The sequence below is a fragment of the Odontesthes bonariensis genome, chromosome 21 (genome assembly GCF_027942865.1).
Source record: "Odontesthes bonariensis isolate fOdoBon6 chromosome 21, fOdoBon6.hap1, whole genome shotgun sequence".
In the NCBI taxonomy this organism is placed as follows: domain Eukaryota; kingdom Metazoa; phylum Chordata; class Actinopteri; order Atheriniformes; family Atherinopsidae; genus Odontesthes; species Odontesthes bonariensis.
Window position 1 is genome coordinate 15,429,256 of NC_134526.1, and position 287,599 is coordinate 15,716,854.

The window sequence follows — 287,599 nt, forward strand, 5'->3', positions numbered from 1 at the left end:
GGCAACACTGTAAAGTCTAATACTTGTGTCTGCCATTAAAAGAAAGGAAACAATGTTCAAATAAAACAATTAGATAAATAAGACAAGACACAATTACCTTGTTCTATTTCTAAACATTGCATTGCATCATTCTCAGGGTTGTTGTACCTTATTGTGAGATGTTACTGTTGTGTCCACCCTGGGTTTAAAAGTGTCAGCAAGACTGAGTTATAAACTGGGCACCATAGGAGCTTATGTTGACCCTTAGTTGTTCACCAGTCACCACTAGAGGGTGTAAAGCAACCTCAGAAGTATCTCATGAAGGCCTCAGAATTTAATCATAATTACAGAATTGATACAGAATTAAATTGCTAAATACTATATTTCATCAAGGAAAGGAAATACCTAACCATTCTCTGAAACACATATTTTCTATTCCCTAGCCTACATTGATCATGTTTTTAATAAATGTCCTGATTTTTTCAGGCATTCACAAGGAAATTGACTAGATTCAAAGTTTATTGGGACACGAAACAACGTTTTATTTTTATTTTTTGATTGAATGGAAGCTTAAAACATCTAGGCCTTTCTTTCTTTTCCAAGCAAATCTGAGCTTGGCATCCTGATATGTTTTAGACCTTAGTTTGAAAAAAAAAAAAAACTTTCCCACATTTCAGGTCTGCATTTCAGGTCTGAGTAACATTTAAGTAGCATAGAGGTTTTAAAAGATATTTCAATCCAGTAATTCTAAAAATAGCAGGGTCTATGCATCTTAGCATTGTTTGTTCATTCATGCTTAGCTTTTTACAGGTTACAGATCAAATTCCGCACCATTATCTGAACATTAACGCCTGGTCTATTAGTTGATATTACAACTTCTAATGAGTCACGAGTGAGCAGTCAGCTACACAGTCATGCTCATGAGGTATAATTGTTAGATTTGATTGGTTGCAATAATATAAAGATATATATGAAAAGCAAGAATTTTCAACGTCTGAGGCAGAAACTCCACATATGAGGCAAGATTGCCAAATCTTGGCTGTGTGACAAAGATGCAGGGCTATACTTAATGTAGGAAGGTCTGGTCAAAAGCGTTTAGTACTTACTCTACAGTGTGAAAAACTGCACAACTCTCCATAAATGGTGTGGACTATCTCTGATTTGTTATGCAAGTCAAACACATACATTTAGGTTGAACTATTTGATTCATTTTTAATAAATTAGGTTAAGCTTAATATTTTATTGGTTTACTTTTAATTTAAATTGAAGGTCTCAGTTTAAAAGCTAGTATGTTTTCTGATATAAGATTAAGGAGTGATAGTAGTGTTTTAATATATTTTATGTAAGATAATTAAATGATAATAATCAATATATTGACATGATTGTAAATTAAACTGGATGAATACAGCTGAATGGGAACTGTTCATGGCGTAATTGATCATTTTCTATATTCGAAGCCAAATGAAATATTAGTCATAGCTCTTTAAAATGCTATTTTTCCAACATCTCCCCTATACTCTCTTTTTAAATCACTGCCACCTTTTTTTTTTTTAACTGATGATCATGTACAGCTGTGCTCTTGTGGAAACGCTTGACTTCCGGCAGCAGCACCAGACAGGCCCATTATTTTATTTGATTTGATTTTTTTTAATTATTTTCAGACTGACCCATTATTTTACTTTATTTGATTTTTTTTTTTCAGACTGGCCCATTATTACTCTCCGCTAACGTGCGCCACCACGTCGACAAAACTGCTGCCGGTTTCCGGATTGGAGACCAAACGCACTGCTTCCATTTTGTAGTTTCGCTGCAAGTGCGTCCTTTCCTCTAAAGGGGAAAAAACAACAACATCGCAACCGTTAAATTAGGTTGCAACAACCAAGCCCGTGGTACAACCACAATCGAATCCAAAATGGTGAGCAACAAGCAGCCTCTCCGAGTGTCAGCCTGCAGCAACCTTCCCATGAAAGCCCTCCCCGGTACGCTGTTGCCGTGCAGCGCTGCCAACTCGTCAGCTGATCTCTGTTGTTCGCTTATCGCAGCTGTTCGAGTGTCCGCCCCTATTGTAGTGCCGCTCTTAATTTAGTGAGATGTTACGGTGCAGGGACATTTCGGTCATTGGTGTTGTATAAAGAAAGAGTTTTACGCATGGTTTCCAAGCGAAATGTTTGTTTTTTTCATGTTAAACGTTAACCCTCTTCGTGTGAATGATGTGTGAGGCCCCCCTTTACGCTGTGTTTGAACCGAGGCAAGTCATGTGAGGGGACAAATATGTATGTTCCTTTTGACCCACTTGCAATCGCCAACCAGGGGACTGCTGTAAATCAACATTTAATCGCAAATAAGCTGTCAATGTTGTGTTGTAATTCCATTAAAGTAATTTAATCAAATTCTTCTCCACATGCGTGTTCTCTTGTGGGTATATTCCTGCGCTAAATAGTCCTTTGTTTACACGCAGTCCCCCGTCTCTGCGGAAGGAGGCTTTTGGTAGTGCGGTGTGTGACTCCTACCAGCTGTTTCCCGCCTTGAAAGCCATCCGATCAGCTGCACACACACACACACACGTATACACACGGTCATGCAGAGGGAGAAAGCAAGGGGGAGGGAGGAAGAGAGAGGTAGAGCGCCACACACAACGAGGGAACCCCATCAGCTGGAAGTCGAGTAACATTACAACTCTCAGCAGCCTCAAAAGAACTACATTACACGGTCGAGCGATTAATATATTCATTGAGGATTTATCCCACGTCGGATCACGGGATTTTTGCTTCCTATCGTCACCGTTTTTCTTTTATTCAACGGAGACTGTTTGCTGTTTTTACGGGGGGGGGGACCAAACTGGCGAGAGGCGAGCATGGAGTATTTCATGGTACCAGCTCAGAAGGTGCCCTCGTTGCAACATTTCAGGAAAACGGAGAAAGAAGTGATTGGTGGTCTTTGTAGGTGTGTATACCGCATGTGCTTTCACCCTACACGATGTGCGTATTATTATTGTTGAAAAGGCATGTGCTGGGAGTACACGCACTTAGCGATGTCGCTGAGGCAACATGCTTAATCTCATCTGTTATTGTGTACACGACCCTCTTGCGGGCAGCTGCGGGCATAAATTAACATCAAACACAGGGATTATACTGTGAATGAGCACGCGGGGGTTTGTGCTCCCACCATGGTATCATCTGCGTGGTATTATTTTGCACATATGCCTGCGAAATCGATGCATTTTGTGGCTAACAAACATAAACCACGTGGTTCCGTGCATACCACGCTGCTACTCCGCTCCAGAGCGCATCCCTGTCCTATTTATTCTTAAATAAACTCTCCGTTGCCTTTAGGTGCTGGGATTTACATAATAAAGGGGAAAGGTTAAATTCTAGCGAGCGTGGTAACTGCCTGAATGGATCTATTTTCGTCGCACACGTCGTGGGGGTTGCCGATTTCGCTCAAAGCGAGCCGAAGTTATTGTGGGTAGTGCGGCCATGCTTTTGCTAAAGTGATGAGGGGTCTGATGTTGGTGTCTTTAATAGCGCCATCCTGTTGTGTACTCTTAGGTGAAAATGAAAAGCTGTTGTCACAATCTCCATTCCTCGAAGTGGCGATGGTTTAATTTGCGTTTCTCTGCGTTTCGTTCGCGTTATCGAGCCGCCTCCATTGCGTCTTTTCATCCCGCACCTCTGCCATGCTGCCTGCCGCATTGTTGTAATGGCGGAGGACACGAAAAGTCTGCACGGAGCGTGGAGGCAGCTTCGGGTATTGTTATGAAGGAGGACCTTTAAGTTGGATCGTGAAAAAAGATTGCGTTACATCTTGTGTATCTGGTAAAGGTGCATTTGGCTTTCGCGCGGAGGAAGGGAAATTAAAAGTGGTGTTATTAATAAGGGGGTGTGTGTGTTGCGGAAGGCCCGTCGATACGTCCGCAGCCTTGTAGAAGGAGGCGGAGGAATCTGCCGCTGCTGGTGGCGCGCGGGTATCCTGGGAAATGTAGTCTCTTCAAAAAAAAAAAAAAAAAATTTGAATTAATTAAATCCTCACAGTGAGTGCGGAGATTTGATACGTAAGAAAAATCACCTCAGATTTAACCAAGACTAACTTCAAATGCTTTTCAAATTTAAAGTCAGAAAAAAGAAGGAAAAGGTGTCCGTTTATAAATCTGTAATGGATATTATGACATGCCATGCGATGGAGGACATGCTGTGGTAAAATGTTTGGATGTCAGAGAAAAGTTAGAAACTCTCGTGACTGTTACAAGGTGGGGTCATCTGATGTTTTTTTTTAAATTTTTTTTATTATTATTGGGGAAAAAACAAACATGCTAAATGTAAGACATTTGAGAAAATATTTTTAAAATAGATCGTTTTGGCGCAACTTTTTGATTTATTTGATCTGTTGATAAATGAATGGCCCAATCATTTCAGCTTTATTTAGTTACCTGGTACTGATCCTACTGTCCTTAACCTTTAATCCACCCTCCTCTGTAGTATTCAGTGTCTGTGAAGTCTAGGCCCAGCTGGTCATGTTTTGTCACTGGGTGTGTTTTTTTTTTTTGGATGCGCTGCTGTGTGCTGTGGTGTTTCATTATATGTGCTTGTGTGTGTGTGTCTTTACAAACCTAACACTCACACATGCACACACGCACGCTTTTTTTTTTCTCATCTGTTTCTGCACAATTGTTCCCAGTGTTTGCACTGAGGCAGCTGAGTCAGTACAGATAAGAGCTTGGCAAGAGAGGGTCCCAGAGATACAGGAGCTGATACAGAGGTTGTTTGTTGAAACTCGCTTCGAATATCCCCTCGGCTGAACATCTGGCGTGTGGTAGCTCCTCTCCAAACTTTGAGCATCGAGTTTATTGATAAACTTTTTTTTGCTGTTGTAATTGCATATCAGAAACAGTAAACTGGAATCATCTGGATAGGTTTGAGATTTTGGCTGCTTCTAATGACCGCTTCAGTGGGGTATGTAGAGCCCAGCATCGATTGGAACTCCTATTTCTTTCTGATTAATCCCTGCATCTCTAACTATTAGATCTCTAACTATTTTATTAATTACTTACTAATAGTACATGAAGAAGAGATGCAATTGATGTGGTAAAACATAAAACTGCATTGTATGGCACTTTTCATGACTTTTTGCTGTTTGGAGATGTACATGTACTACTGGGTCAGCTCAAACGCATATAACCATGCGTATTTTCTCCTTTGTCATATATGATGTCTTGCAGTGTAAAAGGAATAGTATTTTGCAAGGAACAAGGCTCTGATATTAGGGATTATTTTTTCGGGTTTAAACCATTTTCAGTAATAGTCATTATGATAATATGTTTGCATGTACTTAGAGATGATTGGCTAGATTAGGCACCAATGATTTCCACTTGTTAAACTCTGAGCTGACTGAAACCCCAAAGAGAAGACCTTTTTTAGTCTTTGCGACGGTATGGCGTTTAAACTATTGTCTTTGTTTTGGAGTTTTTGAGTAGTCGTTTAAAAGTTAACGAATACACGGCGGTGGCATTAGATTACAATGAAGGCTAAACATGGCCAAGTCAAGCAGGTTTTTACAATATTGTTTTCAAGTAATGTATTGTTGCTAAGATTCCTTTTTTAAGAGATGCTCTTGAGTGGGTCAAGTGATGATGGGAAATGACTAACCTGAGTAGGGAAGGAAGAGATAGGTGGTTTCAGTTGATTAAAAAGACGTACAACAAATGGTTTTGATGAAGATTCATTTCTTTCTCAACAGCTTAATATGTTGCAGAGTGAAATGTAAATTCAGACAGCGTGTTCCATTTGTCATTCTGCACTTGTGTAGTGGAAGCCAATTCCCAGCAACATGTTTTCTGTGCTCATATGTGTAGCAGCTTAATATCTGTGATGCTTCATTTCTAGATTTTTTTTCTTCCCCCACCGTTTATGATCAAGCTAATGACTTTAATCCCTTCCCTCTTCTTCCTTTAGTCTTGCAAACATTCCTCTGACCCCAGAAACAGCCCGGGACCAAGAAAGGCGAATTCGCAGAGAGATTGCCAACAGCAATGAGCGTCGGCGTATGCAGAGCATCAATGCTGGATTCCAGTCACTTAAAACGCTCATCCCACACAGCGATGGAGAGAAGCTCAGCAAGGTGAGGCACCATCAGAGATTTGAACAGGGGGATGAGTTAGATCAAGTAATTAACAGATGAATGCGCTTTCATTACTGAATTGTAAAATTTCTCCTCAGGCTGCCATCTTGCAACAGACAGCCGAATACATTTTCACCCTGGAGCAGGAGAAGACGCGGCTATTGCAGCAGAACAGTCAGCTCAAACGAATCATCCAGGTAGAGTCAAACAAAGAAATCATGTGTACGGAGGCTTTCCCAAGGTCTTCTGCCTCGGATGATCTTCAGTTTTAGCTTTCATCCAAGCTAAATATCCCATTTCTGCTTTCTCTTTCCAGGAATTGAGTGGTTCCTCCCCCAAGAGGAGGCGTGCAGAGGAGAAAGATGAAGGGATTGGCTCACCTGACATCCTAGAGGAGGAGAAGAGTGAGGACTTGAGGAGGGAGATGATTGAGCTGAGGCAGCAGCTAGAGAAGGAGCGCTCAGTCAGAATGATGATGGAGGATCAGGTAACAAGAAAAACCACAACAGTGTACACAGTTTCAGATGTCTAAAAGGTGTTGCGACTGACATACTTTCATCTCATGTTCGGCATGGCAGATGCGTTCCCTGGATGCTGAGATGTACCCAGAGAAACTGAAGGTGATCGCCCAGCAGCTCCAGGAGCAGCAGGCCCAGACAGAGAGCCTTGTCTGTCTGCAGCAGCAGAAACAGCTGGAGAGGGACCTTACTCCAGCCCACAGCCCTAAGGTCTGAATCATTTGCAGACCACTCTGTTGCATATTAACAGTTGCATACATTAATAAGTTCATCTCTTGTGCTGATTAATGTTGCTTTTCGTGGCTGGCTAACTGTCAATGTTTCATAGTCCAGTATACACCTAACAGTCTGTAATAAAAACTGACTGTTCAGCTTATAAAGAAGACATGTGCATGTCCTTGAATTGTACAAGAACATGAACCATTATCTATTTTTCTTTTTAATATTATCCTAAGGTTCATTATCCTAAATTCATTATTAGCACCAAACCCCCACCCCCCCTCTTTTTTTTTTTGTGAAAACTTTCATGGAAAGCATGTTTTATTTACTAGAAACAAACACATGCACCTAGAATAATCCGTAGATTTCAGACCTGGTCGCACATGACAGTCCCCTCCATGCCGACGGTTAGAGCTGTCAACAGCTTTGACAGTTTTACAGTGTGTCAAATGAGCCACTCACACATCCCTCTGCTGTGCCCATTTCCTGCCATGACAGCTGCAGTGTCCCGTTTCTGCCGGCTCACCGTAACCGAGTGTGGTGTCAGTCAATCGTTAAGAGACGTCTGCCCATCCACGCCATATTAACCATGTAACACTTAGTGTGGCTCTGAGTACCTTTACCTCAAATAGAATCATTAGCACTTGACATCAGCAACTAAACTAATGCATACCTGCTCTCTTGTTACCACACGCGTACAGTCATACATATCATGAGACAATATGTTTAAAGAAGATGTTTATCAAGCTCATAATGATCTAAAGCCCGAACTTTAAGTGGCTTCTTAAAGCCTGATTTATACTCGGAAACCCCCCCCCCCCACACGCAGACACTACGCAGACACTCTGGTGCACCTCCTCAAAATTGTAACTCACCGCAGACAGTGCCGCAGACATCGCCGCAGGAGGAGAGAAAGGAAGCCTCTGATTGGTCAACTCTACATCCGCTCTACACTATGCGTATTTCCGGTTTGCTAACCGGCTGACGCCAACCGTGCTAACCGTGACAATTCTTTCCCTCTCTGCCAGCTCCAGTAGTAGCAATATTTCTTCTATTTCTAGATCGATCAGCTGCATCTCAATCAAAGTGCGCATTCGTCCAGTCGCCATTGTTGTTGAATGACCTCCGTAACCGTAACACCCACAATCCTAGCTTGTTCGTGATCAAGGCATAAATCAAAAATAACTGCGTCGTGTCTGCGACAAGCTCACTGCGACACACTGCTGCGAAGTATACACGAGCCTTAATACAGTATCTTAGCAGCATTTCTTGTGTTGAAGAAATACTAACTAGCGGCCCAATAAGCTTGTTTTTTTTAATGTCATTTGTTTGTTTATCCCCAAACATAAGGACACAAAAACATTTCTTTGTTGAGATATTCTAACATCCGACCTGTTCAAAATCAAGTAGAATACTGTATAGTTTAACTTCTATGTGCCTACATTGCATACTTACAGTAAGAGTTGTTTGTGCAGTTTTATAATGTTGCACCAGTGCTTCAACGTGATTTTTTTTTTTTTAGTAGAATAAAGTGGGGACATGAGAGTAATGTATAATTATTGCACCTTTCTACCAGGTGTTGGCCCCGGCTACTCCCCCTGCGCCTACCCATCATGCCACAGTCATTGTCCCTGCACCTGTTCAGACTCCTCAGCCCCATCATGTTACTGTGGTAACCATGGGCCCCACATCAGTTATTAATTCAGTGTCCACATCTCGACAGAACCTGGACACCATTGTTCAAGTAAGATGCCGTCGTGAATTTTCTGTTTATTATTGTTTTCTTTCGATGAGAAAACGCTGCCCCAGGTCTTTAAAAAAAAAAAAAAATCCTCCTGATCTGAACACTTGAGGGTGCTATTGTCACTGACATTTTTCGTAACCCCCCCATTTCCCCCAGGCAATCCAACACATTGAGGGCACCCAGGGGAAAGGCGGTGAGGAAGAGCAGCGGAGGGCAGTTATCGTCACTTCGGGACGAGTCCTCTCTGATGCAGCGGGCTCGGACACAGCCTCAAACAGCGATGGGCCTGATGACTGTTCACTGCCTTGAGTTCATCCCTGGCGTCCCGCGTACAACACACTTGCATACATGCGCACACTTACACACAAAAGGCCCTAGCAGACCAGGGCTATGGGAGGCTACAAACTCATAGCACTCTTGTTCAGTGGACTTTAACAGGGCTGGTAGTAAGAAGCACTCGTTTTTAGTGGGTTTATTTTTTCCTCTTTTTAATACTCATATGGATTTACCGTGATAGGCAGCCCAATTAGGTTTACATATACTTACTTGTACATGCAGTCTCTTCTGCATCTATCTCTGCTTGTCTCTAGCCCCTACTTTCATTCAGTCGCACAAGCTCATGACTTTGCATTGAGCTACAGAAAGATTATTAGAGCTACTCCATTTCTGACTGATTTGCAAATGCTCCGTTAAACTGGATACTAGAATTTAGAATGTCTGCTAAACATCTCCATTAACTACCAGGACTGTTACTTTTATGCAGCCCTTAAGCCATGTGACTGATCATTGAAACGGGAGACTCAGTCAATGAAGAACCCGGTGGTGTGGCGCCACCACCCAGCATATGAGCATTTTCAGTGAGGTGGACATCTTCTCAAACTTCTTCGCTTGAGACCCATCTAAGCTGTTTGGAAAGACACTGTGAGCTGACAAGACTGTCCTAAAGTTCCACCGTTTGGGCTTCGTGTTGAAAGAATGTTATTTTACTCCTGTTATGTCTACTTTTCCTTGTTTTGTTTTTCAGAGGCTCAGCCAGAAACTTAAAAAAAAAAAAAAAAAAAATGGATGAAAATTTTTAAAAAAGCGGTTTTATGGCTGACTGGTGCTCACAGGATATGATGAGAGAGGGCACTTACTGGTTCACAACTCTATTTTTGTCTGTTTGTTTCCGTTTTTGCTGGGCTGGGTTCCCAGTAATCCTACATATGTATTTGGCCTGTTCCCCCTTTTGGTCGTGGCCTGACAAAAAGATCACTGCTTTGATAATATCTCTTGATGTTCTCCTTTTTTTTTTTTCTTTTTTTTTTAGTTTAAAAGCACCTAGCTTGTTAAATAAGCTTATATGTCGCCCTATTGAATGATATCCACAAGTGTGTATGTGTGTGTGTACGTGTGTGTGTGTGTGTGTGTGTGTGTGTGTGTGTGTGTGTGTGTGTGTTTGTGTATTTGTGTCTTAGTGTTTTGAAGCAGCAGGGTTTAGTGGTGGCCTGGACTCTGGAAGTCTGCAACAGCACCCCTTCTGCCTCACATATACATATATGATGACATACAATCACATGTTTGTTTCATTTAGCCCTTATCCGTTTGGTCCAAAATTTCGGGACGGATATCAAAGCAGAGTAAGCTGACAATATGAGGAAAAATGCCCGGTGTGTCATAGAGGTGACTGGAGAGTCCACATATACTCTATGCTTTTCTTTATGTAGATCATTTGTCCCCATGTGCATTTTCTGTTAAGTGAATCATGCTATTTGCATGATTTTGCTCAAGTTTTACTTTAAACGTGCTCTTTAGCTTGAAACTCTTGGATGACAGACCGATTGACTCATAGCAGAGAGAGAGGCAGCAAGTTGCCTTACTTGTATCCCGTGGGTGTATGGAGGCACTGTGAGGCCAGCCTTAACACAGCCATGTGGTTTTTACCTGAACGCTTCACTCTGGCCCTTGGGTGGCCCCTGGAATCCCAGTGGTTTTCACTTCCCCTCTCCAACCAAGCTTGTAAACACCTGGGGTGTGTAAAAATATATATTCCCAGTTATTTTATCTAACTCGTATTCTTTTGCATATGTTTTACTTTTGTCTCAAAGTTGAACTGATTGGGAGCATAAAAGTTGTGGTCACGTGATCCTAATAGTAGTCTGTCAGAAGTATTCAAAATATGTCTGAAAACTTGACTTCTGGTTGGAACTGCATGAAAATCTGAAATCATTAAGGCCCCTCAATGTGAGCTATCAAGTCAGATATGTGGAGAAAAAAAATCCACAATGACATTCCACAAAATTAGATTCAACTTTCCCTGTGAAGTTGCTTTCTGAAAGTTAAACTGAATATATTCAGTAACATTTAGGACTGTGGACACATTATGGCATTTAATGGCGAGCTCGTCCCCCTCAATCAATGATAGATGGAGCTTTGAACTGCTGGATGAATAATGCTTTCAAGTGAACACTCCTCAACTTGATTAATGTCATGGAATTTCCCTTTAAAAATATTGATGTCAGCTGCACTGCAACGACTGAAACTAAATCACGGGACTCTTTATAGGAAGCGGATTCCTAGATGTGGAAAATGTTTGCATGTTTTTTGGGGGTTTTTTTGCAGAACCTCGGTATCTGCATTGGAAAGTTTTCTCCAAAAAAAAATAAATAAATCCCACAAACCTGTTTATTTCCACCTGTTTTATACACTCTGGATTGAGCGTTACAAAACATTTTCTCGGCATATCAGATTGTCAGAGACGTAGGGAGGGCCTGGGGATCCCTAAATGGTGTCAAGATTACAAAGCACTTACTGTACTATACTGGAGTTTTCCTCTTAAATATAAGGGGGTATCTCCTCAGCTGAAGCTTTTGAGGTTATGAGTGGAAACCGCACAGCTGTGTATCCCCCGTTCCCTTTGTATCAGTCCTCCTACATTTTGTCTTGTTTTATCCTTCTTTTTTCAAAATTTTGCATCATTTAATCCTGTTTTATGTATTGCCAATATCTTTTATCCCTCACATTTTGCAGCTCAGTTCAACCCCCCCTCCCCCCTCGTTTCTTGTTCTCTGTGTTGTTGGTTTTTTTTGTTAGACCTGTCGATGCATATGGTCATCAAGAAGCTACTTTTTTTTTTTTTAAAGAAATGCTTTGGGGATAAAGAGGCTTGTGCCTTTGTAAAGACAGAATAATAAAATTTGTACTTTGTTTTTTAAACATTTAGTCTTTGTGTGCATCTCTTGTTTTTGTTTTCTCAAAGAAATTCTTTCAATTTGAACATGGACTCCTAGTGTTGTAAGATCTGCTATTCAAGCAATGACAGAACTGGCTGAATTTGTATTATTTTTAGTTTTGGTTGGCTGTCCCTCAGAACGGTTTAGTGCATGCACAAGTGTCTGTTCCTGATTGGTGGGTGAGCTGTTGAGGCGCTCCCCCTCCCTCTCCCGTTCAGCAACTCATTGCTAAATTAAGACTGACCACCTTCTCTGTGGCATTTAAAATACACACCAGGGACAGTGGATGGCATCTCATGCCGTCATCCTCTGACATGCATCGATCCATTCCAAGCCTCTTGTTCTCACCCTTTCACATTAATTCAGATGCAACTGGTGTTGAGAGACAGCCAATTATTAGTTTGTTTTCGCATTTTAGACTTTCTATTACAAAGCAAAGCCAAGTGTCCAAAAAAGTGCAAACGTGGATGTACATCAGCATTTTCAAAAAAGAATATTGGGATGATGTTAAAAAAAAAAAATGTCTGAGGAAAAGTGGAAAACTGTCCTGCAGTCAGACTTAGAAAATCATAGGTGCTAGATTCTCCAGTCTAAAGAGTAGTGAGCCCATCTGAAATTGTTATCAAATCACAAATTCCTGTATGGGGGGTACGCCGCTGCACACGGTAAAGACAACTTTTGAATTTATAAAGCCGCCGTTAATGCTGAACAATATACAAGTTTTGGAGCAACGTGATAACAGCCAGACAAGGTCTGTCTCGTGGACAGTCGAGCCTCAGTAAGACTTTTCCAGACCTCACTCTGCACTTGAAGACTTCAGTGTGATAGTGTAATCTGGGATAGGAATTATTCATTAAAAAGAACACATCATTATTATCATTATACGGTTAATGTATGCATTACTGTTTTTCAGTCTCTTTTGTCTCTTCTCCAATAATTAAAAATTGTTGGGCCCAACCACATAAACACATTACTCCTCCATCATTGCACACATTACACGGGCGAAGCACTGAAAACTGAATTTGGCGTTCTTACTTTTATGCAGTTTCTGCATCGCTGAATGAATGGAAGGTCTGTCTCACTCTGTCTTTTTTTTAAGACAACATGATGCCAGTGTTTGTCATCTGTAACTAAAAGAAGAATTCATGTTGACTAGAATTCAAAAGAGCTAATCAAAAGCACAGATTCTCAAACCCAAATATTCTTGCAGCCATCCACTTTCCTCTACCCATGAAGCTCCGAAGGATTACGGCAGTTTTATGCTTCGAAATGAACATTGCTGTAGTGTTTCAACATGCTTCCCAAGTCATTTTGGATGGCCATGGTTGGGTAAGAAACTTGTGCCATATTTGGGGATTAACTTACAGTTGAGATGATTCCCAAGGAATTGTGCAATTCTTTTTGCTACTCTGAGTCTGCTTGACTGCGATAAAGCAGTAATCCGCCTAGCGTTCAGCTTTGTGAGGGATTCTAGGCTGAGTCAGGGGTCTCTATGCTCCTGACTCTCCTCAGCTCTCTCACTCCTGCTTCTCTACACACTCACTCTTTCAACTTTTCACTTTCACCGTGTCTCCTTACGAGAGGGATTCTTTGATATTTGCTTTCAATGGAGCACATTTCCTAACTTTATAGATTTGTGGGGTGATGGTGGTAAAACTACTACAGTCATTTTATCATCATTCTTTGCAAGACAAAGAAACCACACAAGCTTCTTGGGATTTTTCTTTTTTAATTTGGTAAAAGTTGCAAGTCTGATTTACTTTTAGCCTTTATTTAGAGGAAGGCAATGTTCCTCCACTACCCAACAAGCGCACGTTAACATAATGCTGTAGTTTGACAATTCTGAAGTCTACTGATGTTTATATGAGGGGACTAATATAATTTTAGTGAATTTCTCAGAAGGATAGAGCCAGGTTTTGCATGGATGATGAGGCTATCTAAAAAGGACAGCCAGCTGCTTGCACATTTAGAGTCTTTGTAGCATGCTTGTAACACCTCTGACACACAGCTTCAGCCTCTCCACCAGTTGGCCTTCTCTTTGCCCCGCCTCTTCTTTCTGCATGCACTTTAACCTTCCTGCCTTGGTATATATAGTCTGTGTGACTATCAGAGTTCTCCTGGCAGCCATCATGAAGGGTACAGTCTCGATCTGCTGTTTTCTCACCCTGCTGCTTTTGCAGGCCACAGCAGGTAAGACTCCGATGCATTTGGGTGAAACATTCAGTTTTATCCAAGGCAGCAAACTGTTGGCATGACATATGTTTGCGTCCAAGTACCGCCGATGAATGAAATTGTGATGGTGTATAAATTTAGAGGCATGTTTAATGATAGTTTAAGGAATGCTGCAAAAGCTGAGCGCTCTTTTGCTATTCAAAGATCAAAGACTTTCAGAGATTTGAAACATGATCAGGAATGAACGATCATGTGGTTTTGCACCAGCCAAGGATAAACAGAAATGTTATTCTGCTTTTTATCAAACAAGTCTATTTAAAATCTGTCTCAGTTTCAGTTGAACAGCTTGACAGCCGTCACAAATCCCAGATCTAGCGGACTCCTTTACTTTGATTTATTTATTAAGAAACAAAGATCCTGCTTTAAAAACGGTTACTTTTCATGTATGAACAATTGTCTTCTTTCACATTTTAGTGAGTTTCCGAGGGAGGGACATTCAGGAGTAGTCAAAACTGTTGAGCCTTGACGATGGCCTGACAGCATGTCAGCTGTCATAAGGCATGCCACCAGCTGATGGAAAGTCTTAGTCCAACTAAGGAGAGTAGGACGACCATGTGGGATTTTGAATGGACACTAAGTCATCTCTACAATAACTGAAATTGTCTCTTCGCTTTTTTTTTTTATTTGATCTGCTACAAGCTCAGGAGTTGCTCATTGGGGGCAGCATTTTTTAAAATAACAGGAGATAAGATCATAAGATGAAATGTGATCATTAAAGAATTATTACTTTACAGTAAGTGTGGTCACATAGAACCTATTGAGTTAAATGTAACTGTGAACCGCTCAACCATGACTACCCCCAGATTACCCATTCTAAAAATGCAGACTGATCTCTGGGTCTGCATTGGTACAGATATTGTTACCCTTGTCTGTCACCCCTGCCCGTCCTTGGGGTGGCGTTCAGCTCCACAGTCCGCAACCAGGCTTCTGTCAGGTGTCTAAGATTGGAAGGCCTCCTGAAACCCAACACTGTTCACTACAGTTCCTCCCTCCCTCCAATCGACCCCCACTCTTCCCTCCAGTCTCTTCACCCCTCCCAGCTTCATGCTCTGCTTTAGATATGCTGCACAGCTGCTGTCACTCTGCACTGTCACAATCGCAATTTATTCCCAGCAGTTGGCCTTTTAGGGACATGCATTCTCCAGGCAGGAGGGGCCGGGCTGTGGATGCTGCTCATGAGCCCTTCTTCAAGCCTGTGCAGGTGTCTTTTGGGTGCATATTGCATAATGTATATTGAATCTTCTTTTTCAATCTTCTTCTTTAGGCTGCACAATTTTTATTTGAATACCTCAAGGATATAGAAACTCAATGAGAATAACGAAGTCCTTGCCACTGCTTGTGTAACTATTAGTGTTATTGATTGGTTCAACAGCTGTCAGGAAATTGAATTAGCTAAATGGGACCTGAAATGTTAATTCCCCTCTAAATCAATGTGGAATTGATTTACTATCATTTAATCATAGGTTGTCTAATATCCCCAGGGTTTTCAAGTTTTCTTGTCCAAACATCAGAACCATTAATATGTTAAATCCAAAGTTTTTTTTGACTAATCTAGAGACTATGAAATTTTGCTGTCATGTCAGGAGTCAGAGCCAGATCATCCCCAGCATGCATCACATTAACCCAAAGTTTAGGCTGTCCAGACATGATTTGGGAGTCTTACTTTTCAGAAATGTCATGCTTTCCTCTTTTCCGCTTGGACACCACTGGTCTTGCATTTATCAGAGTGAGCAAACCCTCAGGTTTTTGTCAATCTGAAAGGTTTAGATTGCTTTTTCAGATAGCTCGTCTAACTGTCCTAACATTAGACTGTATTGCACTTGTCAAATAGATATATTTGTTTGAATGACAAAGCTAGCATGTTTTTTGGTGGTGTGAAACATTCAATTTACATAAAATGGCCCCTCTGGCTCTTTGATGCTGCCCTGGTTTATTTACTGATAGTAGTAAAGTACTGATGCTAGAAATACTGTGCTAGCCATGTCTTGTATAAATGCCACTGACTGATCAAGTAAGGACGAACGCTATGTTCAGTGTCCAGTTTCAAACATTGAGTTCAAATGTAAAAGGGGCTAAACAAAACTACTAGTACAATAAAAATCATAGACACTACTCCAAAAACTTATTTTGTTCAACTGAAAGTAAATAGTGACACTTTTGCCCTTTTGGAGATCAGGTTACGTTTTTACTGGTGTTTATAGCAAGAGCTAATATTACCCATTCTCAGGCCCCAGCATGGCTTCCTCGCTTTGCAGAAGGAGACACTGAAAGTAAAAGAAGTCTCCATGTTATTCCCACTACGAGCATGTGGCATGTCTGGGGATCCCAACGCTTGTAGTAGTAGAGGGGACACACCAGTCTTGCTCAAGGCTAGCCCTCCCAGTCCCAAGGACACCTGACACACAAGTGGAACAGGGATAGAGACATCAGATCAACACCTAAGTGTAAAGTGCCTTTGCTCTCATGTCTTTTTTTGAGCTTGTTTGCTTCTTAGTGACCTCTCAGAGGACTAAGAGAAAGTCATTGATGGTATATGTTTATCATGGTAGAACAAAGTAAGCAATTAGTTCTGAAAATTGCTCCATTATCTGAATATACACATGTGGCAGTGACAGAGACTAAGTTCGACCTGGGTCTAAGTTACAATTATTGCGACAAGAAATGTATTAATGAAATGTTGTTTCATTTGCTATGAATGAGTGTTATATTATATACATACACTGACTGTCCTGATACAGGACCTTTCACTCAGTAAGCCTGTGTATTAAAGTGTCAGCTCGATGGGATGTGGATGTCTCTGAGTCTCCACACTGACTGACAGTCTAAACCTCAAAATAGGCAGCAGTCGTTCTGCCTCCTCCTCTGTCCATCCTCTGACCCATTGTAGGGCTATTTCTGACTGTGGGGGAGCACTGGCTTCACAAGCTGTGCCACCTGTTGCCATTTGTGACGTCTTCCCACCACAGCCTGCACAAGCCCTGCTCATTGCCCTCACACCTCTAACACCTCACACAAAATAATGTGCATTTGCTCTACACCGTGTTATCAGTTCTTGGCTTTTACTGAAACATTGGCTTTTATTTCTCACAGTGATGTTCAAGAAATTCTTAGTTGTTTCATTAAAACAGCAACAAAAGGTTATTTAACACTGAATCCAGTGTTTTTAAATTTGAATGAAGTCAATGAGTCTTTCCAGTGGAAAGTGGAGTTGCCTGAATCCCCCAGTGATCAAGACAAATCCTCCAACTGGTGGTTTCAGGCCTACTGCCCTCATCATATTCAGTTTAATTGAATTTACCCTCACTGTGCTGCAAGCGGAACCTGATCCTGGGGTTGCACACATATCGACATACTTAATATAAACAGTGTAAATACACAAGACTGGAGATGCATTCCAGCACACACATGCATGAGGACATAACACATGTCAGGATAGAAATGAAAAATTAAACTCTTTTCTTCGGTGAGCAATCTTTTGTATTCACAAACCGTGTAAGGTTTGCTGATATCATTTGTTGAACTATAGTCAACTGATTTCTGTGTAGATTTTTGCGTTTGCACAGACTCACACAAGCAGTTGTTGATTGCCAATATTTTTTGATGACTGAACAGGCTCCAAAGGGTTTTAGTATGACTTACCCTGCTGCAGAGAGGCAATGGTAGGCTTAAATCTGCAACATTCCTACAGGATGTGCAGTCAGAATGTTTCTCCAAACTGAGGGAAGGTTGTGTGGCAACAAACCCATTGAAGACACAACCCTCAGGGCGCCAATGTCCGGGGTTCAGCTCCCCTGGCGCCTGCAGGGTTAATTTTGGGCTCCGATCCAAGGCCCGCCATCCTCTGGCAACATTACCTCTCTGATCTTTTGTGGAGCCCTGATTCAGAGCCTCCATTGGAGATTGACTGGATTGGAAGGTGCTAACAAGTTCACAGCAGTTAGACCCACTCAAGAGTCTAGTGTTAAAAGACATGCCTCTTCTGAGTGATGAGGCAAGTTTCAGAAGCTTGAGTGAGCTTTGAAGGGTACAGTGATAGGTTGATATAGCATAGAGGATATGGGATTTGCCAAAAGCCACTTTAGCCTGTGAGTGGGATCACCCTCAGCGTCCTCTGATGAGTGACTTCTCACTGTCAAAAAAAACTCCCTCTGTCATGGTATTATCACATTCTATCAAAGAAATGTGAACCTATGTTTTCTCAGATTTTCTTAATTCCTTTCTGTGTTGTTTCTCTGTGACTCAGTTCGACATCCAGCCAGCAAGGAAATTCCCTGTGTTGAAGCTTGAAAATCATTGCCACAGATCAGTATTGCATGAGATCAATAATTTGTCTTTTTAGACATGTCGCAATTATCTGAGTTAGATATGACATAGCACTCTAGCAATCGTGAATATTACTCATGCCCACCTTTGATTTTGGCTACTAACCTTTTTTGTTTCTCCTCTTCTTGCACTGTACTGGTGGCAACATCGCACAGGCTTATTTTTAGTAGGTTGACTCGGAGAGAATCAACACTGTTGTTCCTTAACCAGCTGCATGTCACTGCGGCCACACAGCAAAGAAGCAACTTCTGAGGTCTCAGTTAAAACCTAAGGCCCATTTCACTGTTTTACAGTCTTTTCATTATAATTTAGCAGTGCATGTCCTTAAATGTTCCATTTTGGATTGATGTACTATAAGGTGCGATCAAATATTTAATTGGTTGCAAATGTTGGCTCCATTTTTCTTGAATGAAAAAACAACTTTATCAAACTCATACCATTACATTGAATGTGAATCTGTTTTTATCTAAAAGACCCATAGTTCATATAAGTTTGCTATCTACTTGTAAACAAACAGACCGTCACGATTTCACTTGTCATTTGATGCACCATTGGTATTGACCAAAGTAATGTGTCATTTTGACTCTTGGCCAGAAACACTAGAAGTCACAACCCACATGGCCTGTGGCTTTACTCCAGTCTATGGTGTAGGATACCACAGCCGTGCTGCCCTATGAGATGGGGGTGTCTTCTCACACTGATTTGCTGTTTATTATTAGGTGGAGCAAACAATGTCAGTGCAGTTTTAATAAAAATTTCAATGGGCACTTTGACTTTTTATAAGCTATTCTGACACCAGAGAGTGTGGTTATGGATATTATGTTTAAAGGAATATTTAAGTCTCTTTCTGAATTCATCAGTACTCTCATAAATTGTGCCAACTTCCATGTGAAAAAACATCCCCTGCAATTAAGCTAGTGGCAGAGCATGTGTTTTAAAATGGCATATGCTGTTTGTTGGACTTGTTCCAGACTGTAATAGCCTTACTGCGGGAAACTGTATCCTAAAAAACACTGTACGTGCAATGATCAAAGTTTTATCCTTGTGGACAAAGAATTATCTCAGCTGCACGTCTACTTGAAAAGGAATCTTTTACTTTTTGTCTCTCTGTGCCTCTGCTTCACGCCAGCTTGTGATGAGTATTATATAAATGCCCTGATACCTCAATTTCTTGCCATTCTGATCCTCTTTGTAGAGTTATGAGCCAGGAAATGGGGGGTCATGTGGTGCAATACTAAACTTTTTTTTATCATGTTTTAAGTGTAAGCTGGAGATGTATTTCTGAGATAGGTTAATATGCTTTCGGTGCACCGTAATTTCGGCTCAGCTGACAGGCAGCATTTGCACAGTTTGTTTATAAAACAGCATTTTGGTCATGGTGTGTGCTTTCCTCAATATAATTTGCAATTCAGTAACTGCAGTTTATAAGCAGCACCAACTTTATCAGCTTCATTACTCTATGCTGTAAATACCTTACAAATTGTAATAAATTCCTTTCAAATTCAAAGATTTGAACACTAAGACTCAAAACCTTCCAGGGCATAGAAGTGTGAGCAAGGAATACTTCCCAAGAGCTCCTATATATATATCTCAAAGCTGTAACAAGTTTGTCCGCTGCAGTGTTGTGTTGGAGATGTTACAGTGGGCGTGTTCTGAGACCTGGGCACACAAGGATAGGCTGTGTCAGTCTGTGATTGGTGGGTAAATATAGATGAGAAAAGACAGAGGATTGCACATCATTGTCTCATTTAAATTACTGAAGGGAACACTCAGTCCAGCTCTGAGTCCTCCTCTTTATGAAGCTGGGGAAGTCCCTATTTCTGTCTGACTTATCTTTGGTGTTGTTATAAAGGCAATGGTGATGCCAAAGGCACGTCTCTGTTTATTTTCAGAGTTTGCTTTCTAAATTAAGAGCTGATTGTACTAACAGCTGTGATCCAAGTAATCCGAGCTGTTCAGAAATGGACATGTCTAGTGAGCAAATATGATCTTTCAGATTCTCTGCCTGCTCTACCTTTACCTCTTCCTCATGCTAATGACACACACACACACACACACACACACACACACACACACCTATATATACACATATACATGTATATACAACAAACAACATAACATCTCACTGAGTGTAACTTTTTTATCCTGATAAATAGTCAATTATTTAAGTAATCTGTCAAATAACTGATTAACATATATCTACTGATACTGAAATGATGACTAATTGACAAGACAAGACATAGCTGGGACATCTCAGATGCTCTACAGTGCAATCCACTTCACTTACTATAAGGTTGGAGGGTTAATCCCAAGCATCTCCTTTAAATGTTGTCATGTCATTGAGCATTACATCCCAAAATATTTGCTCTGTATGTAGGGGAAAGACCGGTGAGCCTTTCTGGAGAAGCACCTAACGTGTTTAGCTACTTTTCACAAAGCTATAATGATTTTAACTTAAATCTCCAAAGGTTAATGAAAATACATTTGTTTTGTAAGATATAAGAAAGATATGTAGAAAGATACTTCTGACATCGCTGTCTTAAAATTGACACAGCTTAATTGTTCAAGTAAAGAGAGGTTAGGTGACATTATTCTCAAAGCCTTCATGTTCAAACCATAGAAATAAAGAACGTATGATAAAGAATAAAAACGAGTTACTGATTATTCTTTTCTCTTTGTCCTTGCGGTCTGAGTTCAGAGCCTTTGTCTCAAAGAACCACACAGCAAGCAGCAGTACATGAAATTAAGACACGGATTACAAACTTTTGATCATGAAACAGCTCATTTATCTGCTTTGTCTTGAACCGATGTCGGTATCCAGCAGAAAACTGTGACTGAGTGGTGATATAGTATTGAAAAGAGGATGTATTAATTGATATGCATTCAGTAATTGCAGATGTATTTAACATGCATATTTGGATGTCACCCGCCACAGCATTCACTTCTTTATTAAACTGTCTCTGGATTGTTTAGGGACTACTTTTAGCATCTGGGTCCACTTCATGAAACCTTTATCGGATGATTAAAGATATACAGTGTGATACTGTATGTGTGAGTGTTATACTGAGTTGTTGAGCCAGGTTTTATTTTTTTGATGTTGTTTTCACAGAAGAAGAAGATATCTCCAACGTCCTCAGAGACAGATCTCACATTGATGAGACGTTGCGACTTGCAACTGAAGAAAAAGCAGGAGATTATGCAGGTGAGGGGCAACAAGGATTCAATTATTGTTGACTTTTTTGGGTAAGTTTGTGCATTTATTACATGTGTTACCTCCATTGAGCATGTCAAAAAGCTAACCACTGTAATATAATATGAAAATATTTCCTTGATATCAATTTAACTTGCACATTCCTATTAAGACCTTTGATAATCCAGTCTGTTTCACCGAATCTGGTCAGATTGTCATCATTGATGGAGTTATACCTGCAATATATAAAGATTATTGTAGGAATATCTGCCTGTGCAGCAGCCCTTAATAACAAGGGGTCATGCAACAAGAAAACAACCCTACTCAGGTCATTATATCAAATAGTGAAAAAATAAAGTCAGTGTTTTAAAATAGCAAAGTCAAATCCTAATCAATGTGATATTAATGTTCACATTGGTTCCTCTTTCTCTACTTTCATGATCTGTGTGAAAAGTTTCTGCTTTAGAGAAATATGATTAAATGAAGAAAAACAGAAATCTTAATTATTCACAACCACAGTATAATCTGTTGTTGAAACTGCAGGTTATCCATATAAAACTTGCTACACTGGGTCCCAAGTAGATGTTGAGATCAGTCTTTCTAATATCTTTATTTTTCTTTCTACTCTATTGTCTTGTCTTTCAGCGGCTGTACAAAATTTGCGGAAGATCTATCATACATCCATCAAGCCGATGGAACAGGCCTACAAATACAATGAGCTGAGGCAGCATGAGATCTCAGGTATCCCAGAGGCTTTGGCTGTGTGTGATTTGTCTCACTTTGTTTTGTCGTGTGGCTTTTTTTAATTTATTTTTTGATTATTGCTGCACTCGTATCAGATTTATTCATATGTTTGTACTCACGCATCATCTTTACATTGTCAACCGATACATAACAGTTACTCTTAAAATGTAACAAGTAACGATCAGGCATTAGATATAGGTTTATTCAGCTGGAGGCATCACACACATCTATCTTCATCCTTCTGCTCATTTCTCTTGAAATATATTTTTGTTATGTCAGAGTTAAATCTTTGCACTGTACAACGTTTCTTCACAGTAGTCGCAACACTCTGAGCTGCATACTGAACTACACAACACAAACCCTTTAGTCCCACTGTAAAATAAAACTCGCCCCCTTGTGGCTTTTGAGGCTTGACTTGCATGCAAACAAATTCAACTTGTGTCGTGTCCCTCAATGAACATTTACTTATTGTAAATGAAGGTAAAGTCATGTCATCACCTGATAACATGGACACACACCAGCCATTTGTTAACAGACATGTTTGACTAATTGTAGGTCAAATATGTGACCATAAATTCCAGCCATGATTTCCAACCTATTCATGTACATTGATGCTCTACCCCCTCCTGTTGCTTGTTGAGACCTCACTCCCTCACTGACCTCTCCTTCACCTCCTGTTCCCTTCACTTCTTTGTGTTCCACCCTCTCCTGTCCTCCCTACATCCCCATTCCCTCCACTCCCCTCATCTAACAGCGTACCCCGGACGATCCCTGGGGGACTCAGCCACAGGTGGGTGTGGGCAGGGCTTAGCTGTGCATGGCACTACCTGAAGTGCTGAGCCCCTTCCGTTCACCCTGCATTTGTCCTCATAAATGAATTCTCTCTGTTGATCAAAAATTGCAATCACTTTGGGTGACACACAATAAAATATAACATCCTGGACTGGCTTGTCATCAAAGTGGTTCATTGAGGAAACATTCAATCCACAGAAAGCTGAAATTTTGTACCTTATTTTAATCAAAACTGGATAACAAACTCAATAAAATGCTAAATCTAGATAAACTATTTGTGGCTCAGAGTCATTAGGCTGTAAGGTTGATAATGTTTAGGAAGCACTTTATGCATAGTATTTACAGAGGAAATACTATTTGAGTCTAAACTATGGAGGGGGTTGCATGTGCAGCTTTGGCTTTAGAAAAGGACACACAGGTCTGAGGAGGGGACACTGGTGGGAAAGGGTGGTCAGTGATCAGCGAGGAGTGAAATCATTTTGACTTAGTACTTTATTTTAAAATGATCTTAAAGGCCAATAGTTTAGGAATGATCTTTTTTTTCATTGCAAACATTATGACTCCAAGATATTTCATGTTTTGTCTCTGCAATCTAATGTAATTTGTTGATTTCTAATTTCAGGCCTACAGCTCAAAAATAAAAAAAAGGTCAAAGGACTTTTTTTAATGTAGAGGTCATAATAAGGTTTCAAAGACAAACAAATAGAAACAAAAAGATGTTCAAACAGGTGATATAACACTGTTTTTGTACCACATCATGATTACAACCCCACGTAATCATGATGTGGTACAAAAGCAGTATCCATAGAAGGCGCAAAGGAGCAAATATGGACGTATGATCTCTAGTTTGTCAACAAATGTGTGATAAAAGTCACTGAACTACGTTCCTTAAAGAATGATTGGAAGGGACAGGTTCTTATCCTGTACTGTGCATACACTGATCTCCCAGATAGCACTGTGCCAATAGCTAATATAACAACACTGGCAAGGGATTACTATTGGAAAACCTTTGTCAAGCACTACAATATGAAATTATATTCACAAATCTTACTTCTACAAACTGTGTAAACTGCCAGAGGCAGTGTTGACTTCTCTGAGCTATGAGCCATGTGGAATGTACCATCACTTTGCATCACACAATAAAAAATTGTGTAATGTGGTGAAAACAATGATATTTCCATATCTTTTCTTTTTCTAAGAATTGGATACTCTGTGCTTGGGGCTAAAGACAAAAAGGACTATCGAGATTTATCAGTGACAAGTCCTATAGCCAGCTCTGTGATAATCTAGGGCTCGGCGCTCCTTTAAACTTCTATGATGGCGGCATTAATGCCGAAAAGATAAGTGAGATTTCAGAGCAAAATTATAAAGCAAAAGAAAAAGAATGCATTACAAAGGCATTCCCTCAGAGTACAAATGGTCTGATCTGCCTGCAATCCTGGCAGAGATGATGCTGGACATTTTGAAAGGAAAACTGCAACGATGAAAGCACCATGGCACTATAAACCTTTTGATTTGTTGGGAGGAAGAATGGGACAATGTAACATGTAAAAGATTCCATTGTTTGGAGTCTTCAATGCCGGAACATATTTTGATTGGTGCAAGATGGACTGGCAACACTACAAAGTTGTAAAAGCATTACTCAGCATTACAATACTGACATTTTTTAGTTGCTTTCTTATGATGTCTATATCATCTAAACTTTCTCTGATTTGGAATTGTATAACAGTATTGAATTTACAGAATTTGGTGCCCTACCACCCCTACACCATGTCCACTCACAACACACGTGGCAGGCAGCTTACTGGGAGACACCAGGCTTGATCTGAAAGCATGGCCCTGTTGTGAGACATGGCTGAAATATTTTGTGGAATTTTGTCTGGATTTTTTGGTACTAACACCATAACTGCTTCAACATTTCTTTGTTTTTTTTCCATTCTTATTGTAAGTCATACAATATTTGCGTTTGTGCACAGGATTGGAAGTGACGGTGCTACTCTTTGATGTCCATTAAATATTTAGTGGAAACCCACTTTTGAAAAAGTTTACACACTGTTTGAAATATTAATAAACTGACTCACTTCAGCCATTAACATGGTTAGTATTAATTATTTATACCACATATCAAATGTTGAAACTGAGAAATTTGACAATGTTCTGAAAATTCTTATCTTATTTGTAATTTAACTCCAGCAACGTGTTTCACAGGGGCATGCCAATGGTGTGCATCATCGCTTCTCACACTGTAAATGTTTCAGAACTTTAGAGACAAGGCGGGATGTTTTGAAAAAGCTTTTTCTCTTTGTTCTTGTTTCATATATATAATTTCAGGAGCTTAACAAGTCAGAGGTTCATTTATTGTATTTTGTACTTCATAGAGGGCAAAAAAGTGTTCAGTGGATAACTGAATGCCAGTTAGCTGGACTCTTACTACGGAGCCATGTTGCTATAATACATACAGAATGTGGTTTAGCATGTCCTTCTTAAGTCCTTTTCTTGTAAAAAAAAAAAAAAGCATCTGGATGGCGGGTTTGTTGCACCCAAACCTTAATGCAACAATAAACTGTGATGTAATCCTCAGATTCTTTGTGATTTTTACATTGAGAAAGATTATTCTTCTAAACGTGAACGTTATCAGCAACAATGTATATTTGCAAATCATTGCATTCTGCTTTAATATACATTAAATAGAGTGGCCAAACTTTAAAAAAACATTTTGGAAGAAGGACTAAAAAGGAATACTTTGGCTTTAGGTAAACGGTTAATCCTCTATCATTCATCCAACGATCCAAAGATTTTAATCATTGTTGTACCACCTTACCCACCAGATGGAGAGATCACCTCTAAGCCATTGGTGCTGTTCCTTGGACCCTGGAGTGTAGGAAAGTCCTCCATGATCAATTACCTCCTGGGCTTGCATGACAACCCCTATCAGCTTTACACAGGTATGATACACTGCTTTCTCTTTTAGAATAAGAAAAAAGAATGTTGCATGTTTAAACCCTCTTAATTTTGAAGATACCTCAAAATGTCCTTGTAAATATGCAGAATCATTAGCAGCTGATGTTTCAAAATGTTAGCAGGTGGGTGAATTGTGAAGATGCAAACACTGAGGTTTGGTTGATCCATGTCATCGTGTCATTTAGGCCTCTGCTTTATTTTACCATTTCTGTGGCATGTCCAAATGTCTGACCAATACTTTCACTCCTCTCTGGACCATTCGTGCTAATCTCTCCCTTTCTGTGTGACTCCAGGAGCTGAGCCCACTACCTCTGAGTTTACTGTTATAATGCACGGGGAGAAGATCCGCTCTGTTGAGGGTATTGTTATGGCAGCAGACAGCTCTCGCTCCTTCTCTCCCCTGGAAAAGTTCGGTCAAAACTTCCTTGAAAAGCTGATTGGCATTGAGATGCCTCACAAACTGCTGGAACGTGTGACATTTGTGGACACGCCAGGAATCATTGAGAATCGCAAGCAGCAGGAGAGAGGTAAAGAAGATTTAGTCCCATTTTTTCTGCATTACAGATTCCCCAAGGACAACAAAAGGCTGGTTTGTAACACTTCTTTTTTGCTTCCGTCTAGGTTATCCTTTCAATGATGTTTGCCAGTGGTTCATTGATCGTGCAGATCTGATCTTTGTGGTTTTTGACCCCACCAAGCTGGACGTTGGCCTAGAGCTGGAGATGCTCTTCCGGCAGTTGAAGGGTCGTGAGTCACAGATCCGCATCATCCTAAACAAAGCTGACAACCTGGCCACCCAGGACTTAATGAGAGTCTATGGAGCACTCTTTTGGAGCTTAGCTCCCCTCATCAATGTGACCGAACCCCCTCGTGTCTATGTCAGCTCTTTCTGGCCATACGATTATGCACCCGACACCAGCCGTGAGCTCTTTAAGAGAGAGGAGATCTCCCTCCTGGAAGATCTTAACCAGGTGATTGAAAACCGTATGGAGAACAAGATTGCCTTCATCCGCCAGCATGGCATCCGTGTACGCATCCATGCTCTGCTGGTAGACCGCTATGTCCAGACTTTTAAAGAGAAGATGAGCTTCTTCAGTGACCCCGAATTAGTCTTCAAGGAGATTGTGGACGACCCAGACAAGTTCTATATTTTCAAGTCCATCCTAGCCAAGACCAATGTTAGTAAGTTTGACCTGCCAAACCGAGATGCTTACCGTGACTTCTTTGGCATCAACCCTATCGCCAACTTTAAGCCCCTGTCAACTCAATGTTCCTACATTGGAGGCTGCCTGCTGGAGAAGATTGAGAAGGCCATCACCAATGAGCTGCCTGGTCTTCTGAGCAGCATTAACTCTGGCAAGCAGCCTGGCCTGTCGTCCTGCGAGACAACCGGTTGTGGCGAGAAGCCAAAGAATCGTTACCGAAAGAACTGAGGAACATAAAATAACTTGTGTGGAGGAAGTAAGGAGACAGAGGAGGTGGAGAGAAGGGATCTGGTGGAAACCCACCCTGCTTTCATGAGAACGCTTGTATTGTTGAGGAGAGAAGATTAATGTTTGTTTATTTCCTCAGGAGAATAAGGAAAGGTGCATCAGGGGACAGTGAGAATAATGCAGATAGTGGGAGGGAGGGGTCATTGTTTGATAAGGCAGCTTAAGGACACAAGTGCTGAAGAAATGAGTACATGCCACTGTTCACAGAGTTTTGTTAAAACACACCCTCCTCTCTCCCTTGCGCAACCACATTGGACTGTCTGGGACTGTGAGATTGGGGAACTATAAATGTAAAAAAAACAGTAAGATGAAATAAAAAAGGCAAATCGTCAGACTTAAAAATAGTCAAATACCAGCTCCCTTGTATGTGAATAAAACAGGTAAAAGTGGAAACAGAAATCTGTGTTGTAAAGTTATGTACCACAGCAGGTCAATTCCACAAGCTTCAGAAGTTGTTTTTGAAGTGGTCTTTTTGTGGGTGCTGTACAAAGCCTTTGTGTTTGGCTGATCATTCAAATCTCTGCTTTTCAAATAGACCATCGTTGCATGTTAGATATCACATGTAATGTAGCAGATGCATGGGTTTTTCTTCTAACATAAACAAGCAAACTTTCCACTTATAGTGTTTCTGACACTTGCTATGCAACAAATTAGGCCTTTTTTCCTTTTAGTTTTGTATGCTCATCAGTCTTGGTTGTTGACAACCTGTGAATTAAGCAGAGGTCAGGGTTCAAGGGTCAGAGCCTACAGAGAGGAGAGGGCATGTTCATTCTGCTTCACTTCTTAACTGTTCTTACTGTATTTGTTTGAGTCTATAGATTTGCCAGTCTTTGGTAGAAATTCAATACTGTGTTAAGAATTATTATTTCTTTCAGTGATAAGCTTTTTTTTCTTTAGCTGAGTGATCATACAAGAAACACAATGAACGAGATATGAGTTATAGGTTTCTTTATCCATTTATTCTGCCATTTCTTCTGCAGGTTAGAAAGACGTTATTGATTTTTGTTTGTGTAACTTTCCAAATGGGAATTCAAGTAGGTTGTGCACATGAACTGATAAATCCTGCTGCACAATTTTGAAACATGTCTGCAAAATTGTGATGATGGATCACTGTCATAAGAGATTTCATAGCTTTCAGAAATTGGGACTAAGTAAAGATGAAGTGGAGGACTATTGAGTTGATCCCTGATCTCTTCTGAAACAAGGCAACCCAAATGCTGACCTTGCTTCTGTGCTGGTAGTAATATGAAGCTGCAAGTGCTCATGTAGCTTATCTGAAGAAACGTCTCAGAAGTATGGCAGAGAAAATCACTCAGCCTATGTTGATAGCTTTGGAAATACATTTATTTGATATTCAATTTTATTCTTTTTTCGCAGCCTACAGAAATCTCATCATTTCTAAGAAGCTGCTAAAGAATCAACAGACTGGTTATTTAGCTGCCTCATGTCTACCTTTTTGGCTTTGGTTTTTCGAGTACACAAAAAAAGGATATAATATGTTAGGAATAGATCTAGATGTTGTTTTTAAAAAGATTTTGGTCTTCTTCTGACAGAACGCGATTAACTCTTTCCAACATTTTTGCTAACACAAATAAAGTGACTGTTGCTCCGTTGTTTTTTTTTTTTTTCAGAAACAAAACGTGCTAAGAGGTTTTCATATTTTCTTCTTACTCAACAAGAAAGTATATCTACAAATAAACTTGCCTTGCCTATTTCCCAAAATGTCAAACAATGTGTAGAGTACAACGTCCTAGTTAGTCAAAGAAAAGGTTTGTAGTAAGAGCCCCAAAAGCATGATGCTGACTCACGGGGTCACTTGTGCACTTCCTTTTCCCTCCATGTTCTGTCTTACTGTCTTACTTACTAACCCCCTTACTGCTCTCCCCATTTAACTTATGAGGCATAATGAAGATAACTACATCAAGAAACCTGCGAAGAAGCTTCTTTTTCATCTCTTCAAGTGTGAGTGCTCCATTGGCTGTGTGGAGTTATATTTATGCCGCAGATCAAGAGCATACCCACAAGAGGGTGCTGTGCAAATAAGGGAAATATAGAGCGTGCCCAGTAACATTCAACATGCAAAGGAAAACCTTTGTGCTTTATGACATCAGGTGGTTGTGCTTTTAGTATATTTCAGTGTCACTTAACTTTATTCACCTGTGATTTTAACATTGTGTCAAATTAAAGTAGCGGCTGATTCACTTTTTTGTTTTGGTATGAAATTTAAATCAACTGGCCAAATTTTGGGAGGCCTGGTGGACATAAATAAAGATTTCTGATGGACTGGATAAGTCAAGCTTTGTGGTTATTCTGCTGAAATAATCAGTCCTTAAACAGGGAGACAGATATAAGAAAAATATGCTTCTTCCCTGTCTCCCATCCTCTTGTCTGCAGTCCACATTTCTACCCCCTTTCTATCCCCTTTTTAAAAACTGTTTCATGGCCAAGTTCCTCTTCATCAATCAAGCAGGTAAACGTGTGGCATTCCATGTGTGGCATTTCCATTTTATAGCTGTTACTGTTCATCTATAACATGTGATGCAAGTGAAACACGCCATCTGTAGAGTGCAAAAAGAGAAGAAAATTAAAGAAAAAAAGAGAGAAAGAAAGCAGGAAGATTAGGGGTGACCGGATCAATAGTTTGGTACATCTAATAGAATACATCTTGTGAGTTCAGCAACATAAAAAAAGGCATCCACAGAAGACAACAGTAGCCTTTCTACAGCAAACAAAAAAAGCAGCTTTACATCATTCAGCTAATTGAAGAGCGCTCTCTGGGAGGTATACGTATCATTACCCAAGTCTGCTATAAAGAGAATACATAATGAGAGGAAAAACCGAAGGTTCTCCACGGTGTGCCAATTGTTCAGACGGCCAGTGGGATGAGATTAAACCTTAACATTAAACATCTTAACAACCAGAAACATTCTGGAATATTATGATATGTCTGCTCATACAAAACAGTTAAATCATTCCCTAAAACGTGCACAGGCAGTGTGACAGTGTGGGCATGCATGGCTTCCAATGTCACTGTCACTACTTTATTTTATGTTGTTAGAGGAGAAAGAAGAGATGAATTCTGAAGTGCTCCGAAATCATCAAAATGCAGTGAAGTTGATTTGATTTAAAAGGTGTTTTATAGTACCGATCAAGGATGAACCGATTCAGAAGGCATTTCAGTTTGAAATGTACAAACTGAATAGGTTCTGTCATCCTAATTTGGATATTGAGATATGCTAACAATTTTTTATGCATTTGGTAAAAGTTACTTATTCACACTCGACCAACATTTATTGCTTGCCTATTTAATTGTATTATGTCTCCCATTACATCGATTCTCTCAAATTGTCCTCCATTTAGGGCTTCTTTTCTATTGTCATCTCATGGCAGATGCCCATCAGGGCCTTGTCGGAGAAATAAAGTAGGGATTGAGATGACTAAACCCACAATACGTGCTCAGAACCTTTCAATATTTCCCCCGCGCCAGGTTCGTCGTTTCACGACGACCCCTCCCCTCCATCACTTAATCATTCTTTCCATCATCTCTGCTTACCCCCAAAAACACATAGCAGCGTCAAGTTAACAGTGCTCACCAAAGCGGAAGTACATGCTTTTAAAATAAAACGCCAAAATAAGACCAACTTAAATTCCAAATTTTAGGAACAGTCCTGAGAGTAAATAGGTATATGCCTAGGGGTAGTAGGCCTATTAACATATCGTGCAGGTGTTGCACTATTCAACATATTTGTTTGTTTGTGTTGAGTTTTTTTTTAATGCCTGCGCTTCTACCCAGCCCCACCCACCCTCAAGTTAAGACACATTATAACGGTAGTAATTGCCGTCTCCCTTTAAAAACATTGTGAATGAATGCCCATATAAGCATTTCTAAGTATAGATAGAAGTGTTTTAAGAATAAGAATGAGAGAAAAGAAAAAAAAAAGAAAGACAACTGAGAGTCACAAAAAGCGCAGTTGTCTGGAGCTTCGGTCTGTCCTTGCTAATAAGGTAATTTGAATAAGTCGAGTTATAAATAGACTTGATTGCCATGAAAGGGTCGGTTCTGACTAACAAACGTGAACCACTTTCTCAGTTGACCTAAAGCTACTTGCCTCGTATTGGACAAGGGGTTTTATTGTTATAGGAAAAAAATCGGATGTGATCTTTACTTTATCCTGAAGTGCATCTTTCTCTTTCTCTCTCTCTCTCTCTCTTACACACACACACGCTCACACACACACACACACACACACACACACGCACATACACAGTGCACGCGTTCACTTCTAGCGGCTGCACGGCTGTCTGCTCACAGAAGATGGTGGCGGCTGCTGCCACTGTATTTTGCCCACCGTGCCAGAAAGGCGCGCACAGTCTTCCAGCTGCTCTGGTGCGCACAAAATCTTCAGATAACCCGGAGAGATAGATTCCTCTCGCAGTGTGGATGGCACAGAGAATGGACAGGCGGGACGATGAAGCAGCAGTCCTAATGTCATTTTAGTCTTGGATTAAAGAGGAATTATTTGGAGGTATGACGACATTCTCCCCATCCCATTCAGCTCAGTTAAAGTGGTTGGATCAAGGCAGGACTCTACTTAAACCTGTGGGACTGAGGTGTGGGGGTGTGGAGCGGAGGTGGAGACCTTTTAATTAGCTCGACTCTCTCCGGATCTTCGTAGTCTGGTGTCCACAAGGGTGAGACCAAGCCACCGTGGGCAAACTTTACTTCAGAAAAGGAAAGATCGCTCGATACTTCGTGAAGTCTGCTCGAGGCTTCGTTTTTCATCGCAGCTGTGCGGTGGACACCGGTTATACAGTCAGGAACCGCCATGGTCAGGATATTTACACCATCTGGATATTTTCCTGGGGCGCATTGTGACGGTGGATTGGCGACATGTGGCGTGACTGGATACCAAAGCAATACTGATGCAACACAAAACTGAAACGGCTCTGTGCATAGCTCTGGGGAGCGTGTCTGTGCACGAGCCACTGACAGCCACGCTCTTGCAATAAATCCACACGTTTATTTGGGTGTTTCTCCACAAACAATTTGCCACAGATCCGCTTGCACAAAATCTTGAGTTTGGAGACGCTGTGGCGACGAAGACTCCGGAGTGGAAAGTCAGGAAAGGACGGGGCTGCGTCCACGGGAACAGTTGGTATTAGGCCCTGCAGCAAGGACCATGTGGGTATATTTAAAAGCTCCCTTGGTAGTTTTTGCACTCATGTTTCCGTTCGCCTCATGTTGCAAAACTGACCTTTGCGATCAACATGACAAACGATAAATCTTGAGCAACTGACTTGTTTTGAGTGAAGTTTTGTCTTGTTCAGAAGTATTCATATTTTTCTATATGCCCAGTGGAAGTGAGTAAATCTGAACGGATGAAGTGGACTGGACATGCGCCGCTCAATTTAATATTCTGACTGTCGCGGACTCTATAAAAACTCAGCTGAACAGGACTTGCTTGTACTAATAGCGAGAGTTTCAGAACAATACTAAACCCATCTATTCACTTTCCCGTTTTGGATCCCGACCTTCACTTTTACGCACAATATTCTATTTTTCTTTTTTCTCAAATATTTCCCGTGAGGGAATCAAACTGTGTGCTGCAGACTCCAGTTGGACTGGAACAGAGCAGGCAGCAAGTGAACCTTGCAGTTTCAAGTGAGTCAAAACAGACGGGAATGTAGAGGAATGCAGGGATTGACGTCAAGAAGGGCAATAATGAACTAGTCAAAAACTTTGGATGGTCTTCTGGTGTTAATACAGCCAGAGCACTTTAACCTAAGTAGGATTCTTCCTGAAAATGGTAATGCTTGGGATCTCTTTAACACTTCTAAGATTCAACAATCATTACTCTAGTTGTGATACTGTGGCCAAACATTTAGCCTTACCTCTTTAAATATTTTTTCATAAATGACCGTGCCTTCTCCATAGACTTTGATTAGTCTTTGATTTCTGGATAGACCAGGAGACAACATGGCATCCCCCCAGCATCAACAACTGCTGCCTCACCACACAGAAGTGAGCTGTGACTCCAGTGGAGATGGAGGCGTCTCTGTGAAAATTGGCACCAGTGTCAAACACAAGCATGGAGGCGGGCCACTGGGTTCAATCGGGGGAGGCTTAATGGGGGGAACTAAGCACTGCAAGTACAGCATTTCTTCTAGCTGTAGCTCTGGAGAGTCCGGACTGAGGAGGCCTGTGGTCAAGAGTTTCCGTATCCAGAAAAAGATGCCTCAGCTTTTTGAGAGATCAGCAGGACATTTCTGGGACCCAAAGTTTGACTCCTCCATCCTGGAAGAGGCCTGTAGAGAACGGTGTTTCCCTCAGACCCAGCGGCGCTTCCGCTACGTGCTCTTTTACCTGGTAGCTTCCAGTTTCCTCTGGGGATTGTATTTTGCTGCCAACCCCTCTCGCTGTGACAAGGCTACTTTTCTCCTCCCCACTGCTTCCTTTGTTCTTTTCTGCCTCCTACTTTTCCTCTTAACCTTTACAAAGCTGTATTCTCGCTGCTACAACCAAGCATCTCTGCTGCTTATCTTTGTAACCTTCATCCTAACCCTAGCCCCCCAGATCCAGACATCAGGCTTCAGGGACCCAGACACTCCCACACCTGCTCTTGATGTGGAAGAATTCAGTGGAATAGGGCCCACATACAACCAATCCTATGAAAAGCTTGTGGGAAATAGCATCTTGTGCCCCTGTCTCTCTCCTGTAGGCACCTTCTCCCTCTGCATTGAGGTTCTGCTGTTGCTGTACAGCGTTCTCCATGTTCGTCTCTATGCCTCTGTCCTGCTTGGGTTTCTCTACTCTGTCTTTTTTGAGAGTTTGGGCTGGCTGCACCTCACCCAGGTAGGGGAGAACTGGAGCTTATCTACTCCATTGGACTGGGAGACACTAAGCTGGTTGGGCCCAGCCAAAGCGTTGCTCCATCTCTGTGCTCATGCTATTGGCATCCACCTGTTCATTATGTCTGAGGTACGGTCTCGCAGCACCTTTCTTAAGGTTGGACAAGCTATTATGCATGGAAAGGATCTGGAAGTGGAGAAAGCCTTGAAGGAAAGGATGATCCACTCTGTTATGCCCAGAATTGTGGCTGATGAACTGATGAAGCAGGGTGATGAGGAGCTTGGTGATAATTCTGTTAAACGTTACTCCACCAGCGGTGCAGCTGCTGCCATTTCCAGCCCAAAAAACAACAAATGCAAGAAAACTTCCATCCCCAAAGGCCAGATCATTTTCAGACCCTTCAACATGAAACGGATGGAGCCTGTCAGCATCCTCTTTGCAGACATTGTAGGCTTCACCAAAATGTCTGCCAACAAATCCGCTCATGCCCTTGTTGGGCTTTTAAATGACTTGTTTGGACGTTTTGATAGACTTTGTGAGCTAACCGGCTGTGAAAAGATCAGCACTCTTGGAGACTGTTACTACTGTGTAGCTGGTTGTCCAGAACCCAGACCGGATCATGCATATTGCTGTGTAGAGATGGGCCTAGGCATGATTCAGGCAATTGAACAATTCTGCCAAGAGAAAAAAGAGATGGTTAACATGAGGGTGGGTGTCCACACTGGGACTGTACTCTGTGGTATTCTAGGCATGAAACGCTTTAAGTTTGATGTTTGGTCGAATGATGTAAATCTTGCCAATCTGATGGAGCAGCTTGGTGTAGCTGGAAAGGTCCATCTGTCACAAGCCACAGCCAACTTCCTGGATGACAGATACGAACGGGAATACGGACAGGTTATTGAGCGGATAGGCCAGAGCGTCGTGGCTGACCAGCTCAAAGGTAAGCCTTTAGTGGAGGAAAGAGTCGCTGGAGACCATATTAATGATGCTGCATTTTATTTATTAATTTTTTTTTTTTTTTTTTTTTTACAGTAATTTCTTTTTTTTTACAACAATATCGCAGTGGTCTGTTTAGTTTTATTTCTGATGTCACTATGCAGTATCAAGATCCACTGTAGTTTTAACAGATTGGTTGACATTTTTAAACTTAATGTTTCTGATATGAGCTCACAAACGTAGTCTTTTTTTTATAATTTGAAATTTATGTCAAGTAATCGTAACCTGTCATCCTCGAGTGAAATAATTACTTATACCAGCAAATCAGCTGAGTCAAAGCTGTTGTAGGCAAAAAATTGCATTTGTCAAGGTCAACACAGGGTTTAAGCATCATGCAGCATATTTGGCACTAGTTTGCCGGCAGGGGTTGGAGTTTATCTATCCCCTTTGTGGTGTTGGTACAATGTGACTGTATCACATTCAGACGCCATCTTCTTTCCCATCCTACCCTCCCCTCGGCTCACTCTTTGTTCTCTTGCTCAATTACATTGTCTTCCAGACGTCCTCAATGTGTCGTGTTCTCTTAACCTCGCTCTGAACCTCAAGGATTGCTTTACAGCTTAATGTATCTGCACCTTTTCTGTTAGACATTTGCCTGCAGCTCCATCTTCACCTCTCTGCCTTGTCATGTCCCTGCTTCTAAACTGCTTGACTGGAGCTTTTTTTTTTTATGCATTTATGCAAATCGTCTTAGTGTGACTAAACGTGGGCTTAATGGCTCTTGTCATCATTTAAAGCTCGCTGATCCATTGTCGCCAGATAGTAAGTGAAGTGACAATATCTCACGAAGCTATTTCAGATAGTGTTCACCTGCCCTTTTGAATTGGCATTCAGGTTTATTTTTGTTTTGCTGTGGTGCTTGAGGCTACACATTTCATTTTGTCCTGTGCATTTAAGGCAGGGATTAATATGGACTGGGAATTCACACACATTAGCAATTCCAGTGTGCACATTAATAATTTGGGGTTTATAAATGATCAATTTATTCATATACCCACTGGACTCTTCAGAGATAAAATATATTTCCCTGGAATCTGTTCATGTACCAGTGGAGCAACAAGACTGGTCAAAGTGCCTTTTGTTTACTGGCTAGCAGGAGTGATTTATGGGTCTGCATTCCTCCTCATCTCTTTTACATTAACAAATTACTACTATCCTTGCTCTTGCACTTCATTACTTTACTGGAATAAGTGTGTTAACTAGAGTGTGATCACCTTTCCTTCACTATCTCCCTTTTCTTGACTCCTATGTTGCTCTCCTCGTGCATTTACTTCCCCACCTAAGATTTATCCTCTCCCTGTAGTTTTTCCATGTCAGTGAGAGAGCTGGCTGTCAGGTGAGAGTTGTTCTCCAGCGCTGTAAAATTCCCTGCACTGTCTGGCTCAGACTGTGTAAATCACTTTGGTAGCATTGCAGCCAGGCGTTGATCCCTCCTGTATCTGGTCCCCATTGCTTGACTCAGAAGTAAATTGCTCTGACAGACACTGATTGTTGTGCAGCCATCGCCTGTGTGTGTTTGCGATGTTTAGTTTCTTCAATAGATTTTGGCCTCTGAGTGTTGTCACACCTCCACTTTTTAGGTCATCCTAAAGCTTCAGCAATTTCTTACCCACAGATGCGTATTTCTAAAGGTTTGTTCTCCCTTTTGCAACCATAAGCTATTTTATTTGAGTGTACAACCACATGTGATCAGTTGGGTGTTACAGCTGCATCCTGTTGTCTCCCCAGCTCTGACCTGAGACCTGCGTTTTTGCAAAAACTGTAAATGTGGTCAGTTTACATGGGAGTGCTGTAATAAGTCTGCTTGATTAAAATGCAGTCATCTATCAGGCTCCAAATAATTTCTCTCATTATCTTTACATCTGAATACTTGATGATTTAAAAAAAAAAAAAAAAAAAAAAAAAAAATTTCTCAGAAAATTGAGAAAATGCATTGTAGTGTTACCAGGCTCCAAAACTATGAATCTGTCCACACTATAACGTTCTCTGATGCTGGAAATGAAGTGCAATATTATCACAAGCTTGTTTGTTTAAAAATAGAAAAAAAAAAAGCAATCAAGCAGATTGTTGGTTAATATTTAAAAATTCCGTAAAACACTGCGTAATGCCTTACTATTTCTTTAGTTCAGTTAGCAGTCAAACAGTGACATAAAGCAAAGCAAAACAAAACAAAACAAGTAAAATCTCATATGATTAGTAGATTATCAGGTAAACTCTAATTCAGAGAAATGTAATGGATAATGAGCCTCATCTAAAATTATAACCGAGTTAGTTAATGATGATGGTGCTGGAACTGTACACAAACTGTAGGCTTCTTCGTTTGTTTGTTTGTCTCTTCAAGGGTCTGCTCATGAAGTCCGACCTTGTTGTGTTGTTCATTTTCCTTACTGGAAATGTGAGCTATATTTAGTTCCATTTCCTTGGAAAGTACCTGTCTGCCTTTCCTTTGTGCTTAATACAGAGTGATGGCACCTGCAGAAGATTATCCCTTTGGAGGAGACTGTCAGTGTGACTTTATTATTCTGCCACAAACATCCAAACACTGCTCTCCTCTTTTTTTTTTTTTTTTTTTTTCAAGAAGCCATTGTTTCCAGAGAAAATAATGTGGTTTGTTGGCTGATGTTCACCGAGGATTGTGTTTGAGGATTGTGATATGAAATTATTACAGTAATGCCAGTTGAGGCTCAAATCTCTTTCTCTACAATAATATTACAGATTAACAACGCCTACACTCGTTTTGTGACTTAGGGATGAATTGAGTGACTGAAAACATGATGGCTTGAAAGGGTTTACTTGTAACAAGAATGTATCGAATCATCTAAATTTGTGCATCCTCTCACATATATACAGCTTTATAGAACATTTCAGGGAACTGTTCACATCAAATGCAGGTTTATTCTTAAGTGTTCTACAGCATATTCACTTTTATCTTTACCCAATTAGACTATAATAAGATTATAAGCCAGTGTTTCCCTCATACTTAAGTGCTTCACAGCACATCCAATCAGATTTCTGAAGGTCATCTCATGGCAGGACCACTTCATGGAAAACAACCAACGAGAGACCCACTGTACTTTACTTCTTGATGAAGAAGGAATGGCTGACCCAAGTTCACCAAGCCTTGGAAAAGGCCTGGAGATTAACAGTGGACAGTGACTTTACATCTGTACACAAAAGCCCAAATAATTTTAGATGTCCGAATTATCGGTGATAACTGCTGAATGTGTGAGGAGCAGTTTGTGTCAGTGGCCTGTTAATAACCTCTTTCTTGTCCTAAAGAGTCCAAAAAAAATCAGGTCTTGCTGGTTTATCGTTTATTATTTTAATTTTGCTCTTCAGAGTCGTCCTGTTTTGTATGTTTGTTGTGAACCTTCCAGGCTGATGCTAGAAATCAAGTTGAAAAACATTTTCATTCATTTTGGCTTTTCACAGCTCTTTTGTATAATTCCGTAGGTCCTTTCCACTAATACTCATAATGAACAGGGTTCTCACTAACCAGCTGCCATAAGGTATAGCATGTTCTCAGATTGAGATTCTAAATTGTAAGAGGGACCTTCTCAACCTCATAGTGATGAGTAACACTGAGCCGGGCATCTATACAGTATCACCTACCCTCAGACAGCGCTTCCGTCTTTACCCTGTGGGAGATTTCTAATTAAGGCTAAGGCTTTGGCTGAAGTGATTAATGTTAGTAATTCTCCATCTTCAAATCTCGCCGCATTGGCCCAGTTGTTATCTTGACCTCCGGAACACATCAGTTCCTGCCAGCTAGGCGTTTTTATCACAATAAATGATATTGATTGCCTATAATGAGACTGTCATGGCTGTGTATATTTATGATGAGGCAACAAGGGCGATGACAACAAAAGAGGGTTCATGTTAGTTGGATATCAAAGAAAAGCAAAGAAGGCCATGTGTTATGTCATATACTAACAAAAAAGATAATTTATGTTCTGACTGACAATATGCATGAACTTGTCCATTTTTAAGACTCAAGAAGTTTAACTGATCATGTGCACGACTAATTTGAGAACCGATAAGCGTTTTGATGCAGATAGTACTTGTACTGTTCATCTGTTCCATGGTGTTTGTACTTCATGCTCTGAACCAAGCAGTTATCAAGTGAGCCATGTGTTCTTTCTCAGAGATTTACTTGCACATTTTAACACAACCCTGCCCCCAACGCCTGAATGCTGTCTCGTTGAGCTGTGCTGTCAGTCAGCAAACTGTATAAAAATTTCCTTTAAGCTTGATTGAGAAATTACTTTTGACTGCTGCAACCTGATTGGCAGCAAGTGACACTGGTTATGCTTTAAGGTGTTCTATTCAAGAATTTCTTTTTAAAGTTCAGTCTTTGCTAACCAGCTAGCCCTGTCCTGCCCTGTTTTGTTTCCCTACCTGCAGCTGGTCATATCACTGTTGTTTGTCCTTTGGCTTCTTTTTTCAGCAGTATTAATTTATTCCTGTAGTGTTACAGCTGCTTCTGTGAGCTTGGCAATGTGTCACATTGCAGATCAGTTTAACTACCATGTGACGATACCTTATTTTTGAGCTTCATGGAAAAAGACAATCATGGACAAATTCACACATTTTCACCTCTGTATAGCACTGACAAAATGCTGTGTGTGTGTGTGATAATTTGCAGGTGGTCTGCTTGCATACTGCTGTACTTGACAAAAAAGTTAAACAGTTTGGCTTTTCACCCTAATATATACTCAGCTGTCTTCTCACTCCTGCCAGCAATCAAATACCTAGCATAATTTTCGTCTAGACTCTTGAGCCCAAATCAGTATGCACACACAGCATTCAGCTACTGTAGAAAGACGGAGAGGGTGTTGATGGATAAGTGGGCTGCACTGAGTGGAGAAGCTTAATTCTTAGAGAGGTTAGGACATGTAGACATAGGGGTAGACCGTGGTGAGGATTTGGTGGCAGCTGTGGTGATTTTACGTAAAAGAGTGTTAAATGGATCACGGGTTTACTATTAGAAGGCTCGTAGTTTTTTGTAGTGGCCGTTTTCCCTGATGTCTTGGAGAGTGATACGACGGCACAGGCGACACTCAAGGCTGCCAAGGGAGTGCCAATGAGACTTGAAACTGCAATCTTGTATTGCAGTGATCAAGCTGCGGCTAGTTCTGCATGGTAGATTACAGCTCTAGCTAGAGAGTAATGGTGTAATACATCACGCTGCATTGTACAGTGTCTCTCTGTGCTGCACATTATAGTTCAGCAAAGCATGGCACTATAGCCTGCAGCTGTGTGATATCACTATTTATCTTGTTTGGCGTTATCATACCGAACAAGTCAGCAGAACCACTGTCATGGTCTGCAAACATGGGGCCATTGTGACGAGGTTGGTGAAGGTTCCATGGTGTGCTGTCTAGTTTTATTGCTATGATCATTTAGGTTATCTGATGTGTCACACAGTTACTCAGCAGAAATATAAAACCTGTTCTCATTTGGGAGAATTGCACAGCGAGTGTGTTACTTGCTGCTTCGACCCAGTGAGCAGCAAAAAAAAAAGTTCTACAGGGGAGGTGTGATGAGTTTCTGAATTGGGAGCAGAAAAGTCAAGAGAAGAAGGGAGGAAAAAAAAAAAAAGCTGCAGTAACCTTATCTGTAATTCATTGAGATTTCTATTAAATTGATACTGTTGGAGATTTTTCTTTTAGCATGTTTTTGTGCCTTGCTGTATTTTCTGTCACCATAAGTAGTGTCAGAAGGACCCCCAGAGAACCCTCGGGCTTCTTACATGAAAAGGGGACAACTATCCTACATGCCTGAAGCTGCTAGCTCTGACTGTTTGAATGGAGATGAGGTGGAGGAGAGAACCTGATATTAACAGCACAGCTGTGTGTCTAATAAGAAGCCACACTTGCAGGAAGCTAACATGGCTGAGCTGTTAGAAAAGATACAGCTCGTGGAATGTGTGGAGCCAAACATGGTACAAAAAGGGTTTTCAGGCACTCACTGCAGCAATTTGCTCCTAAGCCTCGTGACATTTTTATTTTAGCCCTGTGTAAGATAAAGACAGGAATTAAGACCAATACTGGTGCCTATAAAGGATAATGTGCAGGGGACATCTTATAGGTTATAAGGTGGAGACATTCTTCAGTTTCAGCCTACAGAAAAATGTTGCAGGAGGGTTTGAATTATAATGAAATTTATTTTACAAATAATTATAGTATTTTGTTTAGTAGTATGGTAAAATGTAATCTTTGCCTTTGCTACTCTTAAAGTGGCAAATATTTAAAAAAATGTTTGTTTTTTTTCTCTGTAAAGATTCTATTAAATCAACTAGACTGGTTGAATTGGCCTATTATTCATTTTAGGGAGGACATTATGAATCAACTAGCTGATGCAGAGTTAATGATCAACAATCTAGTTGTTATCTCGAAGAAACTGGCAAGAGATGTCACACTGTGAACAAGATGAAAAATATACATCTGTAGCTTTTTTTTCTTATTCAAATGCTTAGTGTTTAAAATTATAAAATGGAGACTCACCCAAGGCATGCACACAGGCTTCTTTTTTAACATGAATATTGATCTGGAAGAAACTACCCATTCGTGCTCTGCAGCATTTCTATTTCAGCGACTCCATTAGCTAACATTGATAGGGTGGGTTAATAAAGGCAGAAAGAAAATTTTATTTAGCCATGCTTCGATGAGATGACTGGAGGGGGGCCATTGACGGATATGTCTGTCAGTCCTGTAACTCGATGAGGCTGTGAATAGTGGGAGTGTTGAGCAGCAGGATAGCAAATCATACTACATTGTTCCTTGTCTTAAAACTAAAGTGGGCCACCAAGACATTCATTTCTATATATATATATATATATATATATATAGAGAGAGAGAGACATATTTATGCTTTTGCAAAATTCGCATGATTATCAGTAGAATTAAACTGTTTCACTGTCTGATAGGGGACAAAACATAGACATGGGTAAATCATGTCATCTTGAGATGCCTTAGTGTAACGTCAACACTTTTCAATGTAGCCAGACTTGATACAGTTTCTAAAATTACTTGTTTGGTGCCATTGCTCAAAGGAATTGTTGCTGTCTCATTGACTGCATGTGGCAAGCCAGACCGTTATGTGGAATGGAGTTTTCACAGAGGTGCATTTTATTAGAGAGGATCAGCTTGCACTTCTTCCTTCAAATGCATCTTCCCTGCTGCAGGCTGAGGGAAAAGATAAAGACATAAAATAACGAAAGCAGAAAATAGGAGAGGACATGCGAGAAGGGAGTTATAAAGAAATAGACCAGTGAATACAGATGATAGTTGCTTCCTAAGGTTTGTCCTGTACAAGGCTTTTATGCGCCTGTACTTCACAAGGACATTTCCCATCTGCAGCAACACACACACACACACACACACACACACACACACACACACACACACACACACATTTACTCATTCTCTGCACCCTGGGACTGCACAGGCTAATTGCCATGGCAACAGGCTATTAAAGGGTGAGGGTCAGCTACCTCTTTTTAGATGTAAGGATTGGTGCTCTGACTAAGAGAAAGGGCTTCATCTGACTTTATTTATTGTTGGAAAAGAGAGCACAATTTTTTTTTTTTTTTTGTGCACAAACATGTGCAGCAATTAATATTTTTTTCTTTTTCTTCACCCTCCACCGGCATGTCTCTACAGGACCACTATACAAATGCAAACTGCGCACACTGCCTTTTCTTCCGCCCTGAGAAAGTGGAAGAAAAGTGTTTTTTCTATGTTTTATTTGTTTTCTGCAGCTCTTGCTATTTCACTGCGTGTGTGGATTGTCATTTGCATCTCTCCCTGTACAGTGTGTGTTGTGTATGGACTAAAGGAAGTGTTGTTGATGAATTGCTTTCATGAGTCACTGATGCCTTCTAAGCTTTTTTCCTTTTTGTGAGAAAATTCCAGCGCTCCTCTCAACAGAAACGTACTCGCCTTTACTGACATTGACAGATGGAGCTCACTCTTAAGGTGACATACAGTGACCTCTTACTCTGTCCACCACACACCACTTAGACATAAAAACTTAATTTTGCACTTGCCATTCAACTACAGCAAACGCAAACACCCACACATGCGGTCACACCCTGTGTATGGTTGTGGGCTGTTGTGACTTGTTAGTGTGCACAGCGGGAGGGTGCATTTGATAAACGGTTGTGTGAATTATGAATGAGTGAAGAGTAGGGGCAGCCGCTGCCTGCTGAAACCTGCTACTGCACTCAGAATGCACGGGTTAACTGTGCAGCTTTGTGTTTATGCAGCATGCAGTAAAACTACTGTTTGCTTTTTTTTTTTTTTCTTTTCCTTTAGTGCTCGTGTGCAGATTTACATCAGTTATAGATGTATGACTATTAGTATTTCATCACTGGGAGGTTGGGGATTTTGCTTAGGCCTGTTTTGGCCCACTCCTCTCAGAGCATGAGGAAGTATTTTGAAATACTTGTCTTACACACCCTTCCTGTGTCACTCTTTAAGACATTTAAGTAAATATCTTCACCTTCCTTTTGACCCCTTGTTTTTTTTATGTTGTGTCCCTGTGGTCTAGTTATTTTTGTACCCATTGTCTTATGGTTTATATATGCTGTATACATACTGTCTGGTCAGATATCATTTCAATAAGCTTGTGCAATGTCGCAGCAATGATTTCCATAAATTTTTCGCAAAGATAATGTATCGATGGCGGGAGAGTTAATCCCCCCCCCAAAAGATTGTCTGTGGTGTTTAGGTCCGTGGTGGCCAATCCATGTGTGTAAAATGATGTCAGTAGATTAGCAAATGGGTTCCAAGATTGGGAAAATAGCCTATCTATCATTTACGATACAGCCCATTTAGGAGTCGTATTCTACAACTATTCCATTGGGGATAATCAGGACAGCGTCATTATTTTTTTCGTTTGTGTAGTGTCTTTGTGCACGGCCTGTTTGCTTGCACCAACAAACTCAATTTCCAGAAAAGTTTTCTAAAATGCAGCAAACTGAAATCTGTAAACTTTAATTTGCTTGGATTGCTAGTTAACAGACCGAGGAAGTAATTTTCAGTGTCTTTACTGACAAACTTCATTATATTTAGAGAATGCAAACAAATCTATAATTTAATGCCAACAGGCTAAAAAGAAAGAAAAAATTGAGAGAGAGAAAAGTTGATTGAGTAAACGAGTAATAACTTTCTGGAATCAATCAACATAAATCAGTTCCCCTGAATGGAATTTAATACAGGTATGGTTACAAACATTTGGGTTGAACACGGTCAGCTGCAGAGTGACCTGGTGGTGCCTCTCGGACTGGAGCAGATAATGAAATTTACATCAGATGTTGCACACAAGAGGATGTGGAAGTCATGAATTGCCTTTTAGTCTTTCCAAGCAAGGATGGATCATGGCTCAGCACTCAGTGCCAAACTCTGAGACTCATTGCTCAGTTGGCCTGAGGTCTTTCAAATTCTGTAATACATAATGTTGTGAAAAGATTCGGGGAGTCTGGGGGAATCTCAGAGGATAAAAGCGTAGCCTGAAAACCTCTGTTGGCTGTGTGTAACTTTTGAGCCCTCAGGCAGCATTCTATGAAAAACGTCATGTCACCGTAATCAGAATGGACACATGGGCTTAGGAGTACCTTAGAAAACCATCGTCACTCAACACAGGTCCCGCCTCATACGGAAATGCAACATAAAACCGCAGTAGGTTAAACAACATGTCAACTTTGTGCAAGAGTTCGCTGGGCACAAGAACTTGTTTGAACTTTCGTTTTAGGAGAAATGTTTGTTTTTGTTGTTTGTTTTTTCAGAAGGACAGTTTCGTACCTCTTTCTACACAACTTATGACAGCATGGCTATTTAGACTCCAAGTATCACCAGTTCCCGAACAATTAAAAAGTGTCCTTCAAAAGAAGCATGAATGTTACACAATGGTAAACTAGACGAAGATGCTGAAAATAATTTCCTTTGCACTTGTATCTGGTAAAGAAATGTTCAAATTAATTGAATTAAAGATTTAACTTTTTGTTGTACTTTGTAGCACTTCCCAACGTCTGGAAATGGGCTTTGTATATAAAACTGAGATCTTAAGTGCACAATGAACATGTACCTGACAATGTGTTCTTGCTGAAGACTTTAGTACCAAAGGGAAAATCTGTCCCGGTGTGGAGAGTACACAGCTGCTATTATGGTAATCTTGCAGAATGGGTCAATGCAGATCAATGCCAATTTTTGCTGAGTGATCCTCTTTATCATATGATTAAACATTACTACCCTGATGTGAGATGGTCTCTTCCAGGAAGATGATATCCCCATGTTAGCTGCATGAGATGTTGCTGAAAGATTTGATTATGAGGATGACATGAGGCATAAGATGAGGCTTTCGCAGTCACCACCAACAGAAGTCCAAGTGAAGGAATTTTATTTTACAAGAATGGTGTTTCATCCATTCAGCCGAGGTGCATTCTTGCTCGCCTGGTTAGCCATTAACTTACCAAGACATCGTATGTTTGTTTTTTTTTTGTTTTTTTTGTACATACATTAAAAACATTAATATTCATTTTAGGCCCAAATATACACTTTAAGACCTCAGGTGTCCTTTAACCTGGATGAACAGCACGCTTATGTTTCATGAGGTCCTAATGAGTTATTAATGTTTGACATGCTGGTTTTGATAAATATGTGGTTTGAGGCTGATAACCAGTAGTAAGATAAAGTAAAGTGGGATCATATTTTGGTTTCAGATTCTGAAAATATTGTTTTGCAGTGACAGTGCTGTGTAGATGGTGTGTCTGGTGCCTCGCTTGTCAGTTGAGCTCAAGAGCAGCCTCAGGCTCATCTTCCTCCTTTGACTTTAATGTGGAGCAGTCCTCCTGTGTACCACTAACTGTCATCTGCTACTTCATTCCCATACTTTATAGCTCATGTAAGCCAACATACTATCAATCCCAAGGATCATTGCTTACTTACAGCGTTTTGTGTATGTGTGTGGCAAGTACCTGATATATTCCTCACATAGTTCACTCCCTGTTCTTTGATTACTTTGAATTTGTCTTTCTCTTCCTTTGTTTTTTTTTCTGTCTAGCTTCCTTTTTGATGCTGTCTCATTGTGTAACTGTCTTAAACTGCTGCCAATATCAGATTGTCTGCCTTTTTTTTCTAAGCCATGGGACTTAATGGACCCGTCCTTTGTTCTTTTTAAGAGAAAAGGGTCATCGCACAAACAGCCTACAAGCAACTTGTGTCTCAGTGTCAGGCAGAATAGGATTCAGGGTAGAAGCAGAGCTTGTAATTAGCGTCGTCATTTACTCTTGCCGTATTACTTACCCGTTCTGGAGCAGCAGATCCAGCACATTTCTCATCATTAACCCCCAGTGAAGATGCCATCACTCAAAATGTTGCGTTAGCAACGTTTGTTATCTTGGAGCGGAAAAGGCTTGGGACTGGTGGTGCATGAGTGAAAGGGAGGTTTTTTTCTCCACTGGCTATTTGCTTTGATCATATACCCACAGCTACAAATGTGGTCAGTGTTTAATCAATAGGGGAGTGCTGCTCATAGCAGCAGGTCAATAGCATCTCTGACTGAGATATTTCAGCATGTGATAAAATCGAATTTCAGTTATAAGCAAGACTCTTGACAGAAAAAAAGAAAACTCCAGACAGTTCATTAATTAGAAATGCATTTCTTTTTATGGCCATTTCTTTTCTTTGTTAAGACAGCTGGTGTCAGACGGCAGACTCAACTTATTTATCATGGAGGGATGAAATGCAATTCATCATTACTTCCTCATTCAGCATGTTTCAAAGCCACGGTCCAAAGTACCCTTTAGATTTTTATTTATTTATTTGAAATTGTGAAAAAGATAAAGGTTTACACTGTTAGAGGTTTTATATACAAGACAAAAGAGAGCATGTGAGCATCAAGAAAATAAAAAAATTCAGACACCGTATAAAAGTCTTCTTTCTAAAGTAACATTTTGAGAGATTTAACACATCTCTGTGCCCAGCATCGGAGGTTTTTAAAGTTCACTTTTATGTGGTTGTATAGTGAACTCATATTTCTCTAAATTTATTGTACAACCACACGTACACGTATGGATATTTCTGCAGTGTACACAGATGTGCTGATGGTTGGAAATGAGCTGTATGGGATAAAGGAAAATGGCATTCAGAGGTCTATGTTTGCACTGGCAAAGAAAGGAGGTCAGTGTAAGCTTTTGAGATGATGTCAGTAGAGGCAATTCTTTGCGGTGCATAACCTGCTATGCCATTGGTGATGAGGCATACGGATATGGGCTTAGACACAAAAAAATATGGGGGATCGTTGGACTGCAGACAAAGAGAGAGGGAGGAAGTAAATGACACTGAGCCTCAGTGCGGTTGACAAAACGGGGAGAAAATACAGGCCACTGAGCAAAGGAGAAGAGGATGTCAAAGATTTTGGAGGGATTTCAGCCTTATCTATTGTTCTGCCAGCAGACCAAGCCAGCCAGGGACTGTCAAGGAGGGATGGATTGCAGACACAGAATACAAAAAGAGCGCACAGAGCATACGACATGGACCCAGCCAAGTGAGAGTTAAAGACTGGAGAGATGTCAAGAGTTTCTATTGTTGTTTTGATTGAGCTGTGGTAGGGCCGGGCTGAAGCCAGAAAAAAACGCAGAGGCCAAATATGGAAATTTTGTTATAGTGCCATCTCTGTTTACAGCAGTGAGGCACAAAAAAGGGGAAGGATATTGACAGATTTGTTGATTAAAAGGGGAAGAAAGACCTCAGAATGGCGTGTTCTGTGGGGACTCTGAGGGAATTTACAGTTTAGAAGCATGTTTTTGTGCTCAATCTGGAGTGGTCATGCTGAGAAAGCCCATGTGGTGTACACGACCTGCTTTTTCTTTTTATCTGCTTAGTTTTATGTAAGCTGTTCTGAGTGTCACTGTGGGTTATCTGGGGTCCTCAAGTGCTGGCAAGAACTGTTAAATTTTCCTGATGAGTTTTAATCATAATTATCAGATGTGGTTTGGGTGCAACATTCTGTTTAAGGCATTTGTAAAATGTCTAGCAACTATTATTAATTTGTATTGAGAATAAAAGGTAAAAAAAAAAAATAAATAAATAAATAAATAACTCTGTCCCGACAGAGCAAAGTGATTCAGTAATTTACAAGAAAAGACCAATTAAAGTAAGTCTTAATTTGGATTCCTAGTAAATTATGTTGGAAATAGAAGTGCAAGAGAAAATATTAGACGGCAAACAATGATTGTAAATTGAAAAGAAGCTGAAACACAGCAAATAATTGATAGCTTGATGGTATTATTTCAATTGGCTCTAATCTTTTGTAAATTAAAGGCCTACGTTAATTAGACATAAGTTGAGGCATTGTGTTGGTGAATATACCAAACCAGTGCAACCCATACAGTAGAGAGCTTTGGCTCTTTGGGCTTCATATGTATGTAGTTGAGGGAGTTGAATGTGTGAATCAGTGTCTATATTATTCAGAAGACGGTGTGCTATAGGGAAAGTCAGGATGTGAAATGGCCCCATATGTTTAAAAGTCTTTGCTTGACATTCTCTCACAGAAGAAACTGTATTCCCTAATTTGGCATTATAAATAATTCTGCTCACATCATTGCATGTCCTTTAGTGCCCCAGAAGAAAGCGCTCAGCAGAATTGTTCAACTGTAAAGATGAAGGTCACCTCTCACCCCCTCCTCCCCATTCTTGGCACAGGAGTCATGCACATCTTCTTTACTGACAGGCATGACAGCCGAGGTCCTGCTGAGTTTTTTCCTATGAAAAATACATGTAATTCATATTGTCTGACTGACTCAAAGGCCAGATATTTTTTTTTATTTCTCACAGTTACAAACTTACAAACTTATTCTGTTATTTTCCTCCTTTCAAGCTGTTCATGAAATCTTTGTTATCCTTCTTATCTCTCCCACCTGCCCCTTGTGCGCCATACCACAGTAAGAGAGTTCTCCTAAACAGCCTGTCATATTGGACAGGTTCCTTTTTTTTTTTTCCTCCTGCTGTCTTCCGATCATCAGGAACAAGATGTACAGTATATCCCTGGACGGAGACACAGTGGAGAGAAAAGGAGGGGGGCTTCTTGTTGACAGTGCCAAATGGCACGAAGAACTGCTCAGCCTAGCAGAGCTATATCTCTGTGCCACCTGCTCTACTGCCCTCCTGCTCCGATACCTGGCCCTGAAAAGCAAACCTGTCATTATGAGAAGATCAGGCACATGATATGTTTGTGTTTCTGTGTGTGTGTGGTGGGGGCGGGGGGGTTGTATGTGTGTGCTGATCCAAGCATATCTGCCAACCCACCATTGCTTTGCTCTCCATGTTCTTCTGTTTTTAATAAACCTCTCCGGGTACAGCATTGTTGGCTTCTCAGTCCAACTTTATAGTTGCAAATGGAAGTTGAAAGAAAATGTGTTACTTTGTGATGAATTTCCAAAGGGTTTCATATTTATGGTTCTCTTCTTTTGTGTATCCCGGAGGTAATATGAGATTTTTCTTTCTTTTGGCCCTCTTGTTGGACACTGGAAGTGTGTACCAGGCTTTTTGGTTGTCCTTCTCGTTGCTCAGGGGCCAAAGGAGGGTCCTGCAATGACCACCCTAGTGTGTGTTGGTTGTGTTGTGTGTGTCCACTTTTTTCTCGACGCATCATGCAAAGGGGGCCTCTGGGACAGTCATTGTTCCACAAGAGCTTTGACAGGCTATGAAGAGTTGAGAGGAAGCGAGGGGTTGAAGTGATGATGGTGTTTGTTTGTAAAGTGTTTTCTCATTTTGCACTCGTCTGAACTAAACAAAGGGCTTGGAGAGGGAGATGATGTGACTGGGCTCTCACAGTGAAAGGTTATCTACTGCTCCCTGCCGGCTTATGGCAAAAAACGGGGCACTTCACGTCACATAATGGACAGAGACTGTCACAAATGATGCTCTTCAGTTAGTACAAGGACATCTGAGAGGAGGAGGGGCCAGCGCATGCATAGGCCTGCCTCAGAAACCATCAAAGTGATGTGCGGAGTGACAGACGGATCGTAGAACACCACATACACTCAAACACACACTCAGCTGGAAAGAAACAAGAGACATCAATTGGAACACACAGCATGAAGCTCCCTGACCTTTAGAGCACAGATGTATTCTAATGATGCTGGGCCCTGTTAAAGTGGGCTGTGGAGCAAGCTGCTTATCATGGCCACAATATACTGCCCGACAACACAACCATTTAAATTGCTACAAGGTTATACTGTAGATGAGATTTTCCTTGAAGGGAAACGAATTGGGACACAAACACACTCATGTGCTAAGAGCTCGTGTACCCCCTCATACTAGAACACACAGATAGCATATTATGCAATGCCGTGAGCCTCTGCAGTTGATTTATCTTGCTCCTCTCTGGCTTTCTGACATGTGAAGTAATCAACGATATGAACTCAGTCTAACAAATATCACTACGTTAACCTGTTCAGAGAGGGGCCATAGATTCCTTCCTTTTGCTATGAAGGAAGGATTGGCTGAAATGTCTAAAATCAAGTAACACATTTACTTTGACGTAAGCCAAAGCCTAACAGGAAGTGATGGACGGGGCACACCACATCTCCTGTCAGTTCCCTTAGCCATCAGCTTGGTATACCTAATTTTGAGTTTTGACCCACTTTTTCCTCTTGTGTTCACTCAATTCATGATTTTGTTTTATAATGGTCTGTCTTTTTTAATATTGGGTCATTATTTTCTCATTCACTATAGGAAAAAGAAAAAGAAAACTGCTTTGCCAAGGATTAAAGTCGGGTGAGGAAGGAGGCCAGGGCTCTTACAGAATAATCTTTATTTTATTTCTTAGGAAGGTTCTTCTCTCAGTGAAATGACCCTGAACTATCTGAGTTACAGCAGTGATATAAGCTGGTCTAATTATCTCAATGTTTAAAAAAGAAGATTAATTTATTCTTTTGCTATCTTCTCCAATGCATCCTTTATGAAAAGAGAAGATATGATAATGCCCCATACGATAATGTTGCTGCCACAACTTTGCTGCCACTTGATTACCTTTATGCAGTGGTACTAACTGGATATGAGTATGAGCGGCCTGTAATGATAACATTTAATTCATCATTCACTTCTGCTGCTTTTTCTTTACCACCATGCATCTCTTCTCTCTCCAGTGTACGACTGTTCCATTATTTTGAAGGCGCAATTTTGTGTTTTTCAGTGTAAGCTGCATCTTTTTTTGTTCTCTTTTTTTCTTTTCTTTTTTTTGTACCTGAGGCAAAGAAGCTGCATATTTTTTGTTATTTGAAAAATACTAAATGGTAAATGGACTGTACTTGTATAACACTTTTCTTGTCTAGCTGACCACTACGCTTTCAAGCTACATGCCCCATTCACCCATTCACTCACACACTCATACAGCACGCTACACAGGGCTTTGTTCCAGGCATTCACACACATTCATACACTGGTGGTGGATGCACCGGTAGGCAATGTGGGGTTCTGTGTCTGGCCCAAGGACTCTTCGACATGTGGCCCGGAGAAGCCGGGAGTCGAACCAGTATTAATCTGAGGACTTAATCCCTTGACACACACCCTCATTACAAATGTCACCTGAAAAATACTTAATCCAACAAGCACTCTATAGCTTGGAGTTGTGAATATGCAAAGAAAATACTCCCTTGTCTTACAATTGCGCATGCAGGAAAGCTTGAAATACTTCATTATCTTTTGTATGCTCTTATCGTATTAGTAAGTCGAGACTGAATGGTCCAGGGATTTCTTTTGAAATGAAATTGGCTCGTTCCTCCTGCAGTTTTTTTTTTTTTTTTTAACTCAGCAGATACCATTGCTTTTTCAACAGATCTTTGATCATTGGCCTGAATATATTATGACTCGCATAATTTTGTATTTTTTCATGATTTGGCCTGGAACAGGCATGACTGTTTCTCTGACTAAAATTCTCTCAATCGAGACAGGAAATCAGTCACACCTCACTTCTCTGCCCATGTTTTTTTAGACAATGAAGTATTATTTTATCTCCTTAGCAACTAAGTGCATCACTGATGGACACCTTTACCTCCAGTACCTTCACAATTCGCAATTCATTTGCCTCTTCAGAGATCCTGAGACTAGGGTAGAGGAAGGCAATTGCTACGGGATGGAGAGAGTTAAAATGCTAACACAAAGTTACAATCCCATGTTCTGATTTTCAGTGGCAGTCTGAGGCTGTCTTTAGTTTCCTGCTACCTTTTCTCATCTGCTGCAGTATTCTGCATCACTGGTCCGAGGAATTAGTTTGTTGTTAGTGCCTTTTACCGCAATAATTTCCTATTCCTGATTCCACCTGGTTATTGACACAGCTAGAGTAAGGCAGTCCATCTACACCTCTGCTCACTTTGTGTATGGGTGTTTGACTGGATGTGTAGGTGTTTTATTTTCCTGTGTGTGTATGAGTGTATTAAATACACATGCCGTTACATCCACCTCCTTACCTACATGTTACTTTCTTATATTATTGTGTTATCTCTCCCCTTTCAGTTTTGTTTGTTTTGTTTTGAAGACCACGTTACCCATGTGTCAAATGTGCGGTCAGTGTGAGTGTCAGGAAGTGGAGCCCCAGGGTGGCTCAGCAGAGGCAGTGGCAGACATGTCTGAAGTTCTTAGCACAGACAATGATCAGAGCATGAGGCTGTGGCTTCGCTGAGAGTTGATTTATGTGGCAAAGCACACAGTCACCGGTACTTACCTGTGCAACTTACAAACAGACACAGATTATCTGGTACAATAGTTGTCTTGTCACAACACAATGATCTCGAGAAGTTCAGTCACATACAACCCCTATTTTATTTTTACATTGGGATGCTGCGTGTAAAAAGAAAAAACCTTTCAAATGTTGAAAGTGAGACATTTTACTATTTCATTAACAATATTAGCTCATCTTGAATTTAATGGCCGCAACATGTCTCTAAAATAAGATTCTAGTTGCTCAACTCTCCTGGGTCGTCTTTGCTGTATGTTGCATTTCATGATGCACCAAATGTTTTCACTTTGCAAAAAAGTCTGGACTGCAGGCAGGCCTGTCCTGGAGCCCGGCTATTCTACTACAAAGCAATGCTTTTGTAATAGTTGTCGTATGCATATCTAGCCTTATCTTGTTGAAATATGCAAGGTTTTCCCTGAAGAAGATGTGGTCTTGATGGGACCATGTACTGTGTAGATGAAGGAATATTCGGTCTTCGCAATTTTACATTGCGGAACATTTTTGTAAAACGGCTTCATAATTTGAAGATGCAGTTTTTTGCAGATTGCTTCACCTCTACTTCGGCAAGACGCTTCCTCTCTAAGACACTCTTTTTATTCCCAATCATTTTAGTGACCAGTTGCTGGTTGACTTAATTGGTTGCAACAGGTTCATCCAGTTGTTTTTTGGTTATTTTTGTACCAACTTTACAACTTTTTTTTTTCCCCTGTCCCAGTCTTTTTGATATGTGCCACTGCCATTACATACAAGATAACCTATGACATTTTTCATGAATTAGGAACACATTTGATGTGTACTATGTTTTATTGTGCATACTTTATTGGGCTATGAGATTTGCAATCAATTCAATTCTGTTTCAACCACTTTTGGAATTGGGATTGCACATTTTGGTCTCCCTTTTCTGAATTATGTGCTGGCTGTTGTTTAATAAAAACTCAAAACATCAGTATTCTGGTGAGCCAGTGTTGAAAAGACACCAGACATTTTACTGCTGGTGTGAAATACACCATGCAGTGCATATCAAAGCATCTTCTATCACAGTGAAGCAAGGACATTTTGCTATCAAAAGGTAAGAATGCTGGTTCAATTATTTTTCTGAATAACTCAATTTTTGCAGCTGAATGAGGAAAAAGCTACACCAAACTCACACAGAGACCTTGTAAGAGTGATGGAAATGCTAACATGTTGACAGAAGTGCAAGGACCCAGGTGCTCAAATATTTATCTGGGGCCTGTTGTGTATAAAACTTTCATGGTCATTTGACATGAATATCTGAGCTCCTACACACACTGTTGCTAGTTTACCATAGATAAAAGAAAGATCAAATCTCCCATTCTGAAGAAAGTCAAGATCAAGATTATTAAATGCATGGAATTCAGTACCATACAGAAATTCACTCGGGCTTTTAAGAAGTAGAAGTGAAATTACTGTGATTAATAGTGTTAGAATAGACCTTAGATATGAACCTTGGTGCATTGTGTATACCTCGCTCATCTGTTTTATTTTGAATTGCACAAATAGCACAAAAGCTTGTGCAAACACACCACACATTACATTTATATACATGCATAAGGGAAAAAAAAGGATGACTCATGTGTTATGACCTTGTATTTTACAAGTGGTAGAGATTGATGTTCAGTGCTTTTCTTTCTTTGAAACCTGCTCATATAAGTTGCTGAGGGAATTCATCCTGGATACTGAGCCACAGCTGAATCCTAATGCAACCCCACAACCATCAGTACCTTCAAACAAACAGGGATGTATAAACGTGACTCGAGGTCTTCTCCTGTTACATTTTTGTCTTTGTTTCTTTTCCCCTCTCCAGGTCTGAGGACCTACCTGATCTCAGGCAGGAAGGTTGAGCCTCACGCTCACTGTACCTGCTCCCAAATGGGGTTGTCTGGTTTAGAGCTTGCAGACCCTCGGTGTCCCATGCCCAGAGTGCATACGCCCGATGGAGCCCCTTCAGCTTGCGGTCTGCCCCTGGACAGGGCCAAGGTGAGTAGTTTCTGTCTCTCATAAAACCAGCCATGTTGTTGAAGAATTATGTTACTTGGATCATTTATCATTGTGCAATCTACACTGCCTGAGGAGGAGGAACACTGAGCTCTGTGTTCTACCACAACCTCTTTCCTGTATGTGGGTGTATCAGAAGCTTTTATAAATATTTTCATTTTTTGCCAGCAAGGAGGTTGCTTTTTGTATAGATTCAGTCTCACATTACAATGCAACCACACATTTCTATTGGCTCATTGTAATAATGTAATTTTATATGTGTGCGTCGTGCATGGTAAGAGTATCTTGAAGTTCCCCCCTCACTTTTAATGCAACCATATGTGTGTATTCTCAAATATGCTTCCATTTGTGTAGCAACCTAGTTCTTTTTTAATCCTGAAGAAATCTTCTCTTGTTAACTAGGAAAGGAAAAGCGCTTCTCATCCCAGCTGCTAGTTGGTAAAATAAGTGGCCTTTATTGCTAATAAACCTACATCCACCCGAACAGTGTTTGTTAGATATACCTTTGCAGAAAGGATCAAGGTGTAGTTCCTAGGGCAGAACAGAGACATAAGCGGATAGAGGATGATGGGAGGCTGACGAATCGGAGGGGTCCTTGATATGATAATGAGCTAACTCAAGCAGGGAACCCCTTTTCAAGCATTTCTGCCTCTGAGAGGTGACCTCTCCAGATACAGCTTTTCATCCTCAGCATAGCTTCACACAAATCCAGATATGACTTATGCTAAGTGATCAGGCATCTTCAAAGAGTTTAACATTTGAGTGTGTGGAAAGATTTGGCGGGCAGTTGTGGTACTCCTTGTTTGCATATTTCATGTCGCCAGGAAGCACTCAGTGTGTGTTATCTCTGTGTTTTGGTAGGGGGTACTTAAATATCTCGCAGTACCTCATGCTTGGCGCATTTGTGACGTGGTCAGCCATAGCACACATCTCTCATTCTCATGCACACTCATGAACTCAAATGAAAAGAAAGACATTGAATCAGTGAAGACCCTCCCTGGTTTACTCTCTGTCCCCTTATGTCTCTGTTTCACTTCACTGTCACACTTGCAAACATTATTCTCAGTTAATTATGTTGTATCTCCAACTTTTGATGTTTTTCTTTGCTAAATGTATTAATTCTTCTCTTTTTGTGCCAACATATGCTGTCTCCCTCTTTACTTTTCACTTCCAATCTCCGTATAGTCCTCCTGTCTGTCCTGCAGTGTCGCCCTGATAGCAGGGGAGGATCAGGTTCTGGAGGAAGGAACGGCACACAATGGCTGTCATGATGACCACAAAACCAACAGCAAGGTTAGCCTTTTGTTGTCACCTGAGGCAAACATGAACAAAGTCTAAACTGAGAAAATACCTTACTTTACCATACCTTACTTTACGTGTTTAGAAAGGGTTAGTGTAACCATCTAGTGTGGTATATTTTTATCTATCAAGTATTGGGGCATTTCATGCCCAGGAGTGCAAAAAAGAAAAAGGTCACACAAATAGTTCAAAGAAATAGATCTTCCATCTGTCGCAGACAAAGTCGCTGCACACACACATTTGAAACAGTCAGATGAAGCACAGTCTTTTGACTTTCATATTTCCGATTTAGACTTTTTAATGTTGGTGACCTAATTCCAAAGTAAGGATCTATTATCTCACCTTCTTTCTTGGGAATTTAGGATCTCTCTCAAACCTCTCTTCCCCTTAGGACTCTTTAAATCGGAAGGGCTCCCCTGTGGTATCTTCTGGGCGCAGCCCCAAGGCTGTGAATGGCCTGCTCAGTCCTAAACTAGAGGCCTTGACTAACAGCCAGACTTCGCTGTGCGAGATGCTGCAGGAAAAGGAGAAGAAGACGTGGTGTGGAGGAGCCGTGGGTATGGACCACTCGGCACTAATCCCTCTGCGATCCAAGAACTTTAGGGAGAGGAGTGATGCTCATTTTGTGGATGTTATCAAAGAAGACAGGTAACTCAAGATCTCTTTAACTCAGCCTTTACAAATGGATGATCTTAATGTTCTTAATCTTAATTTCCTCTGACTTTTCTGTGTCTGTGACAGTCTTATGAAGGACTATTTCTACAAACCTCCTTTACACAAGCTCAGCCTCACCTTCCTGGAGAGGAGCCTAGAGTCTGCTTACCGGATAAGCTACCAGGAGGAGGTGTGTGTGTGTGTGTGTGTATGAGCTGTTTATGTGACATAATGGTGCCCATATGTAGCTTGTTTATAAAGCGTACATTCCTATGTTTATATTTCCATATGTCCGTATTAATTTATGTTTATCCGTGTGCTGTGAGCTTACACAGTAACATGTTGTAGTTAGATTAATCTCTATGCCTGAAAATCATTATGAATTGTATGTCAGGGTCTTTTCATGATTCCAGCCACCACTTTTTGTCATTTTCATATCTGTGCATGTTTACGAGGTTCCATTTCGGTGTCACTTTCACCGTGCCTTTTTCTGAGCCTTGCCTGGAGGAGAACCTGTTTAATGTTATCATCAGATTGGTCAAGACTGCGGCAAAGAGAAATCACCGCAGGACCTTAAAATCAGTTTTGTGTTAGATTGCAATGTCCTCTGCTGGTGTAACCTCGAAGCTGCATTTTAGATGTCACCACTACAATTCTTGTTAGTGGAAGTGGGACTGACCTAATACATAATTGATAAGTTTCTGTGGGTAATTGATTTCCATTCAATTCATCCTGCTTCTGTTTCCCCTGTTTTGTTTTGTCTTTTGTCTTACCTCCCAGGTGGAAAACCAAACGGCAATGCAGATATTTGCCAGCCCGACATTCAGTTCTTTTCTGGACATGCTGCTGTGCTGTCTAATATTTCTGGCTCTCTCAGTGGCCTGTTTCCTTCGACCACTTGTTATCCAGCAGAGACTGTCCACACCGGCAGTGATTCTGACAGCTGTAGCTGCACTGCTGGAGTCTTTGGCTCTGCTGTTTGCTATTCGGTGAGATACTAAATGCAAAGTGGGAGTCTTAAGCTACCAGATCATGGGCCATCTTCAGTTCCATTAGAGAGACAAAATCAAGCTGCCACCACAATACGAGCAACCATATTTGCCCTTGTATGATATACTAAGCCCAGTCTCAGAAAAGTTGGGATGTTTTCTGAAATATAACAAAAACTTAAATCTGTAGTATGCTTGTTAATTAGTTTGAATCTTTATTTAACAAAGACAAGTACAAAGGAAATGGGTTTTCATTGTCTTCACTGAATAACCCAACTGCATGCAGAAAATATGCACAAGTCTAGAATTTGTTGCCAGCAATGAAGTCGAAAGGAAAAGAAATACAGGAAAGTTAATGAAATATACAGTAAATGTAATGTCATTCTGGAAATTAGTTGGAGAAAAGTGAGGCTGTCATTTAAATTTTTGTTTAATTTTAGTTTTCCATATCTGGTGGTTTGTAAGTTTTTATACCGCTGATATAGGGAATAAATAACGTGAAAGTCACCAGATGAGTATAACCTTTTAACTTTTGTTTTCATCTGTTGGGAAATGGATGTCAGACATATTGGATTATGTGCAATTTCATAGGCATATTGCTGATTTGTATATGCTTTATGTTTACAGACAAATTGGGTGGACAGTGTGTTTTTTTTTTATATGTACTTTGGCAGAGATGAGAAGAGGGAGAAATTGGGAGAACCTCGGCAGACACTGTAAATAAGCACTTAACAGCTTTTTAACACAAATACCCCATCATTTACAGTGAATGGCTCTGTATTGCTTCTTAGTTCACTTGAAATGGATGGGTCAAGTTTAGTGAGACTTTTTGAGAGATGTGGTGGTAAAACAAACCAAGCTGAAGACATTCGTGTTTGGAATCGGTTTGTTTTTTTGCAAAGTGTGACCAGCCTGGGATGAAACGGGAAGCTTAAGTTTATAGCACCTCTAATGTATCATAATAATCTGTATCAGTCATGGCTTCCTGTTTTTCCTCGACAGTATGGCTTTCTATCTGGACAGTGTGCTCAGTTGCACTCGGGTACTGATGAAAGCCATCTCAGGCTGGATAACGCGTCACTTTATTGGAGCTGTTCTGGTGTCTCTGCCTGCTATGGCAGTCTTCTCACATGTTACCTGTGACACTCATTTCTCCATTCAGGTGAGGTCAAATTGAACATTTTCTTGGTTTTACTAGTGTTGTTGTTGTTCACACGGTATCTGCCTACCTGTAACCCCACGGTGCTTGCAAAACTTCCATTTCTGATTTGTTTAGGCCTTTTACTTGTTGTGAATTGGCTTTCTGCCGGTATGATTAATAATCTTTACTGCAATGTTTCCTTTGACTGATATTGATCTCTGTGTCCACTTCTTTCCCTCAGTTCACCATGTTCATCTGCTGTGCTATAGTCATAGCCATCATTCAGTATTGTAACTTCTGTCAGCTCAGCTACTGGATGCGCTCAACAATAGCAACATTGGTGGGATTGGCAATTCTTGTCCTTCTCTTTAGCTCCCCCTGCAGGTATGAGATACCTGCTAAATGTGGAGAAATGGATGAAAAGAAGCAACATAATTTGTAGAGCAAAGGTGTATGCTTTTGTATTGTTAGATTTCTTGATGTACGTCATTAATTATTGTCGCATCTGTTTTATCCCTTTTAGAGTTGCTAAGAGTCTATTTTTCTGGTAAGCACGTTTACTGTTGACATTATATCGGCACAAAGTTTGTATTAAAATGGGACAACACAGCACATTTAAAGAAAAAAAAATACAAAGGGCTTTTACGTAATGGCTTTATGAGATAGTGACATTAGGGAAATCAGGGAAATGAGGATTCAAGCTAGTTTTAAATGGGCAATATATAATGCATGTTTAGGTCCCCAACCCCTCTGCGGGTGGGATATGCTCATCGTTGTTTTGTTTTTGTTTTTTATTCAAAAGATTTTTGTCTCTTGGATTCTCAGAAATGAATTTTGTGGAGGTACATGCCTTTTTATTTTATTTGCCTGTTTTTCTAGAGTTTTTTTTTCACAGCCTCCACATTTCTTGTCTTTCTTTCTCAACCAGGTCTGATGTTCAGAACAACACTAGCAACAGCTCCATCCTTCTGTTCAACAACTCAACAGATCCTGACCCACGACCCCACCCGAAAGACCTTCTTGGTCCTGAGGTCTGCGTGGCCTTTTTCCTGCTCCTTCTCCTTGTCTGGTTTCTTAACCGTGAATTTGAGGTCAGTTACCGTTTGCATTACCATGGAAATGTGGAAGCTGACCAACACCGCATCAAGATTCAGAACATGAGGGACCAGGCTGACTGGCTGCTTCGCAATATAATTCCAATCCATGTGGCAGAGCAGCTTAAGGTCACCCAAAGTTACTCCAAGAACCATGACAATGTCGGAGTCATATTTGCCAGTATTGTTAACTTCAGTGAGTTTTATGAAGAAAGCTATGAGGGCGGTAAAGAGTGTTATCGTGTTCTCAATGAGCTAATTGGGGACTTTGATGAGCTCTTACGGAAGCCTGCCTTCTCAAATATTGAAAAGATCAAGACCATTGGTGCCACTTATATGGCTGCAGCTGGACTCAATGCTCAGCAGTGTGCAGATGCAGCCCATCCTCATGCTCATCTTCGTGCTCTTTTTGAATTTGCTTTGGAGATGATGCGAGTGGTTGATGACTTCAACAAGAACATGCTGGGCTTTGGCTTCAAGCTTCGCATTGGATTTAATCATGGGCCTCTAACTGCAGGGGTGATTGGTACCACTAAGCTTCTCTACGATATCTGGGGTGACACTGTCAATATTGCCAGTCGTATGGATACAACGGGTGTGGAATGTCGTGTCCAGGTCAGTGAGGAGAGCTATTGTGTGCTCAGTGGCATGGATTATGAGTTTGATTACCGTGGCACAGTTAATGTCAAAGGCAAAGGTCAGATGAAGACCTTTCTTTACCCTAAAAGCAATGACAGTGGCCCTGTGCCTCAGTACCAGCTCTCAGTCTCACCAGAAATCCGAGCACAGGTTGATGGCAGCATTGGGCGCTCTCCCACTGATGAAATAGCCAGCATGGTTCCCACAACCAGCATGACTGCAAGCTGTACCAATACTATGGTACCAAGTGTCATCACCGGGTCCTCACATACAAAAGGGCTTAGCCACATGAAAGAAGCAGACATCCGTGAAAGGCATCCTTCTACGGAGACTTCCTATAGTCTTGAAGGACCGTCTCCAAAAAACAAAGAGAACATCGTCTCATCCATGGTCCAGCAAGATGCACCCAAAAATTCAACAAGGTCCCTGGAAGACATGAAGACGGACAAATGCGAGAATAGTTGTGATGATAATGTTGGAGAGTTAACCAGGCTTTGAGGATTTACCGCAATGGCACTTTTATAATCAGCCTTCTACCCTTTAAGCTCTTTTTCCTTCTATTTGATGTTTAGAAGCGCTGTACATAAGGTCCGACTTCAGGCAGAGACAAAGGATGTGGAAAGACATGAGACTTTTCTCATCAGTCAGGAAGCAGGTAGTTTATGGTGTAAATATGATTGGCTAATGTTATCAATGGTGCTTGGTGGACCACAAACAGGGTGTCAGGCAGGAACACACAGGAAATGCTGATTCCCCTCTTGTCTGCTACAATTCTCATTGTCTGCCATTAACTTACTTGATTATCTTTGCACCTTTAATCAATCTTGATTATGTCTTTCATGTCGTTTAAGTGCCTTTAGAATAGGATAAGATGTAAACTAAGCCTTTTTTAGAAAGACAATGACAATATAAAGGGAAAAACTATAAATGTGAAAACTTTTGGAAATAAAAAGCTTTGCTTTGGTCACAGGTTTACTTTTTAAACTATGTTTGCTATAGTATTTTGCCTTTGGATCCAAGAGGAAAGCAGCAATGTGAAAAGCATCTCAACACATTTCAACCAAAGGGAAATGGGGGGGGGGGGGAATATGCTACTCAAAGATGGTATAATCTGCACATAAATGCTACAGAGCCTGCATATGTGGTAAAAGCAGAAAACTCCTCATGAGAGCCACAGTCAGGACTAATCCATACAGGCTACAGGGAGCCGAGGCTGAGCTGTGTGTTGAGTGGATTTGCATGCATGTAGTATAGTGTATCTATGTGTTTGTATTGTAAGGTCATGCAGAATTTAATGAAGAGAGGTGCCTGTGAGTTACTCTAATAAATCAGTCAAACTGCAGGATAACAAACACTTAGTTTGCTCAAATAGTTTGCTCATGTGGCAGCTTGTCCCTCTAGCCACAGTTAAGATCTTTGTATTGCCTCAACATCATCAGCACGCCTGCAGTTTCATAGGCTTAAATTGTTTGTGCCCTCAGCCCATGATCCAGGCTCTTGGTGGGAGGTCAAACTGTGTTTAGGGTAGATGATTATTTAAATGGTTCCCACAAGGCACCGTAGTACCTGTACAGTGTGTTGACCTCAGATGGACTAGAGAAAACAACTGCCTAAAGGATTGCCATGGATTACACTTTGTTAGTTGATCATGCTTTGAAGACATATGGATAATTAAAGTGGAATGTCACAAATGTGTTTGTGTTTAGTGTTACATAAAACTTGAGCCGTTTAGCTCCCCCTCTCTACTGTCTAGGATTTGATAGACATAGATGGAAACGGCGTGATACTTTTGCTGCTTTAACTTTTTAATGGCATGAAACTTAATGTTACAGCACTGTAAATGCAAAGACAGTTTACCAAATGTATTTCATATCCCAATATGATTTCCAATTTTTTTTGTTTCATGTTATAAAGGTAGATTATTATACGGATGTCTTGCTGTTGTCATAGTTTTTAGTATAAAGGATTGTGTGCTCAGAGGCAAAAAAGATTTACCGTGAAATACTTTTGCTTGTCTTATTTTATGATGTTCATATATCTAGAACACAAAACAAACTGCCATTTCACAATGAACTTTTTTGTTATTAAAAAAAAAAACAACGAAGAATCTATTTGCTTGCTCATATCATTAAGCTACATCTGTTAACTCTTGCATTTGACATCGCACCTTTGTTTTATTCTCTGTAATAAGGATAGCTTGTGCCTTTTGACATATATACATATATAGATATATAGATATATATCTATATATATATATCTATATAGCTATATAGTGATACATTGATGTTTTTTTTCCCTTCATATTCCAAAAAATCTATGAGAATGTTTTGCTTGGATTCCATTTAATTTTGATATTTTTCATGAGAAAAGTGCCTTTTCTTAATGAATACAATTAAATTCAAACTTACACAATGACACATCTGACATTGTTTGGATTCATTGCATTTTTCAATAAAGAAATGTTTCTCCTCTTTGTTTGTTTTGCTGATGAGCACACAACCCTTGTAGCAGCCCAAAATCTGTTGTTACACCACAGTAAAGGGATGATAATCATTGTTGTTAACTAAGATTAAGTGCTTGTAGAAGTTATTATTCCTGAGTGTCAGGTTAAGCATAAAGTCTATATGGCTTTTTATGCTCCTTGGTAATTTTGATATGCTCTTTTTACTGATGTGCTTTTTGTGGACAATTTTCTCACAAACAGGCAACAATGTGATAGTTGTGTGTAGCCACCAGTGTTTTTTTTTTTTTTTTTTGTCATTGCAAACTTGAGCTTACTTGATGTTCACGATTCATTTGGATTTGTTGAGATGTAAGTGACATTCTGAACCAGCAGAATAACATATTTGGGAAAATGTTGTTTCCATCTCTTGCATTTTCCTTGAATGTTGTTCTTATCCTCTTGATTTGCAGGTTGTGTTTTTTTCACAGTTAAAATGAAATTGCACGAATCTCCTTAATTAAATTAATTTTTGTACATTAAGCCTTTCTATTGTATAGTACCTGAGCATTTTCTATTATTTATATAAGCGCATGTACCAGAGTATCAAATAGTCTGAAGAACTGGATGATTTTGAAAAAAATGTTGGAATCATACTTGTGTTCTCCGTTTTCTTTCGTGTGCTGAAACCTGTGCGAGTGTTTGTATATCTTGGAAATTATGGTCTTAAATTAGCTGGAATGTGATTTGGAAACTTTTCTGATCGTAAAAACTTAGACATGCTAAGACATTAGTCAACAGAGATTTAATTTTCTTTTTGTTTTAACCGAATAAATTAAAGTGGAGAAGACGCTACAATCTGCTGGAAGGTGCACTGGAGTAGCTGGCTGTCGCTCCAACTCTCAATGTTGATGAATTGTTGCTTTTTTTTTTTTTTGCTTTTTTTTAATTTGGTGGTGGGGACATGTTTTTGTATATACGCACGCTAATAGGTGAAGTGAAAGTTAACATTGAATAAAGAGTTCATTAAAGATTTGTGCTTTTAATGGGGCTGGATTGTAACGAAATACATTTTCTCAAAAATGGAAGCATTGAACACAAGTACAGTAATTCTGTTACTGTATGCTCTCACGGTTCTCTCAACTACCCTACATTTAAATGAGTGTATTCTTACTTTGCTAGTTGTTTTTATAAAAAGTTTTGATTGATTATTTGTGCTGACACATAAACCACAATTGGAATGTACCACACCTAATACGTAACCGCAATTTAGTAATTGTAATGTGGAACACTGTAAGGAGCCATTCTTTCATATAAGGAGTGCTTTTGATGTTTTTTCTTGTAAAAGGCCCGTCTACACACACTTCAGTCACTCAACAAGGATTTTACACGGTAAATCATTTACACTTTGATTTCTAATGGCACGAAGACAACATTGTATCTCGATGTTTAAACTGAGAATTTTTTTTCTAGCTTTTGTGTCAAGCAACATGTTTCAAAAAAAGTATTTTTTGAAGTGTTTGAGAACTGATGAGGCCATTTGCTGTTCGCGATGACAAGTCTGGACAGCATCCAAGACCATTTTGCTCCCGGACTGAGACTAATATGTGCAAAAGGGAGGTTTGGTGTTGTCTTCCTGAAATAAACAAGGCCTTCTCTTGGAAAAAAAATCAGCACCGATGGTTCCTATACACATGAGCAAGTTAAAGTTATCCATGTCATAAATCACACACCAATGTGCTCTTACACTGCCGTGGATGCTGCCTTCTGCTTGCTGTGTGCTCATGACGAGCCAGTTTCCATGATTTTGAAAAAGAATTTGAAATATTGATTTACAGGATGGTTTCCACTTTACCCAAGTTAATATTAATGTACTCCTGTCTAGATGGGCAGCTCTGTTTGTGGGTATGCTGTCTGATTGAACTTGCATTTATTCATGCAAACTTTGCTGACAGACTGTGCGTTAGAAGTAATGGTGCAAACACTTCTAGAAATATATTCACGTTTGTTTTTAATGTAATGCTGCCTAAGGGCCTCTAAATCATAGGTTTTACTTTATGGGTTTCTGCTTATCCCTGAAGTAGAAAGTAAAAACTACAAAGATGGCATATCACGTTAGATGATTACATTTTCAAATCCTTATTTTTTACTCTTGAACTTTTCACCAGTGCATCGCTCACAGATTGGTGAACCCCTTTCCATTTGTACTTTTACACCCTAAAATGTTCTTTCTAAATTGATCATTTAATACATCTTATCATGTTACTTACCTGGTGCTAATTAACCTAGAGGTCCCAGACGTCGCTTATGATGGAACTATGTTTTTCAAGGAGCAAAACCTCTCATTTACTTGAGTATACATAATCATAACATAATGGGACGGCTGGAACTTTGTTCAAAATTTGAAAATGCTTTGGTCCCATTTTTTCGAATTGTTCAACATTTATGGAGCTTGTACAGAACCTAGTATGAGTTGGTATAGCTTTTGTTGCTGAAAACTTTGAACATAATTTACCTGGATAATTCTAAAACACATTTGTCTAAATATAGTATATTGCTGAGATAAGGTGATTTGTCACAGGTTTGCTCATGCATAACAAAGGCTCTTTTTTTGGGAACAGCTTGATTTATGAGTTCTATAATTTATTCTATTATACTTTCATTGTGAATTTGATCAATTCAGAGACTATTTAAACGTTGTTATATAATACAAAGCAGTCCATATAGAAAGAATCCCACATTTTCAAAAACTGTTTGAGTGAAAAAAGTTCGGTGTAAAGATATAATGATGCATAAATCGTGACTGAAGGGTCCAAATATATTAAAGTAATTTAACCTATTTCCTTTTTTAGGTTATGTGTTAGGAATAAACGGGTTGTAAAGGAGCTGTTGTGTTTAAAAAAAAAAAAAAATTATGCTAACCTTAAAAAGTTCTCTTCCCGTTAAAATTGCACATTTTAATTTTTTGAAGTGGCTTATGTGTTTGCGTACTGTTTGAAGCTTTTCAAACTTAAATTTTTAATGTCATTCCACCTGAAAAGGCAACTTCATATACGTCCAAATGACGCACGGTGGGACACTGGGTTACGTCAGGGCGTCAGAGCACGACACCCCCCTACCCTCCTCCTCCCCGCACGGTCTATCTGGGAAGAAAAAAAACTTTTTTTTTTGTATCGGAGGAATCAACAGCCGCCATCTTGACGCGGCTCAGAATCGGGATTTCGGGGGAAGCATTAATTTTAAAAACCGATCGGAGCCACCCAGACCCGGCTCAAACGGCTTTTTTCCAGCAGAAAATCGAAGGGTTTGTTCTTCCGCTGAGAAATAATCCAAACATGTGAGGTTACGTGTGTTTTTATCGTCTCGAAAGCCCACTGTATATTTGATTTCCCTTTTAGAGAGCGCCGCTTCTCGCCGTATCTCCGTCCAGAGACGCTGTATTTACTGGGAGACAGCGACGAGAAAAATATTCCGACTCATAGAAAATATTTTTGGAATTTTCTTCTTTTTATTTAAGCCAAAAGCGGATTTTATGGCCGCTCGTTTCGACTACGAAAAAAATGATTCTGTACATACGTGAAACCGGCGATCTACAAGGAAAGGGATTTGCTTACGCTTTGTGTAATATTTTATGATTGTTTTTTATTTATTTTCCTCCAACCGAAATAATATTTGGACGTGATTATTGAAGATAATTATGTGGGTGTTGGGTGTTGGATTATCATGGGGTGATCTTCGGTGGCGAAGCGTGGCGCTGTTGCCTTTCTTTTGAAATCCTTTTTCTCCAGGCAGCATTTCGCCTGTCTGCCAATCAAGAAAAGAAAGAAAATTAGTCCTTTACGCGCAACATTTGGAAAAGTTACCCATTGCTAAGGGCTAAAGGCCGAAGACTTGGACTGATCCTGCTCTTTTTTTCAATTATTTTTTTCCCCGCATCACCATCCATTCATATTTTTCACCGACCAGGATGGCTGACAATCTGCTGGATGCGGGACCCCCCACTGCAAAGCGACCCAAGCTTAATTCACCCCTCTCAGGATCAGACGGCCCAGGTAAGACAGGATACGGCTTTACATGTAGACCTATTCAATAAAGGATTTACAGTACACTTCTTTCTGAAAAGAAAGCTGCGCTGAAATAAACCCATTACCCCCTTCAGATACCACAGGAAGACTGTACAGTAAGTTACTTTAGGGGAGTTTAGATTTATATCAATATTCCTGACATAGTATTGATTTAAAGAAAAATAGCTAATTCAAACTGGATTTAAAGAAAAAGAGCTAATTCAAACTGGATATCTATTCCAAGATGACTGCAACTTCTCAACATGCAGAATTCCTGCTTAATTTGTCAAGAGTTGTAGGAATGATGTAGTAAAAGTTAAAAGTCGACACATCTCTGATATACAGGTGAGTAAAATGTTGACAGACTATCTCTGGAGTCTTAGAGTGTTGGTGATCAGTTGATTCCTTTACTAGCCTCTTGGTACATGGTTGTACATAAACCTTCTGTAACACTCCAGAGACTGTGTTTGCACTGTGTGTGTGTGTGTGTGTGTGTGTGTGTGTGTGTGTGTGTGTGTGTGTGTGTGTGTGTGTGTGTGTGCGCGTGTGTGTGTCTTTTTTTTGTTCAGCCCTAAGAAATGCTGGCTTAAAAACGCTGCCTCTGCATTTGTTGAGTTGGATTGGATTTGTTGTCTTGCTCATTGACATCCACACTGTAGACTCTCTTCAACACATGCACTTGAACCTGTAAGGCTTGGTAGAATGACGGTCAGCTTGACACTTACAGATGAGTCCTTCGTCGACACAAAAGCTAAGATTCAAAGCTATGTGGGAAGATGGCGTAGACGTCAACAGAAATTTTGGTTAAAACTTTTCTGCTTCTGGGGTTTTTTTTGCGGGGGGGAGGGCAAATATGCATGACATAACTTTTGAGTTGAGAAAATGTGTGTTCATGATGAGGCTGAATATCACACACCTAGTCTTAGGGTCTTGACCTATCCAACCTGCGGAGCAGCTTTCAGCGGTAACATTGTCTGTTGAAAGGGGAAATTACAGTATTTTATAAGCTTGTGTTTTACAGATGATACACTGTGTGACTACGTAAATGAGCAAAATCGGCATGCCTCTTCCTTACGCTAAAGTGCTGTGAGGTTTATTTAGGTTTAGTACTCTCCAAGTGATGTCATCCTCTTGATTTGTGTAATATGTTTCTATATTTGGGTTTTTGATCAGATGAATAAAAGTTTTTCTTTTTGGACGACTGTTTTCTTCTTCAATACGCAACAACAGATCTTACATAGAGTACCTCCAGTAGTGAATATGTTGCTTGGATTTCATCCATTGGCCTCCAAGTGTATGCCAGGCGTCTGTGTTTGTAACGGATGTATTTGGCAAATGTCTCAGCAGAAACCTTGACTTGTATGTATTTGCTAACAGTCTCATTGTCTGTGAACAAGTGATGTATCAGACAATGAAATTACAGTACCCAGCTAAAAGTTTGCTTTTAACAACATACGGATTGTGCGTTTTTAAAGATGATTGGCGCACACTAAGAGTGGAGATATTCCACGTATCTGATCAGAATGCCATAAAAAGATCTGCACGGTAACACCTAAAACTTGACACCAGAGCGTCTGATTTGCCAGAGCTCTAGAATTACCCAGAGACCTGGACTTTGGACCCTGTATATAGCCTAATGTTTGAAATGATTTCACACAAACATTTCCCGTGTGTGCGTGCTCAGCAGTATTCTAACAAATGACTTTAATCAAAATAAGACAATATTAAGATTGAGGTCTTTATATGGGTCGCTAATAGGATGTCCCATTCATTAATGACTTTAACCTCATTTCGTCCTGTTGCACAACTGCAGAGTCTGCGGTCATGGAAAGTCTTGATTATATCTATATTCCTCAAAACACGGAACACAGCTTACCGAGGTTTCCCCCTTGGCTCCAAAGTGCGTATCTTTCTCTAAAAAAATAAATAAAAAAAAGTATATTTTTTTTATTCCCCAATCGGCACTGAACTCTGCCAGAGCCAGTGTTGCCAGATCTTGAGATGGAAACCAGCATCTCAATCAATGAAAACAAGCACAAAGTTGCTCATTATGAGCAAACATGGCGTCTTTGGAGCCAAGAGTATGGGTTACAACGCAGCAGTTTTTGTGCAAGATACGGTGAAAACTCGGGTACGATGTAATTGTCCTTTCCTGTAACACAGTATGGCTCAACTGGATTTGGCTCTTACATGCTTAGTTTTCCACTGCAGTCGGTACCCCCTCGATGTGGGCAGGATCAGCTGATTATCATCGCACAGGGACAAGACATGCAACTTCCCCATGTGTTTTCATTAAACCCTATTGATTTATGTTGTCCAAAGTGACTTGGAGTACAGATCAGCTATTGCTCTGAATGCAATAGGCTTTTTGAAAAGAAGAATTTGAATATCTTTTGGAAGTAGTAGCTGAATGCACAGAACTCATGCGTGGGAGACAGAGCTCAACTTAAGTCAATGGGGAAAAAAAGAAAGAAAAAGATCCGTCTGTAGATCCATACTTGCGGAAAATAAAATGCTTATGGTATTCATTAGTCGTGCACAATATATGATTCATTAACACGAATAAGATATCTTCAATTTATGTTGGTTACTCTCTTTGACTAATCAGCACTCTGCAATGCTTCCATGTCATAGCATAGTGTTAGCTTGTGAGGAACCTCGACTGGGGTAGTATTGAAAAGGATAAGTGTATCAATTATGTGGTGCTATCTACAAAGAAAACCAAAGAAGAAATGAGCCACACCGTGCCATGTAGCCTAATGAAACTACGCAGTTGCAACTTGAGTTACACATACACAGCACGACTAAAATTGTAATGAGCCACAAAACTTAATTTGATTGTTTCTAGCTATGAATATAGTCGTGAAAAAAAGCTTTTCTATTGTGTATGTAATTGTATTTGAATCTGTATCTGGCAGTATTTGAAGAGTGACAAACACTTTCAAGAGATAAAACCACAGATGCAACTTGAAATCAGTGAATATTCAATGAATCTGTTGCTGCCAAAGAAGTGTTTAGCCGCCTAGTTGAGAACAGGCGGCCGCAATGAAAACATGTCTGCGCCGTCGCTGCAGAGTCCATTTTCGCTTTGTTGGGTACAGCTTTCATTAAATTTAAAAGCTGTTTGTTAAAATGCCACAATAATGTTGATCGTACAAATCTTTCAAAGAACCCAGAATAATCTAATAAAGATAAAAGTAGTTTTGGGGTTGGACAACAGCAACCATTCACATATTATCCTCAGTACATAAAGACTCGTGTAGGTGCTTAATTTAACTAGCAGTTTTTGTTTTGGGGTTTATTTTAGTTCTCTCGCGCACATTCATTCAGTGAGCCACTTTGGTGTCACCAGTAGACCCTTTATCTTTGAAATCCATGGTAGGACTGAAGGGTATGAAGGCAGTAACTTAATCTGTGTTGAGCGTTTATGTCCAAAAGCTTAGTGCAGTTACAGTATCTCCACTGATTTCAAGTAGCAGTTGGATAATGGTCATGAATTGTCTGCAGACTTGCATTGTTATCGCTATGTGATTCATAGTTGATTGTCCATATTGATTATCCAGGAGTCAGATCCTCAATTCTGCGTTCAAACTGCATCCATTTGGACACAGTTTCCAAAAGAAACTACTTGAGTGCAATTATGCACATTTAACATGAAATACCTAGTTGTGACTTAATTAAGAAATGTAGCTACTGCTAAGATTAGTCAATATGGTTAATTATTAACTCAAGTGGTGTACTTGAATCAGTGGGTATAGATAGTCAAATTAGTTTTTTTTTTCTCATTTCCATTATTGGCAGTAGGGCAGATAGAAAGATATCCTTTTGCCACATTCACCCCACTGCACACAGAGCCGTTGCTCCCAGGCACAGATTAGCATTCTTTGATGTTTATTTTTACATGTGGCAGTTTGTTTTAAATGGTGCCTCAGTGTCATGTCAGTATGTGTTTGCACCCATGGCCACAGGTCAGTGTCTGGGTTGTTTTTATTTGTGTGGCCAAGAAGGCTTGTCGGTACCATCGGCAAGTGGCAGCTGTTTGCCAACCTTAATGATCCGCCTGCAGGTTTTGTCCTTCAAATGTGAGATTTGTGTTTTTGAGAACCGCCCCCTGGCTGAGCATTCTTTCAGCAGCTTTCGAACACTTTCGACGCAGCTAGGTGTTAGAATTGTGTTTTTCACGACAATGGACAAACCCTGGCAGACAAAACTCTGCATCTGCTAGCTAATGTTTCTGCTGAGGTATACAGCATACATGCCTTGTTTAAATTGGTAGGGCTCCATGATTATGGCCAAAAAAATGATCGGGATCATTTTCATCAATATTGAGATCACGATTTTTCACAAATCTTCGTGGGGAAATTTTATTTCTTTACACTTTTTTGTAAACATAACACTGCTTTTCAGATCCATATACTTGACATTTACTTGACAAAATAAAACTGGTAATCCTCTTTCAACAAATTCAGTCCATCTCGTTGAAGAAAAATATGTACAAAATACCAAAAAAAATAAACGGGGCACTGCTTCGACTTTCACAATGTATTTAAATAATTTAAACATCTTGGAAAAAAATATGGTGTTCGTTTATGTTGGACCATTCATGTCAACAGCCATTGTGCTTTTTCCTTAGCTACAACGTGCATTCGTCATACTGCAAGTTGTAGTGTGTTTTCAGATGGTTCAATAAGTTATTTGTGTTGCTTTGTGGCGCAGACACAACTCTACAGCATTTGTCCAAACTTCATCTTGGTGATTGGCACATACAGACTCGTGATCAACTGTAAAGCCTTGATTTACCTTAGCTGTGTGTCGCATTGGTGGAACACGCATTTTAAATATCTGATGATTATGTCTGTTTAGTTTTGTAGGAGATCAAAATCGAGATGGCTTTACCAACCAGACTGATTAGCCTAGAAACTTATAATATTGGACTTAAACAAGGTTGAACTTAAGAGAATAATACTTTAACTTAAATGCGAGATTGAAGGCAGGTTTCCTCCATCAAGTGTTATATTAAGCTAACTGGTGAGCTCAAGCTCAAAATAAACCCACTTGAAACGCATTACTCCCATGTGTGTTGCCCTTCATGAATACTGGTTAATGTTTGGAAACACCGGTTGGTGCTGCAGAGAACCTTGTGATATTAGGACATCTGCTTGCTGGGGAAACGAGACAAATACTTAATCTGTTGCTCATGAAGATGTGTTCCCCCTCAGAAATCCAGAATACCAACCTGGAACCAGTGGAACCAACTTCGAACTGGCTCTAGCCCAGAGCTTTGGTCAAAAGGGGGCAGTTGATGTTACTGAAGTGTCTTTCTTCAAGATGTGGGGTCGGGAGTGTTCACCATCCCATTCAATAGCCTTTTCTCCCAAAAATGTTCTTGTCCATTTCTCTGAGTGGTTGTGGTTTTCATTGACATGGTGCAACTAATGAGTGCTGCCTCAGCCTCGCATGTGTTGCCTGCTACTGATTTTGCACATCTTGAAGTCATCACAGTTCTTCTTATAAAACACCATATAAAATTTTTTACAAATTTGTTGCCAATCAGTTGTGTGGAAGGCAGTTCCCCACTCGTTTCTTCAGTTTTGAATGTTGTGGGGCAGTCCTGAGGACACCTAAGATGCTAAGTCGAACTCTCGGGCTACCGGGCCTCTGGTTGAGGACCTGGGCTAGAATATGTATCACATTTACATTTAAGGCTTAGATTATAATCCTTCCTACAGTTTACATTAACATACAGCCAAATGTTTCCTGACAGTCATTATTTTTAGTTGTTTTCACAAATGAAATATGGATATTGTTGGAAATTCAGGGCCAGATAGTATCCGCTATCTTTTTACAAATATACTTAGTAGACGGTGAACCTCCTGTCTTCCTATCTTAAAGCGCAGTCACCTGCTGAGTGGCCTCTGGGTAGAGCAAACAGAAGGCAAGATTCGGCGCAAAAAGTTGCAGTGTCGTTGTAAGGATGTCTTCTCTACCGACTTGTTTTTAATGATTTTTCTGCATTTACTAATACTTTAATAGAATATATTTATAATATTGAGGAAAGAGTAGAAACTAAAATGCAAGCCACGAGATCAAAATAACGTAGCAAATGTCATCAGCACGCACAATGCTTGTCTTGAAGTGTCCACACTTGGGCTCGATTCACACATGGAGTCCAATCAGATGCACAGGGGTTGGCAGTGTAGTCTGCACGATGTCATGTTCTGCCTGATTCTGACATTTGCGTTCTGGCTTGCATCTTTGTTGAATGTTCAGTTCAATTTCACAGCTGAAGTGCATGTGTGACGAAGTCTTTATAGGCGGTGTGAGGACGGTCCTGTTACAGAATCCCAGCCTGCCAAACTTCTGCTGATGATCATGTTTATTTATTAATTTTTCCTCTTATCTGTTTGACCTGGTTCTGCTTGTGGACGACTGCACAATGGTGGTGGATAGTTTCGGATACTTTAGTTTACTGTGATGACTGAAAAATAAGTGGCTGCGCTCCATATTACCCGTGCATATCCTGCGCCGTTACACCACTGCTTGTGGACCTGACCATTACAATTGATTGTGGACTAATGAGGCAACTTACTTATATGTAACATATAGTATGTACAGTAATGTGAGTCTTTTAAAAGATGGCACAGAAAAGATCCGGCTGACTGCGTAAAACTCTTTTGCAACAATACCATTTTCGAAGGTTATTACGAAAATTAAGTTCTCTGTTGGATACTTCTGTGGTCACTACTAAACTACTAATTCCCTGATACTGGGCATGCTCATCATATCTTTATTATATAATAACTAAATTTAAGCCATATATTAACCATTTAGAGAAGTCATCATACCGAAGACATATTCTCCTTCTCAGCCAGCTTTTTTACTTGGTTGTAATTTTTTTGGTCCCTCTGTTTTAAAGCGGAGACTGTGACATTAATGCTCTCTCTAATTGCCGCCATATATCATTGAGAAACAGGTCGGATTTCTTTTTGTCAATAAATCAGTGTACATTAAGCTAGGTGTGTGCCAGGGTGTGGCTGTCGTTTTTTTGCCTCAAACACGAGCACACTTATGTGCTCACACGAGACATCTTGGCAGACACACGTGATTTGGAATCGGTGTTCTTTTAATGATATTGTGTGTTGAGTATCCGTATTTAAGGATATGATAAGGGATACTATGTTTTGTACAATGTCAACTAAAGCCAGTTGAGTTACAAAGCTTTTAATTAAACTTTATTATTAAACATTAACATACATTGACTTTTCTGCCTGAACTACCAGTCTCTATTTTTGTATGATAATCCCAGCCAGGAAGTGTGAATGGAAGTTGTTTTCAAAAGCTTTTTCTGCATATCTAGACTAAAGCCCCTACACCCATGAACATCAGAGATTTCCAGGGTATGAAAGGACAATTGGGTCCGGACTTTGTCACATGCAAGTAAGTTGTGGAAATTGCTGTGTTTAGTTAACAGCACGTCAGGAATGGGGAATAAGGTTCTTAAAAAACTGTTTGTGTTTGATACCCATACCACATGTCTTTGAATGTATACACAATAACAAGTGAGTGGAACGCAACATATAGATCTGGAGAAAAACGTCTCAAGTAGACATTCTTACCAGCGCACACACACTTGCTCACTTGCACAGTCACTTTAAATGCGCCAGAAAATGAGCGACTACACGTTCTTTCACTCTGTGATATTCTGGAGATTTTGCTGGGTGGCTGGCAAGAAAATGTCCACAAGAAGTCTAAATCGATTGCTGCAGGTTAGGTGTGTCCCGATCCGATCTCAAGGAGTCTGTCATTATTGGTCTAGGAGTCACTAAGTCCACCTCATTTCTATTTCTCTTTTTGTATGTCAAGCCGCACAATATGGCTGCTCTAAAGAGTCAACAAGTTTGCTGTGTGGAAATTCTGTGGAAAAACAATTGGAATTCTGATATATGCCTGATGTTATTGTTCAGCCTATTTGCTCTCTGAATAAATGTAACATTTGATCAAAATCATATGGTCCTGCATGCCCAGCAGCTTTGTGGGTCTCATACAGCACTACATGTTAAACAGGCAATTGAACATGCTATTAATTCTTATTTTCTTCTCTCTCTTTTCAGATTTTGTGTCTCTGTTTGACCTGGAAAATGACCTTCCAGATGAGCTCATCCCCAATGGAGACTTGGGAATGGGAATGCCTTCCACTGGTGGCCCAGGTGGAGTGGGCCTTGGTCTCAACTCAGTCGTTCCTGATGCTGCTGCCAAACACAAGCAGCTATCTGAGCTCCTGCGACCAGGAAGCTCTTCCATTTTGGGAGGTGGCCCCCAACAGGGAGGCATGGTAGGGAGCCAGCTTGGTGCTGTACTGGGTCAAGGTCCATTAGGACAGGGTACCCCTAATCACCAGTCTCCCCAGGGCCAGAAAGGGGGTGCCTCAGGTGGACAAGGCAATGGAAGCACAGGCATGAGCTTTAACCAGGCCATGTTGAACAGTGGGCAGGGTCATGGTGTCATGGGCCAGACAGGGCAGGTCATGAATGGAGCTATGGGACCAGCAGGCCGGGGGAGACCTGGGCCTGGCATGCAGTACCAAGGCCAAGGCATGCAGGGGACCCAAGTAGGTGCTGGACCTGGTGTTGGAAGCAGTGTGCTGGCAGAGACTCTAACCCAAGGAGGACCACAGATGGCCCACAACACGCTGAATGTTCAGCAAGCTGGAGACATGAATAAGGTGAGGTTTAAAATGATGTTTGATTCGTAGATAAATGATCAGTTATTTGTTCATATAAACACAAGATCAGCATCAAACTGGAACACATGAGATACTACTGCACATCTGAAGACACTAGAATGGAAATGCTTTTAAAGGTTTGAATGTGAAGTTTTGGCTGCAGTTCTTCACATTTGAAGAAATGGAAAATTTGTTTTGGTTCTTGGCAGTAAACCAACACACATAATCCGTAATGTTCCCCTAATTTGTGTATTTTTAGGAAGTGGAGAACCCGATGAAATAGTGTATGAACCCTGTTTATATCTATCTCCACAATATACGTATGTTGATATAAATACAAATTTGTCTTCATGATGATTTCACGACCTAATTTCCTATAGGCCTATTCATTTTCATCTCTGACTCAAGGCCTACACAAGGCAAGTGAATAATATAAATAAAAAAGTGAATATAATTAATGTAGTATAACATAGTATAACGGCAGCGTATAGCCTATAGTAAAGCATAGCCTATAGTATACGTAAATATATATATATATATAATATATATGTATAATATAGGCTATGTATATAACATGCCCACCAGCGCGATTGGTCATTGGTCTTTTGGTCATGGAAATTAAGTAAAAGGTTTTGGAAAAGTCATGGAAAAGTCATGGAAAAAAGTTGGTGAAAAAGTGTAGGGACCCTGATTTATGTTTACTTCAAAGTAATTAAATATACAATCCATTAGTCAAGCAAACTTGATTGGAACAACAGCGGACTATTTTACGAAACTCCTGCGACAGGTCTGGATCACTCGTAAATTCTGTTCGTACTTGAAAGAAAACGTAAAATACGAACAAATTGGTGAATGCGTAAATTTTCTTAAATCCCTCGTACGCACGATTTTAAAACAAATCTGTGCATACGAACGGTTGTTGCATGAGGCCCATTGTCGTTTAGGATAAGGAAAATTTGCAAATTGAATAATTACCCATTAGCCGAGAGTGAACATGCTTGGTAGGAACACGCATTGGTCATTCTCAGTTGGGGCGGCTCTGATCGGCAGGAGAGGACTGGTTGCTCTATCAATGGATCGATTTAAAACGTGTAATGACTACCATACAGGGTTCCCGCGGGGTCTTAAAAAGTCTTAAAAGCATTGAATTTATGAATTTGGAAATAATACCTTAAAAAGACTTGAAAAAGTCTTGAATTTTGATATCTGGGTCTTAAAATTTGTGCAGTAACTTCTCCGTATCGCATTCTCCTCGAACGTTTCATTTGTCAACTAGGCTACTATTATTTTGAAAAGCCTAACTAACGTAGCCTAAATGAAGAGTGGCGGAACCAATCATCGAGAACGCTACCGCTCCGCCCCGGGTCCGATCACATTGCTACAGCACTGACACAGACCACAGCAACAAGCCAAGCAGAAGCGTGAAAAATCAAGGCAAATCTCAGCAGAAAACAAGAAAGTTTAACTTACGCCGTCATGTTGTTTTTCAACATTTGTTTGCGTTTCCTTGCTTCCCATTTCTTGCTGAGATTATGGGGAAATGTCGTAGAGTCTCACGCCAAGTCCTTCAAGCACATGAAAAATATCAAAGCGAAGGATCAAACTCCTTCCATCGCCGGGGTGTTTCAACCGGCCAACGCTAGCCAGTTAGCTATTAATGTATCTGAGCTAGCAGACACGTTAACTGTGAGTAGATCTGCAAACAGCTTTTGGGTCCACACCAACCATGAAAGCAGAGGTGTTGTGGACTCTTAACACAATCGCCAAACACCATTCATATAATAGAAACGAGGGTATTTCAGAGTTGTTTAAATGCATGTTCCCCGATTCCGACATCGCTGCCACAATTACTTGTGGTCCCGACAAAACGGCGTACATAGCCAAGTTTGGTTTAGCTGTGTATATTAAAGAGGAACTGGTGTCCAAGGTAAATAAATCACCGTCCGTTCTTATGTTCGATGAGAGCCTCAACGAAACGACAAATTTTTTAGTTGATTTTCATTATTTATAGTTCTCTCTACTCCCCATATTCCCAGCATGGAATAAGTAGCTAGCTAACATAACCAATGTTAAAAAACAACTTAGCTGTGTCAGTTAAACTTTTTTGTGGTCTGCTGAAATTTTCTTTGATTTTTCACACCTCTGTTTGGCTTGTTGTCTGTGCTGTGGTGTTGTAGCGTTTACTACTACTATGCTGCAATGTTTCATCAATGCTTTACACAGTCCACACTTTCATTTGTTTGAGAAATAAATGAACAAATTTAAAAAAAAAAAAAAAAAAAAAAAAAAAGTTTTTCTTTGCCGGTAGGTCTGTGAAATAGGTATTATTTTTTTATAAATGGTCTTAAAAAGGTCTTAAAAAGACTTAAATTTGACTTGAAGAAACCTGTAGGAACCTTGACCATAGAGACTGATATAAATTAATTTCAATTTAACTTTAAGATGGTTTTCTCGCACACCCCTTCCTGTGATGTATGTATTTTTTATTAGAAATGTTTTTGATTACAGCATTGTAATATCATATTGTAAAATCAGTGATTATTACAGAAGCTCGCATTACAATTTTCTTAGTTGATTCTGATATTTTTGTTGTTTTTTCACTGCCCATTCGAATTCTCTTTCCAAGTACTGTAATTGACAGCATTCATAAAATTTTATGTAAGTTTTTTTGATTGAAAACTCAACTGTGTGATTGTAATAAAACATCCATCCATCCATTTTAAATATATACCTGCTTAATCCAATTTAGGGTCGTGAGAGCCTAGAGCCTAAACCAGCTGTCATAGGGCGAGAGGCAGGGTTGTAATATGCACCAGATTGTTGGCCATTGAATTTTTTTCAGTATTTGTACTTTTGTAAATGAGAACCTTAGTTCAAAATAGTAAAATCCGTGGAATGCAGCAGCAAGGTACTTGCGTTTGAAATGCCGTGACCTTTTTCTTTTAATGGCCTTATTTCTTTCATTGTTGATACCATTAAAATACCATTGAATCTAAATTGGTGTCTATGTCTGGGTAATGAGTACATTTGCAAAAAGGTGATTAAATCCTTTTCCATTGCCAGTAGCAGCGCATATATCCTTAACTCACTGAGGGCTACGCACAGAATATCCTTGCAGGGAATGAGGCCGCAAGCTACGACAGCATGAAGCAAGTAGTGTTGGACCACACTGTCCAACGACAATGCTTTTCAGGGATTATTAAGATAGTTTATGAGGTTTTTTTTGACTGGACTAGCCTCGAAAAAACGGGCTGAGTGAGCTGCCGGCTGTTTTACAGACAAGTAAAATGGATCACTTTTCTCTTTATCGGTGCATTTTTGCAATCTCTCTTGGAGCCTCCATTATGCTGCGTGTACACCAAGAGCGACCTACGCTACCTGAGCGCCGGAATCATTATTTCTCTATGGAGGTTGAGCTACCTGGGCTACCAGAGCGGATTCTCCAGTGGCGAAGAGAACTGCGCTACCAGAGCGGATTCAAGCGATTAAACTCAAGCTAACATTATGGTAATGAGCTATGACGCTTTTCGGCGAAAACCAATGACAATCCACAGATTGTAGGGGTCCGACAATCCGCGGGGTTCGCGGAAACAGACGTGTAAACTTTAGTTCCTATCCAAACAATAGTCGTTTAATCCTGAGACTGTTGCAATTGCCGTGTCGAGTGCTTCAATACAATAGTGTAGTAACCCCACGCATACCTTTCTCACTGCAATTAAGTTTTATTTCGGATTTTATTTCGAATTTAGTTTCTTTTTCACAGCTGCCTCTGCTATTCCTGCTCTTCTCAGGTGTACCTAATGTAGTTTTACATAATTTGTAACGTGATGTATATCTTGTATAACAAATTGTAAATAACAACACGTTTATTCGTGTCCCTGCCCTCACTTTCCTCATGTTTTTTTCCGCGGGGGTGCTGCACAGCCGCGGGGCCTTTAAAAATTGAACATTCTAAATGTGACGTCACGAGCTACGAAAGCTACCAAAGCAAATTCTCAAGCGAAGCTTCTCCAGCGACCTCCGCTACCAGGTAGCATAGGTCGCTCTTGGTGTACACGCAGCATTAGAAGTTCGGGTTGGGAAACGTGTGGGTCTAAAAGAAAAGGAGAAGTGTTTTCCGCTCTTGAAAACCTCCATGCCGAAGAGATGCTTACATGCAAGCTTGTGGCTGGATGTGTAGCGGCGCGTGTGATGCATTTAATGGCCGGTAGAAAAATCTGATTTCTCTGTGCCTGATCTACAGGTCAAGGTGGTTACGCTAATATTTATCTGTTTCCAGTCGCCATCTAAACAATCTCTGGGTTATTACAGCATTCTTGCACCTCACTGATCTGAAAATGAACGCCGGCAATGACTTTATGCAAAGACCTGCGAGTTTCCGCATTAAATTGCTGCGTAGAGATCCGTGTTTGTGAATGAGATGGAGTTTGCTTAAGGTGCTGCATGTTTTTTTTTTTCTGTTTCATAGACTTTGAAGTGTTTAATGTGAGAAAATGTCTCTCCTCTTGTCTGAGAGTTGCAGGGCTTTGTGGTTTGTCAGGAAGCCAAGATTAAACCAGCAGGCTAGTTCTCACCAATGTTATTGCAACAGACATCACCACATGAAACAAGCCCCTCCTTTCCCACAGACATGCATACACCTTCATGCCCGGCTTTGTTTTGATAGACTATGGATTAAAGGCTAATTGCTTTATGTGCCTACAGTTTTATTATCTGTCAAATTTATTTTTAATACGGAAACACATACCGTACATCACATTGAGATGCTTGTCAAATTGTCTATTGTTTGGGGTTGGGGGGACTCTTACAGTTAATTAATAAGGTTTTGCATGACAGAGACTAGTTTCTTTTCAATAGTCAACTACACCTTTATTTACACTTACTGCGCTTTCTTCACTTGCTCTTTTCAGGATTACTTATGTCCCTTAAAGTAAGTGGGGGTAAAAGCTACTCATTTTTATGGCAAACACTAGGATAAATTATTAGTTACTTACTTTGTTGTTGCAGAAGACAACTTTTCATTTCTGCTTGTGCATATAGGAAAAGTACAGTTAGTTTTTAAAGGGACCATTGCATGTTTCTTATCTGCGGTGTTAAAACGATGTATTATAACCTTAAATGTCATCCAAAACTCAAAAAGAGGTATAAGTGTGCTTCTTTTTTTGGAGAGTTTCCAGAAAATGTGTTTTTGTTTGAGGGGGCAAGTAGGCCCTTTTCAGCGTCCCTAAAGACCCAGCGATCTTGGACCAGTGGATGCAGTTAGTTTTTCTTGGCCAACAGCTCAGTCACAAAAGCGTTTGGATTTGTTCGCTACACTTGACGAATGACAGTTTTATGAACAAGGCCCAGTACAAAACTTGCTTTGCGGGGAGGCTGAATTTAAAAGTGGAGGCTGTTCCAACACTAAAAGGGCACTAGTTTGAACCTCAAGCAGTTAGTGAGACTGTTTCAAATGTCTGTGTTGCCTTGGTATTAGACGTACAAATGCATTTTAGTGCAAACATGGTTACGATGAGTTAAAAGGCTGCCAAGGGGGCTCATGTTTTAATAAGTAATTGATCATTTGTCCATGGGGCAGCCGAAAGTATGTTGCTTCTATAACTGCTGAGAGACACGGGTGTTACTCCCATGCAACTAGTTTGCATTTACCACCCTGTATGTACTTCACATATTGGTTACAAAGAACAGCAAGTAGCAACTTGGTCACAAGAGTGTGTAAGCAACATTAGCCTTTCTAGTTCTTGGAGCAGACGTTTTCTTCTTGCCTCTTTGCTACACTTCCCTCTAGGGCTGGGCGATAGACCAAAAACTATCATGAGGATATTCTTTGCTATGTTGATAGAGTTTGTTAATGCTGTCAATATCAAAAGTATACTAATAATGACCACAACATAAACCAAGTATAGTACGATTATTGAACGAAGTTAAATGACGCCATGTAAACACTCAAATGTGCATACAAACTTGGAAAACCGTACAAGTTTTCTCCCCATGTAATTAAGTAAATACTATCAATGTAAAACCAAAATCTGTAATTACAAATTCCAAAGAATAGTCTGAATCACAAGACTGATGTATTCTGTAATGTTGTTCAATTGCTTGTAATGAGTATATTTATCAAATCGATGTCTGGCTGTAATCTTTGTTGAGTTGTTCACTGTCCTATTCGGGATCCGATTCTGGCTTAAACTTGTACAGCTGGATTTGAGATGTTGTCATGCTCAAAAATGTATCGCATTCGTCAAAGTTATCCTTTGTTTACGAGTTGTCGCTTCTTGACCGATGTAAGCCCGAGTAGTGCGTGTTCTCGAGTCGCCAACATCCTCTCCTCCGCCCCTTGGCAAGCCTCTAGGAATTCGGCCAATCGGATGATATTTCCCCCGAAATCTTCTAGTTCTCAGTAAGCGGCTTCCCCCAAGAGAAAGTTCTCCTTCCTTCTGGAATAATTACAAATTGTTTTACGCTATGATGGGCGCAGAGCTAATGTAGGAGTATCCAAGACTAAGAATTAAATGTCCGTAAACGATCGTGCCATGTCCACTTCAAAAGTAGGCAGAAGAATGAAAGTTTCCAAGTTTGCAAATTAATGTAAAGAGGTTTAAGGATAGTTAGGATGAGACTCAAAAATCATTGGAAAATTTTGAAAATGAAAGGATTTCTTTTATTGGTCCTGTAAATGTAGCCAGCACTCTGTGTTCTGAACACTTCTGAGGAATTCTGAAGTTCATCAATCAAACTGGAAAAATAAAATGAAATGTGCCAAGAAGAGCTAAAACATCAAAGGATTTTGGTTGCAGCAGTGCTGTCATTTTGCACATCGCCACTCCTTTGTGATAAGTGCAGATCATCAAGTGGGTGAACCCATGTGTGAGAGGTTGAATGAGAGGCAGGCGGCAGGCATCTGTGGGTTTCTGTGCAGAGGAGGGGGGAGGGGCAGGCAGCAGTGCAGTGCTCATTTGTTGTGCAAGCTGGTCTTTCTCTGCGTGTGTCACGTACCGTTTTTCTCTATGCTGGGCAGGGCTTGCTCTGTCTGTGAAGCAGAGCAGGCTGCTGCTTTAGCCACCACAGAGAAAGGCAGGCAGCGGCAGCAGACAGACTCATGCACACGGTGCCAGGAATGGGACTGGATGATGTAATGAGAATTAGGATTATTAGAAATTATATTACAGTGTTTCTGAAATGTTTGCGGCTACTTTGTATTTCATTAGTTCGACTAACCGATTCACTTTCAAAAGTTGTTAACCTGGAATAGTTTGTAGCTCAATACTATAACTGCAAAGACATCAGTGGCAGCTCTTCCTTCTTAATGTAGTAGAGAATAAATTTTATTTTCATTTAGTTTTTATTAGAGCCGAGGATTTCATTTCTGTCTTGCAGATCTGCTACCATTCCATCATTGACTCTTTGCCTGCATAATCGTGCTGTTGTGCTGAGTTTTATGTTTAAAGTTTGCGGTGAAATCCTCAAATTGGTTTTCTTTCCAAATGTTGGACCACACAGAGAGCAGCGATACACGGTGTTCCTTTCGATATATCAGCCACAGAAGCTGTGTGAGCCAGTCCTTTAGGCAAGAGAAGGTCTTTTCCGTTGTCAACACAAGGTCAACTGCTTGTGCCTCGTCTGATTCTAAGTAGAATATTATTTGATTCTAATGGTGCTGGGGGGCGTGGGGGGTGGGGGTCTCAATTTTCTTTCCGTTTGATAATCTGCACGAGAGCCTCAATGTAGCTATCGCACTGTACTCACTCGTGGTTATACATTTTTGTTGCACCGTCTTCAAAATTGGTGAAATTCTGGAGCCCTACACTAGGCAAGTGAAAGGGGAAGCAGAATTAAAAAAACAAACAAACAAAAAAAAAAGTGTTCAGTTTGTCACATTCTCAGCAGATTTAAGAGGTAACGACTGCACAACATTATGTGGCACAAGCTGCGCCTCTTAGCCTGAGCTGCGGCTCTCAATCCCACCATCTCTATGTCAGTTGAGTGCTAGTTTTTTTAGAGAGCAAACCAACCTCTATGATGATGATGACCGTGTTTCCCTCCAAAGGGTGGTGCAGAAGTTTGCTGTGAGCAACTTTTGATGCCCAGTGCGCAGTATCAGTCAAAAGAAAGACACACTTGCCCTTTCATTTTAATTGTGGAGGTGGACATAAAAGTCCAAGTTTAAAACCGTTCCTAGAAAGAACGGTGACATAAGTGAACACCCTCTACTGGTAAGTACATGAGAAAGGGGTGGGACCAACCCACACTGGTAAAAGTTTACTGATTAGGAGGTAGATACATGAAACTATTTAGTTACCATAGCCAATCAGTTCAAACCCACCCCCCATCCTTCCGGACTGTCAGCACTCCGCACAAGCTTATCCACCGTGCCGTTACATATTTATTCTTCTATTTTTCAAATCCAAATAGTTTCAGATTGTATTTGGATGAAATTAATATTCTGGGGAAAAAAATTCTCTCTTTTAATACTGTATTTTGGTTAGACTACGCCCCTGGTATATACACCAAGATTTATCGTCTGACCACCCTCTGTCCTATTTGCTTACTGTAGATGGCAATGTCAGGTGCTCCATTTGGACAGCAGTATGGCCAGGGTGGGGTGCAGCAGATGGGGACAGCAGGGGTCAACGCCCAACAACTCCAGAACAAGACTGCCCTTTCCAACAACCTGACCCAGTTTCCTGCTGAGCTGAAAGGAGCTGGGAGTGTGCCAAATATGGTGAGTGACAGTCCATACCTAAACTTTTACCTGTTGATCTACTTTTGTTTCTGCTGTAATTGGGGAAAAACAAACAATCAAAAAAAGCTGGGACCTGGATTAGGCTTTTAAACCCCTGGGACTTCTTCCCTCGTACCCATATCCCTCAGAAAGTCCCTAGGACCATGTGGTCAAAAAGCCTCCATTGGTATCAAGTCAAGTTGCAGGTGTCTGCAGGTAGGATTGTGTGAAAGCTCACAGGATTGCTGCTTGTGTTTTGTTAAAGGGGAAACATGGAAGGCCTTCAGTGCTCGAGAGCATATATTTTGATGCCTGAAGTCACTACCAACAGAAAAACACGATGCTGGCATTTTGTTTTTGGCCCCATATAAATGAAAATGGATGGGGTGGTACTCATAAAATTCTTTCAAGGTTGGCAGGTCTGTCCGCCTTCTGACCATGACGTAAGTTCTGGCGTAGCAAAGAGTTGGTGCTACATAGCAATGAGGTTTGGGTGCAGAAGCTTTAGTTCTACGTCCACTGGATTCTTTTTGGTCTGGACAAAAACCTCTTTTGCTCAGCTTTTTGTTTGGCTTTTAACATCAAATCCCATCATTGGATATATAATTAGTATAAGAACTTTGTGTGCTAATAATGCTCCGTTTACTAGTTTGGATACCAACGAGGAAATTTGACTTCTTATTGGTCTTTTTAAAAAGAAATTTACCAGTTGGAAGTTGAAAATTCAGATTTCCTATTTGACGTCGAATCAGTACAACATCAGTAACTGCCGTTACAAAAACAAACATTGGTGAAATATTGGCTGTATAAGCAAATGTTCTTTATGTTGGATACTAAAAACAAAACCCAGATAAATGGAGTGACCGGGAAGCCCAGAGTTTATTAACCGGCCGTTATGTTATGGAGTGCAAGTTAGTACTGGGCGGTATGACCAAAAATACATATCACGGTATTTTTTCACGGTATCACGGTTTCACGGTATATCACGGTATTTTTTTTCATGCATAATTAGGTGTTCACAGCATTTTCTACAGATTGAGAACAGAATTACTGCAGTAGATTAACTTAGGATGGTCTATTTTACCGTCATAGAATAACGCCCCACAAAATGATGCTGTTTACAAAGAAGTGCTACTCATGATTCTAATGAAGTGAGGAATCGGAACTCAAACACAATTGCAGTCAAAATACAGAACTTTTACTGTGCAAATTTCAAACATCTTTTATGAAAATCAATACAAAAAAGTAGTGCAACTTGCAATAATTATATTTTTGCATCAATATGAGGTATTCACATTCAAATAAATGAGGTAGATTCACGTTCTAGCTCTAGCAAACGCGTCTTGAAGTGACATTTGGCTCGACTTTTCTTTTGCTTTCCGCATGTTACCTGCTGATGTGACGGGTGCTGACCTTAACTTCATGCATTCTTGATATTCTAAGACATGCCAAGGTGATGGAGCAAATTGCTCGTGTTGCCACCTCCAGCGACAACTGTAGCCCGACAACACTTGCATAAAATGGTTGTTTGGTCGACGTTGGATTTTTTTAAACCAAAAAACTTCCAAACTACAGACACGGCACAAGTTCTTCTGTGTCAGCATGTTCTACTAGTTCTGCAGCTTCGATTTCGGAACTTTCCTTGTCTATCCTATCCACCTTCACCTTCGCGTAACGCAAGTGCTTATTAGCACCTCGCACCCATAGACAGTAAACATGCGTGTTTAGAAGCGCAACACTGAAAAGGGTCCCATCTCAAACAATGTCACGCGACGCAGTGTTCCCCCCGTTGTGTAATCAAATACACCGGTATGGCGGTATATTAAAAATTCATATCATAACGAAATTATAAACCGGTATTTGGTGTGAACCGGTTTACCGCCCAGCACTAGTGCAAGTTCTCACAGCTTGGGCAATCCAACATTGGGCTCAGTAGCCCAACAGCTATCCAAGGTTTAAATGCAGATGAGGGAAATGCAATTATTTGAGAATAAAATTGCCAGGCAGTACTTTTGGCGTGTGGTCTGAGCTCTCAGATTATTTACTAGATTCTCTCTAATACAGTAATAAAGTGCTACAAGGGTTATTGGGTTGTACAGATCTCAAAATTGGCAGAAGAGAGGGGTGGACTGGAGTCAAATGGGTCACTCCACGCTCTAAATTAATCCACTCGATTAAAGGTTATTTTGTCCAAAGCATGTCACAGACATTTTGTTATCACCTCAGTAAATTGCATCCGCTCGTGAAAAATGGGACATAATACCACATTTTAGCTCTCTAGTTTTGTGGGTGACGTGGCCATAAAGACTTTACTGCAAAAAGATTGGAAAGCAAACTTTTTTTTTTTCTTTTGTGCGGAGTGGTGCTGTTTGTTCTCCATGTGGTGGATAAACTTGTGTTGATACTTGTATCGCCTCACTGCTCTCTACTTGGTTGTGTGAAACTGGGCTTTGTGACTGCTACTATTATAATAGCATTCCATATAATTGCTATAGATTTATACATCTTAAAGCCACTGAGGCCCATTTAGCTGTGGAAAAAACATTTGGAGTTTGTCGGCTCCTGCTGTTGCCTTTTCTGTGGCATTACTCCAAAGGGATTTCCCTCTTTGTATGAGTAAAGGCTGCCCCGATCAGGATTATAGCCAGTTTATCAAACTAGTAGTGTATTCAGTGTGCTCAGAGGTTTAATGCACAGTGTTGCAGTGGTTTGCCTGTGCAGTGGTTTTAAAAAAATAAATAAATGAAATGAAAGGGAAAAAAAACACAACATGTCAACTGGCATGGTACTAAACCTGTGTCGTTCTCACAGAACGCTAAACTTGGCACTGCCTGCACATTATCTGAATACAACTTGACTGAAAATGTGATTAAAAGTACTGTATAGTTTGAAGCCGTCTACTCCACTGATGAATTTAATGCAACCTGTTAAGTCCAAAGTGAAATTCACACAAAGTAAAAAGAGGTCACTGCCATGCAATTCTGTGTATGGGCAGCAAATCCTCAGCTCTGGTGTAAATTAAATGGAATCGATTAAGTCGGAGAATGACAGTTCCTTCATTTCTGAGGATCATGTGTATCATTACAGTAACTTGCTAGAATAGACTTCCAAGTTGATCAGTTTTACTGCTTGCATCACTTTTAATCTTTTCTTAAATTTTGTCACTTTAATGTTGATCTTAGTTTCATTTCTTCACTTTTTTAACTGTTAATGTTATTAATCAAGTTTGAAGTCCCTTTGGATTTGTACTTAAAACCTGAAAGTGAAAACCAACAAATTATACTCTTGATTTATACCTAACCCTTTGGTGTTGTCACGCATTGCAGTCCCAGATGCAGCAACAGGTAACGTCTATGGGTATGGTCCCTGGGGCTGGTGGCATATCGGGAGGCCCGACGGCTGACCCTGAGAAGCGAAAGCTCATTCAGCAGCAGCTGGTCCTGCTGCTCCACGCACATAAGTGCCAGCGGCGGGAGCAGGCCAATGGCGAGGTGAGGGCCTGTACTCTGCCCCACTGCCGCACCATGAAGAACGTACTCAACCACATGACCCACTGCCAGGCTGGCAAGTCCTGCCAGGGTGAGTGACAGTTTTCTTTTAGTTTGATAACTTAACTTTGATCCAAATGACCAAATATATGAGTCTTTATTTTTTTATTTAATGGTTAAAAAGATAATGTTAATTTGATATTATAATGCCCTCAAAAGTTGAACTCATCTGAGCTTTTATGGCACCATCATGAAAAATGGACATACACAGACAGATGGAAGAAATCCTTAATGTCTGTCGTGAGCAACAGTCATTCTGGTCTTTGATGTGCGTCCCAGTGCCTTTTGGTTCACATGTAAGAAACACAGTTCAATGTGTAGAAAATCTGTTCCCTTCTGCTGTAAATGCTTGCCATCATTGTCCTTTGCAACATTTTATATTGATCTGCATGTGACAAAAGACCGACTAGATGGACGTAGATGATAGATATTTTGTTTATCTTTATTCCAAAGGAAGTTTAGGCTTCGAAGTAATTTGTGAAACTCAAGACAACAAACACAAAATGCCACCGAGCACACACATGATTAGGACCCAAGAGTTGGGCTGAACTGAAATAACACGAGGGGCTGTTTGGAGCAATAATTATGAGAGATATGGGAAATTTGTGTCTGTAATTGACAATAAACGGAAGAATTGCCTTACTGACTTTTATTGTATGTTAAGCCACTGTTTTAAAGAAAATGCAGAAGGTTGATTTTTATTTGTCTGTTAGGCTACTTTGTTTTGCTCAGTGTAAAGTAGGAAGGCCTCATTTCCTACTACGGTTTATTGCTTGAGTAGAGCCACTCTTACAGTCTCTTGACTTGCTAACCTCCAGTGACTGACAGCATCAACAAACATGCATTTACTCTTTTTGAACTACCGTCATGATGGCTGTAGTACACGCCGTCATTACACTGGTAGGCAGCAGCTTCCCTCAGACAGCTATTGGCAGAAAGGAAGTCACCCATGGCTTGTGAACTTTGAACTTTGAGTTGTAAGCTATATCAAGAATAAAATGAAAGGCTTAATGTATGGTTTTACAATATGCTCGCTGATTGCTTTTACGTAGTTGTTTTCACAGTGTGCTTTGAGTCGGTGCCCATTTCACTTGCCAACATTGTGGTGCATGTGTTTTAAGCTTCAAGTTTATCTCATGCTTATTTCAAAGTGTCAGACACTGTTGAATTCCTGGTCACCACACCTCATTCTGTGTGTTGTTTGCCTTTTTATTTTTCTCCAGTGGCTCACTGTGCATCATCCAGACAGATCATCTCACACTGGAAGAACTGTACGCGGCATGACTGTCCTGTCTGCTTGCCTTTGAAGAATGCAAGTGACAAGAGGAATCAGCAGCGTGAGTTACTCCAGCAGCCCTCATCCTTTTCATCTTATTTATTGTAAAATCCATATGAAAAGACTTATGATTAAACCTAGAAGGCGATGATGTATAATACCTGATGGATGCTCAGTATCTGCATGGTTGTAGTTATTTGAAAACATGGTCGTATCCGTGTAAACTCCTCAGCCATGACATAGCAGCAAGCCTTAAGGAAGTGTGTGTATGAAGTGGTGCCACCTGCAGGTTGTGTTTTTCCTGCTGCATCTCTGTGCTGGCTCGCTGGCTGAGAGCTTGAACAGTGAGAGGATTCCTCTAGAAAGGCTGGGCCGGTAATGTGACACCTGGGGGAAGGGCTAGGTGGCTCTGCTATTAGTGGGGGCAGGGTCTTAGGACGGCATGCTCTCTAATTGGTTAAAAGGCCCAATGACGCATTTAAATCCCCCACAGAGGCAGCATGCTCCCTGTCAGCAATCAACACGGCAAGGAGCACAGAGATTCTAGATGGAGGCGCAAGAAGAAAATGTCCCGCTACGATGTTTTTCTGCTTCAATTTTATCTTTTTAATTTTTAAAAAAATATATTTTTTCTCTCTTAGAATTTTATTAATTTTTCATGTTGATGTGTTTAATTTTTAGTCTTAATAGTTACACAAATTGAAATTATTTACAGATATTTTTTTGTGTAATTACAGAGCATACACAAGCAAAAGAAGCAACACATTTTCCTCAATTATTGCTTGTTGATTATTGATGAATTTATGCACCGTTGCCAAGTCACTTAGTTATTTCTCATCCTCTCCCTCTAGCTATGTTAAGTTCACCTGGAGCTGGCCTACAGAATGCCATCAATACAGTGGGACCTGGCCAGCCCAGTGCCACAGCCATCAATAGTGCTGCCTCACACATTGACCCTAGCTCCATGCAGAGGGCCTATGCAGCCCTGGGCCTCCCATACGGGAACCAGTCTCCTGCACAGGTCCAGGGTCAGGGTCCAAATCAGCAAAACTCCCAAGGCCCCCAGCACCAGCAGCTACGGAATATGAACCCTCTAGGTATGGAATGAAAACGTCCTATCTGCCTTTCTTGTAGTTTATGCACAAGTGCATGCAGAATAGTGAATTGTCACCATACCATGTATATAAAATCCTGTAAATTATTTGTATTCTTCAGGCACTAATCAAATGAACCAGATGGGAGGAGGCATGGGCACCGCTTCATCAGACCAGACTGGCTTGCTCTCTGACTCATCTCTGCCCTCAACACTTAATAAGTAGGACTTCTCATCCTCTCTACATTACCAAAACTTTTCTGAAAAGCAATTCCCTACTTCACCTGCACTACCAGATAAATGTGTAGCTCCGTAGCCAGTGATTGATGCTGGTAATTTCATTATCCTCATTACTCCTCTGTCTCCTGAGTAAAATGTGTCTGGAAGGCGTCCTATTTCCATCGTGCAAATTACAAACCATGATCAAATTGTGTGTGTTTTGCAGTCAGCTGATGCCAGATGGGTCAGTAGTCGGAGGCATTGGAAACCTGCCCGCTGCTACCCCTCTGTCTGCTTCAGGTGTGAGGAAGGCCTGGCATGAACACGTCACTCAGGACCTGCGCACCCACCTGGTGCACAAACTGTAAGTCCAACAATGAAGCAACAGTGTTTTTTTTTATTTATATATATATATATATATATATATATATATATATATATATATATATATATATACCCTAGTTGTGACATCGTACATGGGGCCAGTACAGATTTATTAATTTTTTTTTGTATCCTCCAGAGTACAAGCCATATTCCCCACCCCAGACCCTGCAGCACTGAAGGACAGGCGAATGGAGAACCTGGTGGCATATGCACGCAAAGTTGAGGGTGACATGTATGAGTCGGCTAATAGCAGGGTAACTTAATCAACACTCAACACTCGCTCCTGTTTTGATCATTATTTAAAGACCCTCCCATAATGATGAGAGAATGATAGTAACTTGATTTAGAAACTCACTCAAGCAAATTATTTTTTTAACAAAATGTCTTCCTGGCCTTTTTTTTTTTTTCCCTCGTACTAGGATGAGTATTACCATTTCCTGGCAGAAAAAATTTATAAGATCCAGAAAGAACTGGAGGAGAAGAGACGCTCACGACTCCACAAACAGCCTGGCATGGTGGGTGCAGTCGGGCCTCAGCAGCCTGGTATGTCTCAGCCCAACACCTTAGGCCCAGGACAGGCTGTTCGACCTCCAAGTTAGTAACAAAACACCTTAAACTTGGGTTTAACATCTATGTTTATGCATCTAATTGCACTGTTGTATGATTATCAAGATGGTTTCCAAAAATATTTTCTAACTGAGAGCAACTTTTAAAGGAACACAATATTTCTTATTTCCTTGCAGATGGACCTGCCGCGATGGCAAACATGCCAAATCAGATAAGGAACCGTATGCAGGTGCCCCAAGGTATGTGTTTACTTAGATACACTATTGACTTCACTCTTGAAGATCAGTCTTTTCTGACTGAGAAATGTTACACACGTGAAGCAGGTTCCCTGCACATTACTGACTGTTAAACTAATCAAAGCTAAGTTGTTTATATGAGCTGGTTAAGTTCCTCTGACAGCCCACCAGGACATGGAATATTGAATTACAGTAACTCCCAAGTATGTTGAATAGGTATATAACTGTGTGTAATTCTGTTCCCGCAGGAATCGGTCAGTTTAACCCAATGGTAATGCAGAATGCGCAGATGTCTCAGGCACCCATGGGAGCGAGGGCTCCTTCACCCATGAGCCATCCGCAGCAGATGAACATGAGCTCTGTTCCAACGGTCAGAATTTTTTTCTCTGATTTTGTTATTTCTTGCTTTAAAAATGACATACAGACGTGTGCAGCGTCTCTTGCTTTGAAGATCTCATGCATAGAAAATCCACCAGGTCCTTTTCCCCCCAGTTTTTATTTGTTAAATATGCTAGAGGACATCTCAATGAAACAAGCAGTCAACTCCGTGAGTGTGCATCAGTGAGGTTCACAGAATCACAGATTTAGACTTTGTGGATTTCATACGTAACAAATCTTGAGAAATCAAGCCTGCAAGTTAGGGATAGCTTTTAAAGACCAGCAATTGGGCACAAAGTTTATCAGCACCAATAGATAATAAACTGCATAAAATGATAAAGTGGAAGGCTCCCATTTGAATCTGTAAGGCTGCGTAGCTGTTCGGGTTTGTTGTTGCGTTCATAAATGTAACGCTCAGCTCGCAGCGTCTGCCCTCATGTCCACCTCATCACCCCGGCTGGAAATATGCCAGTAGCAGCTCACGGGGGACAGAAATAAGAGGTGGGCTGATTGGAAAGTTCACAGATCCTACCGTAGAATACTAAATAAGCTAAACTTTTAGTCACATAGAAGACATTTTATGATAAAAATGGATTACCATTGATTCTTAGACTTTAAAAAAGTCTAAATATGTAAACACGGCGTTAAGTTTTTTAGGGGTTATATTCATTGGCTCGATAAACTTGAAAATGTTTATGTATCTGCGTGATTTGTTTTGTCCCCAAGTTTTTGTCCTTATGTGTCCCTTCTATATCCTTTACACCTGAATGTTAAACACCTTTGTTCAATTATTACTCTGTTAACACTTTGACACCAAAGCGTCAATATGGCTAAATTTGCTTCCTGTAGTTTAAACAGATCCGAATACATTTAAAAGCCAGCTGCTTGACTGCCGATTTTAAATAAATAAAAAAAATAAATCTGTAATCAAGCTGTGGCAGAACTCGAGCCCTGGCCTACAGCCATCAGCAATACATGCCATACAGCAATGATTCTTTCAAAGACTGGAGTGTCGTGGTAGCATATGTGTGCCTTTCAAATCGGTGTATATAATTTATTTGAGAGATGCTTAGACATGTATTGATTTTTAAAATTTTCTGTGTCATTTCTTGCACTTTTCAGATGGGCATGTCCCCGTCAAGGATGCCTCAGACACAAGGGATGATGGGCGGTCATGCTAATACTATGGTATCTCAACAAGTTAACCAAGGCCAATTCCTGCCACAGGGCCAGTTTTCTGGTGCAGCGGGTGGAGCAATGAATGTGAATATGGGTCTGGGACAAGCCATGTCACAGCCTGCACAGGTGAGAGAACTCGTGATATGGTGAGAAGTTGTGTTGGCTCAAAGCCATTTTAGTGCACCTTGAATGTTGCGTGACTGTGGCATTTTGTGTGTCATGGCCTTGTGGGGAAATTTGTCACTACGTCTTCTGTCTCTTGAGCCCCGTTTCCACTATGCAGTCCGGTACGGGTCGGTTCAGAACGGTGCGTTCCCAACTTGCATTCCCACTGTACAAAGGGGACCCTCGGGTGGGCGGAGTGCATATAACAAATAACATCCATAATTTCGAACCACCTCCAAGCTTCTTCAGCTTAATGCGACACTGGCTCGCGGTCCGGTTGAAAGCACTCTCTGCCATTTTGCGGCAATTAGCTGGAAAACTTTTTCGTTTCGCACAGCGCCATCGAGCCATCGCTGCACAGCCTCCTCACCAACAATGGAGAGCAGAGCCTGGAACCGGTCCTGTGTGCTAGGTACCCCGAGGGTTACAAAAATGGTTACGAGTTCCATGGGACCGGTACGCTTTTGTGGTAGTGGAAACACTGAAATAAGCGAACCGTTCTGAACTGACCCGTACTGCATAGTGGAAACGAGGCTCTGGTCACCTCAGTCAGACTGTCATGCAGGTTCAAACTCTGGTTTTGAAAGTTCTCAAAAATATTCTATGATATCAGCGATCTTATTAAAAAAAAAAAAATTAATGAAGAGACAAGAGGAGTCCAAAATGATCTTCTGTTGACAGCAGTGCAAAAAGGTGGCATTTATTTAGCCGAAATACAGGCCAAACATGCAGTGGGACTATTGTCTCTGGGCTTCACCTTTTATTTGTTAAGTGGCCCCTCCTAATCATCACCCATTCAATTTTTTTTGCGAATTCTTTCCTCTTTGTCCAATACACCATTATGATCTAATATCAGAGACTATCTGTGTATTCTTCCATCCTTCCTGTATTGTTTTCAAAACACGAGCTCATTCCAGGTGTGTGCATATTCCCATCCTTCGAGGTTTTCCCACTCGCGTGTCTTAATATTTCATAACTACAGCCCTGTTGTGTCAACTTTTCTCAGTTTCTGAACATTTGTTGGGCCAAATTGTTAAATGCCATCTGGAAAGCGTGACACTCCCCGTCACTGCATAGATTAATAGTTCTGTGGTTGTGAGGTCACATAAAGAGCATACATGGCATACACACAGTTAGTACAATACATATATTCAACAGAAGTATAAATGCGGCTGTCTATAGGGCTCCTTTGTCTCTACAGCCTGATGTATAAATGGTGTGTATTGGTCGGCTAATAGTGTATACCCCACTTTGTTCCAGCAACCGCAAAACTCTAACCTCCCTCTGAATGCACTGAGCTCTCTTGGCCCTCAGCTGCCCTCTGGCCCTCCACCCCAGCCCACCCTGCGTTCCACCCCTCCACCCAATACCCCTGCCAGCTTGCAGCCTCCGCAGCAGCAGCAGCAACACCATGCTCCCTCACAAGCCCAGGGGCCACCGCAGCCCTCCACTCCCAGCTCCACAGTTGGACCCTCCACCCCAACCCACATACCCAGTGGCCTCCCTCGTCCCCCATCAGCCATGGGCACCCCACCTGACCCCTCTCAGCCATTGACGCCCCTGCAGCCCCAACCTGACCCCCCTAGCCAGAAGCAGCAGCCCACCTCAGTGCAGGCACAGCACCCCAGCACACCGGTGAGATACTAGTTCTTCCTGAAAGCTCGAAATTGCTTATGCCTCTGTCAGCTTACATTAATACACTTGACTAGTTTTCAACCAAGTTTTTAGAATGGCAGTGTGATTTTTGTTATGAGAAATGGTTAGCATTGTGATTACAATGTCTCTTTCCCTCTTAAGTTGTCCCAGGCAGCAGCAAGTATAGATAACAGAGTGCCTACCCCAGGCTCTGTGGCTGAGCTGACTTCTCAGCAGGCCCTGCCTGACATTAGCAGTTCTGAAGCCAAATCTGAAGTAAAAGATGAAGAAGATGACAGCAACTCTGGGAAGAAACAACGTGATGTAAAAATTGAGGTATGTACTCAATTTTACAAGGTAATCTTGTAATCCGTAGGTAAGGATTTTTGAGTGCACTCAAAAGTCTGTTGGAAATCAGAATAGTAATCATTTGCTATTTGGACCCCTAGTTACTATTTCAGACTTTGTTTATCTCTACAATCCAGCATGGCTCATATTTCTTAAAAAGTAAATGTGAATTGTGGCTTTTTCATTCTTCTAATTCCACTTGTTATGCTGTGTATAAAATTCAGTGTTGGATAGCTTGATAGCAGTGCTTATGTTCGTACAGCAGGATGATGAAACCAAACCCCCACTGGTGAAAAAGGAAGAGCCAGATGCAGCAGAACCAAAGCAGGAACCAATGGAAACTGAGGAGAAGAAGCCAGAGGTGAAGACAGAACCCAAAGAAGAGGAGGAGGGTGGGGCCAACAGCACATCAGCCGCCTCCAATGCTCAGAACCGCAGAAAAAGTAAGAGCACTGATCTCATTTGCATATGTTTGTGAACAGTCCCGTGGAAAAAATGGTAAAGAAAATAATTGGCATTTTAAAGGAAAGTGTCTTTTTCACTACTAAATATGCTAAACCCTTGTAAGTACTGTATAACAACACCCTTGTACTATTTCCCTCCTTTAACAGCCATCATTCCCAGGTATACATCCTGAAAATTTGAACCATTTATCTACAACATTGCTTCCACTTCAAGAGGTTCAATAGTTCTCTTTTGCGATGAGACTCAGATCTGGACTTTTCTGGGCTCCATTTCTTCTTTTTTGAGACTTTCCTTGATGGATTTGCTAGGTTCCTGAGGATCATTGACCTTAAGAAAGATCAGCCTCCACTAAAACTTTCAGATTGTATCACATTGCTGTCGAGTGTTTTGACATGATCCAGAATATATCACTGAATGGTAGCAAGAAGCCCAGTCCCTGTCCAGTCCACCTCCTTACCTCGCAGTTGATTTGAATTTCTTTTGCTGAGAAGATTGTCTGCACTTCAGTGTCCACTATCACTTTGGCCAAACATTTTTGATTCGTTTGTCCATAGCACATTATTTTAAATGGCCTGGTTTGCTTGGATTTTAATCTACAAAGCATTGAAGCATCTGCAGCCTTTGTCCCTGAAGGTCTTTATAAGAAGTTCATCGTTTCTGAGGCTGGTGTGACGCACATTTAATAATTTAATCCTCTCCACCACTCCATAAGGGTCTACCTGGTCCCCCCACAGCTCATTGTGTACAACCCAAATATTTGTAACTGTGCAGACTCAGCAAATAGCGCATGCATCTGAATCAATTGGTATTCAGAAGATGGCAGATGATCAACACGGATCCTTGTTTTGAGGAGAGAATTGGAATCCTCAGAGCAGCTGATCCAGAATGTACCAAATCTGTAGATTTGCTGTCCGCAGACATGGATATCATGTACGTAGTCTTAGAGAGCGCCTTAAACTTGCCTGATGTTACCACATTCTTCAATAGCAAAGTGAAACGAGGTCCTATGTGTAAGAGGCTTGAAAACAACTGTTTCCCCCTCCTGTCGCTCCATTAGGAGGCTCTAATCAATAGTACCAAATATACATTCTTTGTAATATATAGATTTTCTTAATAAAACACCTAATTTTTTCCACGAAACTGTATTCAAATTTGCTGAAATGTAAATATTTCCGTGTGATGAGCCTAAATTTGATGCTATATTTTGCGTTGGTTATTTATTGATGTTTGCATTTATTCCAGGACTGTTAAAAACAAACTTTATTGGTGATTTAAAAACCCTGTCCAGGGTTGCCTCTTGCCTAAAGAGAGTTGGGATAGGCTCCAGCCCTCCGTGACCCTGAGTACGAGGGAGTTGGTATAGACAATGAATGAATGGACAGACTACACAGTGTAATGCAATTAAGTGGGATTAAAAGTCAAATACACAGCCCGATTGTATTAATTTGTTTAAGTTCACGTTTCAGTGAAAATCGGTAGATCACGAGTAACATTGTATGCTTTAAAAAAAAAAAAAAATGTTATTATCTGAGAGTGGACCCTACACCTTTACAAATAATCCATAAGATCAGTTTTATTGATGCTGATCATTCATTACAGTTTACTGAGAGTGTTGTATTTGCAGACATATGTGCAATTTGTGTTTAGTTCCTTAAACTAAATAAAAAAAAAAAATTTTGTCCAGTTTTCAAGCCAGAGGAGCTGAGACAAGCCCTAATGCCGACGCTTGAGTCCCTCTACAGACAAGACCCAGAGTCCCTGCCCTTCCGACAACCTGTGGACCCCATGCTGCTGGGTATCCCTGTGAGTGTGCACAATTATCTGTATACGCACATTTATTCCAATATAACAAGATAACAGAAATGTTAAAGGCTGTCTGTTCATTTCTGGAAATGTCACCACCTTCTGTTCCTGTAGGACTATTTTGACATAGTGAAGACTCCAATTGACTTGTCGACAATAAAGCGCAAGCTGGATACTGGTCAGTACCAGGAACCGTGGCAGTATGTGGACGATGTGTGGCTAATGTTCAACAACGCCTGGCTGTACAACCGTAAAACATCACGTGTCTATAAGTACTGCACCAAGCTCGCAGAGGTGTTTGAAGCAGAAATCGATCCTGTGATGCAGGGTCTGGGCTACTGCTGTGGCAGGAAGGTGAGAAAAAAGATGATTAAAAGATGGGGTGGGTTAACATCAACAGAACAACGCAGACACGTACATCACTAAGGTTTAGACGCCTTTTTTAAAATGACATGCATCGCATCATTTTACCTTTACCGTTATATGCCCGTTGAGACATTAAGTGTGTGACACTGACATGTTTCCTTGGCTTTCCCACAGTTTGAGTTCTCCCCTCAGACACTGTGTTGCTATGGCAAACAGTTGTGTACCATCTCCAGGGATGGCACCTACTACAGCTACCAGAACAGGTAAAAGTGCATGCTGACGATGCTGAAGGAAGTGGGTGTGGCTTAAGTTTTTACTTTACACTCACTAATCCATAAAGGATTAAGGACTTTTTTTTCACATGATGGTTCCTATATAGAAGCAGCCACCACTGACTGACACCCCTTTCCTAATCAGTCCTTGTGTAGCCTTCAAATGTTGAGCTTTTCCCAGAAACCTGGCACCAAAGCGACCCCTTCTGGGCTGAATCTGCTATTGCACCTCAATATAATTCCAGTGCAACCCATTTGCACATTCTTTGTAAGTGCTGTGAGACTTCCCAGTTGAACAAAAAGTCTGTATTTATAAAACGTTACAGGATTCCTCATAGTGTCCTTGAACTTCTAAGCAATATTCATAGCTTACCCTAATTCTGAAATGCTTGCAGCCATCCATGCGTTGAAGCTGTTTTATAAGCAGCCGCACCTGTGGCGGTAGAAATTGCTTTGAGTACAATGTCGTGGGCCACCTGTGTTTTTCAAAGGCTTAGAGACAAACGGACATTCATTGTAAATACTGTAAAAAGACTTTTTGCTTAAAAAAAAAAGAAAAATGCTTCAAATTGGATAAATGGTATCTATTGGTGTCTATTTTTTTCCATTATCACACCCCTGCCTCTCCTGACACGATCATATCATCCATTCACAACCTCAGTGTGCATGCTCCTTTTGCCGTATCTGATTGTAGTAGAAGTTTCTTTTTTTCCCAGCATGCTGTGAGAATGGTGTCATGGGAAATTCATTTGTTATTGACCATCATTTTCTCTCTCTAACATAGCATTTTGGCATGTTTCCTTCATTGTTATTCCAGTTTGGATGAGTGGCTGAATCATGACCATTTCAGTTGTGACTAACCTGTACCTCTGCCTGTGTTCGCGTGTGTGTGTATGTATATATGTGTGTGTGTGTGTGTGTGTGTGTGTGTGTGTGTGTCCATCCGCCCGCCCATGCTCGGTCCTCGGTTGTTGCCATGTGCTCCATTCATTCTGCATTCTTCCACCTGTACGCCGGTTTGCCTGTGCTGCTACTGTGTGTGCTGGCTGCAGTTCACCCAAATATGGCCTTATTGCCGACAGGTATCACTTCTGTGAGAAGTGCTTCAACGAGATCCAGGGTAACAGTGTGACCCTGGGGGACGACCCGGCACAACCGCAGACGTAAGTCCCAAGGCCAGGGTGTCTAAAAGAAATTAGCTGGTGGTCATCTTTGAGAATTTCAGGCTGTTTTTGTTTTTTCTGTCCGGACTTCATTTTGTGGATGAGATTATACTGTTGTTGCACTCCACCAACATGAACTTCTCACTATCTTTTTCTTTTTTTTTTTTTTTTTTTTGTACAGCATGATATCAAAAGATCAGTTTGAAAAGAAGAAAAATGACATGTTGGACTCTGAGCCGTGAGTACCATTTGGACATTAGCTTCAGTTGAACTTGTGCTTGGGAGTGATGCTCCTCATAAACTGTTTTGTAAAACTAAATAATTCTTTCTTTCTTTCTAGGTTTCTTGAATGTAAAGATTGTGGACGAAAAATGCATCAGATCTGTGTGCTGCACTATGATGTTATATGGCCATCAGGGTGAGTTTTGCTGTTGCTGTTTGTGCAGCTATCCTGCCATTTAAGCCCGTACAGTCCACGGTCAACATCAATACAAGTCCTTCCAGTAGTGATTTTGTATTTGCCAAAAGTTGCAGGTTACTACGGGTCGACATTAAACAGTTTGTCTTTCTTTTTCCAGCTTTATCTGCGATAACTGTTTGAAGAAGTCTGGCAAAACAAGAAAGGAAAACAAGTTCTCAGCCAAAAGTGAGTTACATTATTGTAGTAAAGCAACCAAAGTATATCAGACAAAAATCTCAACATTGACACTTGAATTGATCTTAAATATGTTTTGTGTTATTTATTTTTTTAAAGGGTTGCAGACTACAAGGTTGGGGACGTACATCGAGGACAGAGTAAACAAGTACTTGAAAAGGCAGAACCACCCAGAGGCTGGTGAAGTGTTTGTGCGAGTGGTGGCCAGCTCTGACAAAACTGTGGATGTTAAGCCTGGCATGAAATCTAGGTAAGATTCACTTCAGAGCATTTTTCAACGTTCAACAAAAAGACAAAAAAAAGAAAGTATGATAGATACTCAAGTCGCTCATGGTCATGTGTTTTCACCCACAGGTTTGTAGAGTCAGGTGAGATGATGGATGGTTTCCCCTACAGAACCAAAGCACTTTTTGCATTTGAAGAAATAGATGGCGTAGACGTTTGTTTCTTCGGTATGCATGTCCAGGAGTATGGCTCAGAGTGCCCCTTTCCAAACACCAGGTAAGACTACCCCTAAACACAAACTGTTACCCATTCCCCTCAGTCAACTTTATGTGCTCAATCAAACTTTTCCCATTTGTCTTTCAGGCGGGTTTACATTTCATACCTCGACAGCATTCACTTCTTCAAGCCTCGCCTGCTAAGGACTGCAGTGTACCATGAGATCCTAATAGGCTACCTGGAATATGTCAAGAAACTTGGGTAGGTGGAAAAAAAAAAAACCTTGGCACAATTTGTACTTCATTCCATTTCAGCTGTGCCTTCAGACAGACACGTGATCCTTGCAGCTGAAAAGTGGCTCATAGTTTATTTTCTGACCAGGTATGTGATGGGTCACATCTGGGCATGCCCACCCAGTGAAGGAGACGATTATATCTTCCACTGCCACCCTCCTGACCAGAAGATCCCCAAGCCCAAGAGGCTTCAGGAGTGGTATAGAAAGATGCTGGAAAAGGCTTTTGCTGAAAGGATCCTACACGATTACAAGGTCAGGAAAAACTACCTCAGTGTCATGTTTGTGTGACTACCTTCATCCAGCTGAAGATGAAATCAAGCATTTGGCATCATATGCTCCAGCTAGTTAAGAGATGGTCCCCCATGTGACACTCGTCCATATCACCCAATCGCATTTAAGAAGGTTTAACAGTTTTCCATCAACACATTTTCTACATAAAACGTTTGCTCAATCTTTTTTTCTTTCTGCAAATAGTTCAGGAGTACTGCACTGTCAGTACAAAGTGAAGAAGAACCTTCCTTTGGTTTTGTATATATTATGAAAATTGAGACAGCAAAATCTTCACTTTTAACCATTTTTAGACTGTAGTGAAGTCATTTTGGGGTACGCACAATTTTGCACTCGTAAGAATGCATTTTTAATTTATTTTTTCCTTCAACATGTGTTTCAGTAACAATTTAACTCCTGTGTGAATGAAAGTATTTGGTTGTCCTCAAAGTTTTAAGATTGTATTGCAGCTTGTCCGCATCAAACCGTTGACTCTGTGTCTGACGAGAGCCATTATGTGTCTGTGCTCAGGACATTTTCAAGCAAGCAACAGAAGACAGGCTGACCAGTGCCTATGAACTGCCGTACTTTGAGGGGGACTTTTGGCCTAATGTTCTGGAGGAGGGCATCAAGGAGCTGGAGCAGGAAGAGGAGGAAAGAAAGAAGGAGGAGAACACAGCCTCTACTGAGACAACAGAGGTATGTTCGGTAATTCAGTCTTAAATTATTTTCATCTTGTTTTTTTATTTTTTTTGAGAGAAAATTAAAGCTATTTTGATGCTGGAATCAGGAGCCCAGTGCTAAATCTTCTGTCTCACCCTAGATTTGGTCATCACTCTGATTCTCTAAATGTTCATGTGTCTTTATTACAAGGGGGCCCAGGCTGACAGCAAGAATGCCAAAAAGAAGAATAACAAGAAAACCAACAAAAACAAGAGCAGCGTCAGCCGAGCCAATAAGAAAAAGCCTGGGATGCCAAATGTGGCCAATGATCTGTCACAGAAACTTTATGCCACAATGGAGAAGCATAAGGAGGTGGGAAACATTACCAACCAAAACACATCATTCCCTTATGACCAAAATGCCATTGCATGCATAATTGCAGTCAATAAGATTTTTACATTTGAACTTTTATTTTTTCCTTGTTTGTTTACATCTTTCAAATTGAGCTGATAAGCTGTCTTTGGTTTCACAGTAACTATAGAACAAGTTATTTCTGTCTTTGGGACATGGCTTAATGTACAGCTTACAGGAACACAGCAGCACCCTTTATCTTATGAGATAAAGTTAAAGTTATTAAGTTATGAGACTTAATTCCATGCAGAATGTTCTTCCACATGAAACTGACGGATGTTCTGCGGTCTGTGACCATCCACACTGCTATAATACCCCTTTCCCCTCCTTTGTGCCACCAGGTATTTTTTGTTATCCACCTGCATTCTGGGCCAGTCATTAACACTTTGCCACCCATCATCGACCCTGACCCTCTGCTAACATGCGACCTTATGGATGGACGTGATGCCTTTCTGACTTTAGCCAGGGACAAGCACTGGGAGTTCAGCTCACTTAGGAGATGTAAGTGGAGTTCAATGTGCATGTTGGTGGAGCTGCACAATCAGGGCCAGGACCGCTTTGTGTACACCTGCAATGAGTGCAAGCACCACGTGGAGACTCGCTGGCATTGCACCGTTTGCGAGGTAAGACCTAGTGACACTGTTTTTATTCTCTGGAATCTACATCTGTATCAGTTTAGAATTAGAAAATTAGAAAATCAAATTTAAATTTTGATATGACTTAAATGTGGTCCTCTTACCTGCCAACAGGACTATGACCTATGCATTAGCTGCTACAACATAAAGGGCCATGAACACCAGATGGTAAAATGGGGTCTGGGCTTAGACGACGACAGCAATGGTCAGGGTGGAGAGGCCTCCAAGAGCCCGCAGGAAAGTCGACGTCTCAGCATCCAGCGCTGCATCCAGTCCCTGGTCCACGCTTGCCAATGTCGCAATGCCAACTGCTCCCTGCCGTCATGCCAGAAGATGAAGAGGGTGGTTCAGCACACCAAGGGCTGCAAGCGCAAGACCAATGGTGGCTGTCCTGTATGCAAGCAGCTCATTGCTTTATGTTGTTATCATGCCAAGCACTGTCAGGAGAACAAGTGTCCCGTTCCCTTCTGTCTCAACATCAAGCACAAACTCCGTCAGCAGCAGTTACAGCACAGGCTACAACAGGCTCAGATGATGCGCCGCAGAATGGCCACCATGGCTGGAAGAGGTATGCCCATGCCATCTCCCCCTACCTCAGCTGCCCCCGACACCCCAAATTCTGTACAGCAGCCTAATACTCCCCAGACTCCCCAGCCCATGCCTAACCAACAACAACAACAACAACAACAACAACAACCACCACCACCGCCAAACCCTGCCAATATTGCCCAAGGTTTTCACAGCAATGGTCGCAACAGTCAGCCCACAACACCAGTGCCACAGGGTAAACCAGGGCCACAGTCATCCCCACTCCATCAGCAGCTGTCACCTATGCCCAACATGTCACACCAACAGCAGCCTCAGCCGCAGCAGCAGCCTCAACAGCAGCAACTGCTGACAGCTCTGAAGGTTGCACAGCAGATTGAGATGGTAGCCAAGGCAAAGCAGCAGCAACAGCAGCAGCAGCAGCAGCAGCAGCAGCAGCAGCAGCAACAACAACAACAGCAGCAACAACAACAGCAGCAACAACAACAGCAGCAGCAGCCAAATTATGCCTTGAATGGAATGCCCATGAACCATCCACGCATGATGGGGCCCATGCAGGGCCAGATGCAGATGATGCAGGGGCCACGGGGCCCCCAGGTGATGCAGGCTATGCAGCAGGGCCAGTGGGGTCCAGGGATGCAGAATGCCCAGGTTCATCAGCAACAGATCCCTCAGCAAGGTCCCATGGGTTCTCAGCAGGCTCAGGGAGCCCCGATGCCTCAGCAGGGCCAGCTCATGCAGAGGCCCATGATGACCCAGCAACAAGGGCTCCAAATGCCAGGGGTCATACCTCCACAGGGGCCCTCACAACAGGGCATGACGCCACAGCAACAAAACATGCCCCGGGGAATGCCTGGTAATATTACTCAGAATGCCCTACAGGAATTACTGCGCACCCTCAAGTCTCCAAGCTCCCCGCAGCAACAACAGCAGGTCCTGAGCATCCTAAAGTCTAACCCCCACCTCATGGCTGCTTTCATTAAACAGAGGACAGCCAAGTACCAAGCCAACCAGCCACAGCAACAACAACAGCAGCAGCAGGCCCAGCAGCAGAATGCACAAGCCATGCTTGGTTCGCAGGCGGGAATGCAGGCCATGGCGGCCATGACGAACCAGGTGCAGAGGCCTGGAATGGCTCCTCAGCAGCAGCATCCTCCGCCAGCAGCGCTCCATGGTATGGCGACTATGGGTCCTCAAGGCCAGATGATAAATGCTGCGCAAAATGGCAATCCCCAGCTGTACCGCAGACAGCAGCTGCTCAGGATGCAGCAGATGCAGCAGCAGGCACAGCAGCAAGGCGGCTTGCCTCAGGGCCATGGTCAGCTACAACCACAGCAGCCAGGACCAGCGAGCTTCTCCCAGCTCCGTATGCAGCAGCAAATGGCTTTGCAAGGAGGTGGGGGACCCATGGGACAGCTCACTCCCACGTCCCAAATGGGCCAACCTGGCATGGGCATGGACGGGTCCCAGATCCTCCTCCAGCAACGCATGCTTCAGCCACAGCAGATGATGAAGCAGCAGATGGCCTCTCCTGCACAGGCTAACTCAATGAGCCCGCAGGCTCACATGCTTCAAGGCCAAGCCCAGGGAGGAGCTCACTTGCAGGGCCAGACAATTGCAAACCCCCTGGGAAATCAAGTACGCTCTCCAGCCCCTGTGCAATCACCCCGCCCACCTTCGCAGCAGGGCCTTCATTCCAGTTCCTCCCCACGGATACAACCTCAGCCATCACCTCAACATGGTGCCCTCCACTCAAGCTCTCCTCACCCCAGCCTTGGTCCCATGTCAGGCTCCATGGAGCAAGGACACATGGGAACACCTGAGCAGAATGCCATGCTCCCACAGCTTAATACACCAAACCGAGGGGGGTTAAGTAATGACATGAGTATGGTGGGTGACACAACAGGAGACACGCTATAGAATTTTGATAAATATTGTAGCATTTTCAAACAGAAGAAGGGCCTTGTTCTGTTTTCAGTTGAGACATTTTTGTACTTACTGATGTATAAAGCTAAAAAAAATACAAACGAGTCTTAGGAGGCCTATGGACTGTGAACTTTCCTTAAACCATGGACTACTTTTTCTTACAACACAGAGTGATTTAATAATTGCTGTTGAAAATAAAACAAAGACACAAAGAATATATTTTTTGGTTCAGACCAGCCTTGCAAGAATTCGACCTGGTCTTTGTGTTTCTTTTAATTTGTTTTTCATTTGTTATGATCTGCTATTGTTTTTTTTTGTTTTTTTTTTAAACTTCTCAAACAAAAAATACTTCATTTTATTATTATTATTCTTTTTGTACCTTTTTTGAAAATTAATATTGTATTTGTGTTGAGAAGGCTGTAAAATTATTTGTCTGGGAATTGTTTTTGCCAGGTGTCACCTCTTGCTCACTTTCCCTGTTCCTGGCTAATTTATTCTAATATGCCATTTTTCAAAAAGGACTGCCTTTAGGGAAGCCTTAATTTCTTTCCTGCTTGCAGAGTCAGAACAAGATTCATGCATTTGTATAGATCGAGAATATTCACTGCGTACACATACACACACACACAAACACCTACACAGATCGTGAAAGAGAAACCTGCATTGAAGCTTGTGCCGGAATGTTCTTTTTGCTGGCCTGAACCCAGCGTTTGTCTCGCATATTTTCAAAAGTTGCTTTGTCTCTCCTTCATTCTAAAGAAATTGTCATAAAGTACTGAACCTCTTTTGCCTGTGGTGGGAAATTCAATTGTTTGACTGCTGATTTGTGTTCAGAGGGTTTTGTGCATCGTTTTCTCTCGCATTAAACTTGAATTGTTGAACTATTCTCTAATGTAAATCATGCAGCTAGACAGTACTGTAAATATGATGAAAATAAGAACGAAATCACTGTATAAACTGGTTCAGATGGCTCATTTCGTACTTATATACCATATTGTTAAATAAACCTGTGTGCCACAGACTCTTATCTTGAACGTTGCCATATATGATCAAATCAAACGGTTTCTGTTCCTGCTGTAGGTAACTCAAACTTCTTCACACAAATGTAGGCGTGTAGTATTTTAGATGACCAGTGTTTGACCTTGAAGGACAAATTAAAAAAAGTGGACTCATTTTTTTTTATTGATAAATGGGTCTCGAAAATAAACTCGGTGGACAAATTTATTCAAAAAAAAAAAAGACGCCGCGTTTTAACGTGTCAAATACAAAAAAATACATTATTTAGTTGAATCTGAAATGTCCATTTCTCGTCAGGCAGTTTTTGGACACCCTTCTGACGTCATTTTCAAGCACACTCGCTTTGGCTGGTCCTAACTACACTGTTTAGCGTGTGTCCCACGGTCAGTCGACCTGTGAATCTCGTCTGCTGGTCCCCCCCTTTAAACGCCTGTCACCATGTCCCGTTGTCTCGCTCTGGCTCGGTTTGCCCTCGGTTCTTCTCAGAGGGCCAATTTACGGCCATTATCATCCGCGCGGGGGTTGAGCTGCTGGACTGTCTCGCGCCCGTTGACTGGAGGTAAGCTGTTATGTCGGCTTGCAAAATTAGCAGAGCTGGAGAGTTGGAAAAATCATAAGAGACGCAAGCAAACTTCTCCGTGGTGACCTTTTTAACCTTTTTTTTTTTAATTCAACGTGCTAATTTGTTTGTCTCACGGTCCGCTTAGAAACCAAATGACCGTGGCATATGACATGAACGCAAATAGTTGCTTATAAAACTCAGGTTACGTGAGGACGTCAGACTCAGCCTAATGACAGTGAAACACACAAGTGTATGGTGAGAAATAGTATTTCGTCACCATACACATGTTTAATAGTAACCGCTGTTTATTAGTTAGATGATTTAGTTACTGGCTGAAATTAAGGGTTTAGCTGCAAAGCAAACGTCACAGTATCATTGAGTAAACAATCTACTCAGCGCGTAAACACAGAAGCAACATTTGATACAAATAAAAGAAAAAACGTTAATTTGAAAAAAACAAATAGTTAGCTAAGTGTTTCCTGCATTACATATTCTTGGCTAAAAAAAATGCATGTTGCTTACCATCTGATTACTTAAGAGGCACTTTTTGATGGTTTGCATTTAAGCATTGCTGTAAAGCAGAACCAGATATGTGATCAATGTCTTTGTCCTCACTTCTCAGGCTCTATAACTTTTAAGCCTTTTCCCAGGACACAATGTACATGTCATAAATGGGATAAATGCAGGTCCTTTAAATCATCTCAAGAGACTTAATTGTGGAGCAGGCTGTCCATTGTATGTCTTTTCTCTTTTTACAGACTTGCAGGTTGGACTGCAGCAGAAGTGGAGCAGTCGGCCCAGGGTGTGGAGGTCACAGTGGTCCTGCCTCGGCGTCAGCCAGCAGTCTTATTACAGCACCCAGGGTGTCGAGAAGGAGCCTGAGAAGGAGCTTGAGAAGGAGCCCGAGGAGGAGCCTCTGCACACCATCATTAGCGATACAGAGTCTGTGCAAGGTGCTTGGACAGCTGCAGACTATAATTCTCCTTGAACACTGAGGCACCGCTTTCTGGTCTTAATTTCACTCTTTATCTTACCTTTCCAGGTAGTTTCTCAAAACATGAATTTCAGGCTGAAACAAAAAAACTACTGGACATTGTTGCCAGGTCCTTGTACTCTGAGAAAGAGGTAAGAGGTTGTGCTCCGTTTCACTTTATGAGCTGTAACGGCTTCTCTTTTACTAGTTTCCTCGACTGTTCCTCATCTCACTAGGTGTTCATCCGGGAGCTGATCTCTAATGGCAGCGACGCTCTGGAAAAGCTGCGGCACAAGCTGATGACAGCTGGTGGGGAAACTGCTCCAATGGAGATCCACCTGCAAACAGATGCTGAAAAAGGAACCTTTACTATCCAGGTACATCCACACCTGCCTGAACGAGGCCTACTCTGTCTAAGCCTTTTTACAGTGAAGGAATTAAGTATATTGGAACCATAGTTGTTGTAATGATGAACTAAGTCAATTCTCTGGTTACCAGTTTGTGCCTCAAGCTGTAGAAGATTGCGCCACTTGTGCTGGTTTTTAACATGGCCTGCCACCTGGTGGATGAATGTGGCATAACGGGTTTCAGTCATTTCTTTTTGAATGACCGGGATTCACGGTTCTCTTAACAGGATACAGGAGTTGGTATGAATAAAGAGGAGCTGGTTGCCAATCTGGGCACAATCGCACGCTCTGGTTCCAAGGTGAGTGCTTTTGGACAACTGAGCCGTCTCCATCATTGATTTATATGACACATTTGTTCCTTGTCTATCCACATTGTTTCTGGTCATATATCGTTTGATACGATGTACCTCCACCTCGGCTGTCGCCCTGGTGGAGGTACGGGGTCTTTGCCAGTTGCTTACTTGTCTGTCTGCTTGCGAGATTGAAACTTGTTTGAGAGTTAGAACATGGGCAGAGGAAGAGCCTATTAAACTTCGTTGAAGATCAGGATAACTTCAGTTGAAATTGTAAAATAGAGCATTAACTCTCTGAGTGTTCTTTGTTGTTATGTGCTCTTAAAGACTTTGGTTTGATGTATCTTGTGTTTTGATATCCTTGCGGTCAACTTATATCTCCTGTGAAATGCAGGCATTCTTGGATGCACTGCAGAACCAGGCGGAGGCCAGCAGCACCATCATTGGCCAGTTTGGAGTTGGTTTCTACTCCGCCTTCATGGTGGCCGACAGCGTGGACGTCTACTCCCGCGCCGCAGAGCCTGATGCACCCGGATACAAGTGGTCCTCAGACGGGTGAGATAAACCTAAGTGCACTTGTTTGTTATTTTTCTCAAGATGAGGAAAAGAAAATGCTCCCATAACCACAAATATAATCCTCGGACATTTTCCCTTTGTCTCCCGCAGCTCTGGAGTTTTTCAGATAGCAGAAGCCAGTGGTGTTCAGCAGGGAACAAAAATCGTGCTGCACTTCAAAGACGACTGCAGAGAGTTTTCCTCTGAGGACAGAGTTAAAGGTATAGATGCTGCTGTAGCTTTCACGGATAAAGCACAAATGCCTGCCTTCATGCAATGACCGCCTGTTGCTTCCATTTCAGAGGTTGTGACAAAGTACAGCAACTTTGTGAGCTTCCCCATCTTCCTGAACGGACGGAGGCTCAACACTCTGCAGGTGGGCTTCCGTTCTTCCATTGATCCAAAGTCATCACTGAGTGTTTACAAACACCCACAAAATATATACTGCACTGTTCTATCTATGTTTAGTGATGCTCATTTACATGTGTGGCATAGAAATAATCCAGTATAGAATGACCAATTTCTGCATTTGTTGTAACTAATGAATATGGAGTATGACTGGGGTAAAATAAAGAATCTTGGTAAGTTGGGCACATGGTGTTTGCACCTCTGAATATTTGATGTATTTATATTTGATGTTCTCCGTGCCTACATTCACGTGGATCTAAAATCTAACACTCTTGACCTTTATCCACGCTATCCGTGCTGTTGGCTACTCTCTGTAACACGTACATTGTAAAATTTGGTTGTTTGTTCTCCGTCCTTCAGGCCTTGTGGATGATGGAGCCGAAGGAGATCAGCGACTGGCAGCACGAGGAGTTCTACCGCTACATAGCTCAGGCTTACGACAGGCCCCGCTACACCCTGCACTATCGCGCCGACGCCCCGCTTAACATCCGGAGTATCTTTTATGTCCCTGATTCGGTGAGGAGTGTTTTTGTGGCACTTTCTGATAGCGGTGTACATTTTTAATTTCGGTTGCAGCTTCAAAGCCGAGCTCTGTGAAGGAGTGTTATAAATGACATTTTTTTGTGGCCACAATTATAAAAATGTGGATTTTTCTCAAGTTCCTGTGAGAAGAAATCCTTTTTGTGTCAACAGAAGCCGAGCATGTTTGACGTGAGCAGGGAGATGGGCTCCAGTGTGGCTCTGTACAGCAGGAAGGTTCTGATCCAGACCAAAGCCACCGACATCCTGCCCAAGTGGCTTCGCTTCCTTCGAGGTCTGCATCCTCTCAAACGCTTCCACCTGCTTTCATTATGCGAGGAATAGTGAGACATATTCTGAGATAAATGTGTTTTGTTGGTGTGTGCAGGTGTGGTGGACAGTGAGGACATCCCCCTGAACCTGAGCAGAGAGCTGCTGCAGGAGAGCGCCCTCATCAGGTTTGTTTTATCACAGTCTCAGTGGTATCAGAATCTTTATTTTAGGAATCTTTATTTCAGCAAGTTTTTTCCTTTCCGGAAATTAAAAGATCTAAATCTGCCATTTGATACTGTTTACACTCATCGGGTTTGTTCTTTAGATCCATCTGTACTCACTGAAGAGATTTATAATATCTAGAACATTCAGAATCTAATTTATGTGGTCTATGTGTCAGTGCTGGAAACCGTCATCCTCAAAATAAATAACGAACGAAGTGGGTGGAATTTAGTCACATGATTTTCTATAAAGGCAGTTGAGCAGAGCCACAGTAAACCTGTAATTACGATCGCCCACCTAAGGTTGTTCAATCCTTTACGACGCACTCTCCTTACATGGTGAACCAACATGATAAGAGATTAAAAAAGTAACCAAACCATATATAACCATTTTAAGGCAACAGTATAAAAATCAGTTTAAAGGCTGACATGCAAGATTCAAACCCTGAAAAAGAAATTTGACTTTGTGAGTTAGAGATAAGAGTGTAGAAGAATCCTGTTCACAAAGTAGAAAGCACTGGAAGTTGCATATCCATTAAAATACCAGATTTTTTTTTTTTTTAAGGTGTCCCCTTTTCTTAGAGTCACAGTTCTGTCCAAGTCTATCATCGAATCTCGTTTACACAGAACAAACCTGCTCAGCAAGGGTGACCTCGTGTATACGTTGCACTCCATCTACTGTTTAGTAGAACTGATACATCCTGATCACATCAAATCATTAACCGTATAATCCGTCTGAATCTTTAATCCATGTACGGAGAGCATGTCTCTGTACACTGCTGAACCAGGAAGTCCACCTGTGGAAAATGTGTCAATAAATGACGGCTGCTGGCATGTGTGCACTCTTTATTTACATAGACACTCGGCATCCTAACTGCTCATAAATCTGAAGCAGCATCATGGAATTACCATTTTGCTTCTCTCAGTTCTTTGCATGTGTTACAGTGTTACAGTGTTGCTGTTCTGCCTCCATCTCCCTGCAGGAAGCTTCGGGATGTGTTGCAGCAGAGGGTGATCCGCTTCCTGTTGGACCAGAAAAAGAAGGAGCCAGAGAAGTATAACAAGTTCTTTGAGGACTACGGCCTCTTCATGAGAGAGGGCATTGTCACCACCCAGGAACAAGATGTCAAGGTGCCCACTTTGGCTTTTAAAGTCCAGGATTACTGAAGTTGCTTCCAGCTTTTTAGCATCTGAAACAGGTCGCCTGCGAGCATTGTTTTTCAGCAGCACTGTTTCCCTCCATGCTGTCGCTCTGTAGGAGGACATTGCAAAGCTGTTGAGGTTCGAGTCCTCCGCTTTGCCAGCCGGCGAGCAGACTAATCTGATGGAGTACGCTTCACGCATGAAGGCAGGCACACGCAACATCTACTACCTGTGCTCCCCCAACAGGCACCTGGCAGAGCACTCCCCCTACTTCGAGGCCATGAAAAATAAAGACATGGAGGTAAGACGCACGACTCGTGTAGACGGTTTGTCACAAAACGGTGAGAGTAATGAAACCAGATAATGAAATACTGGGCAATAAAGCAGGTGTCATCTACAGCAAGGCAAATATAGCGCATTAGAGGTGTCAGAATATAAAAAATGCCACGGATAAATTTTCAGACAGTTGAGGTGAGGACTTCCCCTGAAATGATCCTCACTTCACACGGAAGAAACGAGTTGTTGAAGCCATCTTCTTGGTTTGTGCAGGTGCTGTTCTGCTACGAGCAGTTTGATGAACTCACCCTGCTCCACCTGAGGGAGTTTGACAAGAAGAAGCTGATCTCGGTGGAGACCGACATTGTGGTGGATCACTACAAAGAGGAGAAGTTTGAGGACAGCAAGCCAGGTCCGCTCCAGCCCCAGTTGTAGTTTTAGCAGGATGGACACGTCTCACAGTTACAACAGTAATGTGGACTTTTCTCCTCCGCAGCATCCGAGCGCCTGACCCAGGAGCAGGCTGACGACCTGATGGCCTGGATGAAGAACACTTTGGGTCCCAGAGTCGCCAACATAAAGGTAAGATTCAGTGGGCTGATAACCGCTACTTATGAATCAACATGAGTCTCAAAGATCCAGAATATTATATATATTTAGCGCTTTGTTTCTGGGCCACGGAAGGCAGTGAGTCAGCTCGTAGTTCTTGCATTGGGTCATTTGTTAGTATGGTTTCTGTTTACCAAAAATCAGCTCAGTGGAGGATTCAGTCATTCAAAACTAGTCCCTATCCTTTCTTTACTTGTCCTGTAAACATCTCGAATGTGACTTGCTGCAGACGTGTTGATGTGACACGTTGTGTTCTGTGACCCTCAGCTGACCCCTCGTCTGGACACCCACCCCGCCATGATCACAGTGCTGGAAATGGGCGCCGCACGCCACTTCCTTCGCACCCAGCAGCTGGCCCGCACCGCTGAGGAGAGAGCCCAAATCCTGCAGCCCACACTGGAGATCAATGCAGGGTGAGAGGGGGGTGTGTGTGTGTGTGTGTGTGTGGGGGGGGGGGGACACGTTAAAATGATGGGTTCGTGTCCATTTTTAACTTCTGTACTTCTTTACCTTTAGACATGATCTGATCAAGAAGATGCACGCACTGAAGGACACGAACTCTGAACTGGCTGGACTGTTACTGGAGCAGGTACTGTTTTTTTTTATTTTATTTGAAAAGCTCATTTTTAGGTGCCAGTTTACTGCAAAGATTAGTTTCTATTCTGTTTTCTTTCTTTTTTTAAACGATCAAATTAGAGACTTCTTCCTGCACAGGTGTTCACAGCTCAAAGAACACAAACCCTGCTGTTGCTCTTAGGCTTTTAATCTGAAACATCTGCAGGAAGCGAGAATAAAAGAATAATATTTGCAAGATATTAAGAGTAAATCTGATTACATTTATGCAGTTTGAGGCTGTATTTCATCCACTTTAATATAAACACAAAGTGATTCACATCCTACCAGTGAACATGTACGCATTTAGTTTATTCATGATTCGTTTTTTTCCCCAGGTCTATGACAATGCCATGATTACAGCAGGCCTGAACGACGATCCACGACCGATGATTTCCCGCCTCAATGACCTCCTGACTAAAGCTTTGGAGAAGCACTGACGACTGCCTGCAGACTGATTTCATTTGGATGACTGCGGCTTATAGACTGAAGCGTTTGCTGCAGCTGAAGGAGGCGAAGAGGACAGTTTCTGAGGAACATTACAGGCCCTTGTTCATCTGAAGCCATAGAAACCACCTTTCTTCCCTCTGGAGTGTTTATTCCATGCTGATGGAGTGCATACAAAAGCACAGTGAAATGTGATGAAAGTGAACTGCTGGAAGCTTCTCCATTAACACTTCTGTGTCTTTATGCGTTAGTTTGAGTACATTATTTCGCTCACAGTTCTTTCAGTGTGTCTTTGGCATTCCAGTCTTGCCTGGACATGTGAAAATATTTTTTTTAATAAATATGCCATCATGTTTTCAAGCCCTGCTACAGTCGGAATAAACAATCAGGCTTCATGTCTTTCACCTCTCTAATACTCTGGATGCACACCAGCTACAAAAAGTGTCAAGTTGAAGGAGAAAGCAAGATATTAAATGTTGGTAAGGCCCAAAGAAACGGACCTCTGCAAGCATTTCATAAAGCTGCATGTAGTTAGGATAGTGCGATGTTGCGTCAGCAGGAAAGAGAAGCATTACCATTCTGTTCGAATTGATCATTTCAGCGATTTACTGGAGAATCGATGCCTTAAATGTTTATGAACACATGGTGTATGTACAGCCGTCCATAGTAAAAATAAAAACGTTCATCTTTTGTCAGTTCAATAAAGACGATACCAGGATTTCTTCAAAATACAACTTTACTGCTTTTCAAAGTATATCTACCGTGAGGGTCAAACATGAGAACCCTCAGCTTCAAGACAACATCGTCCTGCATTAGTCTGACTCAATGAGGTGCAGTTTGAAGGCAAGAGTTCAAGTTAAGTGATTCTCAGTAGCTCCAGCGTCCCAGCGCTGTCTGTCCATTTGAAAGTCATCCGGGCACTTTGAGCCATTGCACCTGTAGCCTCAGGTTTTCTCTCTTTGTGAGCCATCTTACTTCAGGTCTCACCTCCTGACTGGCCAAGATCATCAAATGTGTGCCAAAGGGTGTCAGGAGAGCTTGTCTATGTTGGCTAGGAAGCGCTTGGCCCACCATTCATCCAGATCTATGGGCACAAAGTCTAAAGAACAGGAAGAAAGAATTGCAGGCATCACTATAAAAGAATGCAGTCATATTTCTGTGTGATGAATTGTTCATTTATAACCTTGCAAACCATTACAAAGATGAGTGCCAATCTGTGCCAATACAAGTAACGAAAACTAAATTGCATAAATGGACAATTCTATATTAGACAATTGACAGACTTAAAGCTGCAGTCTGCAGGATTTGTTGTTGTCATACATAAAGTCCTAATTTTTGGCATTTTAAGAGTTTACATGATCTATCAGAACGCTTGAAGTTGAAAACGGTGACCTCCGTAGTCGCAAAATGCAAGAAATGCTTATTTTTTAACTGAAAAATAAAAAGTTATTCAACTTCCTGTCCCGCCCCATCAAAACACATGAGAACTCGTGCACGTAGACGTGCACGCCAGATGCGCCTACACGACTCCTCATTCATCAACTCACCTGTCATTTGCGATCATGGAAGACACAGTAAGTAGACTAGCCCGTAATGAAGTTCAATAGCCCAGATAAATAAGCGTGGGGACGAGCCTACCTTGTATCGCGCGTGCACAATCGGTGATTGACAGGCAGCAGAGCCCAGCTCGTAAACCTGATTGGTTACCTTTTACCGGTCCGGTCTGCAATTTTGTAAACAAACCTGCTGGCTTTAGAGGGACCTAGCGGGACATATAGGGGACCTAGAGAACTCTTTTTTTTTTGTATTGGGGTATTTAATGTACTACTTTCAGAATCCCCGGACAGTTCCAGGCATTATGCTTGAAAAAGAGTTGCAGACTGCAGCTTTAACATCTGTGGTTATTTTAGAATTACCCCACCTCTAAAATAAAAACACACAGAGTTAATAAAGTATACTAGCTCGATTACTTTTGAACAAACGTGTCAAATTTTTTCTACCACTACTCAAAGAGGGGAACGTAAGCCCGGGTATGAATTTATAAGCAGTCACTGCCCTCTTGTGGTCACTTTGAGGTACTTCAACCCTTTCAAATTCAGCTGGTCGTTTCATTGTTAAATATAACAATCAAATTGGGAACTCATTTGTTAGCACGACAGCCAATAATCCACAAAATGTTTACATTTACTGGCTAACATTTTCTGCGAGTGAGACTACTTTGTTAAGATTAAGATATTAGCACACACACACACACATTGAATTGTAAATGAACTGAAACCGGAGAAATGACAAATAATATGAATAAAATATCAATAACCTCTGTGGTCAAATTAAGGAACTGCAATTTATAATCTGTTAAGTTAATTTAGGGAAACATACCACCACTTCTGGATCTCACTTTCAAAATAAGTGCAATAGGTACGTACATCTGTGTGTAATGTCAGTTAATAACTCTTCAAATTACTATCAATACTAGATTTAACAAAAAATATATTTTTTAAAAATTTGCTAAATAGCATTTATAAATAGTTGTTTATGTGGATGATTTTTGCAAGTGAGACCATTCTAACTGCTAACATTGCAACAAAAATTAGCATTGGCGGAAACAAGAAACAGATTAGAAAAAAAACCGAAAAAAAAAACCATCAATAATTACTATCAGCTAATTGTTTTGTATTTGTAGCACAGTAAATACAATTAGACTTCTGATTCTCATTTCTTTTGAGTTTCTGAGAATCGCTTGCAATTACAGCTCTCTGGTCACATTAGGGAACAGGACATCATAATTTCACTATAATGCCCATTTTAGAGCAACATATAACCACTTCCGGCTCTTATCTTTCAAAATAAAGGAAGCCGTGGCAATTATTAGCATTATTTTTTTTTTTTTAATTAATTTCTGCATTTAAATGTAGAAGTCATACTTAAAAACTACTAAAGCCCTACAACGATTTTTGCAAATAGTGCAAGAGTTTAATAACCGACAAATTATAAATACTTCAATGCTGAACTGGATTAATTTCAACTGAATTTGTTCACTTTGTCTGAAGCGACCGAAAGGCCTCCTGTTGTCAATTAATGCTATACACCTAAAATTAATTCAATTCAAAACACTATATGAACATTTGTATTTCTTATCCCCTCTAAATCCTCAGAATGGTCTTTGGCAATGATGTGAAAGTAAAAGAAAAATTTGGATTTTTACTCATGTCAACAAAGTTGAAAACTTTCGCAAAACAACAAGCCTCTGTCCGTCCAGGTGGATGGATCAGAAAGTTCCAAGAATCCCTGATTAGTGTCATAAAATCAATCAACTCTTCAAGCTACAGCAAATACTGTCCATTCAACTGTTCAATGCACTCATTTTTTTCACTTGTAACAAGATCTGATGCTTATGTGTAGCAGAATGCACGATCTTTATCATATTTGATGGCTCAGACAGACTTATCGAAGCCTAAAACAACCTCCCTCCCCCCCAGAAAAGCAGGAGAAGGAGCAGCTGTACTCACTGTCCACGTCTGGACTGGGAGTGGTCTCTTTGTAGTAAACTGCTCTCTGGGACACCTCCAGTTCCTGACCAACCTCCTGCCAGACTGAGAAAACAAGTCAGTTAGTGCAGCAAACATTAACACCAAAAATATCCTTATCTGCCCTTGATAACTGAAGAAAAACAGTTGTGCATATCAGTGTTATACCCACAGTGTCAAATAAGTTAAGTCCTCTGGGGCAAACTGCTTCGAAGAATTTACACTTTTGACAAATGTTTACATTACAAATAATGCAGGAAAGTCATGTGCAGGATGAACTCTGATTTAATCTCTTGTAGCTACCTGCAGGTGTCCACTTTCAGAACAGCTGAAGTGGATGCGTTTGATTTTTATCGTGGTTTGGAGTTATTAGTGAGGGGGAACAGCAATCTTTATCAGAAGTGGGGGTTGGGCCAGCTTTGCGCCCTTGTCCGCTCAACCACAAGGTTACTGAAGTTGTTTATGACCTGCTGCGGCTAAGCTTCAACGCCAACAACTAACAGGACAAAAAGCAGAACGGCCGAGCCAAGAGAAGTCCCCAGGAGACAGAGAGATTCTGTGAATCTTGAAAAGAACCCAGCGCTTTAAAACTGGGTCAGTGTGTGGGCCTAATAAAACCCTTTGTCCCGTCAGAGCCTTTTCTTCATGTGGACAGCGAGTCTCTCCTCCAAATCAAAGCCAAAAATGTTGTTTTCCTCAGCACGTGTGCCAGGGTGGGTCATGGTGGGGATGATATGTGGGTGTGTGAGAACTGCTCGGTGCCTATCATGGCTATCAGTGTCAGAGCAGCTGTGGGTGAGGCTTGGGAAGGGGAGGAGGAGGCCGATTTGAGGCTCTTAAATTGCTGATAGTAAAACAATGTCATTCACAAAACAAGGAGGGACACTGTGTGGATGAAGTGAGGCAATGAGAAATGTTGTTTTGTCCTCTTGCACAGAAAGTCCTTACCCTCAGAGACAAACTTTACATTTTCCTCGTGTGCAGGGGAGAAACTCTCTTCTCGCTGATCGTCCGCGGGGAGAGCTGGAGCAGGAGGACTGTACTTCTTCCCATTTAGTCGGTTGAAAACTATCTTGGGTGCAGGCAGGCTGACGGGGTTAAAGAGAAGAAAACAAAACAAAACAAGTACTGTTGTGATATCTGGGGGGAAAGAAAAAAAAACACAAATTTGGAGCTATAATTTTCTAAAACAAGTCGGCCTTTAATCCCAAATTCAAGCAAGGTTGGTTGAGCAGGAGGCAGAGATTACAACAGCTGAATGAAGGGCCATGTGCCACCAAGGTCACACACAAACACACTCAAGGCCGGCCCAGCTGCTTCAAAGTCATGACAACAGCCAGAGGCACTAGGAGTGTGAAGGTGTGTTTTCACTCACCGAGGCCAGTGCTGATGGGCAAAAGCTGCGCGTGTTAAACTGTGCATGACCGCTGACAGACAACTCACAAACACACACTTTAACCACCCGATATCAGCCGAAATATCTGGCCAGCATCTCTCAGGGACGTCTTTTTAAGATGCACACACACACTCTTATGATTTTTCAATCTAGACATCTTTTCTGAAGCAGCCCTCTTACTCAGGTATGTTCCAGGACGTCTGTTTGTGCTTAAAGTCGTTTATTTTGCTGTCCAGCTGTTGAGTGGGCCCTGTAACACAAGTAAAAAAAAAGTCCAGTAAATTGAAAGCATTCCTGAAAGTGTGCTACAGGATGAAACATGGTTTAAAGTTGCTTCAGACTCACCTGTCCGTCGTTGTGTGACCAGCTTGCTAGGACCTCTTGTGATTGTGTACATCATGCGCAGGCAAATTCCCCTGTACGCTCCAAATTCGATCCAAAGCACTTGTTAAGACACTTTAAGGTAAACGCATTCCTTCAAAAACCCGTCTATGCCAAGAAACGCTTTCGACGCGGGTCAGCAGATCAGCTTAAACTTCACTTATAGGTTACCGATGCAGACGGACACAAGAGCAGCCGAAGTGTTTTGTAACCTCCTGAAACTGAAGTCTTCTCTGCGCGTAAAACCAGCAGCCGTGACGCATCTCAGCCGGCGTCCTCTCTTCCTTCACCTTCTATCTTCACGTCCTCGCAGGGAAAACACGGATCGTAATTCACTTTGCTGCTTAGGTGTCCTCGCCTGTCACAATGTCACATAACCTGAAACAGTGGCAGTCATTCATGAGACACTGGACGCACGCCGTCAAAACGTATCGCTTCTCAACGTCCCTACACGCCTCCTTCCGCGCTTTAAAGAGACAGCGACCCACAGAAGGACTTTAAAACTGGACTGGCACAGATTGGCCGTATTTTACTCTATTCAACTTTTATTTGACTGGATTTGTTTCTTGACGCGGTTTAATGTCGCGAATATGCGGGGTTTTGTCATTGTTAACGAATATTTCCAGAAAACCATGGGCTTACAAAATGAGAGTGCACCCTGATGGTTGCGCGTTTGATCACATTGCTTCCCTTCAACACATAGTAATGATAAATTAAATCAGTGAATTGATTTGTCTGCTCATTTCACTTCCGTCCCTAACTGCCAACGGTCTCTGTGTGTTTATGGTGCACACACACACACGCGCTCAGGTGCACGGACATCTGATTACACACAGCTCTCTTTACATTCAACAAAGTTTTACTTGTGATGTCACTCACCTATCTACCGATAATTATTGAAAAAAAACTCTTATATTTGACACAAAATGTGCTAGTTTAGGAAAGTAATGCAGGGCTTACATCCCAAGATTTGTTTGGACAAAACAAAGACGTTGTTGCCATGCTTTGGTGAATGATCTACAACAGGGATGTCCAAAGTCGGTCCTCGAGGGCTCCTGTCCTGCAGGTTTTAGATGTTGCATGCTTCAACACACCTGATTCAGACCAAGGCATCATTAACAGGCTTGTGTAGAACTTAACAATCTGTTGAAAAGATTGATTTAATCCGAATCAGGTGTGTTGAAGGTGCAACATCTAAAACCTGCAGGACAGCGGCACTCGGGGACCGACTTTGGACGTCCCTGATCTACAATGATTTTTCTTTCTTTTCTTAAGAAAAACAGATGAAGCTCATATTTTACCCTGAACAACTTATTTGACCTTGGTTTAATACAATCTTCTCTGGGTTTTAATGGAATGATGATGTTTTTTTATTCTAAGGTGACAGAAAAACTACACGTGATGGGAGTCTGGGTCCACTTCATGTAGCCTTTACTGATAATATCGTGTAATGTGACGGCATTTATACACTGATGCTTCCTCCATGGTACAACATAGAGCGAAGGAAAGATCTTAGGAAGTGTAATCATGATCCATGGTTCAGGTGCTGCTGTATGAGCTCTATGTTCTTACAACAGTACATTACTTCCAGTTTATACAACCCTGTTCCCTCAACAGTTGTAAAGCCACCAATTACAGAACATAAGAGTGGAATGATTTCCAAATAGTTTCAACCCTAAATTTAGTTGTAAACACGAAAACATTTAAAAACATCTCACAACTAATATGTTTAACTGGCAGCAGGTGAGTAACATGACTGGATATAAAGAAATCATCTGTTAAGAGACTGAGCCTCTCAGGAGCACTGGGAGTAGTTCACCACTCTGTGAAAGACTAGGTCACAAATAGGTCAACAATTTAAAAGAAAAAAAAAAAAAGAGGGGTTTTCATATTCTGTATGTAACATAGTACCATTACAAAAGCCTGAAAACCAGCTCAGTTTAGGCAGCTCAGCATTAAAAAGGCTCATTTAAGATGGACTGAGGTGAAGCATCTGGACTAAAGTGGAGAGGAATCCAGCTGGTTATCATTCTCAACAGTTCAAATGTATGCTAACCGATATAAGCAATGTCCAGCTGCTATCCAACGTCTCGGAATGCCTTAATTATTCATACAAATAACTCCAAACCATATCCTCGGAGAATAAAAATGTCTTAGAAGAAAAAGAGTTAATATAGAGAGCTATTATACCCTGTGTGCACCCGTCAGCCACTGAAAACATTTAGCGAAGTCTGAAACAGAAAATATCAAAAGTGCAGCAACTGGTCTCCTCTGTTCTGAAATGCTGACAAAGGCTCGATAAAGTAAGAGATGATTGGACACTGTGGTGAACGTGTCCCGATTCTTTTTTAACGTGCCGCCGACATCAAATTCAAAACGATTGTTCCTTTGTTCAGTTGACAAGAAAAAAGAAAGAAAAACATTTGATGTTTTTATCGGAAAGACAAAACCAAAGAAACGCAGCAACGATATCTTTTGTTTAAACCTCCCAAAATATTCATAAAAAACCTATCAAACTATTTCTTAACAAGTGTGGAAATAGTATCATTTTGACCATCAACCCTTGTGTGTGTTTAATAAATCAGAAGTGCGGATCACAGTCTTCCAGCAGACTGTCAGTGATGTAGCTGATCTTCAGCTGGTTTTGGAAATAGTTCTTCTCCACGGCAGTATTTACAGTCCACCCAACCACCTCCACCCCTCGTTCCGCCCAGTACTGAACATAGTCCCTGATTGAAAGAAAGGAGAGGGAAAAAAAAATCAAAAGTTACGCTTCTGTTCTCTGACAGCCTTCACAAGCTACTTCTTTCTGACACTGAAGGATCTGGCTGTGAACCATGAAGCTGATCAGATTAGATACTGCAATTTAAACTGAAGTCAAACTCATAGAGACATGCTTAATGTCACCTACTGGGAGATAAAGTCCTTTTGCACAAGGATGGCAGAGATTCCACACAGTTTCCACAGCACATGATTGTGGGCCCAGTCCAACAAGATGTCGAGAACACCAGCCCACAGCTGTCCCCATGACGACGTGGAGCTAGGAGTCCCATCGCCAAAGCGGCTCAGTCTCCAGGGCCGGTGGGTGAGAGCCGTGACCACGTGAGGGTCAATCTGACGCATCTGTGGGCCAAAAGAGGCCAGAGTTCAAACGACCGTCTTGAATTAGAAATTAGAAGGTGGACCTGGCAGTTCGAATAAAACAAGGCTGCGGAATCATTTCAAGACGAATGGGCATCAAGCAAAAAACGTTTTACTTTGAAAACGAAGAAGTCCACAGTGCCTCGAATAATGAGTAGGTTAAGTTTTTGCTACTCCGTCATATTTCTCGTTACCTTGTAGATGACTTTGGGTTCAAAAGAGGACACGACGCTGGTGTTGTAAAGAACTGGGAACTTCTTATACATCTCATGAAGCACTGATGCAGCCTGAGAATCAGAGACGCAGAACAGTGTTCAGCCAAAGAAAAAAACAGGAGAGATGACTGGCAGACCACTGTGGCCGTGTGAGATTAACCACACTGGTTGTTGCAATTTGTGCATCAGCGCGGGTTCGTGGTGCCGTTCACGCAGGGCGGAAACACGAGTGATTGCTTTCAATGTACAATTATTGAGCGGTCAGACAGCTAAAGAAAGTCTTTGTGGGTCACTACACTGAGAAGTTACTTTGTTAGAACAGATGTTTTTTTTTAATATACAGCACTTTGGTCAACAACAGTTGATTTAATTGTGCTTTCTAAACAAACTCGATCACATATCATGTACGCCATAAACCCAAAAGCATCTTGATAATCAGCCTTTTTAAAGAAAATTAAAAGTACTCAAACTGGGAGCCTCCTCACTGATGCAATGTGAGCAAACATCTCATTTTAAGCCGGGTTAATTCATTAACTACCTTATCAGGTTGACCTTTTACATCAAAGAATATGGTCAGTTGGTGTCTGATGCACTCCCCCACTGCCTCCTGCAGAGTTGGAACCTTTTCTCCGCCGAACTTGTCCCTGCAGAGGAAAAAAAAAACATCATTGTTTTATTTCTGGCATTAGAGCTTCACACATTCAAAGCTATTTGTGATTTTTATTTCTCATAAGAATAGAAACATGTCCTCAAACCACTTTTATGAAAATTTTAGATATGTACACACCTGCAAATTCGCAAGAAAACACGATAAAGGTGATGGGTATAAGTGTTAGGAAAAGATTTCCACAACTCGAAGTTTTATGTGAGATGAATGTCACAGATTGAAGTATCTCTGGTATTAACACAACATTCTCTCTCTCTCTCTCTTTGTTAAACATGCAGCATACTTCAGCCTGTGGTGAGCAGCAGCATCTAATCTTCTAAGCTGGGCGAAAGGAAGTTTGCTAATTGGTCCAGAGCCATTGGTGGTACGATCCACAGTGTCATCATGCATCAGTACTGGGATTCCATCAACGGTGAAAGTCAGGTCAAGTTCCACTCCAGCTGCCCCATTTCTGCTGGCCTGGAGTGGACAATAAGTTGCAGAAACACATATAGGTCATCTATGGCCTTGCAATTACAATCTTGTACACACTTAATTTTGGATCACAAATCGATACAAGGACAGACCCTAAGTACTCTGCCTATCCTCCCTTATCAAATGTGATAATGACAATGCTTAGCAGCGACATGGAGATCTCAACAACAGGATAAAAAGTTTCCATTTGGTATAAAACACGAACAAGAATTCGTGTTGAATCTTATGTGATCTCAGTCATTGAATGGCTGACATGTGAGTGGAGACCAAACGATGGGTCAACATTCAACTGGTAAGAAAAACAGACCAAAAGCTATTCAGAATAACAGAAGAGGGGATGAACCGTACTTACACAGAGGCAGCCGCGGCTATTCAGAGACAACACGGGAAGCCGGACAGCCTCTCCCATTCTCTGGCGAAATTGCTACATCTTCAATGTTAAATTGACGATAAAACAGTTATTCACAAAACACAAGATATGCCCAATACTGCATTTACTTTCATAACTACAACATGTTGTCCTGTAGCTTAATGAAGTGATTTGTTCTGAAATCGCCGCCGTTCACTGAGGAAATCATGTTATGAAGCCGCCACTAACAGCCAGGCTTCCGAGCCGAGGGCTGCCCGGCTTCAGGAGGGGGCGGGAGAGTTTAGTTTTTTTCTACAATTCTAGGTCATCATTGGCTAAATCGACAAAAACTCATCACTTCCGAGGCTGCTCGGCGTCTCTGGGGGTAGATTAGACGTGGGCGTGTCAATATGAGGGGCTGTGTCGTGATGATTGGAGTTCGTGTTTGTCCATCATGAGAGAGAAAAAATGCTCCACAGATTCTGATCCAGCCACAGATCCAGCCATTTACAGGCCTTAGATTTGATCATACTTGATTTTGGCCTTGCTGTGTGAATTTTCAAAGTCTATTCCTTCTTTCTGTGTATTTGCTGGGCATACTTGTCATACTAGACACAGCTATGTTATAACTAATTCTTTTTAACTTTGCTATCTTCTTTGGGATGGCACAAGCCACTACAACCCTGAACGCGTAATATGGGCTTCCCCTGCTTTAAAAGTCAGCAGCCGCCACTGCACAGAGGGAAGGATGGTGAAAGCTTCTGGGTCACTTATGATATACAGTAGCAGAATTAGCACCGTATGTAAAAGTATGAGATAATGGAATAACTCCATCATGGAGGTGACATCAGTTAGAATCAGGGCTGGGCGAGTTAACTCGTTATTATCGCGTTAACTCGTTAGCTATTTAACGCCGATTCATATTTTATCGCGCATTAACGCAGGTTTTATTATTGTAAAAGTCTGTTGCTGTCTGCAACATAGAACTAAATGTTCAAGTAAACAAAGTGGAAAGACAACATTAGTGGTTGTAATCATTAAAAAATAGCATTCTTAGCATTGTCGCTGGTACCAATAAATAATCAAAGTAATACTGGCCACTTTAGCCTGCTTCTCATTCCCCAGAGACAAACTTCACGGTCAAAACTAGGATTCTTTAACTCCCACTTCTCCTATGCATCACATTGACACAGTTACAGCAAACACCACGAAGTAATAAAATAAAAATAAACTAGCAGGTAACATCACCGTTACAGGTGCTCCTCGGTCTGTGTGAAGCTCACAGAGCTAACCGGCGCTACATCCTGTTTTACTCGTTTCAACATAAAAGCACGTATTTCAAAATAAATTTTTAAAAAACTCCTGCATTTACAGCCAAATTGAATTGTCTTCTCACCGTAGTAGTTCCAGTCTAAAATATCACTTAATGCAAAACACACAACTGATACCAGCAAGTCATTCAAGGAAACGGACAGTAGAGCGAGGCTTCTACATAAAAATGCTGATGTTAAAAGTGTGTTTGCACAACAAATTTTATGGCACTTTCATTTATATGGCAGCACATTTAAAGGCTATACATTACTTTTGAATTCAATTTTGGATTTTACGTACAAATGCGATTAATCGTGATTAATCAGGGAAATCATGTGATTAATTAGATTAAAGATTTTAATCGTTGCCCAGCCCTAGTTAGAATACAATGCTGAGGTGCAAAATGCAACCAGCTGCAGCAGAAGCCTCAGATCTGCATCTATTCATTCCTGTAAAGCCAAAACATCACCTGTTGGGGACCAATAAGAATCTAAGCTAACCCAAAAAAATCATTTAGAAACTTCATCACGTGGCACCACTATGTTACACACAATCTCACAATTAAGACATTGACTAAATCCATCTAAACTTATTTGCAGAAAATGTCTAGTGGGCCCTTTATTTGTCAGGTGTGAAAGTCTCTACAGTTCTTTGATTAAAATGCGGATCTGATCCGCACCAGAACCTGATCACTGTCGCACCAGAGCAGGTGTCTGACTGTAAGTCTGACCTCTCTGATCGCTGCCAAGGTGTTCTCCGGTGCATCGTGGCTCCCTCCGCGGTGCGCCACCACCGGAACGCCGCCCGAAGGAGCTCTGGCCCGCAGGACCCGAAGGGCCAGGTCCACCGGCACCGGGGGGAACTGGAACATCACCATGAAAACGTAAAGGAGCACCGTGACGAGGGAGGCCCCCGCAGTGCTCCTCGTTATCAGGAGCACCAACAGGAACACCACCGAGAAATACACCGCCTCGTCTCCGAGCTGCAGCATGGCGAGATGACGGAGCAACGTCACGACAAGCGGGGAGGATGTTGGTTAAAGAGAGATGGTGTGACGATAGGTGAGGTCGTGCTGTGAGCTGACGTCATGCTTTGGTGAGCGAGAACCAGCAGTTTCACTTCAGGATTGGGGGGAAGGATGGATGAGGGTGAGGGAACACCGCCGCAGCTGTAGTTTATTGTCAAGACGGAAGGAGGGATATCATTTAATATCCGTCAAAATTCAAAAGAAAAATGTTACCTCTGCCAAAGTTGACCAACATGCAGATTCAGTGATGCAGTAACGGGATTTGTACGTTACCAGGCTTCATAGTAAGATTCGGAATCTTCAGATTTATTTAGATGCCATTTGTATTTAAAAATAACTTAAAAAAAAAAGTGATTTGTATTCTAAATTGATACACAGGCCAAACGTCTGTGAATTAAAAGCAAACACGAGAACAATAGGAGTTCAACAACAAGAATGAATGAATGAAGAAAAACTTCATAAACCTTTTTCACAACAGGACACTTTGAAATTTGTAATAAAAAAAACAAAACACAATCGTGTGTAAAGCTGTTAGAATAAAATCATATTTGAACGTCTTTTCAGATAAGTCACAAAAATAAGTCTGCGTGCGTTTTCTATGCTTCTGATGTCACTCCACGCTGCCTGCTGTAGTCTCTGTGGGCAGCGAGCTGATGTGCTGAAGCAGCTGATCGCAGTACAGAGGACTCCGCTGTTTGTCTCTCACAGCCTCAGCCTCCTTCTTCATAAGCGCAGGGTGGACTGAGCTGCCTTTCTTCAGGATTTCTGCAAGCACAATAAAATGCAACAACAGACAAACAGAAGTCAGCATAGTGCATAGGATATTTCAAATAGTTCTTACAAATCTGCCAAACGTTGACACCTTTCAGGAACAGCAGAGCGTAAAAGAGGTATCTGATGGTACAAGTTATTGAAGAGAGGTATTACATCTACTGGCTTTTCTGGCCTTCTTTCGGTAATCTGTATAACATGTTATATTGCAGAGATGATGAGTAGAAGAACTGCTCTTTTAAAAACATCCAAAAGTTCCAATATTTAAGCAACAAGTTGAGAATAATCTGGTCCATGTCAGTGAGCTCATGTCATTTAATCACTACAAACTTATACTGCAGATCCAAACTGTGTCCACTTTCTGTCTGTCACTATCGATTCATCAATAACTGCTGGAACAAGCTGATAATATCCGTCACTGAAGAACAATATTGGAAGAAACTTAGAGAACAGCATGAGGGGGAGTTTAATTATTTACACTTTATTTACTGCACGACATTTTCAACTGGAGTTTGTTGCCAGTTAATTCCAGATGTAAAAAGGTTTACACACCTCCAACGCACTTGTCCACCTCGTTGGGATGAAAAATCAGTCTCCACACCAGCAGATGGCAGTGATAAACTATGGTTTAATTACCTCTTTTAACCAGCCATGTACAGTTTCCCTTCCCTACCACTGGGAGGCGATCATTTCCTGTTCAAATCTTTGTTACCTCATCATCTGCATGATTTTCAGTGGTATACTGAATTCCCTACTTTGTGTCAAAGCATAAAAGTATCAGAAATAATTGATGACATGCCATCTCTCCAGATGTATTTGTCCGTCTAAACTCATATGATATGTGATACTCACCTTTGTTCTGCAGGGAGATTGAGGGGATTTTCAGCTTTTGTGTAAACTCTACCGAGTTGGGATTGATGTGGGGTTGAGACTTTGAATTAAAAGGGAACAATGATGGCTTGTGAGAAGTGAGATGCGCCCGTGCCAACTCACTTCTCTCAAGTGAGAGAAGGAGGGATGGTGGGGGTGGCAGTGTTGTCCATCATTCTGTCAGGACATGCTGTAGACATCAAGCCACTTCACAGACATGCGTTTGAAATACAAGAAGCATAAGAATGGGATTAACTATTAAAGGAACAAGTAGGGAGAGGTAGAGAAGAAGAAAGAGAATGGCGGCGGGGGGGGGGGGCAAACAAAGAAAGCTTCAAACAGAGCAATGCACGAGAGGGAGGAACGTGTCCACATTTGGATGCTGTCAGATACAGACAATCACTCAGCAAGATGTGAGGTCATCTTATTTCACGGAGAGAGTCTGATCTGTCTGCGAATGTGCTGAACTTTATGAGGATCAGGCTACACACACTTGCAGATGTTCCGTTTACGCTAAGTGGAAGAGACAGATGTGCTGACACTCACTCTACAGCTGAACTGTCACTGATTAGGCAAAGTGTAATCAATTACTTTGCCGCATCAGTATCACTCTGGATGGCTGAAACAAGTAAGTTGGATGATTAACAAGATAAAAAAAAACTAAAGTATTCAAAATGACAACAGGTCAATCTGGCATTGGCCACACGAAAAAAACAACAATCTCTAAGCGCCTTTTTTACTTCTTCTTCTGTGACTCAGAGCTCAAAGTCCATTGAGTCCTGCTGGTGAAGTCAACTTTTATACATACAGTGTTTCATTTTTGAAACAAAGGAAAGGGTATTCTATCAACTGAGCCCACATCCCCTGCGCAGGGTTAAGGGGGGGGGGGATCTAGCCTCCCGGCTGACATAACTAAAGGATAGGTGTATCCTAGACGGGGCAGCAGAAGGCAAACAAAGATAAGCGCGCCTGGTCAGTCACACATACAATACAGCCAATTTACTGTTGAATCACCTCTTAAACCTTCATGCACGTCTTCAGACTACGACTTGGAAGACTTGGAGAAAAGCTGCAAAGCTGCAAAGCCACAAACTCCTCACAGAGAGGCCCCGAAAGCTCCAAAACCACGACAATCTTGTCCTATAACAACTGCAAACCGCTTGCAGAACTGTGTCCCAGTAATATTTATTCTAAAACAGCTCGCTGCTGCTGGTGTTATTAAATGTTCTTCAAGCAGGATTGACTCAGGCATGAGCTGGGTTATTGGAAGTTATTTTCAACTGCGGATTTGGTGCTCTAATGTGTATAAATGGCAGCAGGACGGCGTGTGTGGGATCAACTCAAAATAAACTAGAAGGCTTATGGTCATGAAGAGTGAGTGAACACAGCAGCCAGGGCATCACTGTGGCTCAGTTATGCATTTTAAAATGTTTCTGGAGAGCAGTACTGAGAGAGAAAATACCAAACTGCACGAGGCTTTGGCCAAGCAAGTATTAATCATTATCAAAATCATGTCAAGTTTGGTTTTAGAGTTTTCTCTGCATTTGTTGACATTAAGCAAAATGTGGAACATACTCAGGCTCACCCCTTAAAGGGATAGTTCGCCTCTTTTGCTGTGTAGACCGTGCAGACCGAAGTGCAGACCGAGCAGTAAACACCATAACAGGCGCGGCTATCGGCAGGTGGCAATCACGGAATGATACGAAGGGAGAGAAAATAGCGCCAAGCGATTTTGAGGTCTGACTTTTTCCTGCACAACGATTTTGTGATGCAAATGTATTACTCTTTTGAACGCATATTGTATTGAGAAGCAAAACGCTTTATTTTTGTGGCCCCAGCCAACCAGCCGGACTACCTTCATCAACGCCAAAACGAGGCTGGAACTCGTCTCACAGTGCGCAGCGGGGGGTAAGAAAATGTTCATAAATAATATTGCTAGTATAGGATGTCAAAAGAGGTGAATTATCCCTTTAACACATAAGAAACTGTGCGCATTTCCAAATGCATTTTAACACTTAGAATGAAACTTAGAGAATTAAATCATCTTACTTTTACAGGAAATACTTAAATGATACAAATATGCACGACACAAAACTACTCAACTGCAAAATCCAGACAGAACATGTGGCTGTTCATATTAGGTATTGTCCTATTTTGCATTCTATAATCAATTTACCCGGCACCCGATAGATAAAAGCTCTGTTAAAAATCTACGTAGCATTTGTAAGTATTTAAAACGCTCGTATTGGACGTATTAAGCTATTGCTACATCTATAGAGCTTGAGAATGCGTTCTCGTCTTTTTTTCCTTTGCTCTCTTTGTCTTTCTGAGGCTGGAAGATGAGAGATCCCATAGTGAGGCCTCTCAGCTTTGGCTAAGCCATCAGCACTCGCCTGTTTCCTGTCAGAAGTCATGACAGCTAACATCTCTGATGAATAAGTGAGAGCGAAAGTCCAGTGGAGCTGCGCCTCAGTTACACACTTCAGGAAAAAAACACTCAGACTTTCTGATAGGGCAATAAAACACAGTCGTGAAGCAATTGCAGAGAACAGAGGGCAAGAGAGGAGGAAGAGAGACTGACAGATAAAAGATGGAGGGATTAAGGGGGATGAGCCTGAGGACAGATGTGAAGAGGTGGCCCGGGGGAGAGAGGGTCTTCATGTGGTTGTCGTTAGGTGGGATGGATGCAGAGAGGAATCCTGGGTGGAGAGACTGAAACTGGCCACACACAGCTCTATCTATCTACCCCAAGTGTTTGGAGACAAAGGAAAGATGGAGCTATGTTCACATATTGACTTCTGAAAGAACTCTCTCAGGTGGGCACTTTTCCATATCTGGATCTTGTATTTCACTCGTGATGTCCACCACCAGCCCAGACACTGATGGAGTTCAAGTTATTTGGCAGGGATATATTGTTCATGCTGCTCGGTGATAAATTGGGTGGAAAAGAAGGACAAAGGAGAGCTTTTGAAATAAGAGAGAAGAGATTTTTGTTGGGCTGCTTGCCAGTGGAATAATGTGATGTTTAACAGAGGACACCCCGAATTCCTCTTATCCCTAAGCGAGTGTGTTGGACACAGCGGGCTGATCTGAGTATTAGGCCGAAACTCTGCTTTCATCAGATCCTCATATTCAACATGATATTAACCCAATATTTATGTTTGCCATATAACTAGCATCGTCATTTGATATCATGAGGAATGCATGAGGCTGTGTCCCGTTGTTTTGTGTTCACAGTCTTCCTCTCAATAGTTGGTATCTAGATCTGTCAGCGTAAAATACGAAAAATCAAAACAGCTGTGGCCCATTTCTTACGGAGCACATATTCAAGCACACTCATTTTGGACAACTTTCCTTTTTAAACATTTGCACCCATCTCTAACAAAGCCAAATGCAGACACGCGCGTCCTTCTCCAGCCATCGCCCACCGATCAACGCCCTCCCCTCATCTTTGGAGCTCTTCAAACACCCCACCCAGCCTCACCCAGCCTCACCCAGCACTTGGTCCTGCACGGAGCTGTCGGGGTCATCCAGGTGCAGGAGGAGCTGCTGAAAGAGGAGCTGCAGATGAGGGGCAGAGAGCTCAGGGTTGTAGTCTTTGGTCAGACTGGACAGCCACAGTCCCAGAGCCCGCAGAGCAACACCACGCACCTCCTCACTGCTGTCGTCCAGACGCTTCAGCAGCTCTTTGGAGACAAAAAATATGACAAAAATCACCCTGTCTGCTTTGCAGATGAGTGGGTTACATACTTTCAGAGTGTGAGGGAGAGGTGTAGTTTTCCTTATTTAAGGATTAATTAACCACATCTGGCATTCAATAACAGCTGTACATACCGACATATACAAAGTAATTTCCCATCAGGGATTAATAAAGTTTTTTTGTTTTTTTTTGCACAGTATTTTTATTAGGTCTTTTTCAAGTCGTGTAGGACATACAAGAGAAATAAGATTAAGCACAAACTGAACAGGGCGTACACTTCAAGCAATGACAAACGTGTTATATTATTATATCTTACGGCTGTATTATTATATAATAAAGTGTTTTTGAACTAAACTGAACAGAATTGAACTGAACTGAATTGAAATTAATATTCTGTAATTCTTATCCTAATGGACATTATCCCACTATTCTCTGATTATGTCAGCTACATTAACTAATGTGCTCAGGTCCATTCATGTACTGCAGGGTAACATAAGGTATTCTTTCTCTTGAGGATTAAGTGGCAATCCAATTCTTCAAACTAAGTAGACCAATACTTCTCAATCCTGAAATAAAGACAACCTACAATATATGGCCGCATGCACGCCACATGGGCAGTGCCAAGAGGGTTACAAATGGGATTATTCCATTATCACTTACCTGGGTAAATCTTGTTGAGAGCTTCACGATGCAAACTGGCTCCTATGAGCCTGAGCACGGCAGAAAGAGAGCGAGAAGCGAACAGTCTGCTCATCTGAGAGTCCTCATCCAGCGCTGACAACAACTGCGGACACAGCTTTTCCTCCACGCACAGCAGCTGCATACAGAGAAGTTCCAGGCCAGTCATATCAAGATCTATTCAAACTCGCTTTTCTATGCAGAGGTTATGAACTCAAAGCACCGTAGTTGCTTTCATTGCCGTGGTAGTTTTAAAAATGTAAGTTTTTATTAGTTTCAACTGTTAAAGTGAAATATCACCCGAGCTGGGATTGGATCTCTTTGTACAGTGATAAACATTGAGCCGGACTTCAGATGTGCAGAGAGGAGAGAAGTTTTCACCAAACCGTAGATGAGAAACAGAGTTAATGAACAAAAAAGGTGAGGCTGAGCACACCGAGTCGCACGCCAAGAGGCGATGGCGTAAACCTCCGTCACCCTGTCTGTTTGTTATCGAAACCATGCAGGCAAAACAATAAAAAACAGAGCAAGGGGAGAGGGAGGGATGGAGACAAAAAGAGGAGAAAATCTTGGCAGATGTGTGATCCACCATTACATCAGTGACAATCTCAGGGTGCCAAGTGTAACTGGAGCTGCAAATGGTTTTCACAGGGAGTGGAGAGGCAACAGTGTCCTTCTAAATTAAAGGTTGTCTGATTCACCTGTGGAAAAACACAAACTTTCTGAGGTTAGGTCATGTTGTTTATTTTATCTTCAGTACTACCCAACTCAAAGTCCAAAGTTTTTAAGTAATATGGCCTCGTTTAGTCACCTCACTCCAAGCTTTCTGTTCTTGTGAGGACATTTGGGAGGTTTTATCATGCACACCTACACCCTAACACGCAGGTCCATGCTACATTGTCAGCCCAGATGTTTTCACTACCATATATTTAAGAAGGTGCGACTACAGTAGAAGAGGTGTGTGAACCAATTTTGACTGGTCAGTGTGCACACGCAAGGCCAAACGCTGCCAAATGCTGTACATGTGGTTGTGTGAGCAGAAATTCTATAAACTTGGCACGAGCTCCTTGTTCCGGTGGCAGTTCCTACATTTAACAATGCCCCAGAACAGTGGCAGCATTGTTCCTTCAGGACAAAGGTATGTGAACCTGATTGCCCCCACATACACCTGCTACCTGCTGTGGCCAACTCTTTCAGCCAAGAGAGAAAGATACCCGACAATATATTTTCTGAAGTGGCCAGGTGAGACTGCTGCATGATGACAAATGGACAAAACAGAGAATCTGAAGTAAATGTCAACCCTCGAAGGGTTAGAAGAATGTACTACCACATCTTTTCCTTTACAGCTGAGTCAATAAAAAGTGTTTCTGCAGATTGACAATCACAAAGACATTCAACCAGAGAGGCCCCACATCCGGTATTTGTTTCCAGTACGTTGAGCTGTTTTGCACAGAGGGATATGTATAATAAAAAAAAAATTAAAAACCCACAAAGGATCCTGTATAAATCTGTGAAAGGAGAAGGATGTGTAAATGTCATTCCTGGAGTGTTTGTATGTACCTGTCCAGATGTGATGGCCCCTCCGTGCAGCAGGGCCAACAGGCAGCTTAGGGCGGAGGTACGGACGGCGGCAGCGGTGCGGCCTGCGTGCCACACCAGGTTAGGAAGCAGGATGTCACACAGAAACTTCTCTGACTCATCATGGAAACGTCTGGAATGAAGAGAATGATTACAGAGAGCAGACAGAATGAGTCATTTTTCATGTTGTGCACTTTGGTGTGCGTGCGCTTTAAAAGGAACCGGTCAGCACCATTTCTAAATAAACAAATGCTGCAGTAGCATGACTGCTGCAAAACAAGTGCTACCATACGGTCCTTTTCCCACACTCTTTGTGTGGCGAAAGGATGGGGGAAGAAAGAAAAAGCAGGAGGCAAAAACATCTGGGTGTCCTCCTTTCTCTTCTCCATTATTTTTCCACACTGTCTTTGACCCTCTGACATTAAGCTCCACTCTGCCTCCCATCCTTCAGCTGCTCAGCTGGAGTGACGATAAAATTGTCATGCACTGGTTTTCATAAAGAGTGCTGTAAGGTTTCAGTGCCTGCAGGGGGAGACTGTATGTCAAAGATGGAGCCAGAACCTGGTTGCTTCACGGTGACAGGTGTTGACAGCTTGACACGAGTGATGCAAAGACGTCCTCCCATTTTGTGGGAATCGAAAAGAAGAGAGGAACTTTACTTTGTCGTTGTATGTCTGTGTGCACTTTCACCTACACACACATGCACATACACACTCACTACACAGCTGCCAGGGAATTTCGACTGGAGCTGCCTGTGTTTTCTGTACAACTTACAAAGACGCTGCTCCGACAACAAAACCCTCTCTCAGAAATTGAAACAGCTGAAAATTTGTCCAAATGATTAACTGTAAGCAAGCTGTCCCTAAAGTCTCGAAGTTAGTTTGACACATAGTAGACAACAGTGAGTGTACTGGAGTACACCATCACTTGAATGCCAAATGATTCCACACTGTGTCAACCCCTTAATAATTGCATTATCTCCAGGGTATTTGCTCTCACAAAAACTTTAAAAACAATTTCAAAGATTTATCATTTATTAGATTCATCATCTTTCTTATCTGCAGGCCCGACCACAGGAACGTAATGCAGTACTGATATTGAAACACTTCATTTCCTCAAAACGTCTACATTTTCAACTGCCGACACAATCCTCCTCGATATGGAGAAAACCAGTGTTCCACAAACTTTTCTGACATTCCTCAAATTCTTTTTTTCAGCTGTTCCTTCCTGGATGGCTCCTGTTGCTCTGCTGTCTACTGTAAATTTTCCCAAAGATGTTCAATTGGATTGTCCAGGCTGTTTTTTTTTTTTTAAACTTTTTTTGTCATTGGAATCTTGTGTCCTTTGGAGTATTCCACATCAGCCAACGTTTTGGAGACTAGAGGTCCTAGTCAGAAGGTATTTCTGGTAGATTCACAAGCTTTTATGCGGCCTTGTAGAAATATCATCTCCCCAACACTTTCTGCGCTCTTGTCATCACACTCCCACCTGTGCATTTATTTATAGACCCCAGTAAGATTAAATGTACTTCAGCTGTTTCTATACATCCTGATTACCGCTGTAAATGTTTGTCCACTGATTTTTAGTTGATCGCTGATCTTCCTTCATTTTTTTCCAACTTTGTGATGACTAACAAATAGTCCAGTGGCCTCAAATTTGCTTCAATGTACAAACTGAACAATCTCAGATGCACTCAGTTTTGGTGCGGTGACTTTCTAGTTTTTGACTCATCATAAGCTGAAACACTGGAATGAAATAAAGGAATCCTAAATCTTTTCACACCCCTGCACAGTCTCACTTGAATGTCTATTGTGTAACGTGCCACAGAACACTCTCAGTCTAGTTTATGGATATTTTGTCCTACATTTGTCATGACATGACATGGTTTGATACTGTAGCATGTTTGCGGAACTATTGTGAAACTTTTCAAAATCTATATTGTTCACACCTTCCTCTGATATTCAAACCCCTTTTTTTCTTAATACTGATTAAAGAAGGTACCACCACATTGGGGTGAAGTCTTGTTGAAGAACTTTTCAAGAGTACGTTACAAATTACAGAGTCGTCATGGATAAATGCACAGTTCCGATTGCTTTGTTTAGTCTTGTTTCAAGGTTAGAGAATTCCGTACTTGGAATAAAAGCCCCTCAATAGCATTTATTTCTTGTGGTAACTCTTGAAATTTGAATTTAAGATTAAAGACACTCGTCTTTTGCAGTCTGTGCACCCTTGAAAGCACTCTGTTATCTCAGTTGCAAGCAGCACGTGATTTTGGCCTGCCACATCGAGGTAAAAAGGTATAAACTTTCACTTCTTCTGCTTAGATTTCATATCCAGCTTTTTAATCACAGCCCAAATATCCACATGAAATAAGAACAGTATATATATGAGGATATGAGGATGAAAGGAACTTACATGTAACTTTCCCTTTCAGCTTGTTATTATACAGCAGAGGTGTCATTATGTCATTTTGGATGCACAACAAAGGAAAAAAAAATCTCCATGTCTATCATTGTCCTCTTGATGACATATGGTGTGTGTGTGTGTGTGTGTGTGTGGCCTGCAATCTGCTGAACAGAGATCAAGACATAAATCATGAATGAAGGTTTTGATTATGAATGGAAATATTATGGAAGACCACACAGCCCCACACAGTGTGAGTTAAAGATTTGTTTGAAACCTTTGAAGGTATAACAAGGTTTTGCGTCTCTTGGCGGTTCTGTGATTACCAGAGATATATCTCAGGAATGAGAGTGCCAGTTCGTGGCGCAGGTGGCCACACTGGAGGCAGGTAAGAGACAGACTTCTTTTGTCTACTATGAAAACTGGATTAGAAAAAAAACAAAAAAAAAAACATCAGATAAAAACATAAAGACTTTCCAATTTCCACATTTTTGGCAAAAGCGGCAAGATAATCTGGCTTCCGAACTCCTGATGTTTATCAATTCAGTGACATCAGTGTTATTTTGTTTGTTTCGGATTCCTTACACCGTTGCAAAGTTGACCCTAAAATAATGACATTTTATTCCGAAACAAAGACTAAGAATCGGTTCCTCATAATAACTAATGGAAACAATTACTTACACATATAAATCTTTTGGCTGCAGCATTAGGGTTAGTTACACACTGTATAGATGTCTCCCTGACAACTCCACAGATGAAGTTTGTCTTTCTGATTGACAAGGGCAGCTGTTGTGATCGCAGGCTCCCAGAGAAGGCCTCAAGTTTAAAACATTCACTCAGACTGAAGCCCAGAGCCCAAGCTAAAGAGAGGAGGGGGCTCCACTCCGGGTGTCAGACATTCCTGCTATACTAGCTTCTTAATCAGTCAATAACCATTGAAATTACTGTTGAGAAGGCTGTTGTCTTCCTAAAGTCAGGCTGGGAAGAGATTAATGAGAGAAAGCCTATGTGATACTCCCAGAGAGAGCAGATCAACTCAAATTGTTCTCCCCCCTATAATCTGTGTAGTGAGCTGTAGTTTTTCATTCCTAGCGTACTTTCTGTCAATAAGAGCAAACCATACCTAAATCAAGATCTAAAGAAGCTAATAAGTTTTAATAACAGAATGACTGAACAATAATGTTGTTTTGTGGTTGTGTGCAATTTAAATTATGTTCCATTGTGGGTGTGCTCGTAATGACGACTTGAAAAAGCAGACAAACTCACACAGCTGACTGACGCTGAAGCCTAAAGTGACACTATGCAGTGATGATAGGGTGGAAATTGTTTCACAGCATCATCATCATCATCAAGTTTTCTTTCAAAGTTAGTGTGAGTGATGTGTCTCTCTCACCCCTGGGAATCCAGTGAGTTGTTTGCATCTAGCAACAATTTGGCAAGCATCGTGAAAATGCTCATCCTCATTTCTGTGTCTTTGTTCGGCTGAAGACATTTATGGAGAAGAGGCATCAGCTGGCTCAGAAACTCCCCAATTACTGGACCTAGAGCATAAACATGGAAAAAAGAAAGATGAATTACTACAACTGTGGCATTTTGCACCTTAACCCATTGACGCCGGATGTTGCGAAGCGCAACATTGTGCCTAACGCCGGTTGTTGCGTAGCGCAACATTGTTCATTTATCATTATTTTCAAGACGCATGTAATGCACAATGATTGGTATTTGTTTGGAGAGGATGAGGACGAGGAATTTTTTGGCTTTCAAGTAGACTGGCAGTCCGCTGGATTTCGCCCCCGACGTCAACAAAAGTTTACTCGTACACCGGGGCTGAAGGTGCCAATATCTGAAGATGCAAGTCCTTTAGATGTGTTCTCGCATATTTTCACTGATGAAGTTTGGGATATGTTGGTGACAAAGACAAACTTATATGCGGATCAGGCGCGCGGCCACACACCATCCAACTCGAAGTGGAGCCCCGTGTCAAAGCAGGAGATGAAATCTTTCAACGGTCTCTGCCTAACTTTTGGAATGATCAAACTACCAACTCGCCGGGATTACTGGAGGCAGAGCAAGTGGCTGTATCAGACAAATGTCGCCCGAGTGATGGCACGAGATCGTTTCGACATGATCTGGAGGTAATTATTTATTCTTGCGCTTCATTCTGACAACTTCTCATTCTTATTTGAGTGGCGTTGCCTTTATGTAAAAAAAAAAAAAAGAGAGCCCGGTGCGAATTACTGCAGTATGACAACTATGATGTTTTAGAAGTCGTGTCACTGAAGTTTAAAGTATAACTGCACAATGCAAGATATATTGCAGGTTTTTTTTTATCATTCATTATTATTGCTGATATTATTATTTTGCAATGACGTCTCTATCATGGCCAGTAATGTAGCTGAAGTGGTGCCTACAACTACTACTACTACTAATAATAATTGTGTGTGTGTGTGTGTGAATAAAATGGGTGTTTGTCTGTGTATCTTTTTTTTTAATAAAAATGTGTTGGTGTTAATGCTGAATGAACATGACGGAATAAAAGCAGAGAATTTAACCTTTAAAATGCAACTTATTTCATGTCTTTATGTGTTTCAGAGGCTGAGACTATTGAATTGTTCTTAGGTGTTTTCAATGAATTGTTTTTAGTTAAAAAAATCCTCAGGCATTGGGGACCTTTTCTAAAAACTGGCTTAGGCATTGAGCAGCCTTTTTTGCAGGTGCTTTAGGCGCCAATGGGTTAATTGCTTTGGAAACTTTAGAGGACAGATAAATCTGCAACCTTGGTTCGTTTAAGTGCAAAAGTGCAACATGCACTGTAGCTAAACCAGTGACTATGGTGTTTGATAAATTCACTCTTGGCCAGTTCCATCACATCAATGCATTCCTGTCTTTAAAACAGATGTGATCAAGACAACAACTCAACAAACGGAAGGAGGCTTCTCAAGGAAATCACAAGGTTGTCCGAGAAATGCAGAGCAGCGTCTCCCAAACAAACAACACTTCAAGTCAGATAGAGAAAACTGGTGCAAGTTTTTCCATTTCATTTGTAAAAAATGTACAAAATAACACTCATGAAGCTTCAAGCCATTGAAATTGCATTTCTCCTATATGTCAGTTTGGAAATGGTCACATGATAATGTAAAAAGTTACACTGTGGCATCAATACTGCAATGCAGCCACACAAAGTATCGACAAGCTGCTGTAATCTCAAATCTCCCTTCAAAAAACAGCACAATACAAGTAACATGCCTCTTTGCATGGTCTCAGTGGAATAAATCTCCCACTTGCTTATGCCTGTGCGCATACCTATGCAGCAAGAACTCTGTGCTTGCCACCAAAAATACCACACGAATGCCCAAAGCATATTTCAAGGTCAGTAAATCACAATTTGTCCAGGTTGTTGCGCTGCCATGCAAACCGTGCCTTTAATGTCACTTCAGCGGTGCGTGACCCCTGATTCTTTGTTTGAAGTCTGAGCTACTTTCTGGGTCAACAAGTTGGATGACTCAGATTCATTCTGTCTTCCTATCCAACAATCCATCCATTTTCTAGAACTGCTTTATCCTTCAGGGGAGGTCACGGGGAGCTGGAGCCTATCCCAGCTGTCATTTGGCATGAAGCAGGGTGCAGCCGGGACATGTTGACAGTCCATCATAGTCAGTCAAAACTAAGAAAATACTAAAGCTATCCTTCAAAACAAGATCCCAGAGAAAAGTCTCTCATATTGCACATTTCCTCAGTAGTCTTTTTGTCAGCAGCAACTGTAATAGAAAACTAAAAAAAACAAAACTTTTTTCTGCTCTGACCAGAGGGCTATTAGGACATATTCATTAAGACCTCAATAGGCTGATAAGGCAGTGACACAGCTTGTGGAGGAAATGAAACGTTGTGTGACGAAGCGTTTCTATGCAAATACCTTTTCCAGGAAAATGAGAAACTCGGTGTGTAAGTATTCCCGCTTCCATTCATGCCCACACACCTATCCAACACCAGTCTGACCACACATTCACAGAGGCTATGTATAGTCACTGGTGTGTGTAATCAGTGATAAGTGTCCACGCTCTGTTTGTACTGAATTGTGACCAATATGATAGGAGACAGAGGAAATCCTGAGGACGTGAGCCGGCCTCTTAAAAAAAACATGGAAAACAGAAAAAGAGACAAAACATGAGACATTTTGTATCCACAGGAAAGAGTGAATCAAAGGACCCTGCAACCAGAGGTGTTTAAGTGGACGTCTGCGGGGGCTTTCATTGCAACAGAGAAAGGTAGAAATAGTAGATTTCAATGGATAACCAACAAAAACATTTCTCATTGATGCTTAAAGAAAAGATTGTGTATCTTGACCTTGAGCAGGGCACCAGCAACTTCTGTAGAGACAAGGAGAGAGGGCAATCGTGGCAGACAAAGTCCACCCGGACATTCTGTTATTAACTGCAGAACAAAAGATTGTCAGGACATGAGAGAGAAATGATTCTTCCTGTCTCAAACAAACACAGATGAAGTGAGTAAAGAGCTGATGAGCAAGCAAAATAACCATCTCTCACTTGTCATATCAACTACCGACAATTGTTTTGAAGAAGGCTGATTTCCCTTAATCATGCACCCAGCAGACACAGCGGCCACACACAGTCAGTTTCGCTCCCTCTTGCAAAGTCCTCAGGGTGTGTTAGGAGACTAAAGATCACATCTGCTAAAGTAAAACCTGAGGGAGGCTTAGAGCAACATTAAAATGTGCAAATAAAACAAACTCTCACAAAAGCCGCTCAGACACACACAGACGCGCACATTGTGCTTCAAAGTGGCCTCCATCTAGCAGAAGGTCAAGAGCAGACGGCTTTGCTTCTGTTTGATGTAGTGACCTACATAGGGATCACCGAGCGGCCTTAGAATCGACTGGTCAGTTAGCCGCAGGAGTGTGTGCATGTTTGTGTGTGGATTAGAGTTGCCCAGTCAATTAGACAGAGTGGAGACGCAGAGAGAAAAAGACGGAGATGAAAGCGTAGCGGAGCGAGGTGGTGATGATGGAGGATTATGTTGTATTTGGAGGAGGTAAAGTCAATTCTGAGCACCAAAGCAAGGGTCACAGCTTTTTACAACATTTATCAGACACACACAAACACACACATACATAAGCACGGCAGAAATATTTTAGAAAAGTCAGTGAGCCAAAGGGTTCAAATGACAGCACAGTCTTTTTTTTTCTGTGTGGGTGTCTTTGACCATCAGCTTCACTGAATGGCTAATAGAGTTTTTAATCTATAATCATTGCTGATTATTGGTCTTGGGTGATTAATCTTTTTACAGTGCCTGAAAGGCTGTCACATAATTAATTACATAGTTACTCGTCTCCTAAATTTGTTAATTTGATGGTTCCCTAATAGTATAGATGGTGCTGACAAGCGCATGCCACAACATCTCCTGTTTAGCCCAGTAGCAGATGTGCAAAAAACATTAGTGAGAAGAAAGGGACCTGAAGAAAAAGGAATTTTCTTATACAATCCAATTTCCAGAAATGAGAAAAAAGGACTGTGTAAAATGTGAATAAAAGTAAAATCAAATGATTCAGTATCACTTCTTTAAACCACTGATAACAAATACAGTCAAGCAGTGATTTCCCCAAATGTGAGATAAAAGATTGAAATGAAGTGGTACGCTATTTCGAGGTCCAGTGAATGAAGAGTTCAAGGTGGCAAGAGCAAGATAGCAAGCAATCTGGACACACGCCGGTGCCTGATTTACACTGGCAAGGTCATCTGGAGGAAGGCGTATGACATTGAAAGACCTGAAACACCTGAGGATTCTAGGAGCATCACTGAAGATGTGTCCAGAATGAGGCATCAGCAGCTGCATTCCAACAGCAACTCAATTACATGGACAGTTTGTGGTAGAAGGAGTCTATGCTGCTCTGAAAACTTCTGATTTTTATGTCCCGACTTAGTGACGGATCATTTTGAATAGGAGAAATAACTTGATGGAAGTATTTGACTTATCTTGTTAACTTATCGTGCTTAAACAATCTACAGTATAACGGCTTTACCAAGCATTACAGCTTACCAGTTAGACTGTCCATCCCCAATAAGCCGGGGTGAATAGAGTCAGTGAGCATGTTTAGATCAATAACTTATGCGCTGTCTTTTTTTTCCTCTTGTCTTTAGCTGTAATGTGTGTCCAACTTCAGCACCTTGAGGTCTCACCTGACTGCATGACTATGATATGTAGTTGGAGTCTCTGAGGGGAGTAACTGGACCAGGTGTTGACAGAGGCAGACAACCAGTCCAGGAGCTGTCCCATATGCTGTCTATAAAGCTCCATCAAGTCCAAGCCCTGTACGGCACTCAAAAAGCGTACACTCTCCAAGGCCTACAGAAGAGGGGGACAGGTGGAATAAAAACGATGTCAATCATCAAGAGTTACAAAAAAATAGAACAGAATATTCTGTTTTAGTTTAACAGGAATTCTTTAGGTCCCACCAAGATGGGAGACACAAAACATCATGTGAAACCATGGAAAGAACAACACAAGAGACAAGACAGCATCTCACATGTAAAACCACTCAAACAAAAGTCTACACACAGGATGTCACATAACCAAAGGCAACTGTCAGAGACACACACAGACAAAAATACACATCAATAAAGCTGAGCTGAGAGGAAAGGGCAGGGATGAGGGGTGGAATAGTAAATAATTAGCTGAACAGGGCAGGGGAACTGACCCTTAAGGCGTTTCATAGTTCCTGTCATAATCCCTTAGGGATGGACAGGGACAGAGATATTGTCTGAGTCAGTCCGAAGAAAGCTAGACTTCCCTGAAATGTCCATCGATGGGAAAGACATGGCCCTTTTCTGGGAAAAAGAGTTCTGCTTTTCCTCTGGGTCCAGGAATGCCCAAGGCCACTCTCACCCTCCCTCTCTTTCTTAATTCATTCCTTCCCATCTCTCCTCTAATATTGCTCTCTGTGTGAACATACACACCAATGCAGACAGACATAAACACACAGTCACACTGGTGACCGGCGTGGTGTCTGCTCAGCATCTGTGCCAGTTCCTTCCCGCTCCTCTCCCTGTCATTAGCCTACAACGGCGACAAGTGGCTAGATGACATACTGAGCTCAGACACCATCGGCTTCACTTGTCACCCTTCCTGTTTGCACCGTGGATTTGGAGGCTGACCACATTACAGAAGCTCTTTACCAGGGTAGGACTTGGGTTGGGCGACCTGAGGGGGGTATTATGAAAGAAAACGGAGCTTGGCAAAATGACACAAACCTGCAAAGAAATACCATTCATCTCTCCCCATCTGTTTTTTCTGTCTGTCACTTCTTTCTCCACATTTCACCCGCCTCCTTTCACCCAAGGCTGGATTCAAAGTTCTACTCCAAAGGTGCAATTTCAGCTCCCCTGGCTAAGTGGGTAATTATACAGCTGGTCATGCCCACTTTGAAACAGTACAAATGCTTACATTCCTTGAATAGCTCTTGCTTCATAAAACTTTGCATTTCTGGTAAAAGGGATGAAAAAAGATAAAAGTGAGGAGGAAAAATGTGCCAATTCAGAGAAGCAGTACACAAGCACGATTACATGTTGGTTTTCCAGTGTGCAAAAAAAAAAGTGATGAGAGAGAGCTGCATCTTGGATTGCATCTTAATACTTTGAGTTTTCTCACCTTTGTGCTGAGCTGTGGCTCAGTGGAGAGACTCTGGACAGTGACCAGCACCTGCAGCAGCTGCAGGCTGACTGCGCTGCAGTCGGACTCACACTGATGCAGCAGCATATCCACACATGTCAGCAACTGCTCCAAGTAGATCACCTAACAAAGAAGAAGGCAAAAAAGACGATCAAAGGATTGTTTTTTGGTTTTTTTTCCATGCAGATGAGAGTTCTGTCCGACTCTTGTCTCTAATTTTACACACATAAAAACAGATCAAAAAGATACAGTTACTGGGAGTGACAACTTTCTTTCCATCTCTGAGCATGAGAATGTGTGACTGCTGTCACTTGTCAGCCAGTGTTGTGGTGAGGTCATGTTTTGACAAAGACCTGCAGCTCAGGCTAATTTCCATGCCATCATTGGGATCAAGACCTCTTTTCCTGTTTTCACGCAGCCTGTCATTAGGGCTTCATGGGGGAGGGAGAAGGAGATTGAGGGGTGGTGGAAGGTGTAAGTGTCGTTGAGAAGAAGAAAGAGTGTGTATTTTTCTGTACAAGAGGGCAGAGAGACCTCCAGGTGTTTGCTTTGGTCTAGCAGTGAGCATGGGCCATGAGCAGTATGCAAGTCGCACATGTACAACCTCGTATTCTCACCCATTGAAAACACTCAACTCAAAATAATACAGGAGCTGTATCACTAGGGGGTGCACTATCTTTTCCCAAATCTTCTATGTTAACATACAAAGAGTGTAGACGCTATGAGCACGATAAAAGCAAAGAATTGCAAGGAAGAGGGGAAACCAATGTGCTCCCAGCTGTGAAGAAGATTGTTGAGCATATTCAGGAGAAACACAAACAAAAAAAACAAACAATTCCAGGATCTTAGTTGAGTGTGCAAACATGTTTTCTTGATGCAGTCTGGGAATTAAATAAAAACCTCCAGAAGCAACTACAACGTCCCCTCAACTCTAGACCCAAGACAAGTCATAGATGAGGGAATCCCCGCCTGTGACTAAACCATTCACTGGCTCATAAAGACGACAGGAGCGCCAGGAAAGCAGTGGTCCAAATAGCATGACAAACAGTGGCAGACACACATATTAGTGTACAAACACACAGACATCCATATTATACACATGGAGAAAACAACCATTAGGGCTGGAGCAGAGTGTGAAAGAGGGAGAGCGGAAAAAGTGGTGCGCTGTAATGACTAGGTGGACACCTGGAGCCAGGCGATATACACCTGGTTTTATTGGAGTCGGCACACTCCTGGGGCCTCATTATGTAGTGTGTGTGTGTGCGTGTGTGTGCATCTGTCCACCATTGGATACATCAATTACACTTACCCAACTCCTCTTTAAGGAGCCTTACCAGGCAATGAATTCCTATCCAGTGGGGAGCTAACCCCATACAACCACTGATATTGCTATGGCAACAGGAAAACAAACACTGGGAGTGTGTGTGATGTCGAGCCTTTTGCAGTCAGGTAAAGTTAGCCGTTTTTGTACTCTCTGTCGATCAGTGGAGCAGCGAGCGGTATCCAGCTGTCATTTGTGTCAAAAGACGGACATGCGGGTGAAAGACCCGCTTAGAAGTACGTTTTTGCAATCATCACAATACTTGATGTTGTGACATAGTGAGATGTTTTTTTTCTTGTACAGACAAGATAAAAGAAGACACACTGGCAATATGACAAGGCACCCCCCTGTTGACCTGCTCCTCGAGGCTTCAGTGGCAGCTTCCCCAGACAGCCTGCTCACTATTAATATATCTGGTTGTAAATATGTCTATTCATTCACTATCTTTGCCAATTTACTCCAGCCCTGCAGGTAGTATGATGCCACCATCACCATGGCAACCTTAATCACAGTTACACTCAGCTGTGAAAGGTGTTTGATGGTGGCTGTTTGTTAATCCTCTGTGGAATACCCCTTTAAATAGAAGGCTGTGTGAGATTCATGAGAAGATCCCCCTGCATAAAAACAGCGGTTTCTTTAACCACTGGCTCGCATTTTATTTCCTCTCAGGCTCATGACCTCATCTTCAATTTACTACTAATATTTTAATTCTCGCTGAGCATCTGTGATTTATTTTTGTAAGCTGTCTTTTTCCCTCAACTGAAATACCGAAAAGAAAACAGAGTTGAAAGAGTCTTAGAGGCTGAGTCAGGAAAGAGGCATCATATATCAGCTTTCATTTCTCCAGCTCCCCGCTGAGCCTTGCAGTTCCCCTTGCCTTTGCTCACTTTGAAGATTATTTATATTCAATTTCTTAACAGACATTCATTTTGTCCAAGTCAAACATCACCTCTTCTTTCTCTCTGCCTCTGGTTTGAAGTGGCAAATAATTCTTTCAAGTTCAAGCTTTTTTTAGAAAAGCTTTTTAAATACCTTAACTTATGAAAAGTCAAATTAAATATAACAAGGGTTCTCCATCTTCCAGATCTGTGCTGTGAAATGTAGGTAAATGAACTACAATGAAACTAAAGTAAAATATGAATAAGCTGGAGATACTCTAGGTTAGCGTTTCACCAGGGAGAGAAAGACATCTGGCTTGATGGTGGGCGCACCCATCAAGCCACGTCCCACGTCCAGTGGTGTCATTTACACAAACACGCTGACCAGCTCCTTCTTCCTGCAATGAACGGTGCCTGTTGTCGAAGAATGTTGCAGGTGCTTTGTTTGGGCGAGCTTTTCAGTGACATCGCTTAATGCTTTGCCCTAAACAAAACAGTGAGAGGGAATGACAAAGGAAGACAGATGGAAAACTAAAGGAAGAGGAACCAGAGGTCTGCCTGCATCTGTGTGGCAGCATGTGACCGCCGTCCTGTTAATTCTCTATCTGGTTGACCCTGCTGGACATCGTTGAGGGAGGACAGAAGGAGGTCAGCGCCGCTTCCTTATTTATCACCGGCCTTGACTGGGCCGGCTTTGAAATTTCATGGATTCTTTTAATGGCATGGCTGAACAGCAGTCTGGTGCTAAGACCTTACGCATGTCTATAAAATAAAACAAAGCCCTTGTCTGCTTCAACGGGTCAGAGAAGCCAGGCAAAGGTCACATGAAATTAGTGGATTTTTGTTATTATTATCTCAGGGAAGAAATTCTTGCCGGCCTCTCGGAGAGGGGGGGTGGGGTCATGGGTAAAGGTGAGGCAGTGTTCCAGCAACATCAGAAAATAGCTCTCTGCCAGACGACAACAAGGGAAACATACTTGTTGCAAAAGAGAAAGGAAAGCAAGTCTGCCCCAGATTTGATTAGATTTTTCCACTGGCAGACTTTTACTGAGAAAGAAACTCCAAAGATATTTTAATAATGCCTTCTGCTGTGTAAAAAAAAAAAAAGAAGAGAGAAGAGTGCAGAATTGTGGCGGCACATTTCAAAGTTGCATGCGAGCAGATACAGTTTGATCAGAGACCTCAAATGTTAGATTTGAAAAACACCATGTGGCCGGACTGTCATTTTAGCAGAGTTGGCATTTTATAGAATTATATAACAGCGAACCCACTGAACTCACCGCGCACAGTGGGGCTATTGAAAAGCCCTAAACTAAAAACCTCTGAAGAGATGGGACACATTATCACAAATTCTATTTCCAAAAGAGTCAAATTAGGCGACAAATTTACGGTATGACTCCTGGACTATCACTGGCATTATGAGGTTGCTAAGATACATGCACAACACATACTCATACCTTTTTCAACACTATGACACAGCCATGATCACCTAACAAGACTTGAAGAGAAACGGCTGATGCATAAAGCTAAGAACAGTATGAGGATGTGTTTGTGGTGGGCGGGAATGAAGTAGATGGAATTACTGGAAAAACACTCATTTTCAGGTACATAAGTGAAAAACAGGTCAACCACATCCAAATGAAGATTTCCCCTGCTGACCTGTTGATATTCCTGGCAGACGCAAGGCAGGGCCAGAGTCTCGGCAATCTGCTGGAGATGTGGTTTTAGTAGAGGTCTGGAGCAGCCTCCCAGCACTGAAGCCAGAACCATGAGGGGGGCCCAGGGGTGGGAGGAAGAGTACGGAGCCGTCACATGTTCCAGCATCAGCTTGAGGAAGACAGGTGGTGGGACAAAGGTCCCTATCAGTTTTGCAGCTGCCAGGCACTGGTGGGCACATACAGGAAGAGAGAAAAGAGACACGAGGGGGTGTAAAGGAGGATAAGGAGAGGAAGTCCTTTTTTTTAATTTGCCAGACATCAAAGATCTACACAATCCTCTAAAGTAAACAGGTGCATCCCAAGTCCTTGAGCCATGCTTTGCGCAGTCTATATTAAGGGCAGTTGACAGGCTCAAATGGAGGTGAAACCGCTGACTCAACAGATGTGTCCTGAAATCTTTCTGTCTCATTGAAATATTAACAAACCTGCTTGATTCTGCTGTGCCTGTGCAGAGGTCGAGTAATATCAACTCCCACATATGAGTCATAAATGGGAAATTCAAAGTGATGTACGACATCCTGTGAATCTGGTGAAAAGCTCTGTGGGACTCACGTTGTGGACCACCTCCCTCTCTGTGTCGGTACAGGCCCGGTAGAGGGTGGCCAGCAGAGGCTGCAGGTGCTGAGTGCTGTGGTCCTCGGCATGTAGCAGCAGCACGGAGAGAAGCTGGGAAGTCCGGACTCGTGTTGACACCAGCCAGTCAGTCACATCATGGCTAATAGCTGGCACCAACCTGCCCAGGTTTCTCACCACCAACTCTCTGCAGCCCAGGCCTGGACGCTCAACTGGAGGAAAAAATGTCTTTTAAGAACAGCAGCTCAAAGGGCAGCTCAAATTGCAACACCTGTATAGTCAGTATCTTAGTATGCTCTATATGGGGATAAACTAACTAAATAACTCAAATGACTACATGTCCACAGACATCAGGCTTCAGCTTATCACATTCATTACACTTAACTTTTTATATCTGCGATATCCTCACAAAAGCAGGTGAAACTAAATCTTAAAAAGTTGCTACTTTTTCCATTTTTTTTGCATCCCTCTCTCTTTCTCCCCCTCTGTTTCTCTTTCTCTCCCACCACCTTATTCTGCTTCTCCCAGAGGCACATTGATGATAAAGGAAGCAAAGACTAAAAGAAGACAGAGATAAATCAGAGAAACAAACCATGACAAGCCCAAACAAGACCATTTCTGGTTGTCTCCCACTGTCTTGCAGTGACCTCCGCACACTGGGAGGGCTGGCAGATTTATGACGGCAAGAAAGGGAAAGACAAAGAGGAAGCCGAAAAAAAAAAAAGAAGAAGCCCCCTACTTTTTATTTTCTAATCATTTCTTTCTCATCTGCAGGCAAAGGTGGCACTCATTCATAATGTGACACGTGTCTCCCAGCTGGGAGACTTGCAGAGGAGCTTTAATCAAAAGCCGAGCAAAGGAGCCGAACCACACAAACTTGGTCACCATGTTCAGGTTCAGGTTCATTCCTGGCCCTGAGGCAAACACTTATCTTTCCAAGCCAGCACATGCCGTGACAACAAAGCTGTCTTAGACAGCACCAGTTTTATTGTGCGTTACAACCAAGGACACCTGCAATATAGAGGTACGATTTAATGTAAGGTGTAGTTACTAAATTTAGCGTTGCACTGATTTGAAGAGTTTAAGAGACATTCCAACACTTGTTAGGGCTTTGACTTAAATAACCAGATGAAAACCTGAACACCAATGTTTGACATCAATCCGCTTACTAATAGCCGCTTTTAATCTGTAACATAATATCTATAAAGTAATATTTGAGTAAAGCTTTAACAAAAAATACTCACATGTCTCACAAACACTCTCAGTAGGAGTCTGCGGGTCTCCAAACTGGCTACTGTCAATAATCTGCATTACTGAATTACAATGAACCTGTAGTCTACACCCATGCAGAGTTTTCATGTTCTCCCCGTGTATGCGCAGGTCCTGTCCGGGTACTCCAACTTCCTGCCACCATGCAAAAACATGCATGTCAGGTTAATTGGTGACTCTAAATTGACCCTAGGAGTAAGTGTGAGTGTGAGAGCGTGAGTGTTGTGTCTCTCGTTTGTCTCTGTGTGGCCCTGTGATGGACTGGCGACCTGTCCAGGGTGTCCCCTGCTTCTTGTCCAATAACATCTGGGATAGGCTCCAGCCCCCCACGACCCTATATTGGATTAAGCGGGTATAGAAAATGGATGGATGGGTTGGCGATTTATGAAAAACCCCAACAATCTTAACAGAGGGTCTGAACGTGCTTCTGAGTTTACTCTATGTTGGGTCTTTGCAAACGCACCTCTACGAGTTATAGTGCTTTCCAAACCATATCGTCTCAGAAATATCTGAGGCTGTGTCGGTGCTTTTGTTGGTTCTTTAGCCTTGCTCTGCTTTGGAAAAGACCAAAGTCAAAGTGAATAAAGATCTGCCTTATGGTGAACCTAGGTAATAAATAATGTTTTTCAGAGCAGCTGTTGCCTGAGCTTCTCACCGGTGCTTCTTCACCATTAATGGTTTTTGGCGCTTTCTCCCATTTGTGATGAAATTGGTTGTTTTCTGCCCCCCCCCCCCCCCCCCCCCCCAGTATGGTGGATTGCATGTCTGTCCCTGATGAAGGAAATGGTCCTTTCTTTTTGGACATTTATGGACAAACTGTCTCGCCTCTTATTTGGTTTACAGGTGAAAGCTTACGCTGGCGAATTGATTCCTAGTCCATTGCTTGGAGTATGTTACTTTACTTGCTCACTACACTGAAATTAGAGTCTTTCCACCTCTGGACCAAATGATGCATTTCTGTTTGCTTGTCTTAAAGGTTCAGCATGTTTGGTGTACTGACTTCTAGCTCCTCAAACTGCAATCAACAGAAAACTCCCCACCTGCCCTGAAACTACTGTGGCTGTGAAAAGCCCACTCTGGAGCCAGTGTTTATTTTGTCCCTTCTGAGCTACAGTAGTAATGGGTTGGAGGGCCACAGAGGAAACCTGTCATGTTACGTGGGAAAAATGACAACTATTCTTAATTCAATGCAATTCTACAATTGTGAAAACGCAGTTGCGTAAATTGTATCGTATCGCCAATGGATATCCTGATAGAATTTACACTGCGACTTTCACTGAAATGTTGGAGAGGTGAGAGGTGGGAAGAAGGATCTGCTTTTCCAGTGACTGACCTCCTGGAGGGTAGTGTGAAGGTGGTGTGAGAAGGAAGTCCATCTTGTCCTTGATGTCGTCCTCATTCTCCTTTTCCCATTGCATGCCTGTCTGCTTCCATAAATCAGCTGCTAGAAGTCTGAGGGCCATGTGTGTGTGTAAATAATTAGGGAGAATATAGAGTACAGTATACAGCAATCACTTTCTATCAAGGAGTAAAAAAGTAAAGAACAAAAATGTCCACTTGAACCTTATTTCTGGGATCTCATCACTGATGCTGCTGAGCAGGAGCGGAATGAGTTTGTGGAAATACGAGTATCGGTCTCTCAAGTGCAACAGCCAATCACCAACAACTGCAGTTACAGCTTTTCTCACCTGGACCAAAAGAGAAAATTAGGCCAAAAAAAGGCACAATTTACCATTCGTAAGTTATGGTATAAAGGCAAAGTATTCATGTGTCAAAACAGTGATAAAACATTTAGATTTATAAGAAAAGCTAAGATCCTCCAGACATATAATGAGATAATAACAGTGCATTACAGGACACTCTTGGGGAGCTCCCCAAAATAACTAACTGCACACACTGAACCTGTGGTGAGTCGTCAAACAGTCGCTGTGCCAGGTGTGAGAGTACATCATCCACGTTTTTTCCACTGCCATGCTGGATAACCGCCCCGGTAGCTTCGATGACCGACACTCTTACTCTGGAGTGCTGATGAGCTATTGTCAGCATGAGAGGCTCGACAAGACTGTCAGCCTGCAAGTGGAAGTGCTCTGAAGAGAGAAGTTAAAAAAAATTATAATTTCAGTTATGACTTTTTATTGTTTTGTTTTTTTTACTGGTCTTGTTTTGGTTGACTCACTGGCTTTCAAAGACAATAACAATGGTGTCATCCTTAAGTATGATTATTAGCTATCAACAAGTAGGTTTAACATTTTTTTTCTTTTCGTTTTTAGCTATGTTATATATTTGCACAGAACAGATGAGAGTTTGTCTACGTGCTTCGTAACCATGGCAACAGACTTCAGGACCAACAAAAGACCTTCGACCAACCTGGCACACTCTTCGCAAAGTCTATGGTGCACTTGCAGCTTTCTTTTTTAACATCCGGGAAAGGGTCGACCATGGTTCTCTGCAGTATGTGGATCATTTCGCTCAGATAGGGGGCTAAACGCTTCCCACACACCTCCACTGTCAGACTCAACATCGCCATGGCCAACAGCCGCAGTTCCTCCGCCGGCTCTACGATCTCTTTCTCCCCAAACCGCTGCGCCAGACAGGGCATTAGATACGGCAGCGATTCCTCCGGCTTGGGAACACATCGAATAAACTCTGTTAACATCACTATCGCGGTTTCTCTGCATCTCTCCATCGGATCTGACAGACATTTGAGGAGAGGCTTGAGGAGGGCAGAGAATACTTCCTGTAACACGGAACTGGAATGTCCTTTATCCATCGTCTCTTTCTTGATCAGCTCAAGAGCTCGCTTTCTTGTCGCCTTGTTGTCCTCGTTCAGGCAATTCAAATGTCGAGCGAGTCCTTTCAAAACTTCAGAAGCAGCATGCTCATCTCCAGCCGCCGCCGCTGCCATCTTGACTGTCGCTATGGTGACGGGTAGCTGCACGACAAAACAAACGGCTGCTTTACGATAGCCCCAGATTCAAATTCTAAAAACTTTATGCCCATTCACAATCACAAACCTATGCGTGCACCTGCCATTACATTACAAAGTCCCTGCTCACGTTGGAAATGTCATCACAATGTTAGGAGGAACTCAATTCAAAATGTAACCAAAAAACAGCCTGATTAAAAGAAATAAAATAAACTACGAAAAGCAAACAAACTAACTGCACGCTGTGTTCAGCATTCAGGACTGACCAAGTCACATTACCCTCACAAAAAAAGTATGTAACATATGTGTGGTTTAGTTTATTTAGTTAAATTCTCGGTTACCAAAATCAAATTAAATTGTATCATGTAATCATTAATAACAGACATAATCTAATCATGAATATATATTTTTGCCCGATTTCTTTTTCTTTGTAACTTGATTTGGTCATTTCGTTGTCATGAAGCAAAAAACAACCCGTCCCTGTTGTTGTTTCAGTGGCACTTTCTTGGGTCGGTCCATTGACGTAGAAGTAGCACCCGAATCTCTGATATCTATCTACTGCATGTTATTTGAAACCTTAAATCAACATTTGGAAATAGGCATTATTCATGTGATTTAGAATAATTAGTGTTGATAAAGCAGCAAAAAAAATGCCTATTTCTAAATAAATGTTGTTAATATTTTTTTTTTGTTTGTTTGTTTGTTTTTTTACATCATGGAAATTAGTTGCCGCTTGCTCGTTGCTCCTTGCCTCGAGAGAGCGCCGCTGCGGTCGAGAAGATGACAGATTGACGTCATCGAGACTGACGCAGAGAGAAGCGATAGCAGAGGGAGGCAGACCAGCAGCAGCAGCAGCATCCCAGCTAACAAGCGGTACCCCATCAATCTTCCACCACCAGCGAGGTGTTTTCTCACTGAGCATCCTCCAGAAATAACGGTAGGGACACCAGCGGGAGCACCGACTGAATCGTATTAACTAGATACCTGCTTAGACCATAGCCTTAGTAGCGTCTAGGATTCTTTAAATCGCAGTCTTTTCCCTTCGTTGGGGTTTGGTTGTCATTGCAATGTTAGCAAAGCTAGCGGTGTTAGCTGCCTTATGAATGCAGTTGAACAGGTGCTCAGCCACAATTTTTTTTTTTTTTAAAGGAAAAACTGTTATGTGTTTCGACCCACTGCGGTATCTGCTGTGAATAAACTGCACTTGATAGATACCATACCCAAACTCGTATAAAATTCGTATTTACAATGCATTAATAAGCATATTAAAAACGTTTTTTTTTTTTTTTTTTCCCTTGAGGAAGTGAAACGAGGCAGTCAACTCTGCTTACTTCCTGACTTGTCAAGAAGCTTAAGGTTACAGGATATTATTTGACTCATCTGTAGTCTAACATAGTCATAGGTAATATTAGTTACCGTTTATGAACACGTATCATTTTTTTTCTCGTCATCAGTTCAAGTATTCCTTTTCATAGTGGTGTTATCCAACATATTAAGAAAAATAAAAATATGACAAAAACAACAAAATGCATATGCATACACAGTCTTTCACTGTTGATATACTATTTTAGCACGAGTATTACACTCTTTTTAATGTGCTACACACTGTTTAACATAAGTTTAACCATATTCCTCCATTGTGGGGGCCAGTTCGTCCCATGCCCTGGGGATAATATTAATAATACAACTCAGTCTCCCGAAAAGTTGGGATGTTGTGTGGAATGTAAACAAGAACCTTATGCACTGATGTTCATGTGGAACCTATTGTGAAAAATGCTAAATCTGAATGAAGAGATCAGGCCTGTTGCCATAGTTTGAAAATCAAAATGTCTTCTCATTCGTGCTCGGTACAAAATTTCAGGATCTGGACTTCAGGCTGTCATGTTGTGGAAAATGTGTGTCAAATGTGGTGTGATATTGCTGATGTCTTGCTGAGGAAGAGCCTTTCTTTCTCCAAAGGATGCCATCAGGGTGGCAGCATATGTTGCTACAAAACATGTATAATTAAACATTAAAGGTGTCCTCCAAGATGTGCAAATGACCTGCGCCACATGCACAAAGCTACCTCATATGCAACTATGAATGCTGGATGTTGAAAGGGGACGCTGATAACAAGCCGGCTGGGCGCCTCTCCTATTCAGTGCAATGCAAATTATTGCATTCTGAATTTATTATTAACATTTTCTGCAGCCTCCCCCTTTTCTTTGGTTAAATTTGGCTGATTGACCAAGCATGTGATTTTATATTGATGTCGACAAACCTACATCAGAGTGTGCAGGACATCAACAACAGAGAGAAGTTCATGTTATGAAATACAATGAATTCCTCCCTTATCCTTCTATTATCATGCTTTACGTGCTCCCCATTTCGCCCCTCCCATCCATGTTTCTGTTCTCCTCAACCCTTCTTACCCCCCATTATACTGTTCTACACCCTCTGCTCTCCCTCCCCTCCTCTCACGGTCCACCCTGTTTTCTCCCACCGCCACAGAGATAAAAGATAAGATGGCCACCTCCTCCTCCACTCTGGAAGAAGACGAGAGTTTGAAGAGCTGTGAAATTTTTGTGCAGAAGCACAACATCCAGCAGATTCTCAAAGAGTGCATTGTCAACCTCTGCATCGCCAAGCCTGAGCGTCCTATGAAATTTCTGCGAGAGCATTTTGAAAAGCTGGAGAAGGTTGGTGATAAAGTTCAGTTTGAGCACATGCTTGCTGTTGTGGTGATCTGTGTTGACTTATTTTAAGTTGAGCGTATTTTTATTTTTATTTTTATGTCCATGTGCTTTTTGTCCTGCCCTGATATGTGACCTGCGTTGATATTAGAGTATATGCCAATACTTGGCTGTATTTCTAATGTGTTAATTAAACAGTCTTTACATGATAAGTGTTTAAAACAGTTATAGTTAAATACATTTTGAATGCGATATCTCACAGTGTTCCATTTAGTGTACAAAGATTTAATTGGACACAACCTGTATTATTCGCTGGTTACGTTACTCCATCTCATCTGTGGTTTGTGGTTCGGTATGAGCAGACAAAGAATATCTCAGCTCGCTATGGTATTGAAAAAAAGATGGTTTCCAGCTCCCCATAACAGAGCTTTCATTTTTCATCCCATAATCGGAGAATACATTAGGGAATGTGAGAGGAGCACCCATAAAAGCCCAGTGTCCCGCTTCACAGTGTCCCAAATCAGACAGCAGACTTTTTGTATCAGCCCATCTGTTAGTCTGTCTGCGTGTGAGCAAGGAGACAAAAGAGAGGACACATTCATTAAAGGATAACAACTGCCATACACAGAGGAGATTTTTACTTTTTAAGTTAAAAGAGGAGTAACTCTTGTAGCACACTGGCTCACAAGCTAGGTGCCAGCTCAGTGTGCAAGTGTGTATCTGTGTCTTCTCGAGTGGTGTGTTGGCTGATGGTGGCACCAGAGTTACAATATGTTTTTTTACATCCAATATGCTTCTTTAAATCTCTCTATATTTGTCAGCTGCCTTTTGAATGGTATAAACTGGAATATACTGGAATAGACATTATAAGATTATACGAGCTAAATGATTTTTAAAAATAGGTCATCCCAGTATTTAGTCTAGATGGATGTTCTTTCCAACCATTTAGCTTTGATCATGAAGAGACCCATTTGGCTTCGTTGCTCATGAGTGGATCATGAGATTTGTTTGGTTGAACAATGGGCTCTTCTCTCACTCTGGTGATATGCGTAGGTCATAAAGGTGTATGAGCTGAAGCTGCAGGATGTTGATGGTGCCCTGAGGAGAGTTCCGCCTTGGAAAGAAATCACTAACAAGAGCAGTGATTGTGAAGCGAGATCAGATCTGGAGGGACTAAAGTCACTACCCTAATGTCTGGAGGTCCTCATCCTTTCTGCTGTGGTTTATGTGTTTGCATGCTTTCATGTGAGTGTCATTTGATTCCAAAAGTTTCGAACCTATATCTTTTTGTTTTTTTCTCAAGATGCAAATGCTTCATCAAAGAAAATAATGCAAAAGGTGTGCAGAATGCATTGGGATTATAATTCTGGTCAATAAGGCAAAGGGTTTTTGGAAGTGAATGTACAGAAAAGGTCATGTTAGGCTCTTTGTGTTGGCATGTTTTGCAGCTGCTCCTTAGTTCTGACCGCCATCAGAACAGTCAAAGGGAGTCAGCATCAGAAGAGCACAGCTATGACAGCAGAGCTGCTGCTGCTGTTACTGGAGACTGTAATGCTGCATAGTCAGAGAGGCAGCAGGAATACTAATAGACGCGATAAAGCTCAGCAGAAGCGAGTTACTAGTGATTTATGCCTAAGATGGCATGTTGCAGGCCTGCCATCTTAGAAACACACGAAAATTAATAGTTTTTTAATGGGGATCAAAACACTTCATGTCAACAAAAATATCAAAAGTGTGCTGGATAAAGAATAGTTGCATTCATAAATCCGTTCTAATCCACATGTATGTCGTTTTTATGTGAGCGTTGAATTTTTTGACCCCACTGATGTGTAGAAAAGCACATCAGGCATCCTGTGTTATTGCTGCAGCCTGGTGCAGCTTGTGATGCTATCATCATGCACGTACGCACAAAATATGTACACACGCGTACACATTGACACTGCGATGATATGTTATCACAGATGTTTGTTTGTGTCACTGTGTGCTGCTTCTTTTTGGTAATACACGTATGTTTTGCATAAGAAGCTGGGCTTGACTTGTTTTGGAGGTAAATGGTGGTCAGTGACATCACCAAGTGTTTTGGGATGAAATCTGCAAACTTCCACCATCCTATTCCTCCTATTCCAGTCAACCAGTCCAAGTCTGTTTTTATAGTGTGAGGTCAGTCACTCGTGGAGCTGAAACAGGCCATGCATGCTATTGTGGTGTCCCAGTTATTTAAGAGGCTTACTGTGTCGCTTTTGTACCACACAGGGTAACTTTGAGGACTAAATTTCACTCAAATCTCAGTGGCCATTTAATTTTACTCTTAGTGCCCATTTATTCTTTTGATAAATAAAATTACTTTGAATATTTGGACAAATCCCAGGTGCCAGGTTTGACGAATTCAACTCGTCTTTTGGATCAGGAAGCTGTTAAAGAAATAACAGAACAAAAAAGGGCCATTTTCTCCTGTATTTTAGCCTAAATGTTTGTGTGTTTCTTCCCTCTCTCATGGCCACACTCGTCAGTGCTCGTTGCCCACTACAGGCGGTAACCTAGGCAACAGTAGGAGATAGATAGAGTGTAGTCTATCCTGTGTTCAATGAGCCTAATTTATCCACAAAGTTTATCTCCTCTGTGCGCTAATCTGTTGAGGTTTTTCTGTGTGACTATTAGATTGCGGAGCTATATTATATGTCCTCTTTTGACAGCCCTAACTTCATTTCATATCTGCACGGCATCCATTTCCCACAGCAATTTCAGTATTATCTCTAAAATCTTTTTTCTCTTTTGTCTGCTTTCACAGTCTTGTTCTTTGTGTCCTGTTTTTGGCTTTATACGTGTTTTTTGTCTGTCGTTTTTTCTTGAGAGTTCTCTAAATCATCAGTCTGACTAGTGAGATTTGAACCGTTGTGTTTATATGACAACACGTCTTTAATCTAATGTTGTAAATTTTGAAATAACAGGCATCTCGCTTCTTTTCATCCTGCCCACTTAAGCATGGTAATGATGCCTTTGATACGGACGGGCGTTCTCATCACCCCGTCTCTGTCAGCTTGGTGCGTAATTGCGGAGAAGTTCAGTTTTGACACACTGCAGTTTAGTCTGAAAACACAACACTTTTGTGTTTTGCTGCCGCTGAGTTTTTAAAGTGTTCCGACGTAATTTTTGTTAGTGTGCTATTTGCTGTCGGTTCTCATTTACAACAGAACATTTGCAATGAAACAATCAATTTGTATGTTATCTCTGCAAAAAGAATTCTTTGACATGAGGCTAATTAAATCAAAGATTATCAAAGAATCCAGTCTGAATACAAACAGTAAGTTGCTGCAGTCCTTTGTGCCATGGTGATGTGCCTGTAAGTGATTGCTCTTACAATCTATTCTAGACGGTTGAATTAATGTTGGTGGCAACAGTCTGCATCAGCTAAAAGCGCCAGGATGTACTGTGCGAGTGTGGATATGCCATTCATTATTCAAAGTGGACATATTGGATCACAGATGTTCCCTTGAATTCGTCACATTGGATCTTCATCAGTCATAACGGTATCTTTCAAGTGCTGTTGCTGGATTTGCCCACAGAAAATCCATTATTGCCTCTAAATCTCTATTCTTTCCTCTTCCTCTACCATTTGATTTTCACAAGGCCATATCTAATGGCTTCAGGTGTGCTTATATCCTCCTCCCGTAATTTTCACTGTCGCTATGTTGAAAGTAACTCTTTGATCTTTGCATAACACACCACCTGCACTGGGAACTGAATGTTCAGCCCAGTGACAGCTGTCACTTCTCAACTCCCATCTGTATGTCTGTGGTGTTTGGACACGAGTCGAAGCACAATATTCGAGTGAGTGCATGCCTTCGCACGGGTCTGTGATCTTAGCTAACAGGTCTTGCATCTCACAAGAACTTTCTTTTTCAAACTTTTCTTACATTTCCATGGCTTTTAATGAAGTGTCTCGGGGCAATTTATCATTTGCCATAGAATCCCTGTGGAGGGTTTTCATCAGCGAATGCTTTACTGTAAACTTACTGTTATGGACATCATGAGGAAACTCAATCCCGCCAGGTTGTATCGATGTTGCGGCATATTTTCTTTGAGAATATAATTTTTGGTTGAATCCGAATGGTTTATCCAAAGACAACTTGGGTGGAAAATAATTCCACATTTCTAATTTCCCATTTCTATTTTTTGTTTTGACAATATTTTACAATATGAACATGAGAGCTGCAGCTAAGCTTGTCCTCTTTAACTCACTCTGTCTCTCTCTCACACACACATGATAGTCTGTGATGGAGACAGCAAATCCATGGTGATTCCAAGATGCTTATTCCTGTGCTGATGATTACGTGAGCAGTCATTTAGGACTAACATATGTTTAACATATGTCACCCATTTCTTCCAAATGTTTCTGGTGTCAGCCAGCATGTAATTGTATAGGTTGAGAAAATGCTAAATTGCATGGCACCAATCTTAAGTTAGGCAACTTAAATTTGGCCATTTAACTTCAGTCCTTGTGGTGATTTATCCAGTGTAGAATATTCACCGCTGGGAATTAGTGCACCATACAGAACAGTGTGTATGGTTACTGTTTGCTGGATCGCACTATTTTTATTTTGAACAAAACTATACACCATACGCACATTAAAGTTGGAAGAATCTATGCCAGGTTTATGCTTGACACCTTTGTTGAACTTTGTTCATGCTGTTCCTTAAGTTTATTTCTTTAATATCAACATAGTAAAATAGTTGCCAGTGTAATTCTATTTACACTTTTCATTATGCTTGCATTGTCACTCAGAATAATGTGGTGCTGGCTAATACAGGCAGCCAGTGTCGAAGACTTCGACTAAGCGTTCCAACTTCGAAATTCTTAAATTTCCCACATTACAAACGGCCGTCGGACTGCTCTCATTTTCGTCTTAAAGTGCTTCTACACGGCAGACATGCTAGCAAGCTGCCACAACGCTTCAGTGCAGCTGTATCGCAGTGTGGTAGACGTAAAACAACACTGGACTCTGCAGTCGAGGTGTACTCCGTGACGCCCTGTTCTGATACGTAAGTTCTTAAAGATCTGTGACGATGATAGCAGAGAAAGATGGGCAAAAGATAGGGAAAGGGTAATGTTTACACAGACACAGTACTTGCAAGAAAAACAAGCCTGCTGAGGTGTGGGTCCTGAGGACAGAGAGAGGGATGAATAGACGAGTTAAGAATAAAACTGCTAAAATTGAAGCGAAGCATGAGACAAACTCATGGTAACCTTGTGAGCGTTAAGTACACAAGGGGCCATTCTGCTAATGATAAGAAGAGGGAGATACACAAAACCCACATCTTTAAACACTTAATTGCCTCACATTAATATTTGGTCCTTTATTCAATAGTCATGTTACATTACTGTGGTCAGAATAGCATAATAGCTATCATGGACTTTTGATTACTGCTTCTGATCTCAGATTAGTTTCAACATAGTATCGTAACAGCCTAAAAGATTGGCTGCTATAAGACATGGCAGCAGATTCAGGACACTCGAGTGTCACGATTGTGTCTCTGCATGCGTCTCTACATCTCTGTGAAGGCTCGTGTCACAGTGATTTGGGGTTTTATGACAGCATTATGAAACATGCCAAGTAAAGCTCGTGTAAACCCTGCTGCAGCAGCTCTCTTTGTGCGAGTTTCCTTCATATTGCATTATGGGAGAGCTCTCCACTCTGTCAGTGTGTCAATCAGCCACCGTCTCCTCCCTGCCTGTAAGATGAGAACACTCTCCGTGCTGCCAGCCATTCAGCTGTCACCAGGACCTATCATAACAAATCCACCAGTCCTCTCAAAGGCCTCTGATTGATAATTCATCAGGGAGGGTTTGTTTTTTGTTGAGTCTGGTGAGAGCATTTAGAAGAGAATTATGCTTCAGTTTATCTCCCCTATCTTCTGCTGCCTTTGAGTGTCTTTTTATGTGCCTGTGCCCTCCTTCTTTTCTCCTTACAATCAGCCAGTGAGTGTGTCACATACCTTCAAGCACCGCAGGCTTTGAAATTTTAGTTCAGGTCAGGATCGCGAAGGATATTTCACATGAATTATTCTTAAATGTTACAGCACAAGTGTTATCAGTGTCTCCATACTTTAAACTCACTCGCCACCATCATGAGAGCAGGGCAGTTTGTCAAATCATCCTGAGTTGTGCGCAGTGACCCGGGCCTACACCTCCTCCTCCCTGGCTCACCCTGGGTTCCTACAGGTAAATTGGATCCCCAGCCCCTGTCTCCACGGTGGTCCTTCTTTGTACTCTCTCATCTGCCCATTGCATCCCTCTACCTTCCTCTATCAATCTGAGGTTTGTGAGAGAAACAAGATATGCACAGAAATGTCATGGGATTCGGCGAAACAGGCAAGCTGCAGCACTTAAACAATGGCCCAGCCGAAAACCGCACCGGTAAAGCAATACTTTCTCTTTTGATTCGGCAGAATCGTTTGTTTTTACTACGGGGTCGCCTTTAAATTCCTCGGCCGCAGCTAACACTCATTTATACTGTTGATTAACCACCACACTGTTATTATTATTATCATTTGACTGATTGGATGGTTAAGCCTATGAAAGGTTAGAAAATCAACCAGTAAAGTATATCTGTTTGAATCATTTTCTCCTAATGAGTTGGCTGTTATTCATCTGTGTCTGTTGATCCAGAAGCAGCAGAATCTGATTCTCTTTGAGTTTACAGGGGCACAATGCAAATTTCTCTAGTTTTGAAGATTGATATAAGATAATTGCTACACCCAATGTACTGAGACTGCATGCGAACAAGAAGACAAACTTGAATGTGTGCTGCAACATTAGATAGAGTGAACATCATCAGCACTGTCAGACTTAATACAACTGTGAACATTCTGTCTATTGTAGTGCTGTAATGGTGTGGAACAGAGTGATGAGTACACTGTTAGCTCCACTGGTGGATCAGCTTTGCATGCTTCATTACCTGTGTGTGATTGTGCGTATGTGTGTGTGTGTCCGTGTGTGTGCGTGTGTGTGTGTGTGTGTGTGTGTGTGTGTGTGTGTCGTATTTTGTTGTTTTTGGTTCACTCACATGCTTTCAGCCCCAGCAGTGGAGAGTGGAACTGTCTTTGTCTCTGGACGAAGGCTACATAAGGTAACCACTTACGGATGTTTGCTCTTCTCTAACAAATATCAGAAATGAACGAAGAATGGATGTTTTTAGGTATTTGAGCTCCAAACTCTTGAAAACTCGTCGATGGCTTTAATGCCTTTGTGCTGTACATGATGTGTACTTAAGCTGATTAAAACTAGTTAGTCACGGCTGTTCTAATGAGAGTTAGTCATAACTTTTGTTCATATTTGCTTTGTGTTGCAAATGAACAGTACAGCATAGACCTAATTTATTAGAAGTGGTCACCCGTAGATTTAGTTGAAGGTGGAACGGATGATGGTTTTGATAACAGTGACTTTATACGAAGTGAGTGTGTGAGGGATTGGATTTGTGTCATCTTTTATCTGTATCTGTACTTTTTAATCTGTGACCCACAGTCACTAATGGAAAGGCCACTTTTAAAAGAGCTTTTTTGTCCTGCTTACGCTTGTACTCTCTGTCTCCTCTCGTCTATCTCCTCGTCTGTCCTCTCTCTCTGGCACACAGATGCTGCTTATGACGCAGGGAGAGCATAGGGGGAGAAGGAGGGAGAGAGTCTAATATAGGGCAATAGCACTAATTCTTGTGCAGAAAACAGGGTGGAAATGGAGGCAGGATATTAAATGGGGGAATCAGTAAAATAGACCATGTTGTGTTTTTGTCGAGCTACTGTAGAAATACTGAAAGTTTTTTTTCAAACTGCCTCTTTTTTTGTTACAGAAAAGTTAAAGCGTTGCTCCAGCTGTTCTTAGCTCACCTTGAACTAACAAAGACTTCAGTGTGGACACACTTGTTCAACATCAAAAGCCAATCTGCGTCTGAATCTGTGTTGTTTGCGTCCTTCTCCTTGGTCATTGCGAACACAACAATAAAACGACTTGTTGGAGCCAGGCACAAAGTCCTCACTTGATTTCTGACCCTCTGACCTAAGAGGAAAGCATGTGTCGGAGGGAGGGACGGCGGGGTCTAAAGATCAGTAAGGGGTGAAAAAGAACTGTGTCTCGCATACACAGGGGATGTGTTAGATGATGATGTATCCTTTGGGAATGTATGGATCCATTTACTGGGGCAAAACACACAAACATGCCATTTGGTCCGAACAGAAGCCCGTGCTGAGCAGAGTGACGTTTCCCCTTCTGATTCACTTGGACGTGAGAGAGATGCCGTCTGTTAACAGGCATCAGAGCTGGTGTGTATGAATGTAGGTGTGTGAGGCACCGTTGCTTCCTGATCAGACACACCACCAACTGTTCAGGATGCTCACAGTGCCTAGTTGTCATAGTGACAGAGGGTAGCAAGAGGAGCCCGCTCATTGCGCCACCTGATTGTGAGTGTGAGAGAGAGAGAGCCAGAGAGAGGGGAGAAAGCGGTGACACAGAGTTGCGCAGCAGCGATGGAGAGACAGGCTTTTTGCTGTGATCAGTGTTTTCATCAGTAGACTTAGCTGCCGTGTTCCGGGGATTGCAGACATTTTGCCACTTCTTCACGTTGTCTCACACGCCAACTTGGATTATTCGCCTGCGTTCTTGTGTTATGAACGAGGAGATGCTGATGCATTGTGACATGTGTGTCAGGTGTGTGTGAGGTGGGAATCCACGTGTGTTGATTCCCATGCTCACTTGGACACACAGACACATTGACTTGATGCCTGGTGCCTCTGACCGGCTGGGGGACACATAGCAGCCCTGGCCAGGGGCCCTCCATGTCATGGTAAATACTTGTGATTGCAAACTTAACCTGGAGTTAGCTTTCCGGAGCTTACGTTTGCAATTTCTTAGATGCTCGGGCAAGTCAGATACAATTCTGTGCAAGTTGTTGTTGCAAGATAAAGATGTTCAGAATAATTTAAGTGAGTGTGTTTGAATTCAAGTGTCTATTTAATAACTAAACAGCAGCATGTTAGCAATGTGTGCTAGTTGGTGGCTCTGACTTCCTGTTTGTCTGGTGGGAAGTATGTAATTTGCTCTTTGGCAGATGCACTGTGTTACCTGATTGCAGACCTTGCCACCCGATTTAGCCGAGGTTGTGAGCTCTCATCTCCACCTGCAGTCTGCCTTTGCATGTGTCAGTGAGGGTGAGGTTATGTGTAACATTGTGCTTGTGCTCCATTTTCTACTGCTGGCTGTGTTCCCTCAGGCAGTGACTCTGCGTAAGCAAGAGGTCTGTATGTGTTTGTCTTGAAGTATGTTTGCTTGCTTGTCTGACTTGTGTTTGTGTGCGTGAAATCTGCACTATCACACTGTTTTACACAGACACTGAGCAGAGCATCACAATAACCTCTGAATCTAATGAGCAGAGGAAACACAAAGTCAGACACAGGATGGAGTGAAACTGAGAGATGCGGTGACAAGAAATCATTAGATGAGAGGATACCACCTCAAACTCTAAGTCAAAGAGCGAGCTAATGAATCCCTAGACGTTTTAACCAGCTTATTCCCATTGTTGCATGGATATATTACATTTTAATTGTCTCTACATTTGTTGAATCAGTAAGCTAAAAACAAGGTTGTGCAAAGAGTGTGAGGTCTTGGTTTGACAGTTGTGTTTGTTCAGTTTCTGTCATCTTATCTCTCCATCTCTCCCTCTCTCTGGGTCTATCGGTTCCTGTGGGTATGTTCAGTCATCCTAGCACCGGTCATCTCTCATTTGGCCTCTGTTTTTACCTCCTGCTCCTCTGTCAGTATAGATGTTCAGGAGAATGTGCAGACTTCTCGATCCAGACTTTTCCTGCAGTTGCTGGAAACACAAGCTCGTCACAGCGGGAGGCTTTGTGCTGGTGATGCGTTCTCTCCTGGCTGGAAATACAAGAGAAGGGCGTGTGGGGGAAGTATTGTAGAGTGCAGAAGGCAGCACACGATGCAGATTTTTGGTAATAGGTTTGTGTTGACATATGTACCGCATGTATCTGTGCATATCCACAATAGTTTGGAGCGTCCCGAAAGCACCGTCAAAGGACAAAACTCACACCTGCTCACCTGCACAGTGGCAGCAAATGCTCTTGGCTCTTTCGTGCATTGCCTCGCCGACCGATGGCCTGGAGATTTTACAAGGAGGCTGGATGAAAAAAACCGCCACAAGAGGTCCAGAGTGACTGTTGCAAACATTTGCATTCTCACATGTCACCTCTCCAGAACATCTCTGGAAAATTTCAGGACTCCAGTGCGTGGGTGAAAATGGCTAATGTGGGCAGAGTGAACCAGCATCCGTTTCTGCTCAGTGCATCCAGTAATTACTAAATCTTTCTCACAGCTGCTGAAGGGGTTCTTTGCCTTCTCCCCTCTTCAGGTTGGCAGAATTGAAAAAGTGCCTTACTCTGAGACAGTAGGGGTACAGTAGTGGTTTATGGCTTCAGACCTGGGGAGAACACGATGCTCATGCCCCACAACCAGTGCATGGGACATGATCAGTATCTGCTTGGAGGGGAAAAAGAGAGTCATGTGTTTGTAGATTGTAACTTTTTATTTGCAGGAGCTGAATATATTCTTCATGATTTAATGGCTTTTCCAAAGCCAGCTTAAGTTTTACTTCACAGAAGATGAAAATTTGCTTCCACAGGAGCTCTCCTGCTGTTATATTTGTCTTGTGCTGTTTTTCTGCTGCAGCATGAGAGTGTAACTTCATGCCAAACTTTTCTGTCTGGAGTTTTGCCTTTCTAAGTACCTGCTTGTTTATTTCTGACTGCGGAGGGGCGTTGAACAAGCAAACAAAGTAAAGAGCTATACTGAAAATAGTCTAAAGAAAAAAACCAAAACAAGACACAGATCTTGTTGTCTCACCAAAACCTTTGATAAAATAAAACCGCTATGCACTCAGTCCCTTCTGCGCTACACATGAATGCACTCAAAGGCAGGAATAAGAGTACAGCACTGCAGGCGCACACAAATGCACCCCAGGAAGGGTTTGTGCAAAAAGCAATCAATGATGACTACCCTCGCACAAACTATTATGCTACTGCCTTTGTCTCGAGGCCCTTTTGCATTTTGTCAATCTTTAGTGCCTTTATTGCGCAGTTAAGCTGATGTCTTAATCAAGTTTGTCGTCAGTAATTCATTACCTGCAGAGTGTCCAATACCTAAACCAACAGGCAGAGGCATTCCCTTTGATGTCTTTATCTCTCATTGTAAATCTGAGAAAAAGACTGGTGTATCTAGTGTTTCTCTTTGCAAGTTGAGGTCTACAAATATTACATTTTGATGTCTTTGTGTTGCCGTGCCAGACAGATATCTGCAAAGCATGCACTCGGCAATATGTATTCTATTTAATTTGATCTGCTTTGGAATCCACATGATGTTTGATGTTAAAAAGGATGGTTTCCAGCATTTATTCATGTGATCATTTCTAAGGTAAAAAGAAAAAAGGAAAAACAGATGCTCCGAGATGCTCTTAGTCGTCTTGCCTGCAGCTACAGTGGTAAATGAATGCATTTTTCCAACACGAATTTGTCAACAGGGACCCTGTGTTCAAAGAAAATCCACCAATTTATGCTTTTTTTTTTTTAATTTTATTTTTGATCTCTTCTTGTCCCTGTTTTTCGTTTTTACAGGAAGAATGCAAGCAGATCATGGCACGCCAAAAATCTAACAGCCAGTCGGACTCACATGATGATGAGGTTTCTCCTCCACCACCAAACCCTGTTGTCAAGGCCCGACGCCGCAGGGGAGGAGTCAGTGCAGAAGTGTACACTGAGGAGGATGCTGTCAGCTACGTGCGCAAGGTCAGCTTACCAAGCAGCTGAAATAAGAAAAAAAAAAAAGCACTCATGTATGATCAGTAACAATCAAGCACCCACTGAGTTTACGTCACCTTGCGGCCTTTTTCCCAGCCTGGTATCGTTGTATATCGTTTATATGTACATATAAAAAGTTGATGAGAAATGCAGTTACACACATATATATACTGTACATATATATATATAAGTATATATATACTGTACATATATATGTATATGTATATATATACCTGAACATGGACATGTGCTCTACTCTAATTATGAACGAGTTTTGCATTGGTTCACAAAAACTCACAAAAACACAACAAAAATCTGCTTGTAGCTTTTATACCTATACATAAACTTTATACATAAACTCTCATATATTTTTTTCTTTATGCTTGAATTTACATTACATCTGAGGCTTGTAAGGTGTCGAGGCAAAGATCAAAGAAATAAGACAAGATGACAGTGCTTAATCTTTTTTGTGAAAAGTTATCGTTTGTCTTTCAAAAGACAATGTGGGCATTTCAGGACGCTCACGCGTACACTCTGTGCTTGTTCAGTTGTAATTAGCTCGACATGAATGGCTGCTTAATGACATAATGGCATGAACCCCCATCGCCACACTGTAACTGCACAGCCGCTGGAGCATGCGTTGTGTGTGTGTGTCGGGCGTGTAGTTGCACTGACATGCATGTATTACTGGATCCAAGGCCTCTACCAGACACTGTAGTCAAGTGTCTGGTAGAGTTAAAACTGTTAAACGTCTGCCTTCGTCTGCAGCTGCTTTTCTTCTCTTGTCTCCTGCCGTCAGATGCGTAGATACAGTCACGGACACACGCATGCGGCAATTCCCACGGCCACATCAGCAGCATGTGAGCAAGAATTTACTGCATGTGCTTAACTTGCATAACAGACCCATCAGAGAGCAGTTAATCAAAATCAAATTAGAGCATGAAAGTACACTGTTGCCTCAGTGTGTTCTTCTTTTTTGTTTGATGAGGTTAACACACACACACTCTCACACACTCGGAGCCTTTATATGTGGGCTGACGTCTCATCACTTTTATTTCAGACTGTACTGTGAAAATTAACAGCTGTTTTAACAGAACCATTCAATGAGCTAACAATGCTCATCTAATTAAAATGGCGTTGCTATAAATTTCTTACTGTCTTATCTACCAGCTGAGTACATATTGTCTACCAACTGGATTTGATGCATTTTCTTTCACAAAACATTCTTCTATCTTTACCCAAACTTGTTTTTTTTTGTCTGTTGGGTCAAAATTTCCCAACATTCGAACAGCTAAAAAGGACATATTTTAAGTCATAACTCGGAAAGCAAACGTCTTTAGCAACCTGGTAACAAGCTTAGTGCCCTGACATTTAATAATCTCTTAGGTGACACTGTTGGATCTGGATCTTACTTATGATTAGTAGGCTGATCTAAAATCTGCGTCCTCCAATTGAATTGAATTTCCATTCTTGACCAGCCTATTTCTTGCCGTCTGGGTTGCCAAGCCTGAAGTTCTACAGACAGACAGATAGAATTTTAGTATTTCTTATTTCACATGTGATGTGGTTGTGTGCACATTTGTGTGCATACTGTGTACTGCACAGTGTGGTTGTCTTCATGTGGAGACATCTGTTGCCCTGACTTAATTACAGCCTAACCCCTCCTCTCTCCCACAATGAGAGGCAACACACACATCCACACACACTCCACTCCCTCTTTCAGTCACAAAAAAAGTATAAATGAAAGATAAAAAAAAAAGAAAATTCTTCTACCTTTCCTCTTGACTTTTTTTCACTGTTTAATTCAGTGTAAGCTCTATTCTAGGCTGCCCTCTCCTCGAGGCAGACTGCTGTTCAGCTCTGTTGTGGCTGCAGATGTTGCCGTTCCCTTTCCATGAACACACACCACAGTCTTGGGCATGGGAATGCATGTTTTATGAATAAGTTCTGGGCTTTTTGTGAATTTTCAAGGCACTGTGTGACATTTTGAGTGTAATCCCTGAACAGATGGGCTTCCCCAAAAATATACAGACACACGTGTGCAGCGTTCCTTTTAGAGTTTGCCAATACGCTGCTCTTTAATTACTCAATTTAGTCTGCTTTTTGATGTTGTTCATTTTACGTCTTTGTGCTGGTTTGTTTCATATATCCACCTGCACTTTTTCGTTGCCGACCACTTTGCTGTAATTACCTCTCTTACTTCATAGGTGATTCCAAAAGACTACAAGACCATGACAGCCTTGGCCAAGGCTATCTCCAAGAACGTGCTGTTTGCTCACCTGGACGACAATGAGAGAAGGTACAAAACCTTTGTGAACCCAGCATTATTTTTAGATAGGTTTGGGGATCCACTGTAACACCAGCAATCCGTGTGTGTGTTTAGGCTCTTATGTACAAAACAAAAAAAAAAGATAAACAGGCCATTGTTCAAGTTAAAAGTATTTCCCTGGTGTCCATTGTGTACAAGTGCTGCCTGCATCTCAACTCTATGGAAACCCGGATAGAGGGTAGAAGTGGTACGTCAATGGGTGGGTAAGGGGCAACTGGATGTGTCTGTGTATGTTGTCTTGTGTTGTTGGTTGCTACGGTAACATCTGTGAATAGTAGTATCTTGTTGCATATAGGGCGGTGGTGCACAGAGTGCTCAGAAATCAACAATCATCCAGTTTTCCTTAGGAGGGAGAAAGATGCCAAGTTCCCTCGTTTCCCTCCCTTTTTCTTACCATCTGCTCCTATTCATTGTTCTTCCACATTCCTCTTCTCTTCAGCCGTCCTCTCATCATCCTTCCATCTGTCCCAGATATCCAGTGATGGCGGAGTCTGGCTCTGACAGGAGATGGGGTATTGTGGGAACGGCTCTCAGGTGGCTGGCGGTCCTTGCCGCCAGCCGGAATAGTGTTTCATTGGCGGGACGAATCCATTATGACCCGTGGAGAGGAAAACACCGGAGCTTTCCTGTTGGCAAGAGCCTTCACAGACAAAAACCCAAAACACAGTTTTTCCATTCTTTCGTCAGCTGACAGTTCTCAATGCTCCCTTGGCACAGGCAAGCAGGCCTCTGATTGCATGTCACTGCATTCGAAGGAGCCGAGTGTGAGGTGCAACATGTGATGGATTTGGACAGTTTGAAAACCGCATGTTGGGCTAGCTAATGTGGCAGATTAGAGTCACAACAGAAAAATATCTGGCAACATCCATAAGCCATCAGGTTTTAATATACTCAAAGCTTCTTGGAATGCCAGGCTATGTAATGCTGTTGTCATCAGCTCATGGAACCACGCATGATGTAGAAATTAATCGACTGGCTGTCATGTTTGCTGTCTCACGACACACAGCTTGCACCAACAATTGATGCTCTGCACACAAGAATTCCTTTTGGGATTTGTGGGTGAAAATGCAGCTATTTCTGCAGTAGGCTCTCTGCAAGTGAAAAAGCGAAAATCTTGTCTGATTGGCTAGATTCCACGGAAATCTGAGCAATAGAGGCAAACGGATCTACTTTCAATACTGTGCCTATGATTTAGCTCTGATGTTTACCAGGACTTTCCTGTCTATTTAAACCGATTTTTGTACTGTATATTCAAAAGCACAAAGTAAGTATTTGAAAAAACGCATAAGAAGCTTGTAAATGTCTAACCCAGGCACTGCACATACCAAGTTGAAATGTTACTGTAAGTGAAAACCCACTCCTGTACAAAGAGTAGCACTGGAACTTATTCAGGTATAAAAAAGCCCATTCAAATTGTATTTGTTTACACAAACTATAGTCCTTTTTTCATGATGAATTTCATAGCAAAACTCCTTGATATGGGTCTTTATGGCATTTTTATGTTTATGTTTATGCATTTGGCAAATGCTTTTATCCAGAGCGACTTACATATGAGGATATAAGGATGTACTTGTAGTATCAGCAGCATAAACCTTTTTTGGTGCTGGACCTCTCAAAATTCACCAGTCGGATGAGTAGACAAAGAACACGGTCGGCTGTGAAGATGAGTATGGGTGTGATCCACACTCACACATCTCCATGTTTTTTTTTTGTGCTATAGAGCATGTATTCGGGTGCCTGTCAAAACTGGTGCTTTGTTTTGGGCGCCATATAGCTGAAAATGTGACATTCAGCGAACTGTTCAGATTTGCAGATGAAACTAAGGTCACTTTACAAGAGTATTCAGCCTCTTTTCTCTTGCTGTCTCCGCCTCGCTTCAGCTGCAGATGATGCTTCATTCGCTGTGGTAGTGAGAAGTCGAAACTCTTTTGTTCTTGCATTTTTGCCGTGCGCTTACAATGAAATCTCATCAGTAGTTATGTAGTTTGCTTTACTGAAGAATTACATCAACCAAAAATGCTCCACCGGTACTTTATTTCATGTTTTATACCCCTTCAAGGACATTTGACTTCCAATTAGCCTTTATTTTTTTTAAATCAGATTTGATGTGGAATGCACCATCAGTAAAGCGCCTTTAACAGCTGTAGAAACAGACGTTGTTGAAATATTGACCATGTGAGCAACAGTGCTCAATGTTAGCTGCTTAAAAGATAAAAACAGAGTGATGGAGCAACAGTGAAGTTTATGGGGCCGGTATGTGCGTAGAAATTATGACTTGAGTGTTCAACAGTGTTATTAACCGTCCAGCAACCGTTATTTCTGCAGTGCATGCTTTTAACCGTTTAACACATGGCATGAAAATAGGGATCAGTAGCCTACCAGGTGTCCATAGTCCATCTGCAGATGAGGGAAATGTAAGAATAGTGAGAATAAAACTGCCGGTCGAGTATTTTTCGGTGTGGTGTGTGGTCTGAGCTCTCAGGCTATTTACTATTTACTCTCTCACATAATAATTACATCTTCCAAGGGTTGTTAAAACAGTGGACACCTCAAAAGAGACAGACACCAAGAAAAAGAGGGGGTAAGTGGAGTTGGATGAGTCACTCAAACCTCATCACCTAAAATGACTCATTTGAATGGACGTGCAAATTATTGGAAGAATCAGTAGCCGCTGTACTTCCTCTCTGTTATTCTGTTCATTGAATTCTCATGAAATTGTTTGCTTGTTAAAAAAAAAGGCCACATTATATATTCTGAAAATATAACTGTTGAGTCAGCATTGTGTTTAACTGAACATCTATAAGGTGAAAAATGTTTTTTTAACATCTAATATCTCAGAGAGCAGTGAGTTGGCTTTCTTTTACCCTCTTTGATGCCCTTAATAGTGTCCCTTAAAAGTCTCCACTGTTGTTCCACAGTCTTCACTTTCAGCTGATGATGTAGGGCAGCGTGTCGGTTGGCTTGCGGGTGGCCTGTTCACGTTGCAGTTGTGTTAGAGATAGACCACGCAGCTCTGGAGAACTGTGTGGTCCGTGTTAATCTGCGCTCAATAACGTCTTTTCATCAAAAACTGCACAAAACCAACCAGAGTGCCAGTACACTTTCCTGAGTCACTTTAGAATCATTGCTAAGAATTAGCAGAACACATCAGGAAAAGGTGCATTTCTGCGCACCTTGAATTTGTTTTGTTTGTTTTTTGCCAATCTGCATTTGCAGTGTATATCCTTCTTAGCAGGCGTTACAAGAGTAAAGCACGCTAAACGCAGCTTCAAAGAGAAGAATATTTTCACGCCTTTATGCCTTCTGTTGTTGGCATTGATGAAGGCCTGCTATAAAAGTGCATCAGCTTTCTCTAGATATGCCAGAACTGCCTTGGATTGACGCAGATCAGCAGATGGAGTCTGACTACACGGCCCCCTCTCTGCCTCTCACACTTTCATTCTTGCTCCGCTCTCATTCTGCAAACAGCTGGCCCTTTGCCTGATCAGATGTTCTCGCAGATATGGTCTTAGTGGGTGTAAAGGCAGTGACAGTGGACATTTGCTCGAGGAATGAGCTCGCATATAAGATGACAGCCCACGAACAAACTATTTCTCATCATCAGGTCAGGTGGATGGGTCAGTGGATAAGACTGTTTAATTTTTTTCTTGACTTATCTTTAGACTGCTGATTGGTGTTGGGCTAAAAGTTTTCAATATTTGTTAATAACACAAACGGAGAAAACCATAGTCCATGATAGCTGTGTGTGTGGATCAAGGAAACATCTTGTGTGATTAGTCACTCAGAAGTTATATAAGCTGAACACCACACAATTTGTTCACCTATTAAAACTATATTATCCTATCATCCCCTTCAGTTGTGAGTAAGATTGAAAACAGTGAGGCTTTCTTTCTTCTTACCCTGCTCACTCCGGTGCTCTTTTTCTGCTCTCATCTTATTTTTTTCGTGGCCCGGGTTCTTTTCCTGTCGTGTTATCCCGTCGCCCCGTATGTCATTCATAATCATAATCTCATCTTCTTAACTTACTTATCTGCCTTTCTAGGAATCCAGGGAGACTATGCTGGCCTAGTAAGCAGTATTTCAGTAAGCACAATAACACACGTAGTTTGACAGGACTCCTTTCTCTTACAACCATCGAATAGTTTCCTTATAAAAAGATTATGTGTTTGCAGCAGTCAAATAGCTCAGATTGTCTGGGATTTTACTTATTACTCACAGAAGCTTCTCTATGCAGCTACAACTACATGACTGAGAATGATTTGGATGTAGACTATGTTTTGACGATATTTAGAGTAAGCTACTCTCCCAACAACTTTATGCTGTATGAACATTATACAGCACCTACAGCAGGGATGTCCAAAGTCGGTCCTCGAGGGCCGCTATCCTGCAGGTTTTAGATGTTGCCCTGCTTCACACAACTGATTCAGATTAAATGGATCTCTTCAAAAGATTGTTAAGTTCTGCATAAGCCTGTTAATGATGTCTTGATCTGAATCAGGTGTGTTGAAGCAGGGAAACATCTAAAACCTGCCGGACAGCGGCCCTCGAGGACCGACTTTGGACATCCCTGACCTACAGAATAAGTTTCCATAAGATTTTTTGTCAGCCGTGAAGCTGGAACATTAGTTTTCTGTTCGGAGCAGTGATGACTGTGTATAATTACAGGAATGAGCCAGGCAGGAGAAATATGATCCGGGGGATCATCTTTGGAAAATCAGATCACTTGAACCTTGAACTAAACAGAGCCAGCAAATGGTCCGCATTTTGATCACCTTCTGTTTTATAAATATTTCCTACCTCAGCGTTCATCACAGGCAATATAGAGATTACAGAGTTTTGTTTTTTTAAGGTGAGTATTTCTGGGACAGTGGGGTGAAAGGCAAATCTGTGAAATCTCTCAGCAAACAAAAGATTCATATTGCTCTTTTCCGTCCTTGCTGAACTGCGCCTCTGCCTTGATACAACGGCAGAAAGGGAAAGGAGCAGGGAGGGTAAAGCAAGATAGATTAGGCCTCTTTTGTCCATTGCAACACTCACTATCCCTGAGGTAATTATGCAGCTTGCCAAAGGGATTTAAGAAATATTGCATATAACTAAATAAATACAAACATAACACATTCAATTATAAGTCTGGCATCCTTTCTATTAAATACTTTAATAGCAGTTTAGATTGAAAAGAATGCAGTGGTGAGGAGAGTCAGTGAAGGAAACAACAGTACAAGGTAACACACATACACAAGCACATAACCAGGCACACAAATACCACCATCACTGCAAAGAATGACAAGGATTACATTATCATGAGAAACATGCACGCCGACACACACACATGCGCTCACTGACATTCTCAAGTAAGCATGTCAGAATGTTTTCCCAGTGTGTCTGCTCCAGCTGTGACTGTGGAGTCTTTGATTAACTCGCCATTCCTTACGCCAGACTTTATGGCCTCAAAGTTTTTGAGCTCCACCAGTCATGTGTACAAGTGTACGTGTGTGTGCATGTGTGCTATTCATATCTAGAAACAAAACCTTACCACATTTTGTGGCCTTATAGGTTTTTTTGTTGTTTTTTTTGTGGAGAAAACCTGTTTTTGTTGATAAAAACCTGCTTAAACTGAAAGCGTGCAGCATCAAGGTTGATCTGTTGGCAGAGATGTAATGAAATATTCATAAACTCTCTGTGTTGGCCCTGGGATGGACTGGCAACCCGTCCAGTGTGTACATTACCTCTTGCCCAGTGGCAGCTGGGATGGGATGGGATAGGCTACTAGCAGGTTCAATAGAAAAATATTTTTTGAATTTTTATTGTGGTCTTAATTGTGGACCCCACACCCAACAAAATTTATAAGATTTTGAAATAGAAAATAAAAACATATATATTTGTTTGTTCGAGATAAATGCTGTGGATGAATATATGCTGAACATTGCATTGAGTCCACTTTTGCTAACACTAAATCAGGCTTCAGCCACCTGTTTCAGTGCTGATATAACTGTACAGTATCCTGCCTTATCATCAGGAAATCTGATTGTTGTGTTTAAGCTTTAGCTATCTGACAGCCCTTATATTTGAATGTATGTCAGATTAAAGTTTTAAATAAGAACATTTGATTTTGCACCGATCTGAATGGTATCAGCCACTTGCCAGGTTTACAAGGTTGTGGATGCATAAGCATCCGCACATACGCAAGTGTTTCCATAAAGCCTGTCCAGGCGCACCCATATTTGCCAGCCTATCTTCCCACCTCTTCCCACAATTAAAAACCCATCGGCATCTAGTCGTTTAATGTGGTCAGTAGATGCACACAGATTTGCTTTCTTATCTCACTTCCCATCGCAAGTGATATGAAATCAGACATCTGATAGGAGGGGATTGCGAATGTGAAAATGTTGGCCCGTCTGTGAACACCTGCTTAAATGACCTTGATTATCTCCAGCTTCTCTGTGTGTGAGTGCTAACATTGGAGATAAATCAGAGTGGAGCAGTTCTTTAAGAGGTTTGGGAAATCTTTCAGAGGTTAATTTATTTTTCCCTCGACACAAACAAAGCACACGCAAATAGACACATACACCCATCAAGTTGTCTGCTCCTCTCTGCCTGCATCAGTTTAATGCCCTCATACCACAAAATACTCTCTTGGGGACAGTGAACACACTGGAAGTCCTGGTCTTTGTATATCCTTATAAACAGTCTGCCAGGAATGCACGAGGAAACTCTGTTTGTTCCATATATTTTGCTGTCTTGGCAGAGTTTGCAATCATGTAAAATAACATTGTCATCTGGCTAGAAGAGTTATTGAATCTTGTCAGGTCGGGAACTGAATGTAAATCAAGCAAATGCATTACTTTGTCCGTAATATATGGCAAACAATGCTCCGAAAGTAAAAATGGTTTCTACTCGATCCTAAGAAGCAGTGTGAATACAGTCATTTGAACAAGTGTAGTTAAAGTTTTAAAACAAAGCAGACAATGGTGAAAAAGGAGTTTTAAAGAGGTGACGCTTACCTCATCCTGCCCGCTTTAATCCTCTAATTAACAGGCAGAGTAATGAGTTGATGAAGTGACTGATTAGTTGACCCCGACCCTTAAACCCTGACCTCTGCACCTTCCCTGCTAGCCCCTGCTGATGGACAGGGAACATTTTTTATGAACTGATACTCTGTGTGTGTGTGTGTTTGTGAGTGTGTGTACGTGCGTGTGCACGCTGGAAGAGGTGCAGAAACAATAAATAAATGAGTTTGTGACAGAGAACTAGCAAACAATAACAAAGGCAAAGACGCTAACCTGCCTTGGAAAGATCTGTCTCGCGTTGCGCTCCTGTGGAAGTTTATTTAAGACCTGTGCGAGGAGACAAAGCAACAGAGGATTCGAGGCCGAGATAGTCCCCCGTCTAGCCATATCAGATGAAGCCAGCTGTCATCGCCATATCTGATCTCAATACTACTGACATGGAGCCTTCAGTAAGGTGAGGGTTGACATCTGAAACACAAACAGGTTGTTTCTGAAATGGAAAAAAAGGAATAGAAATAGTAAAATAATAAGATGCTGGCACACACCTTCATCAATGTCTCTGTCTCAGTGACACTGAGACTGTTGTTACTAAATAGCTGCCTCTAGGGGGTGTTTTTGCTACACACACTTTAAATGGGTATTTATTATTTCATTGGCTCTCTCTGATCAGGTCCTTATACTGTATTGGAGACATTAAATAAACAAGAAGACATGTTCTAAACTGTGCCTATGTTTATACACTCTTGCACATTGAGTCGGTTTAACCTTTGCAGACTGTCTTTCCTGACAAAATGCAGTGCAGGGTATCAGCATGCAGTGTCTCTGAATGGAAGATTAGGCATTAGGTCGTTTGTGAGTCTTCCACCTACATCGGTTCTGCGTTTGTTTGTTTGAAAGGGTCTGTTGTGGAAGTGTCCTTTTACCTGTGCAGTTTGGGTTTGCTGTGGGCATAAATGTGGCTTTTTTTCACCCTTTTTTTTTTAGGGACCTGTTTCTTATAGGGTGCAGGCAGAAGAGTGTGTCTATGTGTCTGTGATCTTTTTTTTTGCTGCATGCTGTGGAATATCAGGATGCAGCATGAACATAGTAACAGTTTTTTGTTGTTGGTTGTGAAGTTGAGTGAGTGCATTTGCGCTTCCTGTACTGACTCCCTCATTGTATCTCAGTGTGTTCTCGTCCCTGTTTTTCCTGAGAGCCTGGTGGTCCTCTTTTTCCCTCTTTTTCCCTCTTTTTATACATCAATACTTTCTCTGTCTTTCCATCTTTCTGTTCCTGTCTTTCTCCCTCTCCCAGTCATGCAGGCTCATTCACATCTACATCCACACTCGCTACCACTCCCTCCCCCACATTCATGTGTAGTCTTCTCTCTCTGTCCCCTGCATGGCTTTGTGCTGCTGCCACAATGCCAGGGGCCAGGCGATGAGGTCACTCACCACAGGAGAGCTGCAGGCCTGACTGAATCTCGACCATCCCCACCATCCAGAGCACAGAGAACTAACAAGTTAGAAGTCTTACCTCCACTGGCGTATCACATCTTCGCTTCAGCTCAGACAGCTTTACCTTAACACCCATGCAAACCGCTGGGCATACACGTAAAACATATCATTTTTAGGAAGATCATATTAGCCAGGTTGTATCTTTCCATGCTAGTGCACATAAACGCACCCACACATGCATGTCAGCATGTGCACATATGAAAGCACAATCACACACTTCAACGTGTCTGCAAATGGACAGATAACTGGAAACTTTTGTCCTCTGTGATGCTGGAAGTGATGCTTCCAAAATGTACCCCAGAGTCTGTGCAGGATTGTTTTCGTGCTAGCTGTGATTTATCTCTGTCCTTTCAGCTGCTTATACTATTAATTTGAGTCTGTGAAAGAGTGTGTGAATGCGTTTCTATTGTGTTTGTTTACATGCGTGTGCAATGTTTAGCATATATGTGTCAATACATATTTACTTTCCTATGTGCACCCGAGGCACCTGTTTTTGTGTAGTTGTAAACTACCAAGGAGTAACTCGTCAGTTGTGATCGTGGACAGTGTCACGTTTCGTGAATGAATATATAGGGTAAATATGCGCATGTGTGCATGACAGCAACTTTCAAGCCAATGTCTCCCCTTGCTGTGAGAACATGGTGTTCCTGCAACCCTTCATTGCCTTTATAGCTCAGTCAGGCCCAAAGTAAAACCCACACACTGACCACCACACATTGGCCAGGGATGGAGCAGCCTAGCGCCTGACAGAATCGCCTGGGTTGCCCCATGGCCTCCTATTGTATACATCACGTCTGCTTTGTCTATGCTACTGCGATAGGTTCCAGTGCACAGGCACAGACAACAGTCTTGTTATTCTCCCATGACCTCCTTGTTGGTTTGATGGTGTCATTCTGTTTGAGTTTCATTTAGATTAGAGGCGCTCAGCCTATTTCTATGCCTGATGAGCTTGAGTATGGGGAATTTCACAGAGTTACTGTTTCAGATTTCAGGCCGTAATTAAGTGACTGGGCTTTTCTGGTCATAGTTTCCTGCAAAAGTATCAAGACTAATGCAGTCGGTTAGGTCCTCACATTGCAAAAAGTTACATCTCTGTGGTTAGTTAAGAAGTAGAAGCCATTCTGTTGATTTTCAGTAGCAGGGGGGTCTCTTGCATTGCATCAATCAATTTACACGTATTTCCATGTGTGTAGTAGGATTGAAGAGGCCACCGATTTTATTAATTGTGGAGCTGCGTTTCTGCTCCTGCGACCTGCAGTTGAGTTTTTTTTAAAAATGAAACATTTTTAAAATTGCTTCAGAAACATCAGCATCACTGACTCATTGTTTTCAGGCTTTTATTTACTTTCTACTTTACAGTTCTGATTTGATATCCATAACCCACTCAAAGGCACAACAGAAATATAGAATCCATATTATTTGTTGCAAATTAATTTCCCTTAAATCATTGTCAAACTGATATTGTCTAGGCTTAGTAAGATAATTGTTCCATGCCTTTGTAACAAATGGGTGTTTACACTGTGTGCATTCTTGTTGCACTTAAATTCTGGTCAGCGATATCCTAACATTAGGACACTTTCTAATGTTAACATTATGAGCGTATACAAGGTTTTAGCTGGTTGCTCAACACTCTTCGGGTCTACACTGTGGAGGTTCACAGCTGGGAAGGCCTTACGTCAGTCAGATGTCAGCTACTGAACGTCAGCTGGTTCTTCCTCCTGCATGCACCCAGTGCACCATTACCTCACTGCTATGTGCAACACCCTATCTGCTGTTTGAGAAGGTTCAAACACAAATGCACAAATATCTAAACTTACAAATATACATATATAAGGACAATATAAGTACGATAAAGCGTTTTTTAGCTGTTTCACAGAGGACAGATTCTTGAGTTATTTCCACGCAGTCATCTACTCATCCATCCTTTCCTCTTCCCTCACCCCTGGGTGTTTCCTCCATCTCTGTGTCAGCGTGTATATGTGTTTGAGCTTGCATGTGTAATGTGCCATGTTGTGTATACAACTCTCAGGTTTAAACCCCAACAAAGGGCAATTTACATCCTGATCCGCTACTCAAATGCTTATCTTGTTCTAGTTCATGTTGTCTGTGAGGTGGGAATGGTTGGGGGGGGGGGAACACACATACCCCGGGGTTGGCGGCATTCCTTGTGATCTTTAGTAACTTGTAAGGATAAGTGCGTGTATGTGTGTGAGTGAATGAGAGGGGCAAAGTTATTGGCACCTGTGCAGAATTCATATAGCTGTTTTATCTATACATGCATATGCACATTGAGTTTAATCACTTTTTACAACCTTAAAATGAGGGGTTAGAAAGGGAATATGCCCCCCCACCCACCTTCTTCTCTTTTCCTCTCATTGCAGCGACACGTCTGCCGCTGTAGACACATGAGAGAGGTAGAGGCTTAGTCCTGTCAGCGCCTGATTCAACCTGACCCTTTTTTTCTAAGTGGAGGAAGAGCTCGCTTTTTCCTGCCCCAGGGCAAGAATAACAGAGAGAGGGGCTTTAAGAAAGTGTGAAAATCCCTGAGTACTGAAAATGTGAGCGAGGCTGACAGCATAAGGACAATTAGTGGAACTAAGCAGAACAAAAAAATAAGTTTTTTTTTTGTAAAGTTAAGCAACAGCACAGATGCCTCCTCATAATATGAAGAAAATGTGTGAGGGCAAGAAGCGAAAGGGAGAGGAAATAAGGGGAGAGGCAGCAGGGTTGGGCCTGTTTGTGATGTTTTTGGGCTGACATCATGGCTGCACCAGCAGGTGGTGTGTGTTGGATCATCAGGTTGGGCTGTAAAACGGTCTTGTCAGACTAGACACATACATCAGTGCATCAAAAGGGGAGCAGATAGCCTCTGCCAATGTCACCAGAAAGCCACCAGAGTAGCCTGAAATCTTTTGATTTGTCTCTTTAATTCTACATCGAATCTTCAAAATAAGTAATGCGCATGGTACGAAAGATAAAAAAGGAGATATATCTTAATAAAGTACCGCTTTCTTTTATTTCAAAGATCCTAGTTAGACATACACTCACAATGATGATACTGTGATGTGATGATATTTACTGTGATGATACTCTTTTTCTCTCTTTGTCCTCAGGCTGGTCTTTTCTTCCTTCACCTCGCGGCGCTAACTTTCACCGCCCTGACTCCCACATGAATATGTGCACTTCTGGGTTTGTGGAGGAGGACGAATTTGTTTTTGGGATCAGATTTGAAAGTTTAATTTTGTTATCACAGCCTGCTGTTAAAACTGTTGGTTATTGTACAGCACAGGTACTCCTGTCGGTATCGCAGATGGTGAGGATGCGATTAGTCTGAATTGGCTTTTCATAACGTTGATGCGAGTTCCCCCTCAGTGGCAATTCAGAACATTTCATTTGAAGACTGCTAATTTTGTTAGTCTCAAAGATCTCCAGAAAGCTCCCGTCAGTTTGTCCTCTCTCCACAACTCACCTCACTGTTGATTATTTAAAGCTGTGGATTTTTGTTCTTTTTTTTCCCCCAGTTACTACTGGCCACTAGTGTCAAAAGTTAGAAGCTGTGGTTTGACAGGTCTCCTCTTTGCTTTAAAGCTGCAGTCTGCAACTCTTTTTCAAGCATAATGCCTGGAACTGTCCGGGGATTCTGAAAGTAGTACATTAAATACCCCAATACAAAAAAAAAAAAGAGTTCTCTAGGTCCCCTATATGTCCCGCTAGGTCCCTCCAAAGCCAGCAGGTTTGTTTACAAAATTGCAGACCGGACCGGTAAAAGGTAACCAATCAGGTTACGAGCTGGGCTCTGTTGCCTGTCAATCACCGATTGTGCACGCGCGATACAAGGTAGGCTCGTCCCCACGCTTATTTATCTAGACTATTGAACTTCATTGCGGGCTAGTCTACTTACTGTGTCTTCCATGATCGCAAATGACAGGTGAGTTGATGAATGAGGAGTCGTGTACGCGCATCTGGCGTGCACGTAGACGTGCACGAGTTCTCATGTGTTTTGATGGGGCGGGACAGGAAGTTGAATAACTTTTTATTTTTCGGTTAAAAAATAAGCATTTCTTGCATTTTGCGACTATGGAGGTCACCGTTTTCAACTTCAAGCGTTCTGATAGATCATGTAAACTCTTAGAATGCCAAAAATTAGGACTTTACGTATGACAACAACAAATCCTGCAGACTGCAGCTTTAACCTCCCTCGTAGGATTAAAGAAATCCATCGCTTGCTCAGCAGTTGACGATTTTCATCATGCAAAAAAATGCTGAGTGTATGTGAGATGTGCTCACAAAATTAGGGTTTGACCATTTTGTTTCAGAGTTATGCATCATTTTAAGTCAAGAAGTGTTCATGGTTCTCAGGAGATTTTGAATATGATATGTGACATCATCAGCGTAATACTCCAAGTACTTTTCTTATGGGTCAGGTATGGTTAGACAGGCTGAACCAGGAGTATATGCATCTGACACTTGATTAATATTAAGTATTACAGATATTGTTTTATCTGCTCAGTCTGTAAATACTTTGATATTTCACATTTTCACAAAGCTTGGCAATAACAGAACTAATGAAAAGCTCGAGAGAAGAATTAATTGGAAAAAAAAGAAAAGAAAACTTTGTTAGTCCCAAAGAGAAATTATTATCTTGGAAATTTCTTTTTCATTAATCATCTTAAAATATCATTGTGTATGCTGATTGCTATTGGCAGGAACGACCTCTTGTATTGTTGTGAAGAGAAGCTGGAGTAGCCTCTGGCTGAACACACTTTGTTGTTTTAACACGATGTTATGTAGAGAGTGGGCAGTGTTGTCCATCATGCTCATCAACTTGGACCACACTCTTCTTTGCACAATCAGCTCTGGGGGCTTAGTTAGGTTACCTTGAACACCTTGATAGAGGGATTTGTTTTGGGAAAACCTAAATGATACAGACTTTGTATTTTAAACTCTTTCTCGCCAACTCCCCACATAACTAACCCCTCCTCTCTTTCTCTCAGGTGGTCTAATCATAGCAGTTTGTGTAAATGACAGATTCCCTCACCAGGTTTTAGCAGAAGTCCACAAGTCACAGATCACCAGCATGAACGCTCTAGCCCTCAGGTACTTTAGTCCTGTGATGCACACATACTGAGACACACATCCACATTTAAAGGCAACAGGATGCATATAGGTTTACACCCCTTATAAACCAACCAGAGCCAGGTGTGTGGTTTTAACACATTGTCCTCCCTGCCCTCTCTGAGTTCCAAGTACAACTTCTGTCATTTAATTACAAACTAACTGAGCCCACTGAAATCTCCACATATGTTAATGTCAGCCACTTCTATATGGCCGAGTAAAAAAATATCTGTCCAATTTACTCTGAAGTCCTGTCACGATTTTGAAAGGATTTCAGAGTTGTGAGACAAAAGCAAAGCTAATAATAATGCCAGCCGCGTCTTATAATGTTCACCAGACTGAAGTTTTCGAAACATGACCACCGAATCCACTGGCAAACTAGGAAAAGGCAGTTGAGTTGTTGAAAAACGATGTTGTGAAAATGAGCTGCTGTTGGGATTTGGCGATTATGGTTTGTTTTGACAATTCAAACTACTGCAGCAACCCTCAGAGTCTGAAAGGCCTATTTTTAAAAGCGGACACGTGTTAAGAGCTTTTATGTCGTAACTATCCACCCTGAATGCTTAAGGTCTTTGTAATTATTCCTCGCTTTTCCCTCGCTCACTCTCCCATAGTGTTGCCTGTTATCAGTGGTGTGCCTGTCTGCCTTTGAGTCCTCGGTGCCTGTGCTTGCTTGTAATGTTATGTAATTGCAGATGTACTTTAAAAGCAAAACTATTGTGTCTACCCGTAAAGCTCAGTGGGGTGAGTTAGTTGTTCCATGTGAGTAACTTTGGCTCGTGCACAATTTTAAACAATGGACATTAAACAGCGCAGCACTTAGTCAGCCTCATAAAGATGTTTTTCCAGCTTACTATCATCGTGCTAAACAGCCCCCTTTTACCCCACTCATCAGTGGAAATCTAATTTATGTTTGCATGCTCATATTTGGGACTCAATTCATGCTTTAAGTGTTATGCTGACTAATCACAGCAGCAGCCAAACAAAAATCAGTACTTTATTATGTGTTATTCATAGCTACCTGCCACTTAAGGTGGTTGAAAGTGTGGAGAGTCCTCCAAAAGCTTTTAATTCTAGGTAGACTACAGTTTGATATGTTGCAGAGATTCGGTTTAAAAATCCCAGGTTTCTGAAGTGTTGGCAAGAACAGCTCGCAGGAATCATGAAAATATGTCGGCCCCATTCTCATGTCACTGCTTACTCATTGTTGCACCTCTATCTTAGTGGCTGAAAGATGTGTGAAATAATCAGAAATGAAAAAAGGGGAGCGATTTGTCTTTTTACAGCCACATATGACTCGATCACCTTGTCTGTTTTCCCATGGATTTCACACGTATTTTGCAAACAGAATGTACATTTGGTGTTATCGGGCCATCATTCATATCGTGGAATTGTTTAGGCTGGCATCACAAAGACGATTGTTCTTATTCACGAGATCAACACCCTGAATTACAATCAACTATGGCAGCGAAAACTAATCCTTCAAGACTTAATGACAGGAACACTTTGCCAGCCAAGCCAGTGGCATGTTGCTGCGAAGCTGAGACACAACTTAGAGACCCAGGAAGTTCCCATATGCGGTGCAGTTGTTGATTGTTCTGCGTATTATAAAACCTCAGCTATTCAGATAGAGCGAGCATTCTGGATGGGCTCCCCATTAAGGTGTTGTGTAACTCAACATTCTGCGGCTCATTAAGAAACACAAAGACATGGCGGCACGCCGTGCTGCTAAAGAGCCCTTTGGTGTTAATGGTGTAATGGCAGCGCTGTCTGTTGATGTAGTAATGTAAAAGATAAGATGTTAGCTGCTGAACAAATAAACAGCTGTGCTGGAAGAGAGATTAAGAGGGTGAGAGGAGGTGTGTGAGAGAGGGAGGCTGTCATTGCCAGCCAGGAAGAGCAACAAGCAATCCAGCCACAACAAGCTGGTCTGATTTGATTTAATTAATGACTGAAATCCCCCAAGCTAAACACCTTTTTTACGAGCGTTTGAGAACAATGATAAGCTGTTGCTCCACGGTTGTGGGCATGCGTCTGAGAATGTTTGAAGGAGCATAGAAAGGCTCACATTCGTGCATGTATGTTCACCGACAGATTGCAGCCTGAGCTGACAGCATCATAATCAGTTTGGTGTAAAATGCATCGCTTCATAATGAGCACAACACAGCGCACGTGAGGTGTCTCTTGTTTCTAATATCAGTTTTGATGGTCAGTTCCACCATTGAGTGCATTTTTTTTTTACATATCAAACATATGTGTTGTTTGGAAGCATCTCCACGTATCTCAACCATGACAGACGCTTTGTTACTTAGCTTAGGGTTGGTGGAGATGAGCTTCCTAGCCCCGCCACCCCTCCATTCTCTGCGGGGTCTCTTTGCATCTCTGTCTTTCTATCTGTCTCTGTCAGAACAGCACAGCCATTGTTAGTGGGGTTGCTCTGCCTTTTCATAAGGTCAGAGGGGCTACAGGTAGCGGAAAGGACAAGATTAATCACTTCATCTAGGGGGGCGATAGACCAAGAGATGGGAGAAATAGGTGGGGCAGTGAGAGAATTAGAGCGAAGAAAGGGGGAAATGAAAGGGGAGACGAAGGGGAAAAAGTGATCGGGGACAGACATGGAGGAAGTTGGGGATAAAGAAAGAGAAAGAGAGATGGTAGAGACAAGGGGAAGCAATTATCTTCATAAGTATCTTTGTTGTGCTCACCGATGCATTCACTGAGTGGATGAAGAGAGGTGGAGCATGGAAAGAGAGAGGTGGTCAAGTGTAATTACTTAAACACAGGTTTGCTTGTCTTTGATCCTCTTGTGCGGAGTACGTTGCCCACTCTTGAGCATCCTGCTTGGTAATTTTATGTGCCATCATCAGTTCCAAAAAGCACTTCCGAAATGCAACCTATCACGCTCGGGAGCAAATCACTCCTATTGTTGTATTTATGTTTATGGTTTTGTCGAAACATAACACATTATGATGTGCAAGGACTGTATTTTCTCTACATTTTCCCAGCTAACGCATTTAAATGGTCATTGCTTTTGATCTCTGTGTTTTGCCAAGGTAATTATCACATCATTAGCAATGCGTGACCTGAAACCAACTGCTGCAAAGCTCCTGGAATAAATAGAATCCATGCCAAGCACAGGTGGCCACATATGTAAGGAGAGTTCAGGGCACTTCTGCAGATGTTGCTCTGACTAATCCGCATCAAAGTGTTTTAGCTTGCGTGTCGTATCATCATGCTATTATGGACGTATTCATCATAAAATGCCTGGGCTTAGATATGTTATAATACTTACAATGTGTGTATTAGTGTCATGAAATGCACAGCTGCATCTGCTGATTTCATGCATTTTACCAGATCATTATATGCAGTATGTGTTTTTTTTTTGCATCTTTTATTTCATGCTTGTGCACTTCAAAGAGTAAGTGTGTTTTTTGCACACTTCTGTGTGAGTCAATGGCCAGCTGCAACACACAGGGCCTACCTGTGGGTGTAGTTGGCTGAAATCCACCTTCTTAAGTCTGCTTTCTATTCAATGTCACATAAACAAATACCAGCGGGGTCCGTTCACTTCCAAACCACTCAAGAACATCCTCAGATCTCTCCACAACATCTGTTGACCCACAGCTTTTTTTTTTCTTTTTTCTTTTTCGTAGGGGTTTTATGAAAAGCAACCCTTTTATGAACAGTCCATACCGTGCTGCATGTTGTATTTCTATTCATTGCTTAGCGCTGCATAGTCAAGTGCCAGTGTCAGGAGCACATGCTTATTGCTACACCCACACATTATTTTGTACAAACCTGTGTGTTTTCATAGGCAGCGTGCACTCAGATGCAGACACACTGGCTCAAATACACACATTCAGTGGCACACACATGCACAAACATAACTGAGCGCGGGCTCAGACTTGCCCCTCATTCACTCAGCAGTTCTTGTATGTCTTTGATATGCCTGACCCTCTTTTATTGTTTTTTCTATATTTCTCTATAAGACGGGCGGTATGCAACTGATTAGATGGATAAATACACCCTGAAGGTGAGAGACGGGCAGAGAGGAGGAGAGGAAGGATACTTCTCTTGTCCCAACACATTCCAGTAGTGGAACTCTAATCTTCTCAGGCTTCATGCATTTAAACAGCCGATTAGCAACAGTCTAACAGGCGCTTTCCCTGCTGGGCTGAAACAGAAATTAAGTGCTTAGGTGCAGCCGTCATTTTGTTTGTTTTTTCAGCACCTTTAAAGGAAGATGCCCTCAGAAATGCAGGCTTTGATCATGGGCTGAAACAAAACAGTCATTGTTAAGCCCATGCACAGTACCAGTATGATGTAAAGATGCAGACAAAGTGGCCAAAAGCTTTTACTTCTCATGTGTCTGGTACTTTCATTCAACAAAGTTCACAAGGATTAGTCCAACACTTGTGAAATAATATAGTTTTGAAGCCTGATGATGAACGAAACTGTTGTGTTGCCATTGGCATGCATGTGTTCTTCATAATGGTTTTAACTGGGGATGGTGGGTGTTTGGTTGGATTTGGATGATAATGAAGAAATCAGTTGTGTACACATTCAGATGGATGTGTTTTGTGCAGGTGTGCAGGTGTGTGTGTTTGTGTGTGTATGTGTGTGTGTGTTGGGGTCAGCTAGAGTTCTCAGGACTGTCTCTTTGGCCTTCACTACCTGCTGATAGAGTTGACACAGTGATGATGGTTTCTGTCTTTTTCATAACACACTCCACCATGAAACTGTCTTGTGTGTGCACTGTATACTTTTGTACGAGATAAGCAGTGCAGTATGCAATTCAGAGAATTGTATAACGTTTTAAAATGACAAGTATGTGGGTTATAACCATGTCCTCTCTTATTTCCTTCTTCCTTCCACCTCTTCCGTCTTTGCCTCTACTTCTTCTCCAGTGACATATTTGACGCTATGTTCCCGGTCACCCACATCGCAGGGGAAACCGTTATCCAGCAAGGTGTGTATGCATATGTTTATGAGAACAATTCATGTTTGATTTAGCCTTGTATGACACAGTCGATTCAAACAAATATTGTTGTATTAATCATAGAATTTAAAGGGGAACTCCGGGGCATTTGAAGCGCAATCCCATTGCTAGAGGTTGTCAAATACTGACAGTAGGACACAGACTGGTGCAAATCGGCGCTCCCTGTGCGGCGATTGCGCTGTTTGCGCAGCCTGTCATGCTAGCCAACTACGTGGTGGCCAAGGGGCAAGTGCTAAACCTTCCACGTAAAACAACAACTTGCACACTGCAGAAACGTCACACCACTTTATAAACCATCCGACAATAAAGTCACAAGCCTTACTATCAAAACCATATGCATGGTTCTCACATTACTGGCATGGGGACGTTACAAAACAACTTTATAAACAGCATGTCACTTACCTCTTGTTGGTATGCTTGCGCATGTGAAAGCCCAAAAGAGTCAATGGACGATAATCCCATATACAAAGCAATTATCTTCTCTAGAAAAACTGCGTTCAAGTATTTAAAACATTACAACAATATTACTGGGCATGTATTGTTGTAATGTTTTGAATACTTGAACGCAGTTTTTCTAGAGAAGATAATTGTTTTGTATTTGGGAGTATCGTCCATTGACTCTTTTGGGCTTTCACATGCGCGAGCATACCGACAACCAGCCGTTGAGTTACATGCTGTTTATAAAGTTGTTTTGTAACATCCCCATGCCAGTAATGTGAGAACCATGCATATGGTTTTGATGGTAAGGCTTGTGACTTTATTGTCGGATGGTTTATAAAGTGGTGTGACGTTTCTGCTGTGTGCAAGTTGTTGTTTTACGTGGAAGGTTTAGCACTTGCCCTTTGGCCACCACGTAGTTGGCTAGCATGACAGGCTGCGCAAACAGCGGAATCGCCGCACAGGGAGCGCCGATTTGCACCAGTCTGTGTCCTACTGTCAGTATTTGACAACCTCTAGCAATGGGATTGCGCTTCAAATGCCCCGGAGTTCCCCTTTAAATAACTCTGAAAGGGAATTTTCCTCTAAAGAAGAACATTCAAGATTGATACGGAAATTTTAGTGAAGGGAAATTTCCCCCAGATCTTTGATGCAATCTTCGATTAACCTTGTCATAGCGTAGACTTGAACCGCTAAACTACTTTAATGGAAAGGAAGTAATTAGGACGCCACTCTTGCAGATTATCCACAATGGCTTTATCTCAAAGAATACATCTATTTCACTGCCACCACCGGCCATGTTTATTTTATCTTACCACTCCCTTTTCCTCTCGTTGCCCCACTCAAACATTCCTTCATCCTGCACCAGCTGTCAGCTTGCTCCATTCTGCTCAACAGTCATCAAAACCTTGACTCAAGTCATCCCTGTACTTTGAAGAAACACAGGCCAGCGAGACTAGACTGTATTTTTCCAGGTCTCCCTCTTTCAAACTCCTATCAAACACAGACACATTTAATCACATATTTGAAACACAGAAAGCACACATTCTTGCAGACAAATTCCCACTCTCAGATAATACTATGTTAACACCTACCCAAAATCACATAGTTTACAGCTGTGGAGCATGCTGCATAAACACACACAGAAAACTGTTGGTGCCTGGACAGCCACCCTCTCGGGCTCTCCCATCTTGTCTTAAAACAGCATTCAGGAGTATATCAGTCCTAATTTGGTGATAATAAGTCTAGCTAACTTTGCAGGGCCCCAGTCCCAGACAGTCCATTGTTATATACAATATTGAGAGTGGTGTATACAGCGCTGATGTCATGGCTAATGTCTGGACTACTGTACAGCTTCAAGAAACTAACCTTGCTACTGGCTACTCACACACTATTTAGACACAGCAAGGACTTATACCTGTGAGGTTGGAGTGATATAAACACACGGGGAATGAACATGCAAAATGGCATGTAAAGGTATTTTCATTGGACCCTGTTGTCTGTTGTTTGTTTTGTCGGCTGATGCTTACATCCAGTTTTATCATTATATGTGGTTATTTCTTTGGAATTTGGAAATATTGCTACATGAAATCAGTTTGGACACAGGGCATCACCGGTGCTGCAGCATTGTGGGTACGAAACACGTTAGAGGTTAAGGAACTAACCCACGTTGCTCTTTTGAGCAAAGCCGTGGAACCCTGCCTGAGTTTACGACAATTCGCTTGTGTTGAAACAAGACCGCACGGCATAAACCAGCGTGCATGAGTATACGTGTGTGTGCATGAGTATACGTGTGTGTGCGTGTGTCTTTGTGTGTGTGCAGGTTCTGGTCAAATATTTGCCTGCACTCTCAAGCAAAAGGCGCAAAACAAAGGCTTGGGCACCAAAGTGATAAAAGACAGGAAGAGCAGAAGAAAAGAGAGACGCAGTGAGAGGGAACTGAAAGAGCGATAGATGAGATGAAAGAGGGAGAAGAAAAATTAGCCGGGGACCAGGTTGCAGCAGGTTGAGAGTGTGTGTGGATATGCGTCTCTGGGGTCTTCACCAGGACAGACGAGGAGCGTTTTTGTGTGACAAATAGAGCTGTATGATTAACGAGCCCTCAACTGCACTAAGTATTAATTAGGCGTGTGAACTCTTGTGAACTTTACTCACAGGGCCCTCTCAGCCTTTCAACTCTTGAGGTGAACATGCACACATAAAATACACACAGTCACACCCTAACTTGGTACCTACACGATGCACAGGCATGCATACTTGTGTCGTTTAGACACATGTATCACAACCCACTTGTTACTCTGAGTCAAGTTGCATTTATGTTATATTGTAAGATTTAGCACTCTTAGCACTCGTGTGTCTGGAGTAGAGTATGGCAACCCGACCGAAGCCCGACGGGCCCGGTTGGAACCCGACGGGCCGGGCCGGACTCGGACAAAAAATTAGAATGTCTTGTCGGACTCGGGTCGGGCTCGAAAGCAAGCAGACATCGTGAAAATTATAAACAGCCAGAGGACAGGTTTCAGTTCATTGCAAACGTCAGTTTTTGTGATAAAACATAAATAATTGAATATGCATAAATGAAAATGTTGGTAGGCTATTCGTGCCTCATGCCGTGCAGCATGCATCTGTGTGCATCTGTGGTCTATGCATGCTCGGTGCGCACGCACGCATATCGAACATTCGAACAACTTTACATTAAACACGTGCGATCAGTGCAGCCGAGCTCAGTTGGCTGGAAGCGCTATGAAGGACATTAAAAGAAAAATAGCTTCTGGAGAACTGAAAGTCACGTTGGTCACTGGTCTCGGGCTTCCGGCGGGCTCGGACACAAATATTTTAATTAATCTCGGGCTCGGGTCGGATTTGAGAACTTTTCTGTCGGTTGAGGGCCGGGCTCGGACAGAAAAATCCGGCCCGAGCCAGGCTCTAGTGTGGAGATATGGGAAATCCTTAAAAAGGACTGACAGAGTCCTTTTTTAGGATTTCCCATATCTCCAGACTGGATGCTTTTAAGGGACATCAACCAACCAGATCACATGACTTTTTTAAAGGGTTCACTTTGAAAGCCCTGCACATGTCAGCCATTGGCACTACAGAGCTTCAGTAAGCAGAGCAGACCATATTTTTAGTTCCAACACAACATATAGTCTTCTGTAATAACTGTGTGTAGAAGAGGATAAAGAAAGCTAATGCCTGCAATTGTACACGCTGCTATGGCTTTCTCTGTTCTTTTGCATCAAACTAAGGTGTTATAGCTCTGCATGCTCAGGCACTTCTGTTTCAAAGTTTCCTCTATTAAACCATAAAAGCGCCGGTAATGAACCTTGCAGTTATTGCAACTTTCTGCCGGTGAGAGCCTTATTTCGCAAAGTTACTGGCTGGCCCATTATGCATTCTGGAGAAGGCAGTAGCACTTCTGACACTGGGTGTGCCCAGAAGCTTAGAGGCCCTTGATTTATTAAGACCCGAAGAACAATAAATTCTGTTGTTTAAACAGACATGAAATCAAAATGCTTAAATATTGACTTTTGCTTTGTATGCTGAGGAGCAAAATGTTCTTTCGCGCTCATGGATATATACAAAGCATTTTGGGCACTTTTAATGTTAAAAGAATGTACTGTGGGTTGTTCGTTTGGTGGAGCGTGCATAACTTGTAAAGGCTCAGTCTTACAGCCCAGGCCCTTGGTGCCTGTAATCCCTTCTCATTCTCCCATGGCTATCTCTATTTCTGTATCAGATAATCAAAACTCATTTATTGACAACATTAGCCAGAAATGAGTGAATTTAACAGGAAAAGCCTGATTTCTTGTGGGATGAAAGGCAGCTGATTTTGTTGCTTTCTCTCTCTCACCGTCTCAAGCTGTCATGGCTTTTCTCTTCTACCCTCTCCAGGTGATGAAGGCGACAACTTCTATGTGATTGACCAAGGTGAAGTTGATGTAAGTGGCACACACAAACATTATCTGATCAAGCATTAAGTTAATCAAAGCAAAACATTCTGTTAAAAGGGATTCTAGTATGTGTTCTTTTCGTATAAGTTTTCTTTCACCCGTTTTAAATGGTGAATTATAAGGAAGTTTGTGACTCAATGTAAAACCTACCCTACTTCACTCATGTTGAGACAGTTTGCACTCCCACAAATGGGCAAGTTGTTGAACTGCCCCCATGTTTTGTTCTCTTCAAAGTCTGGTTCCAGGCCGATGACAATCTGAACACGGCGCTTTAGAGGTGATCACTCTGTGAAGGCACCCGAAGTGAGAAGATCTTTTGTCTTAGCAAGCCTGACACAGAGCGATAGAGTTAAGTGGAGAGATAAAACAGGGGCTGATGGAAAGTTAAACAGGAAGTGACCTTATCAGCTTACCGCAGCGAGCACAGAGACAGCGGGTAAGAGGAGAGAAGCAGGTCGGTGAGCTTCACAGAGATTGCCAATATCATTGACCCACCTAAACAGAAAGAAGGAAGCAGAAATAGTGAGATAGTGATTTGATACAAGGACTGCATCACAACTAACTGACTACAAACTAACTAAATTGCTGATTGCTCTGACTGCTATTGTTTCTGATAGTGCCTTGTCAGATATTATTATGTAAGTGATGGGATCTATTTCCAGATTGCTGTGAAATAGATGTGAGCTCTGATTGTTCTCTACACAAAGGCATTTAGTTTTTTCATTGGAGCCTATATTTAGGTCAGATAAGAGAAGTGTGTATCTAGAAACTTTATCATCATCACTTTGGATATTTATCAGACTGAACAACAACCGATTCAAACCTAAGTGGTTTGACACGACAGAAACAAAGGAGGTTTTCATGTTTTTTTTACTCTTTACTTCAGCGAGGTTTCTGTTGCATCTAATATTCTCACAACAAAGGCTTTTCAGTGGGGAACAATGTGTTTGTTTTAACCTCTTACCTCACAGTCTTTGGTTTTTTAATCAGTCAATTAGCTAATATTACTTGATCTTGTTGAGTATACTGTTGCCCTAGATTGGTCCTTGAAAAGCTGTTTGTGTAACCATAACTCTGTCCCTGGGGATTTTGTTGCTTGCAGCAGCAACAAGTAAGGGGCTTATCTTTTATATTCATGCTCTTTTTTTTTTTTAAAGGTTTTCCTTTCTGCCCCAATCCTCTATTAGATCCTCAGTTGCAGTGACACTCTCTCCCGCTGCTGTAGCACTACTTTCTGTCATTCTTGTTCCTCCAATATGTTAAACCAGATGTGGTCTCTTCAGGGCTGCCACCAGTGAATCAGCTCCCACAGGATCTTATCACCCTGCACCCAATCTGTGGGAAGACTATCCCAAAAACTCATCCCAGCCAAATCTCATGCTTTTCTCCTTCACCTCACCCCGCCATCCACTCTTCCATCTCTACAGACGGCGGCTGCCTCCCAGCCACAGCCCTGGCACCAAACTACTTCAAGATCAGTGCCGAGGTTATTAGAGTGTGGAGATGTCTCTCATTAGACAGGGGTGTAAATCTGCCAGCATCCCATAAACTGCCTGAAAGCTGCCACTAATGTAAACACCCTTCCATGTCTGCACACAAATCTACTCACTTACAGACATTGGTCTGTATTTATATATGGTTGCACCACAAAATAAATGAAAGCTTTCGTTCGAAAAATGCAAGATGATTTCAAATAAAATGCTGTTTGTAATTAAATTAAGAATTTAGTTCAGTTACACATATCTGGTATTTTATGGGCAAAAGTCATAAGATTCACTGAAGTACTTTCTGCTTAACGAGCAATTATTTTGAAAGAACAAGCTTATTTTATCATTATTCTGAGTGGCCAAGCCAAGAATTTACAGACACTCTATCACACACGCAATTAAAAAGCCCGTGGGCATACTCACAAGCAGAAGAGTAACCGCAAGCACAAACACACTGCCTGCTACTCTACCTTCCAGCAGTTTTGACTCGTTACTTCTTAATTACTAACAGCCACACACAAGTTGCTGCTCATAGTTGAGTATGTTTGCGTATTCAGTGAAAGCTGCAAGACATCATATGTTGTTTGAGACTTTTTGCGGTCATTCTCCACACAGTCATTAATCCGAGTTTTTGCTTGCCACCCTTACTGGTTGGTATTTGAGCTTTGCTCTTGCTCTCGTTTATGCGTTTGAAATGGTCCTCCAAATCCAGGAGCTGAATGAAAGTTTTGTAAAACCTTATGGGACTGCATGTTCAACAGTGAAGACTTCACATAATTGTTCGAGGCTTGACGTAACCACAGTCAGCACTCTGCATCTCTTTGAAGCCAATCCAGTCTATGGTGAAGGATGAGTCCCCTGTGGTCTATTCCGAATCTGAATAATGGCTTCCAACAATCCTGGCAATTCACAGCAGCAAGCAGAGGAGTGAACCCTCACTCCCTCCTTCTCTTTCTCTCCCTCCTTACTCTCAGTGTTATTAAGTCAACAAGACAGTGGATAGTGTGTTGACAGGTAAAACCGTAACGGCCCCAGAGACGGCCTCATTGAGCCTCACTGAGGTAGTATTGTCTGTAGAGCTATGGTGGCTGGCCTGAATAGACCTGTGCATGTGTGTGCTTGTAAGTGATCAACCGTGTGAGAGTGTGTATGTATCAGATGCTAGAGTCGACCCACAAAGTGTACCTCAGCTCTCTGACCTCCATCACTCCCAAACCACAGGGAAGGCTCTAACAACACAAGACAAAATAAATAAAAGGGGTAAATGAAGTGGGGGAATAAAAGGCCTTTTAGGTGGTCTCATTTGAGGTTTTAGTGTAAATCAAATACCCAGGGACAAGTGCGCAGTGAGCATATCAAACAGAAGAAGAAACTGAGGAGAGAGAAAATCTAGGTTTTAGAAGGCGTGTCAGGATGAGTGGAGCGACTGAAAAGGCAGGAAAATGTCAAATCTCCACTCTTGTTGTCACATCACATTTTTATTGTCCTCTCCACAGGTGTATGTGAATGGTGAGTTGGTGACCAATATTGGAGAAGGAGGTAGTTTTGGAGAGCTGGCTCTGATCTATGGGACTCCTAGAGCTGCCACCGTCAAGGCCAAGACTGATCTTAAACTGTGGGGAATTGACCGAGACAGCTATCGACGCATCCTGATGGTATGGATGACAAATATTACTGGACATCACTGTGCCCTGTGCTACGATTAAGTGCACGTTAAATCCCACACTTTTCATTCATCAGCAACCATGTTGGATACAGGGGGGAGTTTGGCATGACTTCAACTACTTCTAAGGTGCACGGAGAGTCTAAAATGGACATTAAAAAACGTTCAGATAATTGGGATATAAAATTCTGCTCTTATTAGATTTCAAAGGTGTACATCAAATTGCATGTTCAGAGGGAACTGCATTGAAAGCTCAAACAGCTTCGCATATAGAATGGTATGCTGTACTCTGAACACCTGTTTGTTCGGAAAATCAGACTCAATTGTTGGATATTATGTGTCATTTAAATGGGATTTTATTACAGCTGGGGCATTTCAGCATCGACAAGTAAGCATAAATGTTTAATACCTGTCAAATCTTTCAAACTTTCAAGTCACTTTTTACATCCTCATCACATGCTCTAAAGTTCAACATTAGGGCAAAAAGTCTAACATTTTTGCACTTTCCATTTTTCAGAAGAAACTAGGCTGCAATTTACTCAACTCATAAAAAGTTAAATGGAACATTAAACCTCAAACACATAGCCCAACAACAATCCCTCTATGACACCATGCAGAAATAAGTATGATGTATCTACACACAGTACAAATGTACAGCAGTAGACTCTACAATAATCTTTCATGTTCCTTTACTTACTATATTTTCTCCCACTCAGCCACTTAAGACTCCTTAAACACTTCAAATTACACAAAAAGCGCACACACTGCACGCACATTCTGATATACGCACGCACATATCCTCCCGTTTAAATGTTGTTCTAGATCTCCTCCTAGATGAAGAAAGGGAAAAAAAGTCGAAGCTGAGGGGAGTGAATGGGAGCCGGAGAGAAGAGAAAGGGTCAATTCTAATTCCTTGACACACACTTCCCACTCCAGGAGCTTATCTAGTAGGAATGTCTAAATGTTTAAAGTGGAAACACTAGGTGTTCTGCCTTGGCTGTCATACTCACTCACATGCGCACATTTATTTTTGGGTGCTGTGTCAGAATGACTAATTATTATACATGTGTGAGTCTGTGTGAGACGCCTTTCCCTGCTAAATACGCCCTCAAATGTTCCTTATTTAAAAAAAGATCAGACTGACTCCAATTAACCTTTCCAACTCCTGTATGCATCAAAGCCTTCTGCCAGTGCCAGCATTGCAAATTCTGTTGTATGTCAAACAGAACTCCCAGAGATGGAACAAGGTGAGTTTTTGGACCATTCAGCTCAGTGTAAAGTTGGCACTGGCCTGCCGAGCACTCATGTCACCTCTTGAGTGCATAGTTAAACTGACGGCCCAATCTGCCCGGGTAACCTTTCTTTGAGAGGATTCTCTCTCTCCTTGGCTCTCATTCCTTCATTCCTTACAGCAGCGGCAGCAGGAGGGGAGACGGGGTGAAACAGAATGCAATTATGTGAACCTGTAGTTAATTATTGCTGTCAATGATTTGTAAAGCTGTTTTTACAAAGTGTGGTATTCTGGCAACGTCTTTAGCCAACACAATGAGCATTCTCTCTTTGTGCAAATATATATGTGTGTGTGTGTGTGTGTGTGTGTGTGTGTGTGCGCTTCCAAGTAAAAATTCTGCTGAGTGCCTGTGTCTGCAGCTAGTTAGTGAGAAACTCGCAAGGTGCGTTGCCACTGCCATCAGTTTCATTGTTTTCACATCTGCTCCCCTGTCTTGCTTTTCTGCGGGGTCTCCAAATTGGGAGATTAAGCCTAATTTAAGTCGTTTCACACTCGCACTCACTGATGGACTCTGTTTCATGAAGCCTAAATTTTAGCAATAAAATTCTGTTTTGTTATGTGTTCTTGAGTGAATTTCAGCTGTTGCTGTTGATTGAACAAAGTCAGATATTTTCTTACAAACGACTAGCTTTGCAAGGCAAAACAATTAATCACTTAATAGAATTCAAGATTCAATTAGACTGTCATTGCAGAACAGAAGATTGACTAATCAGATTACAGACGTAGTCTCTTCATGCCACCCCCCAAAAAAAGCAAAAGACACACACAATTGAACAGTTGGCTTGGAACACAATCTGCCCATCCAGTTGTGATGGAGAAAGGCAGGGATGTGAGAACAACTGCGGACTGACTTTCATCAACTAGATTTTCTCACCACTGCACAGTACAAAAAGCAGCCCAGGTAGAGGCATAGCCTTAGGTCCAAACTGACTTAGCTTTAAAGTTCAGCTCTCTTCCCTCTCAGCCAGTCGCTTCTTCAGATTCAGATTCAGATTTTCTTTATTGTCATTGTAACGAGTACAACAAAAAGTAAGGTGCAGGCCTTTCAGTGCAGACATATAACAATATAACTATAAAGGGACAGCATGTACTATATAAAAAAAAAAAGTATAAATACTAAATAGAAAAACAATATAAAAACAATATAAAAACAATGTGGCTATGTATTTAAACACAATAATGCACTTGTGAGAAAACCAGAAAACCAGAATATTGCACTTCTGTGGTGACATTTAATCCGAAGAACACAAGGGGCAGTCATGGTTTTAGGATCTGCTGTGCTGATTCCACTCCCTGTGCTTAATTTCCCAACAGTGATGACTGTATCACGACTGCGAGAGAAAATCCGCCCCTGGCCACACCATCTGACGCACCGCAGTCTTGAAAGCATTTCACATACATCTCTGTTAAAGAGCTCCTACATGTTTACTTTGGCCCTTAAAAACGTGTAGATACTAATTATCCTCCTGAACGTACCTTACATTAGACGCAGTGGCAAAAAAGGGGCACGTGTACTTGTCATTATCAGAATGATCAAGATTTGCCTCGAAGCGATTTCAGACAGCAAGCATGTTGATGATACAGTTCCTGATAATACAGTGTGTCAGTGATGGTATCAGTTAAAGTCAAAGGACCCCTTCAAACCCCACCACATCCACCCAATCCACCACTCTCCTTATCCAAGATTGCCTTTGAGCAAACAATGTAATACCATTCCTTGTGATAAACACTCTCTTCATTGTGTTGCATCAGTCATACAATACCCATGTAGTTATGTCATCTTGGTATTCAAACACACACTTACAGACAAAGCCATTAACAAACTGACAGACCACTGTCAACAAACAGAACACAAGACAAAAGGAAACAAGGAGCAATTATACCACGAAATGAAGAGCAGTGAAGGTTGTGGGAGTTGCTGTTTCATATTGGACAGAGATGAAGGTGATAGAGCCGGGGCGTAAGGTACAGTTGGTTTAGTCTGGCTTCATTCCACACCTCGAGTCTTTGAAGAATCGAGCTCAAAGACAGCAAACAGACAAAGAGGCTGGTTCATCTTTAACCACAAGAGGAGTGAACACATTAGGGCCAGGAGGAGAGGGAGATTTTTATACATGACACATGTGCTCAGGCCCTCCCAAGTAGACAGGACAGATAAAGACAGATACAAATAAAGAAGAATGCAACGAGAAAAATGATGTTCATCGACTAAATACATGTTAACTTAAAATTTATGATTCCGAAATTTTGAAACGCATCATTTGCTTTCCATCAACTCCAGTGAACCCCTTCATTGTTGATATGGCGTACCCAGCCCTACCTGCTGCAGTCACAGCAGTCAGGCCTGCTGCATAATTTATTGTTATGTACGCACGATAAGCCTTTAAGCTCTGTAAGTTTTGTGTAGAGGTCGTGCGTCTGAGTTTGAAGGTGTATTTGTTCGCGTAATGAGCAAGTTTGGTCCCCGCAGAGAAACATAAGTGGCAGAACTAAAAACAGACTGCATGCACTGCCTGCACACACAGACACACACTCGAGTCATTTACTCAGGGGGGAGGCAGCGCAGGCTAGAATTCCTTTAATCAAGTTGTTTACAATTCTGAGTTTGACATCGACTCACTTGGGAAGATTTTCTCCCCTTTTAAGACAAAATGTGAAATTATATGAAATTAGAGGCAGCAGCGGGACTCAGGCACTTTTGCACTGAAGACACACCAAGCCTCCATATATCACTTCCATATGCAAAGGCAGACACAGGGCGGACAAGATCGTCTCTCCTCACTGGTTTATTCTCTCTTTCTGTCCCCGCTCACTCCAAGTGGTGCTGTGCAGTGAGGGAGAAGTGCAGTAAGGGAAGGGGTCCTCTGGGTCTAGACTTGTCAGGAAGCACCTGATTTTCATGGCAAAGGCAGAGAGGGGAAAGCCCCCTGCCTGGTGGGTGGGGTGGGCCACACACACAGACACACACACGCAACATTTCCACATATCTCATACATACCTCCATAAGCATGGCCCGGTGAACTATGATCTGTTCATCACAAATTATCTTGTACTCTAGTTTCATTTTGTACAGTTGGTATGTGGCTGTGCCATATATTTCATTTGCAGTTAGCCTTAAAGTCAGCGACGGCAAACACATTTCTTCTCTGAAAGATGACAAAGGACCACTGAACGAGCAAGAATAGTGTAAAAAAATTGCAAGAATCTTCAAAAAAAAAATCAGATTAAAAAAAGCCAACAGAAAATGCATCTCAGGCTCGGTTCTAACTCTGTAATGAAAAACAAGCGTGGATTTTAAACTTGCGAGAATGTTCAAAAAACATCATTTTGGTGACCTTTAAAACTTTTTAAGGTGAAAGCAGGAGATTTGTAAAACTTGCCCATATTATACAATAAATCAAACCTACCTACCTACCAGTCAGAGACAGATAAAAAAGCTAGATTGCAACGTTTTGTTGAATTGTCTTAAATGACTATAGCAGAAGAGTAACCACAAGCCCGTAGAATTGCAGCATTACCATGCAAAAGAGTGTGGCAAACGGTTAATGTGCTTCCTGTGTTTGTTTTATAGGGGAGCACTCTGAGAAAGAGAAAGATGTATGAAGAGTTCCTCAGCAAAGTCTCCATCCTTGGTAAGTGTGCAGGTTCATCAAACAGTATCATCTACGGATGAAGTATGTGCTTGTCTGTGAGTGTATTTCTGTGTGTTTCTCCACTTATGAACATGTTAAAGTGTGAGCCTGCTTGCATTTGTATTCCATGATATAAGTTGATTTCAAATAGGTCAAAGAGTCCAAAGTGCAGGCAGTCATATCAACGTATACCATAGATTAGCCCGCATAAACACAGGCACACGTTGTCACACAAGGCCCATAGCTGAGTACACTCCTAATCTGCTCATACTGTTTGTGCGTAAACCAGTCACACTCTGCAATGCCTCTCTGTGGACAATTAAAGAATAGGGTGTTAAGCTAAGCCTCTCTTTCCCACTGGAATTTGGTTAACATCAGCCTACACAGGCCACTGGATTTGGAAGGATGGCGAGAGAGATTCATTCAGACTCTCAAATTGAGTTGCAATTGGAACTGACATCTCATCCCTTTCCACTTGATCGTGTGTGTGCGGTGTATAGAGTGAGGCCATGCCCCCTGTACAGAGTTATTAGCTGGGTGAGTAAACACATACACTCAATTCAGGTCTTGGGAGAACGTCTCTGAGGTCCACTCTCCTTTCATTCACCTCCTTTCTTCCGCAGCTCCCTTCTTGACAGCCTTGTTGAGGCCTGCATTCAAACACCCGCCTCCCTCGTCGAAGTGCTTTAGCGCTCTTCATTCCTCTTTCTGCAGCTTTGCCTCTCTGCTCTGCCTCTTTGAATTGGAGGAGGGGTAGGGGGCGGAGGTGTTTTTGTTTGTCTTTGATTTTTGAGATAGCCACGAAATTGGGTACATGCCCTTGATGTCGCAGAGAGAACGTCGAAAAAAAAAACAACTTTGTTGTTTGTCACCCAACAGGCTTCAACATCCCAGTTCCCTGGGTGTTTACTATGTATGTGTGCAACAAGGTGACCTAAGTGGGTGCAGGCTCGATCAAGCGTAAAATGTTGGTTCTTTAGTCAGGACATTTGTGTATCACGTTACTTGCCTTGCCGTTCAGGATCAGCTCTGTGGGACCTGCCGCCTTTAGCTTGCAGCCAGACAGAAGACATCCATCTGGCTCAGGCAGACACCACGGCCCCACCAGAGGGGACACTGGACACCTCCAAATCGTCAGGCCTATCTTAGTTGATCCTAAATACATACACATTTATATGCACACACACGAATAGACACACTAGGCTCAGTTACTGAGCACCTCAGGAGACAATGGTTCCAGACTAAGAGATCCAGCCGTAGTTTTACACCTCTAACTCGTGTCTCAGTCAAATCAAAACAATGAATCATCTTTTCATCTAGACAAAGCTGAGGATGATGAGTGTTTTCACTGCAGATAAGACGCATTCCACGTGTAGATGTATAGACTGTTAAGATTAGCCCAAAGTAATCTGCTGAAGTGTGAAAGAAGACAAGCTCATTAGAAAAACTGCTACGTAGAGATATACAATTATTCTTTTCCTTTAATAATTCATTCTGTGTTGTTTTGAATTTCTTCAGATGACAAAGTTGTGCTCCAGTAAGATGTGTGACAACATGTGCTTTAGTTTCTGTGGAATAACCAGAGAGCTTCTAGAAAAAATATGGGTTTAAGACTTCAGTGTGCCTGTGGTCGGATGGTTAAAGAGATCGGCTGGCTTTCTCTGAAGATCTACAAAGTCTCAAAGAATAAATAGACAAATGAAAAAAAAAAAAGGAAATGAGATACTATTACATGTTTTGTCACAACTCCTTCGCAAATGTGATATCTGTGTTCGTTTAAGGGAAGTTTAAATATTTGTGATCTTTGAGGAAATATGAAGATTTTCCTCAGGCTCTTATATGTTTATCGTTTAGTTCATGCTCCGTTCCACATGGTTGTGGAAGTGGAATATTAAATATAAATAACGTGCAATTTGATCTTTGAAGTCACTGGTTATAAAAGCAACATCATTCTTTCTCAGTCCACATGCACTGGTTTAGATTAAACCTGAACATATTCACTTTACCAGGCACTGGGTGATCTTATCTACGGTAGTTTACCCAGAGTAAAGGATACTCGACTGTCTTCGGGATAAAAGATATCTCTGTCACCACAATCCAGGGTCAGCAGATTTAGAGCTCAAGGTGTTTAAGCTCTGCGGGCCTCCATGAAATGAGGGAGATGTCAGAAGAACTGAGATGTAATGGTTCCTGATGAATGACTGAGTTAGCCTGAGATGAATGTAGCCCACCAGTTGACTGCAGGAGCAACCATTGAGATCATGAACAGAAACTGATAGTTTGTGCATCTGCTGTTGCTTTGGCCCTTGTTATTAGAACAGATTGTTTTCAGTGATCTGTTGTCCATTCACAGAGTCTTTGGATAAGTGGGAGCGTCTGACTGTAGCTGATGCTTTGGAGCCTGTTCAGTTTGAAGATGGAGAGAAGATTGTGGTGCAGGGGGAGCCGGGTGATGATTTCTTCATCATTACAGAGGTAAGCTCTGTCATGCCACAGCAGTATGTGGGGTCATTTTCCCATCCTGTCACATTTCCTGTAAGCTGTAAGTGCTGACATATTGGACCTAGGTCTTTGTACATGTCATCAGGGGGCTGTTAGGGTTGACGTACATGTCATCATGCAGAAATGTAGGCGGGTGCTTTGCTGACATCGGAACTGATTCCAATTTATTGCCACCAGCAGACAGACTGCCTTCTCCAGCCCTCAACCACGACTCTTCTGCAAAGAATTGTCCCCCGAACACTGCAGGCTTTGTGGAGCTGGGGCCCCTGGTTTGGCTTCGTGAAGGGCCCCCTGCCCGTCATGCTAACACACTTTTGATTAACTCCATACTTGTACGGCTTTTACCCAGGTCAAGTCAAGATGGTTCTGTCTGGATGGGGCACAATCTCCTCTCCCTTCCTCCCTTCCTCCCTTCCTCTCTTATTTTCAGACTTACTTGACAGCTGAATTTCTTGCATTGTCACTCTGTCTGTCAATCACTACATCTGTCCAGCTGTATGCATCAGTAGTCCCTGTGAGCAGTGGTTTGATCCAGTGCTTAGGAGTGGTTGAGCCAGAGATGAATTTTATGTGTGTTGAGTGATCTATCAGTACTTACCCCCATATTGACTCACCCCAATTTTCTCTCCTCACCTGTGCCTTTCCGGCACAACACTCCTCCTCTCTTCTTCGTCCGTCTTTCATCCATCTTTTCACTCTCATTGGAATGCCTCCTTCCAAATTTACATTCTTTCTCCAAGTATGTGCACACTGACATATTGGAGGTTTTTTTTTTTTGTATGTTTATTTCCTCTAACCTTGCTCAAAAGACCAGAACTGCAATTGTTATAAAATAAAATCTCCCGTTCTGACTTTTCTAGACAGCTCAGTGTGTAAAAGGTGCAGATCGTAGTATGTGTTTCACTCGCTGGGAAATCAGCCTGTAGACAAAACAAGCACAAACTGAGAACAGCTGAAGAACAGCCCTGGAGGAGCATAAAGATATGTTGGCAGGATGTAAGTATGAAATGAGTTTAAACTCCCTACACTGATTGTGTAAACTCCCTCAAAATAAAGCAAGAAATCCTAATTCTTAGGGAATGCCATCCATTGTGGCCACAAAGGACATTTCTGGGACAGAGGGCAATTTGAAAACACTGTATAAGAATACATTTCATTAACATAAGACCCCGCAAACAGCTTGTTATACCAGAACAAACCGTCAGACGCATCAACATCACAACATCACTATGAACACTATGCACATAGATTTTAAAATACATTTTACTGCTGAAAAATGATTTGTTGCATCAAAAGCTCTGTTTAAAGCTAAAGGTCTGCACTTTAATATCGTAGACAAAATAGACTGCCGTTGTCAAAATATTTTTAGACTGAGCTGTGTACATCTCCCGCAAACCTCACATTCTCTTATCAGTGTCGGCCAAGTCTGATGCGTCTGAATGAAACTGCAGAAATACTTTTAGAAAGCCAGTTCGGACACAAGCGTTTGAATCAGCAGTGCATGACTCATCAGACTGAGACTTTGTAGATCCCAGAGATGGAATGAAAAGAAAAAAACCTGTAAAATATGCAGAATAATCTAGGAATCACAGGATGGATGAGGAGCCAAAAAGAAAAGAAAGACCTGAATTCAGTTGTTGTAGGCAGCTAAAATGATCTAGTTTGTGACTTTATCACACTCTCATCTTCAAGGAGAAGTAGCAACTCTTACTTCGTACAAAGGATGTCTTAAACAAGGCTCAATAAAGTTTCGCTTTCGTGAATCCTCCTGCACCACGTGTGTCCCCTTTTTTCTAACCACCTACTTTTGCACCAGTAGCTGTTCAGTTCTTTCTTTAACCTCATGTCTCAGGCAGCCCGACTTTCCCAGAGCAGACTGGACTGTGGTGGAATGTGTGTTGCTGACTTTCACACGGGGTCAGGAGACCCAGCCTCCTGGGAGGGAGACGAGAGGGAGAGAGACAGAGACAGAGAAAGAGAAGGATGAGTCAAAGAGGGCAGGGACTTGTGGGTAGAGCGGAGGACCACAAGTAAAGAGGGAAAGGAGGATTTTGGAAGTGTGAGTTATAGCACTCCCTATCCTCTCATCTTGTGACTCCTCTTTATGCACATACCTTTTATTTATTTATTTTGTTTTTTCTCTGATTATTATTGTACGTAAGCCCAAGATGTCAGGCTCTCCCATTTCTCTTATCCCCTCTCTCCAACCCTTTGTCTTAATCTGCCTCTTTTTCCCCTTTTTTTTTGCTTTTTCTGCGGTTTTGGTGGATCAGCTGAAGATAACCCCACAATCACTAATTACATGCTGCTGATGGGGAAGATTAACAAAAGGGGGGTATAAAGACATCGCTTTTTTTGGCCAGGCGGGAGGAATGAGGCCCTAATGAAAAGTGACATGTTTACATTTTTTTTTTTTCTCACACTGTAGAAACAAGCCTTTACAGGCTCTGGGGCCACGGAGACTTTCTTTCACATCAACTCCTATTGATTTTTACTTCTTTCTCACCTCTTTGCTCATACCCATAATTGCACAACATGCACACTCCTTCACATGTGTCATACATTCGAGCTATGTCACTGTTGCCTTGAAATGAAATGTAAAGGATGGGGAGGAACTTGCAGAAAGTCAGTGAGTTCTGAAATGTGGTGTAGTGATGTACAGACTGATTGTTTTGTTTCAATCAGACTGAGGCTTTCCCGGGCAGAGATGTGCGGCGAATGTTAAAACCTAAATATGAGTGTAAAGGAGATTCCAGAAAAGCTCATTCTTTGCATGTTTGCAAACTGTCAGGGGTTCACTCACATCTGTATGTTGTTCATACAATCCCCGTTAGCTGTTTTGTGTTTTTCTTCATTCTGCAAACAACCTCCTAAATGAGTGATACTGTAAGTTTGAAACCATCTGTTGTTTAAAAGCTTGAAATGACGGACCAAATGAATGAGTTATGTTACTGCTGTGAGACCTAATTCATCATTTGCACATGGGGATGTTTTGTATAGGTCCAACTGTCGCTCGACTGCTACAAGTAATTCACCATTAAACATGATCATTTTAGATGCTGTCTAAAACATCACCTGCACTGGTTATAATGTGGCATCCTTTTAAAGAAGCACTTATTATTATTCTTTATCTAATTTGATTAAGGTCACATATCACTGATGTTAAAATAAAGATTTTGGGGGGTTTTTTTGTCTGTCAAAGCAGTCTGATTTGAGGTATTTGTCCAAATGACACGCTTCATGTGACTTCATGTATTCTCCTGCTCGATGTTTGTCTTGTCATCCTCTTTGCACACGTATTCACTCTAATCTCTTCCTTTCACCAGTCTAAACACTACATTATGAGTTATCTCCTATTTGTCTTCTAACCTCACACCAAACTAATCACACTGACTCATTCTAAAGGGCCCCTGTGTGGATTGTCTGTAGTACGTTTCCTGATGTTTCCCTGGACCCAACAAGTATTTGCTGAAATTCAATTTAGCTAATGGAATTTAAGCCCTCCTTTTATAGACTGAGAATCGATGCCGTTAATGAATTAAGTCGTTTTTTTTTTTTGTTGTTTTTTTTTTGTTGTTTTTTTTATCCGAGTGAAAAAATGCAGGCCCAAGAAGGAAGTTAAAGATTAACAGGTCTTAACTGAGTTGGACCATTTTTGAGTCCTTTTTAGAGCAACCCTCAGGCTTCTGTGCAGATGTGAGAGAACACATTTTGTGAGTAATGCTGCAGTGTTTCCTAAGTGAGCTCAGTGTGTGTGTGTTGGTGTTTGAATGAGAAGGTGCAGACACTGGTGCTGGGTGGCCCCATGAACAGGCTACTCCGGATATCACCTTTCTTCATCTCTGCCTGTGCCCCTGTCTCTGTTTCTCGGAGCTTTTTGTCATTCCACGGCAGTTGTCATACATGCAACATGTTACATTTTGACTTGTCACCCCCCCCCACACACACACACACAGCTGATGCATTACGCCCTGCCTGGGTTGTATTTGTTTAAGTATTGATGCATATAAATGGATGTGAATGTGCATTTTGTTTTAAGGACTTTAGCCAGTGATTAAGTATCAGTTGAGGGACAGATGACTCGCTGCGGCTGCTTTAATTGGCTCACAGTATCCTTTTCGCTGTGGCTCTGCTGCTTGATTCTCATTCAGTTATGCTCTCTGTTTGTTTTGCTTTCTTTGCCTGACCTCCACTGCTGTCTTTCATTGTTAGGCCTGCACACTCTATGACGGGCAGGAGAAGCTCTCCAATGTTTATAAATGAAATATCTGTGGAGCAGAGTACTACTACTGGGGTGGTACAGTATGAGATGGTTATCTGGACCACACTGGATGAGGCCAGTTCAAGAATGAACTACTGTAGTTGTGGTGCTGCACTGTCTCACTCTCTTTGTTTGGACATGAATGGAAAGGAGAGTATTCCCGGGGTTGTAAACACAGAAGTCTCAGTGCCCCTTCCACCTTATTCCCTCCCCATTCACATCTCTCTCGGGCTGTTTTTTTGTCACCCAAACTGCAGTGCCAGAAATGTAAGAGTCTGAATATTGCAAAAAAAAAGTTTGTGCTTGACTGATGTAGAAACGTTTGTCCAAACAAAGTAGGACATTAGGAGAAAGTGCTATAGAGACAGCCTCTGTGAATGAATTATGACCTCAAGAGAGATCTCGAAGTGACGAAAAACGATGGCAGATGTGAAAATTTGGACTAGACTTTTAGCACCACCAGCTTTTTATCTTCAGTTCATCATGTCCCTACAGAACTGAGAGGAAAGATGCAGTTTGACATTCAACAAACGTAGCTTACGCTCAGGCCAAGAATGATTTAATAATAGTTTTTCTCATCTGCAGCCTCTTTCTTTACATTATTTTCCCATATTTTAGGGTCTAAATGATCCGTAGGGAGAAAATGTTTGAAAGTGTTCAAATGTCATGACAGTTAGCCAAGAAAAGTCTATTCCGAGGGGCAATTCTCAGCATCAAAGTAAAAGTGTTGATGTTATCCTTCCTTTGGGTGAAATTATGGCAGCTCGACATAATAACTTGAAATTCCGACATGTGAGCAACAGCTTTCTCTGAGCAACAGTTTACATCAGGAGCAGGTGCTTTGGAGTGGGATTTTCTCTCTAATTTAGCTGACACTTGGAGGCGCAGTGTGCCCACAGGGGTGTTTCCAACCATTTGAAGGACAATTAGTCACTTCAGCTTGTCCCAGACCTGTTCATCCTTTTTCCAAACACTATCCGGAAGTGCGCAAACCCCTTTAGATACTTTATTATAAGTTACATCTTCCAGTATTTTCCAGCTCTGTAATGTCCCTGCGTTCTTTTCTCCTTTCACTCACACGCTTTTCTTCCTGACACAGTTGACCTCCACAGAGATTTCAGAGGCTTTTCATTGAGGGAAACTTGGGTTGCGTGTTAGACAAATCTCTGTTGCAGTCCCTTATGCCATCAAATAAATGAAATAACAATTTGGGCTGTCAGTGGCAAAAAAAAAATCACGGCCCCCTGTATGCGTCAAATCAAGGTCCAGGTTCAGAAATAACCACAATTTAAACCAGAGGAAAAAAGAAAAACAGGAACACAAACAGCGAGAAATTAAAGAAAAAAGAGTTGATGACACTGAGGGAATGCTCAGGCTGTGAAGCTTTAATTACATTTGTTTTACTCTAACCAATATAATAGTCAAGTGTGGTATGAAAGCCATCCAGTTCAACATTGTGGCAGGAATTTTAGTTTACCAGAAGGCTGAAACAGCCGTCTTTTCTTTAAGGCATGCTCCTAAAGAGTGAAACAGTAGCATAGAACAGAATTATTACCCAGAGCAGAGATGCAGTCAGTCTCTTATCTCAGTGATCAGTCCAGGTGCTGAGACTGGCTGCTGTTTGATTGCCAGGACTACTCAGACAAATTTCATGGCTGCCAAATTCAATTACACTAAAACCCACACACAAATACACACAAGGGAACACACACACTTTCCAGTAGACCTTTAAGAGCTGTGCAAATGTTGCGTGTATATGTGTACAAAGAGTTCAATTGAAAGTAAACAACTATAGCAGAAAATGAAAATACTGTATGTTTTTGCAAGCTGTATCTAATGTGCCTGCATACTATCTCAGACCAGGATTTGCTTTGCTGTATATTTTTAATGTTTCATAATGTTTAAAAAAAAAAGAGCATTACACTCTAATTTGGTCAAATATTTAAAGCAACACCATACAGTTAGTTGGAGATGGGAAGGAAAACCCCAGAGCAGGAAATAGGAATGATCCAGTGGTATGAAAACATTTCTTTTTCTGTGTCATATTTTTATCTTCAAACAGTGTTTTTATGTGTGTTATATCTTCAGATTCTGGGTTCACTGGGCTTAAAGTTGCAGTAATTGACTTTGCACAGGGAGAAGTCAGACTCAACACGCCACATCTGTAGAGGAACAACCACAACCTCACTGCTTGCTGTAGTGTGGACGTGTAGCTTTTTAAAAAATGCATTTAGTTCTTTATATTTGTTTTAAGTTCTATATACAATTAAAAGGGCTGCAAATAAGTCAGTAAACCCTGCACTCATTACATGACCCTCAGGTACAATCACCTACAGTCTCTATCTCCACTTCACTATTTTAAAGCAGTCGGGAGACCCCATACTTGAGAGCTCGATCTGTGTCATGCCGATGAGGTAATTGCATCACGGCACAGTTTGTCCAGGTACAATTTGGAAAGGACACTCACACAGTACTCTTTACTCGAATGATACCCCCTCCACACCTCTCCACAGCTCATTTCGAGCACCAACTCACCCACTCGCACAAAGTCACACACATCCCTTTCACTGAAACACAGTCTCACCTTTGTCTTTCTGCAGTGAGTTCCTGGCAGCTTTGGGGTTCTCATTAAAGCTCATGATATTCATATTTAGAATTATTAGCCAAGTCAGCACAAGGAGTAGAGAGAGCAGAGAAGGATTAGAAACAGTGAGAGATTGCTGGAATGGTCAAGTCTGGTATATGAAGTGATCCAAGACAAGCTGGGAAGTTCCCCTGCTGTATTCTTACCTGTCATCAATTACAGCAGCTTTTAAATGCCAACGTCGGCACTGAGAGTATATACTCTACCTGTCTGCACAAATGCACGCAAAACATGGCAGGTACTGGTTCATTTGAGCATACACTGTATGGCATCAAGTACAACTGCACGTGTCTTGTAGTTCTCATGGAAAAGTAAATATTCAAACATATTCTCATGCACACTCAAGAGGTTTGTCAACAGCTGCAAAACTTGACAGCATAACCTGTAGTCATCTGTTGGGCAGTGTGAATGGAAAGCATATTCCCTCCATTCTCCCCCCTTCCAGTTTTTAGATGACTCACACATCCACACATCCCCACAACAACAACCGCTGGATGGTAATATGCGTAGCATGGCTGATCATGCAGTCCAGTTAGTCTCTTCAGAAGATGTCAGCTGTTGGTTTCTGTCGTGTTTTTTTTTTTTTTTTGTGTGTGTGTGTTTTCTTTGGTGTGTGTTTGGAAATGCAAAATGACAATGATCCATTAGCAACGTGGTATTAGAGCAGACTGTTGTGTTTCTGCAAAAGCGCAGCAGCTTTCCGGGGTCATTCGGGGGCAGGAGCGCACACACTCTTGGGCAATTCAGTTGTTTCGATTTAATGGGTAAATTGTGAAAAGGGGAATTATGTGATGGAGACACTGAGGAATTGGTTCAGCCTCTAATTTGCTTAGATGTTTGTATTTATTGTACTCCGGAGAAAAGAGAGCGGAGCTAATTGATTTTTCTATCACAGTCGTTCATGGGATAAATGGTTGTGTTTCTACTCATGTACGTCCCAAGCAACAGGTGCCCGCCCCTCAGAAAAGAGGACTAAATCCTGTGCACCTGTGTTCTTATAAAGCAAAGGAATTTCTCCTCAACTTAATCCTCCTGATGGTTTTCAGTCCCTTCCTAAATAACTGCCCCACCACCACCCCACCCCTGCCTTTTTTACGCACACATCCTGTTTTTTCCCCCTCTCTCGTTCTCATATTGTTCTTTCTTTTTGCCTCTGTGTCTCCTTGGTTTCACTCAACTGTCTCTTTTTGGTTTCTTTGTCCAGGGAATAGCCTCTGTTCTGCAGCGCAGGTCTGACAACGAGGAGTATGTGGAGGTTGGACGCCTCGGACCCTCCGACTACTTTGGTTTGTGTCCTCTAAGCATTTTGCTCTCCCCGGCTTGGCACCGTTTGAGAAAAAAATATTTAATATTAGTATCCCAGTTTGATTGAACCCATGAACAGATTTGGAGCACACTGACTGACATTAAACCTCTCCCTCGTCCTCCCTCTTCACCCAGGTGAGATCGCCCTGCTGTTGAACCGTCCCAGGGCAGCCACTGTCGTCGCCCGCGGACCCCTCAAGTGTGTGAAGCTGGACAGGCCCCGCTTTGAGCGCGTTCTTGGGCCGTGCTCAGAGATCCTCAAGAGGAACATCCAGAGATACAACAGCTTCATCTCCCTCACTGTGTGACATGTCGGCCCCTCCCCCCCCCCCGGGGCCCCACCAGCAGGGGTGTGCAACATCAGCATCAGAGTTTTAATGATTGGGTGGGATATGGGGTGTGAGGATGTGGGCTGAAGAACATGGATTTTACATCCATGATAACAGAATGCTCATTTCCTACCTTTCTTTCCATTTTTGCGCATTTCTTTATTTTGACCTCCTGCACTTTGACTTGATATGTGCTGTCATGTAGCTTTATGTCCAAAACAACATGCAGAGGTGTAAAAATCAGAGCAAGGCTAGGGATAATTTAACTCGGGATATAATGTGAATGAGCCATGCATCCAGTGTGTCAACTTTATCTGATGCAAGCAAGACTGACGAAGAATGATGTTTGCACTTTAAAGTAATTTATGAAGGGTATGAATAAATTCAGGAAACACGGAGGAAGTAAAGTCATGTTTACGTACAGCATGATGAGGTGACTACACATTTCTTTGCTCGCTGGCTGTTGTTTGCCTTTTTTTTTTTTCCCTCTTTTGGCTGTGCGTGGTATCATTTCTAGATCATATCAAACCCGCACCACACAGACCTCTGTTCCCTAAAATGTGTTGTAGCCGTAAAGATATAAAGTTCAATAATTTCTTGGCTGTTTTTTTATTTTATTTTATTACCTTTTTAGTTGCATTATTTGCTTTAAAAATACGTTTGCTGCTGACACCAGTTGGGGAGTTTTTAAAGGTAGTCGTATGTTGAAATGATTAAATGCTTGATTGGTCGATCGCTTTGCTTTTTTCCGGTTGTTAACAGATTTCCTGAGAAGACAAAAAGCCAACCATGAATTGATCCTACTAAGAATGTATTGTCTTTGCATCCAAAGCACCATATAGCTCATCTGTTCCATTGGGCTCAGTTGCTATCTAAAAGCTTTGACACATCACTGCACTGGGTTTCTTAATTCCAAGAGCTATGAAGGCCAACTCCACGGACTAATTATGGAAACAACTTTGAGTCTGTTGAGAATAATTCCTGTAAGTTAGAGGCTGCTGCAAATCCTGAGGAAAATAAACACAAACAATTCCCAGCTCGTGGTGTGTGGGGCTGCTTAAAGTATAAAGGCAAAGATATACAAGTTTGGAGTCAATTTTAAAAAAATCTCAATTAGTATGAAATTGTTCATACAGGAACAAGCCTGATATCCACTCCCATCTTTATCCATGAAAAGATGTAAGGACAAAGGTTTAGTGAAATGACCCGTTGTGTTTTTATTGTTTAGTTCTGCTTTGCCCACTGTTCCACACCCTGTTTGTGAACCCTAATGGTGAGAAGTTGCAGTGGAGAGTGTAAAACATTGAAGTTAACTCCGTCTTTGTTTTGGGTCCCACACAGTTTCTCAATATTAAGAAATGGGATATCAAGGCACCAGCTCTATGAATGGAGTGAAAGTGATCCATGCTATTAGTCGTGGAGCTGTTTCTTAATTGACTATCAGCCCCATTTTTATCTAAATGAAGAACTTGTCCCTAAGTGTGGCACTGTGGCTCAGAGGAATGAGCTCATTCAGACTTTTGATACACAGAAAATACTTGTTTGTAGGATTACATGCTAGTTGGTTTTAGCCATTCTATCAGATTAGTTGACAGTAGGAAAAGTATGCAAAATCTTGGAAGAAATCCTTTAAGATTTTACAGTTTCTGTATGTGGTGCGTGCTGGTCAAATGAATTGACAAGTTGCTCTTTTCAGTGGGAGTTTTCTTTATTTCCTGAATCGGCTCAGTCTGATGTGAGCTGTTGTATTCCAAAGGCACAGTAGTGTTATCAGTCCGGTCCACACACACAGAGTCTGAAACACATACACAACTATACTTAATATGCTTACACTGTCTCAGGACTAAATAAATCTTCAACGCAAACACATACAGATTTTATCTGATGCTTTTAGGCTGATTCTGTCTGATGCTGTAGTACTAGCTTTTGCACCACTTTAAAATTTGTAATATTGGGTCAATGCAGTAGTCTTATTTAGCTGTTTTTAAGACGTCACTTCTATGTTGGAAATAAGAGAGTAAAACATATTAACGTGTGTTGCTTTTCTTTAATCTACAATATGTCAAAGTTGCACAACTGACCCAGCGACTGATGTGTAAATGGGACCTTAAGGAAAAGAGTCTTTATGTATTCTCTGTGTGCGTGTGCGTGTGTGTGCGTGTGTATCTTTTTCTTTCAACTATCAAACCATCTTGGGCAAATAAAGATAAGCTTCTAAAATCCTTTTGATTTGAGTCATTATTTTCTAATGTGCGACTCTTTTTCACATTCTTTCCCCTCTGTTTATCCCAGGTCCTGGCATCATCTCCTCCTCTCCTGACTGGACTTAGTTCTCTTTCTTTCCCTTATCTCAGCTCATGCCCTTTGAGTCCACACTAACACCTCCCGTAAATGTTACATGTCCATTAATCTACTTTTTCTCTCACTAAAGTGCAAACTGTCCTCTTCAATCACACTTTTCGTATTTCTTCCTACAGGCCCCTCCACTCCTTTCCAGCCTCTCTCTGCTCCCCCTGCACTGTTCTCTGCTCTCCATCCTTCTCACATTAAGCCAAGTGTCAGTCATCCGTCAAACTGGGCTGTCAGAAAGCCTGAGAGCTCCTCCCAGCCAGTTTAAACCACAGTGGACTAAAGTCTCTGCAGCTTTGACACATTCTTCTTCATCTTAACGCCAGCTAAATCAACTGAGGAATGTGCCCCCAACTCACTGACATTGGATTTAATACTCCCCTTGCCACACATGCACACAGTCTCACCTATAAAACCTATTTGCTTCATACACCAACACACTTGAACTCGCTCAAGGTGTGTGAAAATGTTAGCGCTTTTCTATGTGCTAGAAATTTCGATTTTTTAATTTAGGTTGTTTTGATTTTCTAGAGAAAAATCTCACAATGCACTTTTCATAAATACATCGTACCTTACTTGCACATTGCCTCCTGCCCAATCCCTGCTGACACAGGGCAAGAGGCTGTGCACACCCTGGACAGGTCACCAGCCCCTCACGGGGGCCAACATTGAGACGAACAACCATGCACACTCACCCCCACGGTCAGTTTAGAATAACCAATGGACCTAACATCATGTCTTTTGGAGGAAGCCGCAGTATCAGGAGAGTAAATCCATGCATGCACTGGGATAATGTGCTCACCTCACTCCACACAGAAAGGTTTCAGCCAGGAACCTTCTTGGTGACAGTGCTAACAGTGTGCAGGCCATGAGTAAAATCACTGAAGAAAAAATTAATTCCAAAAGCAAGAATGATTTTTTTTTCCTCAACATTTTAAGTAAACTTGAACAGCAAGCATTTTAAGATTAAACCATAGCAGGTGCAGAATATGTGTGTCTCTATCTATGTTCCTGACAACTGAGCAAAACCATGGCTCAACGTTCTGGCCGAGCAAGTACCATCTTCTTGTAATTTGTTTGTACCTTGTTCCTCTGTCTCACAGACATACTATTTGTAACACTATACTCACTGCAATTAACTAAATGAAAGCTGGCCATCTGAACCATGAGCGTGTGTTTGTGCAAGTGTGTGTGCTTGTGTATTTCCTACACGGTGGGGTTGAAAATCTGACTGCACAGTAACTAATGGGGACTTTTTTTAAATGTGGGGACAGCAATCCCCCCCAGGTACAAAATTATTTACGAAAGTTAAGGCTTGGTTTGAGTTTCAGGTTTAGTATTAGGTCATGGTTCGGTTTAGGGTAAACATTAGGGTTTGGCATTCAGTTGTGATACTTATGGTTTAGGGTAAGGGGCTAGGGAATGCGTTGTATCCAATAGTGGTAAAGCCATGGAATTGTGTCACAAAAAAATAAATGCAAACATATACATGTTTTCACTCTAATTTTGAATTCAGGTCACTATTTTCTATCATTTAGGTCCTTTATGTTTTGTTGTCCGGTAAACCTTCATACGTCCCACGTTTCAAGTTGGCAAAAGCCCATCCACCAATATTTAGTCAACAACAGTCAATGTAAAAAAAGTAATTGTCATCTTAGTTTTTTTTTATTATAAAACTGTTGCATATGTGTTGCAGCATCAGCTATTGAAGCTGGTGGTAAGATGTGAAGTATACTTGTGCTTATGCTTTGATACTTTGCCCACTGCAGACCACATAAATGTCACAATTCCTACTCGGTAAAAAGAGAGAGCAAGAAAGCAAGTCACAAAACAGATGGAACTGAAGCCTTTTTTGAAAAAGTTTTTTTTTTTGTTTTACATATGATGGAAAAGATTTCAACACATTTAGGCTACGTTCACACCAGGGTCTCATCAAGAAATATTTGTCTCAAAGAGTTTATATGTAAAAAACATTCTAGTTAAATCTGATGGTAATGAGTAAACACAGAGATTCGGCTCTGTTTGAACATCTCTTCACTCTCCTGCCCTCAGAGCAGAAGTGGTGCATAAGAGATGGAAAGCAGGAGCAACAGGAGGAACCTGGGAGGAACCATGACCTTAACACCAACATCACCTCTACTCCCTTCCTCTCTTACCTCGCTGCTGCGGCTACTTGCCACAACACCTTCATACCAAACTCTGGTGTGTTTTGCTTTTCAAATAGTCAGGAGTCTAGACTAGACTTCTACTAGGGAGGAGTAGAAGGAGGAGGTGTAAAGGACAATAATAAAAAGAATGAAGGTGGAGGGGGGCAATGAGCGTACAGGAAAAGGAAGGTGAAGAATCCTGCTCTAGCCTCCCTGATGTGAACCTAAAACATACTTTCTTCAAGTTTTCTATTGTACTCCTGAGTGAATTCCACTGAGAACCACCCACATAAATGCTTAAGAATTTATCCCACCATAGAAACATTTTGCCTTCTCATTTACAGGGTGGCTTCTCAAGCGCATCCCCCCCAAATTCCACATTTTATATAGTAACTGCCAAAAAATGTACGAGATAAGCTGGCTGGGTGGAATTTGGTGTGTATGTTTCTGTTTGTATGTGTATTTGTTGCATCCAAAAACCCCACAAAGCAGCCCATGGTCTCATGAGAAGATATTATATTTGGTGCAGAATATTTGGATCTGTCTGAGTTGGGCTAGCCTCTGGGTGTGTGACCGTCACCTCCCCTCTATATTTCCCTTAAATCTTCTTCTTTTATTTCCTGTCCTCTTTGCTTGCTCTCTGTGTTCCCACAGATGCCATCTTTGCACCATTCCCCCCCCCCCTTGACTGGAGAGATTCAGGCTAATTAAAATGCCTGCCAACCTCCATTGATTCTCCCGGCTTTCTCTTTCCTTCATGATCCCCACAGCCTGGAGGAAAAATCAACCCCCAACTGCCTGCAGTAGCCTGTGCCTTTGATATGCAACTGTCTAGATATATTTGGTGCGGCGACCTGACTGCTCCATAGCAGGATTTAGCCTGCTTGGGCTAAAACTCTCAGTCCAGTGGCATCTCCTCTGCCTGGTCGCCACTTATGTTCTTCTGATTCTCAGCTCTAATGGCGATTCTCTCAGGTCAAAGGCCACCACCCAGGCATGGTCATAGGTGGCTGAGCAACATTGAGGTTGATGGGATTGAAAGGTTAGGGATGAGAGGCGTTGTGGAGATGAGGTCAGGAGGAGAGAGAGAGAGTCAAAAATTGGATCAGCAGATTATCACAAGGTCTGACTCACTTAAAAAGCAGCACATCTATGTGCTGACAACCAAATAACCACATGGTGAGCTAATGTGTTTCTATAGTAAAAGCTGTAGCGCTGGAGTCCTACAAGACTGAAAAGCCTCTTGTGGATAGTTTTTTTTAAATAAAATGCACACAGAAAAAAGAGAAAGCAAGAAGAAATCTTAAAATGCACCAACATCCAAAGAAAACACACTTTTAGGTTTCAGACTGCACAACAACCCAAACAGAAAAATGTAATATTTTAGAAACACTAAAATAAACAGCTAAACAGAAAACACAACATTGGAAACAAGTTTTCATTATATACAACGAAACAAAAGAATATTTCAGACACATCTCCTCAGTCCTCTTATGTTGTGTTTTCTGACACATTTTTGAGCTGAATCCAGTGTTGAAGTCCTTTGCACCATAACAAATTATTACCTATACAGATCAACAGATTCTTCTTTGTAAAAAATTGGCATTTAATGATTGGTTCAATGATATTTGCCATTTGTAAACTTGCAATCCAGCCTCAGCTGACACTGATTCTAGAAGCATTACTTGAAGCAATGAGTCTCTCTGGAGCTTAAAAAGTGTTGATGCAACTTTGAAAAATTGAGGAGTGCTGACACCTGAAACCTGTGAACACATTCTCTTGAAAGATGTGTGAAACTTAACAAAGCAACTTTCACTCATAAGTAAGTTATGAGTCAAATGAAAGGCCTTGAAATAATTCAGTTTGAGAATACGCTGTCTCCCTGCTGGTGTCTTTCAATTAAACCTCATGAAGGACACATGAGAAAAAATAATAGTTGAGAAATGGAGAGAAGTGAGAAAGTAAGAAATGAAGGAGGGGATGAGATACCATCTGTTTGTTATTCTGCTTTTCTTTCCCAAGCTTGTTATCGTTCCTCATTTCCTGCTGGACGACAAGTAAATAATTCACATGTATACATGTAACAACACTGAGACCAGGCCTCCCCGACTCGCCTCGGTTTTGGCCTCAGTTTCAAAGCTGCTCCCAGCAAGTGGAACCTCGTGTGAGTCGCCTCCAATCGACGTGTAGAGAAAACAAACAAAAGACTGAAATGTTCTCCTGACATCCTGCATGGTCAAGGAAAAAAAGGCCAGTCAGAAGCATTTTTGTGAGTGAGATATTCCATCATGCACATGACTCCGCAGTCTCCTGCCCACATTGATCTTAACCCAGCACAATGCAGCTCTTCAATTCGGCTCTGACTTCACTCCCAGGGGAGGCAGCTCGGCAATTGTCTCAATTGTTTCTTTTTTCCGCAGCTCTCGCTCTCGGGGGAGTCATTAGGGATTTGAGTGTGGATCATAAAAGTAGTCGAACTCTGGTCTAATCACATTAGGAAGATGAAGGAATGCAATAAGCAAAAAGTCCCCACTGGATTGTTTGGGACGTGGTCACAGAAGCCTACTCAGAAATTTTGAAGAGATATCTGGCCTTAAGATATTTTAGATGAAAATTTGATTTACTCCAGATTCCTGCACTTGAACAATCTCGTGTTTCTAAATCAGTTGTGAGCTTTTGTAATGCGATATTCTAAATTGGATAGGATGCTGTATATCTAAACGTATTGATGTCTGGATAAGATTTAACATCAGCTGCAGGAATTCCCATGTTTCAGGCTTGATTGAATACTATTACTTCGCCTCAAAACCTTCACCTCTTACAACACAAACACACTATAAGTCTCCAAAGTCAACACAAAAGCTGTCGAGTGTCTTTTGATTGTCAGGCCATCTTAGACATCAATAACCCTCCAGCCCCCTCTCAAGTACCCACAATCTTTGCTGTGTCCCAGCTATGCTCTAAGCAGCGCTCCAGGGGCTGGGGCACTGGTTGGAGAGCAGAGTGAAGGTGGCCCAGTTATCCCTCAAACCCCGCAGGACCCAGCTCAGGGGTGACCCAGCTCTCCCTAAACCCTGATGGAATGTGTGGATTTGACTGAGAGCTGTAACCAGAGAGCACTCTCTCCTATCTTTAAGCCCATAATGGAGCCACTTCCTGTTGATAATCAGTTTGTTGTGATCTCTCTCTGCCACAGGATTTTGACACTTCATCTTGAGATGTAGGAAAGGAGAAAGATGAGGAGAGCTATTGTGGTTCTGGTCTGTATGCAGTAATGACAGCTTGGGCTTCCATCAAAGTCTTGGTGACCCTAAAATGTTATTCTTCTGATTCAGGTCTTTGATCCTACAGTAAGCCACAAAGTATGCATGTGTGCACATACTTGTGCTGGCATGCAAACATTGGCAGCCATCATCTTTAATGCAGATAGACTTTCTTATAAAGACAACAAATAACAGAAAAAAGGGAATGGAAACTATCCCGTTTTCTCATTCCTTCCCTCTCTTTTTCTCACTTGACAAGCATCCTAGTGCTTGGATTATACCTTGTACTGCTTTTATGGCCTTCAATATTAACAATAATAAAAGAACCAAAAGCTTGTTGTAATTATTTTTAAAGGCAGCTACAGTGCTTTTTCCAGTGTAGCTACCTGGGAGCTCTCTGAGGTAGGGGGGGCTTACATTAACCGCTGTTAATCGTTACCATGATGCGTGCAAAACTGCTTCACAGTATGGCCCATAAACTAAGGAGGGCTTCTCTCCTGGAGGTAAAGTGCTTTCGTAGCTCAGTTCAGTGTAGTTGTCATAGGAATTGCAATGTGTTGAGGAAAATTTCACACACAATTCAGAGTACTTGCGCTGTTTCATGGACCGCCTCAAGCCACGTTCAGCGCTGCTTAAGAGCCAAAGCTATATGAGCAACCAGCAGCACTAAAGTAAATCTTCCAATCATCCTTTAATCCAAGCATTTTCTCTTAGTGGAATCTTTTCCTTCAAACCCTTGCAACCTTTTCTTATCTCCTCACATCCTCCTACTTCCATTCGAGTTGTCTTCTTTCCTCTGTCACTCGAGTCAAGCAGATAACTCTTTCCTTAATCCAATACATCACCACCATCATCCCAACCACCACTCGTGCTCTCATCTTAAGGTTCCTAAACCATCAATAGGACTTTCTATGACTAGTGAAAGACAGGGATAATGAAGGAATATGAGAAAACTGCATCTGACATGCGAATTGGAGTAATTATGGGCTTATAGTCTCCAAACACATTTCTGAGGATAACGTTGTGTGCCCCCTCTCAGAGTTGAGTTTATCTGTCATGTATGGACACAAATATGACATATCATTGGGTTAATTGGAGAACCATTATATGGTTTCCATTAGATTTTAGATAAGGCTCTCCCATGAACCCAACATCTACTTTTCCACTCTAAACATCAGTTACTATATATTTGTTTGGATGGCTTTTCTCAGCAGATCAAAATCCTTTCTTACCACTGACTCATAATCCTGCAAATTACAATATGTTTATTATGAATATGTCCCTGTATATGTTTCATTCTTTAATGTCCTTATTTTAGGGCCAGACTTATGTAAGGCAACACCAGTCCACTACTTTCCCATTGGCACTGACTGAGAGCTTGCCACTATAATGTCTGGGCTCCACTCATAGACCTCAAATTTTCCTTCATCCCCCTGGGATCTTATTGAGACTGGGCAGCTCTGTGTCCAGCTGTCCTTTCCACATCGTCCTGTCCCGGCTTTGATGTTCCTCTGCCAAGATTCTAAATTCGTGGGTTAGCCATGTCCTTCCCTAGTAGCCTCCAAACTCACCCAACGAGCTAACACAGCGGGAGTTCCAAGAATTTTTGGGGAGTTGGAATGGCTCAAAGAGGAGGGGGGATTGGGTGAGACCACCTCAAAGCTAGGGAGACCCCTGTCTTCCTCCTTGCCATTTCCCACCGCTCCAAACACGGCACACACATGTTGAAAAGGTCAGGTCTTGATAGACAACAGAGCACCGGCAATTATGCTGCTATTTCTTAGTGGCTGGAAGTCCCCTGTTTTCTGTGTGAGCGTGTGTGTGCAGAAAGAGAAAGTTTTTTTTTCCTTTTTTTTTCGTTCATAGAGAATAAAGAGGCAGTGTTTTAAGGGGGAAAATGTGCTGGGACAGGGGGAACGGGGAGCTGCAAGTAGGGACTTGTGCCTGGATTGCTTCATGTCTGTCTGTCTGTCCATTTGAGGAAATTGGTGAATGTACATGAGGGATTGCTGATGTGTAAATGTGTCACAGTTCCCAAAAAAATTTCTAATCTATTCATACTTGAATCTATTTTAGCCCCAAAACGAGATTTCCATGATTGAAACCTGTAGCTAAAGTTTTCTTTTTCCTTAGGTACGCATTTTTGACCACATCAATGTGGCCTTACTCTGAGATCCACCTGAGCTGAGAGATGATTCCTCAAGGAAACATGCAAAACTCACACCCAGATTTCTCTTTCCCACTGACCACCTATTTCTAGCTCTCTAAGGATAGTTTTCATGGAGGAGTGCAAAGTGAAAAAGTCAAGGTATAGTTATGACAAGACCAGACCGCACTTTGACAGATCTGGAGATCACACAGAGAGGATGCCGCGGTCCCTTAACAACTGAAGTGTGCTGCTGTAATGTGTAATGGGTTGCAGCTGGAAGATTGTCTTGCATACCTTGAACCACCAGCTTTGTGCGTTTATGTGTGCATGTGGCGTCGTTTTTGATCCCAGAGGTGAACTTGACTACGTTATTGTGACTTATGAAAGAGCAGTTGGGTATTGTGCCCCTTGAATGCCTGCACACATATAGTGCCTTAAAGGAATAGGGGTCCAGAGGGTGGCTAGGAGGCCCCACGGAGCATTTCATTCAGGTTGCTATGCATGTTAGACAGATTAAGTCTTGTAAATGGCTGCCAGTAATCGTCCCTATAAAAGAGCAGCTGCGTGTAGGACAAGTTGTAAGTATGGCTGCTGTACTTTTCTTCCCTCCACTGCATTCATTCGAACAAGCAGCAAGAGTGTGTGTTTGAGTCTTCTCAGTGTAAAAGTGTGTATGTGCCCTGTGCCACTGCTTGTTTATGTGCATAGAGGTTGCCCTGGATATGCACTCTGCTCTGGATAATTTCCAAGTCCAATCTATATTGCCTCCAGCCTCTGTAATGTACCTTTGCTCCTGGGAAATCTCACCTGAATTACCTACTCGTGTAAGTGTGTATTTGTACATGAGTAACCCGACCGTAAATGTAACCACTGTTTCTAATTTGTCTATTAAGAGCTCATGAGAAATAGTTACACACTAAAAACATCAAGACACAACCCACTAATGGCATCAGCTTTGTCATCAAGGACTCTGATGAGCTGGTAAGGGCTTAAGTTAGCGGAGACTAATACTACCCTGAGGAGGAGGGAGGAGATCACTCTGTAGTCTACAAAGGGCCTGCTCCTTGAGTCCATGACTCATACGGGCTCATGATACGGCTGGGTGGCGCTGGGAGGGGGGACACCAGGTTAAGATGAGTGTTTGTTTCTCTGTTGCAAGGCAATCTACTCTGTCGTCGACTCGGTCTTTGACATTATGAGGTGTCATAGAATGGGGATGCCCAGTGGAAAATATGTAATAACTTTCAGTGGAAGAGAAATGTAACAGTTGTGGTCATAATAGATATGCGGCTATCAGGATTATGAGTTTCTATTGTCAGCGTTGCTATCTTTTTATGGCTCTTCAGCACATTGAGGTGTGAGATTCTTTGCTTTCGTTGCACGATCAGAGTTCATCTGCACTATAATTGAGTTAAGATTGAGTTATGGGTGATAGAGTGTCTTTTCTAACAGTTATCATAATGAGACACAGAACATTTGCTTTTAGCATATCCAATACATGCCAGTACCACAGAAAAGAGAAGAGAAACCGGCAATGAGTTCACAGGACCTTAATGCACCCATCCTGACCAGGGACAGTGATGCAAATAATTTGAGATTCCAGTCCAGTCATTTATCTTTAAATAATGCACTGTATCTAAACATCAAGATAAGTTTATCATTGACAGTTTGTTGATGAGGATAAATGATAAATCAGTATATTAAGAAGTATTAGAGATGGATATCAATGATACGGTAACCGATAAAAAGTCAAAACTGTACAGATTTCTATAATACAGCCTCTCCTTTGTGTTGGTCTGACTCTGACTGTGAACTTGTCTTCTTCCTCTAACATCCACCTTTGTTTGTTTATTCTGATGATACCACATCCCTGAGAGTACTCAAGTAAAAGCCTCCTTGTCTGCGTCTCAAAAATAAATTCTAAATAAAATAACACGGCAAAGACAAATGAACATCCCTTCCTAATATGGAAATAGATGATTCAAATAGACAGTTCAGCCAGACTAAGAAGCTCTAGTCAGTTCTCTGGAGGCCATTCAACTCATATCCAACACATTCTTAAAAAATGTCTCCACTTTTTCCTATACTCCTCTCACTGGGAACTATGTGTGGCCCTGGGGCAAAAACGGGAGTCATCACCTCTCTCATAGCGTCCTCTTCGCTGAGTCTTTATGGCCAGATTTACTGTGCTCCAGCATCTATAAAATCATTTAACAGGGTTAATGTTGTTAGGTACACAGGCCTCAGTTGCCAGTAAACATCTTGCCTAATAGCTCATGCAGAGAAGAGGGAAGACGGGAGAAAGAGAGAATGACTTCTGATCTTGTAGTTTGGATTTTTTTGTGCTACCCCAAAAAAATGCAGTAATCACCCTTCTCTCTCATACAGTCAGTTCAGCCCCCCCCCCCCCCCCCCCCCCATCCCACTTTTTATATATATAAAAAGCACTGCCGTTCATCACAATGTCACTTGTGTATCACAATTGTCTCAAATATAGGAACCTACACACTCCATGATGCAAATTACCCAAGAACCTGAGCAGCAGAAAGTCTGGGCAGCTTTGTCCTCACCTCTTCCACTGACTCCCTCTTTCCCAACATGAGTTGAAGTGTGCACCTCAAAGAAACCCGAGTCATGCATTTGAGTAAGAGAGCCCTTCCAGACAGGGAAGCTGACCTGTGATGTAACCATGACAACATTTCAGTGCCTACCACACAGGGGTCATGATGAACTTACCTGTCACTAACCAGTGTTTTTGCCATAGCATCACACTTTAATGCTTTGACTTACTCGTGTAACCTTCAAGAAAGGGATGTATGAGTAGCAAAGGGCCATAGTCTTTAAGAAAGACACTCCAATGGCACTAACATCTCGTAAATCACTGACTAGCTGAGAAAAATTCATCGTAAAAATATTCGATTCATTTTACAGTGCTGGTACCATCCTAAAATGAGCTCCACATGCCTATTAAAATAGTTGCATTAATTACTATACCATCTGGAGCGCTTTCTCTGAGCAAAGTTTCCAGCCACAACGCCCCCAGGCTTGCGTGGTGCTATGTGATCCAGCTGAATGGACAAGGTGTAGGTTGGACCACCTGGTTGGCTGACCTGTGGCTCCCTGCTGATTGTCACCTCTGGCTGTTAATGTGTGAGCATGCTGTCTGTCTGTGTCTCTGCTCCTGTGGGTATGTCTCCTTTAACAGGCCCTCTGGCTTTTCTCCGAGACCTCCCAGCACATCACAAGGCGACCACCAGCCTCCTCGGGACAAGTTAGGACCGGTTGGTTGTGAACCTGCAGTTAAGTAGTTGTTTCCTTGTCCAAAAATCATCCCAGCACACAATGATCATAAGTAATCAAAATAGATAAATAAATAGATAAAAAAAAAATCTGGTTAATTACATCACTTTGATCATTTTGCTTGCTTTTGAACGAATAACATTTTTTCAAATTGTCCCTTTCAGGAATTTTGCAGAAATATGTTCTTGCGACTTGAACTAAAATGGACAAATGGAGCTTGTGCCACTGCCCCACATCACGAGACATCCTGGGTCATATCCATCACCACAACAGTGACAATGATGTCACATTTTTCTATTTTGGCCAAATTTAATTACATCCTGTAAATGATAAACATCCCGAGGAATTTACTACAAACTAAATTCATAACATTCCCCTGTTTATTTTTTCAATCAGTCCCCTACTTAGATGCGCGGAATGGGGGAAGGACAGTGTCTCATCATCACCTTCATCTGCGCCATCATTCTTTCCTTCAAATCTGCATGCAGATGCAGAGTTTCCTGTTATTAGTCAGGTTTGAATCATTCATTATCGCTAACAATCAAAATCCATTACAGCCCGGATCTCTGAATGGGCTACTTGCTTACATACATACACACACACACACGCATGCACACGCAGGCACAGGTGCACGCGCGCGCGGTGCTGGGGGTGTGGTGGGTGTAGTTGAGGTGGGGACGTGCTCTTGGAGTCTTAAGTCATCCAACTAGCCAACCAGCTCCTCTTACTGAATAGATGCACGATCACCAAAACTCGAGGGGAGGCGCAACTGGCACGGAGCTGCTGGCTCTCTATATCCAGCAGCTCAGAGGCGCTCTGACACTATTCACTCCAGAGTCCTCCACTGCCAAGGACCTGCACAGACTGCTTACTGCAAGACAGGCTCTGGATAGTACAGTACGGACAGCTTTCTCCCTTGTGATTTTCTGAAGGCATCTGCTCGATTGGATTACATTAATTTCAGACTTTATATAGAAACTATTTGAAAAAAAATCGTGCGTCTTACTCATATCATTCTCTTGAAGAAAAGGAGAAGCGTCTCGTATTTGACATCCCATTGTGTTGGGCTAAAGTTTGAGACTATTTCTTTTATAGGTGAAGGACAAGTGCAATGTGCATCAGGCTTGTTTCTTGGAATTGTCTCACTTGTGCTTGAGGAACTATGTCGAACTGCAGCACAGTGCCTGTTCAAAAGGACGCAACCCAATGTGAATAACGAGAATCAACTTCAAGCCGTCTCAGCCTCTCTTTTTTTTTCAAGCAAGTGCAGCACCGGGTCTGACTGAACCCGCTTAGCTGCTCTGGCATTCCCGTTTCCCTCCCCGTGGGGATGGTTGTAGATCCTCTGGGGCCAGGAGCGACTCTTGGGCTCCTACGCTACAATACCTTTTTCGTGTTTGGGCTTTATTTTAAATTAAAGGGAGATGAGAACCGCACTCTGCTACTTCCTGCTGTGGACGACGTACCTGCTGGCCACCGCTGAGGTAAAGTTTTCAGAAGCCTATCACCCCGTGTCATAGTGGTGTGGGTTTTATTCCTCTGAGGGTGCAAAGGTCCCACGGAGCGCGCATTACTCCAAGAGCCACATACACAGCAACTTGATGCCTTGAGAAAACTACATATAGATTTTGACATGAAACCTATGATTAAGCCAGACGTTGAATTCTGCACATTTCAGGCACCTCTTCATTTGAAATAACCCTCAACAGATCCAAACAAATCCGAAAGAACAGAGAAAAGGCAGTTTACATTGAGATGATATTTTAAGAGCAATATGAGTTCAGCAGTACGCTTTCGAGTGCGATCATTGCTCCTGCAGCAAGGCGCAGCTCTTCTGGGTTTTTGTACCAAATCTGTTTGTAGCTTGAGCCAACTAGAAAAACGTTTGGCCCGAGCGCGCTCATGGGAACCGCTCCGGCTGATAAAAATAGCCTCCGTTCCCGTGAAGCAGCACGGCTCGCTAACGTTGGGGTGTTCGCCGGAGGACCGCAACAAGTGCAAAGTGAGGCGAGGTGCCGCTCACAGTCAAGCAGCTTGACTTCCAGACGTCTAAATCCCGATTAAATGTTGCTCAGCAATCTGAGCAGAGATTAGATTAAATATGTGACTCAAGTGTTTTCAGTGTGTTTTTTTCCCTCCCCTTTGTGAGAGTTTATGTTAAGGAATGTTTTTTATAGACTATCGCTTCACAGAGACGGTGACAATCTGTCCTTTAATAGACATTTTACACTGATGTGTTGTTATCCAATGATTTGAGTACTATAACGACCAGAAATACATGGGGCATGCGGTAAAATATAGCCTGGGGTTATTATGCTATTAGGCCAACCCCTACCCATCAGGCACGCAGTGTTGCTCTGTTGCAAGGCATATACAACTTAAAATGCACTGCCAAATTTATAAAGGGGGCTCCACGCCATCTTCTCTCTATGGATGAGAAGAAGAAAGTATTGTGACATGGTAACTCTGTCTGCCTGTGGGCGCATATTGCATATGAGTTCATTGCGATTGTTTGCATCTACCTTATTTACTGACAAACAACTACACACACGCTTCCCACCAGTCCGACACATCGCTAACCTCCATCTCTTGTTTGATTTTCTTTGCCCCCCCCCCTCGCCCCCTCAAGGAAGTGGAGTTTCCCCAGGAGCTGATAGACCGACTCTCCCACAGTGAAATCCACAGCATCAGCGACCTCCAGCGGCTACTGGAGATTGACTCCGTAGGTAAATTCAGCCTTTTGTTACTCTAATCACAAGACACGGGACACATTTAGGAACCCAAAGCCATGGATGTTGCTCTGATGAAGCACAATACGGACCTTCGGTCACCAGAAGATGTTAGATAACATGCAGATCTCTCACATAGCCTGTTTTTGCCATTGTGAATCACTTGATGGCTTTATGATCAAGGTAAATAAAAGCGCACATAGCTATTTAAGTATCTTACCACATATCTCTTCTCCACCAGGGATTTAGCCCTTGTGCAGCATTGCTGTGCACGATAAAGCAGTTAACAGGACATTTACAGACCACATGTGACAAAGTGGACTTTCACTGACAAATTCTCCCAGCTGCACAAATATCTGCTTGCAATGAATCGGCTTTATTGCAAGCAGATATTTGTTTCCCTGTAAATAGACTAAAAGACACAGCAGGTTGCGGGTCATGCAAGTTTCTTGTGCTTCAGGCGCTGCTTCCTCTGTGCTGGGGGCCTGTCTCGGACTGTCTTAGATTAAGTTACATTGGTCCACTGGAAGAAGCTGTTTGCCTTTGTACAAGCCTCTTTTTGCACTGGCTCCTGCTGTATATAAAAATTAGGGCTCTCCTGTAAAGATCTGCTGCTGGAAATAGGCCATATTTGCTTCAACACTCCCAAGTGATGCAAGTGAACTAACTGGTCACAACTCATTAACAACCCCAAAGCTTATATTCAGCAAAGCAGCATTATGAAGACTGGTATTTCACCTATTATTATTTATTGGTGTAAGCGCAAATCAACCTTTCTGAAGGACGAACCAATTAATAGCTCAGCATCATTTGTGTTTATCATTTATTGATTCGCAGTCAAAGCAGCCTGTACTCCACAAGACTGATCACCTCACTTCACACTGAGCCCAGAATAGATCCCTGGAGTGCCTCTCACATGAGAAGAGGTGTTTATAATTGAATTAACATTCATTTCTTCAAACAGAGTAATGTTTTGCAGGGTAATAGTAGTAGGCTGATTATTATTACGAGGACGTAAATCTTTCCGAGGGCCAGCTTGGCCAGCCCATTAAAAGACCTTTGACGCCAGCCATTGGAGTATTTTCAGAGCCTTTGTTGCAGACGGTTGAGGAAAGGAGGTTACCGATATAGGCTAAATTGGATGTTGTAAATTGTACGGCATATCAACTAGGTAAGGAGAAAGATTTGTTTAGTTCTGTGACAGAATCACTGAAGGCCCAGGGGGGATTCACAGTGACTGTTTTATTTCACAGTACTGTGCTCAGTGCAGACTTAGATTTGTTTTTTTTTTGAGGACAGTGTCTTCGGCTCTGACTGACAGATGAGATGACCCCATTGAAGTCTGCAGATGGCTGTCTGGCCCCCGAGGTGCTTCTCTCCTCGTTATTCCTCCTCTATCCCTGTCTCCCTCCTGAGGTGGCCCCCTGCCTGCCCGCTCTTATCTCTTTCATTGAAGGACTTTGACAGAAAAGAGAACCTGACTCTTGGCAGGGGGCAGAGGTGGAGGAGGGAGTAACAGGAATCTTGAAGTTGTATTCCTCCGTCATTCAGAGAGGCCACAAGTTGTGCAATCTGCTTTGTCTCTGAAGAGCCGACACTGTTTTCATCTCCTGTACAGTTTGCCAGGCTGCCTCTGAACCTACAATGTTTCAACAGCAAAGTTATCTTGTGTCACACCTGCCTTCACACGCACAGCGAGGACTTGTTAGCCATGTGACTTGAGCTGATACTTTGTCAACTCCGCCATGTAACTGTTGAAAATAACAAAACAAGGAAGAGTGACAGAGGAAGAATGATGGAGTTCTCTGAGAAGTCAACAATATGTTGGCTATTTGTTCAAGGAGAGAGAGAAAGAGAGGAGGAGGGAAGGGAGGGAGTTGAGCCCCTCAGCTAATGGAGGGAGTAATTTGCAAATCATGAAAGCCTGATTTATGGCAAGACTGTCTCCCGTCGTCTTTTTCTCTTGTCTCAATGCTCTTGGGCATGTTATTACCTCTTAGTCACCTGGAACCAGGAGAGGAACAGACCCTTCAATCCACTCTGGTTCCACTGTTTCCAAATTTGTCCTTACTTCATTCCTGACTTTTCCCTTCAACTTCCCGCCAAATGAATGTAATTATGCTATATTTTATCTGCTCCTTTTGAATGTAAAGGGGAAACAATGGAAGGGTCCTTCCATTATTCTGAAAAGGAACTTTGAAGTCTATCAAGAACAAAAACGGTCTGTGGGTTGCCTCCAGTGTATCATCTTCCCTCACTCTTGGCCTCCTCTGGCAGGAGGAGATGAACAGATTAATACATGGGGTGAAATAAAAGAAAATACAGACTGTTCAATGGTTATTAGGTGGGGAAATCAGCCAGCTATTACAATGAGTGCACCTAACAGCACTACAGACAGAGTAGGAGTGTGCTTCAGTGTATAAAGTTTGTCAATGTACAGTTTGTGCATGTTTCAGACAGACTGATAGCTCAGCACTTTTCTTAAACTCCTACTTTCAGCCACAGGTGTTCCCTTCCATTCTGTGAACCTTTGGTTCTGGGTCACTGGCTGCTTGACTGACTGCACAACATTCTAACAGGAAATTTCCTCGACACTCATAGAAGGGAGTACATTTGGCCCGAAACCTCTCAGACCTGGAAAAAAGGCATCAAAAAGCAAATAAACAACCAGTCCCTGTGGTGGACTGTGTATAGGCAGAGGAAATCCCTTCAGATGACTCTGGTTGGAGCACAAAGAGGCTGGATGAGTGGAATGTGTTGACGTGTGGTGCAGCTTTGTTGTGCTCGTGTGCTTTAGGTTTTAACATGTTATGGAGGATAATTAGAGGCGTTTTACCTAATTGTGAACGCGTGTTTGTGTTGAGTGTACAAGCACAGGATTGTGTGAGCCAGGTGGGGTGGATACGAAGTACTTGCGGACAGGTAGACCCACCCACTTTACAAACACCCTCAGACACTCTCAGAGCAGTATCCTGTGGACAAGCCTTATCATTTTATTGCTGCTCTGGCACTTTTCTGAAATCCACCTTCTATTCTGGGCGGGGACCAAAACAAGCACTCTTTATCAGATGACCATGACTATGAAAAAGCTGAACTGGCTATATTGGTCTGTAGCTAGAGGGCTTTAAGGAGCAAGCATTGCACTATGGCAAAACATGTACTTTTCCAAGCCACTGAATGACTGAAAAGCAAACATTTTCAGTAAATGAGAGACACAAAACCGCTAATTAGGCGCAGGAATGAACACCACCTGTCAAATGACCACTTTTGTCCCTTGTGTGGCTATGAAAGCTGGTTGTTTCTGAAAAGTCCATGCTGACTCACCTGTGTCTAGCTTCTTTATTCCTGTTAAAGTTCAGCCAAATCAGTGACTGAGGTGGAGCCACAAAACTCGCAAACTACAAAGAGGTCCGTGTAAAGCAGTGCCTCCTGCTGGCACCCTGTGTACTCTGAACTGTTTACTTCAGTTCGTGATACCATCAGCAGTTGCTCAGCTAGCACGTTGAAGAGAACTCCAAGCCCTTCAGACAATGGAAAGATCAAAGACAGAGCACAAGAAAAACCGTGTCATAATAGTCCGATTTCTAATCGACATGATTTGTTGCAGATATAAAGCATCAGCAGCAGATCACACGTAGCTCTTAGTTAGGACTACCAAGTCACTCATCACTGCCATTCAACATTGTTAAAGATGCACTGGCTATTATAGAGTTAGTGTTGGTTAATGAGCTCTTTGTGTGTGTGCTTCTTTCATGTGTTACATTATTAATATGATGGCACTCTGTTTTGACGAGGTACGGGAAATGATGTTATTGAAGAGCGCAAGCGCCACAAGCACCTCAACCACAAGAACTTTTCCCATCACCATGGTTACTACAATGACCTGAAGAGCTCCCAGCTACACAGCCGACGCAAGAGGAGCATCGGTAAGACCCTTCACTGCTCAGAGGTTGCATCATGATAATATTTGACATTACATACATCACAACTTGGCGCACACAGTGTCAAAATGCCTTTTGCGATGATCTGTATCTTAAATATCACTTCAAACTTATATGAGTTCCCAGGAGATGAAACAGATCACTTTACACTCATTTCAAACAAAGCTAACATTTAGTGGTTTTTATACTGCTTTTAGAGGTTGAAAGGAACCCTAATAAAGACATCTACCCAGCATTTATGGCAATCAAGGAATCATGAGAAAAGAGGCTGGTGTGTGAGGTTGATGAGGACGTCTGACACGAAGCCTTTTAATTGGCCTGAGGCTTGCAGTTCTAAGACACACGCGTCAGGAGAGAGCTATATCCTTGAGCGTGGAAATTCCAGGCATTCAGGGTTCAAGTTGCAGCTCGTCTGGGCTCTCAGTCAGATTTCTTCATAAAAGGCCACGCGGTACGATATCTGATCGAGGTGTGGAGAATAACATGTAGTGTGCGATGTGTGTGTTAAGGCTGCTCTCCACATCTCTCCCAGCAGCACAGCACTCAGAGCTATGCAGGATGAAGTGGCTGGTCGTATTTCATGTATGTGTGCTGAAGCATAAGATTATGATATAGTATACAGTTCTGGCAGCTCTCCACAAAAGCTCCCACATTCTGTGCATGATGGACATATCATCTTTACGACATAATGGTATCTTACTGCACACTGACTGTCAAATCTTTAGTTTTGGATGCCTTTCAAAGCATTACATTTTAAATGAACGCTTACTGCCTTTCTTTGTTTGCCATAGGAGTAGGGTTAAAGGCCATTATTACATCTTCCATCAGTGGAATAAAGGTATTCTGGCCTAGTAACGCTATGTTAACCCCATTGAGAGCTTTGAATAATGGATCACTCTTTTTTCATCTTCACATGCTCCTAAGCTTCTTAGCTGATATGAGATCAGCTTTTCTGATAGCGTGCTCTTAACAGTCCTAAAAGATGTTAGGTGTGATCTGAGGTAAGATGAACAACTCTCACATGAAGTGAGTCATCAAATGATGAGCAGTGAAAGAATGCAAGCAGCTGTGAGTGAGTAAAACAGATTACAACCGTACATCCGCTCTTGTTTGCAGTAGGAAAATGTGTCGCCAAATGCTGACATGCAGACCAAACGCATTAACTTGTCTTGTCTTTCTTCCAGTTGAAGAGGCAGTCCCAGCAGTGTGTAAGACACGGACCGTGATCTATGAGATCCCCAGGAGTCAGGTGGATCCCACGTCTGCCAACTTCCTGATATGGCCACCCTGTGTGGAGGTGAAGCGCTGCACAGGCTGCTGCAACACCAGCAACATGCGCTGTCACCCGTCCCGCAAACACCACCGCACCGTTAAGGTAGGACACATGCCAACAGGGTAGATTGCTCACAAGTGAACCAAGTGGCCAAAAAGCTTGTTCATATCTGCACACAATCATCACAAATCTTAAATGAATTACAATTGCACAATATATTGTCATCATACTGAGTACACACACATTCTTTTGCCCATGCAACCAACCTCTCACCTGATAAGTAAAACACAAGGTTGCGTTCACAAGCCTCCCGTCATGCTTCCTTTCCTTTACAACTCCTCCTCTCAGTCAACCCTACTCCTCCGAGCCTCTGGCTAGTTCCCAAATATTGGCCAGCTAACCTCTGCTGGCCTCAATCCTCCCCATCTCCTTCCATTTCACCACCCTCGTTCCCCATCACTTCATCCTATGTTTGGCAAGAGTCCAAAGTGACTGTGCCAGGACAGTGTACTGAAGGAAGAGTAGGAGAGGGGCAAGGGGGACAGGGGAGATGGTTGTTGGCACTTTTAGTCAGGACATCTGCTGAAGGACCAACCCCAAGAGGGATGATCCTGCCAAATGTAAGACAGACAGAAACAGAGAGAGATAGAGAGGGAAAAACAGTCCCCTGTATCTTGAGAATGTCTGATTGTCGCTGGCTGCTTGCATGGCTTCTTCTCTGCTTCCCGTTTGTTTGGCCTTTTGTCTTTTCTCGAAGCAATGTGCCCAGAGGAAACAAGGCAACAAAGAGAAACTGAAGAGGCTTGCAGTGTTCTCAGAGGCTCTTTGGCATCGCTTGCTTGAAAACATGCCCCTCTGTTCAGGATCACAGGAGACATGATGGCTGGAGCTGAAATGTATTTCTGATTTATTAACACTACAGCCTGTTAGTTGGTGAGTGGTTCTGTTTGGAGGTATTGGACTTATGTGGCATGCACTGTAAGAGTAATAACCAACCAGGGGATAAACAGGAAAGTGAGGAACACTTTGTCTGTGTTTGTGTTTCTCTGCCAGTCTATAACTGCACTTAATTTTCTCTGCAGTCATTATGATCTTGCCCAGCCATGGGCACTGGCACAGTGTTTTTTTTTCACCTACTTTTTATTCAGAACCATAAAGATGCAGCTTCAATATACTTTCAGAGTAATGACATAAATACCAATCCTTGGCACACAGGTTCAAGTTATTGAAATTTTCACTTAGAAAGACATTCTCTCTACCTCCTCTTTTAGTCATAGAGTAAAGAAGCACGGGTTCACCATAATACGGTCATTGTAGGGCACAAGTCACTGCAAACAGGGCACAGGGTTTATGGTTAGAAAATGCTGACTCATAGTGCAGTAAGAGAGTCCAGCTCTGATATACAGTGGAACCCTGTGTGTCTGTCTGTCTGCATGCAAGCTCATCCTTCTCTCCATCTGCCAGACACTTGGTGTCTGCCATCCTCAATAAGAGCTCTGTCTGTGATCACAGTGATGAAGAGGGATGGAGAGACACTGACGACAGCGTGTAAGACACCAAAGCTTGATTTAGCTATTCCTGGAATGCCGTAGTACATACAAAATGAGCACACAGACTTGAGAAGGACCCTCAGGCATGATGGAGAGAGTTTTAGGGTGTGGGGGGGGGTATTTTTCCACGTGTTTCCAGTCACTGGTGAAGTAGGCTGCGAGGCATTTTATCCTTGGAAAGGTCATTCATCAGGGCTCTCTGGTCAGGAGACATTCCCTACATTGTGTGTACGAAACATTGTCTCATGCCAGTTTTTTTTTCCTTCCCCTCCCCTCCCCTCCCTCTGAATAGGGGTTCAGTTTGTGCTTCTCCCTTCATTTATTAGAAAAACCAAAAAAAGCTGTCTACTCTGGGTCTGACTCGTTTTTCTTCTGCAACTCAAGGATGGGAAAACAACACATTTACTGGGTTTGTTTCCAGCCACAGTACATTTGTTCAAATGCACGCCGTTATTTATTGATTCTCCCTCCTCTTTTTTCTCTTTCTGTTCACATTTTCATGCAGTGGACCCAAAAAAGCAGAACGGGTCTGTGCAAGCCCTGTTCTGTTCAAGCTTATCTTGTGCAGTGATGGGACAATAAAATAGGAAGGTTTGAATAGAACTAGCCTGAGGAAAGAAAAGGGACAGATTTTAAAATACCCTTCTGTTTTTTGAGAACTTCCTCTTATTCCCTATAATTCTTAATTCTTTTCACTTCTCTGTTGCTTGTCCTGAAAGATATCACAACAAATCTTTGTCCGATGTCTTTGTGCAACAGGAGGATAGTTAGCCTGCGTGGGCATATACGCCCTAATGCATTCTTTTGCAGATTGGGCTTGCGCATACATATGTATGTCTGTGTGTGAATCTAAATTCCCCTTCTTCCTATGGGGCAGAGTAAATAGTGCATGATGACACAGGCAAAGAATGGACCTGTCACTCATCCTCACACTCATTAACTCTTAAGGCTTCTATGGTACAGATGGTTTACCACTAAAAGGAAAAAATATATATTGTCAAGCAGTTAACAATAAATATTAAAAATGGATAAATATATACATACTATGAGCTTAAAAATACATATTTGAATCCCTCAAAGTATGTCAAAACCCGTATGAAAGGGTTGCGAGCACATTTGTAAAAATAGCAGCAAAACATGAGAACCAACTATTTTCACTATTCTCACAATGTGCCTTAATGTAATAACTTTGGTATATCCCTGTTACAATTCAGTTCAGTTGATCTAATTCAGTTGCATTTGGTAGTTGGGAGCCTTTAATTGGCCTTGAAGCAAGTATTTTCCAGAGGTCAGAGAGGGTCATCGGTGCACATCTGTGTAAACCCAAGTAGAACGTGTGTGTGTGGGTGAGACTGTGAGGGAGAGCGAGCTGTTCATGCTATGCTACGTAAACTCCCCGACCGCAGAGCCAGGATGAGGCCATTTGTGTGAAGCTGCTGCAAGGGGAAGACGGGCCGCAGAGTAATGAAGTGTTGATGGCTTCTGGATCAAAGTGGAGGCTGACAGAGGCCAGGCGGAAATAGCCACAGCGCTGAGTGTGGGGGTCTACACATCTCTCAGCGCCGGCCCAGGCCCCGACCCCAACACACAAATACACACGCACACTTTGACAGTTACCTCAGTGACAGTGGGTCACATCCGGGTGTTGGGGGAAGCAGTAGCTGTTCCCCTGCGGTTGTGTGGGACCCTGACTTACAGGGTGTTTCATAAATAAAACACAGTGTGATGGTGATACAGTGAGAATGATTTATGATCATCTGAAGGACAGGCTGGGGGGGGTTCAAATGGGAATGAGGGGCCTTGCTGTTTGAAGTCCCCTGCAGCTGTGAATTATTTTCCCTTTGATTCACTCAACTCTACTCAACTGCATGAAGAAAGGTGAGGGAGTTTGTGAATATAACTGTTAGTGCATGGCGGGGCAGGTCGCAGACCATGGGAGTGTCTTGACTAAGCTAGAAGCCTGAGAGTTTGGCTACTGCCGCACCGGCTGGAATGCATCAGCTCCAGCAGGAAAAGTAGAAGCATATTTTAATCATATTTTACTTTATTTCTGTATTTTCCCTCTCTCCTCCCCTCCTGTCCTCCCTTCCGCTCTCCTCCATTGACTTCACCTCCTCGCCATCTCCTTTGCACACAGACCCCTTCAGTCTTGGAGTCTGATTGTCTGTTGTGTGAAATAGTTGTTCACTCCCTCATCGTACTTTCTGTGTCTCCTGAAACACCCACTCTCTAATTCTACCCTTCTGTCAAGTCTCTGCCATCTACTCTATCTTTGTTGCTCTCTCTCATTAAAATCTTGTTCACTTTTTATCTTTAAAGGTGACCTGTTTTTTTTCACTGAATTCTGGTATCCTTTTCATGCTCTTGAGGTTTGGAGGAAAAGGAAAGATTTTGAGCACCTTTAGAATCTTTGTCATTGCTTAAAGGTTTAGCAGGAAAAGGTAAATGTGGCACGTTTGAGGGAATGGTAGACATTCACATTTTGAGATGTAGTAATGTGAGTGAAAGAGGAGACTGTTTAGTCAAAGCGTGATTGGATTACAATGAATTGGATCATAATTGGCTTGAGCTGTAACACATCGTTCATGTGCCTTGAGATCACATTTGTTGTGATTTGGTGCTATATGAATCAAACTGAGATTAATTGTGTTAATTAAGGGTTTTTAGATACGAAAAACGTTCTCCTTACTTCCTCTTTTCTTCACATATCATTTAAGATAACTCTACACATAATTTGGGGTTTCAGCAGAAGACAGCAGCAAGTTATCTTGGCAATCTCTGCCCGATGTCCCGTTTTTATCTTTTGCGGGCCACCGCAGTCTTCTTGATACAATTTTTATTTAATTTATTTCAGAGAACAGGTACAAACAGATGGAGATACACAAAGCTTCTTGTTTCTAAAAACAAATTTCTAGGCAACATTAAGGGTCTTCTGACAGATGAATTATGACCCCACCATGCCTCTTTCAACCCCTCCATTGTGCAAACACAAACATACACTTTTATTTATTTTTACTTTATTCTGTCCCTGTTCCAATTTGCCATTGCCTGCAGTGCACATCCACATCCCTGACGTGTTTTTCTTGGAAGGCTGGAGCAAAACTTTCCCCTCCATCATGCTCTCATCAGTGTTTTGTGTTCAGGGATTCCCCCAATTAGCCCGACTGGGACAATTGGCCTCACATGGAGGGCTGTGGTGACACTGGGGACAAACCAAGGGGGTGCGCTTCCCAAGGCCCTGTGTATCACCCCAACCCTCTGGATCGGATATCATTCCACAGCCACTCAGGGGACTCTTTCACAGGGCCCTAGCTTTTCAGGGAGTTCAGAGCTGTTTGATTTATTCAAAGAGAGTTTGGGGCCCCTTGTCATAGCATGGGGGTCTGAGTCTGATCTATGTTTTATGTGGGAAATCACAGACTGTGCCAGAATAGAAGTCAGTGTAGAGTTGAAGAAGTGGCAAAAATTGACAGATGTATATATGGAAGTAAAGTTGAAGAGAGGACCTCCACCCTTTCCCTTGTAGCATCAACTCTTTCCCATAAAACAAGAAACAGGAAACAAGACAAAACTGTAGCACAGACATATCCAATATAAGTCAAATAAGCATGTGTAAGTTTGTGAATATCTGTGTGCTTGTGTTGTAAGCCTGCAGGGCGTGTTTTTAACCCCGCTGTGTGAAGGGCAAGGAGACAAGCGTTTGGCTGGGCTTCACATCAAGGGAACCCATGGCTTCATCCTTTTGTCAATAGCTGTTTGTTTGGCTAGAGGAGTTTGTATGTGTGTGTGTGTGTGTGTGTGTGTGTGTGTGTGTGTGTGTTAGTCATTAGGATCAGCATCAGTAGTAAGTGGCTGAGTCTTTTTGCTTCCTGCTGGCAACTTCTTAACCCCTTCTCAGCACAGACATTCCCGTAACCAACGGCAGCAGAGCCGTCTGCAGAGGCAGCTGCATCTCTCATCTCTTTCTTTTCCTCCTTCCTTTACTGGTTTTTAGTCAGATAATGTGATTAAATATTGGCAGTGGTTTTCTGGGAAACTTGTGTCATTCTGTGATGCTGCGTGCACTTGTGGTAGATAACAACAAACCTTTGATAACTTCTCTATCTATCCTGTCAGTGTCAGTTTAATAAATTTCCCCAGGAGGTAACCCAGAAACTAGATGTTAATAGGTAACACATGAATGTCATCCAATGCAAGTCGTGATCATGGTTAGTCCCTGCTCCCCCTCCTTAAATAACTCCCTCTATTTACATACACACACATACACCCTTGTGCTCCCTAATGAGAGTGATGGTTCACCTTCCTACCTTCTCCTTTGCTCTGGCCTTTCACCTGCTCTCCTTCTCTTTCAGGGCTCGGTAACAGCAAACACACCACCAATAACCCAGACACCATTGTCCTCTGTTTGCTTACCACATACCTCTGCTGCTTGCTTATCCTCTTTTCACTCCCTTTCTTCTTTTGCTTCTGCCATGGTTTGAAACTGTTGCAAAGGAGTGGCTAATGGATCCTTACTTCTTCCTATCGCACTTGCAGCTGCACCAGATCACCCTCCGGCCACTGCTACAGCACTGACACGAAGCTGCTCTCTCTGTGTGAATGTCAACATTACACTGTGTTTTAACAGACAGGGTTTGGTATGTTCATTTGTTTGCATGACTAGCTCACCACTGGGAGCCAGCCTTGGCATTATGCCACAATGGTGTAGAGGAAGAGAGCCCCCATCATTTTTTCCTCTTTGTGTGTGAGCGTTGCTTTCGTGCCAACTCCAAAACTGGGATGCTCATAACACCAGAGAGTGCTGGAAGCTTGTCGGCCAATATCCTTTCTCCTGTAGTAACTAGGATAGGTGAAGCTGGGGATATTGCTTCCATGTGGCCCCAGGCCTCTCCGCGTTGAAGGGGGACATCACCTGCGCTTGGCGCTAAGATTAGAGAGGCAAAAGCATGTGGCCACCACCCCAGAGTTACAAAACAATATCATCATAACCTCCATGCAACCTATTCTATTCAGCTTTCATCTAAGCTTTAATCAACATGGTGTATTGTTGATGAAAGTTTGGTGCATTCAAAACCCTCTGAATAGTGGTTGTTATTGCCTGCTGGATGGGAAATAGAGGTCTAAGCCCTAAACTGAGAGGGTGTTACTTGTAATGATAAGAATTCTTGTACTTTGTGTTTGTTGTCATGGAAATTTTACTGTCTGAGGTTTTAATGCTCAGACTGGACCAAGTAAACTGTATTTCTTACAGGTACGCTAGGCAATTCTTTCCCTAACCAGTGCAGAAACATGGTTTAAAAGCAACATGTCGGAACACGGTGAATTAGTTTAGGTCTGTATCTGTTTGGCTATGGAAGCTTTACGCCTGGAGCTGGTGGATTTCCCACCTTCTTTTTTTCCTGCTAGAGTAAAGTTTCTCTCCCCCCAACCAACAGTTTCTCCTCTGTCATTGTTTTCGGATGGTTAGACAGGGTCATATACTTCATTCAGTTGCTTATAGACCTTAGTGCTCACAGCAAGTGGAACCCAATGAATCAGCCTCTGAGGAATGCTCCTGTCACACTTCAAATGTAGGAAGGCGAACCTACGGCTGGGTTTTTAATGAATCAGTTTAGGGCTGTGTCATCTGTCACAGAGCTATTTCTCTTGATTTTTTCAGATGGGCAAAGAGTGCGTGTATTCATGTAACGATGGCACTGTAGCCTGTAGCTAACCCTTTAACTTTCTCTCTTGTCAGGTTGCCAAAGTGGAGTACGTGAGGAGGAGACCCAAGCTTAAAGAGGTCTTTGTGCGGTTAGAAGACCACCTGGAGTGCGTGTGCACCTCACAACATCATGTAGTAGAGCACCCAGATGTAGAAACAGGTAAATATTACTCTTCAGATTTATTGAGCACCTTCCTAAATGTTGTTCTTGCCTTGCCTTTCTGCAGAAACCTCACTCTGAAACTGGTTTATGGCTGAATGCCGCCCTTGTCTCTATGTCACCATGCACTGTTTCCTGTCTTTCTCATGTGTATCTCATGGTCTTTGCTCTGTCTGGCTCCTTGGCTTTGCACTGGATGACCTTTTACCGTGATTGCTTCCACGTTTATGTATACACCTGTGAGGTGGCCCACTATTGTAAAACTGTGAAGCTTGTGTGCTTGCGCCTTGTTTGTGCCTTAGACAAGAATGTGTGTGCAAACTTGTGTGTTAATGGAGGGTGTTCAAAGGCTGCTTGGCATGACAGCAGGTAAATCCACCAGCCTTGATCTGAAGCCTTTCTCTCCCTGTGAGCAGATAAGCGCTGTAATGTGTGCTGATAAGGCATCTGAAGAATTTATACTCAGTTATATCTTTGCACTCTCTGCTTCTGTCCCAAGGTTGTTGTGGCCCTTTCTGTATCATAAACCCTGCTTCTTGCTTTTGACCCTGCTTCCTATCCACCCTCCCTGACTCTGTGTTTTCAGGCCATCGTAGGGCTAAAGGTAAAAAAAGGAAACCTAAAACGAAAAGGCCCAGCAAGGACTTATTGGTGACATAGAAAAGTTGCTCTCATTACCCAAAATCCACTGGGAGGCTTTGAAGGGAACAGGTAGGACTCGAGCACTTAAGCGATCTCTCACCTTTTGGTGTTGCACTGGCCCAATCAGGGTGTAGAGAGAGCCTGCCAATCACCGTCACCAATCACATCACAGCCAATCAGTGTTAGGAGAGGAGGCGCTAATGAGTATTAAGCTCTACGCCCCAATGTTGCATGTTGAATTTGTGGTCTGCTGAGCATGCACACGTTGTGTATCTTCTTTGTGTCACAGCCTTGTGCTTGGTTGTGATTGTGTACACTTTTCTTTGGTGTGTTACACAATAAAGCAGCCCCAACTGTTTATATTGTTTCACTTCCTAAAAGGCACCCTTGTCTCTTTACTTGCTTTTGCTCTCTTCCACGTTATCATCTTGTCATCACTGTCTGAAATACAAAAGAAATTCTTTGTACCACCCTGTACCTTGTGCACAAAAAATAACACGTTTGCAGAATTGTGACTGTACATAATTGTGTCGGGTCAGGTCACATTTTTTATTTTTTTAATCTGGAGAGACATGATTCAGATCCCTGTCAGTCTTATGTGTGAGTTGTGTTGTGTTTGATAACGCATGAAAGAATGAATTCAATTGGGTTTGTAATTCCAAAAATCTATTTTGATTTTTTTTTTAAGAAGAAATCCATTTCTTAATAAAGTTGTGATACTAACATCAGCTTTGTCTCTCTGTCCCACAGTGGATGTGAGGTGAGACCAGTCAGAACAAGGGACTTCAGCATGGGAGGGACCTAAAACAGAGGATGCTGCCAAAAGGACACCAACTCTGTCCTCTTCCTCACTGCCATGCAACCTTTGTTTGAGAAAATACACTTTTCTGTGAAGTCAAGAGACAGAAACAAGACAACAGATAAAGTAAAAATAAGTAATATGCCAAAGGTGCTTTTTTTAAAAAAACGAAACAAAACAAAAAAAATCCCCCAAAAACAATAACCAGTGACAATGACTCTCTCTGTGGTATGACACATGCCCAGGCAACTGAACTGTGCTGCTGATTGAGAAGAAAAAAGAAGATGCCAAGGAGCTCAGGCAAAGCAGAAAAAGGCCAATGGGAGAGGATGAAAGGGATTGGCGTTGAACATTTTGACAGACTTTGTTTAAAAAGACACAACAGAAATGGCTTTTAAACAGTTGGAACACGTTTTCATGGGACTCCAGCGCCCCAACTCGACAAGTCAAGTGCCCTGCCCCCCTTAAATGCCTCCTGCATACACAGGACAAAAGAAAGAGAGTTACCGAAATGATAATGCAAAGAAAAAAGTAATAGAGTGCTTCAATTCTAGTCTTTCGATGGAGTATCAAACACTTTGAGTTATGGGATGTTTGCTCTGAATAAGGAGTAAATCATCTCAGAGACTCCTAGTTGTCTGTGACTTTGCCCACCTGCTATGTACAGTTAAATTTGAAAAGGAAGATGCACCGCTACTTACAAACTATTTATATGTGTGGACGTTTGCTTTTTGTCTCTTTCAATACTAAAGAAAGGACAAAAAAAGCTTTTCTTATGATTTTGCAGACATGCAAGTGTTCTGTGTGGTCTGGTTCTTTGTATTCATCAGTATCACATTCTCAGTGTCATTTTTTTTTAAGTTGTTTTTCTTGTCAACCATGTTTCGTATTATATTGCAGTATATCTGATTGATGTCAAGTCTTGCATATGGTTTGGATATATGTGTGCAAGGAGGTGATGTGAGAGTCAGTACAGGAAGATGCTTTATTTTTGTTATGAAATATATTATGCATACTTATATTCAAGCAGGAATCATGTTTTTTTTCCCGTTGTTGTGGTTCATGCCTGTATTTTATCCATTGGAAAAGAAATGCAAAAATGTGGGCAAGTATAGGAATACACAAAAAATAATTGCTGCATGCTTTTACCTGTTTACATGGGAGCTGGGACAAGGAAAGAGGAAATAAATGATAAAGGGATGGAGCAGCTCAAACGGGGAAACTTCACAGTTAGTGGTTAAATACTGTGGCTTACGCTGCAGTCTTGTTAACTGTTTAGGGAACAAGTGGCATTTCAAACAGACACTCATATATCAGTGTCTGCACTGATGCATGCCACAACACCAGAGCAACCGTTGTTCGCAAGTATGCTTAAATGACGTGCATATTTACGGACTTACTTTCATTTCTTTGTTATTTAAAACTATAAACACCGCTCTTAAAAACAGTTTCAACGCGCAGAAAATTAAAATGTCATTAGGATCCAAAACTTATTTTTGTAAATCGAGAAGTTGGTTTGCAAATTCAAAACTTCTGTCAGCAAATCCAGCATTTTCTTCCTGCTTGTCAATTAGAAGTGCCACAGGGAAAGATGAGACCAGCTACTTTGTTTGCTGTAAAGCTAAATCTTGTGGACAAGACCTGTACTGACAAACACAACTGTCCAGTCTTGATCAGAGAGAATACAATCCATATACAGCAGTTTAATGTTAACAGCGAATTTACCTACACATTGATTTTCTGTGTTCTCCCCTTCCACCCCATGTGTTTTCCATACAAACTCTAGAAGTTGCTAAGCTGTTATATCTATCAAAAGTGGCCATTATTTCCTTAACACAACATTCAGCTCAATATGAGGCAGAGCTTCACAAATTGGTATTACAGTGTATAGTTTGGATCTTGTATTATTTTTTCAGTCACAATAATGTTCTGTTTTCTATTACAAAACACGCAAAAATGACAATGCGTGTGCTCACACACCACCTCTCTGTTACAAGAGGCTATTTTTCACCCATATCTCTAGCACTGATAAGAAAGATGCCTGCCCAGTCTGCTTCACAAGCACGTATGTTCTGCCTGCAAAGAGCAAAGTCCACCTTGAAGATTGAATGAGCGAGCAAAGTAAATCGACAACTGCATGAATGGGCTCCTTGTTTAGTCGGGCAGGCACTGCTCCCCTGTTGACAGGAGAACAAATCACTCCACCCTGTGGAGGGACTCACGCTTTATGCAGCCACATACAATCAGGAAAGATGATGATGAGAGCGCTGAGGTGGTCTGAAAACATTACAGTGATGGCCTTACCCTTAACCCCAATGGAACAAACAACTACTTCCTTACCAGTTCCTTTAACGGTGATGAATGTGCAAGCAGGGCAGCATGGTGTGAAAACAGCAGGCTTCTTCCACTTTGTGTTAAAATGAGGAAGTTTGACTGGGATTATTCTTACAGGCCGAGGAGAAAGAATGAGTCACTGTGCAATGTGAAGTGAAACTGGTGAAAGTCGAGTGAGAAAAGTTGAATACAGCAAGATTGTATCAACTGTTGATTCATGGACATGAAATCACAGAGCTGAAGGAACTTAGCATAAGTTTATCGGTGCTATAAATGTAAGGCTGATGTTTTCACTATTTTTCACATCCACATTTCATCAACGTATGATAGGGTTCTCAGTAAATCAGGGACCACACTGAGAGCTAACTGAATACAATGCCATTATCCTATAAGCCTTTATTAGTTTTTTAAGATTATTTGGGTTAAAGACAGCAATAATCGTAATTTATATATTTATGTTTTAACAATAAATGTATAACATTTTCACTGGATATTGAGTCCCATAAATTGTGCCTTGTGTGTCTAGAATAATATTTGAAGATAAATAATAGGGAATAGCATTTTAACAAATTAATAATAAAAAGCGAATGGACAAAGTAACTGAGCAATACACCAAAAGAGACAGGAAACAAAACAACAGGTTTGAGGATCTGCTCATTTACAGGCTTTCTATTAAGTTTACCTGTATGCAAAAAAAACCCAGATGTACATCATGTCACATGTGCTGGTGCTGCCGCTGCAGGCAAAACGGAAGCTGGATGTGAGGGTGGTGGTGCATACAGGAAATGTGAGTTTTTTCAGGCTTGCTGGCTGAGCAGTAGATGGGCTTTACTCCAGGATCCACCAGCAGCAGACGTTAGGTTCTGGGGGCTTTAATACTTTTCCTCAAACAGCTCACCCTAATCCCAGGGTTAAGGGACATGAAAGTCCCTCTCCTATGCACTTCCCAGCCATACACCCAACTTATTACCTCAGTGGGGAGCAGATAAAGAAAGGCAAAACATAAAAGAGGGAAAGGATCACAGGGACATCAATTTGGCTTGCTAGTGGAACAGGGGATAAACTCAATAAAGTAAAGATAAAAGGAAGCGCAGAGACTTGATTGATTTTATTGTTTTTATCTGACATACACAGTTTTATTCATAAAGATGTGTGGAGGGCTGAAAGGGGGATTTAGAGATGTGTGTGTATGGAAAGGAAAGCAATATGTCATAGTGGGGAAAGAGGGAGGAGGAGTGGGAATACCCTGAGGAGTGAGAGTGTCAAAGGAAGGAGACAGAAGGGAAAATGAAGAAAAGAGGGAATGGAGTGGACTCAGGATGTGGGTAATCGGCACCACAGCAAGAAAGGCCAGACAGGTCAGCACTTAAGTGGACATGCTTTTATAAACAATGCTAGAGGGGCACGAAGGGGCAGGCAAGGTGTGAAGAGGGGTGCTGAATGGGCTTTATGTTTATGAGTGTGTGCGTGCGTGTGAAAGCAGGATAATGTGTGTGACAGTGTGTGCAGATGAACAATGCAAAGAAGGTCTCCCGGTGTGAAACATGGGCCACTGGAATTTGGGGCTTTTGCATAGAACAAACTCCAATTTCACTACCCATAATGCTTGGGGGTTGTAGTTCAGGGTTCACAGGTCATTACAGGGATTTTGCCAGAGGTGTAAAGTGTGAGATGAAATTGTAACCTTTAATCATCTCCTATATCCATGTTTGAATAAATTCTACTTCTTCTCAAATCAAATACATGCGGGTGAATTTGACCTTTTTAAAGAACTGGATGCAGAACACGATGAACCATGGGTTAATTCACCAAACAACCTCCTCAGAATTAGCCTTGATGTTTCCTATCCAGATTACAGATCTTTTTAATATTACTCTCTTCCCTCCCCCTCTCCCCCTCATCTTTTCCCTCCATGTCACCCTGTTATGATTCTCCCCTCTCCCCAACCTGTGGCCTCTGGGTTTTGAGGAAAGGCAGAGGTGGCCTTTGAAGATGGCGGCAGCCAAGTTTGTCCGGGGCCACAGCCATGAATGCATGTCTTTGTTGTACACCGTTCTCTCACGTCTTCATATCCTCCCCCCGGCTTCACTCCTTATCCTCCCTCTGCCCCCCACAAACTCTTACCGACACACACATGCCCTCACCGGGGCCCCCTTCGCACAAATGACCCTGCTAATTATGTATTTAAGGTATTTGGCTCTTGTGAAAACAGCTTTGGGTTAGTGGTGGAAGGAGGTGGGGGCGGTTTGAGAGAGGAAGGTGTATAGGGCAATGGTGTGGTAGATGGTCTCATGACTATCATTACTGCCCAGTGTTGAATGTAAACACAGGATTAGGGCAGCATGATTTGATTTAGAAGAGGAACAGTTGACGTAATGGTGATTGCTTGCACTCTTGAGTTCTGGTCTGGTTTTACCCACGAGTGGCAATCCCACAGAATCTTTTATCCCTTACACCCACATCCTACCTCACATGGGGACTGAAATGGTTAGTTAGCAACACAGGAGAAACAACACAGCACACAAAAACCTCCTAACCGTCTTTCCCTCCGTGATTTATTTCAATGTAAAGGCCCGCATCAAATCTTTCTGGGCTCAGTTAATGGAAAATCTAACTGAACATGATGCAATTTAATGCAAAGTTTGTGTCTGTTGATGTTTTATGGGACATGGGTAAATGGCTTAGTGAGGCGTTATAGATGGGATTGGCAAAGCAAAAGAATTTGGGCTGATTTTATGAAATTGATCTTGAGCCACTGACATAATTCACTGAGACATCACAACATAAAAATGACACAGTGAATTGTCACTGTTTACCTAAACTGTGTTGTCATGTTTTTTTGTTGGCATTCTTTGCACAGTCCCATCACCTGCCACCTTTTGGGGACACAGCAATAGATGAGTCAATATACATCCCCAGAAGAACCGCTCTGAAACTGGATCCTTCACTCTGGTTGGGGGGTGAGGGCTGACTGATGTTGCTGATAAACTCGAGATGGACCGTAGCCTAGGTCCCTCAGCAGGAACCTATGACACAGGACCCTTCTCGCTTTCACGCTTCGTCTGTGTTCACCTTATGAAGTGTAGCCAGTTTTGAATCCAGCAAAAGACAAGCATTCACAGGCAAATCTCTTCCACTTTTGATGAAGCTGGTGACAAAACACAGCAAAACTGCAGTAATCCATTTAACCTTTAGCACACATGGTTTACTGGTAAAGTGATGGAATTAGTTTTCACTTCATCTCCATCAAATCTATCTGTATCTCTCTTATCTCACTCCCTGTGTCTGTGGAGACGTTGAAAGTATGCCTGGAAATGTTCACAGACGGAATATAAGTACACAATTACTTTCTCTCTAAGCACTATCGGACTGAAGTGAACATGGCATGGCCTCTGTCAGGACTTATTAAATGGAGGGAGGGAAAAATCTAGAAAAGAAGGGAGTGAAGGAGGGTGTGGCAAAGGAACTACTGAGAGTGTAGAGGTCTCTGGAGGGCGATAAGTCAGCTTCTAATAGGGGAGGAAGTTGTATTTGTGTTGTAATTACAAAGGGAGAAGAGCTTCTACTGTATGGGTGTTTGTGAGAGAGGTCGAGAGTGTGAGCATGCATGTTTTCCGATGGGAGCACAGCAAGGGAAGCCAGTTTCCCTTTGCACATCAAATAAATCAAAAGTCTACAATTAGAAAGAAGGAGTGAACAGTGTTTAGTTTGTGGAAAGAGAAGAAGAAAGCTCGGAATGTGTCACAGCTTTTGAGGAATGAGCACTCTGTGTGCGTGTGTGCACTTTTACATAAGTGTGTGCAGTTATATGTGTGAGGTCGGGAGTAGCCAGACAGCTGACATTCGTGGGCCAGCAGTATTATTAACTGTGGTGCAACCATTATCAGTGTTTACTCTGATCTAGCCACCACCAGAGGAGTAATGGACACTGATGAGCTAAACCAATTCTCAACGATGCATGACTTTATCAGGATGATGATGTTCAAGATGTTCTTTGCTTGATTATTTTTCAACACATGGAAGATTGGCCAGCAAAAGGAAGCTCCTTTAAGATGCAGCCTAAGCAATATGTGTGTTGAACTGACTCTGAGGCTCTTCACATCCCTCAATTCAACAGTTTGATAAGACCACCTGGTTTAACAGGCCTACTGTACACACCAACATAAGACATTCCCTTATCTTTAGAGGAACACTCTTGTCAGTAGACTGGGCAGACACACAGTCAAAGAGTTTGTTGTGTTGACAGAAAGAAGAATAAATGTCATGAGCGACATTAATCTAGGAATGTGTGTGTTCATGCAGCTTACGCTCAGATTGTGGGAAAGACTGAAGTTGCAGTCGCCCTCCCACCTGTCTGATGAGGGTATGATGAGAGCATCACAACAGACCTCACACTGTTCACTGCAGCTGGCAGGTGGCAGATGCACCTGGAGCTAAAGTGTAGATGAACACACACATATTTGCCAGAAAAGAAAGGATAATAATGCACCTCTGTGGAACCTTTTGTTAAACTGATGATATAGACATTTTCTTGGCAGATATTTTGACTTGTCGATGCAGATGAGGCTTGATTAAAGCTCTTTCCTCTTTTAATGTCAGAGTAAGCCAAATCAGAGAGCCATATTTTTAGCCAGCTGAAATAATAAAGTCTAGTACTCACTTGCTTTTATCCTTTTGGTCTCGACAAACTTCTGAGTAAAGTACATGTCTCTTTGACTTCTAAAAACCACTCTTTTCAACAGCTAGTTTGTGATTGTGCCTGTTTGCTGTTTGTCTTTTTAAACCCTTTTTTTTCTGATTAAAAATAGTGAGAAAGAACTAAAAATGTAGGTTTGTTGCAATTTTTTGATCTTACAGATATGAAAAATACTAAAAGTCTGAATTATTCAGTTGGTGAAATAACTACATTTTAAACTCAAGGCAGACTTTTGAGTTCAGAACTATAACAGAAGCACAGCAATGTTATAGGGCTACACAAACCAACGACTATAATCTTATTTCCAAATAGAGTTGGAGATGTTGTGTTAAATGTAAAAAAAATAAAATAGAACTCAGTGTTCTGTCATGAATTTAAATCCTACATTTGACAAAAATAATATAAACACAACATTTTGAATCTTTAACCTTAGAAATGTTATCATATATAAAAAGCGTGCACTTGCTTTAAATTTCATATCAGCTAAATGTTCTAGGAAAACTGGAATAGAAGCGTGTATACAACAGTGCTGCATCCCCTCTTTTTTTAAACACTCCATAAGTATTATAGTATTTTCGATGGTTCCCTCGTTGAACTGCAGAGAGGCCAATTTAGCACCTGGACTCTCTTACAATGAAGCCATGCAGCTGTAATCGATGGATAGACAGATAAAATACTTTAATCACCCCCCCCCCATGTGGGAAATTCAGCTTGTCCAGCAGCTCACAAATATACATATTTAACACCTTTACAATAAACAGACAAATACACACAAAAACCGCACAAAAAACTTGAGAAAACAGAAAAAACAACAACTCAGAGCTCCTTGAACTTGCTGCCGCTCAGACTGGCGCAGTAGGTTTATGTACAGAGTGTGGTTTTATCACTGTTTTGCAGAAATAAACGAGGCTGGATGGCAGCGTATATTGCTTAGGATTTGTGGTGTCCTCACAGCTGTGCCAGTTAACCATAACATTAGCACTAATACACCTTTGTACCATCATTGTTGCCTGACCAAGCGGATATGAGACTTAACATTTGGATTCAGCAGAGCTCAGGACTGTTTCCCACTTCACCTCAGTCTATTTTAAGAGATACAAGACAGTGCTAAACTTTGTTTACAGACAATGGTTTTTAGAGGTGCTCCAGAGCCTATGCAGTAACTCCTTCAGAAGGAATCCTGTCTAACAATTCAATACTGCGTTTCGTTCTTGGGTCCTGTGGACAGAAAACATTTCAAATTCTTGATGTGACATCAGCTTTACACAATCATGCTCTGTGGCCAATTAAATCAATTAGTTGTGAGATGTTCCACTTGGTGTTTTTCTTTTTTTTTTTCTTTATGCAACTTTGATTACAAAATATAAGATTCTAATTGTTTGATAATTCAAAGCAAATCTGAACAAACAGGAAGTCTGCTGAACTACTGCATGAGCGAATGAACCATTCTGATAACATCAGGATCTCTTTTATTGAAAAACCTTCCCGAACTACCATCTACTGGCTGTGGACTTCTTGCAACATTCACTTAAAAGCTGCTTGTGTTTCTGTGATGTTATCTTCTGAAGAAACCCCCCCACATGACCATCTTTGATGCTAGGTGAGGCTGAAAGAGTCTAAGTGGAAGCTGTCTTGACGGAATGGCTTCTGAGGGAAGGTCATGACAGTGGGGCAGGAGGGCCTGAGTGAAGAAGGGGATGGCGGAGGGAAAACTGTGTCGGGATCCCTGACAGCATGTTAACATTTGGGACTCTCAGACTTCACAGCACCCCATTTGTTCTTTTTGTCATGACTTGCAAAAGAGCAAATCCCTTTTTTGTTTCTCTGTACTCCCTCTCATCTATGCAATCTTTCTTATCTTTCTTTTTTTCAACATGAGGGTTTCTTTCTATGCTAATGTCATTTGATCCTTGTGTTGCTGCAGGTCATCTGTATTTCCAGCTTTTGCTCTCAGCCACCTTCAAATTTCAATGAAAGAAAACTGCTGTTTTGTCTGGTGACTCTTTTTTTTAGGTCTTTTTTTATCATATTTATTATTGCTTAGTTAAGATGACGTCATTGCAGATTTTGGCATCAAGAGCACACGGACACATACAAGCCCAGTTCCCAAGAACCCCACTGCTTTCTTTGCAGTGGTTTTTAGTCTGACCTGCATATCCCTAAGATGACTTTCACTCAAGCTAATAACAGCAACAGTGTAAGTACTACCAGCACTGCTGGAAGTATCCTGGCAGAGTTATTGTCGCAGGATGAGAAACAGGCCCAGCAGTGGTTGGGGAACTCAGTGAACTGCATGCCATTTTGACTACACCATTTAAGTGTTTAAGTCTCCCTCCCCTCATACGAACTATTCTGTCTTTCCCCTCTCCCTTTAATTTGCTTTCCATGAGCTAAGCAGCAGATGAACACCTGTTATTTTAAATGACATATTCATTGTCGTGCAGAGTTGGAGGTGTAAATCATTGTGGGCCACTGCGTGAGGCACTTGTGCACATACACTTGGACATAAATGACTGACATCTCTGACCTGCTAGCAGGAAAAGGAGAGCAAAACAGAGCATGTGCTCAGCGTCCAGGAATTCCTCTTTCACTCCCCTTTCTTATTTAAGCTCCACCAACAGTAGACACGTGCATTTATCACACAGTTTGGATTGTTCAGTAGCTGCTCTGAGTTGTCTTTGCTTTGTATCCCGCTGCAATGTGTGCTAACTGGGATCGGTGAAGACAGGCTTTGTACAAAATTTGTGCGCAGTCATTTTGATTAAATGCTGCGCTGCAGCTTAAACAGCAGCCTATCAGTATCACGAAACATGATTGCGCACTTAGTTTAGCTTAAAAACACACTAACAGTTTCCCTAAAGTTTCAAGCTGATTACAGTTCAAGATGAAAATGATTGGCTCATGGTTTAACATGAGGGTGATAAATTGTGTGTTAAATTTAAGGCGATTCATATAGTAGGTGACATCCTTGGAAGTTGATAATATCTTTGGCAGCCAAGGGTGGACAATATCCTTCCCACAGTTTCTTACCAAGTGTACCAAATTTGGTCACACACACACAAAGAACTGATTTTTTTATGACAGCAAATGGCTCCACAATTGGCCAGTTTAAGATTCTTTTGACAGTGAGCAGTATAGATGATGGTTTTTGAGGAAAAACCTCCTCCAAAGTCTACTTTGGAGAAAAACCCTCAAAGTCTCCATAAAGATGCTGCAGGGGGCTGTGGCGATAAGTTAAGGGTGACCCACATGACTTGAGCCTCCCTTTTCTTCTATAATTAGTAGGATAAGGCAGGTTTCCAACCCTTTTCAGGTCCAAGACAGAGACATTTGTTTTCAACAATTTCAAGCACATAAAATGAATAATAGAAAAACTTACAGGAGAGATCAGAACACCCAGTGGTAGTGAAGCCCATCTGAAATCATATAAGTGATATATCTGCACGGTTGCAGTTCCTTTCTTTCCATTTGTAACAACTAGGGCTGGGACTTTAGCGCGTTAATTTCGATTAATTAACTACACACATATTAGCGCGTTAAAAAAAATAGCGCATTTTAATCGCACACTATAATTTATTTATTTATTTTTTTTTTTTAAATGCAGACGGATGGAAGCGTCGACAAGAGCGTGGTTGTGTGCAGATTATGCAACAAGGAATTCGCGTATTACCGCAGCGTATCAAGCCTCAAATATCACCTCAATGCTAAACATGTAGCAGCTAGCGTGGAAGCCAACACAGCTTAACATCCAAGATTCTATAGACTGTGTTTTCATGCTTGCTACATTCAGATTTCAAATAGGGATATGTTCTGTGTTTGTTGAAATATTGTTGAAAATGTTAATTTTCTAAAGGATAAAGTATATGCGATTAAAATGCGATTAATTTCGATTAATTAATTTCAAAGCCTGTAGTTAACACGATTAAAAATTTTAATCGAATCACAGCCCTAGTAACAACAGTGCCTTCAATTGCTGTGATGTATGTCTGTCATTGACCTTCACTACCAAGTTTCTTAAAGTTTTTGTTGACAGCCAGACTATAATGAAATTTTCCACATGCATGTGCCCTGCACTTAGTCTAAATCGCTGCCAGTGTGGACATTTATGACTCACACAGGTAAGTCATAGGGAATGGGAGCAAATTACTTCAGAAATTAGTTCAGAGTACTCCCATAGAAGAGTGGAAAAATTATCTGTGCTCACCGTCAGTGCTAAAATCAGAGAAGTATTTATGGTAAATAGTGTCTGCTCACTTCAAGTCAGAGCAGACCCCTTCTCCCGTAACATCTCAGATAGATTCTTCATGTGAAGACAATTCTTCAGCATGAGTGTGACCTCCTGTCTTCTCAAAAACTTTTTTTTTGCCTCATGAAAACGTTGATTTTGTTACTAAAAAATTATATCTGACTTCTGTGGATAGATGAGTTGAGGTTGATTATGAAATACATGATGGTGGCAAATGTGTTTAAATCACAGAAAATACCAATGGAAATTCCATTTGTAGCTGTGTATAGTGGACATTTGAAGTTTCAGGACATGATGGATACAGATTCACTTGTTCACTTCAGATGGAATAAAGTTGATTTCTGGGGGGCACGACAGGGCAGCATGCAAAGCAAATGCAAGCCATTACCAAGATATTCTCGATCTTCTCGATCTTATAGTTCTCAGTGGAACTAAAATATCTGGTTAAGTTAGGCAACAGAAATACTTTGTGAGGCTTAAGAAAATATAAAGATTGATAAAACCAACTTAATCTGAAAGACAAGAGAACACAACAAGAGTTTTCACTTCTCTGGATAATGGATAACTTCTATGGATAACAAATGGATTGACAGTTCACCAAGAGGGAGTTGTGTTGTCACCATAGCGTTGGGGGGGACCAGACTATGGTTCCACAGCATACCTTCTATGACATCACCAACTAGTTTGCAGACTAGTTTGAAGGCATGTCGATTGAAGAGAAGGCCTCTCTTTTGCCTAGATTAGCAAACTATGTAATTCTCTATTGAAGTAAAGGTAAAACTAGCTAACAAGGCCATCATTTCAAGAAGAAAATATTTACTTCACATCACAAATTAGATCACAAATCAAGTGAGAAGTTAATTAATTTTCACATACGCTATATACAGTATTTGGACTTCTATTTGCAGCCACAGCAGTTATTTGACTGGCCTCTGGATAGAATGAAAGTTTAAGGCAGTTCCACATCGGCTTAATATTAGGAAATAAGGCTTGGTTACCCTGGTAACCAAGTAAAACATTAAATGCTTTTTGCTTTCTATGCTACTGGCATGTAAATACAACATATCCCATACCTCCATTACCTAATGTCATGTTAAGTCGTGCTTAATTAATCTTTTTCTGTGAGATCAGTATTAACAAAGCCAAACTCAGCATAACTTTTTTCATCGTGATCTGGATTTCTTCTAGCGAGCCTTTTCCCATTTGTGTATGAGTCTGTTGTGCTTTATCACTTATGAATCAGCTCTTAGCAGTTTACTTAGTCTGCCTTACCAGTGTAAGTGAGGGGACCTGTAACTAGTTTGACATGGTGACTGGAGTTGTGATAAGTAGCAAAAGTGGCAAACATGACTTCTAAGAAAAAAAGGCTTCCTAACTCATATTTGAATTTTATCTGAATTTTAAGCATGGGAACACGTATTATTTCTCCCCATTTTGTATGAAAGAGCCAGAGCTGTTGTGAAAGTTTATGTTTAATAGCACAATGACAGGGATTAAGTGTGACTTAGGTAAATAAAATGCCTCATGGTGTGTTCTCAGTTGTGAGAAACTGTTGATAATATCATTCAGTTTTTCTATTCCTCCTGATCTAATCACTCCAGGATATTTTATTACCAAGCCTCTAATGACATCTCCCTGTGCCACAAGTAGAATCAGTGGCTTAGTTTCTGTTCCCAGCTCTAACTGTTCAGAGCCCCATTAAAAACAGATTGTGCTGTTGCTCGCCTGACTCCTGAATCCCATTAAAAACACCCCACAGAAGTGAACCAGTCGTTAGCCACTGCCAGCCACAGTGTTTATCATTCTCCTCGGAAAGCCCTTTAGGCCCTAAAGTGGCGAGACGCAAGCTCCTCAATGACGTAATGTTTTAGTTTACCTGAAGTCCTGCGGGCAGGAAGTGAGGAAGAGAATTTAGATGATGAGTGATGGGAAAATAGGAAGTTGGAGTAAAATATACCAATGTTTGTGTGGATAACTAAACACTTTAAAAGCCAAATAGATCTAACAAAGGACTTCATTAGAGATCTTTTTATTAACTTCCTAATTTAGAATGTGCTCTTGTAGAACATGAAAAATTGTGTTTAAATTTATACAAAAATTAATATTTGAAAAATGAAAGGTATTTATCTATATTTTTCACGTAAAGTGAGGCAAGTGCCTTTCAAACAACAGCCACAATATGAGTAAGAAAAAAATCTTTCAGTTCAAGTCCAAAATGCTTCATGCAGGCTTTATTCTTTAAGTTCAGTGCTTTTACTGGTGCTGTAACTGAATAATTCTCCCTCTTAAGGCTCGAGTTTTCCTTTCCCCACCACCCCTATCAAAGAGCTGGCCTGATTCTGTCGATGCTGTCAGTGCTTCAAAGGCTGTGTTTCAGAGTGGGGCTCCATGACGTTCAGTGGCAGCGTTTCAAATCACCTCTGGTGCAGTAGATATAAAGATAGCATTCATCTATTGACTGCTTTATGTTCCCGCTGTGGCACAGATAACTACCTTACTGTCCCAGGACAACAGGGCCTGTGTAGACCTTTGTTGCTCTTATGCCAGTGGCACAAGTGTGCATTTCAGCTCCTAGTTCATCCTGAGACATTGAAGGCCCGTGTATATATGAGAGTGAGTGAGGACAATGATAGTATGTTTTCACAGCTGAAACCAATACTTCAATAGGAAAAGGTTTGTGTTTGATAATTTGATGATACTTAAGGCTTGAGACACAAGTCTTAGAGCAAATCAGAACAATGGCTTCTGTATTTGAATACTTGGCAGTGAGCGTCTGTGTAAATGTGTAATGATGTGAAAAGAGAGGAGAGCAGGATGAGATCGAGGTTATGAATGTAAGAAAAAGTGAAGGGGAGGAAATAAAGAGCAGGAGATTTAAATTAGACCTCTTATGAAAATCAAAGAAAGGATAAGAAGTTGAAAAGAAAGGAGAAAGCAATGAGGACCACAGGATGGGGTGTACAGTGATCTAGTGTTGTAGTACTTGCAAATAAGACCCGACTATCCGATCTCATAGCAGAACATGAAATACCTACTTTGACCAACTGTGCAAAATATTACAGTTTCACAAAAAGCTACAAAATATGCAAATTCAGCACATCAACACCCCAGGTCTCCATACCTGTCCCTAAGTGGTGTTTAGTTGGCCACAGCACACAGGTAGGATGGGATTGTTACATTACATTACATTACATTACATTACATTACACTTAGCTGACGCTTTTTATCCAAAGCGACTTACAGCTATTTTAGATACAGGGTATTGGTTACAGCCCCTGGAGCAATGTGGGGTTAGGTGCCTTGCTCAAGGGCACTTCAGCCATGGATAGAGGTGTAGGGAGAGGATTGTGGGAGGCGCTACTCAACAGACCTCTGTGACAGCAGACCTCTGTCATGCAAGAGCTGCTAGTTTAAACCTCAACCTGTTTTCAAAAGACATTTTACTTTTCTGCTTTCCTCTCATTGCAGTTCCTTTCAAATCAATGCATCAAAATTCCTGCTTAACTGAAAACAATGGATACATGACCATCTAACATCATACACCCACAGACTGTAACAATACTAAGCTTTGGACAAGCGAACAAACATATGTATTAGATGTTATTTGATGAGTCTGAGCTGGACCTGAAGTTTGACAGAGACAGAGGATGTTGTTGCAGGACTTCACACCAGGTTTGTGGCACACAGCAGGCAAGACAAGGGAAAGTATATGGAAGGGAAGTGGTTCTCTTGCATGTTTGTGTTGTTAGATGTTCAAGTTGTCCATGTTTATGTGTAGAGTTTGCTGTAGCGTGGTTGCTGCAGAGTTAACGGAGGAAAACGATAGGCAAGCATGCCCACACTGCTCTCGTTTCTCTTTTTATCCCCTTTGCCCTTTATTTATGTTGATCTCCACCCTGTGATAACAAACAAAGATGTGAAATCATATCCCTGAATTACTGGCAGCAGTGTCAGCATTCTGTTCTTTCCTCCTATCTTCCACCTCCTTTCATCTTATGTTCCCACACTGAGGACAAATGGTCTCATCAGGCTCTGGTGCAGCATAAGCATTATGGGTGCCAGGCTTAAGTATGGGTGGCATGTTCTCTCTGAACAGCTGCTGCGGTTCTTGCTACAAGGTGGCATTGCTTGGTTTAATATGTGGAGAAGTCATATCTGGTTAACCTCAGAGTATTTGGTGGATGGGGTCACTGCACTGATTATGTCATGCTAGACACTTACAAACAAAACCATAGAAAGTGTGTCATGTTACACATGTTTTCCAATGAATTACATACATTTGAACCCAGTTAAAACTAAAATGATTAAATATCTGCTTCATGTGAAGCTGTTACTTCGTCTGTTGTCAAATGAAAATTAATTTGATTCTAAAAAGGAATAACTGTCATGATGAATGAGTCTGGAGGATTAAGAAGGAAGGGGAGGTCAAAATCTTTTGGGGCAGAGACAAACACCTGTCTGTGTTGCAGGTACCAGCACTAAATAAGATCAGATAATGAATATTAACTAGTAAATATGGCAACTCTGACCAATGATTGCTCTTTCTGTATTTATTCAGAGGTATTTCTGAATAATTTGAATTATAATCCAGAAATTCTGTTTTCCATTTCTAATCATTTTCTTCAAAGTTGCCAGATGACGAGATGAATTCTGAAAATAGCTCTTGATTACTAAACCAAAATAAAAACAAAGATGCCAGATAGCCTGTGGAAGACGTAAGATCTTTATTTCTATTCGGAAGTGTGACAATGCGTGCTGAGACATCAAAAGCAAACATCTGCGTGCTCCATAGAGTTACAGAGGTCCCATTGTGCCTTTTCAGTATGACTGACTGTTTGGTGTCTTGGTCCCATGTGTGGCATTTACTGCCTTTGTGATACCATATGAAACAATTCTGTGACAAGCCCTGAAAAGCCCTGAAATTTGCTACTGCTGTAAAATCTCAAGCACGAGGGATGACACCACCTCCAGAACTCCTCACTGCTGCAGCCCAATCCTTGACCTCTCTGGTATATATTATAATCAGATAATCTCAAATTTCACAATTAACTTCCCTGTTCTTCGTCATAATGCCATTGCCAGGAGTTATAGGGTCTCTCTACAGTGTCAGCAATGTGATTCATAACTTCTCACCCTGGAGTTCACAGATGACGCTGCTTAGTGGTAATCTTTTCATCCGGCTTTTCACCGTGGTGGCAAGATGACCGCATGTCTTTGGTGCCTCTCAGCTCCCCAGGAGCTTAATGACTTACAGCTTCAGTGTTTCCTTTCTTCAGATTTTAAATCCAACAACATCAGCGACTTCCACGTGTATCTAGAAACTTTCCGGGACTTTTGTTGTCCCAGGTCTGTGATGGGACCGGGTTGTTCACTCTATATTTCTCAACAATTTCAGCGTCACCTCATTGACCTGTCACCTCTAACCCCTGTAAAATAGCGGGGCCACTGTGCGACTGACAGGAGCTCCTGTTGCTACAAACAAGGCAGCAAGGCAAAGCAACTGTGGTCGCGTAGATCCACAGAGGCACACAGCTGTGTAACTACACAGGGGCTTCCACAATGACAAGCATGCATAAAATCACCCCACAGTACCTTACATACCTGCTGAATCGCTTATATGCTTTGCTGGGGCATTGTAGTGTTTCTCTTTGAGATGGGAGAAGGAGCTGTTGAAAGCTCTTCTGGCAAGTTATTTTACAAGGTCATTTGCTCAGATTTAATTCCTGAGAAGCGCATTTTTATGACCGATATCCAGGCGATGGTTACTCAGAATAGCAGCCAGTTGCCTCAGTGTTTTCTTTGAGCAAAAGTAAAACTGTTGCCAGTTTAAAAGAGAGGTAATAGGCCAGGGAAAGACGGGGAACAGGAATGAAGACATTTTTGATTAAAGAGAAATGGAGACCGGATGCAGTCTTGTGCCTATGTTATGATCATGTGTGCATCTCACAGTCAAATGAGAATAAAGTTAAAAAGAAAGTATCCTGCTGATGAGTGTGAGAAAAACATTTCCACATCGTGTTTCTGTCATCTCCTCATTCTTGTTCTGCCTTGTTTGTCTCAAGCCAATCAGATTTTAACTGCTTGTTTTCTCTGACAACCCCATAACACCATCTGCTTTTATACTGTTTCTTGCCATTTTCCATTTAAACTTCCATGTCATTCCTTTTGAGTTGCATTATTTCATTGTCAGCTTGTTGCCACAAAGAGCTGTCTATTTTTCCCCTGTCTCTCGGCCTTGTTTTTGCCCCTCTTGCTCATAAATGAATTAACGAGGAGAAACGATATAAAACAAGCCTTTGGAAAGTTTTCTTTCTCTTTTTTCTGTCCCCCATTTTTCCTCCTGCCTTTGGCTGCGCTCCAGCAAAAAATTCTGGGCACCGTCCAACAGATGCCCTTGAGGAGGACATTCCTGTCTGGCACAATTCCTCTTTTCACGCTATTTATACTCAAATATCTGAGCCCTGTGCTGATACCAGAACAGCACGCAACCAGACTAAAAGGAAACTCCTCTCTCCCGCTCCTCTCTGTAGCACTATTGAACCTCGGTGAAATAATAAAACTCTCTGCACATTGTTGCATAAAAGTTTAGACTATGGTACAAAGTTATTATGTTATTCACAAACGTCCTTTAATGTTAATGTGGCATTTTACCTCCATCAGTAATGTTTTGATCTTTAGTTGAGACAACTTCAACTCTTGATTTATCCTACAGAAGAGGAATGAACCATTTGTGAATGAACTATAGCTGGACAGCTGCTTTACCTCCTGAGCTTCACGTGTCCCCTAAAGTGGTTAAACGTTATTAAAAGTCTTGCATTCGTTCTGCCCCATCAAAATCACATCCTACCACCTAAGTCTACATACTCCTTCTGATGAACAAGGGAATCTCTGTAGCCATAATGACATGGAAATTTCTGTCAACAAAAACCTGAACATTTCTGTGTCAATAACAGCAAAGCCAGTTACTAGCTTTTTATTGGCATTTCCCTCGTGCCAGTGGTGAAACGACTACATAATGAGTTAAACAGATCGTGCTCGATTTACAAATTTCCTCGAAAACAGGTAGTCAAGATTACGGTGCTGGTATTCCACTAATTTCAGTGTCCATGTGGCGCCTGTTTATATGATGTCAGTCTGCATGAGTCCGTGACCCTTCCAATAATCTGTGACAGCATGAACTGTTTGCAAGAACTAGGAAAACAAAGGCAGTAGTTACAGGACGTTTGAGTATGTGGGTAGAAGATTTGCTGTTAACCCCATATTGATCATTCATCATTAAAGGGTCATTAAAAGAGTAGATCTGCTGAGGGGTCAGTATTATTATTATTTTTCTGCCACCACCAGAGCCCTTGTTCTTGCAGTTGAACGTTGTCCTTTTCCATAATCCTTGCCACGCTTGTAGTGCAGGACAGCGCCGACATTACAGACTGACCCCTACATAAATTGTAGAATGCTGGAACCAAATGCACGTCTGCAAAGTCCAATTTGGTTTATGCAAACAAATGCCAAAACCATGAATTGGCCTGAAATATCACTGACACCATATAAATGGATCAAGCAAAAGTTTGTCGCCTCAGCTTAAAAGTAGCCTGTTCATATACACCAAATGTGCATTAGTTGACCCGCTGGCTCTTGGAAAAACATAGAATCAACAGACTTGTATATTTGTGTTTGGTTTCTGAATGCTTACTTTTTAGTCCACACCCCATGAGGATGATCGTGTTAAAAGCAACTGCTTCACGTGTATAAAATTAACACCGGTATAGAGCAGAATACCACCATTAATGGTACATATCAACGGGCTCAAGCCGAACAGGGAGCTACACTTTTGAGCACTTAGAAATATTTAATACTGTCGTTAAAACTAAGGTTGGATGGCTCACTGTGATGCAGAATAAGTGGGAAAAGAGGTGGTTATGGACAGGCTGAGAGACCTTGGTTGTGGACTGTGAACAAATCAGATGGATCAAGATATGGTAGAACTTATAACAAAAAACATATAAACTATATAAAATTGATCAAATCATATACAACTATATAAAACTCAGAAGCAAACATGCCTTCTCTCCACAAAAAAATTACAGGTTTATGCATATTTAGTGCCAACATACTCAATAGTTCTAACTTAAATGGATGATGGAGTTTATTTACATTGTGACTCTATGATCCTAAAGGCACCGAGAAGTGCTGCATTCTTTATACAAAATATTGGGTATTTTTGTTCATAGTTGACATCAAACAGAAAATAGAGGAAGATGAAAATAGTGTGATGAAGCAGAAACACAACATGAACCAGGCTATAGTTGAATTTCCTGTAGGATTTAAACAGTTAATTATCTGGAATTTCAAAAAGTATTTTAAATGCTAATGTTAAGTAATTGACTCATAAGATGTTTACTCTGATTTGCCAGATGAGGATCGCTATGGGAGCTCTCAAAGAATTTGAGCAGCAACAAAGACAGCAAGAAGACTAGAAGAGCTTGGCACATATGACTTGAGGGAACTGCGGCAGTGAAATGGCTTACTGTGTATCAGTATAGTTTGTTTTGACCTTAGGTGTCAGGTTATAATTACAAAGCTTTCAGCTATATATTTAGATGTTTAGTCAGCTGGCTGTCAAACAGCTGGTGCGTGAAAAGTAATGTAAAGCATGAATGAAGCAGATCATGCCAGTGTGATCCAAGTTCTCTGCCTGAGCTAACAGCTATAATCTATGTTTGCTGGCAAACCTACGCTGTGAGCACATTATTAGCCAAATTGTATCCACAGAATTACATTTATTGTTGAGCAAAATCAATGTTTTTTTAGACAATCCGAAAGATTGCTGAAGCTCAGATGTAAATGATTCACAAAGAAAATCGAGTTTTCATCTTATTCATGTCTGCTCTTGGTTTTTAAATGTCACAAACTGTGAGTTCAAGAAATAATAAACAATATAGTTTAGTAACTATCTTCAGTCTTCCAGCCACAGGTTTCACAGTAAACAAGCAGCAAACACAACTTTGCAAATGCTGTTTGATGAGGTGTATTGTCTCTGCCTCACTGCACATTTCACGGTTTAGAAGGGTCTTCAACTCATCTATAGGATTTAAATCAGCTGTGGCAGGGGGGCACGCCATTATTCAGACATCTTTAAGGCCTTTGCTGGTGAAACAAACAGTAAATGATGGAGCATTGTTCTACATGGTTTTAATGGCCTTTGTTATTGTTACAAACTCCTTGCTGGACCACAGCTTGAAGAAGAACATTACAAAGATATTTAAATTTCCTTTGTGGCCCTTTTTGCCCAAGGAGGTAAAACTATCTAATGAATTTGCAATGATCAGGTGTTAATCACTCCCACATTATACACATATATATGACCCAAAACTAAATAACATTCAGGATTATATGGTTTGGGAGTTGGAAAGTGTGCATCGAAACAAAAGTTATTTGCTTCATAATACAGTGTACATGCATGTGAGGGCTCTAAAAGGCATGCAGTTTTGTGTCTAATGCTGTGTGGACCAAGGTGGTGGACTGACCAGCTAACACTGATATCCGCAGAGTCATTTCAGATCTTTAAAAATTTTGTGAAACTACAGCCAAACTACTTCATACCACTGTAACTAAGCAAGAACATATATCTCTTTGCAATGTGCTTGAATCGACCCTTTAACCTTACAAACAGCCTGAGGCATTTTCCTGTGAAATCCAAACCAACAATGGCTCCTCTTCTGTGAGGAAGACCGGAGACATGGACTGGGGAAAGACAAGCTGTGGGCTTTTTAAGGGTTAAGAAGGAGGATCATAGGTCGACAAACTCAACCAACATGACCATCTGATGTCTGCTCCCTGAGGTTGTCTGGACAGAGCACCTGTTGAGAGCAGAGACATTTTGACAGCAATTGACCCTTTTCAAAGAAAACTCTCTGTAATTTCTTTCTATTCTATAGTGGTCATTTGTCTCCTAAAGTGTTCATTGCTGAGCATTAAGCTTCTGTCCAGGCCAGAGTTTCTTTTAGTTTATACAACAAGCGGTGAGAGACGATGGCTTTTGGGTTTATCCAAGGCTGCAGTTAAAGTGCAGGACCACAGGCGTATAGCTGTCAACATGTGGACACGGTCATGGAACACAGCCTTGACTGTCCCCACGGCAACTTTATAGGAATGTTTAACGCCCCCCTCCACCTTCACATATCTGTCCTCTGTATCGTTTTTTTCCTCTTGCCAGGCTGTTTAATATTCAAGCTGCGATTTCACCCCACATTCCACCAGATAAATCTCCACTCAGCATCTTTCTAAGCAACGCCGTTAAGACTTGTTAGGAAGTCTCCCCCTCTCGACTCAACACCTGCCAAACTATGTGCCGTGCTTTAAGTCATTCCTATCAGTTTACCCGGTGACGACTATTAGTTCTGTTGATATGAGCCACTTAAATTGTCTCTTTGTGTTGGTTTATATGTAGAGAAACAATGAGAAGTACTTGTGTGAGAGATTTTTTTTCCCCTCTTTGAAGTGTACAAGACGGGACGGGCCAGTCTGTCGCCATGACAGTGATGAGTCTGATGTACCTTTATGCAACATAATCTCATATTTGACAGCCTGCATCCCACAAAGAAGCAGTTGTGAAATACGATCAGAGTTTATAAAACATTATTATTATCCTGCCAGTGCTTTTTGATCATTTCTTGGTACTCTCCATGTTGGCAGGCAGAGGATAACTGTGTCTCTGTCAGAGAAATGATGCTGTCAGCTTTGCAGGATTACTAAGGAGACTTACACAGGGGGATGCCTGGGCAGTGACATGGAAAAAGAGCCCAGCCGCTGTGTCGGTGGGCACATGCCAATATTTCTGGGATTTCCAAATCATTGCTCAAATAGGGGTAAGAAATATGAGAAGGCTGCTTTACACCCTGGGCAGCATTATCAAAGCAGCAATCACAGTCCTTACAGTCTAATAGCACAGCAATAGCATGTCATTGATAGCATCAGGCGCAGCTTTTTTGAAATGCTAGCATCCTCCCTGCCTGAGCCTAAGTCTCTAACAACATGGACATCAGCCAGAACTGAGCTATGCAGCCACGCCAATTTAGCTTCACTTTGTTCTGCTGCTACTTTCCCTATCCCATATTTATTTTCCTAGTTGATACTCTTACTTCAAAGTGGAGTGACACAGAAGTGAGTTTTCCAGGGCAGGTTTCCTGTGTTTGGAAGAGGTGGGCAGGGATATCAAAAGCAAAGGAAACGGTTAGAGGGTCACACAAAGATAGAGAAAAGCTGGTTGGAGATTCTAGAGGTTAATTAAGAGGTAAGTCCTTGGACTCTGGCTTTTTAAGTCCAGGCTCCTGGAAAGCCCACAGTAGCAGTGAGAGTAAATAGAGGGGACACAAATTTCTGTAGTATTAACAAATGGTTTTATAAGGCTTATGAAAATAAATCTCTTGTTTGAGTAGAGTAGAATTGGCCCAGCTTGGAAGGTAAATTGTAACACGAGCACAAAATTATAGTACTTTTCAACTCTGAAGTCACTATCACCTCTCCCAAAGACTATACAAACAAGATACAACCTGGTTTATCTTCTAAACATGACCACAACAGAGACGTCGGCAGGCAACGACTACAACAACCATATCTGAGAGATGGCAGTGGTCTCCAGGACATTATCAGCTCTGGATGATTGATATCATACTTGACAGAGAGATTGCGGGACTCTGACTTGAGAAAGTGTCAAGGTGTTGCAGCTCATTTAAGAAGGAGCTCGGAAAGCATCATTTCTATCGTGGGAGAGATTGAAAAGATGATATTGTCCATTATCAACAGTAGTGAGGGAAAGAAAAATTCCTTAAATTCTTTTAAAGCTTCAAAATAACGTGAAAATATAAATACCACAAGTGAAATGTGAAATCAGAAAAAGATTCAATGAACTAGTTAATTCACTGAAGAAAGTGTCGAGCAGTCAGGTGACTTGTGTGTCTCATCTGCAAAGAGCACAAGTGGAAATAGAGTGAAAATATAAGAGGAATGGGACAGTAAAACAAGTGACTATAATAAGAGATCTTTATATAGATGCTTACTGCATGGTATCCCATCAATTAATGACCACCAGAGTTGTTTCCTTGGCTTCAACTTAAGCAATTTCATTGACTTTTCAAACAACGCTATTATCCTTAGGCACCAAGGCCTCTTCACTACTATGGATTCTGACAGTGTACAAAATTCTTTTTGTGATCTGTAGTGGCATTTTTTAAATTGTTGCACCTGAATAGTTTTTTTTCCCAGATGTGCACACATTGCCCCCCTTACTTTAAAACAGCTACATGGCATTTTCCCAGGGTCAACCACTCAGTTCTGTTTTTTAACCAAGGCCAAGAGTATTTTCGAAGGAGTTTTAGTTAAATGGTTTTCAGGATATTCAGGTAAAATTAACCAGTGTCCTTTGTATTATTTCTTGTGTCAAAAAGGGCATTTACCTGAACCGTCTCCACATCAGGGTCACAGTCATAGCAGCAAACACAGTTGATGTTTTGGATTGTTTTATATGTTTTTCTCATTTTCTCATCCCCATGAGACAAAGGTCAAACCTTTTCTATTCATCCACCCACAGTTTCCTCCTCCAAATTATTCAGACACTGCTTCCTCTGAGGATCAACATTTGTCCATCTGTCTGTCTCTTATTTAGTCCAAACACTGAAGATATATGCCTGTCATTTTGTACCATGGGGGTGTGTTTCTTTTCATCACAACACAAAGAATGCAAAGGTGCAAGAAATTTCAAATGAAACATTTACAAAGATATTTGTGGTAAGCTGTAGCACTGATGGGAAAGTGAGGCCCTTTTGCACATTATTTACTTTTATAAAAGAGACATGGTAATTGCCTGCCTTTTTTGCTGGTATGAATCTATTCCATTAATCTTAAAATGTCAAAACACAGTGGAGGTATAACATTACAGTCTACAGCATCCACAAACAGAACAACCCTACACACCCCCTACTATTGCTCACGATATCTCCAACACTGTCTGCCTTTATCACTTTACCAGCCACATAACATGATCCTCCCGCTTTTTTTTTTTTTTTTTTTGTTAGGACTTACAGCACTTCTCCCACGTGTTGTGAGTACTGAAAGCAGTCCCAGTCAGGAATTACTGTTATGTAACATAACCAAATATTGGTTCAGTTTCAATCTGATGAATGAAATTTATTTGAAGTTGTTGTTTTCCAAAAACAACAACATTTGTTTTCTTCTCCCCTTTCTGAGTGACAAATACATGTCACACTCAAGAAGTTTTCTTCGTTTTTTTCTCTCCCGTCCAACTTTGCTTTTGTGAGTCATCATCACGCAGGTTTGAAGAGAAAGGAAGTGGGAAAAGCTGTGGTCTAGAGGGAAGGAATCTACTGAGTTGCTCTAAACAAAACTGCAAGACACAGGAGGAAAACAGGCATGCAGTGGAATGTCATTACTGTGCAGAAACCTGCAAATAAATCCAAATCTGCTCCAAGATGTTAGTCAACACCAAGCAATATACACAAATACTGTACAGATGAGCCTGCTCTCACAGACAATGACACAGGGCTGAAGCGGACGTTTCAATAAATTATTCAATAAAACTTCTGCGGAGGAAATATTAATTGTGTCTGATTCACTGATTGAGTTCAGATGGCAGACCTGTGCAGACATGTTATTGGTTCAACCATCTGCTACAGACTTACAGTAAACACAATGAACTGCTTGCAAGTGCTTCGCTAATGGATAAAAGGTGGCTCGATGTGTTTATTCCAAATCTTTTTATGATCGAGATATGATAAGAAGAAAACCGACTTTGAGTTTGTTTGTTTGTTTTTTTTTTCCTTTAAAAGGAAGTCCGCCAATAATCTAAAACCTTTGATGGACAGACTTGGCAGAACTACTTCATTGCATTCCCATTCTGGATGCAGCCAGCCATGAGCATGCTGTGAATGTGCTAAAATGTGTGACAAGGCTTTGACAGGTCTTAGTGTACCTTTCAGTGCAATCAAAATAGACATAAAACAAACACATACCTGCCCAGGCTGAAAGAGGAACCCATAGCATTTTAATAATGCGGTGCAAAATTAAAATGCATACATACGGACTGTGTTACAGTTCGTACAGCAGCGTGTGATTATGTTTCTGCCGACAGTTTTTGATGGATGAGATAGGGTCAAGATGTGCCTGCCATGTTTTTTGCCTCAAAAACATGGCAAGAGGTAAGATGTTTGTGCGTGTGATGAAGTGGCATTGAGCTGTAACAGACATAGAAAGACAGAAAGAAAAAAGAGAAGAAAGGGAATGTGATAGCTGCGATAACATCCATGTCAGAGACAAGATCCATACAGTAAGGATGTAACGAATTGAGAAAAATTAGAAAATCAGAGTGAAAAGGAGAGTGGACAAATAGAGGGCAAGAGTGGCTGAAAAATTCAGTAAACTGAAAAACAGTTTTAGTTCAAGACAACTCAAGCGAGTGTGCATCAGGGTTGCAGTATGTTTTAGTTTACAATCAGTGTTCAGCGTATCCCAGTGTCTTGGCCATTCTGTTCCGAGTAAGAATTGTTTACAGCTGTCCTGATAACATCAGAAAAACACATCGCTTTGCTCACGCTACAGCCTCGAGCCACCTCTCAGGGCATGGTAGCTGCCTCTCTCCTTTCCTGTGTCATCACTAAAGTACTGCAGTAGACATTACACAAGTCTGTCACTGATGAATGGCGGTGGTGCATCATACTGCAAAACTGAGTCGGTAATTGTATGACGTGATGGCACAGGGAGGGTTAAAAGGTCTCTTTATCCTGGTGTGTTGCAGATATTTTTGAAAAATGTCTACGAATTTCCTTAAGTGAAATGTATCTAAATCCATTTAGATTCACCTAGAATTTAATATTTTCTGTACTTCCTTATGTTCTACTCATTTGTTGTGGTATTTCATTTGACACAAATTTCATGTATAAGTTAAGCTTAAAAACAGAAAAGAAACGAAAATCCCTGATGGATTTCTCCGTTACAGGTAGAAGATGTAAGTTGAGGGGTCAAAAGCATAAAATTAAATTTTTTCTTTTTCTTAACAAAAAAAGAAAGAAAAAGAGGACAGTGAGGGCCATGGGAAAACCTACAACTTGCACCTCTTGATCTAAAAACTTGCATTGCAGATTAAATGTTATTCAATCAATCCCTCCCTTTTTGAGTTTTCCCCTTCGTCATGGAGACAGAATGGAGCCAATGCAGGGTGTGTGTTTAACAGCAGAAGAGGTATTGGTTTTATAATTATGGGACTTTTTTGTTTTTCTAAACAAATCTTTCTGTGTTGTGGCTAAAGGCTTCTATTCAAATTCATCACTTGTTTCTAAAGTGCTCTTCCTTTATGCAGAATTCTGATGTTGAATTTTGTGAAAAAGACAAAGTTCTTCGGACAACTCTTCCAGGAAGATGATATTTGTGCAGGTGTGGCTGCTCAATAGAGCAATGCACCACCACTATTGGAAGGTTAGCTTCAGTTAGCATCACAAGTGAAATGACTCATCACTGATTGGCAGAGACAGTCTGGGGTGTAGCTTTAGCATCACGCTTCCTTTTTCTCCAGTTTAAAGTGGTGCTAAACAAGAGTAGTACACTAATCTTGCTTAAAAATGTTGAAAAATAATTCTAATGTTTAACCTTAAGAATTCTGGAGATTGATTCATTTTTACCCATCTAATTATTTCACAGTAACAGGGGAGTCCAAACTTTTGTATGCCATTGAAGACAGCGTACGTATTGATTAGAATTTCCATCATCAGGAGACCATTATTCAGAGGAGCAAACTTTAAAATATTGTGAAAAATGTTAACAATGTTTGCATCTCATTTGGATCAGGGAGAAATGTTTGGGTTATTTTAAGTTTAAGTCCCTCAGAGTGCTCACAGGAAGCATTTGGACAAACTTTAAGCATGTTTAATAGATTTGATTTTTATTCCTCTTCAGAATGTATCCATTGTTTTCTCTTTGCATCAAGACAAATAGATGCATGTATTCATCTTAAAACCTGGACTTTCTGAACATTCTGCTGTCATGAGTCCTTTGCTTTACTTTTCTTTTGTTTTTTTTCACAGTCTTCTCATCTTGTCTCCACTCGCTCGCCATCCAGGAATGACATCTTTGTTGTGCATATGCAGGTTTTATATCTGTCTGCACGCTGTCTGCCGGCTGACGATGACTTGGAGAGCTGCACACTTTTAATACATACACAATTTTCATGCGTGTTGGCTGCTGCTTCAGAGCTGTAGATGACAGAAACCAGAGAAGCTCTAGATGTGTGAGATCAACACACGGCCGACACAATGCGGTGTGTACTATATAGCAACACAAGTGTGTTTTGATCTGACTTGGACATGATCCATATCTGTCTTCTATCATAATATTCTTCCTATTTTCAGTTGATGTCACATTCAGTCCTAACCATCTTTTCTTATCCTATCATCGTTGTTTGTGGGCATTTGTCTTTTATTTTCTCAAAACTGCACTTCAGCAATCAACATATCTTCTCATGCAATTCCTCCTATTATCCATCTCAAGTTTTCAACCTGTTTTTTTTTTTTTTTTAAGCTTAGACTCCCACTCTTGCCCTGCAACATATTTCTGGCTACAGTTCCTCATTTCCCTCGTTCCATCTTCAGCTCAGTACACAGTATCACTTCTGCCTTTCTCCCCCAATCTTCATTTTGATCCTTTTACATTTCACTCCTTTCTTCCATTTTTTCTTTATGAGCTGTAATAATTAGTTGATAGGGCTGAGCATTACATCTAGGCTGAGAGAAAGACAGGCCAAAGGCAGTAAAGCCTGTTATTCTTTCCTCCCCTGTCTGGCATGTGTGGAGAATGAAGGGAGATTTGAAGCTTGCACTGCTGTAATTTCAACCCTTCCATCTGAATCGGCAAGTAGGAGTAGAAGGTGAGGTTGGTTCTATGCTGAGGACAGCAATGGGCGTGAGAAGGGGCATTTGCTGATCTTTGTGAGAACGCAATCTCAACATGACCTAACTTCACCCAAACCGCCAAAAAATGTGCATACGAGTTATACAAAGGACTGTTACTTCTGCATTAACTGCAAGGCCTCTTGTTGTATCTGATCAGAACATCTACAGCCTTTAGAAAATGTATGTTTCTAAGATGCAAACACTATTAAGCACCACAGGAAAGAGTTGTGACAATTCTGCATCAAGACCCTCTGCACGGTGATCGCTGTAAAACTCCACCTCTCAAGAAGTTTCCTGATCAATGCCACTACTTATGTGTGCTTTGGTTGTTGGGATGTTGTTGTGCCACCAAAAAAAACAAAAACAAAGCCTAAACCAAGTAAACATGAAGTTGGGGAACAGTTGTAAAATGAACATGGACCATCATGGAAGACATAATGAGGATCTGACGGAGAACAAAGTAAATCAAGGAGCATATATGTTGGAAAGGGCGTGATTATGTGAGTGGGTGCAGGTGAGTCAGTGAGAAACAGAGAATAGATGGCAACATGGCAATCTGAGGCATGATTAGGGTAATTGAGAACAACCTTCTTTAATAACAGGCAACAACAACAAAGAAATCCAAAGACAAGACCAAGATTAGAAAAAAAGAAAACTAAATTATTGCAAAACCCCACAAACCATGCAATCTATAATCTGTTGGATGGCAAATAAAAGGTAAAATGCCTTTTAGATTTTTTTTCCCCTTCCTGTTTAATTTTCAAACAGCCTTTCTTTGTGCATTTCAGTTGGTTTTGCTTTCGTTGCTTTGTTGCTTTACACCTGTGTCCTATTTAATTGGTCATCTGCATCACTTGAGCTATGCTACTGTACACTGCCCAGTTTTCTCTGGCTTGCAGTGTGTTTTTGTTTGTTAGTACATTTGCTGAAGTCTTCTTCAAATTCCTGCTTCCTTCAAGTCTGCATACGTCCTCCATCAATAATCATGACAGTGGTGCACCCTTTTATTGCCACAGTGTAGACATGCTGCAACAACATACTTCCTGCAAGATGCTTCTCTTTTTGAGACTTCAGTTACATGTGAGACACACTCTTTATATGTGGTAATGCTGTCCATAAAGTTGCCATACACTTATAACAGTGTGCCCGTCAGATGCAAAAACAAGCACTTTCATTTTGACACAGAAAATTGCCTATTAGAATGGTTGCTATTTCATGATTATAGTGCGGATTTTTCTCCTTCTAACCAAACAGCTCTTGGGAGATGGAAAAATAAGGCTTAGATCTAAAACATGGAGCCTGTTTAGGCTGCCTTAGTGAACTTCCATACATGAAAGCAGAACTGTATGGATACTGCATATGTGTACCTTTGAGTTAGACCACTAATGCAGGTGTGAGCTTTGTGTGCGACATCTGCATATGTGAGAAAATCTCAGATTCTGCCAGATCAAACAAAAAACAGAAAAACTCTACTGAAAAAGGCCCAGACCCACGCACAGGTGTGTATACTCATAGGAACAGGGTTGTGTATTTGACCAAAGAGGTTTGGGGTGGGGATGGTGGGGGGTAACTTTTGGATAGATGCCAGATTTGTCCACCAGTTCCCAACCTGGGCCTGGATTCCTCCTGTTAAAAGCAGGGTATGCATGTTAGAGGAGATCTGTCTTCTCTATAGAAAATGCATGCCACAGAGCACATGGATTAACTAGGATGACTACAAGGACATTCATGTGGGTGGCCATTAGAAATAATTGTAATTCTAAGTTGGGAGTTAGGGAATGTTTGTGCAACTGATACGTCAGTTTGAACCAATTAATGCCAATTTTTTTTCTTCTCCCCATCCATGCGTCTCAGCACTGCATCATCAGCTGTCCGGGGAGCACTTTCTGCCCCCTTGTTGTAGGTGTTTATCTTTTCCATGTTTCTGAATATAAGTAAAATTGACATCTTGGTTCTTCAGTGGCTTCACAATGATTTGTATCTTAAATCATGTGACAGTAAAATAACTTACATGTTAGCCAGGTATGTAAACAACTCACAGTTAAATGGTTCGGGTAAGAAGAACAGTGACAAACATTTAGCCTCAAAAAATCTCAAGGTGTGAATGTCCCAACAACTTTGAATAAACCCCAACTCCTCACCACTCAGTAAAAACCAAAGAAGCCTTTCAGAGGAAAGGTGACGAACCAGGAGAAGAAGTCCAGGTGCCTCCAATTCAAGCGTTCAGGATTACCATGACCTGCATGACTCAGAATCTACACAGTCAAATTTCAGATGTTTTGAATATGACTCTATGTCCACCAGGAGACTCGGCTTCCTATTTTGTCTCTCTCCCTCTATGTGTTTGTTCTCTTCTGTGATGTGTGACTGCTGCTGTAGCTTTACCCTCATCTGTCCCGTCTTTTGTTGTCAGCATGGTGGGGTGACCTTTGTGCAGCTCAGGTCCTGTTTGATGACACCTGGAAACTGCTCAACACCCCCAGGGTCATATTTATCTGATGTGTTTACAGTTTTATTTATTGTAGGCTACTGATTTTTTTCATACAGTAAATATATGGTGCTATGTTGTTTTATATATATATATATATATATATATGTATATATATATATATATATATATATATATATATATATATACATACAAAATATATTTATATAGTTTGTCCATCCTGGAAGAGGGATTTGTCACTTTCACCTCCTAATATTTTCTGACTGAGGATAGAGTTCATACACAGACATTTATGTGTGTGTGTGTGTGTGTGTGTGTGTGTGTATGTAGAAAAGATAAAATCACTCATTTGTTTTAGTTAGTCTGTGAAAAAGACTTATGGGTTAAAAAATGGGGCACTCCATCTACAAACCTGGAATGTGTGCTTGGCAAGTGCCGGAATATTCAGGAAAACATCAAACAGCAGCTTCAAGCTGATCAACCATTCCATCTTCTCATCACACTATAGGCTGTCAAGGATCCTCATCATTAAAAATGAAACAAAGGATGAGAAACACCTTGCAGCCATTTAGAGCCCTGCCCTGACAAGTACAATTCTGCTCCCTGCAACACCTCACTGATCGCCCCCTCCGTTTACTTTTCCAGTTTTAAAAAAGTAGTACAAAGTTACATACACCAAGGGGTATTGTAAGAGAACACCAAGCTGGGTTTTTCCCGTTTCTCAAGCGCTGCAGTGGAACATAAAAAAAAAAAAAGCCCAGACAACACACCCTTGGCATAAGAAATCTTTTTAAAAAGAGCAACTGAAAGGTGCATTGTGTAAGGTATTCTTCGGGGAGTTGAGTTTAATAATCGTTGGGTTGGGTGGGTTTATTTTCTAAATAAGACATCAAAGAGCTGTGTATTAATCACAGCATATGTAACCCTGTCACACTTCCCCCCAGAGTGGAAAAACATCATAGTGGTCAGAAAGCGTTTTACCCCACGATGTCTCGGGAGCTTACATTTGCCCCACTGATGTATGTGTAGCAATGAACATGCATGAGCACATAAACACATGCTTATACATTTAGTGTGTTCTAAAACAGCAACGTTCAGTACACATAGGTAGTGCTGTTCTGAGAAGGCTGAAGATTCAAGTGTTACCCAAGGGCTGGATTTGCTATGAAAAGAGCTTTGTGAGGATGCTCTTAAGCTCTCATCAAGTTTTGGTGCCTCGTCATCATTTCTTTTTAAGGGACGGGGGTCATTTCTGAGTCGTGCTCACCATTTAAAACCACACTGCTGTCATATCAGGGAACACATTCTGCAGCAGAAGATCATAGGCAACTATATTTTTCAGAGTATCATAGCTGAACACAGTAGTTCTGCTCTGCTGTCATTGAAGTGTGACGACACTTCAGGCTGAATCAAAGCCTTTTGTAATTGTTTATTGTTAAGCTGTAATGTTTCCTCTGTGACGCAGCCAAACATCTCAGTTTGCCCACTGCCTGGCTTGCCACAGGCTCCACTGCTGAACAAGAGGCCTGCAATTATAGCTCACTTCAAAGATGCCAGTCAGTCAAAGACAGCATTCATGCATTTATTTCGGCAAACTCCATCCACTCCCTCTCTCTTGCCTCCTCACCTTTCCACCTCCCACCCCCTTGCCCTTCTTCCTCCTTTCCCACCAACCCTCAAGCTTGTTTAGATGAGCGATTAAGTAGAGAAACAAGTGCAAATGGAGTTTGGTTTGGCACACGTCACTATTGACACACAGTGCACTAAATATCTCCCTGCGCAGTTTTCCCCTCACCTAAATCTGGCTGTGGTGGATGTCGACAAAGATGTGGGGAGGTGTGTGGGTCTGATGTGCCAAAACAGGGAGGCCTTAGTCCTGGGCATATAGACCGTCCGCTGCCCCCTTCTCACCCCACCTCCTTTGGCTGATCCTGAAATAAAACGAGAAGAGAGGGGGCAGGAGGACATGTTTCACCTCAGGCCATCTGCTCTACACAAGCTATTAGATGTTCAATTAACATGGTAAACTGATAGTTTGCCATGTAAACAGAGCACTGTATCTCCAAGCTTCAAGTTTTACATATTCAAAACCCACTTTTAACCACGCTGACCAACTTTAACTGTCAATGACACATTTAGCGAAATGTTTATTCACTGGGTATTTCATTTTTTGTCAGGATTTATTAAATCTGTAGAATGCAGTGTATGTAAGGAGCTAATAATACAACTTCCTAAAACTTGTAATTGCATGAGAACTTTAAAGTGGCCTGGCTAGAGGTTTGATTAGTGACGAACAGCTGGTATATTATCTTCATAAATTTCACTTTATTGAAAGGGCATCATCCAGCACATGAGTGATTATATTTCAGAAAACTCCAGTCACCTACCATCTGCTGGGGGACACGTTGTCTTGTAAACCCTTGATGCAGACTGAGACTTGCACGGTGTGTGCATGCTTGCATGTGTTGAACCATGTGTTCATTTCCTCATCTGTCTGTTTTTGGGTTTGTGCTCGAGTATTGTCGGTCACATAGTGGTGTGTGCGGGAGTGCCTGTAAATGTTTGTTGTTAAAGCAAACCAGACACTTCAGCCCCACCGGGCCAGTGCCCCACCATCACACACCCTGGAATTTGAAACCCGACGCTGGAAGTTGGAAAGTCAGAGTGATTAGGGGGACCCACCACGCTGACGGTGTTACAGTTTGGCTCAGGTGTCCCATTCGTCACACCAAAGACTGTCCCCGGCCTACACTGCCTTGGACCGACACCCTGTTCGCAACACTGTCTCTTGGGCGGAGTCAGGCGGCCCAGGGTCCTCTCTATAGGAGCCTGAATGGCTCCCATGAGTCCAACTTATCCATCCATCTGCCGAGGCTCCTCTAACTCGTTAAAAATCACAGACTTGCAGTGCTAAATCATCAGGCTGTCACACTCATCACACACACCTGGTGGGACTTGTATCCCTGTAGAACAATAACTGTCACATACTGGATCTTGCGCAAAGAGAAAGAAGTGAAGTGAGCGTTTTAGTTTGGGATACAAAGGGAAATCAAATCAGATATACCAACGGATGCTAAACACACACAGATGGCAGGAGTAGTTATGGATCCAACTAAAGTGGCTCCATATAAAGGCATCTTTGTTGAAATACACTATGCTCCGAATACCATCCAGCTGAGCTACAAAACTTTACCCAAAAACAGAATGCTCAAGCCAGACTAGACTTTCCATTGCCTACCTGGAAATGAATTCTTGAATAGATTTAAATTAATTAAAAAGAGCTTCAAACATGCATTTACACAGTATGTGTTCACACTCACTCACATAAGGACACAAATTGACAGTCTTTTTGGACCCTCTATCCTTGGCAAAAACCTCAATCTCATAAAAGTGTGACTCTGAAGCTCTCTTTGTCCTTTTGCAGAAGCCTCATCTGACAACTTGCAGGAATGTGCCTTTATGTGTGTCTGTTTGGCATGCTATGAGATACAGATCATAACTAGCACATTCAAATTCAGTCTTGTCATTGTCCTCTCGCTACCTCACCCTACTTGAGATGAAAGAAGGTGTGATCTTCATAGTCTGCTGTGCTGATCTCAAATCCACATCATTTACAGAAGTTTTTACACAGTAAGTAACACAGTGAAACCCAGATTATCTAAATGCTGACAAAATATGTTTTTTCTCTGCTGCAAATGAAAGTTTTGTTTTGGTGAAATGCTTCTCATAATTTAGCAGTCTTACATCCACAGCTCAAGTGTCACCGTGCTCATTGTGTGTAGTAATCATAACACATTGTTGAAGGAGCATTCTATCTGATGAGAGATATGCCAAATCAAAAATATCAACAATTCTAAAAATAATTATATTGCATTTTTCCCTTAAACCCTTCTGGCTCAAAAAGTAAACAAAGGACTTTGCCTCTGTGGCAGGTGACCTTTAACCCCCTCACACCCGCCCGTCACAGTCGTGCCTTGAGGCAGCATTGTTAATGGCTCTCTGCTGGTATGCAGAGCATGAGAAGAGAGAATCCTGCCAACACAGAATGAAAAAAAATCTGGCCCCTAGTATGCATTCGGCCTTGCATACACCTAGGTGGTCCTGAAAAAGATTTGGGATAGAGGGAAACAGAAAGACACCAGAGTATATGGGAGGACAGGAGTTATGTGGGAGGGGGAATGTTTGGTTGTCTGTGTCAACAATAAGGAAATAATTGGCCTCTGCAGCTCATGGGCCTCATTGCCGCAGCCCAAGGGGTGGGGGGATGGTTAGAATTGGGTGGAACATGGCACTGGCATTACACACAATTAAGGCAACAAGGAGGTCAAATGGAGAGGCAGGGGAGGTCCCAGCCCTGTCACTCATGAAAAGGATGCCGTTTTGCCCTAAGCTAAGCCAAAGCAAGGCCTGGGTCACAGAGAAAGGCCCTGATCTAGGACTCTGTCTGGAGATGAAAGCTTCATGTGAGTCTTACTGATATGGACCAGGCGGATGCTGCAAATACAGAGGAGGAGTAGACAGTAATGGGTAAATGCTGGACTGAGGATATTAAAAGATGAATAGCTGTTAGGAGAGTTGTTGCGAGAAATTCAAGAAGCTTCTCGTTTCTTTTATTTCTTTCACTGTTCTTCCAACCTTCCACCCCACCTCAGCCTCAGTTAATCACAAACTTGTTTTGTCTGTTCATACCTGTTAAATCCACTAAATCCTACTCAACAGGTTTCCATGTCTGTGGTTAGGCTCTGGACAGTATCATTAGCCAGACTGCAGGGTGGCAACTCACTGGCCCGGCTCTGACTTGACCCCCTCCTTGACCTCTCTCTAATGTGATAAACATTCCCAATCAATGGAGGAAACAGGGTGGAAGTGGCTGGGGATGTGAACATGACCTCCCTGGTTGGCTTCAAGCGCCCAGTGATTTTCTGTTTACACCCTTTCCTCACCTTTTTCTTTTGATTGGCTAAACTCTGCCAAAGATGGAAGGTCAACTGGTTCAAACTTGAAAATGCATCAAAATGGAAGCCACTTGTTCTATTGTTCTAAAAAAAAATTGACAAAAGCATCATAGCATGTCATCATTTTTGCAACTATGTTCATGTTCAGGGAAACATACATTCTGTATATAGAATCAGTAATGTTCTAACTTTAATGGTACTTGTATGCTTTGTGTGTTGCAATCACTTACAAAATGTGCTGGTTGTTACACCATCCCATTTTGATATAACGATATATATATATATATATATATATATATATATATATATATATATATATATATATATATATATATATGTTATACTAATGTGAAATTGCTTGATGAATTTGGTTACTCTACACACCTTTCCACTGTGATCTTTTGTGTGAGAAAATCAAGCAACTGAGGCAGATTCTTTGTGGTATTTTTCCTGCGATCCGGACCAACATTCACAGACGTCTCTTCTTGTTTTTCTTCTCAGCAGTGTCCTGGAAGCGTCTGAGCAGTTTTATGACCTAAAACTTCTATTACAATCTGTTGAAGTAGGGATTTCAAACCTTTTTGGCAGGTGAATTGTACTTTAGTTCAGACAGCTCTCCCGTCATCAAAAACGGTCAAAGTAAGTAGAAACAATCAACAATTGTGTTGGTGATACATTTTGTATCTTTTATTTCAATATTTGAAATCATTTTTATTGTTTATGCTGAGTAAGATCAGAGATTTCTTGAAATAGGTTGTTTTTACGGGACAGAATTGGGCTCATTTGGATATTCTTTCTTTTTTTTTCACAATTCAGTCGTGCTGACCAAGACAGTAATACTGCCATGACTGCATAGCCAGACTTGAAGTCTCTTCATTGACCTCCACTCATATCACAAGCTTTGCAATGACATGTATGTCAGGGGGCACAGACACACACCAAGCAGATAAAATTTTACAACTTTTTACATATATTTAAACAGTTTATATCCAGTGTGTCACTTTCTCTCAGCAGAAGCTTTAAGAGGGCTCTCACGTTCCACATGAATGACTTCATGTAACAAGAGAGGAAAAAGAAGGAGAGAGTAAACGATCTGGTCTCTACCCTCCCAGTTGACTCTTTTCTAAGAGAGGAAATACAGGAACAATCCAACGTCACAACGATCAATAAGGCATAGCCTGTCTTCCTTTGTCAGCAGCCCCTCTTCCCTCACTGAGCCGGCTGGTTTTATCTCACATCTTTTTGTGTGTTTAAAAGTGTGTTGTGGTCTAAGGATTGGGTCCCCCATGTAACTCTATCTGCTGCAGTTTAAGCTGTATTACTCTACAGTGCCTCCACCCTCTGACCCTTTCATGCATGATTTTTATTTTATTTCAAAGTTTTGAGGACTCAGAAACAGCAACATCTAAATTTTGATATCTAATATGTTTAGAGATGCACAACTATTGCATTTACAGCAGTCACATTGCACAGCAAAGGTTTGATTAGCATTCTGATAAGGTCAAATTTTAAACAACACACATTACCCTGAAAATGACATGATTAGTTACTTATTTCCTAAAAAATTCTTTCAACACACGCTCTCTTAAATGCAAATTAGATGTGATCAATCTATCAATGCTAGTGACATTGCCAAGAATTCCACAACATGAATCTATGCACTGAATGTTTGTTTGAAAGTTATTGTTAGATTTTAATGAAAAATTAGAAGAAACGTGGAGACTTTGGGCAGTGAAAGTACAAAATAAAATCCCATATGAGAACTGATGATATGACCATTCAAGTTTCCAGTTCCCATTAAAGTTCATCGCTTTTACATTTGTGCAATTTCTGCTTACATGAGAATTCTGCATTTTATAGCATGGCATTAACAACAAAAGCACTAAATACATTATTTGATTAATTCAGAACTTTTAATACATGACAATAATAGCCATGAATAAGGCATCTACAATACTGGACAACAAAAGCCACATGGTTTTTGAAAATACTCGATCTGTATATTCATAAAATAATGATATTCAGGAAGTCACTAGCGCATTTCCACCACCATCGGCTACTTTTTCTGTATTTTAGTGTGTGATACATCAGTGAAGACAACAGTACGCAGCAGAGAAAGCTTGGGAGATGTCTATTGCTGTTTTGGTATAATCAGTTTGAATGACTGTCCGCTGAAGTGGACAGCACACATGAACGAACCGGACTCGCTCATTCTTACCATCTCCCTGTAACACCACGCTCTCTTATAGCTGATAGACACACTTACTGCAGGAATTCACAGCTAGGCGTAACAATATATATGTCAAAGCTCTCCTTTTACTGAAGCCTTCCGCTACCTCATTTTACAGTTTAGCACATGCTCAAACAAGACGAGACAAGAGAGTGGGATAGCACTAAGGTGTGCGCTAGTTGGGGGCAGTCAATGTGTGTGTCTGGATAAAAAGAAGACGGGGGATTGCATCGGTATCTCTGATCCCCCTCCCACTCTGCCCCTGGGGAGCAGGCAGGGCTGCTGCCGAGACTGAGTAGGGCTCAAGTTTTGTCAACGGGCATCAATCTCTCTTGTCTGTCAACTCTGTAACTCCCAACCCCTGACCCTGCCCCACCCTCTGATAGCCTGGGTTACAAGGCTTCCTGGATGGGGATTGGTTGTCAGAGAGGTCCAGCTGAGAGACAGTGGAGACAGTAATCTGGCCTGTGATGCCACTGTGTCTCAAGAAGATGGAGATCATATTGCTCTTGTCTCAACTTAACAAATCCAAATTTATGCCAAGCCTTTATGTTCTCCTGTCTTCTCTCCTTGATCTTCCCTGATGTTGTCCTTTTGCTTTACTTTGACCCCTTTCCTGATAGTAATACACCCTCTTCCACTATCTGCTATCTCTTGGTCATATCAGTCCATTTCCCCTTCTTCTCTCTTAAAGATACAAAGTGTTTTCATCCATCTCTCTTCTAACAAGAGAGTGGTCTGTCAGTGGGTTACTTCTGGAGTGAAGAATGGTGTTGTCACCGTACAAAGAGTGTTGTCTGTTCTCCACATATTCACTAAGTCTTCTCTAAGAGTTCAGATACTGGGATCCTTGAGTCTAGGCTGTGATGTGACTGTGTGTGGGATAAAGACAAACTGTAGAGCACATGACAAACCACATGTGGCATGGTTGTCTCCTTGAGTCTCTCCGAACTATTAATTGTGGCAAGCTGTGCTTGGCTGCTGTCCTTCCTCGAGCCTCTCTGTCACCTAAAAGTTGAGGTCAACAATTCACGGCACATCCTCTTTCCATTTGCTGCAGCATTCGTCTTTTTCTTTCATCCAGTATATTTTAGGGCATTAGTAAGCAGACAGTAACTTTTTTTTCTGGTATGGCATGAGGGCAAACAGAATGCAGACAGGGGTTATTGGGGTGAGAGGTGAGAAGTGTTGAGGTGATCCAGCTGCAGTTTTGCCCAAGCTTCTCCTCTTTATCTTTGTCACTCTCTGCTTCCCTTCTCACCATCTCCCTCCATCACTCACTGTCCCTTGTCTGTCAGCATCCTGCAGGTTCCTGATTAAAGAGAATATTTCTTTAATGCCCCTTTAAACTAGCAACCTTTTCTCATACGCTCCTCTCCTCTCACTCCATCTTCTTCTGTCCTCTCTTTCATTTCTCCACCCCTCCTGTGTGAGGGCGCCTGGCTCGCTTCCATCAGCTTGTCTTTGGAATCTGTGAACTGAGCCTTGGTATGCACTTGGCATGCTCAAACTAAATGCTTTTCTATTTTTCTTTATTTGTCCTCTCCCTTTATCCCCCCTTGGATTTGAGAAAGCTTTTACTGAAAATTTTGTTCCCACGAAACAGGTGGCAAGTTGTGGTACTCATGAGTCCTGACTGACTGAAATACAAAAAAGAGAAAGAAATAAAAGTTATTTTCAATTTTTTTTTTAATATCTGTGGTTCCTCTGTTCTTCAGTTACGTTTCACAATGAAAATCTCCAGCCAGCTCTGGTTTGCTAAGATAGGACAATGCACCTGGTTAACCCAGCCCTTTGTCCTAGCTGGCCGACGATCAGTGAGAGGCAGCTGATATAGGCGCCATTATAGCACTTGAAAGACTCAAATCAAAGGCAAAGCGAACCTGTATGATGGCACTTTTCACTAACAAACAGCTCTGTGAAGCCGGAGGCCCTACCCTTATGCAGAGACCCTCAACCATCATCAGATCATCAAGGACAGCTTTGATGCTCCATTTAGCTGATGGCCTATTGTCACAGCCCCATATTCTACATATTGACAAGCACCTGGGCAGGGTACTATGGTTTAATCTCACTTTTGTGTTTTGAAAACAAACGCTTGAATTTATGCTGAGGAAGATTGGGGTGAGTTAATTGTGCAGCTGTTAAGTGTACAAGAGGAGCAAAAATCCAAAAGCTATTATTAATATTGTAATTTCTCAACAGTCTGTTTTTAATTGTGAAGGCATTCAAAGAAAAAAAGTCAAATGAACCTTTCTTTAAATCTTATCTAACATGTGCAGTTATCTCTGTCATCCTTTTTCCATCTGTGCTGTCCGGCAGATTTGCAGAGACCAACATGCAGCCATTTCACGATGGAGATTGATAATGTTGTCCTGGTGGTGGAGCACTTAACAGCTGAGCAGCGCAGCTGTGGGCAGCAGCAGGTGAGACACGCTGGCACCATCACCTTGAGAACAGCCAAGCATGCTCCCGTCAGTTGTGTGAATGTATCCTCAGACGCCAGCCAGCATGTCCCCTGGGTGCCTCCTCACCTCTGTGGCCGTGGTTGAAGGAGGGGTTGCTGGGGACAGAGTCCTCCTTTATCATCTCAATGCGAGGATGGGACCGACGCCCAGAGTGGTAATGCCCAGCCAATTCCATCCCTGTCTCAGCAAAAGCTCTGGGTGGAGCAGCTAGGGGACTCTGGACCAACTGGCAGAAGGAAAACTGACAGAGAAGTGCTCTCCTTGAGCTCAACCTGCATGGGTAAACATAGCTATGAAAAGACCAGTACTTTTTGAAAAAGTACGCACACAAGTGCCCGTGCATATATGCGTATACATGTCATAAGTTAGTTTTTCCCAGGAAAGTTTCTGTTTGGAAATGATAACAACAATAATGGAGGCTGTGCTGCTTGCTTTTATGTTAGTCTTTCTGAAAATAGAATTGAGCCTGAGAGGTAGAGAGGATTGGAAATGAGGTTGCTGGTTCAACTTGGTGTCTTTGATGCACCGTTGTTCCGCTGGCCACCCTCTCTTCTCTGTGCAACCCTGTGGTTTGGCCTTGGCTTCATGACCCTTTTCACAGCCCTCTGGCCCAAGTCTTCCACCGCAGGTGAACATCTTTAGCACATGTCAATATTAGTTTAGGATTATTTCTAGAAGTCCAGAGGGATAAAATCCCTGTAGATATTGCAGAGCTGACACAAAATAATGAGGAAGAATCTGAGGAACCATGGAAGAACCATCAATGAATATTTATTATTTGCATAACAAACACAGATGATTTAACTCAGACATACTGTGGGCAGCTAAATTTGGGTGTAGTCACATGGTGCCTTGGGTAACCTCAGCTCGGCACAGCTTGCAATGAAAACAGGAGTCACAGTGGTAAGGTAGACTCCTTTGCTTACAGATCAGGATGGGAGTTACTAAAAGAGAGTGAATAGAATTAAGTCCTTGCACCCAGGGATGATCCCTGACAAAAGGCCTCATGTCTTGCTCTGCAGTAACAACTAAATTAAATTTGGCATATCTGGTCTGGAGAGAATTAACCGGGATGCCTGGCTAGGTGGTCAGGTCATTCACACATGTATCAAAGCTGAGAGATTTCTTTATGCATTCTCGGCTTGTTATTTCATGGAAAATGAAAGACTTGAATATTTGAATGTGTTGGACTAAGGATGAGCTGTATTTCTATTATTTCTGAACGATTTCCAGGTGGAACATCTTCCTGGCTTCAGCTTCCTAGCTATGTTTTCTTTGACATGAGCTTTGTTATTTTTTTCTCTTTAATAGATGAGGATTTTCAGCAACTATGTATTTGATTTGATTAAATAAGAATCAAGCTTTCAGCATTCTAGTTAGTTAGGCTTAAAAAATGATTTTACCTTGTGTTTTTATCATATATATATATATATATATATATATACACATATTTGTATATGAAGCTAACCCATGCATGTATACTTAATTTTTGTGCTTGTCTTGTAAATTAATTTTGATTATTTTAAGTTTTATCTGGGAGTTCTATTTGTCAAGCTCATCATGAGCAATTCAAATAAGTTTATCCAGGTAAGACACTACATGAAAGATTCCCTCTCTTTGTAAGTTTGTTAGAAAATTCCTTCAGTAAGTCTTCCACCTGCAAAGTCATACAAACGTATGATAATATGACAGGAGGTGTTGTATATTACCAAAAACTGGTATGTTAGAACTCTGCAAGTAATGCAACCTTTGCACTTGCACTTTTGTTCATACCAAGGGTTGTCTAAAATGGGAACGTGCTTCTTAGAGCACTTTTATCTTTGTGTAGATCAATAGTTAAATGATCATTATATTTGAGTCTGACAACAAGAGAAAAGTCACCAGGAACACCAGACTAAAGCATATCTGTGTAAGTATGTCGAGTGTTTTAGTAAAGAACTGCTGCCTGCTCCAGTGTAACTCTCTTCATCTGCTGCTCCAAAGAGAAGTGGAAAGTTCATAAGCAGAATTTGGAAACTACAACCACAACCAACCAATGCACAGGACACTTATTCATTGACTCAACACACACACGCACACACACGCACACAGACATTTGGGGTGGGGAACAGGAGCAGCGGCAATGGCAGTAGCAGTAAATTGGTACAGGCATCCGTCAGAAGCCCCATGAGTCACCCACTGGAAAACGTACAGCTCTCCAAAGCCAGAGTAGATATCCATCAAAAGTGATTGCGGCCAGCCTGAGCTCCTGCAAAAACACAGTTAGATATATACATACACAATTATGTCACACACACAAGTGTATGCTTGCTTGCACACATGACAGCACATGCTAAATGCATATTCAAGCATGCACGCACACACACACACATGCACACACAAACAGAAAGGGGGAATTTTGCGGTGTTGATGGTAAGACGATAGAGGGATAACGAGGGAGACAGTGAGGTTGGGGGAGCTATGTGTAACCGCTGCAGAGCCTTCATGAAGTATATAGATTTAACTAACTTTACATATGAGGTCACTTGACAATATAAACACTGACTCAAGAGTCCACTTCAAATAAATCTCCTATTCTTTGATAGTTTTTGTGAACTCAAGCCACTGATTGAGGAGACAGGCACTGAATCGTGTAGAAACTGGGTGTGGATAAAGGTGCAAGCCAACACAAATGGATTAACAAATTAATATAACAGATTACGACCACAAAAAAGAGTAGGCCATCTTTCTAACAAGTTCCTGACAAGAGAGCAGAGAACAGTCCGATACACAAAGAAATTTCGAGTCAGGTAATTTGGCTGGTTTCATGTCAGATCACACATATGGCTGCGATTCATTGCACACATTTGCCACAAACACTATCATACATAGACAAAAATGATATGGAACATGACAGAACATAAGGAGACGCCTTATGTACCATCATCAAGGGATCGAAATCCTTGATGATCAAAAAGGAAATCAAAAGTCACACCAGTGTCCAAGTTTTTGGCAGATTTATTTTTCTTGCAATAAGTAATTCCAACGAGCTCCTTCAGAAGCTTTGATGTACACTGTTTAATCACTTTACATATATATAACGCTGTAGATAAAGATATTGATAAATGTTTGAAATAGAGTTTACTCATGACAATACCTTATCTAATCTCTATACATTTATATCTGTTTATGGATATTCAGAATATGTGGACAAGGAATATAGGCAATAGTTTGTTAGCTCAGCCTCCTTTTTGCATTTCTAGACGTCATAGATATGTTTCTCAGTCAGAAGAGAGACTGCTGGGTCTTCCAGCTAAAGTGTTCCAGAGAAAGCGTTTTGAAAGACTACTTTTTATGCTAAGCTGTGGTCCTTTTTCCAAACAATTTGGGAATTTGGAAAATTTCATGTAACATTTTTTCTGGGTGCAATGGTTAAATATCATTTGGCTTCTTATATAGACAACGAATGCCCAGATTACAGATTTCCTGTTACATCCTCTGGTAAATGCATTTAGCACATAAAGAAGCACATAAAATGCTTAATTGTTGTCAGATGAGAGCAGATGATTTTCAGATTCTATTTTTGTCAACGCATTCTGGGTTCTTCGCTGTTTAAAAAAAGCATTTGCATTCAGATGATGGCTGACACACAACAGAGTCATTGCCCAGACTGTGAAGAAAAAAAAGAATTTCACACGATCTGCTCCTTTTTTCTTTTTTTTAAAAACTTTTATGTGCTAAAAAGGTTCTTGCTATCTTTACAGAGGGCTCAACTGCTGTGTATAGTTCTGTGTTGTGCTGCGTGGTCAGGCAGAGCGGCGCTGAATAGATTCCTGAGACATCAGACATTCTGGTGTTGGTGGGGCTGCAGCCTGCGCCTCACACATGACCTACTCACAGTCAGCAGGTCAGATCCTGATAATCCTGTCTTTTAGCTGCATAGTGTGCATGCATTTGTCCTCTCCTCATGTTAAAGAGGTTAAATATGTCAGCATCTTTGAACTCCTGGGTGCGTTTTAACGTTAGGTTTTATGTTATAAACAGTCACCTAATGGTTAACAAAGATGTTTTCAGATTTTTACGACAAGAATGGAAAACACACTGCTTGCTTTATTTGACAGATGGCTTCCTATCTCATTTCTTCTGTAGTATTTCCACACGCTATAGCCTTTATGTGAGTTCTTGAGCAGGGATGAATGTGCAATTTGTCTCAAAGGGGTTGAGAAGGCCTACACCTGCAGGAGATCTGCAGACAGCATCACTATCATGTGGAGAGGCAAGAACAGAGGGACAGAAAAGATGAAACAGAGAGCAGAGGGTCTCACTCCACCCCCAGACATTGTTATTTCAAGCTTTTCTCATCATATTGAGAGAGGAACAATGCACACCAGACAAGCTCACTTGGAGCACTCACAGAAAGCAGTACAGTCAGCTTATTCAGGAAACAGAAGAAAAAGAAAAATCAAAGAGCAGAGGAGTGAGGGTGGAGAGGATGGGGTGAAAGATAGGGGAGAGGAAGAACCTTTTCTTCAGAGGCTTTACCCTTCACTCCTTCCCTTACATAAGTATAATATAAAAAATGCATAAACATGACACAACTTAGAGGCAATATTTCTGTGCGCTCTCATTAGCGTTTCAACTATGATTTTTTTTTCCCCTATTTTTTTTTACATTAGTTAGTTCTGTCCCAGAGAACCTGAAAGAAGGAAGACATCATGAAATGGGAAAAATCTTGTCTGCTCGTTCAGGAAAATAAACAGACACGAAATTTTCACTTGGAGGTTATGCTTAGCTAAACTAACTTTTCTCATTTGTTTAGAGTAAAAACACATCCCTTTTGAGACTTAGACTTAAGGCACACACTCATGCACATACAAACATATGCATACTTCCCTTTCCATTCTTAAGGAATGCCCCTCTCCTCTATATTTAATGGCAGGTGGAATAATTGATCAAGTGGCCAAGAGACAAGAGTCATGATAGAGTCTGCTGTCTGTGCACACGTTTTACTAATTTCTTCATGCTCTAAACACATGACATAATAAATGCTACCATCTGCATTTGTGTGTGGGCCGTTTGTTTCCACGTGTAAATTCCTGTACATACATGTGTGTTAGTGTGACTTTACAGCAATGGAGACACCAAGACACTTGGCACCACACTGACGTGACCCAACACACGACCCCACAGGATGCGAGTGACAGTCTGGCATGAAAGATGACACACAGAAGAGGATATCAACAGGCAGTGAGAAAATGACAGGTCACTTAAGCTTATTGTGGCAATAGCTTCCAAAATCTCTGGATATGTGTCTTATT

General features: G+C 41.6%; 10 protein-coding genes across 18 annotated transcripts; 7 read left to right on the top strand and 3 right to left on the bottom strand.

The window, feature by feature from the left end:
- The first annotated feature begins 2,532 nt into the window (after nucleotides 1–2,532).
- tfap4 (transcription factor AP-4 (activating enhancer binding protein 4)) lies at nucleotides 2,533–11,771 on the top strand. 2 transcript variants are annotated; one of them, XM_075454865.1, is made up of 7 exons: nucleotides 2,533–2,922; nucleotides 5,928–6,093; nucleotides 6,192–6,290; nucleotides 6,410–6,580; nucleotides 6,672–6,821; nucleotides 8,407–8,574; nucleotides 8,731–11,771. In XM_075454865.1, the coding sequence occupies exons 1-7, from the start codon at nucleotides 2,834–2,836 to the stop codon at nucleotides 8,881–8,883; spliced, it is 996 nt and encodes a 331-aa protein (XP_075310980.1). In that variant the 5' UTR covers nucleotides 2,533–2,833; the 3' UTR covers nucleotides 8,884–11,771. The 2 variants fall into 2 exon arrangements, with proteins under 2 accessions (XP_075310980.1, XP_075310981.1); XM_075454866.1 differs by lacking the exon at nucleotides 2,533–2,922 and adding an exon at nucleotides 3,240–4,225.
- A 2,121-nt stretch (nucleotides 11,772–13,892) lies between these two features.
- On the top strand, nucleotides 13,893–29,812 carry srl (sarcalumenin). Of its 2 annotated transcripts, XM_075454931.1 has the most exons (7): nucleotides 13,893–13,976; nucleotides 21,451–21,543; nucleotides 22,177–22,272; nucleotides 23,030–23,065; nucleotides 25,896–26,012; nucleotides 26,322–26,555; nucleotides 26,650–29,812. In XM_075454931.1, the coding sequence occupies exons 1-7, from the start codon at nucleotides 13,916–13,918 to the stop codon at nucleotides 27,459–27,461; spliced, it is 1,449 nt and encodes a 482-aa protein (XP_075311046.1). In that variant the 5' UTR covers nucleotides 13,893–13,915; the 3' UTR covers nucleotides 27,462–29,812. The 2 variants fall into 2 exon arrangements, with proteins under 2 accessions (XP_075311046.1, XP_075311047.1); XM_075454932.1 differs by lacking the exon at nucleotides 23,030–23,065.
- A 1,994-nt stretch (nucleotides 29,813–31,806) lies between these two features.
- On the top strand, nucleotides 31,807–64,412 carry LOC142372118 (adenylate cyclase 9). The gene is made up of 10 exons (XM_075454930.1): nucleotides 31,807–35,311; nucleotides 54,935–55,107; nucleotides 56,311–56,418; nucleotides 56,816–57,072; nucleotides 57,166–57,268; nucleotides 57,859–58,067; nucleotides 59,070–59,229; nucleotides 59,450–59,592; nucleotides 59,732–59,755; nucleotides 60,137–64,412. The coding sequence occupies exons 1-10, from the start codon at nucleotides 33,499–33,501 to the stop codon at nucleotides 61,437–61,439; spliced, it is 4,293 nt and encodes a 1,430-aa protein (XP_075311045.1). The 5' UTR covers nucleotides 31,807–33,498; the 3' UTR covers nucleotides 61,440–64,412.
- A 2,145-nt stretch (nucleotides 64,413–66,557) lies between these two features.
- crebbpb (CREB binding lysine acetyltransferase b) lies at nucleotides 66,558–106,846 on the top strand. Of its 3 annotated transcripts, none has more exons than XM_075454672.1 (31): nucleotides 66,558–67,433; nucleotides 75,557–76,167; nucleotides 84,722–84,889; nucleotides 88,216–88,468; nucleotides 89,661–89,774; nucleotides 90,565–90,810; nucleotides 90,929–91,028; nucleotides 91,252–91,389; nucleotides 91,546–91,663; nucleotides 91,829–92,003; nucleotides 92,153–92,215; nucleotides 92,461–92,582; nucleotides 93,713–93,895; nucleotides 95,195–95,569; nucleotides 95,732–95,905; nucleotides 96,180–96,360; nucleotides 98,067–98,185; nucleotides 98,300–98,539; nucleotides 98,726–98,814; nucleotides 99,906–99,986; nucleotides 100,168–100,224; nucleotides 100,327–100,404; nucleotides 100,565–100,632; nucleotides 100,741–100,891; nucleotides 100,996–101,142; nucleotides 101,230–101,343; nucleotides 101,464–101,629; nucleotides 102,176–102,343; nucleotides 102,518–102,679; nucleotides 103,060–103,341; nucleotides 103,468–106,846. In XM_075454672.1, exons 1-31 carry the CDS (start codon nucleotides 67,349–67,351, stop codon nucleotides 105,817–105,819), a joined length of 7,380 nt encoding a protein of 2,459 aa, XP_075310787.1. In that variant the 5' UTR covers nucleotides 66,558–67,348; the 3' UTR covers nucleotides 105,820–106,846. The 3 variants fall into 3 exon arrangements, with proteins under 3 accessions (XP_075310787.1, XP_075310788.1, XP_075310789.1); XM_075454673.1 differs by having other exon boundaries at nucleotides 96,183–96,360; XM_075454674.1 differs by lacking the exon at nucleotides 66,558–67,433 and adding an exon at nucleotides 74,814–74,882.
- Nucleotides 106,847–107,198: 352 nt separating this feature from the next.
- Nucleotides 107,199–114,539, top strand: trap1 (TNF receptor-associated protein 1). The gene is made up of 18 exons (XM_075453898.1): nucleotides 107,199–107,401; nucleotides 108,163–108,357; nucleotides 108,447–108,529; nucleotides 108,614–108,754; nucleotides 109,012–109,083; nucleotides 109,472–109,632; nucleotides 109,744–109,853; nucleotides 109,935–110,008; nucleotides 110,401–110,556; nucleotides 110,734–110,854; nucleotides 110,948–111,017; nucleotides 112,037–112,184; nucleotides 112,312–112,497; nucleotides 112,746–112,884; nucleotides 112,969–113,054; nucleotides 113,349–113,494; nucleotides 113,598–113,670; nucleotides 114,032–114,539. The coding sequence occupies exons 1-18, from the start codon at nucleotides 107,281–107,283 to the stop codon at nucleotides 114,131–114,133; spliced, it is 2,184 nt and encodes a 727-aa protein (XP_075310013.1). The 5' UTR covers nucleotides 107,199–107,280; the 3' UTR covers nucleotides 114,134–114,539.
- On the bottom strand, nucleotides 114,047–119,882 carry LOC142371268 (MAPK regulated corepressor interacting protein 2-like). The gene is made up of 5 exons (XM_075453899.1): nucleotides 119,409–119,882; nucleotides 119,244–119,313; nucleotides 118,616–118,755; nucleotides 117,650–117,733; nucleotides 114,047–115,239 (listed from the first exon to the last, which is right to left on the bottom strand). Exons 1-5 carry the CDS (start codon nucleotides 119,461–119,463, stop codon nucleotides 115,169–115,171), a joined length of 420 nt encoding a protein of 139 aa, XP_075310014.1. The 5' UTR covers nucleotides 119,464–119,882; the 3' UTR covers nucleotides 114,047–115,168.
- A 943-nt stretch (nucleotides 119,883–120,825) lies between these two features.
- LOC142371160 (glycerophosphodiester phosphodiesterase 1-like) lies at nucleotides 120,826–126,689 on the bottom strand. 4 transcript variants are annotated; one of them, XM_075453774.1, is made up of 7 exons: nucleotides 126,332–126,403; nucleotides 124,294–124,371; nucleotides 123,751–123,926; nucleotides 123,339–123,444; nucleotides 122,780–122,872; nucleotides 122,356–122,567; nucleotides 120,829–122,173 (listed from the first exon to the last, which is right to left on the bottom strand). In XM_075453774.1, exons 2-7 carry the CDS (start codon nucleotides 124,348–124,350, stop codon nucleotides 122,026–122,028), a joined length of 792 nt encoding a protein of 263 aa, XP_075309889.1. In that variant the 5' UTR covers nucleotides 124,351–124,371; nucleotides 126,332–126,403; the 3' UTR covers nucleotides 120,829–122,025. The 4 variants fall into 4 exon arrangements, with proteins under 4 accessions (XP_075309887.1, XP_075309886.1, XP_075309889.1 ...); XM_075453773.1 differs by lacking the exon at nucleotides 126,332–126,403 and adding an exon at nucleotides 125,539–125,680; XM_075453771.1 differs by lacking the exon at nucleotides 124,294–124,371 and having other exon boundaries at nucleotides 120,827–122,173; nucleotides 126,332–126,687.
- Nucleotides 126,690–126,949: 260 nt separating this feature from the next.
- On the bottom strand, nucleotides 126,950–152,982 carry dnaaf5 (dynein axonemal assembly factor 5). Its single transcript, XM_075454559.1, has 13 exons — nucleotides 152,438–152,982; nucleotides 151,973–152,157; nucleotides 151,634–151,758; nucleotides 151,404–151,522; nucleotides 148,781–149,013; nucleotides 148,170–148,394; nucleotides 144,291–144,434; nucleotides 142,823–142,988; nucleotides 138,022–138,169; nucleotides 134,208–134,358; nucleotides 132,630–132,786; nucleotides 131,764–131,955; nucleotides 126,950–127,393 (listed from the first exon to the last, which is right to left on the bottom strand). Exons 1-13 carry the CDS (start codon nucleotides 152,973–152,975, stop codon nucleotides 127,239–127,241), a joined length of 2,538 nt encoding a protein of 845 aa, XP_075310674.1. The 5' UTR covers nucleotides 152,976–152,982; the 3' UTR covers nucleotides 126,950–127,238.
- Nucleotides 152,983–153,799: 817 nt separating this feature from the next.
- prkar1b (protein kinase, cAMP-dependent, regulatory, type I, beta) lies at nucleotides 153,800–214,186 on the top strand. Of its 2 annotated transcripts, XM_075453762.1 has the most exons (11): nucleotides 153,800–153,933; nucleotides 155,487–155,674; nucleotides 167,336–167,506; nucleotides 169,726–169,817; nucleotides 188,373–188,434; nucleotides 192,794–192,840; nucleotides 195,836–195,994; nucleotides 200,865–200,925; nucleotides 203,279–203,400; nucleotides 211,537–211,618; nucleotides 211,773–214,186. In XM_075453762.1, exons 2-11 carry the CDS (start codon nucleotides 155,501–155,503, stop codon nucleotides 211,943–211,945), a joined length of 1,143 nt encoding a protein of 380 aa, XP_075309877.1. In that variant the 5' UTR covers nucleotides 153,800–153,933; nucleotides 155,487–155,500; the 3' UTR covers nucleotides 211,946–214,186. The 2 variants fall into 2 exon arrangements, with proteins under 2 accessions (XP_075309877.1, XP_075309878.1); XM_075453763.1 differs by lacking the exons at nucleotides 153,800–153,933; nucleotides 155,487–155,674 and adding an exon at nucleotides 164,191–164,502.
- Nucleotides 214,187–226,000: 11,814 nt separating this feature from the next.
- pdgfab (platelet-derived growth factor alpha polypeptide b) lies at nucleotides 226,001–246,046 on the top strand. The gene is made up of 6 exons (XM_075453850.1): nucleotides 226,001–226,658; nucleotides 227,804–227,900; nucleotides 231,698–231,829; nucleotides 233,029–233,219; nucleotides 240,405–240,531; nucleotides 241,924–246,046. Exons 1-6 carry the CDS (start codon nucleotides 226,599–226,601, stop codon nucleotides 241,935–241,937), a joined length of 621 nt encoding a protein of 206 aa, XP_075309965.1. The 5' UTR covers nucleotides 226,001–226,598; the 3' UTR covers nucleotides 241,938–246,046.
- The last annotated feature ends 41,553 nt before the right edge of the window (nucleotides 246,047–287,599 follow it).

Coding starts and splice junctions, on each gene's coding strand:
- tfap4 (XM_075454865.1), top strand. CDS start 2,834: ATGGAGTATTTCATGGTACCAGCTCAGAAGGTGCCCTCGTTGCAACAT. Junction 2,923..5,927: donor GTGATTGGTGGTCTTTGTAG/GTGTGTATACCG, acceptor TTCTTCCTTTAG/TCTTGCAAACATTCCTCTGA. Junction 6,094..6,191: donor ATGGAGAGAAGCTCAGCAAG/GTGAGGCACCAT, acceptor ATTTCTCCTCAG/GCTGCCATCTTGCAACAGAC.
- srl (XM_075454931.1), top strand. CDS start 13,916: ATGAAGGGTACAGTCTCGATCTGCTGTTTTCTCACCCTGCTGCTTTTG. Junction 13,977..21,450: donor GCTTTTGCAGGCCACAGCAG/GTAAGACTCCGA, acceptor TTGTTTTCACAG/AAGAAGAAGATATCTCCAAC. Junction 21,544..22,176: donor AAAAGCAGGAGATTATGCAG/GTGAGGGGCAAC, acceptor CTTGTCTTTCAG/CGGCTGTACAAAATTTGCGG.
- LOC142372118 (XM_075454930.1), top strand. CDS start 33,499: ATGGCATCCCCCCAGCATCAACAACTGCTGCCTCACCACACAGAAGTG. Junction 56,419..56,815: donor ACCACAAAACCAACAGCAAG/GTTAGCCTTTTG, acceptor TCTTCCCCTTAG/GACTCTTTAAATCGGAAGGG. Junction 57,073..57,165: donor GATGTTATCAAAGAAGACAG/GTAACTCAAGAT, acceptor TGTCTGTGACAG/TCTTATGAAGGACTATTTCT.
- crebbpb (XM_075454672.1), top strand. CDS start 67,349: ATGGCTGACAATCTGCTGGATGCGGGACCCCCCACTGCAAAGCGACCC. Junction 96,361..98,066: donor TGCTCAGAACCGCAGAAAAA/GTAAGAGCACTG, acceptor AATTTTGTCCAG/TTTTCAAGCCAGAGGAGCTG. Junction 101,630..102,175: donor GGATCCTACACGATTACAAG/GTCAGGAAAAAC, acceptor GTCTGTGCTCAG/GACATTTTCAAGCAAGCAAC.
- trap1 (XM_075453898.1), top strand. CDS start 107,281: ATGTCCCGTTGTCTCGCTCTGGCTCGGTTTGCCCTCGGTTCTTCTCAG. Junction 111,018..112,036: donor CAGGAGAGCGCCCTCATCAG/GTTTGTTTTATC, acceptor ATCTCCCTGCAG/GAAGCTTCGGGATGTGTTGC. Junction 112,185..112,311: donor CCCAGGAACAAGATGTCAAG/GTGCCCACTTTG, acceptor GTCGCTCTGTAG/GAGGACATTGCAAAGCTGTT.
- LOC142371268 (XM_075453899.1), bottom strand. CDS start 119,463: ATGATGTACACAATCACAAGAGGTCCTAGCAAGCTGGTCACACAACGA. Junction 119,314..119,408: donor GGTCACACAACGACGGACAG/GTGAGTCTGAAG, acceptor CTTGTGTTACAG/GGCCCACTCAACAGCTGGAC. Junction 118,756..119,243: donor ACGTCCTGGAACATACCTGA/GTAAGAGGGCTG, acceptor TAACCCCGTCAG/CCTGCCTGCACCCAAGATAG.
- LOC142371160 (XM_075453771.1), bottom strand. CDS start 126,592: ATGCTGCAGCTCGGAGACGAGGCGGTGTATTTCTCGGTGGTGTTCCTG. Junction 123,927..126,331: donor CCTTGGCAGCGATCAGAGAG/GTCAGACTTACA, acceptor TGTCCACTCCAG/GCCAGCAGAAATGGGGCAGC. Junction 122,174..122,355: donor CAAAAGGACTTTATCTCCCA/GTAGGTGACATT, acceptor TCTTTCAATCAG/GGACTATGTTCAGTACTGGG.
- dnaaf5 (XM_075454559.1), bottom strand. CDS start 152,975: ATGGCAGCGGCGGCGGCTGGAGATGAGCATGCTGCTTCTGAAGTTTTG. Junction 142,989..144,290: donor AGCCACAGCTCAGCACAAAG/GTGAGAAAACTC, acceptor CCTCTTCTGTAG/GCCTTGGAGAGTGTACGCTT. Junction 131,956..132,629: donor TCTCAACAAGATTTACCCAG/GTAAGTGATAAT, acceptor TTGTCTCCAAAG/AGCTGCTGAAGCGTCTGGAC.
- prkar1b (XM_075453762.1), top strand. CDS start 155,501: ATGGCCACCTCCTCCTCCACTCTGGAAGAAGACGAGAGTTTGAAGAGC. Junction 155,675..167,335: donor ATTTTGAAAAGCTGGAGAAG/GTTGGTGATAAA, acceptor TCGTTTTTACAG/GAAGAATGCAAGCAGATCAT. Junction 203,401..211,536: donor ATTTCTTCATCATTACAGAG/GTAAGCTCTGTC, acceptor TTCTTTGTCCAG/GGAATAGCCTCTGTTCTGCA.
- pdgfab (XM_075453850.1), top strand. CDS start 226,599: ATGAGAACCGCACTCTGCTACTTCCTGCTGTGGACGACGTACCTGCTG. Junction 226,659..227,803: donor ACCTGCTGGCCACCGCTGAG/GTAAAGTTTTCA, acceptor CGCCCCCTCAAG/GAAGTGGAGTTTCCCCAGGA. Junction 227,901..231,697: donor ACTGGAGATTGACTCCGTAG/GTAAATTCAGCC, acceptor TGTTTTGACGAG/GTACGGGAAATGATGTTATT.